The sequence below is a fragment of the Oryctolagus cuniculus genome, chromosome 5 (assembly GCF_964237555.1).
Source record: "Oryctolagus cuniculus chromosome 5, mOryCun1.1, whole genome shotgun sequence".
Taxonomy (NCBI): Eukaryota; Metazoa; Chordata; class Mammalia; order Lagomorpha; family Leporidae; genus Oryctolagus; species Oryctolagus cuniculus.
This window is the reverse complement of record NC_091436.1, coordinates 44716891-45005248: the sequence shown is the minus strand read 5'-3', so window position 1 is coordinate 45005248 and position 288358 is coordinate 44716891. Positions and strand designations below refer to the sequence as shown.

The 288358-nt window shown below is 40.0% G+C and overlaps 1 protein-coding gene across 3 annotated transcripts; it reads left to right on the top strand.

Moving 5' to 3' along the window:
- The first annotated feature begins 112671 nt into the window (after window positions 1-112671).
- Window positions 112672-253993, top strand: RNF217 (ring finger protein 217). 3 transcript variants are annotated; one of them, XM_017345347.3, is made up of 6 exons: window positions 112672-113828; window positions 207200-207433; window positions 220034-220198; window positions 234611-234812; window positions 241389-241460; window positions 244316-253993. In XM_017345347.3, exons 1-6 carry the CDS (start codon window positions 112938-112940, stop codon window positions 244387-244389), a joined length of 1638 nt encoding a protein of 545 aa, XP_017200836.3. In that variant the 5' UTR covers window positions 112672-112937; the 3' UTR covers window positions 244390-253993. The 3 variants fall into 3 exon arrangements, with proteins under 3 accessions (XP_017200836.3, XP_051711317.2, XP_051711315.2); XM_051855357.2 differs by lacking the exon at window positions 207200-207433 and having other exon boundaries at window positions 112789-113828; XM_051855355.2 differs by lacking the exon at window positions 241389-241460 and having other exon boundaries at window positions 112789-113828.
- Window positions 253994-288358: the final 34365 nt, after the last annotated feature.

The window sequence follows — 288358 nt, the reverse complement described above, 5'->3', positions numbered from 1 at the left end:
AGCCAGTTTTAACATGGCTTATAAAGTCTTCTTCTGTAAGATAATTGATCCTCCCTCTTCCCCTGCCCCAGGTCTTCACTACAAATCCTGTAAGGCAAAGCAGTTTAGGTAAACATTCATTTTTGTTGTAAATGCATATCACATTGAAATCCTTTTATGATTCTGAAAAAGCTAGAAGCAGTTTCCAGATTTAAAAGACAATTTTCAAAATGCAGGACAAGTAAAATGCTTAAATGTTAAATAAAACAAAGTCATCTGAAGAGGAGCACATGCCTTCAGATATGAGACAGCTAATATTTTATTACACAATCTAGGATAAGCCGGCTTTATTTTTAAAGTCTAAGATTCCCACAATGGTGAAAATCATTAATCCATGTACCACAACTTACTGCTAACCAGACCACATAGATTCTCAATGTTCTCTAGCCCTCATTAGCTCTGCAGACTCTCAGGATACAGATTCTCACTGAATAGCGCCTCCCTGGAGAGGATTCAACCAGGTCTTTCTTCTTATCAGACCAAGGAGCATTATGGGAAATGATCATTCTGGAAAAACAGTCAAACAACTCAGCCCTGCTGGGACCAAGCATCCTGGTATCACTGCCAGAAAAGTGGGGAGTGTGCTCTTACCATTTTGCAGAAACCACATGTCATTTTAAGGATCAGACAATCAACAGGAGATAGACACACCCGCTGGGAAGCAAATCAGACAGCCTGCTTCAGGTGACAGACCTAACTGAGGAGTGATGGGAACAACCATGCCACACCACAGCCTTGAGGAGAGAGTCAACCTTGTACTACTTCACTGGTCCCCCAGATTTGACCATTCTCAGTGTCTGCCTCTGTCAACCTGAGCCAAAGCTCTACTTTCCCTTTCCTGGACCACTGCTAATAACTCATAACTAGGTTTCCTGTTCCCTTGCTAGTCACCTTCTAGATAGTTCTACAGACAGTAACCAGAAGGACTCATTTAAAATATAATTTGGGTCATGACCTTTCTTTTTACAAACTCTCTGATAGCTTGTTATTACACTTAAAATAAATCTTCCTTAGCATGTCTTAAATAGTGTCCTCTGGTGCCCCCGGGATACACATCCAGTCTCATTTCCTACCATGCTCTCACCAGGCACAGTTGCCCCCTTGCTCTTTTTCAGATAAATCAAGAACACTCCCACTTCTCACTCTTACAGCTGCTGTTCTCTTTGAGTCATAAATTCTTCCCCCAGATATTTGGATGCTGGCCTGCTCACCACAAATGAGTCTCCTTATCAAACTTCAGCTCCTCAAAGAAGTCTTCCACAACTCCCTTATCTAAAAGGGCCACCACCTGTTACTGGGTAGTATCAAGTCTGCCTTTCTTTGTCTTTTTATAGCATTTACAAGTAGTTTCTCTCTGTGGATTGACTGTTTCACCTGTGAAAACAAGTTCCATGTGGCTAGGAACTTTGATTTCTTCTCAGCCATATCCTCAGGATTACAATAGTGACTGGTACACCTATTGGGTAAAGGAATGACTTACTGGTGAATTGGTGACATGACCAAGAGAACTTGAGGAAATCTGGAATTCCCATTTAATTTTGAACTGACCACAGGAGATGTCCTGAAGAAACACTGTTGAGCTCCTAGCACTGCAAATTCAAATGTTTAAATGTTTGAAAGACAACTAAACCCAAGTGCATACAGCCCATAGATGCCTGCAGTAAAATCCTTTAAATTACACTGTATTTAACATTTTAATGCTTCTTAATTTTAACTTCATATACTGAGTAGATTTGGAAAGATAAGACTCTGCCAGTTCCTTGAGTTATTATTTAGACATGGAGGGTATGTTATATACGGATTAGTTTCCAGTTACTGAGGGTGATTATCCTTTGAGAATACCAGTTCAACCAGTTTGAGTTGGAAAATATGCCAAACCAAATTCATATGTAGTCTTTTACCTAAAGATATTCTTCAAACCATGCCCACATTCCATTATTTTCCTCATCTTTACTTAAAAAAAAAAAAGATAAATATTAGGTATCTTAAGAAATTTCTCATGGAAAGCCTATCTTTACAGTTCTATCAAAATGTGCTTTAAGACATGCATTGACTATGTAGATGCAGATATAATATGAAAAATAGACCTTTATAGATTCACTTATACGAAAACAATGTATTATGCTCCCTCAAGGAATGTATGGTAGGTTAAGAACTTGATAGTGGAATAAAAGAAAGAAAGCTAGAATTTAGAGCTTTGAATACTTCTATTTGATCCTAAGAACACATGGAATTGTGATGAAATGTAACAGAATACAGTTGGATTAGTTATGTAATATTTCTTATGACTTGTCTAGCCCTTGTGTGTTGTTTCAAAAACTAAACTTTAAATCTGTATGATATTACCTGCTATGTCTCTGCTGTTTAGTTTAAAAAGAAGAAAAAGAAAATCCCACATTCTGTACTCAAGAAGTGCCTAAAACTGATTTGTGTTGATTTTTTAAGTCCATCTAATAAATTATATCTGTTTTCTATGGCATTGTAAAAAAAAAAAAAAAGACATCCATCTCTCTCTACCTCCAGCCCACACTTACTGTAACCAAAGTGATTATCTTAAAAATGAAAATCAGATGAACTGCATTATCCCCAACTTCACGTCAACACTGCACACTTGTACACATTCACTTCCTCTTAAAATATTGCCAAGACTTCCATTTATTTTGTGGTGAAGGAAAAATCCTCCACATGGTCTACAGGGCCCTACATCTGGCCTTGCCCTTCGCACAATCACAATCTGGTCTCCCATGCTGGTTCCTGACCTTTGAAGTACACAGCCTCTCAAACTCCTCATAGAGACACTGCACTCCACTTTTATTCTATTAAAATGTCCTCCTCTTCCACCTCTCACATCCCCTTTTTCTTAGCTCTGTAAATTACCTACCTCAGAATGGCCAGAACACTTTCTTGCCCACATGAACTTCTCCAAAACCTTGACTTTCTATTATGAAGGAGGTAGAATCTATTTCTCCTTCCCTTGAACCAGAGGAGGACTGGATGACTACTATGAGAACAGAACGTAGTAGAAGCATCACTAAGATTCAGCTTTCATCTGGATCTCTCAGAATTCTTGTACCTGGAGCATAGCCCTATGCTGTGTGGAAGTCTACATTTTGTGGAGAGGACACATATGAGTTCCCTGGTCAAGCGTCCAGGTAAGGTCTTGCCAACAGCCACCTGGGTGACTGAGCACTCAGGTTCCACCCCACAACCCTTGACTTTCTGCACCCTCCACCTATACCCAACTAGGCTCTGAATCTTTTATTTGAGGACCCAGATTTCATGGAGCAGGTAAAACAATTCTAAGTCCTGTACAAATTCCTGATCCAAAAAATTTACAGCAAAATTGTTGTTTTATGCCACCAATTAAATCAATTTGTTACTCAATAGTAGCTAACAAAAAGATCTCACTCAAAATTCCCATTCTAAAGGAAGCTTCCTCTAACTGGGACAGAATCTGCTTTCTCATACTTTTTTCTCACAGGGAAATCTTACACTTGCGTAATAATTTGACTTTAAATTCATAAGTGTTATTAAATCTATTTTTTGGTCACTGTTTTCCTACTCTTCTTTAAATCAGATAAAATCAGAACTAAAAGGTTGAGTTAATTATTCATGGAGATGACATCCCAAGAAGACTTATTATCTGGGCCCTATGAATCTTTTTTATGTGAAGAGCTATGATTTATTTGCTATATCTCTATTTTTTCTTTTATTTTATAATTTTTTAACATTTTACCACATTCATTTCAACTTTTCTCTATTTTAATTATCACATTTGTATTATACTTTTATCTCACTGAATGGCATGAGGAAAATTGTAAAATACTACTTATATTAATGTATTATTCACTTTTATTACCTAATATCTGATTATTAATTTTTTTAAAACCTCAACTATCTAGAAAGTTAAAATGTTTAATTATCTCTTATTTCTTAACCATCTCCAAATTTTTGTTTCTATAATTTCTCAGATTATGTTAAAACTATTAAGTCTGCTTTTATATCTAGTCCAGGCATCGTAATCATTTTCAGGTAACATTGTAATAAGCATATGGACACTAGAATCAGGAATTACTGGACCTTGGCCAGCGCCACAGCTCAATAGGCTAATCCTCTGCCTGCAGTGCCGGCACACCGGGTTCTAGTCCAGGTCGGGGTGCCAGATTCTGTCCCGTTGCTCCTCTTCCAGTCCAGCTCTCTGCTGTGGCCCGGGAGTGTAGTGGAGGATGGCCCAAGTGCTTGGGCCCTGCACCCGCATGGGAGACCAGGAGGAAGCAGCTGGCTCCTGGCTTCGGATCAGCATGGTGCGCCGGTCACAGCGGCCATTGGAGGGTGAACCAACGGCAAAGGAAGACCTTTCTCTCTGTCTCTCTCTCTCACTGTCCACTCTGCCTGTCAAAAAAAAGAAAAAAGAAATTAATGGACTTAAATACTGTCTCAACCACTCAATAGTCATGCAGAAACTTGCTTTTTCTAAGGTACTTTAAAATCTTCATAAGGAACAACTCTAGAATTTAATTATATACATATCTATCTAGTTTATAAGAATTATGAACAAATATCCAGTAAAAGTAAGTGCTTAACAACTGATAAGTAGCCTCCTTACCAGGAGTCACATACATGGTATGATTTTAAATTCACATTTTGTCCCCTGCACATATTTACAGTCCTTTTTTGTTCCAACTAGAAACAGTACAAATTGCGATGTGGATTTGGCCTAGCAATTTAGATACCAGATAGGATGCCTGTATCCCATATCAGAGTCCCTGATTGCACCTGCCTACTAATGTGCACTCTGGGACACAGCAGGTGATGTCTTGAAAATCTGGGTCCTTACTGTCCATGTGGGAGACCAGTACTGAGTCTCAGCGCCCAGCTTTGGCCTGGCCCAGCTTTAGCCATTGCAGCCTTTGGGAAGTGAATCAACAGATGAGAATGCTGTCTCTCTCCTTTCCTCTCAAATAAACTCAAACATTTCCTAAATTATTTTTCAAGTTCTAATTTGTAGTAAGACAACTAAAACTAATTTTTGTGCAGATCTTTCTCAAAGATATATTAGGTATTCATACATTGCCAAAGATATATACACAAAGATAAATATACAATTAAAAACTATCCAACCAACATGTCATTACTGAAAACACTTTTCTGCTTCATTTGCTTTCTGAAAGGGTTCATAGACTTGGGGGCAAGTAGTTTTTGAGATTTTTGTCCCTGGAATCAAGAAAAGAAATAAAAGATTACACTATCGGGACATGATACTCATTTATCTTCTGAGAGAGGTGGAGGATCCTTCCCGAATTACCTCTTTAAGAACTGTAATCTGCAACATTCACTCACCTTGGGTAAGCATTGCCTCTGGGGGAACTAAAGCCTCCTGCATGTTGGAGCTGTAGGGTCCCCTGGCTTTGGAGAACACCCTGGAAGAGCAAATGTTCACAAGAGGAGACTGCCAGTTCAAGCTGAGCTGGAGCTCACACAAAACTGCCCACTTTGGCAACAGCTGAAACTGCAAGGCAGACCAAAGATAGGTGCTAAGGGGCAACAAAGAATACTCAAATCTGCTCACTCCCCACATGGAGTCTGCTGTGTCACAGTGGCTTGTTGAGAGGTGCTGGCTGCAATCAGGCTGTTCCTTAATCATCATCATCTTTTTCCTTTCAAGGCCATTCTACATTACCCTCACTTTTGCATCATCTTCACCGGGTCTAGGTCACGTACATGGTGAAATGACCTAGACTCTCACCTCTGAGGAATCTATGCCCTTGGTTTTTGCTGTTTGCCAGGCCTTGGTGGTTGCAATTGCCCATAATAACTATCATCACAACTGGAAGTATGAAGAGACACTCCAGAGACTCTCTCAAACGACAACCATAATCCTCCTTGCCCCGGTAATGTAACCATGATTCTATTTCTTCATGAAATGGAAGAGAGCAATTCCATTGCCAGGATTGTACTCCTTTCTTCCTTAGCATGAGAATCTCTATGTGACCAGGTGGAAGTGTAGCTTCAGATTCAATGGACCATTTAGTGTATCCTTTGTGGGAAATATTCCTTGCCCTCCATCTCCCAAGAACTGGGACTTCCAACTAGCAGAGCCTGCAGGGATAAGAAGCATGAAGTCTACCAGTGAGTAGTGGGAGTGATGCAAGGAACACCACTTGGTAAGTCAGGCATGTTTTGGCTAATCTTTTCTAAAAGGTGTATTTATTTGAATTTTATTTATTTACTCATCAGAGTTACAGAGAGAGCAAGCGAGGCATCTTCCATTCACTGCTTCATTCCCCAGTGGCCACAACAGCCAGGGTTGGACCAGGCTAAAGCCAGAAGCCTCTTCCATGTGGGTGGCAGAGGCCCAAACACTTGAGCCATCGTTCACTGCTTTTCCCAGGCCATTACCAGGGAGCGGCATCAGAAGTGGAGCAGTTGGGACACGAACTATGATGCTGGCATCGCTGGCAGCGGCTTTATCTATTACACCACAACTAATCTTGACCTGGAAGATTCCTAGAACACTTATTCTGAATTCAAAAAATTATAAAGCCACAAACAGACAATGTTTCATGATAATATCTGTATGAGGTACCCCAAATTCATAGACACAGAAAATAGAGTGGTGACTATCAGAGAACTGAGAAGTGGTTTTGGTATGAAAATTTCAAGGGTTGGATAGTGGTGATGGTTGTACAACAACATAAATGCATTTGACACCACTGAGCTGTGTAATTCTAAGTGAGTAATATGGTAAACTTTGTTCTAAATATATTTTATCACAAGAAAAAAATGTAGGGGCAGGAAGAGGGGAACGGTATTCTAGTACTTTGTAAGGATCTTAATGAGCAAGCATAATGAGAGCTTGAAAGAGCAGCCACTTTGGAGCGAGACAACAAATGTGAACGTAATATTCATCACTTGATTTTTTTTAATTTTTTTAAGATTTTAATTTATTTATTTGACAGAGTTACAGACAGTGAACGGGAGAAACAGAGAGAAAGGTCTTCCATCCACTGGTTCACTCCCCAAATGGCTGCAATAGACAGAGCTAGGCTGATCCGAAGCCAGGAGCCAGGAGCTTCCTCTGGGTCTCCCATGTGGGTGCAGGAGCCCAAGCGCTTGAGCCATCTTCCACCATTTCCCAGGCCACAGCAGAGAACTAGACTGGAAGAGGAGCAGCCAGGACTAGGACCGGCGTCCATAGGGCATGCCGGTGCTGCAGGCAGAAGATTAACCTACTGTGCCACAGTGCCAGCCCCCTTAATCGCTTAAGGAGAGACCATTAGCAGGTGATTCAACTGTTTGAGACTCGGCTTCTTGTGATTTGTTACATGGAAATAATATCTACCTTACAGTATTCTAGTAAGAAATAAGTTTTTGAAAGAGGAACTGTTAAAAAGCATTTAAACGGTACATTTAGGAAGCATTCTTAGTATAAATAATGACAATAAGGAATCCAGCAACAGGAAATTCTTGACTTTCTTCTAAGCTGCATCTTCTCACACCATACATTGCAGTGCTTTAATTACCTTTTGGTGATTAATCACCCCAAAATTATTATTTCCAGCATGGGAGTCCACTTTCCTCTATGATCAACTTAGGCTTCTTGGTGCACAATTCTGTGTACTGTCTGGAGATATTCTCTACTCCCAGATTGCTCTTTCTCCTACCCATCTGGAGATATTTTCACCCAACTCCAAGCAGCTGAATGTGTTGAAGACACAACGAAACCACATAAATCTCTAGAGAGGCCCTAACGTGGAAATAGCTATGGTGCTACAAGATGTAAGCCTGACTCTCCAGACTCATTCCATACTCCACTCTCTCGAGCTCACTTTTTCAGAACAAAAATCTATGTTATATCATTTAGCATTAAACATGTCCCACTCTTCTGCTCTCAGTTGTCTAACTAAGGGATGCATTTGGCTTGGGGGAATGTCATATATCATACAGTACTGAGTAATCGGTATGTTGGACATGATCTGACAAGGAGGATACCCTAAAGGTAAATATATACAAACAGCACAAATGACTCTGACCTTGATGAGGACATGGGTAGATTTCCATCCTTCTCCCAAACATGACTGCTACCTTCTCAAATACGTCCATGATGTTTTGCAAAAACAAGGAAGCATTGCATTGAAAAAACAGCCATTTGTAAGACACTTTTTTTATGTTTTTCTTTTTCAGGTTTGCTTTAACCTGTGAACTGGTTATAGAGGTTTCCTGGTGAAGAAACCAGCAGAATATTTTTCCTCTATCTGGTAAATAATCCTAGTCATACCCCCAACCACCACATTCTGTTTATTACTTTCTGATTCCTGTGGGAAGAAGGGAAGATGATGGGAGGGGAGAGGGAAAAGGGGGACTTCAGAGAAGTGAGCACTCTGAGAAAAGTAGGAGACGAATCTGACTAGAGGAGGGCTTCTCCCTCTGATTTCAAATGTATGAGTAATACATAGGCATGCAAGAAAAACAGAACTCTCAGCACTGATAAGGAGGCAAATGGCACTGATGAAACTGTGGATGGGACTGGGGAAAGAAGTAGATAGCGATAAATATATCTTAGTCATTGTTTTGTGCCTATATTAGTTTGCTTTGCTGTCATAACAAATTAGTACAATCGAATTGCCTAAAACAACTCAAGTTTATCATTTCACTGTTATGTAAACCAGAAATCCTGTAGGTTTGGATAACTCTCTGGATCCCAGGAGGTTTAAATCAAGGTGTCGATAGATCACTTTCTGGAGATTCTGGGCAGAAATCTGCTTCCACATTCACTTGGGTTGTGGGAAGAATTCAATTCCATGCCATGTAAGACTGGAGTGCATGTTTTTTGTTGAGCTGAACTGATCCGAACCCAGGAGCTTCTTCCGGGTCTCTCATGCAAGTGCAGGGGCCCAAGGACTTGAGCTTGCTTTCCCAGGTCATAGCAGAGAGCTGGATCGAAAGAGGAGCAGCTGGGACTCGAACCAGCACCAGTATGGTATGCCAGCACCGCAGGTGGTAGCTTTACCTGCTACGCCACAGCACTGACCCCCATATATAGTTTTAAGAATATGTCTGCTATGTCTGCTGCATAGGTAAGGAACAAGTGTAATTCAGGCTATTTTGGATCCTTCTAAAGAGAATCTTAACTTATTCGTCACTCTGCTCATTTCAATTGTGTGGCCAAAAATCCTAATGCGGAATCAGTGATCATGGCATTTCTATGGCAACACACCAGGGTGCCTCCAGCATAAGGTCGTCTTCACTTAACTGCAGCATAAACAATTCACCTTATTATAGGCTATTAAGAGGCTAAGACAAAGAAAAGGAAGGTTTGTGTAACATGTATTGAATATATTTTGGCAATCTCTAATAAGCCAAGACAAGAAAGAAGATGCTGAGAAAATGGTAAAAAAAAAAAAAAAAATTATTCCTATTGGATTTTGCAAAAACTGGGCAGGCTCTCAATTAGCTGACTTTGTGGAAGTGTTTCTGCAAGAAGTTAGGCTGATTTTTCACTGTAGAGACTACAGATTGTAAGATATCCCTCTCTCCTCCCTAATTATCCAAACACAAAAAAATTATCTTCTCTCCACAGAAAACACAAAAGTGATAAAGTTTATGGCACAGTTAGGTTATATACGTGAAATTTTAAGCCCAGAGAGACAATGAGACTATGCAATTTGGGTTTTTATATCAGAAACAGAGGAATTGCTGTTTTAAAAAAAAAAATCACTCATAAGGGTAAGCCTCCCTAAATTCATAGCACCGTCCCAAGAGGCGCCCTGACAGTTGCCGGAGCAGAAAGGCTGAGAGCCTTTCCTGTGCATTGAGGCTTGCAGGCAGTGCCTCGCTGAAGCTCATCTTCTTGTCTAGACTGTCAGCTAATGCAGAATGTTTCTGTCTACCGTATCCCCTTTTAAAATTCAAATATTCCTGTAGGGGAAATGTATTAAGCTACATTAAAATTAATGAGTTTTGTCAAGTAGAATATTTACCCTTCTTGCTGTTCAAAGCCTACCACTACCCTTTAAGGGAGGGGGACACTTCCCTTTAAGTCCACACCTCTCAGAGCCCCTCCTTACCCCCAGCTGTTTTTTTTGTAAATTCTTTCCCCAACAGTGTGCCTTGCTATGCACTTCACATTTTGGCTTCAGTTCACCTCCACTCTCCACCCACACCTCTGTGTTCCTGCAGGGCATTTCCTCTACGAGCAGCTGTCCAAAGAATAAATTTCAAGGATCAATACATTTGATGATTGCACCATTGAAGGTTTTGATACTTTGACAATGACACCATTTTACCAGGAGCTCATTAACAAAATTATTATTCCACAAGGTCACCATTTGATCTGATGGAGTCCCATAGAACGGGCAGAATATTACATAATGATAATACAGATTTTTAGTATCATCAGAGCCTTTGGAAATGACCTAATAAAGCACTCTACAGCGATCAATCTACAAAGAAACCAAATGCAGCCATTTAAAAAGCTGTTAGCATTCATGAGCACTTGTATCAGCAAGACCTGCGTTTCATTATGAAAGTGGGATTGTATTTTATATGAAAAGTTTAATCACAGTTTTGACCTAGCCTATAAAGTCTACAAGATAAGCAACAAATCATATCCCTCAATGGGCAAGGGAGAGTTAAAAAGGCCGTAAGGAAATTCTCAAGATGGTGCAGACAGACACAACCCTGGCACAGTGAGAGGAACATAGACAGGAACCCAGGCCCAGTATATGGCTATTTACATACAGGTCATCTAGGGTAACTTGTTTAACTTCTCCGGGTCTTGGTTTCCACAAGGGTAAAACAAGGATAACTAAAGGATTTATAATATGTTGTCCAACATGGGGTGTTTATAGAGTGAAACAGGGGATGCTATTAGTAAATTTAACTGGACAACAGGAGTGAACCAAAACTATAAGGGCAAGCCAGGATGTATATAGTCCTCCTAATAGAATAAGGAAAAATCAGTCTGCACTGACCACACTAAATGCTGATAAGGATGAGGAACAATTGGCACTCTCATTTATTACTGATGGGAATGCAAATTGGTATAACTATTCAGGAAGACTGCTTGTAAAATTCTTAGAAGAATCAAAAATGAAATATATTGAGCATATAAGCCAGCGATTGTGTCCTTTGGTATTTACCCATGGTTGGAAACTAATATCCACATAGAAATCTGTACATGAGTGTTTATAGCAACTTCGTTCACAACTGCAACACTTGGAAGCAAGTAAGATTTCTTTCAGTAGGTGAGTGGGTGAATAAATTGTGGTACATCTAAACAATAGAATGTTATTCTGCACCAAAAATAAATGAGCTGCCAGTCCAGAGAAAGACATGGCGATCACTTAAATGTATATTGCTAAGCGAAAGAATTCTGAAAACTCTATATGAAAGAGTACTTCAACAAGTTCATAGAAAATGGAATTTAAAAATAAGTTTATTTTGCTGCAAAAACTTTTGTAGATTTTCATAATACACATTTTCAATTAACTTTTTTGAAAAATCTTTGTATATATGAATCCAAAATATGTGACACTATGGAAAAGACAAAACTACAAAGACAGCAAAAATATCAGTGATTGCCAGGGACTGGGGGAGACAGGCATGAGCAGGTAAAGCTCATACATTTTTAGGGCACTAAAGCTAGTCTGTATGATAATATAATGGTGGTATGATACATTTATCTAAACCAGTAGAATTTACAACACCCAGAGTAAATCCTAATATGAACTATAGGCTTATGATGATATTGCATCTATGTAAGTTCATTGGTTGTATCAAATGTATCTCTCTATTGATAGTGCAGTAGGCTATGGAAGTGTAGTGGCCAGGAGTGAATTGAAAATCTCTACTCTTGTTTATGTGTCTGCAAATACTAGCTGATAGAATAAAAAAGGGAGGGAATGAGCCAACATGGGAAGTGAGATACACAGCAGACCCATAGAATGGCAGATGTCCTAAACAGCACTCTGGCCTCAGAATCAGCCCTTAAGGCATGCGGATCCGGCTGAAAAGCCCATGAGAATATTTCAGGCATGGAAAGCCAAGACACTCTGGAAAAAAAAAAAAAAAAACAACAACAACAAAAAAAAAAACACCACCTAAATGAAAGATCTCCGTGAGTGAGATCCCAGTGGAAAGAACGGGTCATCAAAGATGGAGGTACCTTTCTCTGAAGGGAGGAAAGAACTTCCACTTTGACCATGGCCTTGTCTAAATATGATCAGAGTCGGAGAACTCAGGGGGCTTCCATAGCCTTGGCAGCTCATGACAAGAGCCTAGGGTGATTACTGAGGCCATAAACAAGAGTGTCAATTTGTTAAGTCCACAACAGGAGTCACTGTGCACTTACTCCTCATGTAGGATCTTTGTCCTTAGTGTGCTGTACATTGAGATTTAATGCTATAACTAGTACTCAAACAGTATTTTTCACTTTATGTTTCTGTGTGGGAGCAAACTGTTGAAATCTTTACTTAATGTATGCTCAACTGATCTTCTGTATATAAAGAGAAACGAAAATGAATCTTGATGTGAATGGAAGGGGAGAGGGAGTGGGAAAGGGGAGGGTTGCAGGTGGGAGGGACGTTATGGGGGGGAAGCCATTGTAATCCATAAGCTGTACTTTGGAAATTTGTATTCATTAAATAAAAGTTAAAAAAAAGAAAATCTCTACTTTCTGCCCGAATTTTCTGTGAAATCAAAACTAAAATGTAAAAGGCCAGCAGTGTGGCATAGTGTGCAAAGCCGCCACCTGCAGAGTTGGCACCCATATGGATAGCAGAAGAAGCTCCTGGCTCCTGGCTTTGGCACAGCCCAGCTCTGGCCATTGTGGCCATTTGGGGAGTGAACCAGCAGATGGAAGATCTCTGTCTCTCTGCCTCTGCCTCTCTGTACCTCTACCTTTCAAATAAATAAATAAATATTTTTAAACAATAATAATCAATAAAGTCTAGTTTTAAAAAAAATACCAATGTCTGACACACTTGAGGTGCTGTGACAACAACAAAATATATTGAATACTTAGCACGTGATCAGCACTAAGAAAAATTGTTGTCTGTTTCTTTCCCGCTTCTCTGACCTGAGGATAAAAGGATACAGGCACAATTGTTTGTATTGTTCTAATGATAAGATTTTCTAACATCTAGCAGTGTTTACAACTCAGTCTACCCACTGAAATTTTTTATAAAGATTTATTTATTTGAAAGACAGAGAGAGGGGAGAGATTTTCCATCTGCTGGTTCACTCCCCAAATGGCTGAAACTACCAGGGCTGGGTCAGACCAAAGCCAGGAGCTACATCCGGGTGTCTCACTTGGGTGCAGGGGCCCAAGCACTTGGTCGATCTTCTGCTGTTTTTTCAGGCCATTAACAGAGACCTGGAGCAGAAATGGAGCAACTGGGTCTTGAACCCATGCCCATATGGGTGCCAGCATTGCAGAAGGTGGCTTGACCCTCTTCACCAGAGCGCTGGCCCCCTCATTGAAATATTTTAACTAGATCATATTTGGATTATTTTCGCAAATGACTATACAATCCACAAATATAGTCATGATTAAGGACTAACAGAAAAAAATGAGTCACAAATTCTTTGTCGTATGCATATTTTTAAAAGATCTATTCATTTATTTGAGATGTAGAATTACAGGAAAATGGAGAGACAGAGAGAAAGGTCTTCCACCTGCTGGTTCACTCCCCAAATGGTTGCAACTGCTGGAGCTGGACAGATCCAATGCCAGGAGCCAGGAGCTTCTTCCTGGTCTCCTATGCAGGTACACAGGCCCAAACACTTGAGGCATTTTCCACTGATTTTCCAGGCCATAGCAGATAGCTGGATGAGAAGAGCAGCCGGGACTTGAACCAGCATGGGTATGGGATGCCAGCACCGCAGGTAGCGTCTTATCCTACTGTGCCACAGCACCGGTTCCCGCATGTGCATTGTTTTTCTTCTGCTTGCCTCTCTGCCACTTTTTGTGTGTTAGTGGAGAGAGGACAGGATTTGGCATCAAGAAGACCTTGATACCTGGCTCTACCAGTTAGATGGTGTGGGAAAGGCTCCAAGTCTCTTTACAACTCAATTTTATTACTTGTCAAACTAAGAACCGTTGAAATCTTTGAAATAATGGCTGGGGAATACCTGGTATTTCAACTGACATGTGCTAGCGGGTTTTCTTCTTTCTCTCCTGTTGCAGTATTCCCATTTGACCCTCAAGATGCAGAGAAGCATCATGGCTCTTAGATATGAGCATTTTTGATGCTGCTGCACACATAAATTATTCCAAGTCAGAGCATCCCAAATCTCAAGATGGTTAATTATTATCAAAACTAGTGATGTACAGTCACATTTCAGAAACTTAATTATAAAAAATATGGAGACACAATCTGGGAATCTTTTGATTAAAAATTAGGATTCTTCATAACTACTAGTAAACAGAAGAGGGCGCTCTAAGATTGGAGTTCAAACTCTGGCCTTCTTAAGGCTAAAACATCATCAAATTTTCATATGAGCAAACTCTACACCAAAAAAAAAAAAAACACCTAAATTATATATATATAAAAATCAAGTAATGCAACAAAAATATCCAAACCATCATCCAAGGATTAAATATGGAATAATCTATCTTTTCTTTCAAACATAATGTAAAGTAGTTTTAATGTTATTAACATAAAACACTTCCTTTTAATGCATGTTTAGAGAGACTAGTCCTGTACCTAAATAAAAGGTATTTATAAGATTTCCTAATGTATTATAATGGTTAAAAGTATTTAATAATTTTTAGATGATGAGGCCATTTTCCCCTTTGTTACATCTTCTAGTCTAATTTCTCCTAGTTGCTAACATTTAGGGGCACATTTCTAATCCATTCCAAATACCCTACCTGCATGAATCTCAGCAGAATTAGTTTTTTATCCATTTACATTCAGGGATAAATGGCTCTTATTTTTTCCTAATAGCTATCTGTATCTCTCCTAGACTATCAATCATCTATTTAAATATAATCAGATCAGTTCAGACATCATATTGATCATTTGTTAATGATCTATCAGAAACTATGAAAATCATAATTTTTACTGCTTATTTCCAGCACAACTATATATGCAACAGAAGAGGAAGAAGCAGAAGATTAGGTTTTGAACTGCTTCAGTCAGTTAAACTAGCTGCAGCATCAAATGGAGAAAATTCACCTTATTCAGTCGATTTTGCCCTAATCACATTTTGTATAAGAAAGTGAAAATGGAGGGTTGGGAAGTTTGAAAATGGCTCTGCTTCTGTGTTTTGGAAACAAAATTTTGCTTATCTCAACACTTAAATGAGAAGAATAATTACTATTCTGCAGTGGGCAGATTAAATGGAATAATATGTATGCAAGTCCCTCACATGGTGCCTATAACACAGATGCTCGATATAAATGGCTTTCTTCTTTTCTAATTAAAGTTTGTTTCTTAATACCAACCACTTACAGAAAATAACTAGGCAGAAGAGCTTTCTCATTAATAGAATTGATAGTTGATTATATAACAGTAACCCTGAGAACCTGTCATGTCTAAAAAAACAGCACTTTTCTGAGCACTATCAGGCATTGTATGTCACAGTTTGGAGTTAATACAACCTCAATAATCCTTTGAGATAGGCCCTTTATTGTCGCTCTGTTACCTATGAAGACATGGGGCTAGTGATCAACAGAGAAGAATTATTTGACAACAAAAGCAGCAACAGAATTCCTAATTATTGCTCTTTGCTGCTCAAGTAACTCCTAAAACAGAGGCTTGCTTAAATATTATTTGCAGTAGGCTTTCAACACTCAGTAAACACAGTGTAGATATGTTTGACTAATCTAAACATCAAAATCTCCAACCTGTCATCTGGGACTGAGGTTCCTAATATTATTATATTCTGCATCTAGAAAACAGGACATCTGACAAATAGAAGCAAATAAATAGTAAGTTACAAAGCTACTGACATTGATGTAATATATTAATATAAAAACAAATGAGTACAACTCTCTCTCTCTCTCTCTCTTTTTTTTTTTTTTTTTTTTTTTTTTTTTTTTTTTTTTTTGGTAAGGTTTATTTATTTGAAAGTCAGAGATACAGTGAGAGAGAAGGGAGAGAAACAGAGAGAGATCTTCCATTCCCAAATGAATTCAATGGCTGGAGCTGGGCCAAATCAAAGCCAGGAGCCTGAAGACAGGGTTCTCTCACGTGGATGGAGGGGGCCCAAGCTCATGGGCCATCCTCCGCTGCTTTCCCAGGTGTATTAGCAGGGAGCTGACTGGAAGTGGAGCAGCCAGGACTTGAACTGCTGCCCATATGGGATGTGAGCACTGCAGACAATGCCTTAACCTGATGCACCACAGCATCGCCACCCCCGCCACCTCCCATGCTTTCCTGCTTAAAAATAAACAGATATTGTTTGGGGAAACACCCATTCTGTCTGAACTATATAGAAATAGAATATCTGTTGAGTATTGATGTCCTCCCTAAAATCAAGCCTCATTAAATCTAGCAGTGTGCTATTTACTGTATCAAGAATAACTTAATAATTACCCAAAAACATTTATTTCATTTAGTCTCAAAAAATAATTTATTTTAATGAGCTACTTATAGTAAAATTCTCAACTGGGGCAGTGTACGAAGAGTTTTCATGGGATTGAGCCATTGGGCTATACTTTAACTGTACTTACTAAGACCCTTGTAGCTATGAACTCAAGTTATAGGACTATTAAGAGTATCCTTTTTTCATAGATGAGTTGTAGCACTTTGAGTTTTTCAAAGCATTGGATAATTTCTTCCAAACTGTCAAATGTGTGAATGAAGTATTATCTTTAAAATTCCCTTATTATTCTTTTAATGACTACAGTAAAAGTAGTAACATCTCCTGTTTCATTACTGATAGCAATAGTTTCTGGTTTTCACTTTTTATCAGTCTTGTTAGATATTTATCAATTTTATTGTTTTCTGAAAAAACAGCTTTTTAACTTTCGCCATTGATTTTTTTTAAAAAGATTTATTTACTTATTTATTTATGTAAAAGGCAGAGCAACAGAGAGGGACAGAAAGAAAGAGAAAGAGGGGGAGATCTTCCATTTGTTATTTCACTCCTAAAATGCCTATAACAGCCGGGACTGGGCTGGGCTGAAGCTAGGAGCCAGGACCCATCCAGGTGTCCTTTGTGGGTAGCAGGGGCCCAAGCACTTGGGCCATCTTCTGTTGCCTTCGCAGATGTATTAACAGGAAGCTGGATTGGAAGTAGAGCAGAAAGGAATCGAATCAGCACTCAGATGTGGGAGGCCAGTGTCACGGACTGTAGCTTAACCCACTGCACCACAACACTCCTGATTTCCTATTTTTAATTTCATTAATTTCTTCTCTTTATTCCCCTTCTTCTGCTTGCTTTGGGTTTATTTTTCTCTTTATTTTCTAATTCTATGAGATAAAAACTTAAATTACTGACCTGAAAGTTTCCTCATTTCTCAGGCAAGCATTTAGTGCCACATCCCACATAATTTCATAATATGCTGTGCTTTTGTCTGCATCTTCACTCTGTTCTCTTCTGTTGCTGTATCTTTAGCCCATGCATATTTAGAAGTGTGGTTTTTTTGTTTGTTTTGTTTTTTTGTTTTTTTTGTTTGTTTGTTTGTTTTTGACAGGCAGAGTGGACAGTTAGAGAGAGAGACAGAAAGAAAGGTCTTCCTTTTTGCCATTGGTTCACCCTCCAATGGCCGCCGCAGCCGGCGCGCTGCGCTGATCCGATGGCAGGAGTCAGGTGCTTTTCCTGGTCTCCCATGGGGTGCAGGGCCCAAGCACTTGGGCCATCCTCCACTGCACTCCCTGGCCACAGCAGAGAGCTGGACTGGAAGAGGGGCAACCGGGACAGAATCCGGTGCCCCAACCGGAACTAGAACCCGGGGTGCCGGCGCCGCAGGTGGAGGATTAGCTTATTGAGCCGCGGCGCCGGCCCAGAAGTGTGCTGTTTTAAGATTTTGAAACCGTCCTGTTATCATTCTGTTATTAGTTTCTAAATTTATTTCATTATGATCGGAGGGTATATCTATGTGATTTAGATTTCTTTTATGTCCCAGGTTATAGTTTATCTTTTTACTCTTCTATGATTTTTTTAATGTATCCTAGTAGACTGAAGTGCTCTGTATATGTCAATTAGACCCATTGGTTAATTATATTGTTATATTCTTCTAAATCCTGAATAACTAAGTTTGGATTTTTCTTCTTGCCTTTTCAACCTCTATTTTTTGCCTCATGCTTTTTCTTTTCCTCATGTAGATTGGTGTATACACCATTAGGTTTGTTATGTCTTCCCAATAGGTCCTTTTAGTGTTATCTAATGTCCCTCCTCCCCCCCCATTTTTTTAAGACTTATTTATTTATTTGAAAATCAGAGTTACAGAGAGAGAGAGATCTTTCATCTGTTGTTTTCCTTCACAAATGACTACAATGGACAGGGCTGGGCCAAGGTGAAACCAGAAACCAAGAACTTCATATGGGTCTCCCCCATGGATGCAAGGACCCAAGCACTTGGGCCATCCTCTGCTGCTTTCCCAAACACATTATCAGGGAGCTGGCTTGGAAGTGGTGCAGCCAGAACTTGTACCGGCACCATATCGGATGCCAGCTCTGCAGACAGCAGCTTAACCCACTGTACCACAGCACGGGCCCTGAAATTCTCTCCTTTTCTCTAGTAAATTGCAATTGCTTTGAAACCTACTTAATCAGATATTAATGAGGCCACTCCTTCCTTTTTAATTAATATTGGCATAGTGTATCTTTTTTTTATATTTTTACTTTCAGCCTACCAATGCCATGGAATTTGAAACGTATTTCTTGGAAAACCTGAGGACTAGAAACTAGCCATTAGAATCAGTTGCTGTTATTAAAATGGCCTGAGCACCAACATATCTTAAGCCATCTAATGCATGCAGCATACACATAAGTTTTTTAAAAAGGGGAAAAAAGAAATGGCTAGTTCACCCATGTTTCTTCCTTTTTCTTCCCAGAATTACACTGTTCTCTTTCATCAAAAGCTCTTCCTAAAAGTGTCCAATTTATTTATTTGTTTATCCATTAATTCCTGCTTTCCTTCCAAAGGTATTCTACAAGTACAGTTCCTACCAGGCAATTCAGTGTGCCAGAGATTCAGGAAGAGAAGGGGGCACAGCATCCTTGCTTATCTAAAGTCCCTGTGTCCTCTTCTTTAGAGGTGTAATCTGTAATGGAAGTTCAGCACATAGAGACTTTAGTTTCTCCTTTTGTCCTTCCTTTATGAAAACCTCTGTTCTCCAGTTAAAGAATTCAAGTTCCAAATGCATCAAGCGCCAATTAGCTTGAGTGTCCAGATTCTCAGTAAGAAAGAATTGTGGCCTTTAAACTCTGTAACAGAATCTTAAATCTTTAAACTCTGTAACAGAATCTTAAATTGTCCTGCTCACGCTTTCAAAGTGAGAAACACAGCAAACTTGGAGAACCTGATCTAGAAAGAGAAATTCAGATGAGAGAAATGCAAGGTCTTCTTTACAAAGGAAGGGAGTTTGAGTCACTTGAATTTTGAATAACCACCATCAACAAATGCATGCGACATAGAGAGGCATGATTATCTGTCCCTGAACTGAAGTAATAGTAATTCTGTGCAATTAAATTGGATCTAGAGCAACTGACTTAACTTGTTAACTCTTCGTTCCCAGTTGGCAAGATACGGCCCCCTTCTACTCAAGGATAGACTTTGTTACAGGGAGAAGATAAACGGCTGAAAGTTATTGGAGAATGGATGGACTGCCAGATTACCATTCATAGAACTGACTGTGTATCCTTAGACTTGCTGGGAATTTCCCTATTTATAACATGGGGTGCGCAGAGCTTGTCAGCAAGAATCTGTGAACCCTCAAGTAAAATTTAGTACATGGCGCCTCGCGCTCAAAGAGTTATCATATTATGACCTAAATTGGAATTGGCTTTGTGACAGGTTTTAAATACCAGAGTCCTGCAAAGCAACTGCAACAAGTCTGTACATTCCTAGCAAACCTGAAAGCACATTGGAAATATTGGCGCATCTGGTTTTCCCTAAGGCAGCAGCTGCAGCTGCTCAAGTTGTGGTGGAATCTGAAGTGACAGCCCCCCTCCTGGCTGGCAGCGTCACTGTCATTCAGCAGGGAGATCAGAGAGCCTGTATCACTCCTGTCTTTGACATGCAGCTCACAGACGTCAGCGGGAGACCAGATGGCCTGTCAGGCGTGAGATTAGCAAACTGCAAAGTAGGAATGCCTTCTGAGTGTGGGGATTAAGGATCCCTGTTCCTACTGGAGGGACCCAGGAATGAGAGGCAAATGCATCCAAAATCACCACCTTTGTAGGTTTTCATCAACAAGAGACAGGGGACCCACACACATCAGCCCTCGTGCTGAACTGGATGGTTGAAAAAAAAAATGAGATTGTATCTTCAATGGCTCTCTGGGTGGGGCAGGAGAAGTTTAAGAAAACAGAAGCAGGCAGCATTTTTTTTTCTCTCCTTTTTCAGCAACTTCTTTTCTCCACAGGATGTCCTGGTCACATCATGAAGAACTGTGTAAATATGCCCCCTTTGACTTGGTGGCAAGAATCATTTCCTGTCAGGTTCTTTCAAAACAGAAAAAAAAAAAAAAGACCCTCAAACAGCCCAAAATAGAAAAGTACAAATCACCCTCTGAAATTTGATCAACAAAGTTTTTTAGGAGAGACAAGCATTATTCTGCAATTCATTCTTAATCTGGCTGCTTTGGTTTTGTTTTATATTATTTTGTTGGACAAGTACACTACTTACGTTGGAAAATAGTCTGGGATTTTGCAATCATTACTCAAAATGAATTTCACTTCTTGACAGGATCGGGCCTTACATGAAACCGTAGTGATTTACTGTTAAAAACACTTCCTCTTCCCCTTCTCATTCCCACTGACAGTGGTGCTAGGAAATCTCCAGTTGACACAGTTGTGAGTGTCTTGCTTAGAAAGGGAAGTAGTCCCGATTTCTTTTCCACACTAGAAGAGAAAAAAATAAACTCATGGAGCAAGGTGATTCATTTGCCTTTTCATTTTAGAGGATTTTCTTCCTCATTCTTTCTCTCTCATTCTCTTACTCTTAGTGTCCATCTAACTCACAACATTTAATATTTCCACATCACTGCTATTCAGATCCTTGAACAGTAGCCTAAGGGTCTCAACCATTTTTGCCCACCCCTAGTGCTCTTCGTATTTCTCTTGTTCAAGAGTTCCTTACATTCACTGTTTTAGCAACCAAATGGGATCTTTCTCTCTCTCTCTCTCTCTCTCTCTCTCTCTCTCCATCTTTCCCCCTGAAAAATCTCTCTTTAGCTGCTACTCCCTTGCATATAAATTGCAGAAGCATTCTTTTTTTTTTTCCTTGCCTCCAACTTCTTAAAAAAAAGGGGGGGGGGACAAAAAATGTAGGCAAACTCACATTGGGTGACTTTGAGAGATTTTTTTTTCAAACATATGCTTTGAACCATATTCATTCTCAGCCTGCAAGCAAAAGTGGGAACCTTTGGCTACTTGCTGACTTTATACATATGTTCTCTTAAAACAAAATGTTTCAACTAGCATAATATGTGTTGTGGGGAAGTAAATTGTTATATGCTCTTACTTTAGGACAGTATTTCTCAAAGAATGTTTCATTAAATTGTAGTACATTTAGGTATATTGTTACAAACAGAAAGAGGGGAAAAGGCTGTTGTCAAGAAAATGTAAACTATGCTATACCACCACCACTTCTAAAAGAATTGAGATGTACCATCAAATAGCAAGATAGTAGTACAGAGAACACTTTGATTCTTTGAAACTCAATTTTTCCCAAAGTCGACAATGAAAATATTTTCAAATATTTTAAAGTTTTAGTTATTTATTTATTTTAAAGGCACAGTTACACACAGAGAGAGTAAAGGAGAGACAGAGGGAGATCTTCCATTCACTGCTGCACTTCCCAAAGGGTTGCAACAACTCGGGCTATGACAAGCCGAAACCAGGAGCCAGGAGCTTTCTCCTGATCTCCCACATGCAGGCAGGGGCGCAAGTATTTGTGGGCCATCCTCTGCTGCTTTCCCAGACACATTATCAGAGAGCTGCATCAGAAGTAGAGCAGCTGGGACTCGAACCAGAGGCTATACAGGATGCTGGAGCTGCAAGCTATGGCCTAACCTGCCACACCACAGCACCAAGTATTTTTTGTAAATTGTTGTTATTTTGAAAGGCAAAGAGATAGAGATCAACAGAGAGAAAGACGGAGAGATATCACATACACTAATTCACTCCTCATGCCTGCAGTAGCTAAGGCTGGGTCAGGCAGCAGCCAGGAGCCAGACGCTCAATCCAGTTCTCACAGAGATCGCAGAAGCCAATTACTGGAGCCATCATGTGTTCATGTGTTCCCAAGGTACTCATAACCAGAAAGCTAAAATCAGGAGTGGAGCCAGGACTCGGATCTAGGCACTCTGAACAGAATGTGGGCTACTCATGTGGTATCTTTTTTTAAAATATTTATTTATGTATTTGAAAGGCAGAGTTACAGAGAAGTGGAGAGATAAAGAAAGAGAGAAAAAGAGACTGAGGGATGTTCCATCTGTTGGTTCACTCCCTATATGGCTGCAACAGCCGGAGCTGTGCAGATCTGAATCTGGCAGCCTGGATCTTCTTCTGGGTCTCCCAAATGGGTACAGGAATGCAAGGATGGGCCATCTTCCACTGCTTTCCCAGACCATAGCAGAGAGCTGGATCAGAAGTGGAGCAGCCAGGACTCAAACTGGCACCCTTATGGGATGCTGGCACTGCAGGCAGTGACTTTACCTGCTACGCCACAGTGTTGGCCCCTCGTGTGGTATCTTAACCACTGCTTCAATTGCTGCCACAAAAATTTTTTAAAAGTCATAATACTTATTAATTATTTAGATCAGCGCGGTGCGCCGGCCGCAGTGCACCGGCCGCGGAGGCCATTGGAGGGTGAACCAACGGCAAAAGGAAGACCTTTCTCTCTGTCTCTCTCTCTCTCTCTCTCACTGTCCACTCTGTCTGTTAAAAAAAATTTATCAGAAATTTAGACTATACCTAAACTGCACCATGTGGAAATTATAATTGGATTCAAATCATTTGGCTTTACTTTCAAGATTATAAATTATGTACATTTTTCCAAGTTAATCCTCTCCATTGGCAAGCTGTGATACTTGCCACCATTTTCAATTACATATTTTCAAGTCCAACACAAGAGGCTATATGGTGCTCCATACATATTCTATCACTGAAGTAATTGAATGTTTCTACTACAACTGTGATCCAAAACCTCTAACAAGGTCTATGTCTTGTTAGAGAATTAGACACCAAAAAATTCTGACTCAAGTTGAGCTATGTATTAAGTCAGCTATTCTTGAACTGCTTAACAATGGGAACCCTAGAGCAAATGTTTTCAGGGTCATCTACACTGCTGATTCACTTACCCCCCTTCAACCTGTCTTCACACCTTAGCTATCTTCTAATCCATTCTACGACCACCGTCATACAGTCACAGATCTCTGGTAGACACTCAGTTTATAAATTAAATGAGATTCACTATTAAAATATTTGGGGTCTGTCATCCAACCTAAGAGATTATTAAGACAGGAACCTTTACCTGAATGAGCTCAAAAACTAGAGATGGAAAAAAAAAGCACAAACAAACCACAACAAAGTAATAGACATATGGGGGAGGAGGGGTTTCTAGGAGGCTGTTTGTGAGCACAGTGAAGAGTGGCTCAGTGAACATTTATATTTTGTACATTGAAATACTAGCCCCCAATGTGATGATATAAGGAAGTGAGGCCTTTAGGAAATCCTGCAGCTGATGAGGGTGAACCCTCATGGAGGGGAATACTGCCCTGGTAGAAGGCATCCGGGAGAGGTCTCTTGTCCTCGTTCTACCTTGTGAGGGTTCAAGAAGGAGCTGGTCAGCAGCCTGCACCTGGGAAGAAGGCCCTCGGCTGAACCCACCGGTGCTGGCACCCTGATGGTGAACTGCCAACCTCTACAATGGTGAGAAGCAGGTTTCTGTCTGCAAGACTCCCGGTCTGTATATTGTTACAGCCTGAATCGACAGGCAGTCAGCCTCAGAGGGCTCCAAAGGGCTCATAGAAGAACAGAAATTGGAAATGGATCTTGAAGAATGAGTGGAAGTTTACCAAACAGGATACAGGGGGTAAACTCCAAGCAATGAAAATTATGTGTTGCACACAGATGCAGAAAACACAACTGTGTATTTGGGCTTTCTTATGTTTGAGACAGGGGTGTTGGCAGGAGATGAGACTGGAAGGCTGAAGGCGAGGGCAGCTCTCCTGCCAAGCTAGGAGAGCCAGGCTGTCTGCGTGACAGAGGCCAGAGCCTCAGGAAACCGTGAACCAGAGGACTGCCGTCATCAGCTGCTCTTCATCTCTTCCAACTGTGTGTTAGAGATAATTTAAGATTTTCGTATGGTTTGTCCTTTTAGAATCTTTTTTTTTTTTTTTTTGACAGGCAGAGTGGACAGTGAGAGAGAGACAGAGAGAGAAAGGTCTTCCTTTGCCGTTGGTTCACCCTCCAATGGTCACTGCGACCGGCGTGCTGCGGGCGGCGCACCGCACTGATCCGAAGGCAGGAGACAGGTGCTTCTCCTGGTCTCCCATGGGGTGCAGGGCCCAAGGACTTGGGCCATCCTCCACTGCACTCCCAGGCCACAGCAGAGAGCTGGCCTGGAAGAGGGGCAACCGGGACAGAATCCGGTGCCCCGACAGGGACTAGAACCCGGTGTGCCGGCGCCGCAAGGCGGAGGATTAGCCTAGTGAGCCACAGCGCCGTCTGTCCTTTTAGAATCTTGAATCAGACTTATTGCCTCTGATTCTCTTTTACATGCTCGTAGATGCAAAGCAGAAACAAAAATAAAACAAGTCGTTAATCCACAACTTCTGGAAGAGGAAACTGTTCTTGATTATAGCTCTCAAAGAGACTTGCTGTCCTATTTTATTCTTAGATATGTATACTCTGTCAACACGTGTGTGTGTGTGTGAGAGAGAGAGAGAGAGAGAGAGAGACAGTGCATTACAAGTAAAGTTACAACTCCATGTACAATTTTACTTTATCATTCCAAACTCTTGCTGACAGTAGTAACTTAGCTCCTTCTTTGAAAAAACAGCACCATTAACATCAAAATGATGCAAAGTATACCCTAAATGTAAGATAATTCTGATACTTTGAACCAAAATGTTAACTAATTTTGTGACCCAGGAACATAACTAGTCCAGTACCTTTGAAAGTACATTTTGTATTCCTTTCTGGCCAAGGCTAAGCTCTTACAGCATTACATAGGACTAGCACAATTAGATTATACTCAGCAAAATTTGATAATTCAAAAACAGGCAGTTGGAACCTTGTTGTTATTGTAATGAAAGCATGTTACAAAACCTTCCATGCAGCCTAAGAAATGTGGAAAGAAGAATGGAAGTCCTGCCAAAGATAGAGCTGATGGTCCCAGATTGTTGTCTGCCACTTGCTGGTAGGTCCAAATAAATAACCATCATCTCCTATCCCAGCCAGTTCATAAGCCATGTGTGAAACAGGAGCGAGGCTGGGACCTTCTTCCATGCTCCATTTAATGAGAAAATATCCTCAAGAAAAGCACCGTGGAAACAAGGAGGTGCTTGACAAGTTCTAGTGGGTCTTGGGGAATAACTATCAGATTCCTCAAGTTTTAGTGGTTCTTAGGGAATAACTAAATGGATCCCTCAGCTCTTGTGTGCTTGTGGACCACCTCCCTTTTGCAGTCACCTCCTGCCTGAACCAGTGTGTATGTTCTTGTAACCAGAAGTCCAAATTCCAGAATTTTCTATGTGGTTCATTCTGTCCTAGAGCCTGGATTACAGGTCCATTTATTTTCTGTTCAGATTTGTTCAGATTTTGAAGTTTTTTTTTTTTTTGTTTTTGTTTTTGTTTTTTGTTTTGTTTTGTTTTGTTTTGTTTTGTTTTTCTGCCTCTTTGTGTTGCACCTCTTCCCTAAGAGCTTCCTAGCAACTTTCAGCACGACCCCTCTTCAGGACTCTTCACACCTTCCTGACACTCTTTTGTGCACCTTTTTTGGCTTGCCTCTTCCTCTCACTAAGCAGAAGAGACCTCAAAGATTCTGGCCATTTTCTCCCCTCCCTGAGAAAGCCCATCTGTTTCAGGTATTTAGCCTTCGTTTTTGTGAATGATTTCCCCACCAACCCTTGACCCCATCAAATCTCACATTTCTTCCTGTTTTCCGAGGACGACGCCCCTGCCCCTCCTCTCAATGGAAAAGGACGAACACTGAAGTCCGCGCTTCCTCCCAAGGCTCTCCAGACAACAGGACCCTGTCCGGAGGCACCAACTCTGTGGAATCATCTCTGCTTTCTCTTCTGTCTGCTAGCAGCTGCTTCTTCCTTATCACGCATGATCAGGTGCCAGATTTGGCTGCTATCTCCTCTTATTATCTGGGGGCTCCACCAGTTCCTCTCAGCGCAGCAGATACCTGAATCAGATTGTCTCATCTTTGCCTAAATCGTCTCTCATTTTCCTGTGTGCCACAAGTCCTCCTTTTCAAAGCTTTCACTTTGAAAAATTTTATCAGGCAGTATCAGCTTTTTCATCCACCTTTACTTGTTCACGGTTTCCTCCAGGCTTTCTTTTCCCTTGCCACTCAGTTCTTTGGGTTTTTTTGTTTGTTTGTTTGTTTGTTTGACAGGCAGAGTGGACAGTGAGAGAGAGAGACAGAGAGAAAGGTCTTCCTTTGCCATTGGTTCACCCTCCAAAGGCCGCCGCGGCCGGCGCACTGCGCTGATCCGAAGGCAGGAGACAGGTGCTTCTCCTGGTCTCCCTTGGGGTGCAGGGCCCAAGCACTTGGGCCATCCTCCACTGCACTCCCTGGCCACAGCAGAGAGCTGGCCTGGAAGAGGGGCAACCGGGACAGAATCCGGTGCCCCGACAGGGACTAGAACCCGGTGTGCCGGCGCCGCAAGGCGGAGGATTAGCCTAGTGAGCCACAGCGCCGGCCAGTTCTTTGTGATTGTAGCTGGACAGCTGCCTCCAAAGAATCCTAAACATTTTCTGTCTTCTTCACACCCTTTTGCTTTACAATCCTGTTGAGAGAATTCTCTCCCAACTACATAACTCAGTATGTGGTCTACAGGTAGCATCAATGTAATTACAGACCTAACATGGGCTTCAATCAGTGCTGTCCAATAAATCTTTCTACAGTGATGGAAACGTGTTATATCTGTACTCTTCCATATGGTAGCCACTAAACACCAGTGACTATTGAGCAATTAAAATGAGGCTAGTGCCTGTGAGAAACTGAATTTTATTTAAGTAGCCTTAAGTGACTAAAGGCTACTGTGTTGGACAACACATTCTAAGTCTACTTGCTAGGATATCAAGTGACCCTCAAGGGAGTTGACACCACTAAACATAATATAAGCTTCTCAATGATACAGAAAAATACATGAGACCTGAAAAACAAACTATTAAAAATTTAAAAACAGACTGGTGCCGCGGCTCAATAGGCTAATCCTCTGCCCTGCGGCGCCCGCACAGGGTTCTAGTCCCGGTTGGGGCGCCGGATCCTGTCCTGGTTGCCCCTTTTCCAGGCCAGCTCTCTGCTGTGGCCAGGGAGTGCAGCAGAGGATGGCCCAAGTGCTTGGGCCCTGCACCCCATGGGAGACCAGGAGAGCACCTGGCTCCTGGCTTCAGATCAGTGTGGTGTGGCGGCCGCAGTGTGCCAGCCATAGTGGCCATTGGAGGGTGAACCAACGGCAAAGGAAGACCTTTCTCTCTGTCTCTCTCTCTCTCACTGTCCACTCTGCCTGTCAGAAAAAAAAACTTTCAAAAAAAATTAAAAAACAAGTCTCAGAATCAAAATTAATATTTTTATTTATATTTCCAGATAAATTGTTTGTTTTTTCCTCTTCACAATAACTTCCTATATATATATATATAGGATTATATATTTATATTATATATAAATAATATAATAAAATATATTAAATATGTGTTTATATTGGAATATATAAAATATACATTTCATATATATATGTAAAACAACTGCCAAGAAATCAAACCATAGCCAATTGTAAATTAAATGAGTTTTTCATGGCCAGATTCTAACAAAAAACAAAGCTACAACTACCTTTCAAAAATATTATAGTAAAATGAGTATTTAATTTGCTACTTAAAAAAAAGACTTATTCACTTATTTGAAAGGCAGAGTTAGAGAGAGGGAGAGGCAAGGAGAGAAAAATCTTCCATCTTCTGGTGCACTCCAAAACGGCCACAACGCATGGAAAGCCAAGACACTCTGGCAAAAAAAAAAAAAAAAAAAAAAAAACTAAATGAAAGATCTCTGCAAGTAAGATCCCAGTAGAAAGAACGGGCCATCAGAGAAGGAGGTACCTTTCTCTGAAGCGAGGAGTGAACTTCCACTTTGACTATGACCTTGTCTAAATAAGATCGATGTCCGCGAACTCAAAAGGCTTCCATAGCCTTGGCAACTCATGACAAGAGCCTGGGGAGATTACTGATGCCATAAACGAGAGTGTCAATTTGTTGAGTCAACAACAGGAGTCACTGTGCACTTAATTCCCCATGTAGGATCTCTGTCCTCAATGTGTTGTTCAATGTGAATTAATGCTATAACTAGTACTGAAACAGTATTTTACACTTTATGTTCTGTGTGGGTGCAAACTGTTGAAATCTTTACTCAGTATATACTAAATTGATCTTCTGTATATAATAGATAATTGAAAATGAATCTTGATGTGAATGGAGTGGGAAAAGTGAGCGGGAGTTGGGAGGGTTGCGGGTGGGGGGGAAATTATGGAGGGGAAAAAGCCATTGTAATCCGTAAGCTGTACTTTGGAAATTTATATTTACTAAATAAAAGTTGTTTTTTTTTCTTAAATGGCCACAATGGCCAGGATTGGGACAGGCAGGAACCAGGAGCTTTATCCATGTCTCCCACATGGGTGGAGGGACCGTGTACTAGGGCCACTTTCTGCTGCTTTCCCAGGTGCATTAGCAGGGAGCTGGATCAGAAGTGGAGAAGCCCGGACTTGACCCAGCACCCATATGGGATGCTGGTGCTGCAAGTGGCCACTTTACCTGCTGTGCCACAGCGCAGCCCTTGGTATGTTTTGGTAACATGTTTGACATAATGTGAAGTGAAACCTCTATGAGAGTGTCGGGTCTATGCTCTAGTGTAAACTACTGCTCTGTTAATAAAAGTGAGCCCAAACTATGTACCCCATCTTTCTTATCTCTTTACTCAGGCTAATTTTTTTAACTTTTATTTAATGAATATAAATTTCCAAAGTACGACTTATGGATTACAATGGCTTCCCCCCCATAACGTCCCTCCCACCCGCAACCCTCCCCTTTCCCACTCCCTCTCCCCTTCCATTCACATCCAGATTCATTTTCGATTCTCTTTATATACAGAAGATCAGCTTAGCATACATTAAGTAAAGATTTTAACAGTTTGCCCCCACACAGAAACATAAAGTGAAAAATAATAGATAATTTTTTAAATGATGATGAAATCAGATCAGACCTATTGTCATGTTTAATCCCAGTGAGAGTCAAGTTGGGAATTGATAATTTCTTTTTTTTTTTTTTTTTTTTTTTTTACAGAAGATCAGTTTAGTATGCATTAAGTAAAGATTTCAACAGTTTGCACCCCCATAGAAACACAAAGTGAAATATACTGTTTGAGTACTCGTTATAGCATTAAATCTCAATGTACAGCACATTAAGGACAGAGATCCTACATGAGGAGTAAGTGCACAGTGACTCCTGTTGTTGACTTTACAAATTGACACTCCTGTCTATGGCATCAGTAATCTCCCTATGCTCCAGTCATGAGTTTCCAAGGCTATGGAAGCCCTCTGAGTTCTCCAACTCTTATCTTGTTTAGACAAGGTCATAGTCAAAGTGGAGGTTCTCTCCTCCCTTCAGAGAAAGGTACCTCCTTCTTTGAAGACCTGTTCTTTCCACTGGGATCTCACTCACAGAGATCTTTTTGCCAGAGTGTCTTGGCTTTCCATGACTCAGGCTAATTTTTAACATTTGCAGGGAAAGGCAAGAGGGTAAATGGAGCCTCTTGCCCATACCCAGCCCTCCTTTCCACCTTACTTCATACTGGACCAAGAAAGACCTCACACTCAGATCTATGTACAGCTCAGTCCAGCCTCCCTGCTTTGTCCAACAGTCCTGGGAGTGTGTATTCCAGGGATTCATTCTTCCCTTTAGAGATAAAACCCCAGGACCGGGAGTAGGAAATCCTGGGATTGCTGATTTGCAACATATATGACTCTTGGCTTCAGAGACTCCTTGCTTTGTGAGCAGAACTGTGGCAGGAGAGCCACATTGACATCCATTAAAGTACATGGCTTGGGTAGCGCTACTCTTAACTTTCTATGTTCCTGTCACAGAATTTAGCACTATCTTAAATATTAATATCTTGTTTTTTATGTTTTTTAAAATTGCTATGAGTGCCCCAAAAGCAGCCTCTGCCTATTATAATATCTGCAATCCTAATGTTAAAATAACATATTAATTATAAGTAAATATTTGTTGAAATAAATGATTTTTTTTCTTTTTAGTTTCACATGATATGATGACAATTATTAGAAAGAATATAGGCTTTGAAATTGGATAAGCTTGAATGGAATTCCCTCTCCTCCCATTACTAGCCATGATCTTGGTTGGTAGGGATGAAACAAAAGTCTAGCTCAAAGATAATTCTTTCATTTCCCCAACATTTTCTTCATTACTATTTTCCTGCCATAGTATTTTTTTTCTGTCAAACTATGGTTTTCCACTTGTTAATGGGTTATCAAACTGATTTAAGATTGCATTTCCCAAAATGTGTACTGTAGATCCCTGGGGCCCCCAAGATTTTTTTTCAGTAAATCTATGGAGTCAATACTACTCTATCAATAATACTCAGATGCCATCTGCCTTTTCCACTGTGTTGCCATTTCCACTAATGGTGCAGAATGAATGATGGGTAAAACTGAGGGCAGGTCCTTTTCAAAAATGAAAGCAGTGGCTCCAATATGCTCTAGTAGCCTTTTTTTTTTTTTAGATTTTTTAATTTATTTGAAAGGCAGAGTTACAGAGTGAGAGAGGGAGAGGCAGAAACAGATCTTCCATCAGCTGGTTCACTCCCTAAATGGCCACAACAGCTGGACTGTGCCTGGCCAAAGCCAGGAGCCAGAGCTTTTCCAAGACTCCCAGGTGGTGCCAGGAACCAAGCACCCAGGACATCCTCTGCTGCTTCCCCAGGCACACTAGCAGGAAGCTGGATCAGAAGTGGAACAGTTGGGTTTCACATCAGCACCTGTATGGGATGCTGCCATGGCAGGGGGTGGCTTAACCCACTACACAACAGCACCAGCCCTCTCTAGTAGCCATTCTACACTACCATCATTCACAGAGAAAAGAATTATCACCAACACTTATGAAGTTCTTAATGAGACAGTGAAAATATTCTATTTATTACATCTCAACCTTAAGTATCCACCTTTTTTAATACTCTTTGTGACAAAATGGGAAATATGACATAAAATAATTTCTTGAGGAAACTGTGCAATTCAGTTGCAAGCTGAATGAAATACTGTTTAATGGAAGAATAACTGGCAAACTAATGTTATACAAAGTACAGAATTTGACCTTTTTGGGAAACATACATAGTTATCCCATATCATTATTGCCAATGATGAGATCTCAGTAAAAAATAAGAGTGGGAATAAGAGAAGGAGAAGGAAGAGGGATGGGAGTATATGAGAAGGTGGGCATGGTGGGAAGAATCACCATGTTCCTAACGTATGAAGTTCATGAAGTTTGTAACTGTAAAGCAGTATAGTTTTGCATACATCCCTATAGACTTACTTCTAAGGGTACAGTTTAAAAACTTGCCATGGGACCCCATATCCCCTTAAGCTGGGTGGTAAAAACACCATCTTAAGTGTTAAAGGGGTCACATGGATAAGATTAAGTGTCTGGTAATAATAATAGATAGAATTAAAAAAGGAGAGAATGTCCCAACATGGGAAGCAGTTCACATAGACTCATAGAATAACAATAACGATTGCTTTAAATAGCACTCTAACCTCAGAATCAGCCCTTAAGGATTCTTGGTCTGGGTGAAAGCCCACAAGAGCATTTCAGGCATAGAAAGCCAAGAAACTGTGGCAAAAGAATGTCCTACATGAAGGACCTTGGTGAGTGAGACCCCAGTAGAAAGAAGGGGCCATCAAAGAAGATACTTTCCTCTGAAGGGAGGAGAGAATTTCCATTGTGCTTATGGCCTTGTCTAAATACTAATGGATATTGTGGATTCAAAAGGCTTCCATAGCCTTGGCAGCTCATGTCAAGAGCCTTGGATGATCGCTGACTTCATACATAAGAATGTTAAAAAATAATAGGAGTTGCTGTGCACTAACTTCCCACACAGGACCTCTATCCTCAAAGTGTTGTATTATAATTATGTGTAAGTGTTTGCAAAAGATGTTTCATTCTTGGGTACTTCTTTAAAGTTAATTAAGTTTCTAAAAAAAAAAAAAAAGAAAAAGAAGTGAAATAAGCTTCAAGATGCAATGACTTTGAACAGCCCTTTCCTCAACTGTTGAGGAACAGTTTTGTTTTTTTTGTGTGTGTGGGTGTGCAAATTGTTGAACTCTTTACTTAGTATAAAGTTGGTCTTCTGTGTATAAAGTTAATTGAAAATGGATCTTAGTGGAGAATGAGACTGGGAATGAGAGAAGGCAGAGGAAGATGGGTGGGAGTGTGGGTGGGTAGGCGGATATAGCGGGAAGAATCACTGTATTCCTAAGGTTGTACTTAAGAAATGCATGAAGTTTGTATTCCTTAAATAAAAGGTTTCTTTGGGAAAAAAATATTTCAAGCAAAAACTGAGCATAACAGCTTCCCAATATTGATTTTTCTGATGACACTGATGATGATATTAGCAAATGTGATTTTTAAATATTATACAATGAAGTTTGGAAACTTTTGGAAAATCTTCTTAACTCAATGAACCAATATTTTCCAAATAACCAATGTATGACAATCCTAAATTATGTGTGGATAAAAGATCCATTAAAAGTGCAAGATAGGCCAATGAATTTTAATGAAAATGAAGCACAAGTTCATTGACACAATTTCAGAAAGTGTAAGTAATCTTGCATTGAGTTAAAGCCCCAGCCTGCGGTGCCAGAATCCCATACTGGTGCTGTTGTGAAACCCGGCTGCTCCACTTCCAATCCCGCTCCCTGGTAATGCACCTAGGAAAGCAGTAGAGGATGGCCTATGTCCTTGGGCTCCTGCACCTGGAAGAAGCTCCTGGCTCCTGGCTTCATATTGGCTCAGCTTTGGCTGTTACAGCCATTTGGAGAGCAGACCAGCAGATGGAGGATCTCTCTCTCTCTCTATCTCTCTCTCTGTAACTCTTTCAAATAAAAAAAAAAAAAAAGAAAAGAAAAGAAATTACAACTTGAGGCAGATGTTTGTTAAAGCCATTAAGATAGTGGTAAAAACACTGTGTCCCACATCGGAGTACCTGGGTTCAATTCCCAGCTCCCAGTTCCAGGTTCCTGGTAATGTGCACCCTAGGAGGCAGATGCTCAATTGTTGAGTCCCTGCCACACCCAAGGGAGTCCTGTACTATGTTCCTGACTCCAAGCTTTGACGTGGCTCAGACACAGCTGTTATAAGTATTTGGGGACTGAACTATGAATGGAAAGTTCTCTTTTTTTCTTTCCATACCCTGCTACCCTCTGTCTCTTTATCATCTCTCTGTTTCTCTGTCTCTCAAATAATTTCTTTAAACAGTATGGTAACATGTAATGAATTACTATTATTTTAAATGAACTATAAATATATATTAGTTATCCATTTTAATTTATAACATGGTAAATATTGACAGGTAAAACAACATGAACAGCAGCAAAATTTGAACAAAAACAAATATTAAAAATGAGCTTCAATAATTTAAAGAGTTAAGAATTCTGGGACTAAAATGTTTGAGAAACACTGATTCAATAGATTATAACAAGTATTTCAAAAATGAAATGGAATTTAAAAGGAAACTGTACTTTAATATTACTAAAATAATATTTTATGTTAATTATGTTTTATATTATTATACATTACATGAATGAATATAGTTTTCTAAAAATGTTTTTCAGTTATGCAGATTCAGATATGCTTATGTAGGTACTGGGTCACAAGATAAAATGTGTTTTTTGCTGTTACAGGCAAAAAGTTCAGAAAAAAAAGTCCTAGATCATCTGCTTCTTTGGAGTAAGGACTGTGCTTTTTTATCTTTCTAGACCAAAATACTTAACACAATGTCTGACACATATACTGACTCAATAAATATAGAATGAACCCTCTCTTTCTCTCAATTTCCACATCTATGCATCAGCAAATCTTGTCCTCTCTGCCTTTAAAACTTATCCAGAATCTGAACAATTACCACAAAATTCAGGCTACTCTCATTGCTACCTCCTACTGATTCACTTTTGATTTAGTTTTGTCCTCTCCAGTGCAGTCCTTTTTTTTTTTTTTTTTTTTTTTGAAAGTCAGAGCGACAGAGAGAGAAGGGAGAAAGAGATCTTACATCTACTGGTTCAGTCCCCAAATAACCAGGAGCTGGGAACTCCATCCAGCTCTCCCACATGGGAGGCAGGGGTCTAATGACTTAGGCTATCTTCTGCTGCTTTCCCATGCACTGTAGGGGGAGCCGGTTCAGAAGCAGAGCAGAAAGGATATGATATGAGATGCTAGATCACAGGGAGCAGCTTAACCCAATCCATCACAATACTAGCCCCTCCAGTCCATTCTTTTATTATTATTTTTTTAGATTTATTTATTTATTTGGAAGGCAGAGTTACAGAGAGGCAGAGGCAGAGAGAGGTCTTCCATCCACTGGTTCACTCCCCAGATGGCCACAATGGCTGGAGCTGCACAGATCCGAAGCCAGGAGCCAGGAGCTTCTTCCGGGTCTACCACACAGGTGCAGGGGCCATAGGAGTTGAGCCATCTTCTACTGCCTTCCCTGGCCATAGCAGAGAGATGGATCGGAAGTTGAGCAGCCAGGATTTGAATCAGCACCTATATGGGATGCCAGCACTGCAGAGGGAGGCTTTACCTACTACGCCACAGCTCCAGCCCCAATCCAGTCCATTTTTTTTTTTTCCTTCTTCTTCTTTCATTTCAAGTTGCAGAGACTTTATTACTTCCACAAATCTCCTTTGACTACAACAAACCTGAAATGTGAATCAGATAAATGTTTTCTTATGGTTTGCACAGTCCATGGTGCAAAATTATTTCTTAAAATAAAATCAAAGTCAGCACAAATGTGATTACACAGATGTTCTATCATAGTGAATTCTCTTTTTTTTGAAGGTTTTTATTTAATGAATACAAATTCCATATATATAGCTCTTAGCTTTTAGGGATATAGTGTTTCTTCCCCCTATTCCCATCCTCCCAACCCCACTCCCATCCCACCTTCTACTCCCTCTCCCATTCCATTTTCCATTAAGATTTGTTTTTAATTGATTTTACATACAGAAGACCAACTCTATACTAAGTAGAGATTTCAATAGCTTGCACCCACACAGGCACATAAAGTACAGTTTGAAGACAACTTTTACAGTTAATTCTCATAGTACACCTCATTAAGGACAGAGGTCCAAATGGGGAGCAAGTGCACAGTGACTCCTGTTGTTGATTTAACAACTGACACTCTTATTTATGACATCAGAGATCACCCAAGGTGCTCAACATGAGCTGCCAAGGCTATGGAAGCCTTTTGAGTACACAAACTCCATCAGTTTTTAGACAGGGCCATATGCAAAGTGGAAGTTCTCTCCTCCCTTCAGAGGAAAGTACATCCTTCTTTGATGGCCCATTCTTTCCACCAGGGTCTCATTAACAGAGAGCTTTCATGCAGACCAGTCAATTCTTAATACAAACACTTGAATAATTCTGTTGCCTACCTATTTTTACAAATTTACCTGTCTATGATCGCAACTATTTTCTTTACTCATCCCCACCTGCTACCCTTGCCTCCCCCTTGTTCGTAGAACATACGAGCCTTTCACTAGACTTTTACTTCATCATCATACATTCTACGTTTGTATTAAGAACAACTAAATGCAGGCGCCGTGGCTCACTAGGCTAATCCTCTGCCTAGCGGCGCCGGCACACCGGGTTCTAGTCCCAGTCGGGGCGCCGGATTCTGTCCCAGTTGCCCCTCTTCTAGGCCAGCTCTCTGCTGTGGCCAGGGAGTGCAGTGGAGGATGGCCCAGGTGCTTGGGCCCTGCACCCCATGGGAGACCAGGAAAAGCACCTGGCTCCTGGCTCCTGCCATCGGATCAGCGCGGTGCGCCGCCCACAGCGCGCCAGCCGCGGCGGCCATTGGAGGGTGAACCAACGGCAAAAGGAAGACCTTTCTCTCTGTCTCTCTCTCTCACTGTCCACTCTGCCTGTCAAAAATAAAATAAAATAAAAAAATAAAAAAACTAAATATCATTCAGCATTTGGCCACCTGCTTATCTACAATACTCTTTCGATCAGTGACTCTAAGCCCTTTGATGAGTTCTTCCACTATTCCTCAAACCCTACATTGCCAGCTGTACCCATCTTCTTAATGTTGAAGGCAAGGCCTATGCTTGTATGTGAATCACCTGGACTAAATGCCAATGAGGGCTTGGCAGGAAGCTGTTGGGAAATTAGCAGCTCTTACATCTAGATATTGTCCATAAATCATCTGTTAATATATACTAAAAGAAACCTTAGCCTAGGTAAGGTGAAATACAGTGGTAATTTAAATATTTTTCTGCAATAAAAATGAGATTCTTCAGTTGTACTAATTCAAAATAGACAGTAGAAAAATTAGAAAATAGAAATGTGAACTGATATTTAAGTAAATAATTTCAGTACATTAATACATGTCTGAATTAAAAGGGGATTGTGAGTTTTTTGATAAAGTAGTACTGAGAAAAGAAAAAAAAACCATGTGATTAGGGAACGAAGGTTTTGCCCCCCCTATACTTTCTATCTCCTCAACCAGATCCTCAAGATTTTTATTAATATTTATAGCTTAGATGTTGGATTGCTTAACCATGGAAAATTTTGGAAATTTTTTATTTAATTATGCTTCTGTGTTCTCTAAATTTCTATGCATCTTTCCACCAAATGGAGATAATCATTATCTTTCTTGGGATTAATATATAACTATCCATTTACTTTCTCTGATAGTTGAAATTTAGTGAACAAATAAAACCTAGGATTTCTGAATGTACAACAGTAGATTTAGTCATTTCCCACACAGCAGCAAACAAATTATTTTTCATTTTCTTTTCTTTTAAAGTTTTAATTAACTATCTTAAAAAATAGAGAGAGATAGAGAGGGAGGGAGGTGTCTTCTGCCCCTGGGTCACTCCCCAAAACCTGGCAACAGTGGGGCTGGGCCAGGCTGAAGCCAGAAGCCCAGAATTCAATCCAGGTGTCCCACATTGGTGGCAGGGACCCAAGCACTTGAAGCATCCCCCTGCTGCTAAAGCATCCCAGGGAGCACATTAGCAGGGAACAGGAATTGGAAGCAAAGCCAGAACATGGACCTGGGATCCGGGATTAGACCACTTCAAATGGCATCTAAATCACTGAGTGAAATGGCCACCAACAATGCTGGCTTTTTTTCTATGCATGTCTATGTAGTGTTCCTATTCCACCCTCAAAATGACTGTAAATCACTTCCATTTTCTGCAAAATTTCTTTTACATGATAATTGTACTTTGTCGGGATTCTTTTAGGCTTTGAGGAACAAAAATAATTCTAGAAGTAAGTCTTCTATTATTTATGATAAAAAAAAAGGAGAAAGTGAAGGCAAAAGGGGTAAAATGAGCAATCAGACAAGATATGTTAACATATAAAAATTATCAATCAAAATGGCTGACGATAAAAAGAAGACAAAATCACAACAATAACAACAACCAAAACCCATCAGCCATTTTCCAGAGCAGACCTCAAAGGAGTATGATACTCTCAGATGGCACCTTAAACCAGGACCTCATCCTGCATCCTTGGTAAATTCATTGTTCCAGCTCACTCCAGAATGTCCCAAAGCTGCTCTTTTTGTAAAACCTTGGATCCTGCAATGTCCTTAATCAACCTGGAACACAGAATTGTGCCTATGATCAATCTATTTCAATTGCAACAAAGATATTTGGCCTGGGTTTAGGGGATATCTGACACTGGGCCAATATTGCATAAACATCCCTCAGTGACACTTTTCAAGGCCCGTGTCTAACAAATCAAGTAAAACTAACTCAACATCCTAAATATATCTCTCCGCAAAGAACAGAGCAACAAAACTTCTGCTTCGGGGGAGATGGAATAGTCATGCTTTCCTCCACCCCTCCCATGAAGTGCAATTAAAAACTTAGGACATTATATACAAAACCAGGATAAGACTTGGAAAGGTAGAGAGAAGGCAGACCGTAAGGACATTAGAAGCCAAGGAACGATAGGGTGAGGAGTTTCTTGTGTTTTGTTTTTGCTTTTTTGCCTCATGTATCCCAATTTAGAGCTGAAGAACCTGGTAACACAGAAATGCCAATGGGTACAAATGAAAAGCCCCAATAAATCTGCTCTCTCGCTAGCCAAAGGTTCAAGAAATAGGCAGCCTAAGAAAGCAGAAAACTTTTAGGCAATAACCTCTCATTGCAAGGTAGACTCCACAGGTGGAGGAGGAAAAAAAAACATGGCCCCATCCCCACACAAGCCAGGAAAGCTCAGTTGGAGCCCAGACATCCTTGTGATGCACTAACCAGGTGGTCAAACCACCACCTCCCATCACTCCACTAGTACGAGTTAGGAAGCAGATGATAGGAACTGAGGCTTTCATCCCCACTGGGAGGCCACAAACCCCTTCCCTCCCATTGCTTGTTGGTGGGGAACCTATAGGGAACAAAGATCCCCCTACACACATTCCTGGCCTTCCCACAAGGGTGATATCAGGAGAGGTCTACTGGACAGTCAGGTCTCTTAATGCCACCAAGCCATTGAAAGCTTATCTTATTACACTCTACCAATTGAGGCCATATGAGGAACAGTAATGAGACACTCCTACCCCTGTCAGTCAGAGAACTATCAGAGCAGTTCTTGACAAGCCAGAACGCTCACACCTGCACAGCAGGAATGGGGACTATCCTCCACTGGGTGCCAACAGAGGCTGAGTGGAGAACTTTGTGCTATGCCAGTGTTGATACAGTGTACCCACCCCTTATTGGAACAGTGTTAGAAGCCAACTCAAGCAGAAGTTTAAATAAAATCCAGACTCACAAAATGCAAGAAAGTCTTCTGTACAAGATACCCATATTTCACACAAAAATCACTCATTATACCAAGAACAAGGAGACATTGACCTGAATCAAACAAGACAATCAACAGATGTCAACCCTGAGACAGAAAAACTGTTAGAATTATAGAAATAGTATAAAGCAGTCACCATGAAAATGCTTCAGTAGTAATAATAAACACACTCAAAGCAACTGAAAGAAAAATAATCTCAGCAAATAAACAGAAGATACAAATAAAAGCCAAATATAAATTTTAGAGCTGAAAGAATATAGGAATCAAATTTTTACAAAACTTAATGGATTCAACAGAATGGATGGGGACAGAGGAAACAATCAATTAACATAAAAATACAAAAATAGAAATTACACAATATAAACAACAGAGAGAAAATAGGCTTTCAAAAAGTAACTAGACCTGTGGAATATAAAGATCTGACATTGCTTTTATTGGATTTTTGTAAACAAGGGAGAAAATAGGTGTAAATATTCCAAATTTAGTAAAAGAGTTACAGATTCAGGAAGCTTAATAAACTCTAAGTATAACAAGCGCAAAGAAATCCACACCAAGACAAACATGACAAGAGTCAAACTTTTAAAAACTAAAGACAAAGAAAAAAAAAGTCTTGAAAGCACACAGGGAGAAAGAACATCTTACCTGTAGGGGAAAAAGCGGTTAATATAGAAGATTTTTCATCAGAAACTATGGACACCAAAAAGTACAGGGAAATATTTTTCAAGTGCTGAAAGAAAAAAATTATCAGCTCAAAATCCTAGACACAGCAAAAATCTTGGTCATGAATAAAGGAGAAAAGAGACAATCTCAGATTAAAAAAAAGAAAAAGACATTCTGAGATAAGAGAATATGTCTCCAATATACTCATCCTTTAAAAATGACTAAAAGAAGACCTCAAAACAGAAAGGAAATGATAAAAGAAAATCTGATAATATCACAAGGAAGTACATGGTAGAAGATATGGACAAATATAATAGACTTTTGTCTCTTAAATTTTTTTTAAAGAATGCTAGCCGCTAAAATAGAAATTAAAAGTCTGATATATTCTAATGCACTTATTATAGCAGAAATATTAAACACAGAGAGATATAAAGGGGGATGAGATTTCTACACTTTACTCAAACTAGTAAAATGATGCCACCAGTGGACTATGCTAAGTTATATGTATCTTGCCACCAGGGTAGCCACTGAAAAGGAGTATACAAAGATAAATACTCAAAAAATGGTATGTATAAGTCAAAATAGAATGCTAGAGAATGCTCATGTATCCCACAGGTTGACAGAAAAACAAAACAATGAAACAACCACAGCAGAACAAACAGAAAACAAAACAACAAAATGAAAATATTAACATATAAATATTTATATTAAATGTGCCTGGCCTTTATATATACATTATAAAGCAGGCAGAGTGAATTAAGAAATGAACAAAATATATGCTTTCTTGGAGAAACTCACTTCAAATATAACAAGCATACTTGCAAAAATTCATGAAAAAATGAAAGATAAATTTATTTGGGTGCAAAAAATTTGAAATCCATGTGTAGTTATTTCATAAGGCACATTTTCCATGTACTTTCTGAAGCCTCCTTATATGGGCAGATTGAAAATAACAGGGTAGAAAAGATACATCTTGCACATGTTAATCAAAGGAAAGTAAAAGAACTATATTAATATCAGATAAAGTAGACTTCAGGGCAAAGAAAACAGAACAAAATAAACAATATCTTAAGAGATCTGCCTGTGTCTGGTATTGTTACTCTTACCCATTTTTCTCACTGAAAAAGAGCACTTTTCTTAAAAAGGAAATCTAAGCAAGACATCCCCTTGCTAGAATCTTCCCATCCCTGTAGGATGAAGGCTCAACTGCCAGTCAAGCCTTAGCCATGCTTCCTATTTTGGCATCTGATTGCCCTCTTGCCTGATTTCTAACTTCTCCTCTGTGTGTTCAGTGTATGCTTCAATTGATTAAAGAAATAAATTTAGATGATGTGTTCTCTCTCAAGATCAGGGCTTTGCAAATGACTCCTCACTGCTGGGGTATGCATTACCTGCCTCTTTTCCACTACGACCCACTTGGACAACTCTTATGAGGTTTTGCCCAAACTATGTTAGGACCTTCCAGTATGTGCTCCCATAACACTCAATAGTCATAATAGAATACTAATCATACCTTACTGTAATTGCTTGTTTAACTGCCTATCTTCCCTAGTTGCAATAAAGACACTAAGTTTGTATCAGTATTCCTTTCTTTTAGTTCAGTAGAAACTTTGGTATGTGTCTCCTAAGGACATAACCACAACGTTATTAGCATACCCAAGAGGTTATTTTCACATCAATAATATCCTCAGAAACATAGCCAATAGCCAATGTTCAAAGGTTCCCATTTTTTTTAAGATTTATTGATTTATTTGAAAGAGTTACACAGAGAGGGGAGAGAGAGAGTGAGAGGTCCTCCATCTGATGGTTCACTCCCCAATTGGTCACAGTGGCTGGAGCTGCGCTGATCTGAAGCCAGGAGCCAGGAGCTTCTTCCAGGTCTCCCACGTGGGTCCAGGGGCCCAAGGACCTGTGCCATCTTCCACTGCTTTCCGAGGCCACAGCAGAGAGCTGGATCAGAAGTGGAGCAGCCGGGACACAAACGGGCACCCAAATGGGATGCTGATGCTTCAGGCCAGGGTGGTAACCTGCTGTGCCACAGTGCTGGCCCCCAAAGTTTCCCATTTTTTAAAACAACATGCTTTGTTCAATTTTTTAAAGACAGGATAAAATCAAAGTTTATGCACTGCAATTAGTTGTGATGTATTTTTTAGCTGTAAAGTAATTTTAAAATAAATGGTAATGTGATTAATACTTACAACTTCATGACCGGGTTTCTTAGGGTAGTTTGTCTTATTGTATATTCATTACACAAAAGTTACTGTATTCAAGAGTTTGTTTTACTTATTTTCAAATCCAGAAACATCAGTCATCAAAATGATCATGCCCTGGAAGATAAATATAATATGAATACCTACTTGTTAACACTGTCTTCCACAGGGCACTCTATTTTTCTTGAGAAAACAGCTCTGTGCTAAGCTCCCTCTCCTTGATCTCCCTACTCCTACCCGCTAATTGTTCTGTGATGCAACATTAGGAACTCAAAATATTCAATCACTGCTGAACACAGCCATACCCACCAGACATTCATCCCCCATGAATCTGATAAATGGAGGATGACTGCCTACACGAGATGACATTGTCATTTAGTCTTCAAAGAAGATGCATCTTGGTAACAGGAGTGGCATGAGACTGTCACCACACTAGCAAGTTCTTCTGAGTCTCAAAGTGGCTGATTTAATATCCCCACTATGGTATCACCAACTCGAGTCTCCCCCTGTCATCTTCAGAAGACATGGGGGCGTTATGTTAAAAATGGGGGTCCTGGCCGGCGCCTCGGCTCAGTAGGCTAATCCTCCGCCTGCGGCACCAGCACACCAGGTACTAGTCCCAGTCGGGGCACCAGATTCTGTCCTGGTTGCTCCTCTTCCTGTCCTGGTTGCTCCTCTTCCTGTCCAGCTCTCTGCTGTGGCCCAGAAAGGCAGTGGAGGATGGCCCAGGTGCTTGGGCCCTGCACCCGCATGGGAGATCAGCGCAGTGTGCCAGTCGCAGCGCGCCGGCCGCGACGGCCATTGGAGGGTGAACCAACAGTAAAAGGAAGACCTTTCTCTCTGTCTCTCTCTCTCACTGTCCACATTGCCTGTCCAAAAAAAAAAAAAAAAAAAAAAAAGGGGGGATCCTTCTTGCCTGACCCAAAGAATCTTCAGAAAGAAAACTGTACTTTCTTTGTCCTAGAAGGGAAAACTGGTTCCCTCATTCGGAATTAGAGTCACTTTGACATCATTATTAGCTTCGTTTTGATAAATTCCCTATAAAATACAATGAGAGAGAAGAATTGGATATAAAGCTAGGCTCAGCACCTAGATCCAACTATTGATATTTTTGTTAACCGATTTATTGACAAATGTTTCAAATACTATAAAATTCAACCATTTAAAGTGCACAATTAATGGGTTGTGAGTATATTAAATCACACAGTCATCACCACATTCAATTGTAAACACTTTTATTTCCCTGAAAAGAAATGTACTCATCAGCAGTCACTCGTCATTTCCTTATACCTTTCCCCGTCCAGCCCTAGACAACCACAGATCTACTTTCCATCTCTATAGATTAACCTATTCTGGATGTGTAACTTAAAAGCCTATGCACATTATATGGTTTTTCTTAAACTTAACAAAGTGTTTTAAAATTTATCTATGTTACAGCATCCATGTTGCTGAAATATCAGTACTTCATGCATGTTCAGACCAAATAATATTCTATTGTATGGCTATATAATATTTTATTTTGTTTGTACATTCATAAATTATTTTACATTTGGGTTATTTCTATAGTTCTGTTATGAATAATGCTACTATGAACATTTATGTACACATCTTTATATTGTCATATATTTTCATTTCTCATGGGTATACATTTAGAAATGGGTTGCTGGATCACATGGTTATGCTGTTTAAAATTTGAAGGAAACACTAGCTGTTTTTCAAAATGACTGCCCCAATTTACCTTCCCACCAGTAATATATGAGTATTCTATTTTTTCCACATCCTTGTCAACACTTTTTATTATCTGTCTTGTTGATTATAGCCATCATAATAAATGTAAATCGGTATGTCATTTTGGTTTTGATTTTCATTTCCCAAATGACTACTGATGTTGATCATCTCTTCATGGGCTTTTGGTTATTTGTATTTCTTCTTTGGAAAAATGTCTATTATTAATTGAGTTGCTTGTCTTTTTATTGTTGATTTATTTATATTTGTAAATAGAAGTCCCTGAACGGATTTGTAAGTATTTTCTTCTACTCTGTGTGTTCTTATGTTCTTGACAAATCCTTTGAAACACAAAAATTTTTCATTTAAAGGATAACAAACATGCATTTTTTCATTTTATTCCTTGTACTTCTGGTATCACATCTGATATATCATTGCCAATGTCACAAAGATTTATACCTGTATTTACTTCTAAGAGTCATAGATTTAGCTATTACATTTGGCCCTTTGATCCATTTCCACTTGAATTTTTTATGTGGTGTGAGCTGGGAATCTGACTTCATTTTCTTGCAGGTTAATAAACAGTTGCCCTACATCATTTGTTGAAATTGGAGCTGCGGGGCTGGTGCTATGGCGCAGCAGGTTAAAGCCCTGGCCTGAAGCGCCGGCATCCCATATGGGGGCAGGTTCTAGTCCCAGATGCTCCTCTTCTGATCCAGCTCTCTGGTATGGTCTGGCAAGGAAGTGGAAGATGGCCAAGTCCTTGGGCCCCTGCACCCACATGAGAGACCCAGAAGAAGCTCCCAGCTCCTACATTTGGATCAGCGCAGCTCCAGCCGTTGTGGCCAACTGGGGAGTGAACCAGTGGATGGAAGACCTCTCTCTCTGTCTCTACCTCTCTCTGTAACTCTGTCTTTCAAATACTTAAAACAAAACAAATCTTAAAAAATAAAATTGATCAGCTCTCGTCCTGACGGTTGATGTACAATGTAATACTTTATCCATTTTAGTATTTTTTTTGTTCTAGTACCATTGGTTGAACTCTGAAATTAACACACAATTATTCTTAGGTATTTAAATTTTAACTGAAAAGTGATCCCTGTTAGGAATTTGGAAAACATTATGCTGAGTGAAATAAGCCAATCCCAAAGGGACAAATACCACTTGTTCTCCCTGATAGGTGACAACTAACTGAGCACCAAAAAGGAAACCTGTTAAAGTGAAATGAACACTATGAGAAACGGTGACTTGATCAGACCTCGCCCTCACTGTTGATGAGCAACTTAATATGTTATCCCTCTTAGTATTTTTTTGTTTGTTCTACTTAATACTTTTGGTTGAATACTGTAATCAATACACAGTTATTCTTAAGTGCTGAAACTTAACTGAAAAGTGATTGCTGTTAAATATAAGAGTGGGAATAAGAGAGGGAAGAGATGTGCAATTTGGGACATGCTCAAGCTGACTTACCTCAAACGGTAGAGTTAGAAACATACCAGGGAATTCCAATTCAATCCCATCAGGGTGGCATGCACCAATGCCATCTCACTAGTCCCAGTGATCAATTTCTGTCCACAATTGATCATAATGATAGGACTAAGAGTCAAAGGGATCACATAAACAAGAATAGTGTCTGCAAATACTAGCTGATAGAATCAAAAAGGGAGAGAATGGTCCAACATGGGAAGTGAGATACACAGCAGACCCATAGAATGCCAGATGTCCTAAACAGCACTCTGGCCTCAGAATCAGCCCTTAAGGCATGTGGATCTGGCTGAAAAGCCCATGAGAGTATTTCAGGCATGGAAAGCCAAGACACTCTGGGGAAAAAAAAAAAAAAACCTAAATGAAAGATCTCCGTGAGTGAGATCCCAGTGGAAAGAACGGGTCATCAAAGAAGGAGGTACCTTTCTCTGAAGGGAGGAGAGAACTTCCACTTTGACCATGGCCTTGTCTAAATATGATCAGAGTCGGTGAACTCAGGGGGCTTCCATAGCCTTGGCAGCTCATGACAAGAGCCTAGGGTGATTACTGATGCCATAAACAAGAGTGTCAATTTGTTAAGTCCACAAGAGGAGTCACTGTGCACTTACTCCTCATGTAGGATCTTTGTCCTTAGTGTGCTGTACATTGAGATTTAATGCTATAACTGGTACTCAAACAGTATTTTTCACTTTATGTTTCTGTGTGGGAGCAAACTGTTGAAATCTTTACTTAATGTATGCTAAACTGATCTTCTGTATATAAAGAGAATTGAAAATGAATCTTGATGTGAATGGAAGGGGAGAGGGAGTGGGAAATGGGAGGGTTGCGGGTGGGAGGGAAGTCATGGGGGGCGGGGAGCCAATGTAGTCCATTAAATAAAAGTTAAAAAGTCAAAAAAAATAAAAAAATAAACTTGAGCTGCATATGTTCAGATTTGAAAATTTGCATCCAGGGGGCCGGTGCTGTGGCTCACTTGGTTAATCCTCCGCCTGCAGCACCAGCATGCCATATGGGCACCCGTTCTGTCCCTGCTGCTCCTCTTCCAGACCAGCTTTCTGCTGTGGCCCGGGAAGGCAGTGGAGGATGGCCCAAGTGCTTGGGCCCCTGCACCTGCATGGGAGACCAGGACGAAGCACCTGGCTTCTGGCTTCTGATCAGCACAGCGCGCCGGCTGTAGCGGCCATTTGGGGGGTGAACCAGAGGAAGGAAGACCTTTCTCTCTGTCTCTCTCTCACTCACTGCCTAGCTCTGTCAAATTAAAAAAAATTTTTTTTGCATCCATTATTTCAAAAGCTGTTGAAGATATAGGTTACAAATTGGGCATAAATGTGTACTTTGATTATTTCGAATTACAAACAAACATTTTCTATATAACAAAATAATTTTAAATAAAGGACTACATTTGGGGGAAGATTCTTAACTAAAAAATAAAAAATACAAATTTTTTGAAAAATTAAGTATTCATTTCCAATGCGCAATGAAGAACTAGTTCATTGGTATTTGTTTATTCTTTTATTTACTAGACCATTCAACATTCTTCTATCATGTTTTTACAACAATGGTTAGGGAAGCAGAATTGAAACAAAGTTGCCTGCTTTAACAATCTTGCAGGCTAGTGTCTGGTTGTACCTGCAAACCTCAAATACAATAGCTATTAAGTTTCTAGTAGGCACAAATAATTATTAATAAGTTTAATATTTAATACTTTTTGTCTTTCAAATATTGAATAGAATATCTAAGAATAGTATCTCTTAGCATAATATCCTGGACATTGAGAACAATTGATAAATAAAATCAAAAGAGTTATAGCAAAATTTTATAGTTTGGGGTTGTGATATCATGGCCATTCTGTACATTTGAGTTGCTCCACGTTTTAGAGTAAAGAATCAGAAATAGCGAGAGGATCTTTCCATAGGGCCATCTAAAAGTAGAAATTCACTTCTAGAAGGTAAACATAATCCAATTTGTTGTTTAGCACAACCCAGAAACAGACTACTGAGGAATCACTTTGAGATTTCCTGAACTTTTGCTCTTCTTCAACATACAATGTTTGTTTGTTTGTTTGTTTTTTTACTGTGAGAAGCAATAAAACCCTTAAAATCAAAGGAATACCAAGGACTGGGGATTTGAGCAATGATGTGCTTTTGCATGGCTGCCCTGAGAAGAGAAGAGCTGCAGAGGAGATGGCACACTTCACAGTGGGTATGTGCATGAGCTGCCCTTGCCATGAGGTGGACCTGAAAACAGGAAAGTCAGCCTGAGGAGCCCCTTCGGGCGTTACTCACTTCTGTGCTCCTGCCTATTTCCCTTCACTGTACTTCTATCTCCCGGGGGAAATGCGTTTATTCTTCAAGAATGTATCTCAGTTAAAACTGTTTCTTATGTCCTGATGAATGTATGAAAAGGAAGCAAAAAACAAGTTCAGTCTTCCCGAAGAGACAATTTTGGATTTTGCAGAGAAGGTTAACGTGGGTGGAGTGCATAGTCCATGTCTGACATTCCTCACGCACTGCCTCATTTAATCTCAGAGAAGCTCTGTGATGTATGCTCTGCAATTAAACCCAATCTGAAGAAGACAGAAGTGAACAATTTAGTACTCTTGGCCAGGCAGCTACTAGGTCCTGTGGCTAGGGATCAAAAGCTCTCAAGTCCTAAAACATAACTGCCTTGGTTTTTTTTTCAGCCCCTTCCTAATCCTATTTTTCTAATGGTTATTTTGTTTCTGAGGTCGTCAGTACTGCACTTTTGTTTCCCCGGCTAATGTGATTTGCACCACGAGTAGTACACAGCCTGTAAACCTCTTGGCTTCTGTTAAAGCAGTAATGGCCATGGATCCATTGCATCAGAGAGCAGCTGCCTTATCTCCTCAAGTCACGAAATCCCCGCAGGTCCCTGCATCTTTGTCTGTGAAACTCAAGAATTAGATTTGATTATCTTTGAGCTCAAGGACTCTGTTGTTAATTTTCCATTCTGGGAAAAATTATAGACGTCACAGATGCTTCCAGAGGATAATTGATTAAATCTCACTAGATCACTTCTGTTCAGGAACAAGATCCGGAAGGATATTAATGAATATAAAAAGAAAAAGAAGAAAGTTCTTTTCATCAAATATACATTTAGGAAGCAAGGAAATAAAAGTTATAAAGCTGACAATCAAATATCTTTTTGTAGTAAAATATACAAGCACACGGTGTACATCTTGGCCATTTAAGTGCACAGTTCTGTGGCATCAAGTACATTCAGATTATTCTGCAACTATCACAACCACACATCTTCTCCCATCATCTTCCCCACTGAAACTCTGTACCCATCAAACACAAACTCCTCATTCCTCCCTCATGCGACATCTGGCAATCATATTCTACTATCTACATAAATTTGATTATTTTAGTAACCTTACATTTAAAAAATTGTACAATATTTGTCCTTTTGTGATTGGCTTACTTTACTCAGCAAAATATTTTAAAGATTCATCCATCTGGGGCCGTCACCGTGGCACAGTGGGTTAATCTTCCGCCTGTGGCACCAGCATCCCATATGGGCACCGGTTCTAGTCCCAGCTGCTCCTCTTCCAATCCAGCTCTCTGCTATGGCCTGGGAAAGCAGTAGAAGATGGCCCAAATCTTGGACCCCCGCACCCACATGGGAGACCGGGAAGAAGCACCTGGCTCCTGGCTTTGGATCAGTGCAGCTCTGGCAGTTGCAGCCATTTGGGGAGTGAACCAACGGACAGAAGACCTTTCTGTCTCTCCCTCTCACTGTCTGTAAATCTAACTCTCAAATAAATAAATAAAATCTTTTTAAAAAATCATCCATGTTGTACATGCTTCAAAATTTCCTTCCTTTTTAAGGAGAAATAATATTCATATCACAATTTGTATATTTATTCACCTGTGTTCAGGGGTACTCGAGTTGCTTAAACTTTTTTAGCTTCTGTGAATAATACTACTACAAACACGGGGTGTACAAGTATCTGCTTCAGCCCCTGCTTTACTGCTGTGGGGTATGTGTACTGAATCATATGCTGTATCATGTGGCAATTCCATGTTTGTTTGTTTGTTTTTGACAGGCAGAGTGGACAGTGAGAAAGAGAGAGAGGGGCAGAGAGAAAGGTCTTCCTTTGCCATTGGTTCACCCTCCAATGGCTGTCTTGGCTGGCGCGCTGCGGCCGGTGCATCAAGCTGATCCGAAGCCAGGAGCCAGGTGCTTCTCCTGGTCTCCCATGCAGGTGCAGGGCCCAAGGACTTGGGCCATCCTCCACTGCCTTCCCGGGCCATAGCAGAGAGCTGGCCTGGAAGAGGGGCAACCAGGACAGAATCCAGCGCCCCTACCAGGACTAGAACCCTGGGTGCCGGCGCCACAGGCAGAGGATTAGCCTATTGAGCCACGGTGCCGGCTGACAATTCTATGTTTGTTTTGAGAAGCTGCTGTACCATTTTCTGCAGCACTACATCATTTTATCTTTCCAACAACAATGCACAAGGCCCCAGTCTCTCCACAGTCTCACCAAGGCTGCTCATTTTCTCAGCTTTGTTTTAATAATAGCCGTCCTAACAGGTATAAAGGAGCCTCCTCCCTGTAGTTTTGATTTGTGTTTCCCTGATGATTGGTAACGTTAAGCATCTTTGCATGAGCTTTTTGGCTATTTGTAGATCTTCTTTGGAGAAATGCCTCTTCCAATGCTTTGCTTGTTTTTTCTTATTGAGTTCTAGAAGTTTTTAAATGAGAGGACTTCAAAAGTTTATGGAAAGGGGCCACCACTGTGGTTTAATAGGTTAAGCCTCCACCTGTGGTGCCGGCATCCCATATGGGCACCGGTTCCTGTCCTGGCTGCTCTCTGCTTATGGTCTGGGAAAGCTCTGCACCAACATGGGAGACTCTGAAGAAGCTCCTGGCTCCTGGCTCTGGCGAGGCCTAGCCTTGACCATCGTGGCCGTTTAGGGAGTAAATCAGTGCATGGAAGCCCTTTCTGTCCATCTCTCCCTCTCTGTCTCTAACTCTGCCTCTCAAATAAATAAATAAATCTTTTAAAAATTTTTCATGAAAAATATGTACTATAAAAAACTACACATATGTATTATGAGAAAATTACTCATGGATTTCAAAAATTTTTTCACTAAATTTATGTTTTAATTTCATTTTAACAAAATTTTAGATTACCCACATATATTCTAACAGACATGTAATTTACAAACACATTTTCCTATCAGATAGGTTGCATTTTATCTCTGTTGCTTTTTTTTTTTAAAGATTTCACTTATTTATTTGAGAGGTGGAGTTACAGATAGAGAGAAGAAGAGACAGAAAGGAAAGTCTTTCATCCTCTGGTTCACTCCCCAGATGGCTGCAAGGGTCAGAGCTGGGCCAATCTGAAGCCAGGAGCCAGGAGCTTCCTCCAGATCTCCCATGTGGGTGTAGGGACTCAAGGACTTGGGCATCTTCTACTGCTTTCCCCCAGGTCATGGCAGAGAGCTGGATCAGAAGTGGAGTAGCTGGGACACAATTTAGTGCCCATATGGGATGCCAGTGCCACAGACAGAGATTTAACCCACTGCGCCACAGCACCGGCCTGCTAGGGTATTTTGATGCAGAAAGGCTTTAAATTTAACAAGGTCCAACTTATTTGTTACTCTTATTTCCTGTGCCTTTCATTTCATAATTAAGAAATCATTGCCAAAAGCACTATCATGAAGGTTTTTCTTCTTCTAGGTGTTTTATAATTCCTAGCTCTTCTAGTTAGACCTTTAATCCATTTTGAGGTAATTTTTGTATATTTCATAAAATAAGGGTCCGACTTCATTTTTTATATGGATATTTAGTTTTTTTAAAATATTTTTATTTATTTAATTGACAGAGTTACAGGCCATGAGAGAAAAGAAAGGTCTTCCTTCCATTGGTTCACTCCCCAAATGGCCGCAACAGCCAGAACTGGGCCAGTCTGAAGCCAGGAGCCAGGAGCCTCCTCCAGGTCTCCCTTGTGGGTACAAGGGCCCAAGAACCTAGGCCATCCTCTACTGCTTTCCCAGGCCACAGCAGAGAGCTGGACTGGAAGAGGAGCAGCTGGGACTAGAACTGGCACCCATATGGGATGCTGAGGCTGCAGGCAGAGGATTAACCTACTGCGCCACGGCGCCGGCCCCTATTTAGTTTTTCTAACGTGATTTATTGACAAGACTGTCTTTTTCCTGTTGATTGCTTAGACAAAAAGTGCTTAGACAATATGCTATAATTTTGTTTTATCATGTTTTTCCCCCAAATGAGGAAAAACAAAATTTTTTTATGATTTATTTCATTTTTTAACGTTTATTTAATAAATATAAATTTCCAAAGTACAACTTTTGGATTATAGCAGCTTTTTCCCCCCATAAACTCCTTCCCACCCACAACCATCCCATCTCCCGCTCCCTCTCCCGTCCCATTCACATCGATTTATTTTCAATTATCTTTATATACAGAAGATCAGTTTAGTATATACTAAGTAAAGATTTCAACAGTTTGCACCCACACAGAAACACAAAGTATAAAGTACTGTTTGAGTACTAGTTATGCCGTGAATTCACATAGCACAACACATTAAGGACAGAGATCCTACATGGGGAGTAAGCGCACAGTGACTCCTGTTGTTGATTTAACAATTGACACTCTTATTTATGACGTCAGTAATCACCCGAGGCTTTTGTCATGAGCTGCCAAGGCTATGGAAGCCTCTTGAGTTCGCCAACTCCGATCTTATTTAGACAAGGTCATAGTCAAAGTGGAAGTTCTCTCCTCGCTTCAGAGAAAGGTACCTCCTTCTTTGATGGCTCATATGGAAAAACAAAAATTTTTAAGCATACTTTCAGAATCAATGATTTTTAGAGACTTACTTCAAAAACATTTACCTTTAAAAAAAGCCTTTTTTGAATTTCTATTTGGGGTGATGGGAAAGTTCTAGAAATAGATAATGGTGATGGTTATACACAAAGTGACTGAGTATAATGCCACTGAATTACACACTTAAAAATAGTTAAAATGGGCTAAACATTTGGTGTAGGGCTTAAGATAACACTTGAGATTTGCACAGTCCATATGGGAATGCCTAGGCGAGTACCAGCTGTTTTTGGTCCAGTTTCTTGCTAGTGTACATCCTGAGAGGTAGTAGGTGATGCTTCAAGGGTTTGTCTCTCTCCCACCCACATGAGAGACTCAAATTAAGTTCCCATTTCCTGGCTTTGCCCTAGAGTAGCCCAGGCAGTTCCAAATATTTGGGAAGTGAACCAGCAAACAGAAGATCTCTATCTGTTATCTCTCTCTGCTTTTCAAATAATGAAAAATAAATATTTTTGAAAAGCATTTTGAATATAAAATTTTGTCTTATGTATATTTTATCACTTTTTTCTCTATTTTTTGACACATATTATACATATTTTTGGGATACAATTTGACATTGCAATACATTTTTACATTTCTAATCAAATCAAGTTTGTTGGCACATCTGTCACTTCAGATATTTATCATTTTTTTGCCTTGGGAACATTCAAAATTATTTCTACTGGTTATTTTGAAATATCAGTTGTTGTCAACTGTAGTTACCCTACTGTGATACAGAATGTTGAAGGTCATTCCTCCTGTACAACTGTACCCCTGAGTGCATTAACCACCCTCTCTCCAGCCCTCTCTCCCCTATATCCTTCCTAGGCTCTGGTTATCACTGTATTTTGTCACATTTTTTAAAGATCCTGTTTACTGTCTCAGATATTAAAAAAAAAAGTTGTATTAAATGGAAAGTCTAAGAAATGTTGTCTAGAATACAAAAATAAAACAAAAACACCCACAAAGTTACATGGAGTTAGTGGCTGTGGAAAGTGCAGAGCCTATTATAGGAGCCATAGAAACACTGGTAATTGGGACCTGTGCTGTGGCGAAGCAAGTTCAGTCCAGGTTAGGTACACTGATGAGCACTCCAAAGAAACAAAACAGTATCCAGGAAATTCTGGAAAGTAAGTTTTTATTTAAACAATATATTTAAAAACAACTTCCAAGGAAGACAATTATCCAACTCCTGAGGATGAATCCCCAGGGACACCGGGCTGGAAAGTCAAAGGCAGAGAGCAGTTTTCAAAAGGAAAATAAAGTAATAGCACTTCATGCCCAGCCCAGGGTTCTTCTAACTCCAGAATCCAGGTGCGTAGAGAAGAGAATTTAATCCAAGCCTGGCCACCGAACAAAAAGGAGCCCAGAGACCTTTGATTTTTGATAAACTCCTTCTTGTGACTTTTCCCATAAAGAAGGCTTGGGCCTCAGAGCCCTCCCTGTCTTGGAGATCCCCAAATCAACATTCTAGGTCAAAATTTTCACAAGAAGCTAGAAAGGATTATTTGCTTAAAACAACCACACACTACCTGAGAAAAATGGGACTGCAAGGTTGTCGTTTTGCCACATAGTGGGCCTTTAGAACCTGCTGCTACTGCTTCTTTCTTTCTTCCTTCTCCTTCTCCATCTGATTTATTACTGGGGCCAGTGCTGTGGCATAGTGGGTAAAATCACCACATGCAAAGCTAGCATCCCATATGGGTGCTAGTTCAAGACCCAGGTGCTCCACTACTGATCCATGAGCCTGGGACAACAGCAGAACGTGGCTCAAGTGCTTGGGCCCCTGCACCCATGTGGAAGACCTGGAGGAAGCTCCTGGCTCCTGGCTTCAGCCTGGTCCAGCCTGAGCCACTGTGACCATCTGGGGAGTGAACCAGCAGATGGAAAATTTCTCTCTCACTCTCTCTCTCTCTGTTATTCTGCCTTTCAAATTAATACATAAATCTTTTAAAAAAGTATATATTTATTTGAAATAACCCATTTTCCATATGGGTGGCAGGGGCCCAAGCAGTTGTGCCATCTTCCACAGCAGTTGTGCCAGCTTCCAGGCGCATTAGCCAGGAGCTGGGTCAGAAGTGTAGCTGCTGGAACTCGAACCAGCGACCATAGAGGAAGTCGGCATTGCCGGCAATGGCTTAACCCACTACACCACAGCCAATCCCTGGGACATACTTCATTAAAATTTTATTTAATTTCTTGTTTTTATTTGAAGGGCAGACAGACAGAAAAATAGACAGTAATCTTCCATCACTAGCTCATTGCCCAAGTGCCTGCAACAGCTGGTGCTGGGCCAGAAGCCCAGAACTCCACTCATGTCTCCTTCAGATTCCATCTTCTTGGTGGCCTAAAGAGGAGCTCTGGACTTACCTGATTAGGCACATACGTTTGTTTCCCAAACATTGGTTAAGACCTATTTTGTGTAATATGTGGAGAAAAAATGGATAAGATCAAGAGGCCACTGTTCTTATGGGAAAAATGGACCCATTCCCCCTCTGCAAAAACAGCTCAGTATTAGGCTCAGGATACGTTCACTGGATGAGCACCTGCTGTGACCATGGCTGGGTCTAGGACAGGAATGATATGGGTGGAAAACTTGCACTGTGCAGCTGTGGAGCCCTGCAAGTGAGCTGCAGCCGGCAAAGAGAAAGGGGATGTGGACTGTGTATAACATGGTCTTTAATGAGGCTTTTCCATCTTGCGACCACTCTCCCAAGCACTTTGCTTTTAACCTCTTAATCTTGTCATCCTTCTTTGAAATATGAATTAACATCCTCATTCTGCACATGACAACACTAAAGAGGTCAAGCCATTTACTCTAATAATACTATAATTCTCAGTAATATTTCTTTCCAATAAATGTAGTTATCGTGGTGTTGTTTGAGATATAGCATCCAGATGGCTCAAAACAAGTCCCCATAGATATACTGTAAATATAGTTTCTTCTGCATGACTCAGTATCATGGAAGGAGAAAGGAGGAAAAGAATGAATTTTTACTTTATACTTATATTCTTAGATTTTGTTTCAATTTTTTGAATTTTGATTATAGTGATCATGCATTATTTCGTAGAAAACATGCTTTGCTTAAAAAAGAGAAAATGGAGTTCTCAAAGATGACACAGCAAAAGAAATTCAGTCCCTGAGTTCTCTATCTGCAAATGGTGTGCTCTTAGGGAGTATGTTGTTTTGCATGGCAATTCCAGTATAAAATACGTAAAAGTCCCTACCCCTTGTATCCCTTCAGGACAGAGTTCTCTGCACTTTCTCACTTACAGTTCTCTAGAATAACCATAGAATGTGCTGTGTGGGAAGCATCCCGAGATAAGGGGGAGCTGAACAGGCCCCCTAGAACAGGAATTCCCTTAGCACTTAAGCCCAGCATGTCATGTGACCCCCAGGGTTTGAACCCAGGAGCGACTGCTTTCCAGGATCCCTCACGGCCGAACGAGGGAGGCAGTATGGGCAAGTCTCTGAGCTTCCTGGGCAGTTTTCACAGCCTAGGGGGACCAGCTCACAAAATCGCTTGTTTCCTATTTGTAAGCAACAAACCCATTTCCTGTGACTTGTTGGTGTAACTGGGGCTCTGTCTTACCAAATTCAGATGAGCTGATAACCAGGACTCGCTGAATCTGCTTCGTATCCCCTTTTGAATAATTCATTGGACAAAGTTCTCCAGCCCCTGTTTGATCATAATGAAGCCCTGTTTGTTGAAGGGATAATAAATAGTTCTTGGCCATGTAAAAACATGTTCAAATACTCCTGCTGAGCCGTTAGAGACTGATGGTGGCTGTCCTGCAGGAACCCTGCATTGCGTGAGAAGACCCTGCCTCACACTCCCAGAGGCCACAGCAGGTCTGCATCACTCTCTCGGTTTTTGTTTTGAGTTTTGTTTTCTTGACAGTTGAAAGCGATTCCTCCATATAATTCTCTGGGAACTCTTTGCTATAGCATCAGTCCTAAAGGAGACTTAGGAAAGAAGATAGTAAATGTAGCGCACATCTTTCCATTTGCAGAATTGTGTTCTCTGTACCAAAACAGAAAGTTACTTCTTTTGTTTCCTCTGTCTAAGCGAAGTGAGAATTACCTTCCCTTGGAAATCCAAACAGTGGGGAAAATGAAACGATTGTCATACAATGGAAGGGAAAACATGTGAATATTAAATTTGAGAAATCAATTCATTTGTTCTAATAGTAATTTACTTCCTATATTTAGTAGTATTCCATATTCTATATTTAGAAGAGGGATTTTCACTGGACACAAATAGAGAAAAAAATGATGAATGGAAAAGCCAAACTGGATGTTTCAGGACTTGGGATGTGACTCAGGAAAAGTAGAAAGAATAATTCCTAAATGGTAAACTTTTTAATGCATTAATAAGCTTAGAATTGTGCTATTGTAGTCTAACTTCCCCTGAGTGTCCTTCTTCTGCTTAAGGAAAAATGAGCATCACTGCATCCATCTCCCTTTTCCTTTGAGCTTGCCTTCCCTAATTAAGGGAACAGTAATGGCACTTAGATTTCATCTAATCTGGCTTTAGGTAATTATGGCTCATTGTAGCAATTACAAGTTACATTTATAATGAACAGTAAAGGGAAAAACCTTTCAAATTCAGTTTATTAGGCTTTGAAAACCTACTACAGAATGGACAGTCAAGATGTATTTACTGGGCAATCAAATACTTGAGTGAAAATGTCAAATTAAGTCTAAGAGATTCATATTCATGGCTGTCTTTCAACTGTAACTCCAAATTCATTTCCTCCACAATCCTTACTTAATTAATCCCAGAATAGCAAACTATTCTAATACCTTCTCAGCATTCTAATCAGACAATCCACAATTTAAATTACGTAGTTTGTGAAGTATGGTTCTGTTGAATATTTCAGAAGAGTTATTGTTTGTTTGTAGTCTTCCCATTTATTTGTAAGTTCTTTGAGGGCAGAAATCATCATCTCTGTTTCTTTGGTTTCTTCTTGTAACTCTTCAGCAGAACCTGCCTTGTACCTGCTCTTCTTACTTCTCATTTAAATTCTTTTCACTGGGTGGTCCCTTGGTCACTGCCAGATCCAACTTTCTATGTGAATTTCTTCATCACCATTCTAAAACTAGATGCTTCCTTCTACTGATCCCCTACAACATTTCTTAAATCTACTTACATTTACTTGACCCCTTTAATAAGTCATCTTAGATTACTAAGCAGTATATATTCCTTAAAAGGAGACAAAAAGAAAGAAAAAAGATTGGTTCATCTGCCCTATCGTCTGTTACTCAACTTTGCTTGTTCAAAGAGTATTAACGTTTTGCTTCAATTTTGGACCTTTATTCATTTATGGTTTATTTATTTGAGAGGCAAAGTCAGAAAGAGAGAGGAGAGAGAGAGAGAAAGAGAGAGAGAGAGAATCTTCTATTCACTGATTCACTCACCAAATGGCCACATTGGTCCAGCCTGAGCCAGACTGGAACCAGAAAGCTGGAACACCATCCAGGTCTCCCACAACACTGGCAGGGGTCCAGGAACTCAAGCCATCTTCCTCTGCTTTCTCAGGATAATTAAAAGGGAGCAGGATTGGAAATCGAGCATCCAGGACTTGATCAGGCGCCCATATGGCATATCGGCCCTGCAGGCAGTGGCTTAACCCACTGCACCATAATGCCAGCCCATGGACCCTTATTTTTCATTCTAAACTTTCTGCCTAGCATAATGTTATACAATCAGAAATCTTTAACTACCATCTACAGGCTATCAATTTCCAATAACTCCAACTCAGATAAGGTGCATACATTGAATTTTCTTTCAGTATCTCCACTTGAATTCAAACAATTCAAAACTGAAGTCATCATTGCTCCCCAATCTAAATATCCATCTAGTTGGATAACCCATAATTTTAAGAATTTACATTCATACCTTCTGTCCTATTACTCACCAGTCACATCCAAATCTAACTGACTTGTTTCTCCATCTCTTTTGTTTTTTGCCTTTGCCACACTATGGCTCAGTTTATCAATATTGCTCAGCTAAGCTAGTATCATAGTTTCCTAACTGTTTTGCTGTAAGAACCTGTAAATAAGAACCAGCATCCTTAAGATGCCCTACAAAATTTCTGCTGATCACACTCTTATCCATCTTTCTTTTTATTTTCAATTTATATTCATCTTTATTTGAAAGGCAGAGCAACACAGAGAGATAGACAAAAAGAGAGATCTTCCATCTGCTAGTTCACTGTCCTAATGCCCACAACATCCAGGATTGGGTCACGCTTCAGTCAGGAGCCTGTAACTCAATTGAGAGCACCCACATGGATGGCAGATACCCAAGTTCTTGAGCCCTGATCTGCTGCCTGCTACATTGTACATTAGCAGGAAGGTACAATCAGAAGGGGAACTCAGCTTGAACTCAGAACTCTAGCATAGGATGGAAGTGTCCGAAGTGGAGTCTTTACCACCACACCAAATATCCACCCTATCTATGTTTCTAATATACCTTCTGTCACTCTTTACCTTTCTACCTATGGCCTAGCCACTTGTTACTCCTTTCATTTCCTGTAATATGAAATGTCCTTCTCAACTCAGCATCATCCCCTCATTCACCATGCTGATTAACCCATTAATTCTCAGCCTAACTTTCTCAGAAACTAGGGCATTCACTAACTAAACTCCTACTTCATCATATAGACCACCTTCAATACTGTGTTTTTCTATTCCCCTCCTCCCTACTAAGGACAAAAACATGGCCATGTTGCTCACTACTGTGTTCCCAGGGCCTTGAAAACTCTCTGGGAAAGCAATGAGTTCATTAAATACGTATTGAGTAAATAGTTAAAATATAACTATTTCATAATTCACATTGTGTCAGCTATGATTGGAATATATACCCCCAACAGCATGCTTAAAGTTAATTGTCAAAATTCTAGAATGAAGAGCAGTGCTTTTACAGAGCCATTAGGCAAGAAAAAGAAATTAAAAAGATACAAGTTGAAAAGGAAGAAGTCAAACTAACCCTATTTGTAGATGACAAGATTCTATATATAGGGAATCTAAAAGACTCCATTAAAGACTATTGGCTTGTGCCACAGTTCAATAGGCTAATCCTCCGCCTGCAGGGTCGACACACCAGGTTCTAGTCCCGGTCAGGGTGTCGGATTCTGTCCTGGTTGCTCCTCTTCCAGTCCAGCTCTCTGCTGTGGCCCAGGAGTGCAGTGTAGGATGGCCCAAGTCCTTGGGCCCTGCACCTGCATGGGAGACCAGGAGAAGCACCTGGCTCCTGCCTTAGGATCAGTGCAGTGTGCCAGCTGCAGTGCACCGGCCGCAGCGGCCATTGGGGGATGAACCAATGGAAAAGGAAAACCTTTCTGTCTGTCTCTCTCTCTCACTGTCCACTCTGCCTGTCAAAAATAAATAAATAAATAACTATTGTCGCTCATAAAAGAGTTTGGTAAAGTGGCAAGATATAAACTCAACATAAAAAATCAATAGCCTTTGTATACACAGACAATGGCTGGCTGAGAAAGAACTTCTAAGATCAATCACATTCACAATAGCTCCCCCAAAATATCAAATACCTTGGAATAAACTTAACCAAGGATGTCAAAGATCTCCACATGAGAATTACAAAACATTAAAGGAAGAAATAGAAAAAGACACAAATAAATAGAAAAATCTTCCATGTTCTGCATTGAAAGAAGCAATGTCATAAAAATGTCTATACTTCCAAAAGCAACTTACAGATTCAATGCAATACCAATCAAAATACCAAGGATATTTTTATCCGATATAGAAAAAATGATGCTGAAATTCATATGGAAACACAGGAGCCCCCGAGTAGTTAAAGCCATTTTATACAACAAAAACAAAGCCAGAGGCATCACAATATGAGATTTCAAGACATACCACAGGGCAATTATAATAAAAACAGCCTGTAAGCGATACAAAAACAAATGGATAGACCAATGGAACAGAATAGAAATGCCAGAAGTCCACCCATCTACAACCAATTTACCTTTGACAAAGGAGCTAAAATGAATCCCTGGAGCAAGGACAGTCTCTTCAGAAAATGGTGCTGGGAAAACTGGATCTCCACATGTAGAAGTATGAAGCAAGACCTCTACTTTAAATCTCACGTAAAAATCTACTCAAAATGGATTAAAGACCTAAGTCTATGACATGATACCATCAAATTGTTAGAGAATATTGGGAAAACCCTGCAAGATATTGGCATAGGCAAAGAGTTCTTGGAAAAGACTCAGAGGGACAGGCAATCATAGTTAAAATTAACAAATGGGATTACTTCAAATTGTGAAGCTTCTACACTGCAAAACAAGCACTCAGCAAAGTGAAGAGGTGCTGACAGAATGGGAGAAATTATTTGAAAACTATGCAAATAATAAAAAATCAATAACAAGAATATATAAAGAGATCAAGAAACTCAACAACAACAAAACAAACAAGAAATGGGCAAAGGACTTAAACAGACATTTTTCAAAAGAGGAAATATGAATGGCCAACAGACACATGAAAAATGCTCTGGATCAGTAGCCATCAGGGAAATACAAATCAAAACCACAATGAGATTTCACTTCAACCCAGTTTGATATGAATGGCTTTGGTATGAATGGCTTTCATACCAAAATCAACAAACAACAGATGTTGGCAAGGATGAGGGGGAAAAGATACCCTAATCCACTGTTGGTGGGAATGTAAACCGGTACAGCCACTGTGGAAGGCAATATGGAGATACCTCCGAAATCTGAATATAGACCTACCATACAACCCAGCCATCCTACTCCTGGGAGTTTACCAAAGGGAAATGAAATAATCAGCATATTAAAGATTTATCTATACCCCCAGTGTTATTGCAGCTCAATTCACAATAGCTAAGACATGGGATTAATCCAAATGCCCGTCAACTGAAGACTAGATAAAGAAATTATGGGATATGTACACCAAGGAATACTACACAATGGTAAAAAAAAAAAAAAGAAATCCTGTCTTTTGTAACATAATGGATGAAACTGGAAGACATCAAGCTTAGTGAAATAAGCCTGTCTCAAAAATGACAAATACTATATGTTCCCCTGATCTGTGATAACTAATAGGGAACCTAAAAGGTAATCTATAGAAGTCAAATTGATGCTTTGAGATGCAACGACTTTGAACAGCCCTGTCCCGACTGTTGAGGAACAGTTTTTTTTTTCTTTTATACTAATTGTTGAACTCTTTATTTAGTATAGAATTAACCATATGTGTATAAAGTTAATTAAAAATAGATCTTAGTAAAAAGTAAGAATGGGAATAGGAGAGGGAGGAGGAAGAGGGTTGGGAATGTGGGTGGGAGGGTGGGTACGATGGGAAGAATCACTGTTCCTAAAGTTGTACTTATAAAATGCATGAAGTTTGTATTCCTTAAATCAGAAACTGAGCACCCAGGACTTAAACTGGCACCCAGATATGGGATGGGGTATTCTAAGCAGTGGCTCAAACCACTGTGCAATAATACCTGCCTACCTGGACTTCTGTTAGCATGGAATATCTTTTTCCAACCTTTCACTTTTTTATTTATATTCTATTTTATTTAATGAACATAAATTTCCAAAGTACAGCTTATGTATTACAATAGCTTCCCCCCCCCATAACTTCCCTCCCACTCACAACACTCCCCTCTCCCACTCCCTCTCCCCTTCCATTCACATCAAGATTAATTTTCAATTATCTTTATATACATAAGATCAATTTAGCATATATTAGGTAAAGATTTCAACAGTTTGCACCCACACAGAAACACAAAGTGTAAAATACTATTTGAATACTAGTTATAGCATTAATTAAACACCTAAGAGTAATTGTGTATTAATTACAGAGTTCAACCAATAAGTAAGAACATAAAAAATACTAAAAGGGTAAAGTATTAAGCTCTTTTTTTCTGTTTCTTTTTTGTTTGTTTGTTATATAGTTTTTTTATTTAATAAATGTGAATTTACAAAGTGCAGCTTTTGTATTGTTGTGGCTCCCCCCCCCAACCTCCCTCCCTACTGTGGCCCTCCCCTCTCCCACTCCCTCTCTCATCCTGCCCTTCATCGAGTTTCATTTTCAATTACCTTCATATACTGAAGATCAACTTAGTATACACTAAGCAAGGATTTCAACAGGCTGCACTCACACAACCGCACAAGGTCTAGGGTATTGTTCAACTAGTAGTGTTGTTTTTAAGTTTCATAGTAGAACACATTAAGGACAGAGATCCTACATGGGGAGCATGTACCCAGTGACTCCCATTGTTGATTTAACAATTGGCACTCTTATTTATGACGTCAGCAATCACCCGAGACTCTTGCTATGAGCTGTCTAGGCTATGGAAGCCCCTTGAGTTCACCGACTCTGAACTTGTTTAGTCAAGGCCATATCACAGTGGAGCTTCCTTCCTCCCTTCAGAGAAAGGCGCCTCTCTCCTTGATGGCCTGTTCCTTCTGCTGGGGTCTTGTTCACCAGGATCTTTCATTTAGATTGTTTTTTGCCACCATGTCATGGCTTTCCATGCCTGTGAGACTCTCATGGACCTTTTAGCCAGATCCAAATGTCCCAAGGGTTGATTCTGAGGCAGGAGTGCTGCCATTCTATGAGTCTGCTGTGTGTCCTGTTTTCCCCGCAGGATCATTCTCTCCCTTTTAATTCTATCCTTCATTATTTGCTTACACTGGTCTTATTTGTGAAATCTCATCGACACATACCCTATCTTTTTGATCGGTTGTGTATTTATACTTATCACTTTACCAAGTGTGCTGGCATTGCCAACCTTTCACTTTTAGTCTTCATGCATCTTTGTTGGTGAGATGTGTTTCTTGTAGTCAGCAAAAAGATGGATGGGTTGTGTTTTTTAATCCATTCAGCGAGTCTGTGTCTTTTAGCTGGAGAGTTGAAGCCATTTACATTCAAGGTGACTATTGAGAAGTAACAATTTGGCCCTGCCATTTTTCCATAAATATTCCCATTGTTTCTTTTGGATTTCCTTTGTACTTTTACTGGGAGATTTTCTTTACCTTCTTTCATAGTGATGACCATGGTGTGCAGCACTTCCTTAAGCATCTTTTGCAAGGCTGGATGAGTTGTGACAAATTCCTTCAAATTCTGTTTGTTATAGAAGGTCTTTATTTCATCTTCATTCATAAGTGAGAGCTTTGCAGGGTATAGTATTCTGGCTTGACAGTTTTTTTTTCTCTTAAGATTTGGAATATATCTCACCATTCTCTCCCAACCTGTAGGGTTTCCGATGAGAAGTATGTATGTAAGCCATTCTAACCAGGGTGAGGTGAAACCTCACTGAGGTTTTGATTTACATTTCCCTGATAGCTAGTGATCATGAACATTTTTTCATGTGTCTGTCGACCATTTGGATTTCCTCTTTTGAAAAATGTCTATTTAGGTCATTGGTCCATCTCGTAAGTAGGTTGTTTGTTTTGTTGTTGTGTGGTTTTTTGATCTCTTTGTAGATTCTGGTTATTAAACCTTTTTAAGTTGTGTAATTTGCAAATATTTTTCCCATTCTGCTGGTTGTCCGGTCATGTCTATTAAGAGTTCTATGTGCTTCCTGTACTTGGATGTCCCTTTCTTTTAAAACCACTGAACAGAACATGTATATTTTTCTAAACTTTTTAAGCAACTAATGTATGCACATCTTCAAATTTTCTATCTACAGATGTTAGCTTGATTGCATATAGACAATTCTTTACAAATTATCTCTAAATTCAGCCAATTTAAAGAATTTTTACTGTGATAGTAATGCTATAACTAGTACTGAAACAGTATTTTACACTTTGTGTTTCTTTGTGGGTGCAAACTGATGAAATCTTTACTTAATATATACTGAATTGATCTTCTGTATATAAAGATAATTGAAAATGAATCTTGATGTGAATGGAATGGGAGAGGGAGCAGGAGATGGGAGGGATGTGAGTGGGAGGGAAATTATGGGGATGGGACGCCATTGTAATCCATTAACTGTACTTTGAAAATTTATATTTACTAAATAAAAAATAAATAAATAAACCTCTTTTAATAAGAATCATAATATAAGAGACAAAAAAAGAATTTTTACTGTGACAAAACAGTTAACATGAGCTATACCCTTTTAACAAATGTTTAAGTCTATAAAATAGGGGTATTCAGAATGTTCACAGGGGTATGAGTGCTGTGGCGTACTGGGTAAAGCCACTGCCTGCAGCACCAGCATCCCATATGGGCACAGGTTTGAGTCCCAAGTCCCAGCTGCTCCACTTCTGATCCAGTTCCCTGCTAATACACCTGGAAAAGCAATGGAAGATGGCCCAAGTCCTTGGGCACCTGCACTGGCATGGAAGACCTGGATAAATCTCCTGACTTCTGGCTTTGGCCTGATCTAGTCTTGACCACTGTGGCTATTTGGGAAAAGAACCAGTGGATAGATGATCTCTCTGTCTCTGCCTCTGCCACTCTTTCTTGGTAATTTTATCTTTCAAATAAATAATTAATTTTTTTAAAAGTTCATGGAAATGGAATTAAAAGACATGTTTATTTTGGTGCAAAAAATTGAAATCCCTCAATTTTTTTTCATAATACACATTTTTCATGAAATTTTAAAGACTTCTATTGCAGTATTGCTTCCCATAAGCACAATGGTGAGAGTACAATTCTAAGCTTTATGTTGTATATCTGAAGCTTTATATTCATTGTTAAAGATTAACTTTGGCATATTAAATTTTAAAGGTTAATTTGAACAGACATGATTCACAAATTGGGCAGCTCCAACCTGAGAGTGGCTTGGGGACTCTGCTGAAAGAATGTGAATGGAAGACTTTAAAATGGTGAACACAGAGCAAGGCAAAGAAATAATTTGATTGGTTAATGCAGAGCTGTAGCCTTGTTTGGATCCTTCCAATGGAAAGTCCTTAGACAGAGGTCAGTTAGTAGCTTCTGATTGCTTTAGTAGAGGCAAGTCCATAGTTACAAGCTAGCTGACACTTCCAGATTGGCTAAGGTTGCTTAAGCTGAATTGAGTTTCAGTTTGCTTACATAGGAAGCCAGAGCACTGGTGCTGCCTTTGTCTAATGGCTTCCTAGTTAGTAGAATAACATTGTTGAACAGTAGCTCCTCCTTCCTCCCTGCTCCCGTCCCCTGGTAGCAACCACTCTACTCTCTGCTGTCTGAGTTTGCCTTTTTTAAAGAACTCACAGAAAAGGTGGCAAACAGTCTTGTCTTTCTGTGGCTGGCTTATTTCCTGCAGCACAATGTCCTCCAAAGTCCTCTATGTTATTACCTGGGGCAGGATTTCCTTCTTTATTAAGGCTGAATTATATTCCAGTGTACATATATATATATATATATATGCCATATATATATATATATATGCCACATTCACTTTATTCAAATTTTTAAAATATTTTTATTTATTTATTTGAGAAGTATCTAGAGAGAGGGAGAGCCAGAGAGAATAGTTTTCTGTCTGCTGGTTCACTCCACAATGGAGCTGAGCTGATCTGAAACCAGGAGCCAGGAGCTTCCTCTGGGTCCCCCACATGGGTGCAGGGGCCCAAGCACTTAGGCCATCTTCCATTGCCTTCCCAGACTATAAGCAGAGAGCTGGATCAGAAGAGGAGCAGCCAGAACAAAAACCAGTGCCCATGTGGGATGCTGATATCGCAGAGGGAAGCTTAACCTACTAAGTCACAGCACTGGCCCCTTTATTCACATTTTTAAACAAATTTTTCAAGTTATGAATGTAAACATTGAAATGCATATGTTAATAGTTCTGGTATATTTCAAATACTTCTTATAACTGATATAATAAGAAGTTGTTCTACTCAATTTATTCTTCAATATATGTGTCATTGTTGTGCTATCACAAAAAAGTATACTTTAGGGGGTTGGTGCTGTGGCATGGTGGGTAAAGCCGCTGCCTGCAGTGCCGGCATCACATATGGATGCTAGTTCAAGTATCCCCATGGAACAGCTGGAAGAAACACCAGGAGACTGGCTTTGGATTGGCGCAGCTCTGGGCCATTGCAGCCATTTGGGGAGTGAACCAGCGGGTGGCAGACCTCTCTCTCTCTCTCTCTCTCTCTCTCTCTCTGCATCTGCCTCTGTAAATCTGCCTTTCAAATAAATAAATATTTGAAAAAAAGAAAGTATAATTTAGTAAATTCTCCCTTCTACATCTTGCCAAAATATGGTTTGTCATTTTTAACATTATGTGAACTATAAGGAAAACAAATCTGGATATTATGTTGGAATTTGAAAATAATTATCATCCCTTGCATGTCAAGAACTCACTAGAATTTTCTTTGTATAAAGCTTGTAAAGGTTATTCAAAGATGTTAAATTAATTTTTTCAATGGTCTTCTTATGGAAACTGGATGGAGGGAATCAAAATATGCTACCCCTGAGGCCAGCATTGTGATGCATCAGGTTAAGCTGCTGCCTGGGAAACTGATATCCCAAATGAATGCTGGTTCAAGTTGCTCCACTTCCCATCCAGCTCCCTGCTAATGCCCCTGAGAAAGCAGCAGAGGATGGTCCAAGTACTCGGGTCCCTGCCACCCATGCAGGAGACCCAGATGAAGCTCCTGGCTCTTGGCTCTGGCCTGGCCATTTGGGGATGAACCAACAGATGGAAGATCCCTCTCTTTCTCCTTCTCCTTCTCCCTCTCCACCTCCTAGTCCCCACCTCCCCTCAACCTCCCCCACTCCTTCTCCTTTCCTCTCTCTCTGACACTCTATCTTTCAAGTAAGTAAAATAAATCTTTTTCTAAAGAAAGAATATGCCAATTTGGCATAGGATTTCTTGTCAACTGGGGGCAATTGCAAGTCAGCAGGTACAGAAACAGGCCTTCCTGAAGCCTGATTCTATGACTAATAGCAGCCACTGTTAGGAAACAAGGCTGCTATTAGTCCTCTCTCCAGAGTGGATCTAATCTCAGAGGGGAGCAGAATGAGATCTCCCCCAAGCCTCTTCTCCAGGGAAGTTTTATGACCCTGAAGGAAAGGGAAAACTACCCATGCCTGAATAGATAAATATTATCATAAATTATTTCTCTCTCATTTTTTCCTCCTAAATTTCCAGTAGTCTTTCCCAAAGAGACTTTTTAAAAAGATTTATTATTTATTTATTTGAAAGGGAGAGTTAGAGGAGGGGGGATGGAGAGAGAGAGAGAAAGAGAGAGAGAGAGAGAGTAGGAGGTGGGGGAGAAAGAAAGAGATTCCACCTGCTGGTTCACTCCCCAAATGGCTCCAAGACTAGGACGGGGCCAAGCAGAAGTCAACAGTCTAGAACTCCATCTGTGTCTCCCACAAGGGTACTTGGGTATTTGAGTACTTTGGCCCCATTCTGCCACTTTCCCAGGTGCGATAGCAGGGACTTGGATTGTAAGTAAAGTAGCTTAAACGTGAACTGGTACCCACATGGGATAGCCACCCTTAAAGAAATGTTGTTATTCTTACTATAGGTGTCTTTTCTCCAAGCCATCCCCCTCCTTGTTTCTCCTACTAAATTAAGCAGATAAGTCCCCGGACTTTCACCATTTAGTGTGTCAGGTACTTCTGTCATTGTTATTGGCTTCATATGCATTCAAATATGCCTTATTCTCCTGTTAATCTTTCTTTTGTCATTTTCATTTACAAGACCTAGGAACTAAATATAATCAGATAGAGAAAATTTATTTCTCTTAGAAGAGTTAAATTGTTACACTCTCAGACATAACCTCTAAATCCTTTAAACCCTCGCTATAGGACTGCCTTTTGGGAGAACTTACTTAAAAACAAAATCTGTCCATTTAATACATCAACTCATCAGTATATTTCTTTGTTGAACAAGGCCCAGCATTCATCTGAGTGAGATCAAAGTTCATTCTGCATGAGTGGTATTAACATGCCATCCTCATTGCTGTGCTAGAGATGCAAGGCTAAAGGAGGATATGGCCCTGCCTGGCTCTCAGCCTGGACTGTTAGAGCAGTCTACAATAAGCCACGCTTTTGCTCTGTTTCACCACCCTCCTCTCACACTTCCAACGTTCTCTATCCATTCTCATCTATATCTTTGCCCCTATATGTTTAGGGTCCTGTAGACACAATCCCAGAAACCTGTCAAATCCAACCTCTTTAGATTGAGGGATCTCTAAAAGAAGATGCATTGAGCCATTACAGATGCTAATCAGAAAAAGAACCAGATCCTGGAACAAGCCACACAAGCTACTAGTGGGAAGGTGAAATAATAGTTGGACATACTCCACTATACCTAATACTGAATGTATCATTATAAAACTGGGGGAAAAAAGGATTCTTTACATTGCCTCTGCATGGGCTATAGACAAGAGAAGCAGAATAACAAGCAGAGAAAGTTTGGGAAGAGGAGGGCAGTCTACAGAGTACTTGTTGCTTCTGGATTAGTTGGGGTTAATAGTCTGGAAAGTTTACCCATAGACGGAGTTCCTTGACAGGGTCAACCACAGTAGTTGACCAACTTTCTGTACCCATTCAGGAATATGAACCAGCGTTTTCATTGGTTTTCACCCACGGCTGATTAACTTTGCTTCTCTCTCCACCACTTCACCCTCTAGCCCTTAGAGTTAAATTTTTATATCTCAGAATCTTTCTTTATCAGATACAGAAAGTGAAATTTACCTTTTGTATATATTTGGTTTTCGACTCAAGTGAACACTAATACTAACAGTGTGAAGGATTTTACAAATGGGTTAGGGAGACTGTTTTTCCTTCCACTTTAGGTAGTGTCCCACTTTCTTTCTGATAGGGAGGGAAAATTTGTAGCATATAAATAGTATCAGCTTGATCTTTTTACTTAGGTATCTTACTTTATGAAATGCATTCTTCAAACACTAAGCATTTTGGTTTCAAAATAATTTGTTTCATAACATTAAAGGGGCGGAGCCAAGATGGTGGAATAGTGAGGGCGCTCACCGATAGTCCGGGAAAATTTAGTTTAATAAAAGTGGAGTTACAGTAGCCTCAGAAAAAGGATCAGGAAAAAATTGTAGAGAAAACTCTTTCGGATCTAGTGGCTGTGACTCAGAGGACCTACTGGGAGAGCAAGGTCGCCCACTGTGTGGAAGCCGAGCCGTGGGAGCCGCAGGGTCTGCGCGCCAGTGCAGGAAGGGAAGTGGATGTCACACAGACACCAGCGGGGAGAGCAGGGATGCCCAAGGCTCTGAGTCCACACATCAGTGCTAGAAGGGGAGGTGAGCTCAGTAACCAGAGACATTGGCAGGAAAACGGCGGACAGAATCTAGAGGGAAGTGGGCTTTGAGGCGGGAAAGTTCACCAAACTGACTACAGGAGAGAAGGAAAAAAAAGAAAAGAAAAAGGTTGGGGGGGTACTGGTACAAACAAGTTTCTCTCTCTCTGCCAACCTTGCAAAGGCGAGCAAGAGACAAAGAGCAGGCCCCACTCAGGATATACATAACAAAAGGGGAGAGCTAAGGCTACAATTCAGTAGCCTAGGCAACCCAGTGGGAGTCCGCAGCAGAAACTGAACCGGCACAGACTCTTTGGGTAGAAGCCAGAGATCGGAAGCTAAATATCATCAATTCTGCTCAGCCATGTGGTATTACTTACCTCCTGAATAAAAAATAAATAAATAAATAAATAAATAGAGATTTACCACCCATAACCTGAGGGTGTCACCTTTGCACACCCATAACCCGGAAGAACCAAGCAGAACTCTCAGGCCACACCCATCTCAAACCTCCAAGGCTCCTCCAACAGAAGGCAGTCCACTTAACACAGACACAGTATAAAAAAAAAATCACAGTGAGGGAAGAAGAATTAACAATGCCAACCAACAAACACAAAAATTGAGGGAACAAGATCAACGATGACACTATGATGCTTCCAGATGAACAAAACACTCCAAGCCAAGATTATGAAGATGATGAGGTAGAAGAAATGCAAGATACGGATTTCAAAAAATTTATGATAAGAACATTTAGAAGTTTTCAAAAGCAAATCCTTGAACTACAGAAATCCTTATTGGACAGGATTGAAAATCTCTCTCGTGAAAATGAAATTTTAAGGAAGAATCAAAATGAAACGCAGAAACTAGTAGAACAGGAAAGTGTGATGGTGAAGAGAAATCAAAATGAAATGAAGAGCTCTATAGATCAAATGACAAACACATTAGAAAGTCTAAAAAACAGAGTCAGTGAAACAGAAGAGAGAATATCGGAATTAGAAGACACAGCACAGGAAAACATACAGTCAAACCAAAGAAAAGAAGAGGAAATCAGAAATCTAAAAAATATTGTTGGGAATCTACAGGATACTATTTAAAAAACCAACATTCGAGTTCTAGGAGTTCCTGAAGGCATGGAAAAAGAGAAAGGATTAGAAGGCCTTTTTAGTGAGATACTAGCAGAGAATGTTCCGGGTTTGGAGAAGGACAGAGACATCCTAGTACAGGAAGCTCATAGAACCCCCAGTAAACATGACCAAAAGAGATCCTCACCACGACACGTTGTAATTAAACTCACCACAGTGAAACATTAAAAAAAAGATCCTAAAATGTGCAAGAGAGAAACATCAGATTACTCTCAGAGGATCTCCAATTAGACTCACAGCAGACTTCTCATCAGAATCACTACAGGCTAGGAGGGAATGGCGAGACACAGCACAGGTGCTAAGAGAGAATAATTGCCAGCCCAGAATATTATATCCTGCTAAGCTCTCATTTGTGAATGAAGGTGAAATAAAGACCTTTCCTAGCAAACAGAAATTGAAAGAGTTTGCTGCCACTCGTCCGGCCCTGCAAAAGATACTTAAAGATGTGCTACACTCAGAAACACAGAAACATGGCCATCAATATGAAAGAAGGTAAAGGAAGAACACCTACCAGTAAAAGAGCATGGGAAGCTCAAAGCATATACTAGAAACTATCTCTGGGAAAATGGCAGGGCAAAATCATTATGTATCGATAGTCACATTAAATGTTAATGGACTTAACTCTTCAATTAAAAGACACCGATTGGCTGATTGGCTTAAGGAAGAAAACCCAACTATTTGTTGCCTACAAGAAACACATCTCTCTAACAAAGATGCATGCAGACTGAAAGTGAAAGGTTGGAAAAAGATATTCCATGCCAACAAAAACCAAAAAAAAGCAGGTGTAGCCATATTAATATCAGACAAAATAAACTTTAATACAAAAACTGTTAAGAGGGACAAAGAGGGGCACTATATAATGATTAAGGGTTCAATTCAACAGGAAGATGTAACTATTATCAATGTATTGCACCTAATTACAGGGCACCAGTCTACTTAAAAGATATGTTAAGGGACTTATAGGGAGACTTAGATTCCAATACAATAGTACTGGGGGACTTCAATACTCCACTCTCAGAAATAGACAGATCAACCGGACAGAAGATCAACAAGGAAACAGCAGATTCAATTGACACTATTGCCCAAATGGATCTAACAGATATCTACAGAACTTTCAATCCTATATCTAAAGACTTTACATTCTTCTCAGCAGTGCATGGAACCTTCTCTAGGATTGATCACATACTAGGCCATAAAGCAAGTCTCAGCAAATTCAAAAGAATTAGAATCATACCATGCAGCTTCTCAGACCACAGAGGAATGAAGCTGGAAATTAGCAACTCAGGAAACCCTAGAAAGTATGCAAACACATGGAGACTGAACAACATGTTCTGAATGAACACTGGGTCATTCAAGAAATCAAAAGAGAAATCAAAAACTTTCTGGAAGTAAATGAGGATAACAACACAACATTTCAAAACTTATGGGATATGGCAAAAGCAGTATTGAGAGGCAAGTTTATAGCAATAGGTGCCTATATCAACAAATTGGAAAGGTACCAAATAGACGAGCTCTCAGCACATCACAAGGACCTAGAAAAACTGCAGCAAACCAGACCCAAATCTAGTAGGAGAAGAGAAATAATTAAAATCAGAGAAGATTTTAACAGGATTGATCCAAAAAAAAAATTACAAAAAATCAGCAAAGCAAAGAGCTGGTTTTTTGAAAAAATAAACAAAATTGACACCCCATTGGCCAAACTAACTAAAAAAAGAAGAGAAAAGACCCAAATCAATAAAATCAGAGATGAAAAAGGAAACGTAACAACAGAAACCACAGAAATAAAAAGAATCATCAGAAATTACTACAAGGACTTGTATGCCAGCAAAAGGAAAATCTATCAGAAATGGATAGATTCCTGGACACATGCAATCTACCTAAATTGAACCAGGAAGACATAGAAAACCTAAACAGACCCATAACTGAGACAGAAATTGAAACAGTAATAAAGGCCCTCCCAACAAAGAAAAGCCCAGGACCAGATGGATTCACTGCTGAATTCTACCAGACATTTAAAGAAGAACTAATTCCATTTCTTCTCAAACTATTCAGAACAATCGAAAAAGAGGGAGTCCTCCCAAATTCTTTCTATGAAGCCAGCATCACCTTAATTCCTAAGCCAAAAAATATGCAGCATTGAAAGAGAATTACAGACCAATATCCCTGATGAACATAGATGCAAAAATCCTCAATAAAATTCTCGCCAATAGAATGCAACAAAACATCAGAAAGATCATCCACCCAGACCAAGTGGGATTTATCCCTGGTATGCAGGGATGGTTTAACATTCACAAATCAATCAATGTGATTCACCACATTAACAGACTGCTGAAGAAAAACCATATGATTATCTCAATAGACACCGAGAAAGCATTCGATAAAATTCAACACCCTTTCATGATGAAAACTCTAAGCAAATTGGGTATAGAAGGAACATCCCTCAATATAATACAGCAATTTATGAAAAACCCATGGCCAGCATCCTATTGAATGGGGAAAAGTTGGAAGCATTTCCACTGAGATCTGGCACCAGACAGGGATGCCCACTCTCACCACTGCTATTTAATATAGTTCTGGAAGTTTTAGCCAGAGCCATCAGAGAAGAAAAAGAAATTAAAGGAACACAAATTGAGAAGGAAGAAGTCAAACTATCCCTCTTTGCAGACGATATGATTCTTTATTTAGGGGACCCAAAGAACTCTACTAAGAGACTATTAGAACTCATAGAGGAGTGGCAGGATATAAAATCAATGCACAAAAATCAACAGCCTTTGTATACACAGACAATGCCACGGCTGTGGAAGAACTTCTAAGATCAATTCCATTCACAATAGCTACAAAAACAATCAAATACCTTGCAATAAACTTAACCAAGGATATTGAAGACCTCTACGATGAGAACTACAAAACCTTAAAGAAAGAAATAGAAGAGGATACCAAAAAATGGAAAAATCTTCCATGCTCATGGATTGGAAGAATCAACATCATCAAAATGTCCATTCTCTCAAAAGCAATTTATAGATTCAATGCAATCCCAATCAAGATACCAAAGACATTCTTCTCTGATCTGGAAAAAATGATGCTGAAATTCATATGGAGGCACAAGAGACCTCGAATAGCTAAAGCAATCTTGTACAACAAAAACAAAGCTGGAGGCATCACAATACCAGATTTCAGGACATACTACAGGGCAGTTGTAATCAAAACAGCATGGTACTGGTACAGAAACAGATTGATATACCAATGGAACAGAATTGAAACACCAGAAATCAACCCAAACATCTACAGCCAACTTATATTTGATCAAGGATCTAAAACTGATTCCTGGAGCAAGGACAGTCTATTCAATAAATGGTGCTGGGAAAACTGGATTTCCACATGCAGAAGCATGAAGCAAGACCGCTACCTTACACCTTACACAAAAATCCACTCAACATGGATTAAAGACCTAAATCTATGACCTGACACCATCAAGTTATTAGAGAACATTGGAGAAACCCTTCAAGATATTGGCACAGGCAAAGAGTTTATGGAAAAGACCCGGGAGGCACAGGCAGTCAAAGCCAAAATCAACTATTGGGATTGCATCAAATTGAGAAGTTTCTGTACTGCAAAAGAAACAGTCAGCAGAGTGAAGAGACAACCAACAGAATGGGAAAAAATATTTGCAAACTATGCAACAGATAAAGGGTTAATAACCAGAATCTACAAAGAGATCAAGAAACTCCACAAAAACAAAACAAACAACCCACTTAAGAGATGGGCCAAGGACCTCAGTGGACATTTTTCAAAAGAGGAAATCCAAAGGGCCAACAGGCACATGAAAAAAATGTTCAAGATCACTAGCAATCAGGGAAATGCAAATCAAAACCACAATGAGGTTTCACCACACCCCGGTTAGAATGGCTCACATACAGAAATTTACCAACAACAGATGCTGGTGAGGATGTGGGGAAAAAGAGACACTAACCCACTGTTGGTGGGAATGCAAACTGGTCAAGCCACTATGGAAGTCAGTCTGGAGATTCCTCAGAAACCTGAAGATAACCCTACCGTTTGACCCAGCCATCCCACTCCTTGGAATTTACCCTAAGGAAATTAAATTGGCAAACAAAAAAGCGGTCTGCACCGTAGTGTTTATTGCAGCTCAATTCACAATAGCCAAGACCTGGAACCAACCTAAATGCCCATCAACGGTAGACTGGATAAAGAAATTGTGGGATATGTACTCTTTAGAATACTACACCGCAGGGAAAAAAAAAAAAAAAAAAAAAAAAACAACAATGAAATCCAGTCATTTGCAACAAAATGGAGGAATCTGGAACACATCATGCTGAGTGAAATAAGCCAGTCCCAAAGGGACAAATATCATATGTTCTCCCTGATCGGTGACAACTGACTGAACACCAAAAAGGAAACCTGTTGAAGTGAAATGGACACTATGAGAAACGGTGACTTGATCAGCATAGCCCTGACTCTTAATGAACAACTTAATACATTATGCCTCTTAGTATTTTTTTTTGGTCTGTTCTATTTAATACTACTGGTTTAATTCTGTAATTAATACACAGTTATTCTTAAGTGTTGAAATTTAACTGAAATGTGATCCCTGTTAAACATAAGAGTGGGAATAAGAGAGGGAAGAGATGTACAATTTGGGACATGCTCGATCGGACTTGCCCCAAATAGTAGAGTTAGAAACATACCAGGGGATTCCAATTCAATCCCATCAAGGTGGCATGTACCAATGCCATCTCACTAGTCCAAGTGATCAATTTCAGTTCACAATTGATCATAATGAAAGGACTAAGAGTCAAAGGGAGCACATAAACAAGTCTAGTACCTGCTAACACTAACCGATAGACTAAATAAAGGGGAGAGTGATCCAACATGGGAAGCGAGATACACAGCAGACTCACAGAATGGCAGATGTCCTAAACAGCACTCTGGCCTCAGAATCAGCCCAGAGGCATTCGGATCCGGCTGAAAAGCCCATGAGAGTATTTCAGGCATGGAAAGCAAAGACACTCTGTCAAAAAAAAAAAAAAAAAAAAAAAAAAAAAAAAAAAAAAAAAAACACGAAATGAAAGATCTCTGTGAGTGAGATCCCAGTGGAAGGAACAGGTCTTCAAAGAAGGAGGTATCTTTCTCTGAAGGGAGGAGAGACCTTCCACTTTGACTATGACCTTGTCTAAATAAGATAAGAGTCGGTGAATTTAAAAGGCTTTCATAGCCTTGGAAACTCATGACTGGAGCACAGGGAGATTACTGATGCCATAAACAGGAGTGTCATTTTGTAAAGTCAACAACAGGAGTCACTGTGCACTTACTCCTCATGTAGGATCTCTGTCCTTAATGTGCTGTACATTGAGATTTAATGCTATAACGAGTACTCAAACAGTATTTTTCACTTTGTGTTTCTATGGGGGTGCAAACTGTTGAAACCTTTACTTAATGTATACTAAACTGATCTTCTGTATATATAGAAAATTGGAAATGAATCTTGATTTGAATGGAAGGCGAGAGAGAGCGGGAAAGGGGAGGGTTGCGGGTGGGAGGGAAGTCATGGGGGGGAGCCAATGTAGTCCATAAGCTGTACTTTGGAAATCTATATTCATTAAATACAAGTTAAAAAAAAAAAAAACGTTAAAGGAGCAGCAGTAAAGAAGTTTCCAAAGGCAGAGCTCCAGAAGACCAACTCAGATATGTGTTATCCCATCAGTTCCGAAAGTGCAGTAGTTTTGACAACAGAATGATATGACTGTATTAGGACTCACTTGGTAAGCAATTTATGTCAGAGGACACAGTTTGCTTCAGTAAGTGGACCATCCTTAAATATTTTCTTTTTTTAAATTTATTTATTTACTTGAAAGTCAAAGTTACACAGAGAGAGAAAGAGAGAGAGAGAGAGAGAGAGAGAGAGAGAGAGAGAGGCTGGCACTGTGACTCAGCTGGTTAAAGCCCTGGCCTGAAGCACTGGCATCCCATATGGGTGCCAGTTCTAGTCCTGACTGCTCCACTTCTTATCCAGCTCTCTCTGTTATGGCCTGGGAGAGCAGTAGAAGAAGGCCCTCAGCTCTCTGCTCTGGCCAGGGAGTGCAGTGGAGGATGGCCCAAGTCCTTGGGCCCTGCACCCCATGGGAGACCAGGATAAGTACCTGGCTCCTGCCATCGGATCAGCACGGTGCGCCGGCCGCAATGCGCTGGCCGTGGCGGCCATTGGAGGGTGAACCAACGGCAAAGGAAGACCTTTCTCTCTCTGTCTCTCTCTCACTGTCCACTCTGCCTGTCAAAAAAATAAATAAATAAATAAAATTAAATTAAAAAAAAAAAGAGTAGAGGAAGGCCCAAATCCGTGGGCCCCTGCACTCACGTGGGAGATCCGGAAGAAGCTCCTGGCTCCTGGCTTCAGATCAGCGTAGTTCCAGCCATTGTGGCCATCTGGGGAGTGAACCCACAGATGAAGACCTCTCTCTCTCTGTCTTCTACTGCTTTCCCAGGCCATAGCAGAGAGCTGGATCGGAAGAGGAGCAGCTGGGAGACAAACCAGTGCCCATATGAGATGTTGGCACAGCAGGTGGCAGCTTTACCTGCTGTACGGCAGCACCAGCCCCATCCTTAAAACTTGTAATTGCTCCTGAAATTTAAGTAGTTTTTAAAAGAATAATAGAATTTTTATCAATTAATAGACATAAATATTGTGCATTTTATGGGGTACTATTGTATGTTTCATGTATGTATACATTACATAATATCCAATCAGAATAGAAACGATTATCCTTTCAAGAATTTAACATGTCCAAACTCCTATTTTCTAGATTTTCTTAAGGTAGAGAAATATACAGTACATTAACATCATCTGTAGCCACCCTCCCGCGCAATAGAATCCTAGACCTTCTTACTGCATTCTAGCTATGATCTAGTACCTGTCAGTCTTGACGCAGTAAAATTATAACACAAAATACATGGAAATTTTCACCTTCAGCTTGCAAATAAATAAAATAGTTGTGTCATCCCTGTCTTACATAACAAAGCTTTCTGTTTATCATCTTTCAGTCTAAACTCCTTCCATTTTAGTTAATAAGAAGGTATTTCTCAGTCACTATCATTTAGTTAAAACAGAGCTAGCGATGTTGAAGGTGGTTCTTTAAGGGTCCAACTACCAGTCCTTCCTAGAAAGACTCTAAATCAGAGGTTCTGACTCATCCTAAACCATTTCATCCTGTTCTTCGTGCTCTTTGTTCACCATAAATTAAAGTTCCCAGAGGTAATCATTGGCCATCCTATGACCCTACATTCAAGCCTGCTGAATATTGGTGCCTACACCACTCTGAAGACATCAATCTTTATAAAATCTCATGTAACTTAGAACACACATGTATGATATACCTACATGTGCATTTAAATCCATTACCTCCTATTGTTTTAAGATTCATTTTGTACACTTTTGGAAGACAGAGCAACAGGGGGAGAGAGAGAGAATCTTTTATCTGCTGATTCACTCCTAAATGGCCACAGAGCCACAACAACCAGTTCTGAGTCAGGCCAAAACCAGGAGCCGGGATTTCCATTTGAGCCATCTTCCACTGATTTCCCAGGCACAGAAGCTGTACCAGAAACACAGCAGCCAGGACTCAAACTGGCACTCTCGTATGGGATGTCAGCATTGCAGGCTGAGGCTTGACCCACTGCCCAAACAATGCTGCCCTCTAAATCCATCGGATTTATAACTCAGTTTAGGGGCAACAAAACTGTGACCATTTAAGCAATGTGTGCCTGCAATAAATGTAGTAGAAGTGAAATGAATGGACCATATTCTCAATTGCCTGTATCCTGCAGTGTAGGGGGCAGTGAAGGGGTGCTAACCTGGTCGTGCTGAGGTATCACAAAACTCAGAGTGGCATTTCCTACAAAAACGCTTGGGCTACTTCTGCTCTGCAGCCTAGGTACCCTGCTGAAGGCGGGGGTTCCCTTTGACAGCCTTCCGTTTTGGGGTAATTCGAAGCATGCTCCTTGTGACTCTCCCTTCCTCTGATGGAATGTAAGAGCAGATTTCCTCGAGAAAGAGCCATCTGTCCGTTACATAGGCGTCACCTCAGCATTCCTTTCTACTTACCAAAAACTTTTTGAAAAAGAGATTCATTTCATCTCCTTTTTAATGTGACCCAGTATGTTTTCAGAAATGGGAGATTTTCTCAAATGCGGCATTCATAGCGGCCTGCATGGGTTTGTGCGGCTTGAGTAAATCAAACAGGCAGCCTCTCCATTTCGACAATCCGATTCAACTGGACCATTTTAAAGCATCCTGAGCCCCGCGAGCAAACACAGACTAGTCAGCCAAGGAATTTCTAGACTGGCCCACTTAAACCACATGTTTATTCACACAGACAACCTCAATCACCTGAAATCTTGGAATTCAATTATATTCTATGTTTTTAGGGATTTCATGAGAGATCGTAAAGACAAGAATCACTCTGTGCCCTACCAAAAGAAATATTTGTGGTTAGCAGAGGTGTTCCTGCACGGTCCAGATCCATGGCTCCCACTCTTAACTCACTATACTGTCTCTCCAAAACCCCAGGAGCATGTTTGGGCCAGTGGCAGACATAACTACTTGATTCATTCCATAGGAAGCTTGATTCACGGAAGTTAATTTGAGCCAGTCTACACTTCTGGTTTTAGATTTAAGTATCAGAGGCAAATGAGCCAATTGTGTTTTGTGTGTAATAATTAGCTGAAAATGCTCATTCAAATAGGCTGATGGAGAGAACTAGCTTTGACCAGGTTCATTCAAATAAAATGGATTCAACTTGCATTCCAGTCCTACAATCTGGTGACATTGTTTTTGATACTGGAATCTTGGTGTTGCCAAGGCTTCACCCTCTGAAGATGAGCTCTGGTCTGCTGGAGGATCTCAAAAAGATCACTAACAAAACATGCTCACTTAAGAAACCAGTTAAGAGTTGCCCAGCTACTTAAGAGATAAGAGAAATTCTCTCACACTTTGCAGTCAGCTCTCAAGCTTCATGGTTCACATAAAGGGAGGAACTGGTTACTGAGAAATCAAAGGGTCTCTTTATTGCCAGTACAACTGTATAGAATAAGAAAATCCATAACCAAATGAGTTATGGTGAGAAAAGACAGGTCTATTGTTCTCCTAACTCCATGAAAACATTGAACAAAAGAAACTTGGGCCAGAGGAAACAAGGTACAGGTTAAAAGAGAGAATTTATTTGACCAAAGGGAAGAAACATCAATTCCATGAATACTTCATATATTCAAACTTTAAAAAAAGAAAACCCATAACTTTGTATTCCAACATAACTGACTTGATAGTAGTATGATAAATTTTTTTATCAATTAAGTAAATCCTTTTGATTTGCTATGTATCTACTCAACTCTGTTTATCTTAGACAATGTAAATTTTTTAATGCTCTGTAAAAATTATTTTTGTGAGTTTATTCCTTGAGAGTCCTGATACCTAATTCTGCTTCAGTTTTATCCCTTTATGTTCTATGAACAGTTATGTCATTTGCATGCCTTGAAATCCCATTTCTCTTATTGTTTTCAGCTCAGGATCTAGAGTCAAAAAAGTTCTAAATTAGAATCCTGTCCCAGATATTTAATACCTGTGTAACTTAAGGCACATTTTTAAATGTCCAAAGGCTTCAATTAAGATAATAATAATAATTTTTCTAATAGGGTTATTGTGAAGACTAAATGAAACATGCATGTAAAGCACTTAAAAGGTAGAGATCACAGTAAAAACAAAAACAAAAAAACCCTTAATGTATGTTTTTCATTTTTCATTATTTATTTATCCTCATTTTCTTTGAAAGGCAGAGAGAGATTTTCCATCTGCTAGTTCACTCCCCAAATGCCTACAGTAACCAGAGCTGGGCCAGGCCAAAGCCAGGAACTTTGAATTGAGTTTGGGTCTCCCACTTGGGTGGCAGGAATCCAAGTATTTGAAGGATCTTCTGCTGCCTCCCAGGATTTGCATTAGCAGGAAGATGATAAGAAGTGGAAGACTAGAAGCAGACATTCCAGTATAGGGTGCAGGTGTCTCAAGCAGTGACTTAATTGTTGTGCCCAATTTTTGCCTCTTAATATTCTTCTATAATTCAAAGTATATATGTTTTCATAAAATTTAGTGTCTACCTTCATGGCAGATACAGGAAGTAAATAAAGTAATTTTAGGGAGTAGCATGCGCTGGGCAGAAACCTAAAAGAGGTAAAGATATCAGAGTGACAGAGTTGTGTGGGAGAAAATTCTAGACAGGGAAGCCCATTCTGCAGGGCACAGAGACCTGACTGGTATGCAGCTGTCAGCCATGCTTGCATCGAAGGAACAAGCTCAAAAAGGCAACAAGAGAACCTAGACCTTGAGGAAATGACCTGAGGGGGAAAAGAGAAGGTTTCCCTGGTGGAGTAGGAGGAGATGAGAGTCAACTTCACAGGCTTTCTATGGACTTTTTGTGTTACTTGACTTTGGAAAGTCATTGAGCAGGAGCAAGACTTGATTTTTTTTTTTTTTTTTTTTTTTTGACAGGCAAAGTGGACAGTGAGAGAGAGAGACAGAGAGAAAGGTCTTCCTTTTGCTATTGGTTCACCCTCCAATGGCTGCCACAGCCGGCACGCTGTGGCCGGTGCACCGCGCTAATCCGAAGGCAAAACCCCTCTGGGCTGGCACCGTGGCTCACTGCGCTAATCCTCTGCCTGCGGCGCTGGCACCCCGGATTCTAGTCCTGGTTGGGGCGCCGGATTCTGTCCTGGTTGCTCCTCTTCCAGTCCAGCTCTCTGCTGTGGCCCTGGAGGGCAGTGGAGGATGGCCCAGGTCCTTGGGCCCTGCACCCATATGGGAGACCAGCAGGAAGCACCTGGCTCCTGGCTTCGGATTGGTGCAGCACGCCGGCCATAGCGGCCATTGGGGAGGGCGGGGGGTGAACCAACGGAAAAAAGGAAGACCTCTCTCTCTCTCTCTCTCTCTCTCTCTCTCTCACTGGCTAACTCTGCCTGTCAAAACAAAACAAAACAAAACAACAAAAACAAAAACAAACAAACAAAAAAAACTCTGGTGACTTCCTTACATTCCTCTGTTACGAAGGATCCTTGCATGTTTTCAATATTCTTTTTTTCTATCTTTCCTGCACCTACGTGTGTCTTTCAATAGCATCTATTTTATTGCCAAAAGGATTCCTGGTTCTGTCTCAAAACACCTTCAGGAGAAAAATAAACTCATATGGGAAATAGTCTTGGCTTCATTATATCTTAGGATGAAATGGTATTTGGGGGGATTAAATATGCTACACTGACATTTTGAAATGAAACTTACCATTGTATTTATGCTAATAAAGCTTTTTTATAATATTCCCTATATTTATCAGGATTCACAGCATTTATCAAATATTCATATGAATGTACTGATTAGGATGCTATTTGGAGTTAGTTATTATAATTCTATACACATGCAAAAATTGTGTGTTCTATAATCAAAATGCTGCAAATTTGTAACTATTATTAACAGTGTTTAAACATTTGTACTTATTTATTTGGGAGGCAGACAGACAGATAAAAGGAGGGAGAAATCCTACCAGCTGGCACACTCCCCCAGAGGCCACAACAGCCAAGGCTGAAGCTGGGAGTTGGGAATTAAATCCAAGTCTCCCGTGTAAGTGTTAGGGCCCCAACTACTTGAGTCATCAACTATTGCCTCCCAGGGGGCACATTTGCATAAGCTAGAATCAAGAGTAGAGCTAGGACCAACACCCAGGAACTCTGATATAGGGTGTGAACATCTTAACCACTAGGCCACATGCTCACTTCTTTAATTTTTTAATGTATTTTTTTAAAATCTGGTTTAGTTAGCAATCAATCAGATGGCAAGAAGTCAGTTCAACCATACCGGCTATGAAACAGCAGATGAATTGTTGATCTTGATTTTCTCAACACAAAATGAAGACACTAGGTAGAAAATGAAATTTTGTCCTTATGAATGTTACATCTAGAAGGATTGTAAACATTAGCCTTTATGTACTATATAATTTACTTATTTACTCCCTGTCTTGGTTTATTTTCAGCTGCTATGACAACATGCCTGAGGCTGGGTAATTTATAAACAATAGAGATTTATTTCTTATAGTTCTGGAGGCTGAGAAGTTCAATGTCAAGAGACCTACATCTGGCAAGGACTTTCTTGTAATGTCTTCCCAGGGCAGAAAGCAAGGGGGCATGCAAGCGCAGGGAAGAGGGAACAGCGATAACTAACCCACTTTTGTGATCAGGGCTTCATCCATTCATGAAGACTGTCCTGTCCTAACCACCTCTGAGGTCCTACTGCTCAACACTACTGCACTAGGGATTCAGTTTCCAATACATGACCTTTGGAGGACACATTCAAACCACAGTACTCACTTAATTTTTTTATTTTGTCCGATTTTCCAATATGTCTCTTGATTCCCTAGTTTTTAAACATTTTATATATAGGATCTTCTTTCCTAAGTAGCACCTAATTAGTTTCTTGTGGAATAAACATGCATTTTAAAAGTCAGCATTATTTATTGGTTTTTCTCATATCCCTCTAAAATTAGCTTTATGCATTTTCCTGTCTGACAACATACTGCTCATAATTTCTCAATGGAAACTTAGATCTTAAACAAGTCCTCGGGAGATGATGTAATCATATTGTAATATCACTGAATAAACAAATTCTGCCTGAATTTAAAAAATGCAAAACTTATTTTAAAGTAAAACTTATTTTAAGAAGTTATATTATAAGCACATATTGAACAACTAACTAACATGTCTCCAAATCTTGTGCCTGGAAAATTCTTCTTGATGAATTTTTTCTCCTGGAAAGCTGTTCTTAATTTGCATTGAATTTCAATGACTTCCTTAAGCAAACACCTGGAGGTCCTCCAGTCTAGTGGAAATGTAGGTCCACAGACACAATTCTGTAAAAACAGTGAGCTCTTGGCAGGCTTAGAAAAGTTGAAGGTTGGCCATCATCCAGACCTCAAACTGTTGACATGGTTATTCCCAGACAGGCAGTGCTCAGAGGTACAATATGCCCTTGCATGAGCAAAAGGATTAGAGCCCAGATACTGCTGAAAACTGGTATTTGTACAGTGCAGCAGTTCCATTGTCATGATGAGTCATGCTCATGGCTCGGGAGGCTCCTAAACACTGTGGTTTTGGACCTCTACCAAGTTTCCCAGCCTTGAAGTGGCACTCCCTCCAGACTCCTGTAGATGGTCTAGGTGAGACTATGTCAAGATTGGAAGAGAAAAGCACACCTCCACTGGGGCTGTGTTTCTCTGCCCTTATTTTAGAAACCAAAATCTAATCATACCTTCATTTCCCTGATAAACGAACCATCAAAGTTGGAATTACTCTAAAGAGTAGCAATCATGGATAGCAGATTTAGAAATAGGAGAATTAAAAAGGCTAGCTAGAAAGAAGAAATGAAGCAATGCTCTCTACATGTCTGGAAAATATTAAATGATGCAGAACAACAGGAAGTTTAGATAGGCTACAAAAGTATACATTATGAGAAAAGGAAATGTACTTATTAGCAAACTAGATTCTAGATGCATTTCTCAACTATGACATGCTGTGCCCCATGATATTACTGGGAATGTTCTGGAAAGTTCAGAGTGCTCTGTGGAGTCTTGTGAAATTTTTCACGGTGTAGAAAAATCATCTAGGTTACAAATGAAGCCACAGAACATTGCGTAGCTGTTTAGGATTGACAAAATGGATAGAACTGGCTATAAGGAAAAGAAAAGAAGGCATACTATAATATCTAATACTGAAAAAAATATATATTTACAAAGTTAAGCAGCACATTTGCTTTGTGCATGTAAGACAGAACTTAGAGTTTTTCTCAAAGGTACTGTTCAGGAAAACAATCAAATAAACCATGTGGTATCTATGGATGTTTTTATAAACTCTGCAAGATCTTGTTGCATGCAGGAGTATTTTCCTTATTTGTCTTAAGCCTTTTGATTGTTCCAAAAGTTCAAGAACATTTTCACATTCAAAAAGACGTGCCAAGTATGCAGAGGTTGTGAACCAATGAACTAGGAGATGTATTTTAATCTAACATTGGCAGATGAGCATCATCCTAGCCTCTTTCTGATATAATCCTCAAGGGACCAGACCATCAAGATATTTTCCAAAATTTTTTACATATGCTGAAGCAAAAAGAAATTTTAAAATGTTTTTAAGTTTGAGAAACATCTGCTCTAAAAATCATTTCAGAACTTTGATCAATCTGACTGTGATCTCCTGGCCATTTTTAAAAACATGTAACAGAATTATTAAAATGAGATGTAGGGGATCAGATTTGCAGACTATATGTTTTTGGGATTAAACTATTCACAAGAAATATGAATGAGTCCATACTTAAAGCTTATTTTCTTAGTTATTCAAAAACAATATATTTTTGGGATTTATAATGTAACTTTATTTTTTTATTTTTTTAACTTTTATTTAATGAATATAAATTTCCAAAGTACAGCTTATGGATTACAATGGATTCCACCCCCATAACGTCCCTCCCACCCGCAACCCTCCCCTTTCCCACTCCCTCTCCCCTTCCATTCACATCAAGATTCATTTTCAATTCTCTTTATATACAGAAGATCAGTTTAGCATACATTAAGTAAAGATTTTTACAGTTTGCTCCCACACAGAAACATAAAATGAAAAATACTGTTTGAGTACTAGTTATAGCATTAAATCTCAATGGGAGTCAAAGGGAGCACATAGACAAGTCTAGTACCTGCTAATGCTAACTGATGGAGTAAATAAAGGGGAGAGTGATCCAACATGGGAAGTGAGATACTCAGCAGACTCATAGAATGGCAGATGTCCTAAATAGCACTCTGGCCTCAGAATCAACCCTAAAGGCATTCGGAGCTGGCTGAAGAGCTCATAAGAGTATTTCAGGCATGGAAAGCCAAGACACTCTGGCAAAAGATCTCCACGAGTGAGATCCTAGTGGAAAGAACAGGTCATCAAAGAAGGAGGTACCTTTCTCTGAAGGGAGGAGAGAACCTCCACTTTGACTATGACCTTGTCTAAACAAGATAAGAGTCGGAGAACTCAGAGGGCTTCCATAGCCGTGGAAACTCATGACTGGAGCATAGGGAGATTACTGATGCCATAGACAGGAGTGTCAATTGGTAAAGTCAACAACAGGAGTCACTGTGCACTTACTCCTCATGTAGGATCTCTATCCTTAATGTGCTGTGCATTGAGATTTAATGCTATAACGAGTACTCAAACAATATATTTCACTTTGTGTTTCTATGGGGGTGCAAACTGTTGAAATCCTTACTTAATGCATACTAAACTGATCCTCTGTAAAAAAAAAAAAAAAAAGAAATTATCAATTCCCAACTTGACTCTCACTGGGATTAAACATGACAATAGGTCTGCTCTGATTTCATCATCATTTAAAAAAAATCATCTATTATTTTTCACTTTATGTTTCTGTGTGGGAGCAAACTGTTGAAATCCATACTTAATGTATACTAAGCTGATCTTCTGTATATTAAGATAATCGAAAATGAATCTTGATGTGAATGGAAGGGGAGAGGGAGTGGGAAAGGGGAGGGTTGTGGGTGGGAGGGATGGTATGAGGGGGAAGCCATTGTAATCCATAAGTCGTACTTTGGAAAATTATATGCATTAAATAAAAGTTTAAAAAAAAATCTCAATGTACAGCACACTAAGGACAAAGATCCTACATGAGGAGTAAGTGCACAGTGACTCCTGTTGTGGACTTAACAAATTGACACTCTTGTTTATGGCCTCAGTAATCACCCTAGGCTCTTGTCATGAGCTGCCAAGGCTATGGAAGCCCCCTGAGTTCACCGACTCTGATCATATTTAGACAAGGCCATGGTCAAAGTGGAAGTTCTCTCCTCCCTTCAGAGAAAGGTACCTCCTTCTTTGATGACCTGTTCTTTCCACTGGGATCTTACTCGTGGAGATCTTTCATTTAGGTTTTTTTTTTCTCCAGAGTGTCTTGGCTTTCCATGCCTGAAATACTCTCATGGGCTTTTCAGCCGGATCCGCATGCCTTAAGGGCTGATTCTGAGGCCAGAGTGCTGTTTAGGACATCTGGCATTCTATGGGTCTGCTGTGTATCTCACTTCCCATGTTGGATCATTCTCTCCCTTTTTTGTTCTATCAGCTAGTATTTGCAGACACTATTCTTGTTTATGTGATCCCTTTGGTTCTTAGTCCTATCATTATGATCAATTGTGGACAGAAATTTATCACTGGGACTAATGAGATGGCATTGGTACATGCCACCTTGATGGGATTGAATTGGAATTCCCTGGTATGTTTCTAACTCTACTGTTTGAGGTAAGTCAGCTTGACTTGTCCCAAATTGCACATCTCTTCCCTCTCTTATTCCCACTCTTATATTTAACAGCAATCACTTTTCAGTTAAGTTTCAGCACTTAAGAATAATTGTGTATTGATTACAGTATTCAACCAAAAGTATTAAGTAGAACAAACAAACAAAAATACTAAGAGGGATAACATATTAAGTTGTTCATCAACAGTAAGGGCGAGGTCTGATCAAGTCACCGTTTCTCATAGTGTTCATTTCACTTTAACAGGTTTCCTTTTTGGTGCTCAGTTAGTTGTCACCTATCAGGGAGAACAAGTGGTATTTGTCCCTTTGGGATTGGCTTATTTCACTCAGCATAATGTTTTCCAAATTCCTAACAGGAATCATTTTTCAGTTAAAATTTAAACACATAAAAAAAATTGTGTGTTAATTACAGAGTTCAACCAATGGTACTAGAGGAAAAAAAAAAAACTAAAATGGATAAAGTATTACATTGTACATCAACCATCAGGACAAGAGCTGATCAAGTCACTGTTTCTCATAGTGTCCACTCCACTTCAACAAGTTTCCCCTTTGGTGTTCGGTTAGTTGTCGCCAATCAGGGAGAACATATGATATTTGTCCCTTTGGGACTGGCTTAATTAACTCAGCATGATGTTTTCCAAATTCCTCCATCTTGTTGCAAATGACTGGGTTTCATTGTTTTTGACTGCTGTATAGTATTCGATAGAGTACATATCCCATAATTTCTTTAACCAGTCTACTGTTGATGGGCATTTGGGTTGGTGCCAGGTCTTAGCTATTGTGAATTGAGCTACAATAAACATTAATGTGCAGACAGCTTGTTTGTTTGCCAATTACATTTCCTCTGGGTAAATTCCAAGGAGTGGGATGGCTGGGTTGAATGGTAGGGTTATAGTCAGGTTTCTGAGGAATCTCCAGACTGACTTCCATAGTGGCTTAACCAATTTGCATTCCCACCAACAGTGGGTTAGTGTCCCTTTTTCCCCACATCCTCTCCAGCATCTATTGTTGGTAGATTTCTGAATGTGAGCCATTCTAACTGGGGTGAGGTGAGACCTTATTGTGGTTTTGATTTGCATTTCCCTGATGGCTAGTGATCCTGACATTTTTTCATGTGTCTGTTGGCCATTTGGATTTCCTCTTTTGAAAAATGTCTATTGAGGTCCTTGGCCCATCTCTTAAGTGGGTTGTTTGTTTTGATGTTGTGGAGTTTCTTGATTTCTTTGTAGATTCTGTTTATCAACCCTTTATCTGTTGCATAGTTTGCAAATATATTTTCCCATTCTGTCAGTTGCCTCTTCACTTTCCTGACTGTTTCCTTTGCAGTACAGAAACTTCTCAATTTGATTCAATCCCAAATGTTAATTTTGGCTTTGATTGCCTGTGCTTCTGGGGTGTTTTTCAAGAAGTCATTGCCAGTACCTGTATCTTGCAATATCTTCCAATGCTCTCTAATAACTTGATGGTGTCAGGTCGTAGATTTAGGTCTTTAATCCATGTTGAGTGAATTTTTGTATCAGGTGAAAGGTAGGGATCTTGCTTCATGATTCTGCACGTGGAAATCCAATTTTCCCAGCACCATTTATTGAATAGACTGTCCTTACTCCAGGAATTGGTTTTGGATCCTTGATCAAATATGAGTTGGCTGTAGATGTTTGGATTGATTTCTGGTGTTTCAATTCTGTTCCACTGGTCTATCCATCTGTTTCTGTACCAGTACCATGCTGTTTTGATTACAACTGCCCTGTAGTATGTCCTGAAATCTGGTATTGTGATGCCTCCAGCTTTGTTTTTGTTGTACAAGATTGCTTTAGCTATTCGAGGTCTCTTGTGTCTCCATATGAATTTCAGCATCATTTTTTCCAGATCTGAGAAGAAGGTCTTTGACAGTTTGATTGGTATTGCATTGAATCTATAAATTGCTTTTGGGAGAATGGACATTTGGTAGTTTGATTGGTATTGCATTGAATCTATAAATTGCTTTTGGGAGAATGGACATTTTGATGATATTGATTCTTCCAATCCATGAGCATGGAAGATTTTTCCATTTCTTGGTATCCTCTTCTATTTCTTTCTTTAAGGTTTGTAATTTTCATCATAGAGATCCTTGACGTCCTTAGTTAAGTTTATTCCAAGGTATTTGACTGTTTTTGTAGCTATTCTGAATGGGATTGATCTTAGAAGTTCTTCCTCAGCCGTGGCATTGCCTGTGTATACAAAGGCTGTTGATTTTTGTGCATTGATTTTATACCTTGCTACTTTGCCAAAATCTTCTATGAGCTCCAATAGTCTCTTAGTAGAGTTCATTGGGTCCCCTAAATAAAGAATCATATCATCTGCAAAGAGGGATAGTTTGACTTCTTCCTTCCAAATTAGTATCTCTTTAATTTCTTTTTCTTGCCTAATAGCTCTGACTAGAACTTCCAGAACTATATTAAATAGCAGTGGTGAGAGTGGGCATCCCTGTCTGGTGCCAGATCTCAGTGGAAATGCTTCCAACTTTTCCCCATTCAATAGGATGTTGGCCGTGGGTTTTTCATAGATTGGTTTGATTGTATTGAGGAATGTTCCTTCCATACCCAGTTTGCTTAGAGTTTTCATCATGAAAGGGTGTTGCATTTTATCAAATTCTTTCTCGGTGTCTATTGAGATAATCATATGGTTTTTCTTCTGCAGTCTGTTAATGTGGTGAATCACATTGATTGATTTGCGAATGTTGAACCATCCCTGCATACCAGGGATAAATCCCACTTGGTCTGGGTGGATGATCTTTCTGATGTGTTGTTGCATTCTATTGGCGAGAATTTTATTGAGGATTTTTGCATCTATGTTCATCAGGGATATTGGTCTGTAATTCTCTTTCAATGCTGCATCTTTTTCCGGCTTAGGAATTAAAGTGATGCTGGCTTCATAGAAAGAATTTGGGAGGACTCCCTCTTTTTTGATTGTTCTGAATAGTGTGAGAAGAAATGGAATTAGTTCTTCTTTAAATGTCTAGTAGAATTCAGCAGTGAATCCATCTGGTCCTGGGCTTTTCTTTGTTGGGAGGGCCTTTATTACTGTTTCAATTTCTGTCTCAGTTATGGGTCTGTTTAGGTTTTCTATGTCTTCCTGGTTCAATTTAGGTAGGTTGAATGTGTCCAGGAATCTATCCATTTCTGATAGGTTTCCCTGTTTGCTGGCATACTAGTCCTTGTAGTAATTTCTGATGATTCTTTTTATTTCTGTGGTGTCTATTGTTACGTTTCCTTTTTCATCTCTGATTTTATTGATTTGGGTCTTTTCTCTTCTTTTTTTGGTTAGTTGGGCCAATGGGGTGTCAATTTTATTTTGTCAAAAAACTAGCTCCTCGTTTGGCTGATTTTTTGTAATTTTTTTTGGATTCAATCCTGTTGATTTCTTCTCTGATTTTAATTATTTCTCTTCTACTAGATTTGGGTCTGGTTTGCTGTAGATTTTCTAGATCCTTGAGGTGAATTGAAAGCTCATCTATTTGGTGTCTTTCCAATTTCTTGATGTAGGCACCTATTAATATAAACTTTCCTCTTCACACCGCTTTTGCTGTGTCTCATAAGTTTTGATATGTTGTGCTGTTATCCTCATTTACTTCCAGAAAATTTTTGATTTCTCTTTTAATTTCTTCTATGACCCATTGTTCATTCAGGAGCATGTTGTTCAATCTCCATGTGTTTGCGTATGCTCTAGGGATTCCTGAGTTGCTAATTTCCAACTTCATTCCTTTATGGTCTGAGAAGCTGCATGGTATGATTCTAATTCTTTTGAATTTGCTGAGACTTGCTTTATGGCCTAGTATGTGGTCAATCCTAGAGAAGGTTCCATGTACTGCTGAGAAGAATGTAAAATATTTAGCTGTAGGATTGAAAGTTCTGTAGATATCTGTTAGATCCATTTGCTGGTAAGATTATTTGAAGATTCGTAACAAAATTTAGAGATGTTTTGCACAATAAAGTGAATTTCCTTTAAAAAAATAGATTACATGAAGTCAGGTGATAAAAGAAGTTTTATTTTGCCTACCTGTATAAGTATAGGTTTTTGGTTTCTTTTAATTAAATGACAAATTTGAAACAATGTATCCATACAGATTGCTCATATATAATTGTTTAATTCAATTATAGTCTAAATAAGAAAGTATTATTATTAATAAATAATACTGTGAAGCTCTCAGATTCTGAATGATGAGATGGGGTTTATAATATTGCTACTCTGCATGGATTTTTTACAAATGTTCAAGGCTTAATATGGTTTCAAGTGAGGAAAAAAAAGAAATACATGAGGGAAACAATAATGAGAATAGCTGTTCTGCTGAGAATTATGCATGATCTAATTTGGATAATACAGTGACTTAGTCTTAATTTGTTCCACCATTCACTCCTGTATTTGAATGAACAGCTGGTTAATTTAATAATTTCTGCTATAATTCATTTGTTTCTTGGTTAAAATTTTTCACTTGCTTGCTGTTTGTTTTTTAATACTATGGAAATATTTAATTCCTCATTAAAGTATAACATAAAAATGGTTGTCCAAATATTTGCCTCTTCATGAAACAAAAATTTATTTCTAATATGTGGATTCTTCTCACATGAATACAGCCCCCAAGAAATTAAATTAGTATTCCAAGTTTCACTAAAAGCTTTTCCAAAACATAAAATTAGTTTCATTTGGATTCTATACCTCTAGTTCTAAAATTATATTCTCATTTCATTTGATCATTTTAGTTATGATTTAGTCCAGACAACCCATATATGAATATCTCTCTTCCATTTCTTTGCTTAAGCAAACCCCAATGGATAACAATAGTTCCTTTCTTTCCTTTATTTTGTTCAGCTTTCTGTTGAAATTCTGATATTCTTAATACTAAATTCTTGATGAATGACATAATTATTTGGGAAGAGACTCTGAGGCATATGAGTATAGATGTAGAGGCCAACTTAACTGGATTTGCAGTGCAAGTGCTGTGCTAAAATCTACCTGGTTCAAGTTAGTAACAGAATACTTTGAAAACAACAGTTTATTAGAAAATGCATATGAAATCTTCAGAGATATTATCTGGGGCTATTGACCTTTAGGCAGTAAAATCATGGGTAAGGAACATGTAAAATGTGATTGACTAACATAACATTGCTTATCTATAGGGCAAATTAATATACCTATTATAAATAAATTGAAAGATATATAATGTTATATATGTATAAGCCAAGAGGAGTAAAAATGGCCACACATTATGATAAAATTATAGAACTGAAAACAGTGAATAAACAGATGCTAAAATATTCAATGCCATTAGTAATCAAAGAATCGCTAGATATTTGGGACAGGAAGGACTGGGTTGGTAAAAGGAAGGGATCAGATTCACTTCTGATCTATAGGCCTAAACAGAAGAAACATGTGTCTCACTATGCCGTGTCACATTGTTCATGGAAATTCTTCCCTCCCCAGTCTTTGCAGGAATCAAACTCATTGCCTCAACTCTTCCAATTGTCAATATTTTTTCTTTAACTATAAATATAATTTAGAAATAAAGTGAGTTGGGAATTTTTTATTTGTTGTTTTTGTTTTGTTTTTTGAATATTCAACTTAGTCTTCAAAGGATGTGTTTTATTTATTTGGCAATAAAGAGAAAATGACAAGATTTTGTGGTGAAAAACATCAAGAAATTAGCAAATGATGGAGGAATCTGAAACTGTGGAAATTTTAAGACAGAAAGATTATTTGGTGGATTATATATTTAAAAAGGAAAGCTAACAGCCTGATTTCCCCATTGATTCAGTATTTATTTTTCCATTTCCAAACTTTCTTTTCCAAAATCACATAATGTTAGATCTCAATGAGATTTTGAAATCGACTCATTGAATCCCTCATTACTCAAACATAAGAACTGAAATCATGAAAGCTAAATAGTTTGTTTAAACTACATGACCAATTCATGACTGATTTTCTGCTAGAACACTATGTTCTTTCTACCAAAACCCAATTTGACTACATTGACTAATTAATTATTTTGGGGAAAAAGGTATAATTCTTTGTTTTTCACACTCATTCTAGGAGTCAAATATTTCAGAAAAGCCTACTGTCCTCCAAGTTACCTTTGCAAGGGTACCCCAAGATATCTCAGGTAGTTTTCAATAGACATCCCTCATTCCTTCTTAATGTAAGGGGAAGACTACAGTCATAGCCTAACATTTTGACTTTATAAAGGTATGAAAGTGATATAAATTCAGTAGAAACTACCCTACTCTCATACAACCATTCTAGTTTTCATTTTCAGTACAATATTCAATAATTTACATAAAATATTCAACATTTTTCATACAATAGTCTTGGTGCTACATCACTTTGCCCAACTGAAGGCTAATAAAAATGTTCTGAGTATGTTTAAGGCAGGCTAGGATAAACTAGGATGTTCAGTAGCTTAGGTATACTATATGCATTTTGACTTATGATATTTTCCTTTTTAAACTATTATTTATTTTTATTTACTTGGGAAGCAGAGAGAGAAAGAGAAAAATGTTTTCCAAATGCCCACAACAAACAAGGCTGTACCAAGTCAAAGTCAGGATCCTAGAACTCAACCCAGGTCTCCCATGGGGGTGGCAGGGACACAAGTACTTGAGCCATCACATGTTGCCTCCCAGGGTGTGCATTAGCAGAAAGCTGGAATCCAGAATGGAGATGGGATTTGAACCCAAGTACTTTGAAATGGAATGTGAATATCTCAAGTGGTATCTTCAACCACTTCTCCAAATGTCTGTTCAACTTCTGATATTTTCAACCTACAATGGATTCATCAGAATAAAACCTCATCTTAAGTCATTGGCTATTTATACATCCCACCTCCTTTTCTGTGGACACTAACTATCTACTGTGGCGTCTCTTCAGTATTTCCCAAATAATTACCATCATCTCCAGGCATTTTAAAATGACTTTAGAAGTGGTGCAGACACTTGAAAATTAATATTTCAAAACACATCCTTTCCAACTATATTTAATCAATTTTCCTCTGCATTTCCTAGAATGTACCTGGCAGAAGGCAAGCCCTAGGTGTTAGAGTTAATTATTACAGAACAGAAAGTTCTCCTTCCAAAATGTGGATAAATTACATATGAATGAAATAAGTGTTGAAGACACATGGAAAAGGAAGGGACAACATGGTGGAAGGGAGCTGTGAGTCAGAAAATCACCTTATACATTCATTCTCAGTACTGCATGAACCAGCCTGAAATGAAATCTGAGAAGGAATGGTTAGGAACAAGGACTTGACCTAACCCTGTTTCATCCAAGCCCTGCTACTTACTACCAATGTGACCTTGAGCAAGTTATCTAAACTCTCTACCCTTCTGCTTTTTCATACACCAAGCAGGAAGAAAAATCATGTTGCTTTTACTGTTTGAGCACTAAATGACTAATGTTAAGTATTCAAATTTATAAAAATCCTGATGGCCTAGTAAAATTCGGTCAGAGACAGATTTAAATTGCTTAAGATAATAAAGAAATGTGAGAATTTTTTGCCAAAAAAAATAATAAAAGTGGTGCATGGGCAGGACTATGATGAAACAAATAGTAGTGAAACCTGAACCCCTATAATGTAAAAGCAGGACCCAACCTCTTGCCTGTCTCCCTTAGTTCAAGATGTCCTTGCCTGTCCTTTATCAAAAGGAATTCACTGACTTGAGGGAGTGATCCTGCTGGCCTTAAAAAGTTATCATCACTGGCCGGCGCTGCAGCTCAATAGGCTAATCCTCCGCCTGCGGCGCCGGCACACCAGGTTCTAGTCCCAGTTGGGGTGCCAGATTTTGTCCCAGTTGCCCCTCTTCCAGGCCAGCCATCTGCTGTGGCCCAGGTGTGCAGTGGAGGATGGCCCAAGTGCTTGGGCCCTGCACCCCATGGGAGACCAGGAGAAGCACCTGGCTCCTGCCTTCGGATCAGCGCAGTGCACCGGCCTCAGCGGCCATTGGAGGGTGAACCAACGGCAAAGGAAGACCTTTCTCTCTGTCTCACTCTCTTACTGTCCGCTCTGCCTGTCTAAAAAATTTAAAAAAAGTTTTAATCACTGAACTCAAAGCGTCATTTGCTTCTCCAATACGTAAGATCCTTAATGGCCAGTATTGTCATGGGTGGTTTGTGTAGGGAAATTTCAGGTCTGGGCAGAATGTAACCGCCACCTTCATGTAACCCCCAGACTAACTGGAGCTCAACTGACCATCATAAATTCCCTAAAGTGCACGGCATCACTGACCAATCGAAAAAGGGTCATGAGTACTACTGACCAACCAGGACCTTGGACACAAGCTGATTACATACCCCTCAGCCCCAATTTCAATCTGTAAGAATTTTCTTCCCTACCTCCTTGGGGAGCCCTGGAATTAAGCAATAGCTGTCCATATCCTTGCTTTTTGCTTTGCCATAAATAATTGCTTTCTTCCACCACACCTATGTTAGTGATTGGCTTTCTGCACATTGGGTAAGAATATCCAGTTTGGGAGTTCTGCAGCAACACCTCCAACCAGTTTGGGGTGTTGTTCAGAAACAGTAGTGAAAAGTTTGAGGTTATCTAGAAAGGAAACGAAGTGCAGATAAGTGGAGAACATCCAGATATGATCACACTTGAAATCTAAGGCAGTGGAAATACATTAATGTGGATGTTTCTTCTCCAAAATCAGGTCAGACAATTTGGTCCATTAAAAATCACAATCATTTATTCAATATTTTGCTTGCAAAGGAAGTAAAGAAGGAATGTTTAATTCCAAATGCCAATATGTTACTAAACACGTACTCTCTGCCAGAACACTGTGATTAGAAGAAGAAGAAGAAAAAAAAAAAACAAAACAAAACTATGGTTCTAGTGAAAATGTTTCTTTTATCCAAATCCACTCCTCAGAACTCTATCCTCTTTTCTATCCCACTCCCCCATTCCCTTCCCTCTTCTACCACATGAATACTCCATGATTTTTCTCCTGCTTTCCCTCAAGTCCTTGCCAGAATTGTCTGCTCTTCCCACTCCACACTCAACTGTTGGCAAGAGTGGTTGCTATAGCTTCATTCCTTTGCTAATGAAGCCCAATTTGAGCATCCTATTCCTTACTGTAGAGTAGTTCTATGCTTCCAGTTGCCCAGAAGGTATCTCCTCTTGAAACCATTAATCAACAAATACTTGTTTCTGAGGAGACAACAGTGCAGTTATGAAGAAGCATAAGAAAAGAGCCTTACCCTAAAAGTATTTACAATTAGCCTGAGAACAGAAATGAATGGACTAGCAGGGGTGCTGAAAATTCATTCAGGGAATTAGTGTGTGATGAAGGTGAGCAAGGTTGTCTTCTCCCAATGTCTCCAGGATTCCAAAACTCAATGTAGGCACCAATGAGTGATGGAAGAAAAAGACTGCCTTCTATCTTGTCACTAAACAAGTATCATTGAGACCTACTATGTCAGCCATTTTTCTAAGCACTGTGGCTAATTTTATACATAAAGACCTACTTTTTATGAAGTGCTCATTGGAAAAGCCAACAAATAAATAACTACAAGCGATCATTTCATCTGGCAGTCAGTGCCATGAACAATGTGACAGAGAATGACTGAGGAGGATGCATTTGAACTGAGACCTAAAGGAAGAAAAGCAAACAGTTGGGCACAGATGGGGCAGGGGGTTAAGGGCCTGGGGAGGTAGGTATAACCTTGATATATTGGAGGAATAACAGGCCCATAAGTGTGGAGGATAGTATGAGAAGGAGAGAAAATTATGTGATAAAGTTGAGACAGATGAGCAAGAGCCAAACCATGTAGGTCTTTGCCCAAATAAGAGGTTTGAATATTTATCCTGTTTATGATAACAGATTGAGAGCACTTTATTCCATAGCATGAACACATCTACTGAACATGTCATTAGAAATGGAATTATCAGCAAAAAGAAAAAAAGCACACATTCAGAAACATAGTATCTGTTTTGATTTAGCCAGTTTTGTTTTAAGGCTCAGAGACCTGAAGATGATCACTAAAGAAATGTGTTCATTGCAAAGTAGGAAAGCTTCAACGAAGACATGGCTGAATGTCTATACTCAAGCCATCTTCAATTGGTTTTCCAGATACCTTGACACCAGGAAGAGAAGTGCCCTGGAGAGGGACTTCAGCAATTCCATGCTTGAGATAATGAGTCCTGGAATTTGGTCTTTGAAACATATAGTTAATTGATACTTACTTTGTTCCATTTTTGTAACAATTTTCTTAGCAACATTTTATCATGTAGAAGAATAGTTAAATCTGAATGGATTAACAAAGTTCATTGATTCTACAATATTTATTGTGTTTATTTCATATGACTGATGCTGTGCTATGAAGTTCAATTCTAAGATATCTACCTAATAAGGCTCTCTACCTTCAAGGAGTTTATGTATGATAGGGAAGAGAGCTAAGCACACAAATACGAATACATCACAATGAAATAACTTTTGTTAGTAGAAAGCAGTGGAAAGTAGTGCTGTGTCTGAATATTAATATAGTTAAAAATATCTTCTAATGAAGCCAGAAAGAACAGGAAAAACAGGGAGACTTTGTGTGTAGTTAAAGACACAAATACTGAAAATCAGTAAATTTTTCTTCTCCTAAAACTAAGATTATGGTGTTATTGATAAGCAGTGAAATACAATGTAACGCAGTTAAAATTTTTATTACAAATTCATACTTGTAGAAAGTAACTATACCTAGATTCAGTAACATCAGATTGACTGTTAAAGTTATTTACAGTGTTTAGCTGAAAATACTCCCTGACAAAGGCTGAACATCCTGTGACTGCACACACATATGATGTGTATCACAGGCCTATGTCATCTGTTCAGTAGATCATTTATTGTCTTCTGGTTCAAAGCTGGTTGTGAGGTGGTTTAGTGATAGCTGGAAAATTCCATCTCAAAGTAGTCTCAGAGAGCTCTACAGATGCAATAATTACAGCACTGATACTCTTAAACACAGAATGTGTCCCTTACCTGCATGTCTAAACTCCTCGAAGGAGTCAGACAAAGCAAGAAGACATTTGTTACTGGATAATACCTTTCAGGGGCTCCGAGCTTATTCTTCATCTGAGAACCTGTTTGGCCACATTTCTCCCAGAGCCCATCTTCTCAGGTTTGTAATGCTGAACTTCTGTGTAAAACAATTAGGTCTACTTTGTAGTGTATTCCCCTTTCCATAACGAATTTATTTTATTTTTATTTGTAAATTCCTAAGGAGGCTATTAATAGTTTTAGAAATATATTAGAATTACCTTTCAGAGTCTATAGATACATGGAGTTGGATTTTTCTTCAAGTGCTTATGTAGATATGTAGGGTGTAAAGGGGCTTTCTAAAAATACCTTCAGATAAATTCAACAATAATTTTAAATAAGATGAATTTGGTTAGCCCCATAACATAATTCATGATTTTTATTTTGTTCTCAAAACTTTTAATGAAACATTATAAACAAAGAGAAAACCTGTAAGAATACTATACTAAACACCCATGTGCCTCCCATCTGGATTCTACCATCAGCATTTTACTGTTTTTATTTTATCATGTATCTCTTCAATTACCCATCTTTCTATCTATCCATCCATCATATGCTTTTGATTTGATTCAAAGTAAATTGCTGAGATCTGCACACTTCCATCAAATATTTCATCACGCATACTTAACACTCAATATTTGTTTAGTTTGCTTTCTTTAAATTTCTGAGCTTTGACAAATGTATATTGACATAACTCAACTCTTACCAAGACATCATCATCCCTTCAGAAAGTTTCCTCATGCTCCTTCCCAAGGAATCTATTTTCCCACACAAAGGCATCTCATTTCTTTTCTACTACATTTTAATTCAGCCTGTTATAGAATCCATATGTGGAATGACTTATATAGTCTTGTATGAGACATCTTTCACTTAGCATGTTTCAAAAATTTATTTATGTTCATGCACATATAAGTAGTTCATTCCTTTTTATTGTTGGGTATTATTTCATTATATAAATAGATCACAGAAATACAGTCACATGTGCTTGCCATATTTGGTTGTTCTGAATAAAACTTTAAGTATCACTCATGTACTAGGTCTTTTTGTAAACATATGGTTTTGTTTCTCTTGGGTAAACAGCTAGGATTGGAATTATTGGGTTGTAGGATAGATATATGTTCAGTGTTATAGTCAACTGTTAGACTTCTTTTATAACCATACTCTTTTATACTAGCAGGAAATATGTCTGAGAATTTCACCAGCTCCACTTCCTTATTGATATTGGGATGTATTTGGTCAAGGACATAATATAAATCTTTCCCAACTCTTGGCAGAACTTTTGTGGACCTATACCTTGATTTTCTCAGATGTAATTTGGTTTCACTTGCTGTCTTAATTCGAGATCTGCCTAATATCTAATAATGAATTTGATCTTAGTCTGGTCTAAAAGCCTTCCCTAATTCCAAGCTATGTAAGCGTCATCTTTTCAGAGATTCAAAATACCCTTTACATTTCACAATCACTGATGTTTCCTCATTGTTTGACAACCATAATCATCTTTATCTGACTCTACTATTGAATTATGAGCTTCTTGAGGACAGCAATATTGTTTTATCTCTGCTTGGTGTATGGTAGATGATTAGCAAATGCTTTTTAAATGTCATTAAATACATGCATATAAAAATTTAAAAAATAAAATGACTATAAGCACTGGTTTATTTCTGAGATATTTATTCTGCTCCATTATCTATTGGTTAGAATCACACTGTCTTCATTGCTGTAGATTCATTGTGAGTCATGACGTCATATAGTATGAGTCCTCAAACGTCATTCTTTTAAGACTGCTTTGGTAATTTGGTGCCTTTGAATTTCCTTACACATGGCTTAATGAATTCGTCAATTCTTAAAAAAAAAGTGTTTTGGGTTATAATTAGGCTTGTATTAAATCTATATACTTATTGAGGAGAATTGATTTGTTAACAATAGTGAGTGTTTCAATCCACAAACTTGGTATGACTTGATATATCTCTTAATTTACTTATCAATAGGTATGTATTTAGAAAAGCTGCATTTTCTATTGATATGGATCCCATTTTACTACCTCCAAGAATGTCAAAGTCATGACACAAACCCTTTAACTCTTTGTACCCCTTTGTTGTAACAGTTGAAATATTTTAAATCTGAAAGGCTATAAAATATATGTGTGTGTGTGTGTGTGTGTGTGTCTTTCACAGACATAAAGCCCTTAGAGATGGAACAGATTCAAGTGAATGGGTAAACCTTCTAATTTTACAGATGACAAATTGAAAATGAAATGATTGCATGATTAAAACATTAGCACAAATCAGGCCGGCGCCGCGGCTCACTAGGCTAATCCTCCTCCTAGCAGCGCCGGCACACCGGGTTCTAGTCCTGGTTGCGGCACCGGATTCTGTCCCGGTTGCCCCTCTTCCAGGCCAGCTCTCTGCTGTGGCCAGGGAGTGCAGTGGAGGATGGCCCAGGTGCTTGGGCCCTGCACCCCCTGAGAGACCAGGAAAAGCACCTGGCTCCTGGCTCCTGCCATCGGATCAGCGCAGTGCGCCGGCCACAGCACGCCGGGCGCGGCGGCCATTGGAGGGTGAACCAACGGCAAAGGAAGACCTTTCTCTCTGTCTCTCTCTCTCACTGTCCACTCTGCCTGTCAAAAAAAAAAAAAAAAAAAAACCATTAGCACAAATCAAAATTAGTCGAATTTCTTGGTATTACATGTCCAAAACGAACTTTTTGAAACATATCTTAGGAATTTTAACACTACAACCTATCACTATGCATTACTAAGGTTATCTTTTGATCAGGTATATTTAGGACCATATTATTTCATTAGCTGCTAAGAATCCCAAGGTGTTCTTGAGTAGTTGATATACATAGAACAACACCAGTATATACAGAGAATCGCAATAAGTAACATACACAAGTGCACATCCTAAAATTCTTGTTACACAGAAAGTAGCTAGTAAATATTCATTCTTTATCTTCTTACTTTTCATTCTTTCTCTTAAGTGCCATATTCTCAGAATTTAGGGACACCAAGGAAAGTAGCACATATATCTTTTTTGTAATATTTTATATGTATTTTATGAATCTTCTTATAAAATAGTTTTAAGTCAAAATGCTTCTAGCTCTTCAACTACGTATAGTTTTGCCTCTTTTTATTCATCCTTTAATGAGGGTTAGAATACTAATCCAGGGGTAGAAAAACTTTATGTGTAAAATAGCAAATAGCAAATATTTTACACTTTGCAGGCAACATTCTGTTACATAGTCTGTATTTTTAATAGGCTCTTAAAAATGTACAAAACATTCTTAGCTTGAAGGCTATAAAAATACAGGTGGTGGGCTATAGTTTTCCTGCTTCCATGTATTAGACATTCCTTTTGTACAATGTTGGTAAAGAAACAGATGAATAGCCCATGGGAAAACACATTTGTATATCATACTATATGATGCTAATATTAATGATAATAATTACCTATTGTCATTTGGATAGCAGAAACAAAGCCTGAGGGAATTAGACGTAGGTCAGTTGATAGAGGGAATTATGTAGGAAAAATCTGAACCTTCCAGATTCATATGGTGGGAGAATATTTTCCAAGTAGCAATGGAGATCCCAGCACTTATACCATGAGCAGCAAGGTAAAGCACAGAAAACATCATTAGTGTTGGTTTATTTCACAATATTTTTATTTTTTGAAAAACTTTAATTTATTTTCATTTTATTTGAGGAGAGAGAGAAAGAGAGAGAGGAAAAAAGGAACACAGAAACATAAAGAGAGATTTTCATTGTCTAGTTTGCTTCTCAAATGCCTACCACAACCAGCACTGAGACCAAAGCCAGGAGCTGAGAACTCAATCTTTGATTCTCACGTGGTGACCGAGACCCAATTGAGCAATCATCTGCTGCTTCCAGGATATGCTTTGACAGAAAGCTGAAATAGGAAGCAGAGCTGGGATTTGACCCAGGAACTCCAATATGGGATGCAGGTATCCCAAGAAGTGTCTTAACCACTGTGCCAAATGCCCATCCCAATAGTTTCCCATAGTCAGTCTTAACAGAAAGAATATGATTGTTTCGAAACTAGAGAAAAATGGCTAATACCAATTGTTTCAACCATATCTAGTCAAGAATATGCCATAGTTTGACTTTCTTATATTTTGACTTTAACATATAATTTTTAAAGATTTATTTATTTGAAAGTCAGAGTTACACAGAAAGAGGAGAGTCAGAGAGAGAGAGAGAGAGAGAGAGAGAGAGAGAGGTCTTCCATCCAATGGTTCACTCCCCAAATAGCCACAATGGCTGGAGCTGCGCTGATCCGAAGCCAGGAGCCAGGAGCTTCTTCCAGATCTCCCTTGTGGGTGCAGGGACCGAAGAACTTGGGCCATCTTCTACTGCTTTCCCAGGCCATAGCAGAGAGCTGGATTGGAAGTGGAGCAGCTGGGTTTCAAATCGGCGCCCATATGGGATGCTGGTGCTTCAGGCCAGAGTGTTAACCCACTGCACCACAGCGCCAGTCCCAATATATAATTTTTTTAAAGAGAGGCATCTGGTTTTTTAAATTATTTATTTATTTGAAAGGTAGAATTATGGAGAGGCAGAGGCAGGGAGACAGAGAGAGAGAGTGAGCTTTTCCACCTGCTGGTTCACTCCCCAAATGGCCACAGTGGCCACAGCCAGGTCAGAAAGAAGCCAGGAGCCAGGAGATTCATCTGGGTCTCCCACATGGATGCAGGGGCCCAAGCACTTGGGTCATCTACCACTGCTTTCTCAAGTGCATTAGCAGGAAGCAGGATCATAAGTGGAGCAACCATGAGGTGAACCAGTGCCCATATGGGATGCTGGCACTGCAAGTGGCAGCTTAACCTGTTATGGCAAAGTGCCAGCCCCTTAGCATATAATTTCAGCAATCTTTTAAATATCTCTTGCAGTTCTTATTTTTAACTTTATTTCATAGTCTTTCAAATGAGTATTATTAATTAAAAAGTAAATGATCATATACTATAAATGTTCACTGTTATCTTTTAATAAACATTAGAAACAGGAGAATTTTGACTAGACTATAAAATTCCTCATTAAACATGATATTTTCTAGGATATACATAGAAAAATCAAAGCTTATTTGATTCAAGTTCACTGACAATTATTTAACACTGATAACATGAAGAATAATCTTAGTTTAATCCATTTTTCCTATGAAGTTTAAGGGATTACTCCTAAAACAGTGATGTAACATATTCTCTAGAGCAGAATCTGAAGGTTTTGCAGGTCCATGACTCACTATGACAGAGACCAGCAGACTGTGTTTCCATTTGCGTGCAAAATTTCATGCAGCGACACCATTTTGAGGAGCTTGAACGCCATTTTGAGAGACACTGGCACCATGCTGAACAGCTTTTAAGGTGTGAGAAAGTCTGTCCTTTCGAGCATTGTGAAGTTGTAATTTCACAACATCTCTTAGTCATGCCTAAAATTGGAAGCAAATAATTTGATAACAAATATTATGCATCATAGAACAAGCCAGATAATATTAAACACATTGACTAATTCTCTTGCTGAACCATTTAATGAAAAAAAGGGAAGCATTGAGTCAACTCATGAGGCATAGGCATAATAAGACTCACATGAAGTTCAAGGAATGAGAAAAAGAGCCTGGGACTCCCAGCTACACTCCACAGATAGAATGGTCTCAATAGAATCTGTTAATAGAATGACAAAATACAAATCAGAGGTACAATCATAAAAAACGTGCTTATGACTCACAACCTACTAACATTTCTCATAGGAACTGCTGATGTCTGTGACTAACATTAGGACTTCTAGAATGACAGGGCAAATGAGATAAACTACTTCTCAAAGCATGAAATGCAAAAATAACTAAACTGGGTTAGCAAATCTTGCTTGTTTCATAAGAAACACATAAAATTACTTATGTGGAGTCATTCTTACCTAAGAGAATAAAAAAAAAAAAAAACCTGTGGACTTCTATTTAATTCCTTCCCCGTCACTCTTGCAACACATGACATCTATTACCATATCCTACAGTGTCTATCTTTAAGGTGACTAAGATCCCTACCCATGTTTCTCGAACAGTTCTAACAACTGGGGACAGAGCAGCCAAGGAAGAAAAGTCCTTGTTCTCATGGAGCTGAAATTCTAAGGGGCTAGACAATAAACAAGGGAATAAACACAGTCTATGCCAGTTGAGTGAGTGGCATGAGGAAGAGTGAATGAGAGTAAAAGGATAGAGGTGACTGGAGACAAAGTGTAGGAGGTGGTGATGTTATCTGGGCTTGTAGGAAGGAAGCTCTCCTGGGCAAAGGGTTTGAGCAGAGGTCTGAAGACACGTGGGTGGGGGTTGTCAGCACAGGTGTTGAGAAGCAGGAGGATGCCATGCAGAGTGCTGGGACAGTGGGACAGCTATTGCAGGTCTGTGGAATGACTGAGAATGACAGGATGTGAAGGGTTGGTTCTTTGGGGAAAGGAATAGCACATGAAAGGTCCTGATTACTAGACTTGGGATTTCACTCTGGGACACAGGAGGTCTCTGGTGCCCCTTCCCACTTTATACCTCTTCCTTTTCCATACTACAGCAGGCTTCTGCCTCATGGCTTGCCTCTGGGCTCTTCTTTCTCTGACGCGCATTTTACTTTCCCACAATACCTGTTTTCCTTCAACTCAGACTGACCATGATTTTCCTGTTTTAAAAAAAATTACATCACCTAAAATAAACAAAATAAAACAACAACAACAACAACAGCAAAACACCTGACCAAATCATTTTCGTGGCAACCGAACCTAGATGAAAGGAGAATCTCTGAAGAAAACAGATGGTGCAAACGAACTGAGTATTTTATGAGTTATTAACTGGGGCCTATTGCAAAGTTGGGCAGAGCTTAGGACCTGAAGAAGAGCTACAGCAGAGTTCTTGGATCACTCAACTTGTGGTGAGTCATTATATCTTGACATAGGTTAAATTATGTGCCCCAACAAAGATTTGTGAAATTCAAACCCAAAGTACTATAGCATATGATTTTATTTGAAAATAGAGTTGTTGTATAATTAGTTCAAATGAGGTCAGCCTGAGAAAACAGTCTCTCTTAACTCAATATGACTGGTGTCCTTATAAAAAAGAGAAGAGGCACAAAGGTAGACACACAGGGAGAAGGTATTCATGGGACAACAAAGGCCAGGATTAGAGTGACACATCTCCAAGCCAAGGAATTCCAAGAATTGTTAACAAACACTAAAGGCTAGGAAAAACAAGGAGTCCTCCCTGCAGAAAGGGAATCTGGTCCAGCCAACACTCTGCTTTCATACTTCTAGCCTCCAGAATCATGAGACATCAAATTTCTGTTGTTTTAAGACAGCTAGTTTATTACAGCACTTATTGTTTATTATTATGTTACAGCTGCCCTAGGAAACTAACTCACCTGCCTTTTGTCCAGAGGCAGAAATTCCTACAACCTGGAGATGGTAGCAACTGGTAGTACCTGTGGCTTCCACAGAGGGTGCAGTTAGCATACAGGGACCTGGCAGATTGAGAGCTGGGAAAGTAAATATCCCCAAATCTCTGATCACCTGCTAGTGCCTTTCACTGGTGGAACTGGATTGGAAGGCTAAAAAAGTTGTACCTACTGATGTGCGCCATGCTTCGGGTCAGCCTCAGGGATCACAAAGGACATATAAGAGAAGAATTAGCATGCAGAAGGAAAATGGAACTCTGCTGCACAAAGTCCCTAACCACTCTTGTGTCAGCCTTTCTTCCTGACCTCATCTCTTGCCCATTCATCACAAGCCATACCTGAGCAGACATCCAGGATGAGTGCTCCATGTATCCTATGTTCTGCCTCATGGTGGCTTATATAGTCACCTTTCAGATTCTGACTGTCTTTACCACTTTCTCCATCTGTAAAAATCTCACCTATCTTCTAGGTCCTTCCTGAAACTTTCTGTGAGTCACCTGGGCAGAAATCTACTGTGTATTGCAAGTTGCATAGTGCTGAGTTTGTAGGTCCATGATCATCGTGTCTGCAAAAATCTGTCTGATATTGCAAATACGTCTTCTCTATTGAATTGTAAGATTCCTCAGGGCTTGTATTGAGCTATGTCCTCCTTATATAAGCCCTAAATGTATCACACCATTGTGGAAAAATTAGGGATTAGTACATATTGGTTAAATTGAAAATGGTAATCTTAGTGTAAAATGAACTCAAGAATCATCGAGTTCAAATTGCCTATTTTACAGATGTAAAAGCTGAGGCCCAGAAAATGTCAGGCAAATGGGCAATTGGGGATACGGCTGTCTTGGGGTACAGACATTCATTTGCCCAACCTGTTCCCTTCACCATACAATAATAGAACAAACTGCATTCAGAAGCTTGCAGTTGCAGCACCAAAGTTTTATAAAGATAAGAAAAAATTAAAATGTAAATGAGTTAAGCTTTTTAAGATAGTTGCATGTTGAGAAATTTTTAAAAAGTATTTGAGGAAATATTTTAAGCTTTATTGATCCCACAGAGTTTCAGAAACAGCTTGTGCTATGTAACAACCCCCAAAGGCAGCTGGGTTCTCCCATTCCAACTCGATAACAGCATGTTAAAAGATAAATAGATAAAATTATTTGCCACAATTTTAAAATAAATACAACCACATGGTTTAAGTTATCATCTTAACAACTTTCAAAGTAATTTAATCTTTTAAAAGATTTATTTATTTGAAAGGCAGAGTTACAAAGAGAGAAGGAAAGGGAGGGAGAAAGAGTGAGACCTTCCATCCAGTGGTTCACTCCCCAGATTGTTGCAATGGCCAGGCTGTGCCAGACTGAAGCCTGGAGCTTCTTCCAGGTCACCCATGTGGGTGGCAGGGGCCCAAGCACTAAGGGCCAGCTTCCACTGCTTTATCACGCACATTAGCAGGGAGATGGATGAGAAGTGGGGCAGCCAGGCTTGAACCAGCACCCATAAGGGATGCTGGCATCACAGGTGGCATCTTAATCCATCACACCACAGCACCAGGAGCCCATTTAATTTTCTTGATAGATTTTGTCAAAGAAAATATCAAAACCAATTTTCAGAGATCCATAAATTCAAATGGCCATTTTTATTTATTCAAGTATTGTCTGAGAAGATAAACATTTTTATTTTACAAGAACAAGATAATTTTTCTCTTATTCTCTTTGCATATTAAACTTGTCTTATTCTTGAATTAGTGGATTTCATACCTTCCCAATGACATCTTCCTGCTTGGGAAAACAAGGCCAATGAAATCCTATAAAAACTAATGGGCTTCCATTTTGTAGTGTTGTAGGTTAGGTTGGGTTCCATATTTCTCTTAAAAGGACACACAGAACCCAGCAGCTGTATACTCACAGTCATGGTTTAGTACTGTGAAAGGTCATAGATCAAAGTCAGCAGCAGAAAGAGGCACCCACAGCAGGATCCAGAAGAGACAAGGGATAAATCACAGTGGTGCTGTGCCAGTGCAGTTGGGTGGGCAAGGCTTATTTTCCTAGCAGTGACAAAATGCACAGACTATTACCAACCAGGAAGCTCACCCAAGCCTTGGGGACTGAGGATTTCACTGGGGGTCAGTAGGGTGATGTTCAGAGTGACACGGCTGGCCTTAGGTTCCAAGCCCTCAGTGCGCAAACTGCGAGCTCATGACTCAAGGACCCCGCCATAACTCCCACTGGCCCCAGGTAAACAAAGACATGCATCCAGCCAGCTATGCCAAGGGTTTAGACAAAGAGCTGGGGGCAAGGGACAAGCCTTTCTTTAATCAAGGCTAATTCTTTACTGTATAAGTGTGTCTTTTAAATTTAAAATAGAGGTTTCTAGTGATGAGGGACTCTATCCTATTGTTTGTACCCTGTACCTGAGATTTCCAACTCGAGGTTCTTTAAAACATTTTTTTTATATTTTTCTTTTAGATTTATTTCAAAGGGGGGGGGGGAGAGAGAGAGAGGTGTTCGTAACAAATTTAACACCAAGCTTATTTCTCTGTTCACTGGGATGAAACTGTTTCACTCTTAAAAAGAAATATTTTTCCTTCTTGTCCATGATCAAAGCAGAAATGGGAAATTGGCACCACAGATTCAGAAGCATTAACTGGGACTGACTTAAATTTATTAGCGCACAAGTGTCACTGGAAGAGGTAAGAGGAAATTCAGAAAAGAGAAGGAAGGGAAGCTGTCAGAATCATGACTCAGGAACACAGGAAATGTCTGGAGGGCATTGACGGTTAATATTGGATTTCCCCCTTTCATTTAAGAGTGTGCCTGCGAATTAAAAAGTGTGATGTTCTGTACCCATCTTTTTAATTTGAAAAATAACTTCTTAGAGTGATTCTGCAGCTGGATTATCTCATACCCACAATGCTGGTGGGGTTATAGACTTGGTCTGGGTTTTCTTGAGGATGTGGGCCAGAGAGTATGTTTACCAGTTTCTGCAGCAACTTAGGGTTTAGGATTTTATCCTGTGGTACACAAGGAATATATTTCAAGGTTACATTTTAAAATAATACCCATTAAAACCATAAATAATCTATTTTCAGCACAATAGAATTGATGATATATGATGTGACCTGTCTGTGTAGTAAAATAGCATTTGCTCAAGAATCACGATGATGCACAGATGTAGGAGTATTAACAGCATGAAGTGTTCAGTATACTAAGTAACAGAACAGAAAAAAGACTATTTCTCTTGTGTGTATTTTTTATTCACAGAGATGCAAACATTAGAATAAAATATACTAATGTGGCAAAGTGATTTAAGTGGCTATTTGGGGAGGTGACTGGCAGGTGAACCAATGTGTCTCCTTCCTTTCTTGGTATTTCCCCTCTTTCCTTCCCTTCTTTTTCCCCTCCTCCTTGATTTCTCCTGTTTTCCAAGCACTTGCACTTTCATTACTTTTTTTAAAAAAGATTTATTTACTTATTTGAAAGGCAGAGTTACAGAGAGGCAGAAGCAAAGAGAGAAAGTCTTCCACCTGCTGGTTCACTCCTCAAATAGCCACAATGGCTGGAGCTGGGCCTATCTGAAGCCAAGAGTCAGGAGCTTCTTCAGGGTTTCCCATATTGCTGCAGGGGACCTGGCAAAGAGCTGGATTGGAAGTGGAGCAGCCAGGACTCCAGCCAGCGCCCATATGGGCTGCCGGCACTGCAGGCGGCGGCTTTGTCTGCTATGCCACAGTGCAGGCCCCAGTGCTTTCATTTCTTTTAAAATTTGAAGAAATCACATTGTTGTTTTATTTTAAACTTTAACTCATGAACTGTATTGTTTGGGTTGTATCCTTAGAGAATTTATGAATTTATGTCGGAAAAGAAAGTAAAACAGTTGTGTTCCTTTTTCCCATTTGATGTCTCCTTTTCTTCATGATTTCAAATTCTTTTCCTGCCCATGCAAAGAGGAGAAAAATGGGAAAAGGAAGCCCAACATCCTACTACAGTGGCTTTCAGAAGTAGACCTAGAAGGACATTCCACCCCATTTATTCTTCTTCAGGAAATGCATTTTTCAATCAAATAATTTGTTTCTTTTTTACCAGGTTTGATAAGTGAGGGACTGTTGCTATATAACTGCTTCATGAAATTTAAATCTTATGTATTTCTTCTCTGTAACAGTTGAGAAGAAATTAATTTTAGCTGTAACATGTGAAACTAAAATGATCCACGGCTTTTCTGAATAACATTTTGTAATAAATTAGTAAGTTTGTCTAATGTCTCGATAAACAATTTCAAAGACATCATGTGTAAGGACCAGGTTAATAGAAAAAAAGACTAGGTAATAGAAAACAAAGGAAGACTCAGTAAGACCAAGGACAGTAGTCTTCTGATACTGAAGTGTGGATTTTAGGAAGGTGCACAGTTTATAGCAGATTAGGACATGCTGAGGGTAGAAAGTGATAGGGGCAGAACATTAGTGGGGGTTGTTACATTGTACATAGCTGAATACAGTTTGACAAAGATATAATGGTCTGAGTTTTTTGAGAATATTAAACTTGCAGTAGATGAGTGGGGTTTTTGCTACAGTAATTGTATTTTGAAGAAATCCTTGAAAAAAAGTTAATCCTATCTGAACAATCATTACTGATGCTCACGCACTTCAGCAGGAATTGATGGTAAAACCAGTACCTCAACTTTCCATTTTTACACTTGGTCTTAACCAAAAGGCCGAGAAGCAATACAACTTGACACTTTTAACTAATTCTATACTGCTGGTGACCTGCATGATTCACAGACAGAACGCAAGGGGTGCTAGGTCTATGATTCGGGCAAGTTTGGGTCTACCTGTTGGGTGCAGATAGGGAACCAAATATGGTTCAGTTGTCACAGTGGCCAGGAGAATCCCACAGGGAAGAAAATCTGGCAAGGAAAAGGGCTGGGGGTCAAGCAGCAGAGCATGGGTAGTCTCCAGGAATCCCAGCAGTGACTTTTGCTTGGTTAGGTGTCAGCGAAAGCCACTGCCAGGAAGCTTGAACCTAACCCATTGGGAACAAAATGACGGATAACGTAAGAACAGGTTATCAGAGCAGCAGTTATGTGTGAGGGGAGGGACTTCCAGGAGGACCTTGAGGGTTTGATTCCCATAGATGCTGTCAAGATGTGCTGTTGTACCCCTTGCAGTGACTCTGGTCTTATTCTTAGTCTACTGTCTCCCAGACAACAGGTTACTTCTGCATGGCTTTGGAAAGAGCAGCAGAGTCTGCAGCATATGGCACACACAAAACGTGTCCATCTACCTCCCTGCACTAGAGGACTCTGGAGAAAGCAAGAGTTTGGGGGGTAGAGCTGTGGCGCAGTGGGCTAGGCCTCCACCTGTGGCGCCAGCATCCCATATACATTGAGCCCCCGCTGCCCCTCTTCCAATTCAGCTTTCTGCCTGTGGCCCAAGTGCTTGGGCCCCTGCACCAACGTGGGAGACCTAGAAGAAGCTCCTGGCTCCTGGCTTCAGATCAGCCCAGCTGCAGCCACTGTGACCATTTGGGGAGTGAACCAGCTGTCTCTCTCCCTCTCTCTCTCGCTCTCTCTCTCCTAACTCCCTCAAATAAATAAGTAAAATCTGTTAAAAAAAAAAAAGAAAGAAAGAAAGAAAGAAAGCTACCAGGACTGCATCTAGCCCAGAGTGAGGAAAAAAAAAATCCCTGAATACTATTTAATCTTCAAAAGAAGATTCTCCATTCTCGAGTCAGAGGCACACTTGACAGGGCATTTAGACTGACCAAGCATTGGCCTCTGAGGTTCAATGGAGCACCAGACACACATGATGGCCCTCCTCTTTGGTATGACATTGCCTTCTTAGCGCTGCATAGCTAGTCACCTTTGCCGCATTTGCACCTGATTTGGAAAACATTTTAGAACAACCCAATAACAACAAAACCAACTGCAAGATACAAAACATTCGAAGACACTTCTTCCTTCAATAACGAATGTGTAAATTGAATTCCCTCTCAAAAAAAAAAGGGGGGGGTGACTTCCCAAAAATGTTTTCATTGGCTTTAGGGAACTAAAACACACCAGTCTCTGGGTGACTAACACTTCCTGTAAAATAAAGATAGACCAACACATAATTAAGTTCTGGCTCAAATATAATTGTTGTCTTGGAAACAGTTTGATGGCTGAATCTGTCCATGCTAATGAAACTCTCCATGATTTCCACCAGTGATTCAGTTTATTAATTAGACGAGAGCACCTTAATACCATATGCCACTCCTTTAAAAGAGTTAAAAGAAAAAAACTTCGTGAGAGAGGAAAAAGGGCTAAATCTTAACAGTTATTGACCCGCTCTTGTAAAGACAGCAGCTGGAGGAGTAGATTGAAAAAGCCTTTCGAGTGGTTTCTGGGTTTTGAAGAGCCTTGCTGCCTCCCTAGGTACAAAACAGAGTGGAATACTCAGCTACTGCCCGGCGGTATTCAGCGCCACGGTCTGAGTCGCCGGCGATTTGTAGCTGCGGCTCTGAGTATTTCGCGGTTTTGTAGGAAGTTCTCTTTAACACGTAGCCCAAAGAGGAGCCTGCCTGCTCGGAAGGGTTCTGTAGAGGCCGAGTGTGAACTCCGGGCGCCAGAGCGCATCTGGACTCTTAGATCACACCCACCCGGGAGTGCGCGCGAGTGTGTGCGCGCTGCTTGCGCGTGTGTGTACGTGTGGGGAGGTGTGCGCCAAAGGGGTGGGGTGAGGGGCAGCGGCCAGGGCTCTAGGTGAAGCGCCAGCCGAGGGAGGTCGCCCGCTCCGGCCTCTCCCCGAGGGGCCCAGGCGGCTCACTCCGAGCTCGGGCACCTCCTGGCGCGCGACGCAGCGGCGCCGCAGGCCCCTCGACCCTTTGACCACCGCCCTGCAGCCGCCCGTCCGGCCGCCCGGCCCGGCCCGGCGATGGCGCGGGACTGACGGCGGCCGCCGCCCCCAGGACCCTTCCGCCCCGCCCGGGGCTCGCGGGGGCCGCGTCACCGCCCCGACCTGCATGTGGGGCGGGCGCCGGCGCGCCCGGAGCAAGCGGCCCTCGGCGCCCCCGAGGCGGTGCCCGGCCGCGCCAGAGACCCAGCAGGAGGCGCGGCGGGCCGGGCCGGGCTCCCCACGCACCGCGGCCCGGGAGCACGAGCTCCCCGGAGGGAGCCTGGGGCGTCCCAGCCCCGGAGGAGGGACCCGGAAGCAGAAGCGGAGCCGCGAGTGGAGCCCAGCCGCTGCCCCCGCTGCCCGCCGGTGCCGGGTGGGGGTCCCGGCGGCTGGATGGGCAGCGGCGGCGCGGGCCGCGGGCGGCGATGGGCGAGGAGCAGAGCACCGTGAGCGGCGGCGGCGGCGGCGGGCCCCAGGAGGCGCGGGCCCAGGCTGGCGGCGCCGCTGGCCACCGCGAGCCCCCAAGGCCGAGGGGGGACAGCTCGGGGGCTCCCGGGCCGCGCGCCGCCTCCGCCGAGCCGAGCGGTGGCGGCGGCTGCGGAAGGAACTCTGGCTGCGCGGACTCGAACGCCCCGGAGCCCGCGAGGAGCCGGGGAGACCCGCACTGGAGGAACAGCCAAGCAGTGGGGCGGCCCACGGGACTGGCGTTCCCCGGGCTCCTCAACCCGCAGACTTTGCAACTGCAGTTGGAGCAGGAGCAGCAGCAGGAGGAAGCTGGGGACCGAAACGAGGGAGGGGATGAACAGCAGGAGGCGCCCCCCGGCGAGGAGCCGGAGCCCAGGGGCCGCGCCGGGGCCCCCGACGGACTGCTGCTGGACGTGCTGGGTCAGCGGCGCCCGCCCTCCGCCAGGAAGCAAGTCTTCTGCTCCGTGTACTGCGTGGAGAGCGACCTGCCCGAGGCCCCTGCCACTGAGCAGCTCTCGCCGCCTGAGTCCCCACCTCGGGCTTCACCAGTGCCGAAGCCCCCCAGCCCCGTCCCCTCCTTCCCCAGCCCCCGGCTGTCCCTGCCGGCAGAGCCCCTGTCTCCCGACGGCGGCAGCATCGAGCTGGAGTTCTACCTGGCGCCCGAGCCGCTCTCGGTGCCCAGCCTATTGGGAGCTCCACCCTACCCGGGCCTGGGCGGAGTAGGGGACACCTTTGCGCCCCTCATGGTGCTGATGTGCCGGGTGTGCCTGGAAGACAAGCCCATCAAGCCCCTGCCCTGCTGCAAGAAGGCCGTGTGCGAGGAGTGCCTCAAAGTCTACCTGAGCTCGCAGGTAACTTCACCCTCTCCTGTAACCGCTCTTGCTCCCCCCTGGCCGCTGCACATCCCTGGAGGAGGCCACCAGAGGCACTTGTTGAGGACCTCTGTCAGTGTCTTCGCTGTCACGGGTGGCTGCCATTTACGTGTACCTCTCCTCATTGGAACTTGAGTCTGCCCTGAGCTTCAGGCTTTGGTTGGCAGCTGGAGAGGGAATACGGTAAAAGCAATGAGTTGCCCTCTGCTTGATTCTTTGACCAGATTGCCAGCCCTAGAGGCGGGCATGGACTGCCTCACCTACCTGGTATCCCAGAAACTAACAGTAGGCATAAAATAAATATTTACAGAGCTGGCAAAGAGAAAGAGTTGGAATGAATATTTCAGGTCTGTGGTACTAGAATTTTAAATTTTGCTCCATATAGATAGTCTAAAAGTGTGCATTGAAAAAATGTGTTCCTTGGCCCTTCTCCACTTTTCCGTTTTCCTTCTCCACAGCAGAGCTGAAATACTTTCCTTCACTGAAGTTTTAAGCCAGCACCGTACTTTATGTCTGTAAGAGGAAAACAGGACAGAAAGAGCAAGACAAAGCAGAGGGAGGCTGAGAGGCTTAACAAAACAGGCAGTGGTGGAACTTGGTTCCTTAGCCTCTTGTTTGAGAGCTGATTTTTTTTTTCTTGGAAAGCTAGAGAAACAGACCTGCTTTCCTTCACTGAGGGTGAACGCGTTCTCCCAGCAGTTTTCTGTCTGTGATGTTTCTGCTAGTGTGTTTTTGCACAATCCAGAATGCCCTTTGATCCCGTGTTTGATTGTCCTAGCCTATTCATCTTTCAAAACCCTGTCTGTTCAGGTGCCAGCTCTTCTGTGTAGCTGTACCTCATCCTCCAGGCCTCTGCTTTATTTACTTCCAAAATACTTCTACAAATCTTACGTGCACTGGTGTTGTTTCTTCCGTGTCTGATTGTCTTGCTAGACTATCTGGACAATGTCTTATAGTCCCATATCTGGTAGTTTCATGCAGAGAGCTTTTTCACATAATCGTGTTTAATTGGCTCAAGCGAATTGCGAAGGGTTCCATGCAGAGTGATGCCTCTGTGTTTTGTGGCTAATCCTTGCTTGGGGCTAGATTGGAAGTGTGTACTGTGCAATTGGAAAAGCAAAGGGAAACTTAGAATGGAATGTTATACAAACAGTAACTTGGCCCAGATAGTTGAGATTACCCAAATGCTTGTGAGAGATGATGATGTCTCTTTCATGCTACATCCACAAACAGATACACAAAACAGGGGGCATGTCTGTTGTTCTTTGTGGCAGTTTCTATGACATAACCATCAAACAGACATTGCTGCCATCCTCATACAAAGCCCTGTGGTGGGATTCAAACATCCCCCAAATATGGGCCTTGCTCCAAGGCAGTCTCTGGGACTGGGAGAGCAGAGGTATACACAGGAATAATACAAGGTAGCATGTAATGAGATGTAAACACAGTAGCAGTAGGAGGCAACAGTTAACTGTTAAATGCTGGATACAAATACCAGAGAGTTTAGAAGTCCAAGGGAAGTAGTCATTGTGGGTCAGCATACTGTGCCCAGCAGTTTGGTTTCCTTAAGGTGGGCCCTTGCCCCAAAGCAGTTTCCTCTTTCTTTTTAATCTGTGGGAGTGGGAGGATAGCAAGGTGAGCCAATTGGTCACTGCAATATATAACCTTGAAACACTCCTTTGAAGTGATGTCATGTCTGAAACTTGTCTGCAGTATGTATGATTGCATGGACATCCCTGACGTTCTTCCAGAGCATCTGACAAAACTTTCAGTAAAGAGAAAATGCACGTTAGTTGATAACAAAAGAGTGAATCTTATATGCCAGGCATGTTTCCACCTCAGGGCCTTTGCACTCACTGTTCCTTATGCCTGGAATATTCCCCTATATATCCATCCCCTTTGTTTCTGACAGCCCCTCTGACCAACTTTTCAGCTTCTGTTTGAATGTGGCACCCTTTTTAAAGTGGAGCATCATACCACTGTTTATTTTCCTGCTTTTTATTTTAGCTGTACCACTGACATACTCTGTCTTGTACTTAAGCAATTCTGTCCCATAAATATAGGAATTTTCACCTGGTGTGTTTACTTCTGTAGCTTGAGCATCTATCACACTATCTGGATATAACAGATGTGCAGTCACTAATTACTGAATTTATGAAGAGCTTCGGATTGCCCCAGAAACCAATGCTAAGAAGTAGTGTTCTCAGTTCTACTCTGAGCTGCTTGGCATTTAAGACAAAAAACTAATACTTAAAGTCAACAAAAATAATGCATTCACTGTTTGTTATTAATGTTAGAATTATAGAACTTATATAAACTTTTAGCTTATACAAAAATATTAATTTTTTTCAGTTGCATAATTGCTCTGGTTGTAATATTTCTGAGCCTACTATGCTGATTCTGAAGTCTTTTCTACTCAAAGAGTCTGTGTTTCCCTGCCTTAATTTTCCTATCAGTGAAATGTAATTTCAGGCAATGATCAGTAATAACACTAAATCCAAAACAAAATAACATCATATTGCATGGTTGATTTGGTATTTTATCAAAGCAAATCAAAAGGGCACAGTGATTGCTTTCTTTCTTTTTCTAAAGTTTCTTAGATATGACAGAAGAAAATGTTTCAAGCCTGAACTTTTGGGGCACTTAAGACCTTTAGAAACAGAATAATATATTTGAAATAAAGAGCTATTAGTGACTTTAGCCATTTTTTTTGAATTTTTTGCCACATACTTAGTGCATTATTCAACATTGTTAGGGCAAATAAAACAGAATTCCTGTTAAGCATTTTATGCAGACATTAAGATGCATATTAAATGTGAGTTGAAATATTGCCTGGTTAAATGAAATTCTTCTAAAAGGAGATGCTGAGTTCCCCAAAAGAAGATGTGAACTCAGAAGATGGGATTATGATTTTTAGATGAGTTTATTTCCGTTAGTGCCAACGGGCTGAATAGGTGGCAAAGGACAGTGAGAGGGTGTCATTGATGTTTTAAAACAGACCTAGCAGATTAAGTGGTGAGTTACATACCTCCTTGCTGTGGTATACAAAGAATAGCTTGTTTTTCCAAAACATACTTCTCCTGTTATCACTGTGCCAGTGGCTGGGGGAACCCTTCTTTATTGGAGTGACTTTACAAGTACCATCTCATATCTGGTTGCCATGGTGAAAGGGTGAACTGATGGATTGTGACTCTTTGTGACCACAGTACATGTTGATTTAGGGGCTAGATGGCAGCAGCAGGCCAGAGGGAGTTACACTGTTCCCACTGCCTTGGTACATATATTTCAGAGGTGCATTTCCTAGTGATCTATGTGTGCATGTCTGACTGTGGCTGAAGCACACCATTCCGGGGAAGTGTGCAGTCCCTGCAGTTCCCGGAGCCTTTGTAAGTGTTGACCATCTCAGCTGCTTTGGCCCTGACCACATATTGCTATGAAGAAAGACGATCTGTTGCCGCCTTTGGTTTGTAGAATCGTGTAGTGCTCATTTCAGAAATCCTCCACATATCTTTCCTTTATGATTTTGGTTTAGGCAGAAAAAGTGCTATAAATATGCAGTATTACTGTGTAGTACTTTAGATAAAGAGAGAACTGAGCATGCTAAAGGACTTGCTAGAGGTAACAGCTGTTGTGGCTTTCACCACTCTGCTTAAAAGTGCTAGGGATTGGCAGATGCATATGACTTGGAATGCATACACCTGTCCAATGAGTATTAATAGAGACAGGCAACACATTTCTTCTACAGATTGTGAACAAAACAGCTGCTACATGGTAATGTCCTAGAATGACTGTCTACTGTAGTCATCAGTGACCCTGGTTGAAAGCTTATATATCCTATTATTAAGCTCAGAGTCATCCGATCTTCATGGGTAAAAGTGTAACATATTTTTTTTTCCTTTAAGCTTTAAAGCAACCTGATTATTTTTAGAAATCATTGTGTTCAATATGGAGTTTGAACAAAGTTGTCTTCACAAAAGTGAACTTACAGATCCTGTGATGTCAGGTGTGATTTTGGTAGCCCTGAAAATGTGAAGAATGAGACTAAAATCTATTTTGAAGTCACACTACAAATTTGCAAAGTGAGAATTAAGACTTATGTAAGCTTAATACTTCTGTGCACAAAATTTATATGCATGTTTGCACATGTCCATGTATTTATCTGTGGTGTGCAGTGTTATATGCTTTTACATTTGACTGACATAAGCCTTTATTTTCCTCTTCTCTCTACTTCATTTCTCTTTCATAATTTTTCTTTGTTATTTCACTTTTCAAAATGGGATTTTAGCTGGCATTTGATTTCTGCAGCGGAATCCCCTGTCAAATGCTGAGCCCTGGGGCCAGCATGACCTGGCTCCCCTGCTGCGGGAGTGTTTCTCTTTACTACCAGCTGTCTGGAGAAGGTGCTTCAGTGCTTGAAAGATCTCAAGTTACATTACAAGTTCTACTGACCTAAGGCGTCAACTGATACCTTTGGAGTGTGATTTTTTTTCCTTCCTAGAGTAGAGCTTAGCTCTTATCCTTGAAGGCTTTATCTTTTTTCTTTTTTTTTTTTTTAAAGATTATTTATGTATTTGAAAGGCATAGTTAAAGATAGAGAGAAAGGGGGACAGAAACATAGCTCTTCCATCTACTGGTTCACTCCCCAAATAGCTGCAATGGCCTGAGCTGGGCTGATCCAAGAGACAGGAGGTTCTTCTGGGTCTCCCACTTGAGTACAGGGTACTTGGGCCATCTTCTGCTGCTTTCCCGGGCACATTAGCAGGGAGCTGGATCAGTCAGAAGTGGAGCAGCCAGGACTCAAACCAGTGCCCAGGTAGGGTGCCAGCGCCACAGGCAGAAGCTTAACTTACTACACCACAGTGCCAGCCTGTAGAGGGTTTTATACGATAAATTAGTTGAACCTTCCTTAGTCAAGTTCTGTCTTAAAAAAATCCCATGTCAATGGGAACATAATTTGTAGTACATATCATTATGAAATTTATCAGTTCTATTTGCCCCATCAGTTTTGGGAAAATTACACACGAAATTTTAAGGGTCTACATAATAAGAACAGCTATTCATGAAACATCTATATTCTAAACATTCTTATACATTTTATTATTGAATTTTAATTCCCTTACATATTAAATATGTGTTACATATCAGGCATTGGTGTAAGTGTTTAAGATACAAATAACTAAAAAGATAAAACCTCTGACTTCATGAAATTTCCATGCAAGATTGAAAAGGAGACAGGAAATAAAATAAGTGAGTTATTTAGCATACTAGCAGACAGTGAGGGCTACAGAGAGAGAAACAAGGGGGAGGGTCAAGGTAATGGGGTGAGAGTTGTTCTGGATACATTTGTAATTTAGGGCTGATTCTCAGAGTTTTACAAGATGACTTCTGGGCGAAAACCTTTATAATGGCAGTGGGAGAAAAATCATATGGATACAAAGTTCCAGAGACAAGAGCATGGTTGGGAGTGTTCCAGGAATGGCAACAAGATCCATGTGACTGAAGCATTGAGAATGACGGGGGGAGCAGTAAGAATGACAGGAGAGGCGGAGAGAGGTGGACGGTCGGGGATTTAAGGCTGCAGAGAATTTGCCTTTCCCCTGAGTGCAATGGGAAACTATAAGAAGGTATTGAGCAGCAGAGGAATTTCTCCATTTCTTTATGGAGAATACAGTGTAGGGGTGCAGAGTACAAGTAAAGAGATGAGCTAGAAGACTACGGCAGTAATCCAGAGGAGACATGGTATCCTTCAGGCTAGAAAGGTAGGGGAGGCTTAAACTGTTGGGATTTTGAAGATATTATGAAGATAGAGCTGAAAGTATTTGCTGATGATTCCCTGTGGGTTGAAATGAAGAGTCAAGGATGACTCGGGTTTTGAGCACAGGCAGTTAGGAAAGATGGGGTTGCCACATAATAAAACGAGAAGTATTCTAGGAGGCCAAAGTCTAAGAAGAGTGAAGAGGTTGAAATGTGGTTTAGACATCCATGAATCGATGTTCTAGGCGACTTGTGTCTGGCATTCTGAAGAGAGGTCTGAGCAGAAGATAGAAATTTGAACATTGATGATGTAAAGGTGGTGTTTAAAACCATGAGACGAGTTGATCACCTGGGGAATGAGGGTAGAGAGAGAAGGAGGAAGGCTGGCTGAGTGTGAGCGCATCAGTTCTACGAATATGGAGTCTGGGACATCTGAAAGCACCAGCAAGCAGTCTGAATGGGAGAGGGCCAATTAGGCAGAGAAATGGAGATAGAGGGTTTATCTGGAAGCCAAACCAAGGAAATGTCTTAAAGGAGACAGAATCGTCTTCTATGTCTAATGTTTCTACTTCCAGCAGGATGAGGACTGAAACTGACCATCAGTTTCCCAAAAAGGAGGTTGTTTGGTGACCAAAAGCAGTACTGTTTTCATTGAAGGTTGTGTGGTTGGCTTTCTGATTTCAAGAGAACAGGGTAATTTTCGTTTGTACTGTCAATACTAGAGTGTTGGTTGGCACCACGGCTCACTTGGCTAATCCTCCACCTGCGGTGCCAGCACCCTTGGTTCTAGTCCCAGTTGGGGTGCCGGATTCTGTCTGGGTTGCTCCTCTTCCAGTTCAGCTCTCTGCTGTGGCCCGGGAGGGCAGTGGAGGATGGCCCAAGTGCTTGGGCCCTGCACCTGCATGGGAGACCAGGAGGAGGCACCTGGCTCCTGGCTTTGGATTGGCGCAGTGTGCTGGAGCTGTGGCAGCCATTTGGGGAGTGAACCAATGGAGGGAAGACCTTTCTCTGTCTCTCTCTCTCATTGTCTAACTCTGCCTGTCAAAAAAAAAAAAAAATACTAGAGGAAGTATATGAAGAAGCTCAAGGTTAGAGAGATTCAGTGACTTGCCCAAAGTCACATAGCTGAGAAATGGCAAAGGTGGGATTTGTAATCCAAGATCTATGTATTTGAAAGGCAGCATGTCAGAGAGAGGGACACATTAAAAAGAGTTCTTCCATCTGCTGATTCACTCCTCAAATAGCTACAAGAGTCAGGTCTGGGCGAGACCGAAGCTGGGAGTCAGGAACTCCATCAATCTCCCTCATGGATGGCAGGGGTGTGTGGCGGGGCCACCTTCAGGTGCCTTCCAGGCACATCAGCAGGAATGTTTGATGGCAGGCAGAGCAGCTGGGGCTTGAGCAGTGCTCTGGTATGGGACTCCAGTATCACAAGTGGTGGCTTAATCTGCTGTACCACAATGCTGGCCCCAGCAAAAATGAGATTTAAATTCAAATCCTTTTGCCCCTAAAACATGTGGCCTTTCTACATTTTTTTAAAGATTTATTTATTTATTTGAAAGTTACACACAGAGAGAAGGAGAGGCAGAGAGAGCGGTGTTCCATCCTCTGGTTCACTCCCCAGTTGGCCACAACGGCCAGAGATACACAGATCCGAAGCCAGGAAGTACAGGGGTTAAGGACTTGGGCCATCTTCCATGGCTTTCCCAGGCCATAGCAGAGAGCGGGATTGGAAGTGGAGCAGCTGGGTCTCAAACTGGCGCTCATATGGTATGCGGGCATTGCAGGTGGTGACTTTACCTGCTATCCCACAGTACCAGCCTCCCCGCCCTTTTACATTCTTTTAAGTTGATTATCTTATTTAAAAGTGAAATATTTTCTCTTCTATTTCTTTTGATTTAATATCTCTGTTGTACAAAGTAGCAAGTCTTCAATCTAAGAGGGAGAAGAAACTTAACTACATTTTTTGAGGCAGTGGGAGGCTCTTACGCAAACTTAAATTCAGAGAAAGATTTCTGCCAAACTCAGCATTATCTCCATGTAAGAAAATCAAGAGGACCTTGATTTGAGAAGCTATGATTTGACTTATTGTTAAGTTTTAATGACAGGATACTGTCCTGTTCTCTTTCTAACTTTATACCAGTTCTGTTTCCAATGGAGTTTCCTTTTATTTTACCAACTGTTGTTAGTAGTGTCTGCTTAGTCCCCTTTTTCATCCCCACTCTTCTCACTTTGTATACTTTAGTGGGGCCATCTTGTTTATTCCCATGATTTCAAGTAACACCTATATGCGTAGATTCCCACTTTTTATCTGCAACCTCTACTCTCCTCACCTTTAGTACCACATGCTCTTCTTTCTCCTGCACATTTCTAGTTCAAAGTACCATCCACAGCCACCTTAAACTCAGCTTCTCAGAAGTAAACCCTTCTCCTCCTCTTCCTTCCCACACCTCTGAAGTCTTGCTTCTCCTTTGGGATTCCCTGTTTCCATCAGCTGTTTCCAGGTCAGAAACATGAGGGTCATCATTGAGTTGTTTTCCTCCCTTACTTCCTCCCAGCAAGTCCTTTCAATTCTGCATCCTAAAAGTATTTCTGCTTTTCTTCATTTCTCCACCGTCCACTCCTGGATTCCAACAATCAGCCTACCGCTTCATCTCAGTGCTCCAGTCTAGACTATCTGCAATCTATTCTCCACACTACAGCTGGAAAATTTTCACAAAATGCTTGACTCGCATGTTCAACCTAGCAGTTAAGACAGAGTTTAGGATGCCTGTGTCCTATATCAGAGTGTCTGGGTTTGAGTCATGGCTCTGGCTACTGATTCCGGCTTCTCCCAGTATATTCCCTGGGAGGCAGCAGGTAATAGCTCAAGGACTTGGGTCCTCACGTGGGAGACTTGGATTGAGTTCCTGGCTCTTGGCTTTGGTATCACCCTGTCCTGGCTGGTAAGGGCATTTGGAGAGTGAAACATTGGAAGGAAACTCAAAATGCAAGACTGAGCTTTAGCAAACTCCTTCTTTTCAACCTATTGCTTTCAGAATAAATCTAAGTTTTCTAACAATGTTTACATGTTCCTATTTGATATGATTCTTATGTGACTCTCCAGGCTTTGTTTCTTTTCTTTTTTTTTTATTTTAAGTTTAAAAAAATGTATTTAAAATGCAGAGTTAGAGTGGAGGAGAGACAGATTTTCGATCTGCTGGTTCACTACCCAAATAGCTGCAAAGGTCAGTGTTGGGCCAGCCTGAAGCTAGGAGTCCAGAGCTTCTTCCAGGTCTCCCACATGAGTGCAGAGGCCCAAGCACTTGGACCGTCAACCTCTTTCTTCCCAGGCACATTAGCAGGGAGCTGCATTGGACGTGAAGCTGGGTCTCAAACTGGCACCCATTGGGATGCCAGTGTCAGAGGTAGAGGCTGAATCTGCTGTGCCACAATGCCAGTCCTGGGCTTTGTTTCTTAACAGTATCCCACTAAGCTTATGACCATGGACAACTTCTTTTTGTTCTTTGCCTACTCCGTAAGTCTGGTTAAGTATGCCTGTTTGGTTTTGATGACATGAAGTTCTGTCTCAGGAGGATCCTCTTTGTTGATGCTTGAACTCTTTTTGGCTCATTCTCATCTATTCATTCTTCCAGTCTCAGGTTGGACATTGTCCTGTGAGAATTCTTCTTGACCCCCTCCATCTGGATTAATATCCTTCCTATATTCCTTGGTGACCCTTTTTGCTTAAGTTATTGAGCAATATAGGGATCTTTCTGTAAGATTCTCCTGTACTTAAGGTACCTGATTCCTGCTGTTTTCTACTGTAGAGCTTGAGGCATGAAAAGACCTCATCAGTCTTTTTTGTGGATTAATTTCCTTCCTAGCTCTTTGTTGTCAGCTTGAAATGAGTTTGTGTGGAGTGGACTTTTTATTTATTCCACAAATAATATGCTAGAGACTCATGTTATCAATATGTAAATCTTTGGAGTAAATTGCTAAAGTGATGCTTTAAAATTAAAATTGCAGCATTTCATCTTCTTGCTAAGAAACCTGTTAGTCTTTCCCATTGCTGTATGTGAAGATCCCATTTCATAACACTGGTGATAAGGTTTGGCCTTCAGCACTCGTTCCTCCCTTCTTCTGTCAGTGCAGCTCTCTCCTTTCCAGCCACACTGTCCTTCCTGGGGTTAATCTGAGCCTTCAGAATTCAGCCGTAAGTGTCCAGCTTGAATCAGTCCTGCTCTTAAAGCCCATTTTCCTCTGCTGCCTCTGCATTTATCCCTTTGTTGTTCAATATTGGTGTGATGATTGGATGTTTGATTGCCCTAGTATTCTTTGAGCTGCTTTCCTGTCACCTACGACAGAGTCCATATCCGAACAGGTGCTCCAAAAATATTTGGTAAGGACTGAATGAATGATTGAAGATAAATTGTAGTACGGTTAGGTAGGTAGAATAAAGGTAAATATTGGAATTTGAACTTTTGACATCATATTCCAAAATATATTTAACTTGAATGCAGTGAAATACTGTAGCCTGAGTTTTTATTCTATAGTATCTCACCCTCACCTATCATGGAAGGGTTTATTTATTCATTCATTTATTTATTTTTATTAATTGTAAGTTCTGTTTTGATTCTCTGCCGCCTGCTTAATAAATTATTCTAGAACCTAGGGACCTAAGATAACTATTTTATTTTGGTTATGACACTGTGGGTCAGGAATTTGGGAATGGCTCAGCTGGTCAGTTCACACGTGGGATTTCTCATGGGTTGTAGGCTGCTCACTCGCTTTGCTGGCAGCAGGTGCCGGCGGCTGTTGGGGTGCTCCGCTGAGGCTTCTACTGCACAGCCCACATGGCCGACAAGCAGGGCGATCTCAGGGCTTCCTACTTGGAGGATGGTCTCTTCCAGAGACAGAGTGTGGAGGGAACAGGTGAGAGCTACATGACCTTTTCTGCTCTAACTTGGAGACCCCTGAGTATCACTCGAGAAAAGCTGTCCCATGCCTGCTCAGATTAAAGGGAAAAGGATGCAGACACCCTCCTTTTTTTGGTGAGGGGAAGGAGGGTACATGTCACAGAATATAGGGCCATATTTTTTCAAGCCACCACACTGCCTCAGACAAAATTCAGGAATGTTGTGATTTTAGGTGGTAAAGCTTTTGAATCAGAATTTGAATCTTTTTTTTTTTTTAAATAATATTGTAACTGAAATATATTAAAGTCAAAGTGAGCTCCTACTATTTCTGATCCATAACACTTAATTTTATTATATATCGTATCATTTCCTTTCCATTATATCAAATTTTCACTTTCAGTGGTGGTAAAAATATTATTTGAAAAGCTTAAGAATATCTTTCTGAATAAAAAGAATTATAACAAATGTTTGGTATTCCCTGCATATTCTACATGGAAATTATGTTATATCTAATGACAACTTAGAATTAACTAACCTGGTTAGTCTTTGTTGACATGGCCTAATGGCCGTTTTTATAATTTTATTTTTTATGATATTTTAGTTTCTTTGGATGATTTTATTGCTCAATTGATTAGTGCCTCCTTAAAGTGGTGACTGAATTTCCAGAAGCATGTGTGCTGCACTCAGATGTGTCTTCCAGGTGGAGGATCCTGGTAGCCAACGTAGAGGGGCACATTGCTTTTATGTTGCGGTTTTTTTTTTTTTTTTCTTTCCAGGCTCAGGTAACTAAATTCTGGGCTTACTCATTGATGTGAATGACTAATCCCTTTTTAAATCTTTCTAAGCTCTTTGCCTCAATATTATCTATATTGTGAGATCCAGAAGGTAATTATAGGCTGTGTAGCCAATTATTTTCCTTTTTGTGGTGTTGCTTCTTGTGTTATTTCCTCACATGATGGTTGGCCATAATCAGTGTTCATGAAGCTCATTAGCTCTGATTTGCATGTGGCAAGCTGCATCACCACATCGCTTCACCCCCCCCCCCCAATTGCTTAACAATTTAAAACAGCAGGAAATAGTGAAACAATTGCTTATAGGGCATTTTTCCTAATGTCCAAAGATCAGTTAATTATTAGTTATTTTAAATATCAGTTTCTCTCTGTGAGCTGTTGGATAAAAGCAGACTTTGATATGGCCAGATCATGATAAAAAAATATTTATTTGAGAGACAGAGATAGTGACGGGTTGAGAGAAAGGGAGAGTTGCTGTCCCATCTGCTGGTTTGTTTTCCCAGTATCCAGAATGGACTGGGCCAAATTGAAGCTAAGAGCTGGAAACTGAATTGTAACAGGAGGGTGGTGAGACCCAGTTACCAGAACCATGACCAGCGCCTCCCAGGGTCTGCATCGGTGGGGAGCTAGACTCAGGAGCTGGCGCTGGAGCTGGGAATCCAACCCATGCACTGTGGTAGATGCTTTGTAACTGGCATATAAATCGCCAGTTTTAACAGTTCCCAATGCAGAATGGGAGAGGGAAGAGAAAGAAGGGTGGGAAAAATAACTACATTCCTAAAGTTGTATTTGTGAAATGCATGAAATTTGTATACCTTAAATTAAATGTTTCTTGAGAAAGAAAAAAAAAAAAAAACATGCAACTTTTTGATGTAAATATATGACCTTAGTAGAAAAGGTGATTTTCATTCTTCTGCCAGATTGCCCGTGGTGGAAACTGAAGTGATCAAACCCAGAAGTTCTCATTTAACCCTATTTGTAACTGTTTTTTTTTCTTTTATTTTCTCCAGTGTTATCATTTTTTCTTGTCAAGACTGTTTCTGAAAGAAACACTTTGAAAGTAATAGGTTTCTGGGGGGCTGGCACTGTGGGTCACTTGGTTAATCCTCCGCCTGCAGCGCCGGCATCCCATATGGGTGCCGGGTTCTAGTCCCGGTTGCTCCTCTTCCTGTCCAGCTCTCTGCTGTGGCCCAGGAAGGCAGTGGAGGATGGCCCAAGTGCTTGGGTCCCTGCACCCGCATAGGAGACCAGGAAGAAGCACCAGGCTCCTGGCTTCGGATTGGCGCAGCGCCAGCCGTAGCGGCCGTTTGGGGAGTGAACCCACGGAAGGAAGACCTTTCCTCTCTTTGTCTCTCTCACTGTCTAACTCTACCTGTCAAATAAGAAAAAAAGAGAAAGTAATAGGCTCCTAAAATTATAATATTTTCACTTCTGAATGTGTTGGTGGTTTATATGTATGTATATGTATATTTGTATATAAACACATATACATATTTATTGTCTAGCAAGTTATGAAGATTATTTGTATCACAAGCTAAATATTTATTAATCTTGATTTTTAAAAATCTTAAGTATAGTCATTTCCAGTTGAATAGATACATTTCAGGTGTAGTTTGAATCAACCAAAATAGCTTTTGGTTTTACAGGTTTTTTTTGTTGTGTTTTGCTTAGTTCTTAATACCTCACTATGTGAGTCATTGAGGTTGCACCCTGAAGATGAAGTGAGAGTGTAGAAGGAATGCTTGGAAAGGAAACACTGAATACCTGGCTTGCTTGTTTTTTTTTTTTTTTTTTAAGTTTTTAAGATTTTTGAAAAGAAACCATTCAGTCATGCTTTTCTCATTAAAAATCACTAGAATATCTGTTAACTTAAGAACTTGAAAACAGAATTTTCTGTCCCGTTTAAAAATCGTCCAAATGAAGCACTTTAGAGAATTTCTGACCCATTTGTTTAAAAATTTAGCACTTTCTGGTCAGTTGCAAGAAATGAGATTGCCATTAAAGAAGATATAACTCTACTTACTGAATTTCAGCCACAATATTTATATAATTTGTAATGAGCCAGAAAAACAAGTATAACAATTTAGTTAATACAGGAAACTGCACTCTTTTTTTTGCACCTCTGTGTGTATGTGAGGTGTCTTTTCAGTTATAACAGTTGTTAAAACAAAGTATCAAAATAAACTGAACACAGCCACCAGGATAACTAAGAGCTGAACAAAAATCTTCAAAAATGATGAAGCTGGTTCTGACATTGCTTTCACAGTTATTACTGATGGACAACTGTTCTTATAGCATTAGATAATAAAATCAAATTTACTGTAAAATGTTCTGTTTTAACACTCCTTTTGGCTTGCCGTAATCCAGCAGTCTCACTGTTGGTTTGCTCAGTGTACTAAGGAGGCCAAGGCCAGGCAGTTTCCTCACAGGCTGGTTAACAACATGGTGATCTGTGGCCACAGACTTCTGTTAACTCCACACAGTCAACGCCATCAAGTGTCTGCCTGGGATCATTAGACTGTGGTTGGAACAAGATGGAGGAACTAATAATCCCGGCACTTCTGGAAACACAAATTAAAACGTGTGTTGAATAGGTAGTGAGTTGTGAAGCTTGTTACATAGGGAAATCTTTCTTCGACTGTTTTCTTTTACTATAATCAAATCTTAGAAGATCCGTTCTCTCATATGCATTTGGTTTAAAGGGGTTTAAAAGCAAGGGGAAGCTGGAGTGTTCTTACTTTATTAAAGCTATTTACTGAGCACAAAATATTTGCTTAACCCCTGCTGATCACTGTGAGAAAAAGAAGACAGCACACTCCTATAAAAAATCATCCTTGACTTAATTTTTTAAGGAAGTTTAGGCATTCAATAGGTAAAAAGTAAGCTCTCCAGGCAAAGATTAGAGAATGTACATGACTAAAAGGTGTGATGCTGATTGGTATGTTAAGTATTGTAGGTAGAGAAAGCTGTGTTTGTGAACGCAGGAAATGCTGTTATCTCATAAATGGCTTTTGCTGTCTGGGGGAGAGTAGAAGGTAGTTCAGTGTCAGGCAACTCTCTACGTGAGCTGGGGTGAGCAAGCACACTATGTGCAGGCCCTAAAACACACACACATACAGAGGGTATGCCGGTGTCTGAGACTGGAGTGAGGGCTCAGCTAGGCAGTGTGGCAGGTTCAGGAAGAGAGGTGACAGCCACTGAATGGTGGGAACAAGAGTCGGCGCTACAGAGATCCAGGAACAGCTGAACGCCACCTGGGCGTGGAAAGCCCTGGAGGGCACAGGCTGGGCACCTTTCCTGAGCTGCAGGAGGTGGTGTGGAGGCAGAAGTGCAGGCAGCAAAGGAAGCTGGGTCAGGAATGGCTCACAGAGGTGGATGTGGCTCAGACTATCTAGTTCGTCTAGGAATGGAACCTTTATGTCAGCTGTTGATGTCAAGTCATTGGACAGTTTGGTAGAGCTGTAAAAAGGTAATTCATGCTGTGAAAGGATTCTGGCTGCTGTTTGGAGAATGCATTGTGTTTGCACAGTGGAGCAGCAGGAATAGAAGCAGGGAGATGGACTAGAGGCACTTGCAGTAACCAGAACAGGACTAAGAGCGGTTTGTGGTAGCAGACAAGCCGCCGAGAACATTCTGTCTCAAGCCCTTATTGGAGTTTTGCCTTTAAAAGGTATTGGGAATACATCACCTTTGCTACAGCAAAATGTCATGGCAGGTTTTACAGCCTTTTCTGTGGAGAGACACCAAATCCTACAACTCCATGTGCCAGCCGCAGTCCATCTTTCTTGCAGTATGGGGTTAACCTCTGCTCAGCTTCGTTCCCTATCACATTTTACCTGTATGGGATAGATTTTTGTTTGTTTTGATGGTTTGGTTTCAGATATCATGTAAAACGTCACTGATCAAAAAATATGAAATGTCATCGAAAAGATACTCATAGTTGTTAATTCACTGATAAAGTGTCAGAAACAATGTATCCAAAAAGTGTCAGAAACAATGTATCCAAAAAAATGGAGCTACCCTCTACTCCCCCCCATCCTGCTTTCCCCCCACCCCTGCAGTTTTTGTGAGCACTTTGCCTTCATTATTAAAAACAAATAGAAACTCTCCCCCACCCTTTCCCACAGATAACAAAAGTCTTAAGGCCATCCTTGGTTTGAGAGGATGTTTTTAGAGGTTTTTGGTAATTATATTTAGTTCTTGCCCTTACTTTTTAAAATTGTTTTGGATAATTGTCATTTGCTTCCCCTGTTAATTCCTACCTAATTACGCATATTCCTGTCTTCTGTTGTTTTTGTAACTATGTTCTCTTCTGCTCTAAGTTCCACTTCCTCTACCTCTCATGGCAAAGGCTCTGGGGTCATGGCTTCACCCTACAATGGTTTTATTTTGATTGTGGCTGTGGCTGTTCTTTTTTTTTTTTTTTTTTTGTAAGTACAGTGATAAGTAAAGTATCGCAACAAAGATTTGCTTTGTTGATTTTCTCCTGAGTAAATGAGTTACTTATCCCTCCATATTTGATTTATTTCATGGAGTCCTGAAGTATTGCCTCTAATTATACTTTTATGTTGATCATAAAACCAGTAGTATTTCTTTTTAAAAAAAAAGATTTATTTATTTATTTATTTGAAAGGCAGAGTTACAGAGAGACAGAGGCAGAGAGAGAGAGAGAGGTCTTCTATCCATTGGCTCACTCCCTAAATGGCCGCAATGGCTGGAGCTGTGCTGATCCAAAGCCAGGAGCCAGGAGCTTCCTCTGGGTTTCCCATGTGGGTGCAGGGGCCCAAACACTTGGGTCGTCCTCTACTGCTCTCCCAGGCCATAGCTGAGAGCCACATCGGAAACAGAGCAGCAGGGACTCAAACCTGCACCTATATAGGATGCCAGTGCTGCAGACAGGGACTTTAACCCACTCTGCCACAGTGCTGACCCCATAAAACCAGTAGTATTTCAATTGCAGGTAATAAACTGTTGATTGTTTTTTAATATGTGAAAAAATACCTCAGGTATTTTATCTTTACAACACATTTGTCCTGTGTGTGTTGCCTGTATTTTAGAAGCCCATAAATTCCATACATTTGTTTCATGATTGTTTCTCAGTTGTTTCTCCATATAACAAACACCTTTGGAAAAAATTTAGTGAAGAAGCAGATGCTGTTGGCTACATTTAAAACATTTTGCAATTGGAAAGTTGGAAAATTAAAGAAAATTAAAATGAAAGCAATCTTGAAAGAACTCTGCAAAGTGGAGTTGGGAGCCCATTGAGGGGACAGGACTTGTGCACACTTTCAGCTGATGTCCAGGGATATGAACTTTGGCCACCTCCACCCTTTGACTACAATACCTGCACAATTACAGTGTGCCCAGAGGTGCAAAATGCATATTAGTAGGTTTTGTGGATATTTGTGTTCTGCTTATACTATCTTCTGGCAGTCAGTAGCCCCTGTTGCTTCTCAATAATCTAAGCTCCGGCTTCTCCTGCCTTCTTTCAGTCACCAAACCAGAGCTCTCTGAACGTGGGTCTCCTGAATTGCAATTCCTGAGATCCCAAATAAAGTTCTTTTTACTTTGGCAGGTTCTGAACTTGGACTCATGGACAGTAGTGTGAGCAGTCATAAGTACTGGATAGGGTTTAGGAGTACTTTAATGTTTTAAATGTTTATATCACAATTTGGTAAAAATTAAACTAGGTTTAAAATTTGACTTTGTATTTTATGTCTAGAAATTCTTTAAATCACTTTATTTATTTGCAAAGAATTTAATTTTCTCCCTATATTAATCTTCTTGTCAAGAATCACCCCATTTCCAAGTGAATTCAATGTTTGTGAAAACTTATGTAAGTATGAATGAGACTTAGTACTTGGATCTCAGTAATTTAACATTTTTCCTCAAAAGCACTACTTTATTTGGTAAGATATTTAAAATGTAATGCAAAATGAGTAAGATACCTTTTTCACCTTCGGTGTGTCCACCCAGGAGAGAAGGGACAAAAAGTGCTCTCCAGCCTCTCTTATAAAAAGGGTGCTACTCCCATTCTTGAGGGCAAAACCCTCGTGACATAATCACCCCCCAAATCTCCACCTAAAACCATTACCTTGGGAGACCATATGTTCAGACCATAGTAATATGTTAATTAAAAGAGAGTAGTGTTGGCCGGCGCCGCGGCTCATTAGGCTAATCCTCCGCCTTGCGGCACCGGCACACCGGGTTCTAGTCCCAGTCGGAGTGCCTGATTCTGTCCCAGTTGCCCCTCTTCCAGGCCAGCTCTCTGCTGTGGCCAGGGAGTGCAGTGGAGGATGGCCCAAGTCCTTGGGCCCTGCACCCCTTGGGAGACCAGAAGTACCTGGCTCCGGCTATCAGATCAGCGCGGTGTGCCAGCCGCAGTGCGCCGGCCACGGTGGCCATTGGAGGGTGAACCAATGGCAAAAGGAAGAGCTTTCTCTCTGTCTCTCTCTCTCACTGTCCACTCTGCCTGTCCAAAAAAAAAAAAAAAATAGAGTAGTGTATTTACAGGTGTAAAGATTGGAACAGAGAAAAGAGAAAAGAATGAGATTCAATGGTATATGGGAGTTGAAAAGCCTAATAGATATTGTCCCCAAAATAAATGAGGATGGAGTAGATGGTTCAATCAATGTGCAAGGATGGTTAGCTTTCCACATAAAAGTTATTTTCTTTATCTTAATATCATATGTAGAAACAAATTCCAGATATATTGAAGACCTAAAGGTGTAAATCAAACTTTAAATCTGTTAGTACAGTAGATTTCAGGTGCTTATACAACCTTGAAATAGGAAAAGGTTTCCTCTGTGGAACTTGAGAAATGCAACACTAATAACAAGTGACTGTTAAGTTTGCTTTGGTCTAGCTGGAAACTGTGTGAGTCTAAGATAAACGACAATTCACATCTGAGAAAATAGTTTTACAATATTTATAAGATGTTAAAGATAATTATCCACAGTATATACAAACTCCTACAAATCAGTAAGATAAAGGGTTCAATTGAAAAATGAAAAGTTTAATATATCTATTAAAATAGATATCATAAAATAATAATAAATATCTGTCAAAAGCTTATACTCATTATTAGATCACATTATGTTCTTAGTAATGAGGGAAATCTGAATTAACAACAACAAAATGAGACAGTATTTTACACATAAAAGTGGCAAGTTCAAGAGTCTGGTACAAATCAAGTGCCGGTTAGGCTATGGGGAAAAGGTTTATTCACACTGTTCCCAGAAAAAGTACATATATGTGAGATAGTTTCAAGAATGTGTGTTGCAACATTAGTTGTAATAGTAAAAATCAGGAAACAAATTTTCATTAAGAAATTGATGGCCGGCGCTGTGGCTCACTAGGCTAATCCTCCGCCTAGTGGCGCCGGCACACCGGGTTCTAGTCCCGGTTGGGGCGCCGGATTCTGTCCCGGTTGCCCCTCTTCCAGGCCAGCTCTCTGCTGTGGCCAGGGAGTGCAGTGGAGGATGGCCCAGGTGCTTGGGCCCTGCACCCCATGGGAGACCAGGAAAAGCACCTGGCTCCTGGCTCCTGCCATCGGATCAGCGCGGTGCGCTGGCCGCAGCGCGCTGGCCGCAGCGGCCATTGGAGGGTGAACCAATGGCAAAGGAAGACCTTTCTCTCTGTCTCTCTCTCTCACTGTCCACTCTGCCTGTCAAAAAAAAAAAAAAAAAAGAAATTGATGGATAAATTCTGGTATGTTTATAAAGTAGGATATTCAAGTGTACATAAACTTACCAAATCTCTATATTGACATGAATTTATATTTATATATATATATATTTACATATGCAATATTAAGTAAAACAACCCACAAAATGTGAGTTATGCAGTTTCAAAACAATTAAATTTTAAAGAACACAAGAAGTTACAGATGTCCTACAGAGCTGTGTGAATCTTGATAGAGATTTATTTTGTATGTGTAGAATAATAGTGAAGATTTTACCTATCAGTCTGGTCCTTTCTTCTTTTCATTCCCTCTGAAGGAGTATAATTCAAATTGCATTCCTCAGTTACCTTTACAAGCACAGATGTACATTTGTCTTTATTTCCAGATTGACATTATTCTTTTTTTATTAAAAAGAAATTATTTATTTGAAAGACAATTACAGGGAGAAGGATAGAGAGAGAGAGAGAGAGAGAGAGAGTCTTCCATTTGCTGGGTCCTTCCCCAAATGGCCACAACTGTGGGAGCTTAGCTTATCTGGGGCCAGGAACCAGGAGCCAGGAGCAGGGTGCAAGGGGCCCAAGGACTTGAGCCATCCTCCGTTGCTTTCCCAGGTGCATTAGCAGGGCGCTGAATTGGAAATGGAGCAGCCGGGACTCAAACTGGCACCCATATGGGATGCTGACACTGCAGATGGCAGCTCTACCTGCTACGCCTCAGCACCGGCCCTGCCAAGTTGACTTTTTACCCCACCTTGAGACAGAGGCAGTTTGCTGGCTGCAAGAAAGGGAAGACAACAATCAGTTTGCAAACTTCATTTGATGTTGTGATCAAGGACAGATCTCAGCTGGCGCCGCAGCTCACTAGGCTAATCCTCCGCCTGCGGCACGGGTACTCTGGGTTCTAGTCCTGGTTGTGGCACCAGATCTGTCCTGGTTGCTCCTCTTCCAGTCCAGCTCTCTGCTGTGGCCCGGGAAGGCAGTGGAGGATAGCCCAAGTGCTTGGGGTAGCAGCCATTTGGGGGGTGAACCAATGGAAAAGGGAAGACCTTTCTCTCTGACTCTCTCTCATTAACAGCCTGTCAAAAAAAAAAAAAAAAAATCTCAAGTGTCCCTGGGTTTTTACAGAGTTACACTCCATGAAGCTTCTGTGGTTGACCTCTTTTTAAAATTGCCCTCAGTCTTTGTTTTTATGTATCATGAATATGATATATCATCTCTATGCTAGAAATTGTGCCTAATCATTTCAAATAGTTATTGTAAGGTCTGAAGTAAGCAAATCATTGTTGGAATAGTTTCTTGCTCTTGCCCATTTGAAATGATTTTTTAACATCTATTCCTTCTTTGTCTTACATCTGGAGTTGGCAGACCTTTTCAGTATAGGGCCAGATAGTTAATGTTTCAGGTTTTGCAAGCCAAGAGACAAAATCAATGTTGTGTAGGTACTTAATAAGAGTACTTTAAAGAGCTTATGGAAAAATGGAATTAAAAGATGTTTGTTGTGGTGTAAAAAAATTCTGAAATATTCGCACAGCTTTTTTTTTTTTTTTTTTTTTTTGACAGACAGTGAGAGAGAGAGAGACAGAGAGAAAGGGTTTCCTTCCATTGGTTCATCCCCCAGATGGCTGCTATGGCCAGTGCACTGCTCCCATCCGAAGCCAGGAGCCAGGTGCTTCCTCCTGGTCTCCCATGAGGGTGCAGGGCCCAAGCACTTGGGCCATCCTCCACTGCCTTCCTGGGCCACAGCAGAGAGCTGGACTGGAAGAGAAGCAACCAGGACAGAACCAGCGCCCCAACCAGGACTAGAACCCGGAGTACCAGTGCCGCAGGTAGAGGATTAGCCAAGTGAGCCGCGTCGCCGGCCCAGGCCTGCACAGCTTTTTTAATATGCATTTTCTGTGAACTTTTTGAAGACCCTTTGAATTCCAAATATATAAAAATAATTTTCACATATTTTAATTGACAAAACTAAAAATGACTGTAGAGATATAATGAGAATATTTTCAAAAATGTGCTAAATAGATCCACTACTATAGAGAACTAAATTCTTTCTTTTGAGATAATATTTTGCTTTATTGGAGTTCAAAATTAGTATTCTGGATCATTAATATTGACAGACTGTTTTACTGATCTGTATTGAGATTTCATATTTCATCTTTAAAATATGATTTCACACAAACTGGTAGTGCCAAATACTATAATTATCAATCCACTAGCTAGTATGCATATTCATAATTTGGAATTTTCTTTTTTTAATTTTTTTATTTTTATTTTTATTTTTTGACAGGCAGAGTAGACAGTGAGAGAGAGAGACAGAGAGAAAGGTCTTCCTTTGGCATTGGTTCACCCTCCAATGGCCGCCGCGGCCAGCGCGCTGCGGCCGGCGCACCGCGCTGATCCGATGGCAGGAGCCAGGTGCTTTTTCCTGGTCTCCCATGGGGTGCAGGGCCCAAGCACTTGGGCCATCCTCCACTGCACTCCCGGGCCACAGCAGAGAGCTGGCCTGGAAGAGGTGCAACTGGGACAGAATCCGGAGCCCCGACCGGGACTAGAACCCGGTGTGCCTGCGCCACTAGGCGGAGGATTAGCCTAGTGAGCCGCGGCGCCGGCCTTGGAATTTTCTTAAAAGTGCTCTATAGACTTTCTTTTTAAAGACTTCTCTTACTTATTTACTTATTTGTAAGGGAAAGTGACAGAGAGAGAGACCAGTGGGGAGCGGGTAGATCTTCTACCTGCGTTTCACTCCTCACATGGCAGCAATAGCCAGGGCTGGTCTAGGGTGAAGCCAGGAGCCCGGAATTCTATCCTGGTCTCCCAGGATGGAGACCAGGTGGAGGGGCCCAGGCACTTGGGCCATCTTCTGGTGCTTTTCCAGGCACATTAGCAGGGAGATGGATTGGAAGCGAAGCATCTGGGGGACTAGGACTGGCTCTCAGATAGATGCTGGCATTACAAGCTATGACTTAACCTTCAACGCTGCAGCCCAGGACCTGATAATGATAACATTTAAACACCTTAAATTTTTACTAGCTTTGTAAGTTTATGAAAATAAGTTTTTTCCATTCTATATATTTTCACTTCCAGCTGTTGCGTACCACATTTTTGGCAGATTCTATTCCAGATTATACTGAATACATGCTTTCTCAACTTCAATCTTTAAACTTTTAAAATAAACTAATAAACTTTTATCTTTAACATAACTAAATTCACTTAGATTTCTTTAATCTTTGCCTATAGCTTTAATCTTTACCATGAAGACTATTCATAGAGACTAATTTTTGTCACTTCAAGCTTGTCATTGACACCATATAAACAGTCATAATTAAGCAGTATCTGTTTGTTGACATGTAAAAAGCCAAGGAAAACAACTTGAAATCATGAGTCCTATTGTAAATTGATTATTACTGTTAATTTTGCTTCCAAATTTCCTCAACTCTTTGAGCTGTGTTTTTACCAAAAGACTAATTTAAACATACCCCTTGTCTGCTGCGATACTTAACTTACCATTGACAGATAACTTTATTTGCTTGTCTAACAGGTATGCTGTTTCAAAAAACTTACTTTGGTAACCTTGACAATTTTGCCTCATTTTCATTTTGACGTTTTGAGAATAAATTTTGCTGTTAGGGGATATTGCTGTTTGAATTTTCTTTCTTTCTTTCTTTTTTTTTTTTTTTTCTATTGCTTTCCTTTAAGTTGGTAATGTTTTGATGACTAATGCTGACATATATTGTGTTCTTTTAGCATAATCGTAGTATCAATGCAAAATAAACAAAATGCTTTGTCATCTAATTCAAGAGCAAAATACCTCCACCAGGCCTTCAGAGCATGACACTGGGCATTCATTTATCTTCTTTCTTCTTTGGACATGTGCACTGGTAATTCAAAAAAGCAGTATTATAGTAAGGCAGTATGCATGGCACCTGTAACACCATCACGTCACAGCTGTGTCAGTGTGATTCATAGTGAAGTGAGCAGGGGTGGGAATCAGAATGTCACATCACATATGTTCTCTGTCACAACTCAGCTCTGTTCCTGTCATGCAGAAGCAACTACAGACCATGTATTGGTGTTGAGCGTGACTGTGTTTAACAGAGCTTTGTTTATGAACATTGAAATTTGAATTTGACACAATTCTTTTTTAAATTTTATTTAAGGTATGCAGATTTCATATATTTCCTATATATAGATTCAGGAACGCAGCAATAGTTCCCAATCTGTCCTCCCTCCACCCATGCTCTCACCCTTCCCCCTCTTCCCTCTTCTATCCCCACTCTTAATTTTTACAAAGATCTATTTTCAGTTTACTTTATACTCATAAGATTAACCCTACACTAAGTAAGGAGTTCAACAAATGATATGAAGAAAAAACACTGTTCCTCAGCAGTTGAGACAAGGGCTGTAAATATCAATTTCACTCCTATACATTGCACTTTAGGTGCTCTATTAGTTACCACAGATCAGAGAAAACATGTGGTATTTGTCTTTTGTGGACTGCCTTATTTCACTAGGTATAATGATTTCTAGTTGCATCCATTATGTTGCAGAAGATAGGGTTTCATTTTTTTTGTAACCACTGAGTAGTATTCCGTAGTGTATATACATTGAAATTTGAATTTGACGTAATTCTTATATGTCATAGAATACTATTCTGTTCTTTTTCTTTTAAGCCATTTAGAAATGTAGAAATCATTCTTTTCTTGAAAGTTGTACAAAACAGGGAACAGGCCAGACTTGGCCTATGAGAGAAATAATTTCTTGAACTCTGTCCTAGTCATTGATTTTTTTCCCTTTTATTGGATATTTCCCATCCATAAACAAACCTCTCACCTTTACAAAGAAAATACATGGGCTGGTGCTGTGCTGTAGTGGATTAAACCTCCTTCTGCAGCATTGGCATCCCATGTAGGTGCTGGTTCAAGCCCTGGTGCTCCACTTCCAATCCAGTTCCCTGCTAATGCACCTGGGAAAGCAGTGGAGAATGGCTCAAGTGCTTGAGCCCCTGAAACCATGTGGGAGACACAGAAGAAGCTCCTCCTAGCTCCTGGCTTTGGCCTGGCCCAGCTGCAGTCATTGCAGCCATTTGGGGAATGAACCAGCAAGTGGAAGATCTCTCTCTTTCTCTGTCTCTCCCTCTAACTTTAAATAAATAAATAAATAATCTTAAAAAAAAAAAAAAGAGTGGAGCAGGAGGGACCATTTTAAGTACTGATATTTGATTCCTGAGTAAAGGCACACAGCGGCCTTCAAAGCCGTCTCTGGCATCCATTCCCCACCTGTTTCCTTTGTGACCCCTGTGGCTCCATCTCCTACAACTCCCCTGTTGCTCACTCAGAACCATCTTGCTCAGATGTCTTGGTATTCCACACACACACACACACACACACACACATGCCACATACCAGATCCTTGCCAACATTAGGACCTCTACAGTAGTTGTTTCCTCTGCCTCCTTTTAAACAGTGAGTGCTTATTTATTTGAGAGAAAGAGACCAAATGAATTTTTATGGGCTGGTTCACCCCTTAGCTGCTTGCAGTGACCAAAAGGTCTATGCCGGGAGCCAGAACTCCATCCAGGTCTTCCACCTTGGCTGCCCCAGTTACTTGAGCTATCACTATTTCCTCCCATGGTCTATGCCAGCAGGAAGCTGGAATCAGGAGCTGGAGCTGTAACTTGAATCCAGGCTCTCCGGTGTGGGTTCTGGGCCTCCTAACCGCTCTGCACCTTCCCTCCACCATTTACATGGCTGACTCTTACCTCCTTCCAATCCTTGCTCAGATGTCATTTTCTCGGATGGCCTTCTCTTAGCACCCTATATGAAAATGCCAGCAACCCTCCTCCCTGTACCTCCATTATGCATGTCTTCTTTTTCTAAAAAAAAAATTATTTTATTTCTTTGACAGGCAGAATGACAGGGAGAAAGAGAGACAGAGATCTTCCTGTCCGCTGGTTTACTCCCCAAGTTCCCACAACAGTTAGGGCTGGGCCAGGCCAAACCCAGGAGCTAGGAACTCAATCTGGATTTCCCACATGTATGGTAGGGATCCAATTACTTGAGCCATCACTTACTGCCTTCCAAGATGCACATAACCTAGCTGGGAGTTTGAATTGAAAGCAGAACTGGGACTTGAACCCATATACAGGGATGTGGGCATCCCGAGGGACACTTTTACAACTGTACCAACTGATTTTCTTAATTCTACCTTTAATACCATTATTATCCTCTAATACTGTTGTGTTTTACTACCTTATTATATTTATTTGTATTACTTTTCTCTCCCTGTAAGTCTGTATGCCATCAGGACACTGATTTTGGTCTGTTTTGTTAGTTGAAGAAGTCTAAATGCTTACAGTTAGTGCTCAGAAGGCATTTGTCTTAAATATGATCTTGAATACAGTTTTGTAAATCATTTTTCTATTTTTCTTAATTTCTAACATTTACCAGGAAGGGATTTTTCTAATATAGTTTATCAATCAGTAACATGAACCACATGGTACAATTTAAATTTAAATTCAAATTCAAATGAATTATAATTAAATAAAGCTAAAGATGTAGTTATTCAGTCCCAGTAGTAGCATTTCAAGTGCTTATGTGACCAATGGCTTCTAGATTTGACAGTAGAGATACAGAGATTTTGCATCATCACAGAATGTTACAATGGACAAACCTGCCCTTGGCCCTCAGACTCCCCATGGTCATTTATCTCATGGGCCTGTAACTGGGATTGAACCCAGGTGACCCTAAAATGATGTATGAAAACTACAAAGCAGTGCTCCCCATGTGAATGCTCTAGGGATTTGTTATCAATGCAGATTCTGATTTAGTAAGGCTGGATCTGGGCCCAAGCTTTTGCATTTCTTTCTTTTTTTAAAAGATTATTTATGTATTTATTTTTTGAGAGAGTTACAGACAGTGAGAGAGAGAGAGAGAGACAGAGAGAAAGATTGTCCTTCCATTGGTTCACTCCCCAAATTGCTGCACTGATCCGAAGCCAGGAGTCAGGTGCTTCTTCCTGGTCTCCCATGCGGGTGCATGGGCCCAAGAACTTGGGCCATCTTCTACTGCTTTCCCAGACCACAGCAGAGAGCTGAATTGGAAGAGGAGCAGCCGGGGCTAGAACCAGTGCCCATATGGGATGCCAGCGCCACAGGCAGAGGATTAACCTACTGCGCCATGGCACCGGCCAGCCTGTAGCTTTTGCGTTTCTAACAATGCTCTGAGGCATTGCCAGTGCTGCTGCAGTGGGGATAGCATGGAGTAGCAAGGATGTGGAACACTACAATGTTAAGGAATACTCCTTTTGATGCTATTTAATAGGACATTTTCGTCACAAAGGTGTACTTTTGTAATTAGAATAATGTTTCTAAAATATAAAACTAGCTGGCATCTTAAATACTGATCTCACACAAAGCTGCTTAAATTAAAACATGTTCCTGATTCTCAAATGAAAGCTTCATGAATAATAGATAGTCGAACAAGAGAAGACAAGAAGCTGAGAGGCTGTAGGACATTCACAAGAATGTGGTGGACCTAGGATTCTTTTTGTGCTTTAGATTTCTAATGGTGTACAGATGTAATGTGATGACCACCTGCAGCACAATATTGCATCTGCCTAGCTCATTCACGTTTATATAATGAAAGGTTAAAATAGTGGGAAGAGGAAATGCTTTTCTTGTTGAAATTGTTTTGTTTAGCTTTGTTCAGAATTTGGCTTTGGCTTTGGATGGTATGATATTAAGTTTAAAAAAAAAGATTTATTTAATTATTTGAAAGAGTTAGAGAGAGAAGGAGAGACAGAGAGCCGGGACCAGAAACAGCACCCATATGGGATGCCAGTGCCACAGGCCATAGCTTTAACTTGCTGTGCCACAGCGCTGGCCCCCTGATATTAACTTTTTAATTATAAATTTATATTGGATTCTTCTGTTCCATATCTTTGCAAGGTATAATTAGTAGGGCATTATTCTTTGTTGTAATATAGTTTGTCAAATTCTGATTTTAAAATAATTGTATTACTTCCATAATTTGCTAATTATTAAATTTATTTAAATTTGTTTATTTTTGATTATGTCAGTTAGATATAAAATGGCATTACCATGAAGCCTTCTGATATACTTAATTTGATAGAATATTTTTCCATTTCATAGGCTGAGAAACGCATATCATTAGCTTTGCCTATAGTAGGATTATTGGTAATTTTGTGGAGCAAGATGGAATGATGTATCTGTTGTAACAATGGACTTGAAATTGAAAAATGATATCAGTGAACTTTCCTTTACTTCATATTGCAAGGCCAGTTATTCCTCAGGTTGACTCTAAGTCAGAAGTATGTGAGGCACCTATTAAAAATAGATCCCTAGGCTCTGCCTCCTAAATTGTGATGCAGTAATTCTGGGATGGAGCCCAGGAATCTGTACTTGTAACAGGTGTCTGGGGTTTTCTGAGTGGATGAATTGATATAATTAGAGTTTCTAGGGTAGTAACTGGAAGACAGTAAGTACTAATACATGTTAGGTATTCCCTCCCCCTACACCCTTTCCTGTTACTGTCATGGAAGTTTTTATCATTAGCCCATCTGTTATCCAGAATTTGATTAGCTCTTCCTTTCTTTGATGAAGAGAAGGAAATATGAGAGAATAATATTATTCCTTACTTGTGCTATTCACTAAGGGCTGTCCAGATGTTTTATGCACTAGTCCCAATCCTGGCAATGTAAAGGTGAACCTGTCAGGCTTTTAAGTCAATCAGAGATACAAGGCAAAGCACTTGTCTTACATTGTAGTAGATGCTACCTTAGGGTGAGTGCAGGGTTACCTACCAGTGAGGGCTTGGTAAGGGACAGTGAGACCTCAGGTAAGATTCAAGGTTATATGGAGTTAGCCAGATAAAGAAAGAGCTAAGTAAAGAGTGGGTCAGGCCTAAGAGAGTTGTGTTCTTATGGTGGTCTGAAGTGGCTCAGTAGAAGCAGAAGATACTCTGGAGATCAAACAGGAATCTGTGTCATTAATCCTTGACTAAGTATTTAGGCCTTTATTCTGCAGGCAGTGGGAGTCATTGAGAGTCAGTGGAAGAGTTTAGCATTTTAAAAAACAACTACTCTGGACTGTGGATAAGAGATTGAGATGGGGGAGGGGGTCCTGATGGGAGGAAGAGGACAAACCAAGTCTAGAAGAAGAAATGTTAGTATAGAGAAGAAAAAATATAAGGTGTGTGTGTGTGTGTGTGTGCATTTTATTATGGAAAATTTCAAATTTATTTTAAAACTGGGCAGAACAGTAGAATCCCCAAGTGACTACCATACAATATCAAACATGAGTAACTTACGATTGCTTGTTTAATGCATTCCTACTCATTTTACCCTCTTTATTTTTTTGAAGCAAAATCTTGACATAATCTCATCTGCAAAAGTTTTAGTGTATATCTCTGTAAGGTAAGGATTTACTGTTTTTTTCAATATAGCCATAATATGTTGTTACACTTACATAAATAATAATTTATTAATATTACCATATATCTAGACAGTGTTCAAATTTCTGATCATCTCGTGAGTGCTGTAGTCATAAATTTTTGAGTGAAATCAGCAGAACTCCCCAGGCTTCTAATTCTAGATTCTGAGTTTTCTTTCTTCCCCACACAGCTGCATTTGCTGCTTCCAAATTGGAGATAAAAAATTTACTTAGTTGCATGACTCTAGGTTAGTACAAAGGTTTCTCCAATCTGTTTTTCTGTGTACACCAGGCTGCCCAGTGTTTTCTTTGGTGAAGTTAATGCTACATTAGTCAGTTGAATGGCATTATGTTTCCAATTATGCTTTCATCATTTTAGGAGTAAGTTATACTTGGAAAACTGTACACCTGTTACTTGGCCCTGCATTTTATAGTTCTATGGCTGACTGTTGGCAGCCTCAAGGATTTGGAGTTCACTGTCTAAGAGAGCACTGAGATAGTCAAGGATATAGTACAAGAATGTTTGATGATCCAGAAATATAAAACTTAATTTGTAAATTTGGGCTATTAATCTTGTCCAAAAATGGAATACACATTCAAATATTATCTAAGAATAACTTAAGAGCTCCATTAAGAAAATATTAGGGACCAGTGTTGTGGCATAGCAGCCGCTGCCTGTGGCACCAGCATCCCAAATGAGTGCTGGTTTGTGCCCTGGCTGCTGCTCTTCCAATCCAGCCCTCTGCTATGGCCTGGGAAAGCAATGGAAGATGGCCCAAGTCCTTGAGCCGCTGCATCTATGTGGGAGACCCGGAGGAAATTCCTGGCTCCTGGCTTCTGATCAGCGTAACTGGGGAGTGAACCAGTGGATGGAAGATCTCTCTCGCTCTCTCTCTCTCTCTCCCTCTCCTCTCTCTGTGTAACTCTGACTTTCAAATAAATAAAAACATCTTTTTAAAAAAAGAAAATATTAAAGCAAGATTATTGCTAGTTTTTAATTCAAAAAATGCATATTATTAAAAAGTTAGGGTTGTTTCTGTTGTTATTTGCTGTTTCCATTACAGATGACACATAGGTACAGAACTTTTCCTAGAATTTTTTGTGTGCTTTGCAAGGCAGTGCATTGTTCACTTAGCTTGGTATTGCCAAATTATTTTCCAGAGTGCTTGTGCCAGTTCATGCTTGCTCGCACAGCTGACGAAAGTTCCTCTTGCTCCATAACCTCAACGGTACTTGGTCATATCAGACTTTAAATGTTTTGCCAAAATGTGGGATAGGTCAAAACATCTCATGGTTTTTTATATACATTATTCTGATTTTTACTGTGTTGAACTTTTTTGGCAATTTTTTTAATTATTCATAACTGCTTTTGGTGATGTCTTTTTCATGTCCTAAGCCCATTTTTTTCTTTGTCTCATGTGATATTTGTCTCTTTCTTATTGATTCATAGGAGTTCTTTATTTTAAATATCCAGAATTTGAATCCTTTGTTAGTTTAATGCATTGTAGACATCTTCTCCCAGTTCATGGTTTCCTTTCTCTGTTCTTTTCATGAAGAGGTTTAATTCCATTTAATTACAGTTCTGTCCTCACGTCTGCTGACATTGTTTTCTTGAGCTTAATCTGGAGTAAATCTGGGTTTTGTGTATGCTGAAGCTTATAAGGTGTACATACTCTTTAAGACAAAGAATACTAAGTTATGAATGTAAAATCAGATGCAAAAACAAATGAGCAGAAACAATAAATTACAACCGTTACAAGTTTGAAAAGCTGTCAAATACTGCATTGAAAATTTGAAAATATATTTCTATTAACTGCTTTGTACATTATTATATTTCTTTTCATTTCTTACTATATACAGTTTGATTGCTTTTTTAAAAAGGTTTATCTATTTATTTGAGATTCAGAGTTCAGACAGAGAGGGAGGAACAGAGAGAGGTCTTCCATCCTCTGGTTCATTCCCCAGGTGGCCACAATGGCCAGAGCTGAGCCGATCCAAAGCCAGGAGCCAGAAGCTTCCTCCTGGTCTTCCACACAGGTGTAAGGTCCCAGCCCTTGGGCCATCTTCCATTGCTTTCCCAGACTGTAAACAGAGAGCTGGATTGAAAGAGGGGCAGCCGGGACACAAACAGATGCCCATATGGGATGCTGGCACCACAGGCAGAGGCTTAGCTTACTATACCATAGTGCCTTCCCTGTGAATGCATTTTTGTTTCAAAAATTTTGTAACATAATTTTGAAATGTAGAAAACAAAATTCCACATTTCCCTCTTGTAGTTAATTTGTATTTTAGTATTAAGGGTTGAAATGCATAGATGATGTACCTTTTCACACACACTTGGGTGTAATGCTCATATAAGTTTGTATCCTGCAAATACAGAGAGTATGATAAATTCTGTTTTCTATTATTTCTATCAAAAATTTTCTTTTGTTTTAGAATGCTGTGGTTTTGATTGTTAAACTGACAGAATAGAGCTGAAACTTGAGAACAAAATCCTCTGTTTAAAATGTTTGTGTTTCAAGATTGAGAAGACTTTTCACAGATGTGTATATGAATCCATGTATTTTAAACTAGTTTCTCCTTCACTACTCACATATAGTTCTGTGGGACATAGTGTGATGTAATCCTTGTGCCTTAAGCCATGACTCCAGGTGAGTCAGTGCAGAAGGATGTAAAATATTCCTACATGTCATTTCCACCCTGAGGGGCTACCAGTTACTTAGCTCTTCTCAAGGAAGACTGAATCACATAGACATTTCTGTGAAACTCGGATTTAGTTTATTCCCAACTCAGATTCTCCACAGACGAATCTCAGAAAGTGCTCACTGCTAGCTGCTACCAGTGATAGGGGAGAAATCAGAGTGGAAATAGCAGGGGTTTTAATAAATTATAATCAAAATGTCTTATTTCTGCAGAATCTGAGGACTGAAGTTATACATTGCTAGATCCCTGCAGGCAACCTGTTTGGTGAGAGACCACGATGTTAGTTTTATGGACAGTTCTCTTTCATCTGCCCACTTTCTGTACCACCCTGAACACGCTTGTTCTTTCACCTTTAACTCCATTACTCTCTTCTCATATTCTTCAGATCCCTCTGATTAAGTAGATCTGGAAGGAAAAGTTTTGTGTTTCCTGCAAACATCCATCACTTCATCCTTTTGTGTTGCTTTCTCAGTTTCTTGTATTTGCAGCCTCCCAGTCACATGGCTCCAAAGCTTAGTCAGCTCTGTTACTTCATTTTGCCACGTCTCTCCCTGGCTCTTGCCCCTCGGTGCTCCCTCCCTGGGGATTCTACCTGTTGTGTTACTTATATATGTTTTTTTCTTAGTCCCTTTCTCTCATTTCAGATTCTTTGACAAGGGTACAGATTCCTGTGGGATATGGGCAAGGGAGAGTGAAGGCTAGTTTGGTTTTTTTCTTAAGTGTTCATGTCAATCCATAGGCTTACAAAACTTCACTTTTCCTAACAACCTCAAATTCAGAAATTTCTCTAATGTTTTTAATTTACATTGTTTTTATGTTATTTGTAATCTTTATCAAATTTGTAGTGATCAGTTTTCAACATAATGTTAAAATTGTAAGATGACAATTATAGTGAGCGAGGAACCTATTTTCTCATTTTAGTCAAGCAGTGCCTTCCATTTAATAGGCACTCCAGGCCAGTGCCGCAGCTCACTAGGCTAATCCTCCGCCTTGCAGTGCCAGCACACCGGGTTCTAGTCCCAGTCGGGGCGCTGGATTCTGTCCCGGTTGCCCCTCTTCCAGGCCAGCTCTCTGCTGTGGCCAGGGAGTGCAGTGGAGGATGGCCCAGGTGCTTGGGCCCTGCACCCCATGGGAGACCAGGATAAGTACCTGGCTCCTGCCATCGCATCAGCGTGGTGTGCCGGCCGCAGCGTGCCAGCCACGGCGGCCATTGGAGGGTGAACCAGCGGCAAAAGGAAGACCTTTCTCTCTGTCTCTCTCTCTCTCACTGTCCACTCTGCCTGTCAAAAAAAAAAAAAAAAAAATAGGCACTCCATAAATACACGTTGAATCCACTGCTTCAGACGTGCCCTTGCTGCCACTTGTGCTTCCAGATGTACTTGTTTTTACTGTCACAGATATCTAGAACCTGCAGTTGATTTACAGCCATATATGACGTCAAACACGTTCTCTCTCAAGGTGACTTGGGCCCTCTAACAAATGTACCAAGAAAAACATACTGTGTATTGTGGCAAGGACAGGCAAGGCCTGCTGGCTCTTGTTAGCTCTGGTTCTGTGTCTCCTGGTCGAGTTCTGAGGGTGATTGGTCTTGATATTTTATTTTAAATTTCCTTTTGTGGGAACGTCATTCCATTTTTAGCTCGCTCGTGACATCAGTGGTTAACCGCAGGTGCACAAGGAAGTTGGCACTTAGAGCTGGCAGGGATTCATTTCTTCCTCAGCTGATGCCCTAGCAGATCTCTTCTCCAGTTTCACTGGCTGCTTTCTGTCTTAGAAAGACCCATAAATGTATCTCTTCTTTCATCTCTCCGCTTCTTTTAGAAAAAGAGCAAGTACAAATGGTCTTTTTAAATGTATTTTTTCATGCTCTAAAATTAGAGTTTAGACTCACTGATATGCTTAGTGTGATGTTATTTTTTCCTTAAAAAATTACTTTAGCCTCATAGACCACAATTTTATTCTATAAAGCAGGCCAGGTTGGACTACCTCTGCCACATTGGCCCACTCATGAAAATGGGGTGAGCCTTGAAGAGCTGCTCTGAGGATCAAACAGAATGGTGAAAACTGCTTTGAAAAGTTCATAGCAGTATTTCTTAACCTTGGAAAATGTTCGATCATCCTTAAAAGAGAAAAAAGTGGATTCCCTGGTATTAACTTAATGCCATAAAATATGTGAAATATCTAATTAAACATTTCATATACTTTGTGCTTGTTTCTTTCATAAAGTTAAACCGCTATAAAACTGAAACAAATTTATAAAATAAGTCCCAATACAATTACCCACTGGGAACTTATCTCCAAATTAACAAGATCAGTGTACTAAACAGTTTGTTGTAGTGCTTGTTGATAAATCAGAATAAGTGGCTATTGTAGTGATTACTGCCATTGATGGTGTAATGATTCAGTTCTCAAACATCTCCACGTAGCTAAGGAGAAACAATGGTCTGTATGATAGGGTTCCATCATTCAGTGTTTATATACTGCACTTAAATCTTTGTTTCTTTTTCTTTGTAACTCTATTTGATTTTTTATTTAAAAAAGAAGACAAAACTTGTACATATTTGTGGGATATGATGTGATATTTTATAACGTGTATACATTATATAATGTCCAGAGTAAATTATATTTATCTTTCCAAATATTTAACATTTGTTTATAGTGAAAAAATCCAGGAATACTATCTTCTCATTTTTGTTATAGAAAAATACACAGTAAACTAATAGCCATCTTCACCCTACTATCAGTAGAACCCAAGAACCTTTTAGTCCTATGTAGTTGTAAACCTAGTACCCATCAATCAACCTTTTTCTTTAGCAATTGACAATTACCAGTACAAAACCTTGCCACATTGTGTTGTTATCTTGATCTTAAATAAGTTTTAATTTACTTTAGAAACTATAGCTTTTTCATATTTAAATGGTGTTAATGTGTAAATAATTACTTCAAAAGTAGTTTTCTCTTAAAAACTAGTTTTTAAAAAACTCTGAATACAATGGAGGTCACCGTATGTTGGATTCCATTTGACAAACACTAACATCTAGTGTTGTAATAGATGATATATAATGTATAATGTTAGTGCAAGAGGGGGTATTTTGTGAGTAGATATCAGACAACATTTGTGATTAGTTCACTATCATTTTTATATATATATCAAATGCTATACAAGAAGCTATTTTTTGAAAAACACAACTTAAACATTTATTCTTTCATTATTTGCTCTGGAAATTTTGTTTTTTATATCAATCTTGTATTCTAGGAAAACATGGTAGATTTAAGATTTGTATGCATAGTAAAGAAATAGGTATTCCAGGACTTTTTTATCCACATTTATTGACTGAGATTTATAAGTATCTGCACATTGAGGATATGTTTTCTCCACATAAATTGACAGATATATGAGTGTCTGCGTGCCTACATTTTAAGGAAACTTTCCACATTCAAACTTGAATTATGGAAGGGATAGTCCTGAATAAATTACTGTAGTAAAATAATTATTAACAAATAGAATCCACTTAAATTCTTAGTTGCCAAAATAACATATATATCTCCAGCATTTTGTTCATTCTTTTGTGTTAATGCTATTAGGTGTTTTAAAGCATGGAATTTTTAATATTTCAAAAATATCTCTCAATTGCATGTAATTGAAACTTTCTAAAATGGCCTTGGGATGTTGACTCTCAGATTTGCAGCTACTAATGAAGAGATTACCTTTTACTTATTCAGTTGGAACTTTGTAGAATGTTAATTTTTAATTGTCCTTTGATTTCTTTATTGATTAATAGCCACCTACTTCTGATTTACGAGTGAAATAAAGGACAAGTATTCCAAGGATTAGACTTATATTAGGGACTGATGAATCCAGTATTTATATGTTTATTCTTTGTCCATACTCCCTCCCTGCTACTGTTTGTGGTTAGAGACTTTGCCTTTGAGGTTAGTGGTAAATGAAATTGTGTTTTTAGGCATGTTGGAGTTAATTTGAGAACTGTTAGAATAAAGGATTTAGTTAAGGCTGGTATGTAGAGAATTTTGTATTAATGCTATTAGTATCATATAACATGGCAGATAAAGATATAATAATATTGTCAACTAGTAATTAAAATGTGACAATAGAAGTAATTTGAAGTAATTCAGTTTCTTCATGTTAAGACTCAGAAATGGGTTATTTTAGTGGTAAAATACAAATTAAATTTTGAAGTATGGGTTGTTAAGATAAAGGGTCATTGGCTTATTGCTCAACAATTTGCACACTTTTCTTGGTTTCCCCCTTTTAAAGTTGCAATTCTGAGCAAGTCTAGGATTTTTCCCTTGTGTGATAGAAATACATTGTAATGGAAACCTCTGTGCATCACTGCATGGATTTTGTTTTATTTGTGCTGAGAGAGGGAAGCAAAATGATTGTTTTGTAATGCTGAGTGGTGTGATTTGAAGCAAAGATAAGTGAAAAAATGCACAGCAGCTGAAGACCAAGTGACACTCCCATCAGTTATCTCTGACAGCTGAGGGAGTCTCTAAGGCAGCCCTCTAGAATTACTGCTTCCATCTGAGCAGGGCATACTGAAATCATGATTTTAGGTACTGATGTATTCTCAGTGTGAAATAAGATCTTAAGTGACAGAAGTTTTCATTAACTCCAGCATCCTAACGGAGCTAGACCTTGAATTATTTGATATTGTTGGAGAGTAAAATACTGCAGAGAATCATCATCCCCAAATAGCCCCTTTTGGTTATCCCAGCTGGGAAAGTGTTGTGCAGTTGCTGGCTTCTAAATGAAGGGTTTTTCTGTCTGGGCTGTTGCTACTGAGCGTGAGGAAGCTCGTTTGGCTGCTGAAGAATTTAGCTGCCACTTTCGAGGCACTGGAACAGTGTGCTCATTTGTGGATTAAGTAAACCATGAATCCTGCTCATCACAAGCTTCATGGTCTCTAGCTGGCCCACGTCGCTTTGCCTTACTGTCTTGCCTTTGTTTCCATCTCTCTATCTAAATGCTCCACCCCCTCCTCTCACCGCGAGACTGACTAGAGCTGCTTGCTTCTCTGTGCTTTGCTTTGGTTTCTTTTCTCTTTTATTTCCAATCTGGATCCCTTCCTTGACTTCCATCCCCAAAGCTGTTATGACTTGACCATATTATCTCCTACCATTGCCACATCTTTCCTCTCTTTGCATTGCCTGCTTCTCTGACCATACCTTTTCCTGTCAGAAGTCTTGCAGAGCCGCCTTCCTCCTCTACTTTCTATTGAGTTGCACGTGACTCTTGTGTTAGCTTATGAAACTTCATGTTCCTTATTGTAATGGAACTCTCCCCGTGACATTAGTTTTGTAACTAAGGACTTAGTGTACATTGTGGAATCTGGTCCTGTCATATCTAGAGGAAGGAGAGGGTCTTGAAGATAGAGGAGGCAATGTAGTATATGAGGTTACTTCAAAAAGTTTGTGAACAACACAATTAAAATATAAATTCATTTTGGTACTAAATATTTTGAAATCCATGCATAGGTTATTCATACTTTGCATTTTCATGAACTTTTTTCAAAACCCCCTTGTATGCATGGATTTTAAACATTTTTTGCACCAGAATAAGCTTATTTTTACAAGTATTTATAGAGGTAGAGAGATACACACACACAGAGGCATGGAAAAGGAGAGAGAGAGAGAGCTGATTTACTTCCCCAAATGCCTGCGAAAGCCAGGACTGAGCCAGGCCAAAGTTGGGAGCTAGCAATTCAATCAAGGTCTCCCACAAGGGTGGCAAAGACACAAATACTTGAACCAGCTGCCTTCCAGGTTCTTCACTGACAGGAATCATGGGCTGTGCCAGTCATTAAACCCAGGCACTCTCTGATACATGACATGGGCATTTTAACTGGTAGCTTAACCCCTAGCCCAAACACCCACCCCTAAACTTACCTTTTAATTCCATTTTCCACAAATCATTTGAGATGTCCATTTAATTGTTGTTTGTTGACTTAGAAAATATAATTAAGTGCAGCAGAAGAAAAGCCAGTTTTGAGTCGGTTCTTACACTCTGCAGTTTCGCTAAGGCTATGTCCTTTTGTACTCAAGCTCGTCTTGTGAGGCACATGGTTTTGGTGGAGACACTGAGATTCAGAGAAGTGAGGGTAAACCTTTGGTGGGAACTAAATCTAACTGATCCCGGCATTCATGTTTAATCTCATTGTGCAGCATCCAAATTATGCTGAATTCTGCAAAAATCTGTGCTTGCAACACATGTTTTTAAATTCGGTTTTGCATTCATATCTCTTTTTAAATGATGAGCTAAAGTCTTTTTCTTTAAATGTAAGCAATCCAGTAATGTTACTTTTCTAAAAGCTGGATTTGACAGAAAAGAGATGCAGGAAAATGTTAAATGTATATAAATATTTCCCAAACCAATTTTTAAAAGAAATGGAACATGGCAGTTAATTTCTTTGTCTTTGGACTTAAGACATGCATCTAATCCTAACGCTGTTACTGAGGTGCACTCTGGTCATGGCCTGGGAGTGGGCAGACAGCTGGCACAGGAAGGGCTGTCATTAGGCAGTGGCTTCCTCTCTCCTGCCTCCTAGCCTTTTGACTCTGAGTAAGTGGCTTTACCTCTGCCCTTACCCTCAAACCTAACCTGCCAGCTTCCAATCTGGATAGTTTTCCGGTGGCTGATGAGTCACATGATCAGAGGGATGGGGTGGAAGTAGGAGGAAGATAAGCAGAGAAGTCCTAGCCCTGGGGAAAATAAATGTCTGGCAAATTTAAGATAACACGAATTATTTTTCTTGCCTGGCTAGGAAACTGTCCCCAAAGGCAGGTACAGAAGTGTTCTGAGTCACGATAAGATCATTGTGCTCTCAGTGAGGTTGGGTGAAGATCTAGATTATTTTTAATGACTCTGTTTTCTTAACTACAAGCCTTTTATGGAAGGGGAGAGGTAAAATCATAAATGTATAAATATATACAAGGACCACAGCTCATGTGTAAATATTTTTTAAAGATTTTATTTATTTATTTATTTGAGTGGTAGAGTTACAGACAGTGAGAGGGAGAGACAGAGAGAAAGGTCTTCCCTCCATTGGTTCACTCCCCAATTGGCCTCAACAGCTGGAGTCACGCCGAGCTGAAGTCAGGAGCCAGGTGCCTCCTCCCGGTCTCCCATGCAGGTGCAGGGCCCAAGCACCTGGGCCATCCTCTACCGCTTTCCCAGGCCATAGCAGAGAGCTGGATTGGAAGAGGGGCAGCCGGGACTAGAACTGGCGCCCATATGGGATGTCGGCACCACAGGTGGAGGATTAACCCACTGCGCTACACCAGCCCCCATGTGTAAATATTAATTCTAATTTGTTTCTTAGAAAGTTACTCTCACCGGGGCCAGCGCTGTTGCGCAGCAGGTCAAGGCCCTGGCCTTATAGCTGTAAAAGAAATGAGTGGTTTTGTGAACTCTGCCTCAAACTTCGTCCTGCAGGTTCTCAGGGAAGTATCTGAAGCTTTTTGATACTGAAATATAAGCTTACTAAGACAGCAAAGCATAAAACAATCCTGTGCAAAAATGTTGACTCTGCAACTTACAGACAGGTATGTCTTGCATAGCATAAGGGTACAAGGATGATGAGAAAGCAGAAGCATGTTGTGTTTTGCAGGTGACAGACTAAACTTGATCTGTGCTGGAAAGTCATAATAAAGCAGATTTATCTGGATCGGGTTTCAGTCATCAGTGGTCATTTCCTACGCTTCCCACCACAGCTTTCCAAAGCTTCCTTTGAGGATCTCTTGAAGGAATTTTTGCCTTAAATCTAAACATTTGAGATCTGGAAGGAGCAGTTAACCTTTAAGAATGTCCAGGATATAGTTCTATAAATTCATATCCTGTATTTCATTCTAATTATGTGTATATGATTATGTATTATACTCTGATTATTATGTGCAGTGGAAAGCTTCACTGTTAGTTGAGTATGGTTTTTAGAGAACACAAAGTAGTAGAGTATAGTTAGGAGTGGTAGGAAATTACTATTTTTATATGGAAATTCAGATTTGGTTTATATCACACTTTCTAGGAATAGCATTTAAAATTCAGTTCAAGATTGTCTATGCTGTGTCTTAGACCCTTGAGGAATGGGTAAGAAAAGGTGTCTGTTTAGAGGAATCTAGTAATGGACTATTGATCCAGAAGTCTTTTTGAGGCCCTCTGCCAGACCCAGGAAAGTGGTGTCAAATCTGTATGATCTCCAGCAGCTCCTGCAAATGACAACAGGCTGGAGATTACTTCCACAAACTCCTGAAACTCCTGCATTGTCTGTGATGCCTTTGTAGTGGTGTCAATTAAAGTGTGAGGAAGAGCAGAGCCTAAAAATAGTGTCCCTTTATGCTAGAGATGTTTATGTGGTCACTAATGAAAAGAAGTGAATCTGAGCATCTTATTCAGGATTCTAAAATTCACATGATAATTGTGACTTGAATGTTGAGAAATTTCAATCAAAGAAGTTATCTATAGGATGATTAATCATTCTCAACTCCTAACTACAGGGTTATAGAAAAGATAAAACTGTCTACCTCACTTCCCTAGCACAGTCCCTAGTGGGTTTTACTTTGTAGGTATTTTTTCTAAATATGCTACATCGTTAACACTGCATAGAAATTTACAACATACTTTTTTCACATAGATTTATTTCACATATATTTTCTACTTTGTTTTGCAGACTTTGCACTTAATTTTAGTGAAAGCATACTATTCTACTAAATGAATCTGTAGCAACTTTGTAATCCACTCAATCAGTTGACATTAAAATTATTTCTGAGTTTTAAATGTCATCATTAAAGTTAAAATCATGGTGAACATATTTGTATAAATGGCACTGTCAGGATTTTTGGATTTGTTCTACAATGGTAAATGTAATTATTGGTGTATCTTCAACATTCTTATCTTTAAGAAGATTCCAGACAATTTTCTGAATTATGGCTTCCAATCATGAATTGGAATAATCAAATTGCCAATTGAATTATTTTAATGTCTATGCTTTTCAGCTGGAATTTGCTTTGTTTTCACCTCTGTTTTTTCATGCACCTTTATTCTTGCCTGATAGTTTCTGTTCTTTCCTTTATTGATTTAAAAATTTAAGTCTCTTTCCATTTGTTCTCTTGCCTCTAGTACTTGAGGTGAAAACATCCTTTGATTGTGGTAACTAATGCTTCTTCCATGTGTTTCCTGGTTCTGAGTCTTGCATTTTCTTACAGTTGTAGTCATTGTACTCAGTGAAAAACTTAGTGTTTTTTGCAGATGATTCTTAGACTGCAGGTTAGAGAGCCACATTGGCAACCAAACTGGGCAGTAATCAACCTTGTACCAGTCACATCCAGGTTTTACTTAGTGTCCAAGCAATTGCAAGCATCCTGTTGAGTATGGACATTCAGCCAGTGTCACAGTCCCGGCCTTGGTTTCCAACTTCTCCCTTTCTCCTCTCTGCCAGGGCTAATGCCTTGTCTTTTTCTCTTGGTGGGTGTCATTTAATCCTACAAATGGAGCAGCCCTCTATGGCTTGGTGCATTTAACTCAGATCAAGTCCTCCTTGTGACCAGATACTTTCTCTTTTGTTAATTGCCCTCAGCTCCTGCTTGTATTTGGTTGCTGTCTTGGGGCCACCTCTGTTTTCTGAAACCTGGAGAATTTCCTCTTTTGGTTCTAATCTTAATTATGTTTTTGTGGCTAGTAGACTCTTTTCAGATAAGTTCAATACACCACATTGAATATAAGCCACTAAATTATTTTCCCAAAAGATTTATAATACTGTGCCATCAGCAATTTATGAAAATATAAAGGTTCTGCCAAAAGGTCATGGAAAATGTGTATTATGAAAAAAAAACTATGCATGGATTTCCAAGGTTTTTGCACCAAAATAAACTTATTTTTTTAATTCTGTTTCTCATGAATCTTTTAAAGTATGTCTGTATTAGTGTCTTAATACTGGCATTGTAGTGATTTTCCCCCTAATTAGATAGTTGAATACAACACTTTGTTACCTTGTATTTCAGTAGCTCAGTACACTTAATTTTCTGTTACTAGTTGACAGAGAACAAGAGAATAGACAGAATGTGCTTCCCTGAGCAGAGGTGTCTGAAATGTGGGTGCATATAATGGGGGTTGTTCTTTGGTCTTGCGTCATGCTTTAATTCTTTTCTTTTTAAAGATTTATTTATTTGTTTATTTGAAAGGCAAAGTGAGGTGGGGAGTGGGCAAGGGGAGATCTTCAGTCTGCTGGTTCATTCCCCAAATGGCCACAAGAGCCAGCAATGGACCGGGCCAAAAACAGGAGCTGGAAATTCCTTCCAGGACTCCCACATGGGCAGGAAAGACCTAAGCACTTGGGCCATCTGCTGCTGCCTTCCCTGGGCTCACTGGCAGTAAGCTGGATCAGCAGTAGTCAGGGCTTGAACTGGCACTCCAATACGGGATTCAGGGGTTGCAAGTAGAGGCTTAACCTGCTGTGCAATAATGCTGGCCCTGAACCATGTTTTCTCTACTCATATTCATGGGTCTGTTGCAGGTACTTGGCTAAAGGAATAGAACAGGAGAGTCAAGGCTGTTCTTGTCCTACCCATACCCACATGCCAGTTTCTGAAAGAGATGAAGGAATCAGAAGATACATTTGTTGGTGCTGCAGGATCCCTTGTACATTTTTCAAAACACCTCCTTTAAAGCCCTCTCATGTGGAACTGGCATTGTGACACAATAGGTTAAGCTGCCATCTGTGGACACTGGCATCTCATATGGGCACCATTTGGAGTCTCAGCTTCTTTGCTTCCTATCCAGCTTCCTGCTAATGGCCTGGAAAAGCAGCAGAAGATGGCCCAAGTGCTTAGGCCCCTGCCACTCACAGGGGAGACTGGTGGAAGAAGCTCCTGCTGGTTCTTAGCTTCAGCCTGGCCCAGCCTTGGCTGTTGATGCTATTTGGGGAGTGAGCCAGTGGATGGAAGATCTTCCTCTCCCTCTCTCTCTAACTTTGCCTTTCAAACAAACAAATAAATAAGTAACTCTTTTTTAAAAAAGCCCTTTCCTAGACATGTAATCCTAAACAGTAGCTTTGTTTTTAGTTTCCTAGAAGCAGAAGTGATTCTATTTCAGAGGATGCCGTTTTTTTCTAGGAAAAATAAGAATAGAGCTAGAGAGAGAAGATGAGAAAAAGACCAGAGAGGAGAAGAGAGAGAAAGAAAGAGAGGCAGAGACAGAGAGGGAATATGAAAAAGAATGAATACTAGCGTCATGGAGCTAAATCTTGTAATGTTGCCTGAATCCATGTGTCTGGTGCAGAACCCCTAACTACTCTGCTTGCATTGTAATTAGATACAGACTTTGTTTCACTCTCTCCTTCCCTTCCTCTCTACCTTCCTCTTTCTCTTATATTTTTTAAAATTTCTATTGTGTGATTCCTCTGAAAGGCCCAGAAAATATCAAAGCCAGTATCAAAGATAAACTTCTGACACATTGCATTCCAGCTCCAGGCACATTCACTGAGAAAAATTTCTAGGGAAATGTTAGAGTCTTGAGATTATATTTCCTGCTGACCTTATGTTATAGTATAGAATCTTCCAAAATTTTCAGATTCCTCTGTTGGTTCCATGATTTCAGACTAGTTTCTGTAAATGGGTTTTCTGGTTTCTGCTTGTCTTCCTCCACCTCCTTTTGATGAGGTAAAAACAGCTCAGCAATGCTTTTTGCTAATTCTTAGGATCAGAGGGGTTTTTAGATCAGCAGAATTGGTTTTGAGAGAGAAGAGAGACTGCGGTTGGTCGCCACCCTCAGGGCATACTACATGTTCTCTGCATCTCATCCATTTCACGTAATTGAAGTGAGCAACATTTTCCTAAGTTATTCTCTGAATGCGCTAAAGGAATGAAGATGAAGTTATTAAGTAGCGTATATATGCTATTTATTGTAACCAGAAATCATTTCCTCTTACAATAACAACTGCCAGTGTCTAAAGATTTACTGTATTTTTATTTTATTCTTGGCTTATTAGTAATAAAATATGAGGTATATTCAACTTAATTTCAGATACACCTTCTTATTACATGGCGCTAATTAGGTATACTACATGAACAGTTATGATTAAGAAATTGTAATAAGACATTTGATATCTGTATTAATATAATTATCTTCTAATTAAGCAGTTCATGAAGTAGCTCAAGGGAACATTGTGTTTTATAGATTTGATTGCCTCAACCCATTTCTTCTCCTCTGATGTAAACTGTTTTCCATTGAATCTGGGAATTTTGTTCAAAAATGCTTCAATCAAGTTTATTTTCTTCAGTAAATGTATTTTATATAAAAATCACTGGACCTTTTAGAATTTAAGAAAAAATAATTTCTTTTGTTTAAATATAGACTAGATCATAGACCTAGGATATTTAATGTCTTAAGAAAATTTACAGAAAGGGTACTTGTTGCTTTTTTGCCCCTAACCATCCTATTAATTCCCAAGTTAAACAAGGGTTTCTGTGGTCCTGGTGCCAGTAGTAGTAGTCTCCTTCATGCTGCTGTGCTGGGTGCAGCACACAAGGGACTGAAGAATGGTCTGAGACCTTCCAGCTCCAAAGTCCAGCCCTCCCTGCCCTGTCCTGGTACCTGCAGTTCTGCTGTTAGACTCCAGATTTCAATTAAGATGTGCCTCCAAAAAGACAGGGGTTGAAATCCAGTTATAACCTGGGAAGGTTAACACACTAGACCACTGGCAAGCCAGACATGTCAGCACAAACTCCTTAGATTTGTGAAACCATTTTTGGAAAACTGTAATTTTTAAGGTAGTGCAAAGGTGGTATTGAGAACAAAGAATTAAAGAAATGAGATGGGGACATTAGAAGGGACTATTGAAGAACACCAAAGATTTTTTTTCTTGTTTTAAAGTTTTGTCTACGTCTGAGCAGAGTTGGGCTCTCACCTTTAATGTGATACACTTAATAACAATGAACCCCCACTTATTATCTGCTATGTGTCAGGTGCCGTCATCTCCTGTTACCCTCACAATAGCCTGATGATTCAAACACTGTTAAATTCACCTGGAAAATGAGATACAGAGCCTCTGAGAAGTGAAACGATCACTTTCTGGACCAGAGTAAGTGTGGAGTTGGGTTTTAGACCTAGCATGAAATGATTTCAGAGCCCCAGCCTTTTTTTTTTTTAATTTATTTATTTATTTGAAATCAGGGCAAAAGAGGGGAGAGAGGAGAGAGAAAAGAGAGAGAGAAAGAGAGAAAGAGAGAGAGAAAGATCTTCCATCTGCTGGTTCATTCCCCAGACAGACACAACAGCCAGCACCAGGCCAGGCCAAAGCCGGGAGCCAAGAGCCTCCTCTAGGTCTCATATATGGGTGGCAGGGTCCCAACTACGTGGGCCATCTTCCGCTGCTTTTCCCAGGCCATGAGCAGAGAGCTGGATCAGAAGTGGAGTAGCCAAGACACTAACTGGCACACATATGGGATACTGATATTGTAGATGTTGGGTTGACCACATCACTGGTCCTGGCCTTAGGCTTTTTTTTTTTATCCCACCTTATGACTTTCAGTTTTTAAATTTTTGGTTTTAGCCTTATTAATAGTTTTTATTAGTTACTCAAACCAAAATCTAAAATATCACATCTTTCATTGAATTATATCCAGAAGTTTTACATGAGAGGGCAAAAAAATGTTAGGTTCACCTTTAATTTTAAAAAAGGACTCACTTGAGGGCTGGTGCTGTGGCACAGAGGGTTAAGGCACCACCTACAGGGCCAGCAACCATTTGGGCATCAGTTGAAATCCCAGTTTCACCACTTCTGATCCAGCTCCCTGCTAATGAACCTGAGAAAGCAGCAGAAGATGGCCCAAGTGCTTTGGCCCCTGCACCACATAGGAGACCTGGATGAAGCTCTTGGCTTTGACCTGGCCTGATCTTGGCTGTTGAGGTCTTTTAGGGACTGAATCAGTGAATGGAAGCTCTCTCTGTCTCTCTCTCATAATTTTACCTTTCAAATAAATATATAACTTTTTTTAAGTACTCACATAATAAGAACCAAGTATTATTTCTTTCACGGTATTTTCCTTTTAGTTCTTTATTTCCCATTGCATTTTGTTTTACTTTTCCTCATCCTTCCTTCCTTCCTTCTCTGTACTCACTTCCATCAGCCATTGTTAAAGAAACTTTTTGGTATGACATTAACTGCCAGCCCTAGATTTTGATGCTGAGTTCTAGACTTTTTCTCCTGCTTTTATCAGCATTTTAGTGAAACTAGGATCACATGGGGAGGTGCTGGCAAGTGCCATTTTTAAATAAAAAATTCTGTACTCCTTTGAAAAGGGCATTATATTCAAATATATATTGAATTTAACTAAAGGCCTAGATTAAATAAAAGAGGTAGTCAGAGGTAGTTTAGTTTCTAGTCCTTCTAAAGGGAAACATTTAAAAGGAAGTAAGAGGCCAGTGTTGCGGCTCACTAGGCTATTCTTCCACCTGCGGCACCGGCACCCTGGTTCTAGTCCCAGTTGGGGCGCCGGTTCTGTCCCGGTTGCTCCTCTTCCAGTCCAGCTCTCTGCTGTGGCCCGGGAAGGCAGTGGAGGATGGCCCAAGTGCTTGGGCCCTGCACCCGCATGGGAGACCAGGAGGAAGCACCTGGCTCCTGGCTTTTGATTGGCTCAGTGCATTGGCCGTAGTGGCCACTGGGGGGTGAACCAACGGAAGGAAGATCTTTCTCTCTGTTTCTCTCTCTCACTGTCTAACTCTCCTGTCCAAAAAAAAAAAAAAAAAGAAAAGAAAAGAAAAAAAAAGTAAGAAACTACAGAGGAATAAAAAAAATGAGGCATGTTAGATATTTCCATCTATTTAAAATATACTGTCTGTGCATGTAATACTAAAATACAAGACACACTGGGAGCTGTCATTGTGATTCTAACATAATCAGTGTTTTTCAGTTTGAGTTGCTTATAGGACTTTGAGAGTTCTTGCAAATTATAATTCACTGATAAATATGAACTGAATACAATGAATATGATATCTTTAATGTTCTCTGTTACTCCACATGGTATGTTTGTATGTCAGTTGTATTCATGATGTATATACCCATTATGGACAGTGACTCATAATTTTATACTGATTATGGACTCCTGCTTAAAATATGTTTTCATTATGTCTATAAAAGCATGAACTTCATTGATAAAGGTGGATTTATGTCAAATGTATTTCACATATTCCTAGACAGCATTAGTTTTGTGTTTTTCAGAAATTAATCCTCTTCAAGATCTTAATGCATTTGTTCCTGTGGTACTCCTTGGCACAATAGGGAGCTATTTAGTTCCCAGCCTGTGGGAATTAAAGTTATGTTTTACTTTCTACTGTACTTGTCTCCTTTATACTTGAATAAATTAAGTTTGATGGTTTGATTTAATTGAATTTTGGGCTCTGATCCATGACATATGAGTGTCTTTGAATTTCCTAGTCATGTGTATTATGTTGTGATGGCTATATTCTACTTCCTTTTCAAACCCAAATTTCCTATTTCCTTTCACTGAAGGGCTCTTTTCAGAATTTATAGTAAAATATCTTTGAATAGCATAGTCTTTGACATGGGTAGTTTTTCATATATAGAATATTAAATGTTATTTCCTGAAAATTAACATTTCTCTCTTGATTTTTCTTAAAAGCCTATCAGGGAAAAAAGGTTTAAAAACCATTTAAAATAATTCAGATGTATTTTGAGTTTTTTTTACTGATTTAGTGTATAGTTTTCAAACACTTATTCTAATATATCAAAAAGTTTTCATGGTTCTGGAGATGTAGCAGTTAAACTAAATGAGTCCACACTATTTGAAGCATGTTTTCTAGTGATAAGAAACAGGCCATTATGAAATATACTTGAGTATGTTAATAATAAGAGTTGTGATTACCAGAAAAACAAGACCAAATTAAGAACAAGTACAGAGAAACATAAGGCAGGTGTATGTGTCCATGTGTTGCTTTTGAGTATGGTCATGGAAGAGTTCAGGGATGAGGGAATGCCTGTGTTAAATAAATCTGCAAGCTTCAGCTTTTTTTGTTTAAATACATACTAATTCCTTGTATATTTCTTTTTTTTTTTATTTGACAGAGTTATAGATAATAAGAGAGAGAGAGAAAGGTCTTCCCTCCATTGGTTCACTCCCCAAATGGCCGCTACAGCCAGCGCTGTGCTGATCTGAAGCCAGGAGCCAGGTGCTTCTTCCTTGTCTCCCATGCGGGTGCAGGAGCCCAAGCACTTGGGCCATCCTCCACTGCCCTCCTGGGCCACATCAGCGAGCTGGACTGAAAGAGGAGCAATCAGGACTAGAACCCGGCACCCATATGGGATGCCGGTGCTGCAAGGCGGAGGATTAACCAAGTGAGCCACAGCGCCAGCCCATTCCTTGTATACTTCTAATTCATCTACCATATCTAATTCAAATTAAGTAATGCAGTGAAAGAAAAGTATGTGAATTCTGAGAGAAGGCATGTAGAAAGAATGCTTCATATTTGTTATATTCCAGTCGTTCATTGTGTCATTCCACTGAGTGGCAGCCAGAAAGCACACAAGATTTTTAGCCTAGCAGATCTAGTTCCAAATTCCCACTTGGTCAGTACTTACCCATTGGGTAAATTTACTTTATAAATTTTTCATTATTTTATTTCAAAATAGTTTTAAATTTACAAAAGAGAAATTGTGAAGTAGAATGCAAAGAGTTTCTATATACCCCACAACTTGCTTCCGCTATTATTAACATCTCATATTAGTATGATATATTTGTCACAATTAATGAAAGACACCCAGCTTTCTCTATATTTTAATCCAAACTCCTTCTATCCCTCTGTGAAGTCTCTATAGGTGATGAAACTGATAGTGAAAAAATTTCAAAATGCAATTGGTAAAGCTCTATTTTCCCCTTCTTATTATGTCTATGTGATTTGGTACAGCTATTAAGTAAATAGTTTGTATGCCTTTCTGATGCAAGAGATAGGATAGAAATCCATCTCTATGTTGTTATATTATGTAACTATGAATAGATGAATAATCAGCATTGAATGATAGTTGAATCTTACAGCCAGTTGTGGTCAGAAGCACTTCAAAGTCAGACACAACCATATCAAACTTTTCATGTCGGTTATATTCTTTTCTTTTCTTTCTAAATATTTTATTTATAAACAATATGACCACATTAATGTTAATTTAGACATTTTTAGTAATCATTTTCTCTTTCCTCTACACCCCAGAAACCTTTTATTTGAGAAATACAAACTTCATGAATTTCATAAATACAACTTTAGGAATGTAGTGATTCTGCCCACCGTACCTGCCTTCCTACCCACACTCCCACCCATCTTTCTCCTCCCTCCTATTTTCATTCTTATTTTTACTAAGATCTATTTTCAATTATCTTTATACACATATGATTAACTCTATACTAAATACAGAGTTCAACAAATTGTATGAAAAAAAAACCTTCCTTAACAGTTGAGACAAGGGCTGTTCAAAGTCATTGCATCTCGAAGTCTTAATTTTACTTCTGTGGATTACCTCTTAGATGCTTTATTATCACAGATTAGGGAGAGCATGTGGTATTTATCCTTTTGGGACTGGCTTATTTCACTAAGTGTGATGCTTTCCAGTTTTATTCATTTTGATGCAAATGACAGGATTTCTTCTTTTTTTAACCACTATGTAGTGTTCCATGGGGTACATATCCCATAATTTCTTTTTTTAAAATATTTATTTGAAAGGCAGAGTTTCAGAGAGGCAGAGAAGGAGAGAGAGAGAGAGAGAGATCTTCCATCCACTGGTTACTCCCCAAATGGCTGCAATTGCCAGAGCTAGGCCGATCCAAAGCCAGGAGCCAGGAGCTTCTTCCAGGTCTCCCACATGGGTGCAGGGGCCCAGGGACTTGGGCCATCTTCTACTGATATCCCAGGCCATAGCAGAGAGCTGTATCAGAAGTGGAGCAGCCAGGACGCAAACCAGCACCCATATGGAATGCTGGCACTGCAGGCGGCAGCTTTACCTGCTATGCCACCGTTCTAGCCTCTCCCATAATTTCTTTATCTGGTCTTCAGTTGATGAGCATTTGGGTTGATTCTGTATCTTCACAATTATAAATTGAACTGCGGTGAACATGGGGGTATTGATCACTCTTTTAAATGCTGATTTCATTTTCCTTGGGTAAATTCCAAGGAGTAAGATGGCTGGGTCATATGGTAGATCTATATTCAGATTTCTAAGTTGTCTGCATACTGTCTTCTACAGTGACTACTCGAGTTTACATTCCTCCAACAGTGGATTAGGGTACCTTTTTCCTCACATTCTCACCAGCATTTGTTGTTTGTTGATTTCTGCATGATAGCCATTCTGACTGTGGTATGGTGAAATCTCATTGTGGTTTTAGTTTGCATTTCCCTAACAGCTAGTGATCCTGAGTAGTTATTCATGTGTCTGTTGGCCATTGGGATGTCCTCTTTTGAAAAATGCCTTTTAATGTCTTTTGCCCATTTCCTAATTAGGTTGTTTTGTTGTTGAGTTTCTTGAACTTTTTATATACTCTAGTTATTATTCCTTTATCAGTTCCATATTTTGTAAATAATTTCTCCATTCTGTTGGTTGCCTTTTCATTTTGCTGAGTGTTTCTTTTGCAGTGCAGAAACTGCTCAACTTGATATAATTCTATTTGTCAATTTTGACTTTGATTGCCTGTGCCTCTGGGATTTTTTCCAAGAACTCTTTGCCTGTGCCAATGTCTTGCAGGGTTTCCTCAATGTCTGATAATTTGATGGTATCAGGTCATAGGTTTAGGTCTTTCATCCATTTTAAGTGGATTTTTGTGTAAGATGTAAGGGAGGTATCTTACTTCATACTTCATCATGTGGAGATCCTGTTTTCCCAGCACCATTTGTTGAAGAGACTGTCCTTCCTCCAGGTATTGATTTTTGCTACTTTGTCAAAGATAAGTTGGTTGTAGATGCATGGATTGATTTCTGGAAATTCTATTCCGCTCCATTGGTCTACATGTTTATTTTTGTGCCAGTACTAGGCTGATTTGATTATAACTGCCCTGTAGTATGTCTTGAAATCTGGTATTGTGATGTCTCCAGCTTTACTTTTGTTGTATAAGATTGCTGTAGCTATTCGGAGTTTCGTATGTTTCTATATGAATTTCAGCATCATTTTTTCTGGATCTGAAGAGAATGTCCTTGGTATTATGTTTGGTATCACATGAATCTGTAAATTGCTTTTGGAAGTATGGGCATTTTGTGTCTTCTTCCATCTTTTTCTTTAATTTTTTTGCAATGCTCATCGTAGAGAACTTTGACATCTTTGGTTAAATTTATTCCAAGGTGTTTGATTTATTTTTTTAGCTATTGTGATTGCAGTTGATCTTAGAAGTTCTTTCTCAGCCATAGCATTGTCTGTATATACAAAGGCTGTTGATTTTTGTATGTTGAGTTTATATTCTGCCTCTTTACCAAACTCTTTTATGAGGGCCAATAGTATCCTAGGAGTCTTTTAGATCCCCTATATATAGAATCATGTCATCTGCTAATAGAGTTAGTTTGACTTCCTGCTTCCCAATTTGTTTCTGTTTGATTTTTTTTCTTGCCTAATGGCTATGGCTAAAACTTCCAGTACTATATTGAGTAGCAGTGGTGAGACCGTGCATCTTTGTCCACAGTTCTCAGTGGGAATGCTTCCAACTTTTCCCCATTCAATAGGATGCTGGCCATGGGTTTGTCATAAATTGCCTTGATTGTATTGAGCTGTGTCCCTTCTATAGCCAACTTGCTTAAAGTTATCATCATGAAAGCATGTTGTATTTTATCAAATGCTTTCTCTGCATCTATTGAGATAATCATATGGTTTTTATTCTTCAGTTTGTTAATGTGATGTATCACATTGATTGATTTTCAAATGTTGAACCATCTCTGCATACCTGACATAGATGCCATTTGGTCTGGGTGAATGATCTTTCTGATGTGTTGTTGGATTTGATCTGCAGTATTTTGTTGAGGGTTTTTGCATCTATGTTCATCAGAGAAATTGTTCTATAGTTCTCTTTCTCTGTTGTATCTTTTTTGGGTTTAAGAATTAAAGTAAAAAGGCTTCACAGGAGGAGTTTGGGAGAGTTCCCTCTGTTTCAGTTGTTTTGAATAGCTTGAGAATTGGAGTTAGTTCTTTTTTAAATGTCTGGTGGAATTTAGTAGTGAAACCATCCAGTCCTCGGCTTTTCTTTGCCGGAAGTGTCTTTATTACTGACTCAATTTCTGTCTTAGATTGGTCTGTTTAGGTTTTCTATGTCTTTATGGCTCAGGTTAGGTAGGTTTTATGTTTATAGGAATCTATTCATTTCTTCTCTGTTTCCTGGTTTGTTGGTAGGTAGCTCCTCTTAGTAATTCCTGATGATTCTTTTTATTTCTGTGGAATCTGTTGTTTCATCTCCTTTTTCATTTCTAATTTTATTGATTTGGGTCTTCTCCTTTTTTTTGGTTAATTGGGCTAATGTGTCAATTTTGTTTATTTTTTACAAAAAAAAAAAAACAGCCCTTTGTTTTGTTGATCTTTTGTACTGTTTTTTGGTTTCAATTTTGTTTATTTATTTTCTAATTTTAATTATAATTATTTATTTTCTAATTTTAATTATAATGATGTGTTTTCTCCTACTAGTTTTGGGTTTGGTTTGCTATTGTTTTTCTAGGTCCTTGAGATGTATTGATAGTTCATTTACTTGGTCCCTTTCCAATTTCTTGATGTAGGCACCAATTGCTATAAACTTTCTAGTTAACACTGTTTTTGCTGTATCTCATGATTCTGATATGTTGTATAGTCAGCTTCATTCGTTTCCAGAAATGTTTTGATTTCTCTTTTGATTTCTTAAATGACCCAATGTTCATTCAGGAGCATGTTGTGTAGTCCCTATGTGTTTAAATATGTTTTAAAAATTCTTGATTTGTTGATTTCCAGCTTCTTTGCATTGTGGTTAGAGAAGATGCATGGTATGATTTCAGTTTTTTTGAATTTGTTGATACTTGCTGTATGGCTTAGCATGTGGTCTATCCTAGAGCAAATTCCATGCACTATTGAAAAGAATGTATGTTGTGCAACTGTAGGATGAAAGTTCTGTAGATATCTTTTAGGTCCATTTGGTCTATAGTGTTGATTAACTTTGTTGTTTCTTTGCTGATTTCCTGTCTGGTTGATCTGTCCATTGCTGAAAGTGGAGTATTTAAGTCCCTCATTACTATTGTATTGGAGTTTATGTCTCCCTTTAGATCCATTAACATTTCTTTTAAATAGCTAGGTGACCTGTAATTAGGTGCATATATGTTTACAACAGTCACATCGTCCTGTTGAACTGATCCCTTATCATTACATAGTGCCCTTCTTTTTCTCTTTTAACAATTTTTGTGTTAAAGTCCATTTTGTCTGTTATTAGGACGGCTACACCAGCTCTTTCTTTGGTTACTGTTAGCATGGAATATCTTTTTCCATCCTTTCACTTTCAGTCTGAGTGTATCTTTGTTGGTGAGATGTGTTTCTTGTAGGCAGCAAATAGATGCATTTTGTTTTTTAATCCATTCTGTCAATTTTTTATCTTTTAACTGTGAGTTGAGGCCTTTTACATCCAAGGTGATTATGATAAGGAATGATTTGGCCCTGACATTTTTCCATAAATATTCCTATTGTTTACTGTGGATTTCCTTTGTACTTTTACTGGGCGATTTTTTTGCCTTCACTTTCTTTCATAGTAATGACTGTGTTTCTGTGTATAGCATATCCTTAAGCATCTTTTGTAAGGCTGGACAAGTGGTGACAAATTCTTTCAATTTCTCTTTGTTTTGGAACCTCTTTATTTCGCATCCATTCATAAATGAGAGCTTTTCAGGGTACAATATTCTGGGTTGACAGTTTTTCTCTCTCTCTCTCTCTCTCTTTTTTTTTTTTTTTTTTTTTGAAAGGCAGAGTTAGACAGTGAGAGAGAGAGACAGAGAGAAAGGTCTTCCTTCTGTTGGTTCACTCCCCAGATGGCTGCTATGGCTGGCACACTGCGCTGATCCAAAGCCAGGAGCCAGGTGCTTCCTCCTGGTCTCCCATGTGGGTGCAGGGCCCAAGCACTTGGGCCATCCTCCACTGCTTTCCTGGGCCACAGCAGAGAGCTGGACTGGAAGAGGAGCAACCAGGACAAAACTGGCCTCCCCAACCGGCACTAGAACCCAGAGTACCATCGCCGCAGGCAGAGGATTAGCCTAGTGAGCCGCAGTGCCAGCCAGTTTTTTTCTCGTAAGGCTTGGACTGGTAAGGTTTCTCATGAGAAGTCAGATGTGAGTCCTATTGTAGATTCTCTGAAAGTAATCTGGCGTTTCTCTCATGCACATATTAGAATCTTTTCTTTATGTTTTACTATGGAGAGTTTGTCTACAGTGTGTCATGGTGAAGATCTTCTGGTCATGTATAGTAGGAATTCTATATGGTTCCTGTATTTGGACTTTCCTTTCTTTCTCCAAATTATGGAAGTTTTATGTAATTATTTTCTAAAAAGGCCTTCTAATCCATTCTCTCTTTCCATACCTTAGGGAACTACTAAGACCGGTATGTTGGGTCATTTGATAGTATCTCATAAATCTCTGACACTTTTTTTTAGTTTTCTAATTTCCTCTTTTTTTCTTTTGGTCTGACTGTATAATTTCCAGAGATCTGTGTTCTAACTCAGATACTCTATATTCTTTTTCTGCCTCATCGAGTCTGTTCTTAAGGCTCTCCATAGTATTTTTTGTTATTTCAAATTCTCATTTCTAATATTTCCTTTTGATTTCTCTTTAAAAATCTCAATTTCATGGGAAAATTTTTATTCATGTCATGTATGGATTTCTTCATTTTATGAATTTGCTTCTGATTACCTCTAAGTAATCCTGTGATCAGTTTTTTGAGTTCCTTTTTTTGACATTTCATCAGTCTCTTCATCGTAACATTCTAGTATTGAAGTGTTGTGTTCTTTTGGGGGCATCATGTTATTTTCCTTTTTCTTATTTCTTGAATTGATGTGTTTATTATTAGGCATTTGTGGTGATATTTGTTGGATTTTTTTCCTCCTGTGTTGACTTTTATATTTGGACTATGTGACTGTGGCTTAGTGGAGTATCCACTCTTTCAGTGACTACCCAGAGGCATGGCTGGATGTGGTCAGGGAGCTCTGTTCAGTGCTCCAGGGTGTGGGGAGTGTCCAGAGTGACACCCAAGTTGGGTGTGGTAAATCTCTTTTTTTTTTTTTTTATTGGAGGGGAAGTTTGTTCTACTCTGTTGGCATATTCTAATGCTCAGCTCCTCTCCTCAAAGGAGACCAGTGCCTGTGCACTAGCTGCAGTGGGTACAGTTTTCATCCTTGCTACCACAAGAAGTGCAGAAAGGATCTCTGCAGTCCTCAGTGTGAACATGATCCTGCAGCAATGACCCTCACCAGGGAACCAGGGAGCCACAAGCATGTGGAGCTGCCGACAAGTGACTGCCCAAAGTCTAAGCCATGCCCTGCATTCTCCCATGCAACCACAGTGTTCTGGTACACAAGGTACACAGTTCTGGTACACAAGACTCCCATAGTCACAAGCACCCAGCCCCCTGTCAGTTCTCCCAGCCAGACTCAGGCATCTCCTCTCAGCTGGTTGTTGGGCACGTGGACATGAGCTGGCACATCTGTTACCAAAATGGCACCTGACCCCTCTCAGCTAGTTACAGGATGCTGGTGCTGGGTGAATGGGCAGAGGGAAATATGCCATCCTTTTTTTCCTCTCTAGGCTGAAAGGTACGCTGTCTCCCACAGGGCTCTAAGGTGGGCCCATGCAAGGCTCTTCTCACCACTTTATTGCCAGTGGCTTAAGCTGCTGTAGTCTGGTCTCACCTCACTCCAAAGCTGGTGTTGAGGCTCTTGGCTGCTGGGATCCTGAGCTGTGCACGCTCAACACCCTCCACATAGGTCCACGGTGTCCTCCCAATTTAGGTGTAGTTTCCTCTGCTGTTTCTCTTTAACTCTTCCCTGAGATTGCACTTTCTCTACTTCTTTTTAAACTATCCTCCCCTAGGCTAAAGCAGTAAGCTCCCTCCCTGTTCTGCCATCTTCAACCAGAACCCTGGTTATATTCCTGGCATTCTGATGCACAGTGATCAAGACTTTAATTCAACAGTGACTAACTCATTAAGTTAGGGTACAATTTTTGAAGAACCTATTTTTTAATAAAAGGAAATCACTTTTTATGTTAAAATCAAATACTATTTCATGTCAAACTCATCTCTTACATACTTTGCAGGGTAGTACTTTTGGGGTCTTAATCATGTGCTTGACAGAACTTCTGAGCAAATCCAAAATCACTTCCTGGTAAACCATGTTGACACTGCTCACAGTGTGCTTTAGGCCACCTGTGCACTGAGATGAACTGTCCTGTGACTATAGAAATACACTAGCCATGGTTTTTATTGTCACAAAAAACCACCAACATTACTATTTAAAAACTCAGTGTCTAAAACATATAGAATTTCACCTAACACTTAGATACATAGCAGTTTTCTTTTCTTTTCTTTTCCTTAAGATTTATTTATTTATTTGAAAGGCAGAGCTTCAGAGAGGCAAAAGCAGAGAGAGAGAGAGAGAGAGAGAGGTCTTCCATCTGCTGGTTCACAACGGCCGGAGCTGAGCCGATCCAAAGCCATCTTTTACTGCTTTCCCAGGCCACAGCAGAGAGCTAGACCAGAAGTAGAGCAGCCGGGTCTTAAACCAGCACCCATATGGGATGCCAGTACTGCAGGCAGCGTCTTTACCTGCTATGCCACAGAGTTGGCCCCCACAATTTTTTTGCTATCATTATGTGTTCTATTTTTTATTAGAAAAACACTCAAAATTCGTGACATTTCTAGAAGGAATCAAAGGAAAACATTAACTTCACAGTCTGAAGTCACATCTTCAGAAAGCTATAAACTTTGCATCAATTACTTCACTGTTTAAAAAAAACTTCATAAAATTAGTGTTGATTCTTTTTTAAAAAGTATATATGTATTTGAAGTACAAAGAGAAACAGAGAGATTCTCCTATCTACTGCTTCACTCTTCAAATGCCCATAGCACTCCAGGGCTGGGACAGGCCAAAGCCAGGAGAAGGAGTTCAATTTAGGTCTCTGACTTGTGGGCAGAGACCCAGCTACTTGAGCCATCTACCTGCTGACTCCAGGGTGTGCACTAGCAGGAAGCCAGAATGCATAGCAGACTTGGGACTTGAATCAGGGATGTAGATGGCTTAACCACTGTGCCCAAACAACTGTTCCTAGTGTTCATTTTTAAAATAGCTATATATTAGATTTATCAGACATCTTTAAAGATTTTGCTTTTAAGGTTATCAACTTATGTTTTCCTAGGAAAATAACAGAAACACACACACAAATATAGTGGGATATTTGCATGGAAAAATCTAAATGCTGAATGGAAGAGGTTGGTAGAATAAGTAATGGGACATTTTTATATGAGGCACTTTAAAATACTTTAGAAAAGAAATGCGGTTGTAATAGAATAAATACCAAGCTGTGATAGTATATATCGTATGATCCTTATTTTGCTTAAATTTCATATATACAAATTATAATTATAGTTATAAATATGAATACTACATTATAGAATTATAAATATAGATACTACTATGTTATGTTTTCAGCACTTCCCAGATTTTTATATGCTCTGAAAGAAAACAACAATATAAAAAGAGATTCAAGTATTTCACTTCTGGAGATACTTACACATATATGTAGCAAGTATGAGAATGTTTATTGCTGTACTATTTCTAGGAACTATCATTTGGAAACAACAAAGTCCATCACTAAGATTAGATTAAAATATATGGTTTGATTATATGATGTAATGAAGCATTTCAGACACACACACACACACACATTTTGTGTTTACCAACCAAGGTAAGTTTAAAAAAATATTGAGTCTAAAAAGCACAATATAGAGCAATCTCAACTTTATGTGTGAATAAATATATTTGTAGATGAAAGTATTAAAAAGCCCAGCAATTAATGACAGTGGATGCTACTGAAAGAAGAAATGAGAAACTGAGGGAAGAGACTGCTTCAAGGAGATTTCAGAAGAAGGGTAGATGACTAGATAGGTGGAGAGGTAAATAGATGGACAGATATCTGGATGTAGGTGGATATGTAGATGAATAGGCAGGTGAATAGATAGATGGAAGTCTGTAAGCAGTATAACAATATAGGATGGAGGAAGGTGGTACTTACACTATTCTTTGAACTTCTTTAGATCTCAAGAATTTTTGTTTCAGAAAATCTTAAACACTGTATTGGAGGCAAGAAAATAAAAACAAAATATATAGCATGCTGAGAAATTTTAAAGTGACAGAAAGCAGAGGAGTAAAAACCTTGAATGTAAGTGTCAGTAGAGCGATTTTCTCTTTAAGAAGCAATAAACTAAATCTGTGCTTTCAGACTGAACCATGACTGATTAATGGCTTGAGAAATTAATTTGGTTTGTCATTAGTGCATTTGCTTCTCATTTGAGAAGCAGAGAGGCAGAGAGAGAAAGAGCTCTCACCTACCAGTTCACTCTCTGTGGGCTTATCCAGTGAGGCCCACACTGTCAGGATGGTGGGGTGATAGTGTTCTTCGACAAGAAGCACTGGAGACAGTTTCAGTGAACAAATCTGTTTATTAACAATCAAGCACACCTTTTAAAGGGCAGGCAGAGCAGGCATAGCTAGTTCAGGGCAACCCTAATTCTATAGGATAAAGCTGATATTGGTGCCGCTGTTTCTCCAATTAGCTTGAAGGTCACGTAGCCTGTGTAGCCATCCAGGTGATCCTTATGGGTCTGGGCAATACCCAGAAGCCATTTACCTGATCGGCAATTACAAGGCCTTTCAGCTGGGAGCGGGGGTATGGGAAATGTGCCTGGGGCTTCTGCCACCTGCCAGCAGTCAGGTTGTAGGGTCTTTCATGGAGGTTATGGTGTGCCATGCCTCTGAAACTCCTGCATGGGCTAGATAGGCAGTCTCCCAGCCAGGCACAGGGTCACCCACAACTCTCCAAGTGCCCACAACGGTCCAACCCAAGTTAGGAGCCAAGAACATAGTCCAAGTTTCCCATATGAGTGGCAGGGACCCAACTACTTGAGCCGTCATCTGCTGCCTCCCAGGATCTGTATTAACAGTAAACTGGAATCAGGAACTGGAGCTGGGAAGCAAGCTCAGGTGCTCCAGTGTGGTATGCCAACATCTTAGCCACTAGAGAGATCTATCCGTTTGTTCACTCCCTGAATGTCTGCCACAGCTGGACAACAGCTGAACCCGGGGCCAGGTCAAAGGCAGGAGCTGAGAACTCGGTCTGTTGTCCTATATGGCAGGGACTGAAGTCCTTGAGCCATCACCTGTTTCCTCCCAGGGTGCACATAATAAGCAGGAAGCTGCAATTGGGAGGAGAGTCAGGACTGAAACTCAGGTCTAATATGGGCTGTGGGTGCCTCAAACAGCATCGTAGCCACTAGGCCAAATGCCCAGCTCTACATTATTTTTCAATGGAATCTGTAGAAAAGCACCAACATCTATAGATGGCTATCTTTAGAAAGTCGTCCTTGCAGGTTTGATCATGGGCTGTCATGGGAACCTGTCTGGTAAGCATTTTCCTACACTGATATAAAACTTTCCCTGTTTGGTGAGAGTGACTCACTGTGCCTCCAGTGTTTGTGCTCTTGTGTAATTTGGCTGCAAACATGCCCATCTGGGAACCTGCAACAGCGGTGCCTGCTGGGTAGAGGGAGTCTGTATGGGCAACCCCTCAGCCCCTAGTAAAAACTCCAGCCACTGAGTCTCCTAAGAACTTGCCTGGAGGACAGCACTTCATATATGTCCATCGCGGGAGGAATTATGCCCATTCTTGTTTAATTCCGTGGAGAAGGACTCCTGGAAATTTGAGCCTGGTTTCCACTGGACTTTGCCCCATGCACCTTTCCCTTTTGTTGTAATAAATCATAACTGAGTATGGCCAAAAGGAAAAAAAAAAGAGAAGCCCATATTAAAATGTCTTTTGAAAACTACTTTTAATGACACTGCTTATGTAGTATTCATTGTTTTCTGTGAAGAGTCATATGAATTTCTTTTACACTTTCATATAGGAAAAAATGTTTTTCCAGGGAGTTGCTATATTTTATGTATTGAACAAAAAGATATATATGAGGGCACTTCAAAAGTTTGTAGAAAATAGAATTAAATTTACTGTGTAAAAATTGTAAAATCAATGTATACATGTAGTCTTTAAAAGTTCATGGAAAATATGACAACAAAACTATCCAACAAAAATCACAAAATTTTTGCAACAAAATGTATTTTAATTCCATTTTCCATGAACTTTTTGAAGCCCCTTCATATATCACATGGTATTTTCCATTTTCCTCTGCACTGGGAAACTGTTAAATGTGGGGATTACTCAGAGTTGCTGTCCAAGTTTTTTTTTTTTTTTTTAATCAATAGTACTAGCTCTTGAGAAACTAACAGGTGTTCTTTATGTCTATTTTGCATCTCTGTTGTATTTGCCTCTCATCATAAGTTGCTTTATGGTTGTTCCATGGGATTATAAATTAGTTATAGAATATAAGTACCATATGAATAGAAAAATAATTTGATAGCCTATCTCCAGGCAAACTAAATATAGGTATCTGGATAGATACTAATGTTATAAATGTGTATACACATTTCTCTCCACTTAGTACTGGGTTCTTGTGTTGTGTAAGCCTTTAGGCTCAGGTATATATAATCCTGTGATTAGACTAGGGGTCAGATTCCCTCCTTAATTATGTATATTTATGTGATTTTGACTTTTGGTGAAGTTATTGAATGTTAAATGAGTGCGTATTTTTATAGTGTGGGCAGAGATCACTTTAATCCTTCTATTCAAATTATTTTCTGTAGCTATGTTGGCACAAGTGTAGCGTTGCAAATGAATGAACACATTCAGTGGTGAAAGGTTAAAATGAAGCGTGTGGAATCACAAAGCCAGTAATAGAGGAGAGTATTTATTCATTTTACAAAGGAAGTTAAGACGTATTTCATTTACTTTATTATTTTTTTTTTTGACAGGCAGAGTGGACAGTGAGAGAGAGAGAGACAGAGAGAAAGGTCATTTACTTTAGAAACAAGTTACTGCATATCTTGATTAATCAGATTTTCAGATGCATTTAAAATATTTTGGTTGCACAATTGATTAAGCTGTAGTTGTTGTAAGTGTAATCACTAGTCATTCCTAACACTGGCTATACTAGAGTTTGTGAAACAGTACATGTGAAACAAAAAATCTTATGTTCTTTATGGAGATATCATATGAGGGCTCCTGACTTTGGGATTAGCATAGATAAAAGCAGTATAGAACCATACAGTGCTGTTGCTTTATATCTGTATTTTATATAGTATTTCTAATACTTTTTATCAGGCTTCCTTTACATTAGAGGAAAGTTCTAATTATCTTTGTTTTTATCAGACCTAGTGACTTGATGGAAATTCAGGGGGCATCGAATCATTTACACTTTTTTTTCAAGATTTGGCTTAATTATTTCTTCATTTTGATACAACAAAATGAGTTTATTGTTATTTTGAGATAAACCTCATTGAACACAAGAACTTTGGTTGAAAAAAATAACATTTGTTCCAAATACATTAGCATTCACAAGACATGGGTTTTAACTCACAAGGACAGTGAGAACAAGGAAAAAGACTACAGGGGACCAGAAATCCCCATTCTGTTTTAGAAGAAAAAAAAAATAGACAAAGTGATAACTGACTTAGCAGAGCTGTTTGAACCTTGGGATACCAACAAGAGGCTAGTGTGAACCACCAAAACTCAGAAAGTCCTTAAGAGAGAGGGTACCAGAATATTCAGAAGATGGTGGTGAATTGTGGGGCTGAAAGTAGCAGGATTCATTGAAATCCTGAGGGAGGAAGGAGAATGTCATACCTCTCACCTCTCCCCACCTTGTACAGCTGGTGATTACAGCTCTCCGAAGTAGTGATGTTGGGAGGTTTCCCTGGAATGCTCCAGATGCAGTGGACGAGGCAGAGGCACTTAGTGAATAGAGATCTGTGGGACGGTCTAAGAAAAGGGTGGTAAACCTCCCCAGACCTCTTCTGGCTGCACATCCAAGAACTGGCAGCTAGACATGCACCATTTGGCATAAAATTGTGCAGAAAGTGTATAAGTGGATAGTCCCAGGGAGGAGACCTAAGGTTAGGAATTGGTGGTTTCCCAACACAAAGGCCAACTTGACACCTGAATACAGTGATCTGGTTAGGCAGGGGGGTGACCCCCCTCCCCCAGATCTTTTAATTTGATTCTTACTGGCTCTCTTTGAATATGGATTTCATGATACCTCTGGAAGGATCTTCCCCACCAAGAAAGAGGAAATAACGCAAGAGAGGAGGCAGCGTGGAATTCAGGAAGCCCATGGTTCCTGTCATAGGAGAAAAGTACCAGACCAAGCACTAGGCCGTGTTGCAGCAAAACACAGAGTTGCAGAAATTGCTCTTGGAAAGCAAAAATGAAGTCAGTAAACTGATCACTCAAATTTTGTGGAAAATAATCTTCACATGAGGTTGCAATTCAGTTGGAGAATCTTAAGAAACATAAGGTTATAGAAAACTATAAAAATGGGGGCCAGCACTGTGGTGTAGTGGATAAAGCCGCCACCTGCAGTCCGGCATCCCATGTGGGCACTGTTTCAAGTGCCAGCTGCTCCACTTCAGATGCAGCTCTCTGCTATGGCCTGGGAGAGCAGTAGAAGATGGCCCAAGTCCTTGGACCCCTGCACCCATGTGGGGTACCCAGAAGAAGCTCCTGGCTTTGGATCAGCATAGCTCCAGCTGCTGCAGCCATTTGGGAAGTGAAACAGCATATGGAAGATCTCTCTCTCCCTCTGCCTCTGCCTCTCTGTAACTCTGCCTTTAAAATAAATAAATAAATCTTTAGAAAAAAAAAAGAAAACTATAAAATTGAAAGAAAAGGATAATGAAATTTTTAAGTCCTAGGAATTAAGTAGTACTATAGTAATATAAGGAATGAAATGTCATCATAATCTATATAGTATTAGGCTCATCACTAAATAGTCATTCATGGTCATGTGGTCACAACATTGTAAATGTGGATTATTAATTTTAAAAAATTATTCTGAACTATTGGCAAGATGGATGGCAATAAGTTGGTTGGAAAGATATGGTAGTTTTAAATTTTGATTTCCTAGAATAAGAAGCTAATGGATTCTGTGATATACAGGAACATAAACATATTTAGATGCATTAAAGACCAGGGGTTAGGTTGGATCCCTGGGTTTTTTTGTTTTTGTTTTTGTTTTATTTTTAAAGATTTATCACATTTATTTGAGAGGCAGAGTTACAGAGAGAGGGAAAGGCAGAAAGGGAGATCTTCTATCTGCTGGTTTACTCCCCAAATGGCCACAAAGACCAGGCCTAAGCCAGAATACAGGAGTTTCTTCCAGATCTCCCACTTGGGAGTCAGGGACCATCTTCCACTGCTTTACCAGGTGCATTAGCAGAGAGCTGGATTGCAAATGGAGCAGCCAGCACTCTAACTGGCACCCATATGGGATGCCAGACTTGCCAGCAGTGTCTTAATGCCTTTGCCACAATGCTGGCTCAAGATCTCTGATTTTCTTACATGTCTTATAAGAATCATTTTGACTTTTTAAAAGTAACATGCATGTACGTGTATAATATTGATTAAAATCAAAAAGGCAATCATACATAGATGACTCACCTAACTCTAAATTTTAACTTTCCTATACCGAAAATTCAATTGCTCTGTGACTTTGGGAAAGTTACTTACCTTCTGAGAAATCTTAGTTATTACATCATTTGCAAAATGGCAATAGTAACAATAATTATAACAATAAAACAATCTCAAATGAAAGTTACAGAAAAAGACAAAATCATGTATTCATTGGTGTGGTGGTTGGTAATATTAACAGTGTTGAGTATTAGTAATATTAACTAAATTTTGCTATGACTGTGGTTCACTGCTCCGTTAAAATTTTCATAGGAAAATTAAATCACATGTGAATAGCACATTGACTTACTACCTTTAAAGTAGAAATTACTGTTTCTGATTATTTCATAAATTTACAATTAAAGTTTCTATGACTAGTAGTAAAATTTGTGTTTCTTTTTGTTTGTTTGTTTTTGACAGGCAGAGTTAGACATACAGAGAGAGACAGAGAAAGGTCTTCCTTTTTCCGTTGGTTCACCCCCAAAACGGCCGCTGCGGCTGGTGCGCTGCGCCTATCTGAAACCAGGAGCCAGGTGCTTCTCCTGGTCTCCCCTCAGGTCCATCCTCCACTGCCTTCCCAGGCCACAGCAGAGAGCTGGACTGGAAGAGGAGCAACTGGGACAGAATCCAGCACCCCGACTGGGACTAGAACCCCGGGTGCTGGCACCGCAGGCGGAGGATTAGCCTAGTGAGCCGAAGCACCGGCCATAAAATTTGTGTTTCTAAGGCTAGTTGGAGTTGTTCACTGGAACTTTTTGTTTTAAATTTTCTATTTTAAAGTGGAGTATTAGCTTTTATAAAGGGAGCTTTTAGCTTTATATTGTTAAACATGTTGATAAACATTGCTAAAACTTAATTTTTATGTATATTTTTGTGGTTTACCATGTCTCATGTATAATCATAACCATTTTTGTCAAGTGCATTGCACATTGTTGATGTTCATTTGATGCTTCAGTGTGCATGATGAGTACACCTTGATTTACAATGAAGAATATTGCTCAGTTGGGGGAAATCTTACCATGTTGTGTTTGGTAATGCAAAACTTTCGGTGTTTTTTTGTTTGGTTTTTTGGTTTTTGGGGTTTTTTTTTTTTTGCTTTTTAAATCTTGTGCTTGTTTAACCTGATTGTCGAAATCTGTCTCAGAATACCTTTTACAAATGTACTGAAGAAGACTACCTGAGCATTTAGTTGTAGGGTATGCATTCTCTGTACTACTTTTGCTGTAGTTAACTGCTGCTAGATTAAAAATGCTTTAGACAACATATTAAGGAAAAATAAGAGTATATGATTATATTTGCTTATTTTTCCGAAAAGAAACATAGGAAAATAACAGAAATAAAGAAATGATTACCTACAGAGGTGGATGGGAAAGGGGTAGAAAGGATAGCATACAGTGAAATTACTCTGTTTACTTTTCTCAGTACCAGTGCACTCTGAAATACATTCTGTATGAAAATACTCCGAGTGTACTTTTCATATAGTTGGATTTTTTAACCATTATTGTTTTACTTGTCAAGTATAAAATTAAAACAAAAAGGGTTTTTCAAAGCAAACCTGAATATAGAATAAGAAACAGAACTAAACTGTCAAATTGCTTGCCTAATCACAAAAAAGAATTAATCCAGGCAGCTTTGAAACACAGTGCTCTGACTTTATACTTAGTAAGATATAGGCTGAATAGAAAGAGAATTTCAAATAAATCGTGGCCTTTGTGTAGTGATTTCTTGCTAGTTTGTTGGCTTAATAATTAGGAAACTCTTTTGTATATATTTGTAGATACATATCATTTTTCTCATTGTGGGACACCAAAGTTGCAAATATGAGATGAGGGAAAGTGAGAAAGAACCAGCTTAATATTGGGTTGAAATTGGAAGCATTAGTCTAAATCATGACTTAAAGTAAGATTTTAAAAAGTTTATTTGTTAGCTCTGATCACTGAAGGGACCTAGAGTCATTGGTACCCCTGCAGAAATAAGTCCATTGCTAAAGCTCAGGTCTTGGTTTCAAAATATGATTTTCCACTAAAAGAAAAGCAGAATTCTTTGAAGAAACAGCTGATTCCAACAGTAGGACAAGGAATTATTCAAGACTAAAACAAACCTGTCAAAGGATGCCAATTTAGGGAGGTCTTCCCTGGCCAAATTTGGTAGTATTTGAAAGGTGGTAGTGGATTCTAACACAATAAATTAAAATTGCTATATCTGAGTCATAGACATAGTAAAGACAAAGGGAAGTGAGTGAAAAATGCTTATACGAAAGAATGCCACCTCATAAATACAGAAGGGGTAGTAGAACTAGAAACACCACCATTGTGCCGTCCCCAGTGGACTCTCTGAGTCAAGGATAGATCATCAATGGATGGCTCAGACCACTAGATAAAGTTATGTTGGGCAACAAAATGTATCAACCCATGTTGTATATCAATTACACAGGGAAAAAGCACTTTTACTGTAGTGAGTCTGGCAGACATCACCATAACCAAGTGATCAAACTTGTCATCAGCAGTAGTGGGATGAAAGCACAGGCTTGTTGTCTGACACACAGGATGGACACGTCACCAAAAATATTTAACTAAATTTTATTATAGTGAAATAAGTGACAGATCCAGGTTAAGGAAGATTCTCAGAGCAAATGTTCTGAATTTCTCATTTTTAATGACAGTTTTTTTTTAATTGAAGGACTGAAACTGATATAACCATATGGACTGTGTAATGATTGGATTGTAGATGTTTTTAAGAGTCAGCTATAAGGGTCATTGGGGGGACAGTTGGGCAAAGTGAATATGGAATTTATATTGGGTAATATTTTATTTGTGCTAAATTTCCTGATGAGATGGTTATACTGTGATTAATAAAATACATTTATTCTCTTAAATGGTTAAGCAAAAAAAGTTTTTTAAAAAGTGTGTGTGTGTGTGTGTGTGTGTGAAACAGAGACTTGGCATGTTTCAAAATAGAAAGCTGGAAATAATTTGATGGACAAATTATGGCCATACATGTTTCCTATTTTTTTAAATATTTATTTATTTATTTATTTGAGAAGCAGAGTTACAGACATAGAGAGGGAGACACAGAAAGAAAGGGTTTCCATTCACTGGTTCACTCCTCAAATGGCTATAATGGCCAGAGCTGGGTGAATCCAAAGCCAGGAGCCAGGAGATTCTTCCAGGTCTCACACGAGGGGTGCAGGGGCCCAAGGACTTGGGCCATCCTCCGCTGCTTTCCCAAGTGCATTAGCAGGGAGCTGGATTGGAAGTGGAGCAGCCAGGACTCTAAACGGCTCCCATATGGGATGCTGGTGCTACACACCAGGGCTTTTTAACCTGCTGTGCCATGGTGTTGGCCCCTTGGTAAGGATTTTTTTTGCTTTTGTTAAAAAAGACAATGTGGAATTGAATGCAGTCAACATGTTTTCTAAAATGTGGGTTAACCTTCTTGAAAATATGTGTTCAAATACTTTTAAGATATTAAAATGAAAATCTAGGTGATCACTTCAGGTGTATAGCCTTTAAAAATTGCTTGTCCCTTTGAAAATCACCTATCACTTTCTGTTTTTACCTTTTTTGAAAATGAAAAATGCTCTACTAAAATGATGTACCTTAAAATAAAATACAGCCATTTTTGCATATCCAATTAGAGTCTCATTTTGCCTCGTGGCTCTGTTGGCTTTATGGAGAACAACCTAGGGCTTCCCACCTGCCTGATGCGAAGTGCTTCTCCATGGTGCTGTTCATGGACAGCGCTGCTGGTGCAAGTTGCCTGTGCCAGACGGCGCACTGTCAGCAGGTCTTCAGACAGCTCCCAGTACAATTACAAGACACCCTCTGTTTGGGGACAGATGTCTGCCGAGATTTTGATTATTCAGTTTCAGTTTATTTCAGCACACAAATACTAAGTGCTGACTGTATGCAGGGCAGGATCCTGGTACTTTCTGGGATATTAACATAAGTAAAATGTGGTATGCATGAAGAAAAAGAAAAGAAATTCAAGGAAAGAGGACTTGAAACCATTATATCCATATCTACCATTAAAAGGTAGAGAATGAAAAGTGGTCTAAGAGGCAGACACAGACGATATCCTGTATGCATTTGGGATTCAGGGATCACTTGTCTTTTAGAGCTCTCATACCAGTCTTCTCAAAATGGAGGAATGAGCCCAGTACCCAGATGGTTTGGGACATTTACAGAACTATGATTCATGGATGTGAGATATGGTTGGATTTTTTTTCTTTTAATTGCACTGCTTTCTGATGTTAATTATTGCAACCAGACTGCCAAGTTAACATCTGTTCAGGGTTGGATTCTGGATAAAGGCTTGCTGCTTTGGCTTGTCTTGCTGGAAGCTGTTCTTACTTCACACAGAATGTTATATAATGCCCATGAGTACTGCATGGTGTGTAGAGCATTTGTACTATTGCAGGTTAGTACATGGCTAGTAAATTCACAGAAAATGGAAAAACAACTGATAAATATATTGATGTATATTAAAGCCTACAATTTGTCAGACACATTGAAATATTAAAACAATGTCATTTTGTTTATCAAATTAAAGACAATGGTTTTGGAGGCAGTGTGTGTTGCTATTTTTACATATATATATTTGAGAATAGTATGATGAAGCAGCTATTATACAGTATAAATAAATAAGGCTTTTGGAAAGCCATTTGGCAATGTGTATTAAAAGTCGTATAACAATCACACACTTTGACCTAATACTTGAAATTCTAGGAATCTATGCTAAAGAAATAATATGAAGTATAGAAAAAGATTTATGTAGCAAGCTATTATCCCACATCTGTATAATAATGTTCAATTGGAAATAGCCTCATGTGGAGGTAAGCTGATTGCTTTAATCTCTGAGGTATTATACAATGTTCAGAAACAGTGATTACAAGGCACACTAGGCAAAACAGACAAACAAAATTACATTTCTTTCCCTCTTAATTGGTGTTGGATTTCAATGACTGGCATGATGCTCTCATTGTCTCCTACATCTGCTTTTGTGACATAAAACCTTCTTTGGCTGGAGACCCATTACCTGATCACTGCCTAGAAAACATCATGCTACCTATATTATTAACCTCTTTTGAATTTAAGTAAATATTTGTTAAGCACCTACTCTGTGCCAGATGGTGAGCAAAGTATTAGAGATGCAGCAATAAACAAGGCATGGTGCATATCTTCAAAGAATTTATAAGATAATGGGAAAACAAGCACTTATTCTCTATTTGGATAAATGAAATGACAATAATAAGCATAGGTATTTACAGGATCACATACTGTTAAAGATTATTGAATACAGTTGTGAGGGATAAGAAAGTCTTCGAACAAGATTTATGTCTAAGCCAAGATTGAAAGGATTTGGGGGGAAAAGAAAGTGTGTGAAGTTTATCCGCAGTAGAAGGAACCAGCATTTGTAAAAACTCAGAGACAAAATACGAGTAGAGTATAGAGGCAAAGAATTGGAGTGCAGAAAAAGGGGTCAAGTCATGAATCATGTCTCTATTGCACATGCTAGGGAGTCTACTTTACCCTGAGCACAAAGATATTATCAGAATATTTCAAATAGTGTAGCAGTGTCATGATCCAGTGTGTCTTAAAATATTATAAAGAACCTTTATTTACTGTTGGTGACAATGGAAATTGGTACAGCCATTATTGAAATAATATGGATAGCACTACCATGTGATTTAGTAATCACACTATTGCAGTAGTGGGAATAGTAAGCTGAAGAGATATATGCATTCCCATGTTTATTGCCATATTCACAATAACCAAGATAAGGAAACGACTTAAGTATCCTGGATGAGTGTGCAAAGAAAATGTAGTATGTATACACAATTGAAAATTATTCAACCATACAACAGAAGGAAAACCTTTCATCTGCAACATAGATGAACCTGGAAAACTTATGTTGAGTGGAATAGGCTAGGTGTACAAAGACAAATACCACATGATCTCACTTATATTAGAGATCTTAAAAAGTCAGTCTCATTGGAGAAGAGAGTGGAATAGTGGCTGTGGCATGGAGGAGGTGATCAGAGATGTTGGTCAGAGAATACAAAGTTTCATTTAGATAGAGGAAGTAAGGTTAATAGATCTTTTTTTTTTTTTTTTTTTTTTTTGACAGGCAGAGTGGACAGTGAGAGAGAGAGACAGAGAGAGAAAGGTCTTCCTTTGCCGCTGGTTCACCCTCCAATGGCCGCCGCTGCAGCCGGCGCACCGCGCTGATCCTGGCAGGAGCCAGGAGCCAGGTGCTTTTCCTGGTCTCCCATGGGGTGCAGGGCCCAAGCACCTGGGCCATCCTCCACTGCACTCCCTGGCCATAGCAGAGAGCTGGCCTGGAAGAGGGGCAACCGGGACAGAATCCGGCGCCCCAACCGGGACTAGAACCCGGTGTGCCGGCGCCGCAAGGTGGAGGATTAGCCTATTGAGCCACGGCGCCGGCTAGGTTAATAGATCTTTGTACAACATAGTGACTGTAATTTATTCCAATGAATTAAATATTTGAAAATTTCTGAGATGGTAGATTAAGTGTTTTTATCATAAATATGTGAAAATAAGTATGAGGAAAATAAAGAGTATTCCAAAGTTTACACTGACCAAATGGCAGTGGAGATTAAAAGATATAAATGATTCTTTGAAGTGTTAATAAAGTAGGATTTTGTTGATTAGTTGAGCAAGAGATGAGACAGAAGCAAAGTCTGGAGAGGATAATACTTTGTGTTTTGGTTTCTATGCTAAAGCACATGAAGGAAAGAGATCAGGGAGGTGTTGAGTTCTGTTTTAAGGTGATGTGCTGGAAATATTTGGAAACAAAAAAAACAGGGACTAAAGGTAGGTAGCAGAAGCTCACTATAGAGATGGAGATGTGCAGAAAATGACTTACATTGGAAGACATGACACAGAGAGCAGCGGGTTTTTAAATGTGAACAAAGAGACAACATTAAATAAACTTTCAATCACCTTGGATGAAAATGCGAAGACTTAAGACACCTAGAGTCCTAATGAGCTTTTCTTTGGCTTTGCCTCTATGACAGGAGAAACTTGAGTGTGTTCACATGCTGCAGTGTCTGAAGTTAGCAGAGGGAGTTGAGATTCCTGACCGGGCAGGTATAAATCATCATCTTGGGAGGCTTGAGAAGTCCTCCTTCCTAACAAGAGGCCAAGGGAGGATCAAAGAGATTTCTCCAAATGCCCTCCTTTTTGGGGGTGGGGGAGGGAGTGTCAAAAAGTCAAAGGTGTTCTCAGCTGACCACACTGGATTTTGCCCTGTGGAGTAGGAGGTGAGTTTGTTGATTGTGCGTGCATTGGTTAATTGAAAAGGTAAGCTGAGGATGAGGCCTTGAGGAAGAAAAGAACCTGGGAATGGTTCATGGGTAAGGAAGGGGCGATGCAGAGGATCTCAGAGGAGTGCTGCTTGTGCTGACAGCCCAGATGACCTTGGAGACTCTCCTTATCGACAGGATCAAGGGAGGTGAAAGCTAGCCCGCATATGGGTAAAAGAGTATCATGTTCAGAAGGGCATTTGCTGCTTTTGATGAAGCATTTAGGAATTCTTTGATGAAGCATTTGGCATAGCGGTTCAGACGTCACTTGGGATGCCCGCATCCCATATCAGAGTGCCTCAGTTCAGGTCCTGGCTCTGCTCCCAATTTCGGCTTTCTGTTAATATGCACCCTGGGAGGCAGCAGGTGATGGTTCAAGTTCTTGGGTTCCTGCCACTTACGTAGGAGATCTGGATTGAATTCCTGGCTCCTGGCTCTAGTCCAGTTAAGTCCTAGGTATTTCAGGCTGTTGGGAAATGAATCAGCAAATGAGCAATCTCCTCCCTTTCCCTCTTCTTCTCAAATAAATAATAAATCAAGAATTGAAATTTAAAAGTAAAATAATTTTCAGTAGCTACTAGCAACATGGCATTATTATTCCAACTAATTTTGCAGGCAGTGTGTCTAGGCATGGCAGTAACTAGGTTTGAATTGTAGCTTTCCACCAGTTTCTATGGTGCTGGACAATTTATTTCTTCTTCTGTGCTTGAGATCCTGCTAGGGTCTTTATAAATTATGATGACTGATGGAAAATACTTAGAATAGTGCCTGGCATAGATTAAACATTCAGTAAATGCTGCTATCATCATCATTCTGTTTATTGTGGCAATATCAGAAGTTTCTGGTAGGTTTACAACCTTTATGACAGAACGTTGAGCGTGTAAACAAATCCTCAGTATTCTCATTCTGTGATAGGAAGAATGACAGACGACCCTGTGTGTCCCTGTTGGAGAGGATCAAACCAAAACAAATACTAAAAACCTTTCTTTGAAAAAAAAAAAAAGTGGAGATTCAAAGTTAGTTCTTACTCAGATCAGACTTTGTAGTTAGGAAGGTTCCATATTTACTTCCTGAACACTATAGAAACTGCACAGCTTTTTTGAATGATCCCTAACTTCTGAATGATATATCTGCTCAATTCTGTCCTGACTATAGGGCTGGGGGACCTTTTTTCTGCCAAGGGCCATTTGGATGTGTATAACATTATTTATGAGCCATAGAAAATTATCAACTTAAAAATTAGCCTGCTATAGATGCATTGAATTTCAAGCCCCACCTGCACTTGCCTTGGCAGGGCCAGACCAAATGATTTTGTGGGCCTCATTCTGCCCATAGGCCAGACATTCCCCACCTCTGCCCTAGTGGATGAGAAAATGAAAAATAAAAAGAAGAACCATGATGGACTAATAGTACAGCAGTGTTACTTTTGCATCTAAAGGATAATAATGTCTGGGATCTACTTGGTAAATACTCATTAAATGAATTTTTTGAATGAACAGGGTGTGATTTATTGTATTCTTACATCTTATGTAGTTTGTCTTATTGCCTGTTTTTTCCTAGTACCCCTATAAATATATAAAGAAATGTAGGGGTATCTTCTCCCAACAGTACACAGGTGAACCACATCCAAAAAATAATTTGAAGACCTATGCACACACATAAAAACATATATAGTTTCAGTAGGTTTAACTTCTAGACTATGTATTATGGCAAAATACACTTCAGTATAAAAAGTGATAAGTACATAAAATAAAACTGAATGTAACTAATATAAAATTACACTGTACAAAAAGAAGTTATGTAATTATTCTTCCTTTATGCCTTTCCTATGTTTGACTTACAAGATAGAGTTTTTTTTTTTTTTTAACAGATAATAGTTCATGAAAACATTTTACTGATATAATGTTAATGTGCAGGTCACTTTTGTCTTAGATTCATTCAGCCTGAAATTCTTCTTCTTTTTCTTATAGAAAGCTTTTACTTCATAAATAAAAATTTCATAGTTACAACTTTTGGATTATAGTGGTTCTTTCCCCCATATCCGTCCTCCCACCCCCAAACTGTCCTACCTCCTTCTCCCTCTCCCATCTTATTCTTAAGATTCATTTTTAATTATCTTTATATACAGAAGATCAACTCTATACTAAATAAAGATTTTAACAGTTTGCATCCACAAAGATACACAAAGTATAAAGTACTATTTGAGGATAGCTTTACTGTTAATTCTCATAGTACAACTCATTAAAGACAGAGGTCCTATATGGAGAGCAAGTGCCCAGTGATTCCTATTGTTGATTTAACAGCTTAAACTCTTATTTATGACGTCAGTGGTCCACAGAAGCTCTTGTCATGAGCTGCCAAGGCTATGGAAGCCTCTTGAGTTCACAAACTCCGACCTTATTTTAGACAAGGCCATAATCAAAGTGGAAGTTCTCTCCTCCCTTCAGAGAAAAGTGCCTCCTTCTTTGGTGGCCCCTTCTTTCCACTGGGATCTCACTCACAGAGATCTTTCATTTAGGTCATTTTTTGCCACAGTGTCTTGACTTGCCATGCCTGAAATGCTCTCATGGGCTTTTTAGCCAGATCTGAATGCCTTAAGGGCTGATTCTGATGCTAGGGTGCTGTTTAGGGTATTTGAGAAGTTTTTTTCTTTTTTAATGAACTGAATTGTCAGTTTTACTAGTTATTTATTCTACTAAAATATGTGATGTGTTCCACTATTCCACTGCTCAGTTAGGTCACCTGTTGTGGTCTCTATCATTTACTATATTATATATCATATACTATATTATATACTATAGACTTTATGTATTCCATGTAGGTATATAGACTTCTATATACTTTTCCTAGTTTTCTTAAATGGATGCTTATTTCAGTCAAAAACCACATTTGAACCTTCTCAGTTCTAATATGTGGGCAAATATTTACCTAGTTGACTAATAGCAAATTCAAAAGGTACATTAGTCATCCAAAGAAATTAAAGGTTTAATTGAAGTATAGCAGGAATTTTCTAAAATGTATTTGCAGTAAATTCAGACATTTAACACTGAATTTTCCAATTCTTTTTTAATATGATCATCAACTTTCAGTGCAAGTTTATAATACATAGTCATCCCTCAGTATCCATGAGAGATTAGTTCCATGGTACCTGAGGATACCGAAGTGCATGGATGCCCAAGTCCGTTATATATGATGACATGGCATTTGCACATAACACAGTCACATACTTCCATGTATGTTAAATCATCTCTATATTATTTATAATACTTGATACAATGCAAATAGCTGGTATACTGTCTGGTTTGGGTGTAATGACAAGAAAAGGCCTGCATATATTCACAACTTTTTTCCCAATGTTTTCAGTTTGCATTTGGTAGAATTGTAGATGTGGAGCCTACACATTTGGATGCTGAATATATTCATTCCCCAAGAAGTCTTTTTTGGAAATCTCTCTATCCCAGTCATGTTTTATTTTTTATAAAAGATGTATTTACATATATTTATTTGGAAGTTAGAGAGATAGAGACAGAGATAATAAGAAAGAGAGATCTTCCATCTACTGATCCACTCTCCAAATGCCCACAACAGCCAAGGATGGGCCAGGCCATAGGCTCAATTGATTGAGTCCCCCACACGGTTGTCAGAGACCCAAGTACTTGAACCATTAACTGCTGCATCCCAGAGAACACATTAGCAGGAAATGGGCATGGAGTATAGAGCTGGGACTTGAACCCAGGCACTCTGATACAGGATACAGGAGTCCCAAGTGGTATCTCAAATGGTGTGCCAAGTGTCCACCCCCAGTCATATTTTAAAGAGATTTCTACTAATAGAATAAATTTTCTCCCCACTTTTACAATATTGAAATTCAAATTTCAGAAAGGAGATAGTTGTAGGGGAAAAAAAGATAAATTCTTTTCTCTTTAACATTCAAATGCACTTTAATTTTGTTCCTGTAAAGTAGAAAGGAAAATTAGGTCTTTCTAAAATAAACAGTTTTATATATCTGGAAATAATGAGTAGAAGCCAGAAAGGATGAAATTTTTTATTTCTTTATTATTGAATCTAAAAACTCCAAGTAATGAAGAGATGATTCCTAGAACTGGTGAACTGTGCACAAAGATACTTTGTTTTGGCACAAAGAGGCTCTGTTGAAATTGCTGTTTTTAAGTTAAAGAACTATGTAAACTTGGTAATGTCTAGGGAAGCATTGATTCCTGCCAGTTTTTGAAAGACCAAAACATCTAGGAGAAAAAAAGTTTAAATAGTTGTGAATAAAAATATAGAACTTGTATTTTTTTTGACGTGTCAAGCGTGAATTATCTCCAGTTTACAAATATTATCATATGGGGTGATTTTGTTGTTCTGTTTGTTCAACAGTTTTAAAGAAGGAAATTAAAAAATTTTTTTTACAAAATGTTTTGAAATCTGCTACATAAAAGGAACATGACTTTCTGTGAATTTATCTCAATGGAAACAGTATTGTATGAAATGGGATTCGCATATGGTTTTGTTTACTTAGGACCTTGCTTCTGTCTCCATTGCCCACCAAAGAAGATCATAACAAAGCCCAGATTCCATTGATTCAAAGGTGTAAGATAGAAACCAAGACTATCAAGTATATTTAGAAACAAACTTAAAATCCTATACCCATAATTCTCAACTATCCTCTCTTGTTTTCAAGACCAATCCAAAGATTTGGTTGTTGATTTTGCTCCAATTCTGGATCTGTCATCTACTACAGTCCAGCTACACTTATGCAAGAAAAATTACAAAATAAAAATATTAACAAAATATAGAACTGCTAATTTAATTTTGCAACATGAAAATCAGTTTTTACTGGTTCCTTCTTCCTTCTCAGCTCATGTTTTTTCATGTATACTTTTTTATTTTTAAAGCTTTATTTGTTTGAAAGGCAGATTTACAGAGAGAAGGAGAGAGAGAGAGAGAGAGAGAGAGAGAGAGAGAGAGAGATTCCATTCGCTGGTTCACTTCCCAAATGGCCACAACAACTGGAGCTGGGCAGGCTGAAGCCAAGAGCCAGGAGCCTCATCTGTGTCTCTCACATGGGTGCAGGGGCCCTAACACTTAGGCCATCATCTGCTTTTCCAGGTGCATTAGCAGAGAGTTGGATCAGAAGTGGAGTAAATGGGACTTGAACTGATGCCTATATGGGACACCAGTGTTGCAGGTGGTGGCTTAACCTGTTACTTCCCAACATTGGCCCCCAAGTATACTTTCATGCACTTAACAATACTATAAATGCAATTTTACTGTGTTTGCTCATCTAACATTATATTTTTGTATGTTTTTCTATTTAAGACATAAGAAGTAGCCAGTTCTCCTCATTGAAGTCCTTTCAGTCTTTATAAAATGTCTCTTCTTCCATGAACAGTCTATTCTCTATATTCATCTCCCTGAACTGTGGTTATTAATATCTATGTCGCTCTCTCCTGATAAAATAGAAGTTATTTGAGAGTGGCAGTTTGTCTTTAAATTCTCCATAGTAGCTATTCAAGTACCTTACTCATGGTGGATACTCATTAGATATTGGGTATTGAACTGAAAAGTAATCCATGGAATCACTTACAGCAAAGGGATTTACTAAGAAATTGAATTGAGGAGAATGAGCAGGGACAGGCATTTGCTGTAGCAGTTAAAGTGCTGCTTGGAACTCCTGCATCCCATATCTGAGTTTAAGTCTTTGCTCCACTCCTGATTCCGGCTTTCTTCCTGCTAATGTGCACACTAGGAGAGAGCTAGTGATAGCTGATGTGCCTGCGTCCCTGCCACCCAGGTAGGAGACCCAGATGCAGCTCCCAGATTCAGCCTAGCTCAGCACTGCCTGTTAACTTAGAAATCTTCATTTTGTGAAATACTGTTTTCTAAATATCAAAGAATACAAATATTAGCAAACTTTTATTGGGTATTCCCTATAGTCCAGGTTCTCTGTTCCAAAAGTTCTACATAAATTAAGTGATCTTCCTCTAATCATCCAAATTCAGTTGTTATTTTCCCATCCTGTTTTTACAGATGCAGGTGCTAAACAGGGAGAGATTAGGAAGGTTATTATTGAGGGCAATACCAATTTAACTCTACTATCTACTCTTCTTTTAAAAAAGAAAGATTATTTGAAAGTCAGAGTTAAGGCAAGAGACAAGGAGAGAGAGAGAGAGACAGACAGGCAGACAGATTTCATCTGCTGATTCACTCGCCAATGGCCACAATAGTCAGGACTGGGCCAGGCCAAAACCAGGTCTCCTCTGGAAGTGGCAGGGGCTCAAGCAGTTGGAGGAGCCTCACTGCCTTCCCAGGCCATTAGCTGGGAGCTGGATCAGAGGTGAAACAGCCAGGACATGAACAGCGCCCATACAGGATGCTGGCATCACTGGCAGCGGCTTTACCCACTGTGCTATAACACTGACCCCAAAATCTACTCTTAACTAATATACCCTGTAACTTTTCAAGCTAGAACTACAGTTTTAATAGGTTTAAATGCAATTTTGGTTCATTTATAAGGAAATTATAGCACATCTTAAATATGTAATTTCAGTGCTATAAGAGATACAAAAAGTGAATTTGTCCACTTCAGAGAGTTAGTTTTGTGGGTCCCTGGAAGTCATGGGTACATAGCGCATAAACAGCACCAGGACCCTGCATCTGACCTGTTTCAGGGTTATTTTAATAAATTAACAATTTTATGGTTGTAAGAAATTAGAATATCTGACTTAAATTAATGATTTTGAAAGTGTAGGTACCATTTAAACAAAATAAATGCAAATATTTGTAAAACTTTCCCCATCTGAAGTATAACCAAACATCTCATCTGTGTGAAAATTCTACCTTTCAATATGTAAATTTTATTGTGGTGAAATGAACTTGTACTCATTCATTTATATGAATACATATTACACATTTATCTTTCAGTCTAAATAGTTATTTAGTTTTTTGCATCAAAAATTTCTTACCACTAACTTCTGGATTGATCAGAATTTGGGACTTACCTTCTTAAAAATTTGAGACAAGTTACTGACTCCTAAAAATTAATTAGCTTATCATAATATACCTCAGTGTGTTTTTCAATGAAAAAAAGTTGGATTGCATTTATGATTTTTGCAATAATTAAGAAGAAAATATTTTTTTGCTTTTTAAAAACATTTTATTTCAGAATAGCTTTGAATTTACAAAACAAAAATACAGAGTTCCCATATACCCCTCACAACAGGTCCCCTGTTATACCTCATCTTAGTATCTTTGTCACAGTTAATGAACCACAACTGGCTTCCCCTAATTTTTCCCCAAAAAACCTTTTATGCTGTCCATCCCACCCTTCTACAGCAGTCTGTCACTGTTATGAGTTGAGTAGAATATGTCTCCCCAAAACTCATGCAGATGTTTAAACTCTGATGTCTTAATGTGAATGGTGATGGATTAAGGATGGAGACTTGATGTCATTGTAGTGGCTTGGAGGTGGGGCCAGCGGGAGGTGTTTAGGTCATTGGGAGTGTGCTATTTGGAGGGAGTTCCCTTAAGAGTGTTGATGGAGTTCAAGTTCTGCCTAGTTGCTCTCTGTCTGTCTGCTGGCTCAGCATGTTATTCCTCTGCACCCACCATGACGAGCTGCCATCAGACACCAGATTATGGGGCCATCTGGTCCTGATCTGTCATCTCCAAGCTGTAAGCTGAAGTAAACCCTTTCTTTCAGCTGTTCTCGGGTATTTTAGTTAAAGTCACGAAAAGCCTAATAACACAGCCACTAAAGATGTGGGGTCTATCTGTTTTAGCAGCTAATATCACCCTAATGAATACAATTCTCTCTCAACATTCTTAAGAAAATATTTGTTACCATTTTAAATTCCCAAGTCTGAATGTGCCGTTCAGCTATCAGAGACTTCGAAAAGTTCATAGAAAATGTGTTTTATAAAAACTAGGCATGGATTTCTTTTTTTTTTTTTTTTATTTGACAGGTAGAGTTATAGACACTGAGAGAGACAGAGAGAAAGGTCTTCCTTCTGTTGGTTCACTCCCCAAATGGCCGCCATGGCCAGCGCTATGCTGATCCGAAGCCAGGAAGCCAGGTGCTTCTTCCTGGTCTCCCATGCGGGTGCAAGGGCCCAAACACTTGGGCCATCCTTCACTGCCCTCCTGGGCCACAGCAAAGAGCTGCAGTGGAAGAGGAGCAACCGGGACTAGAACCTGGTGCCCATGTGGGATGCCGGCTCCGCAGGCGGAGGATTAACCAAGTGAGCCACAGTGCCAGCCCAAAACTAGGCATGGATTTCAAAGTAAGCATATCATTTAATTCCATTTCCCACATACTTTTCTTAAGAGACTTAATTATTTGGAAGGCAGACTGATAGAAAAAGAGGGAGAGACACAGGGGAAGAGAGAGAGAGGAAGAGGGAGAGAGAGATCATCCATCCACTGCTTTACTTCTCAAATGGCTGCAAGGGCCAAGGCTGGTCCAGGCCAAAGCCAGGAGACAGGAATGTAGATGACAGAGGCCTGAGTGCTAGGGCCATCTGGATTAGAAGTGATGTAGCCAGAGCTGAAACCAGTGCTCTGAAGTCGGGATGCTGGCATCCCAAGCAGTGGCTTAACTTGCTGCCTCACAATGCTGCCTGTCCACAAACTTTCTGAAGTACTTACATATTAGATACATGTTATTTTATAATTTATCACAAATTATCTCTCTAGTGCCTCAGTGTTGCCATCTTCACCATGAGGTTTCAAGTCTACATGCTGTTCAATGGATAGCACAGGACTGTCCATTATAATACAAGCTTGTTCCTTTTGGTACAGCAGTTCAGGAATCTACAAAACTTATCTTACTGATATACTTGTACACACGTGAATAATGTATGTATAAGGTTATTCATTGCAGCATTATTTGACATAGAAAATACTGGAAACAATCTAAATGTCCATCACTATATGATGTAAGCCTGCCTACAGGAAAGACTGCTCTGCTAGGAAGTTATTGAAAACAAAAAACAAGGAAAACATATCTTATGTTGATACAAAACTATTCCCAAAATACCTTGCCAAGTAAAGAAATCTATGTACATATTGTTTGCTTCCATTTATGTTTCAAAGGCACAAATATATGTATTTGCATTTCTTACAAATGCTTAAAAATGTTTCAAGATGCAAACAGCAACAGTTTTGGGGGTGAATGGAGAAAGGAGGACAAGTATAAAAGTTGCTAATTGTGTATTTACTTTTACTTTTTGGTTTTTGAATTTATGACCTTAATAAAAAACTGAATTAAAAATTTTAAGTTTACTTAAGTGCAGAAGGGAGCATGAAAATTTCAAATAGGAAGGAAAAAAGAAGTTTAACAACAAAGAGATTGTTGTATGAAAAAAATACATTTAGACTGGTTGATTAAAACAGTAATACCACATTAATTATGTAGTTATTTCTTTTAACTGTTAAAATATTATTTTGATAAATCTTTAAATGTTATGAGAACTCAGTTAAATTGTTGATAACTATATATTACTGTGGGTTATTTTTTTAACATTTTTCTTTAATTAATTTGAAGGAGTTACAGAGAGAGATAGAGAGACAGCAATAGATCTTCCACCCACTGGTTTACTCCCCCAAATGGCCTCAGTGGCCAGGGCTGTCCCAGGCCAAAGTCAGGCACCTGAATCTTTTTCTGGGTCTCCCACATGGGTGAAGGGGCCCAAGCACTTGGGCCATCTTTTGCTGCTTTTTGCAGGCCATTAGCAGGGAGCTGGGTGGGAAGTTGTGCAGCCGGATCTTGAACCGGTGCCCATATGGGATGCCAGCTTCGCAGGCAGAGGCTTAACCTGCTGTGCCACAGTACTGGCCCCAATCACACTTTTTTTTTTTTACAGGCAGAGTGGACAGTGAGAGAGAGAGACAGAGAGAAAGGTCTTCCCTTTGCTGTTGGTTCACCCTCCAATGGCCGCCGCGGCCAGCGCACTGCGGCCGGCGCACCGCGCTGATCTGAAGGCAGGAGCCAGGTGCTTCTCCTGGTCTCCCATGGGGTGCAGGGCCCAAGCACTTGGACCATCCTCCACTGCCCTCCTGGGCCATAGCAGAGAGCTGGCCTGCAAGAGGGGCAACCGGGACAGAATCCGGTGCCCCAACCGGGACTAGAACCCGGTGTGCCGGCGCCGCAAGGTAGAGGATTAGCCTATTGAGCCGCAGCGCCGGCCATACACTTTCATATAGTTACTGGCCACTTGGACATCATCTTTTGTTAAATATCTTGACCACTTTTCTGTTGAGTTGGTTGTCTGCTTATTTTCCAATAGGATTTCTTTATATATTCTGAATATCCAAACATCATTTATCTATTGCCAATATCTTCTCAAACCTTTGTTTGCATTTTGATTCTCATGGTGGTACCTTTTGGTAAATACATGTTTAGATTACATTTATTCCAGTCCATTAGTATTTTATGGTGAGTGTTTTTAGTGTTAGGTGTCACATATCTTTCACTTCCCCAAGGTCATCTTCATGATCATCTTCAGAAGCTTTGTTATTTCACCTGTCATCCCTGTAGCTACAGTCTGCCTGATTTGAGGTGGGAGTCAAGACTGAGCGTCTTAGGGATGTGTAAGTGACTTAGTACAATTTACTGACCAGCTGTCCTCCCAGCTACCCCTTCACATGGATACGGTGGCATCTGTATGTAAATGCTTTCGCTGTGCACTCTTTCCGGTCCATTTTTCTGTTTTCTGTCCTTGCACCAGTGCCACACTATTCCATTAGATTTATTTCTGGTAAAACCAGTTTTACTATTTTATTTTTCAACATCTAGAGTCTTATCTTTGTTCGGGCTGCTGTAACAAACTACTGTAAAGTATTCACCCTCAAGACCTAATCACTGCCCCACGACCCATCTCCTAATGCCATCACATTGGTAATTGGGCTTTACTCTATGAAATTTGGGGGAACAAGTTGGTTATCCATAGGTATATTAGAATTATAATTTTGAACCCACCTTCCTCCAAAACAAGAAAAAAGATAAACTGCTGGAAATGTCAGTGAAATTGCCTTGAATCTATTGCTTAATATAAGCTAAATATAATCTTCTTATGTTGAATATTCCAATTCAAGGACATGGTATATGACTCCATTCATTTGGCTTCTTCACATTTTCTCAAAAATATTTCAGATATTTCTATGTGGGGGTATCACATCTCTTGTTTGACTTATTAACATTTGATTTTTTATATTGTGGGACATGATACTGATTTTTTTAAGATTTATGTATTTCAAAGTCACTGTTACAGAGAGAGAGGTGATGACGGTGTGGGGGAGGGAGAGAGAGAGAGAGAGAGATCGATCTTTAATCCATTAATTCACTCCCCAGAGAGCCACAATGAGCCAGGAGCTTCATACAAGTCTCCCATTTGATGGCAGGGGCTCAAACACTTGAGCTGTCTTCCACTGGTTTCCCAGGCCATTAGCAGAGAGCTGGGTGGGAAGGGGTGCAGCCAGCGCACAAACTGGTGCCTATATGGGATATCAGCTTTACAGGTGCTGGCTTTACTCACTGTGCCACAACACCAACCCCATGATATTGGTTCTTAATGTTTTCTGATTTCTTGTAACTAATACACAGAAGTCACTTTGATTTTTGTGTATTGACCTGTTCAGCACACTTACTAAATTTACTTTTAATTCTAATAGTTTGTCATATATTATTGGTGCTTTTTCTGAATATGCAATTTGCAGCTAGTGAGGAATTTTATTTCTTCATTTCCAATTGCTTTATTTTCATTTCCTTTTTTGTCTTTTTTGCATTGGGTATGAGTTCTAGTCAATGTTGAAGAATGATGGCAGTGAACATCCTTGCCCCATTTCCAGTCTCAAAAACAGAGTGTTTAGTGTTTCACAATTGAATATGATGTGTACTGTACATTCTTTTATAGATATTTTTATCAGATTAAGGAAGTTTTTGCTTATTCCTGGTTTGTTAAGATTTTATCATGAATGAATATTGATTTCATCAGATTATTTTCCTATCTGAGATGATCATATGATATTTTTCCTTTATTTTATTTATGGGTGAATTACATAAATGTATTTTTGAATGTTAGCATAATGTTATATTTTTGAATATACCCAGTTTTATTATAATAATTGTCTTTTTCATGTATTGCTCAGTTTGGTTTGCTAATTATTTGGTTAAGATTTTTACATCTATGTTTATGAGGAGATTGGTCTCTAATTTTCCTTGTTTGCAATGCCCTTTGCAGGTTTGGGAATCAGGATTATCTCACTACATGTAACAAGTAGTGCAGTGATTTCCCTTCTTCCCCCCTTTTTTCTTCTTCTCCAGGAGTGGCTATGTAATAATGATGTTATTTCATCCTTAAATGCTTGGTAGAATTTAGCAAGAGGGCAATTGAGAATAAAGTTTACTTGAAATCTGGTATTGTGAGGCCTCCAGCTTTGTTTCTATTGTATGAGATTGCTTTAGATATTTGGGGTCTCTTTTGTTTCCATATGAATTTTAGCATCAGTTTTTCTAGATCTGAGAAGAATGTTGTTGGTATTTTGATTGGAATCACATTAAACCAGTAAATTTCAAAATGTATGGACATTTTGATAATGTTAATTCTTCCAATCCACAAACATTAAAGATTTTTTCATTTTTCTGTGTCTTCTTCTATTTCTTTCCTTAATGTTTTGTAATTTTCATCATAGAGATATTTGACTTTTTTGGTTAGATTTATTACAAGGTGTTTAACTTTTTTAGCTACCTTGAATGGGATTGATTTTAGAAGTTCTTTCTCAGCCATGATATTGTATACAAAGGGTATTGCTTTTTGTGTGTTAATTTTATATCCTGCCACTTTACCAAACTCTTCTGTGAGTTCCAATAGTCTCTTTGTGGAGTCTTTTGGTTTCTCAATGTTTAGAATCATGTCATTTGTAAATAGGGATGGTGTGACTTCCTCCTTCCCAATTTATATCCCTTGGATTTCTTTTTCTTGCCTAATGACTCTGGCTGAAACTTTCAGAACTATATTGACTAGCAGTGGTGACAATGGGCATCCTTGTCTGGTTCTGGATCTTAAGGGGAATGCTTCCAACTTTTCCCCATTCAATAAGATGCTGGCTTTGGGTTTGTCATAAATTGATTTGATTATCTTGGTGAATGTTCCTCCTATGCCCAATTTTTTCTTAAGGTTTTCATCATGAAAGGATATTGTATTTTATCAAATGCTTTCAGTGAATATCCAGAGGTTTGTGCTGGATATGGCCAGGGAATCCTGGTCTGTGCTTCAGGGTGGGGTGATTATCCCAGGTGACAGCCATGCGGGCATGCTAGATCCTCTGTTACTAACATTAAAGTGGAGTATTATCACCTCTGTTGGTGAAATCACACCCTCACCTTCTCTTTTCCAAGGTGATCAATGCCCAGGTGATCAATGCCCTCATTGGGTGTAATACTCATCCACACTTCTGCATGAACTGTACAAAGGATCTGTGTAGCCCTCACTGTGTGAGCATGGATCCTGCTGCAGTGACCATCCATAGTGATTGTCCAGAGACCCGGCTACACCCTGCGCCCTCTCATGCAGTCACAGAGTTCCCACAGTCTCAGCTCACTTGGCCCCCGTAGTCACAGGGTGCAGAGGGTCCACCCGCCCCACTAGCTTGTCCCATCCACAGTGAGGCAGAGATGTTCCCAGAGTAAGCTGCCTGTGGGTGCTCTGCCTAGGTGGTTTGAGCCCTGGAACCTGTGATATGTTGAGAGGATTGGAGCACCTCACAGTTGAATGTGGATGCCTAGGCCCCTGTCAATCCTCCTGACCAGACTTCAAAGTTAGTGGGAAACATGGATTTCTCCCTCTGGTAAAAGCCATGGATCACATGCGTGCACAGTCGCCATTTCACAATCATGCCTTCTCCCTGTCGGTTGCTGGGCCCATCCAAGAGCCTCTTCAGCCGGTTCTGATGTCAGAATGGCTCCTTCTCCCCGCCTGTTGCAGGATGTTTGCACCCAAGCTGCCGCGGATGCCTCCACAAAGAAGATGGCATCTTATCCCCGCCAGTTGCTGGGCACACACAAGAGCTGCCACAGCTGCTGCCTACTTATGTCCAAAATGGCACCTGCCCTCTCTCAGCCAGTTGCTGGGGACTGTTGTGGAGGGATGGGGAGAGCAAAACATGCCCCTTGTTTTCCTCTGTTAACGTGCACCCTATTTCCCTCAGGGCTCCAGGCCAAACTCAAAGACAGTGTAGTCCACGAGGCTTTCCCTCGGCTAATCGCCAGTGCCAGGGACGGCTGCAGGCTGGTCTCACCTGGCTCTCCAGAGCCGGTGCTTTCTCCAGCTTTGGGCTGCTGGGGCCACAGGTTGTGTCTGTGCTCATCGCTGCGTGTCTGCGCCTTCCACACAGATCCATGGCCTCTCCCCTCCTTCTGCAGAATCTCCACTGCAGTTTTCCCTCCAACTCTCCCCTGAGAGTGCACGTTCTCCACTTTCTTTAAACTCTTTTCCCTGATCCTAGAGCAGCCCACACTTTCCCTATTCTGCCATCTTGGAAACACCTGTGTAATAGCTTTTGCATAGACAAAGAAGGACGTGAATGAAAGACTCCTTCTGTAATCACTCATGAAAAAAATTATAGGGAAATCAGTCAAAGTGAAAATACAACTGCTCCTATGGTGCTCCACGGAGTAATCAGTCCACACAAAATACTGGGAGCTGTGCTTTGCATGTTGTGGCTGTTGTGTGTGTTGCATTATTGTTACTGTTTTAGTTATGGTCTTTATTCTGCCTGGCCATATTATTGTTCCACTTTTTAGAACAGTAGAAATCTGAACTCCACTGGTAGCCAGTGAACAAAACACTAGTGTATCCTCTCATGATCAACACTTAAACCTGAGGTCAGAGTCATAAACCGTACATTTTATAAATTGAGCTTTGAGGCCCAAGGTTTATATTTTTCTTTGCCCTTTTCTCTGGAGGATTTAATTAATATGCTACTTTTCCAGATGTCCTCCTCACCTGAGTCACTTAATTACTTTTGAGCTCTCCCAGGTGGCAACTTAGCCATCTAGCTTGAGTGTTAAGTGGATAATGATGTGTCCTACTGACATCCTTGGAGACTGTTTTAGAGTTAAATAATTTTTCTTACAAGAATGGACATGTTATTGTTCAGAAGAATTAGCATGTTTTTCGGTGATATAAATAGTGGTTTTATCATTGAACACAGCAACGCAAAATGCTTTGTATGATGTATATTGAGTATATAAAATCCTACAAGCAGAAGTTAGATGATATGTTATTTAAAATGTTAACTTAATATTAAAAAAATTGACATTTTTGGGAGATACATGGTATCGTTAGTTTTTAAAAGACTTCTTAGGTTTTTTAGACCATACTGAAATATTCATGAACAAAATGACATGATGTCTGGTATTTGCTTTGAAATAACGTGGGAGAGCCATATGGTTCAGGACAGAGAAGAAACAAAATCGGCTATATGCTGACAATTGCTTAAACTAGAGAATGGGTACTAAATGATTCATGACACTAATTTGTCGATTTTTGCATATGTTTATAATTATCTCTAATAAAAAGTTTTAAAAACAATGAGTAAATATTAAATGAATTAGTACCATAAATTCTCATGTTTCTAGAAGAGGCTATCAACACTAATTTTGATTGCTGTGTTCTTAAGTTCCATTAAGACAGTATTCACCTGCCTAAGGAACTTAGCATTTTCTTAATGATGTGTGTCCTTAACACTATAAAAAAAATTGTAGTGAGTCATTTCCAGAAAATATCATATATCCATATAAACTAATTTCTTAAAAATTTCTTGGGGCTGGCGCTGTGGCATAGTGGGTGAAGCTGCCACCTGCAGTGCTGGCATCCCATATGGGCACGAGTTCTAGTCCCGGCTGCTGCACTTTCTATCCAGCTCTCTTCTATGGCCTGGGAAAGTAGAGGAGGATGGCCCAAGCCCTTGGGCCCCTGCACCCGCATGGGAGACCCGAAAGAAGCTCCTGGCTCCTAGCTTCGGATCGGCCCAGCTCTGGACGTTGCTGCCAGTTGTGGAGTGAACCAGTGGATGGAAGACCTCTTTCTCTCTGCCTTTCCTTCTCTCTCTGTATAACTCTGACTTTCAAGTAAAATAAATAAATCTTTTAAAAAAATTCTCAGAAAATAGCACTCACCAGTCACCATACTAATAATATATGAATAGCTTTGCCAGATACTAAAATAAATTCTAAAACCACTATAATCAAAATAGTATGATGCTTACATGTGTTTTTAATGTAGAGGCTGTAAGTCAATTTTGGTATAAGTGGGAATTCCGTAAGATAAAGGGGAAATTTTAAGTTGGTGGGAAAATGACTATCAGGCTGCTGGAACTATCTACTCATCTGAAGGAAAATGGAATCTTTTTGTCTCATAATGCTTAAATAAACTGTAATTTTACTAAAGACTTAAAACAAATGAAAAAATAAATATTCTATTTTATATTGTATGAAGTCATCTTTTAAACTTCCCTTTACGTCATCCTAAGTATTTATATCTTAGACCATCATCAAATGCTGTTGGTGGTGCAACAGCTGCTTGGGATGCTTGCATCGCATATCAGAGTGCCAGTTTGAGTCCTGGCACCTCTCCTTCCAATCCAGTATTCTGCTAACGCATCCTAGGAGGCAGTAGCTGAAGACACAACTGCTCAGGCACCTGCCTCCCACGTAGGAGACCTGGAAGGAGTTCTTGGCTCCTGGCTTCAGCAAACAGCTGTTCAGACCAAGCTGTTGAGGGCATTTGGGGAGTGAAACAGTAGATGGAAGATTCTCTTTCTCTCTCCCTCTCTGTGTCTCTAGCACCTTGCCTTTCAAGTCGATGAAAATCAATAAATAAACATCAAAAAATAAGACATGCAGGTAGCCAACATATATATGAAAATGTGCATATCATCATCATCAGGGAGATGCAAATCAAAACCACAGTGTGCTATTACCTTAAGCCTGTTAAAATGGCTGTTATACAAAAGACAAAAGGTAAGGTTTGATGAGCATATGGAGAAAAGGCAGCATGTACAATGCTGGTGAGAATATAAATCAGTATAGGTATTATGATAAACAGTGTGGAGGTTCCTTGAAAATGAGGGTGGAACTACCATATGATCCAGCGATGCTGCTGTGGATTTAGGTCCAAAGGAAATCACACCAGTATGTTGAAGAGATATCCACACCCATGTTCCTTGCAGCATTGTCCCAGTAGCTAAGGTATGGAATTATCCTAGGTGTTCACCAGTGGATGAATGGATAAAGAAAATGTGGTATATATGCAATGGAATGATATACAGCCTTTAAAGAAGGGAATTCTGTGATTTGCAACAAGAATGAATCTTCAGGAAGCTATGTTGAGAGGAATAGGCCAGTCACAGGAAGAGCAGATACGGTATGATCTCAGTTACATAGGAAATCTTAAGAAGCTGAATCTGTAGAGGAGAGTGGAATGATAGTTACCAGGTTAAGATGGGAGTAGGGTACAGAGAATTGAAGAGACATTGGTTAAAGAATAGAAAATTTCAAATAGGAGTAACAAGTTCGAAAGATTTAATGTGCAACATGGCAACAGATTAATAAAAAGATGTTATAAGTTTGAAAATTGCTAAGAGAACAGATTCTAAGTGTACTCACCACAGAAAATAAGAATGCAAAGTAATGCATCACTAATTATATTGATTTACTCATTCTGCAATGTGTGTATATATATTTTAAAACATCATGTTTTGTAACATAAGTATACAAACAGCCCTTGACTTAAATGCTTAAACTGAATATCTTTCAACATTGCAATGGTTCAAAATGCTGCACATTCCATAGAAACTATACTTCAAATTTTGAATTTTGATCTTTCTCCAGGATAGCAGTATGTAGTGCAATACTGTCAGGAGATGCTGGGCAGCAGGAGCAAGCTGCAGCTCCTAGTGAGCCACAGCCTCGTGAGGGCAAACAACCAATACTCTACAAGATACTGATGCGCTAAGGTATTGGTAAACAATAGGTTAGGTGTATTAAAAACATTCTTTTTTTTTTTTTTGACAGGCAGAGTGGACAGTGAGAGAGAGAGAGAGACAGAGAGAAAGGTCTTCCTTTGCCATTGGTTCACCCTCCAATGGCCACCGCGGCCAGTGCGCTGCGGCCGGCGCACCGCGCTGATCCAATGGCAGGAGCCAGGAGCCAGGTGCTTCTCCTGATCTCCCATGGGGTGCAGGGCCCAAGCACTTGGGCCATCCTCCACTGCACTCCCTGGCCACAGCAGAGAGCTGGCCTGGAAGAGGGGCAACCGGGACAGAATCCAGCGCCCCGACCGGGACTAGAACCCGGTGTGCCAGCGCCGCTAGGCGGAGGATTAGCCTAGTGAGCCGCGGCGCCGGCCAAAAGCATTCTTGACTTATGGTGTTTTCATCTTACACAGGGTTTATCAAGAAAGAACCCAGCATCAGTCAAGGATCGCCTGCATCCAATTTTAAATTTTCAGCTCATAAAAAGACCTATTGATTCCACTCACAAAACATCCCCCATATCTTCTACTGAGTTGAGGCATATGTCATCTATTGCCTAGACAACTGGAACAGCCAGATGCCACTGGGGGGAAGAGCAGTCACGATCCAGAGTGACACTACTCTTCCAGGCTTCACTTTTGTTTTTCTGCCATCAGTACTCTGACAAGAACCTGAATGACTTTTGTTGATATAAATCAAATAATGTCACTCGTCCTTTTAAAACTCATCAGTGTTCATACTGAGTTTAGAATGTGATCCCAGGGCTGTTGTTGTGGCGTAGCGGGTTAAGCTGCCATCTGCAATGCTGGCATCCCATATGAGCAGTGGTTCGAGTCCAGGATGCTCCACTTCCAATCCAGCTCTCTGCTAATGCACCTGGAAAAGCAGCTGAAGATAGCCTAAGTGTTTGGGCCCCTGCACCCATGTGGGAGACTTGAATGCACCTCCTGATTCCTCGCTTTGGCCTGGCCCAGTCGTGGCTTTTGTGGCCATTTGAGGAGTGAACCAGTGGATGGGAGACTTCCCTTCCTAACTCCCTCCCTCCCTCTCTCTTTCTCTCTCTCTCTCTCCTCCTCTCCCTCTCCCTTTTCCCCCTCCCTCTCTCTGTAATTCTATAATTCTATTCTTCAAATAAATAAAATAAATCTTTAAAAAAAAAAAAGGATACAATTCCAACTTATTACTATGTCCCACCAGGCCTCTGTGATCTGTCTCCTGCCTGACATCTTAACTTCATCATGTACTGTGATCTGCCCCCATGTGTCTATTGTGCTCAGAACACAGGCACATCAGGCACCTCTGCCCTGGGGTCATTGTCCTTGCTTCCTTTGCCTGCAATCTCTTCCCCTCTGTCTCAGCTCAAGTTCTCACTTCCTTCCCTGATGTGTAGTTCCTTCATAAGGAACATCCCATATGGGCTCATCCCATATGGGCTCCTGTTCAAGTCCTGGCTGCTCCAGTTCCAATCCAGCTTCCTGCTGATGCACCTGGGAAAGCAGCAGAGGATGGCCCAAATCCTTGGGCCCCTGCACCCACGTGGGAGACTCAGAAGATGGTCCTGGCTTCAGATGTCTCAGCTCTGGTTGTTGTGGCCATTTGGGGAGTGAACCAGTGGATGGAAACTTCTCCCTCTATTTATCTCTACCTCTCTCTCTGTAACTCTTTCACATAAATAAAAAATAAATCTTAAAAAAATACATTTCACTGACATCTAAAAAGGATCAGCTATAGGAAGAAGTATTATGTTATGTGCCACCAAGAAAGTAAAGCACTTCAACTTAAAGTATTGTACAATGTTAACATCTACAGGTTATAAAATAACCTTGACTTTTGAGGTATTAAAATATTTAAAAAGCACATCCTTGAATGAATCAAATATCTATCTTCTTGAGTAAATGAATGCATTTTGCTTAATTGTTATTATTTTTTCCTAGTGATCTTTTGGGGAAATTATTCTGAAAAGAATATACATCTAGAGACCCAGAGAATGCATAAGGCATGAGTAACACTGTATGTGAGAAAGGGAATATTTTTATTGTGAACAAGTATGAGTAATGGAAGGAATTGTGTGAGTATTTCCAACTGCCAGTTATTGGATCACCAGCAATGATTCAAATTCTGTAGGTCTTAAGGGGGTCAGAAAACATAAATTCCCAACAGCCGTATCAAGAGACTCAAACACACTTGTTCTGGATTCAACCTTATGGACTATAAAGAGGGAAGACAGAAAAGATGGGGACCAATGTTGATGGCTTGGTAGGGTTGGTAGTAGGAAGATATGGGAATGTGCATCTGACGGCTTCTGTGTGCTCAGTAAATTTGAGGTCATTAACTTGATTTAGGGGGGTACAGATTTTGGGACTTAGAGAAAGAAGGGAAGGTATGCAAGAATTGATTAAAAGACTGTGAAAGCAAGAGGAATTGATCTGTTAGATGGAAGTAGAATTGGTTGGCAGACAGATTTGAGAAACGCTGACTGGATGTTGGATGATCCCCCAGTGTGGTATGCAATGCACACCTACTCCTGAAGAAATAACACGATGGCTTGTTCCCTTGAGCCGCCTTAGATTGTTCTGGTCCCTAAACTACTTTCCATTTCCACAAGATCTTGTTCTCAGATGGCTGTAAAATTGTGCTTCCATCGTTGTCATTTATGTAGTTGAATAAATAAATTCATAGGTTGAAGAAGGCTGATTCAGACACTGACCAGAGAAGAAAAAATTTAGACTTGTCTCCACCAAAGTGTACCTCTTCCCAATAAAAGCCCCTCAAGGTGGCCCAAGTGAGCCCCTTTTTTGTGTAATGAAAAGAAACCCGTCTACATGGTGCAGGATGATCCAGTTAGGGTGTGGGAAAAGTATGAACATACCTGTTCTAGTGCACTCTTCTCCTACTCTAGGCCTTTGCCCAGGTTGTTTTTTTCTGGCTGGTTGGAACATCTTCATCTTACTAAGTCCCACTAATCTTAGGACCTCACTGCAAACAGCACTATTCCCAAGAATATTCTGCATTTCCCAAGTCTTAGGTCACTGTGCTTCCCTACTCTCCTTCCCTGACACACTGGACTCCTCACTTTTTCAGCCTTCACATTTCTTACTATCCTTACTGGCTGCTCACCGACAGGCACCTGCAAAACTTCCACATATAACTCTGCTCCTTGGCTCAGAATTGGGCTTGATAAATGTCAATAGAATATTAAAAGAGGAAACATTACATCATTTTTAAATGTTTTAACTTACATGCTTAATAAACCAGACTGTTATATGTGACACAGGCAGTTTTGTCTTTATAAAAAAATCTCCTGAGAACTTCTGTCTTGAGGTGTAAATTAAAATAATTCATTGTAAAGCATAATTTGAATTATGCCATTATCATATAATAGCTCATGATCATTATATACTATAAAATACACAATATTAAAATTTGATTGCAACTGTGAACAGACTTATTTTAAAAAGTACATAAACTATTGAGCATGTATTTACAGAAACCTTTTGGGACCACATTTTATATAACCAGCAGAAAATATGTATCAACTTATAATTTCAGCAGGTTGATACTACTAAGTCGGTTTATCCAAAGCCCAACTTTTCCATTTCATTATCACTTGAACTCATGTGCTTTGCTGGTTTCAAACATGTTATTCCCATGAATCCTTCAACCTGTAACATAACCATGTTTTCTCTATATGGGCCAGATAAACACCAAAGTTAAAAGTTACTGTGACTTTAGGTGTTTCTTTTTGCTTTAATTGCTGTTTGCGGTGGTGTTTTCTTTACTTCTCTTTGAAGAAAATGGCTCTCATTCCTGCCTTCATCTCTGTAGTGTGCCTTTCTGGATTAGGTGGATGTGTTTTGATTTCCCGGAATGTCAGACTCAGGTGAAAGAAGTGAAAGGTTAGCATCATTTGTCATTTGGTATTTTCAGTGCCTCCCTTTGCTACCTTCGGATGCACCAAAGAGATTATGATGCTGTGAAAACAGTTACAGTTCATTGCTTACATAAAACATTCTAGTTACTTCTTATTTCAAAGTACTTTGCCCTCCTCATCTCTTAAAAATCAACTGTTTCCACACTCTGTGCTTTTGCTCTGATTTCTAATGCTAGTGTCCCATGCCAGATGCTAAAGAAATATCCCTCTCTTCTCTCCTATTCTAGTTCTGTGGCCCTTTGAAGAAGCTAATTCTGTAAGTGACCTCAGTAGAAATAGCAGATTTCATAAGGATTGGGGTATTTTTGTTGTTGTTTTACATTATTGTAGTGGTTTAATTTTTTTTCTTGTTCCTGCGCTTCTGATGATGTGGAAACTAGTTTTATGTTCTTGATATGGAAAGGTCAGGGGAAATGGTTACTTTTTGGCCTTGAGTTTTAAACTATTAGCTATTGTACCTATTTACTTAACAAAATCTCTCTCTTGTCCTTTTGAAAGTTAGTAAAATGTGCCCGAAGTTTAGTGCTGAAGTATGCTGTAGTAAGGTTGAGAAATCTGACGCATCTTTTATTTGACACAAATGCTGTCTCAGCCTGTGGTTCTCATAGTTGGCACTTAGTCCAGATGCTGTCTAATCCTGTGGTTTCCAGGAGGATGGTGTGATAATTTGCTTCTTTGGTGAACCTGTGGCTTACATCCATTTAAGGTCTCAAATGATAATGATGAGAGAAGGCTTGAACATAAATCTGTAAGTCATTTTGGGAACATTATAATGCAGTTATTTTAACACTGCCTAATTCAGGTATCGAATTACCATTTCTTGTGTTATTTCTAAACATTACAGATAGTCCTTTGCTGCATCATGAAATAAGCAATACTGTATGTAAAACGGAAAGAAAAGGAGAAGAAAAGATTCCTGAATAACCAGTGACCTTTTTGTTTTTGTCTTCCATCTGCTTTTTCACACAGGTACAACTTGGCCAAGTAGAAATCAAATGCCCCATCACAGAGTGTTTTGAATTCCTGGAAGAAACAACAGTTGTCTATAACTTAACACATGAAGACTCCATCAAGTATAAATACTTCTTGGAACTTGGCCGCATTGATTCCAGTACCAAGCCCTGTCCTCAGTGCAAGCACTTTACAACCTTCAAGAAAAAAGGACATATTCCCACCCCTTCCAGATCAGAAAACAAATACAAAGTAAGCATGCTCACCAGAATGGCGGGGTAGAGTTCCCATGATAGGAGCAGCCAAATAGGCCAACTTGTGGGCATTAAGTAGGCTTCCCTCCCTTACTGGAGCCTGAGGTGAGCATACATTGGTTATGATTCTGAAAACGTGTGGTTTGGGGAAACTGATGCCCAGGGAACACTTGAGAATTTAGTTAAGGCTTTCTTTGACTTTAACCATGTTGGAAATTCATCTTGTAATCTGATTGAAAAGCTAATCTTTAGAATTATGATTATTACTATTACTAGATATTAAACCCTCCCCCCCTCTTCCTCTCTCCCCCCTCCCTCCCCCCTTCCTCCCTTCCTTCCTCCCTCCCTTCCTTCCTTTATAAGCCTGACTTTTTCAGTTCTCCCAATGTAATTCTCCTCTGGTTCTGTCTACATTAAGTAAAAATAATGTGAAAATAATGCATTTAGCATATGTAGAATACCAGCATACGCTAAGTTTGGGTGATACAGAGATGAATGGGACATAGTCCCTTCTTCACAAAAGTATAATGTCGATGAGAGAGACAAATGTCCTGAAATGATGGTTCATTGTTATTAGAAAAACAGTAACAAAATAAAAATGCTTTCTATATGGGGCGCTTCGAGGACACTTCAAGGAGGGCTGAGTACTAGGTTGTCAGGAATGGTTTCATAGAGGAGGTACAATTCTCCGAGCAGACCAATAAACAGCATTTCAGAGCAAGGGAGGAATAAGTACTCAAGCCTGAAGGCTGAGGCCCAAAGGCTGAGGCCTGGCTTGTTGGAAACTAGTGCTTGGCAGGGCTGGCGGGCAGAGGGGCATGGGGATGCAGCTGGTCTGGTGGGTGAGGACCAGTCTTGTACACTGCGCACAGAAGTTGGAACTTAATTCGGTAGACAGTAGTGAAAGATCATCTTGGCATTCACATGGCTGAAGAAGGCTGAGAAAGCAAACAGTAACTGTGGAAATGAGTCATTGATTTCAGTTCTGCCTATCCATGAGAGCCACACAGACAGCTTGTAAGACAAACTCCCGCACCAGGCCCATCCGAGAAACGTTGTCTTGCAGTTGTGAGCCTCCTCAGCTGACCCGTTGCAGTACATGAAGCAGAGAACCATGAGGCCGTGGCGGCAGTTTCCATCCTTGTGACTACAGCAAAATGGCAGCGTGAAATGGCTTCAAAGGCGATTTCAAGTCCTCTCCATGGAAGGGCGGTTTCTGCCTGTGTTCTGTCTTTGAAGCCGTGATTGCCACATTGTTCATGCTGTAGCATGGAGGGCGCTGTGCCTTAGCAAGTGGAAGTAGTTTTCCTCAGCCGATGCCAGGAAAGCTTTGGTATTTGTAGGTTAGTCAAAACCTCCTCATGAGTAATTGACTTTCACGGTTGATTTTTTCCTTTTGGTGTTTTTGTGCAGGCTAGTCTCTTTAAGTTATAAACCTCATTTATTCTGTATAAAGGTTCATTGTTGAGCTTAGAAAATTGTTTGGTTAAAATAATACCTTATAACGACATTGAATGATGACTTATAATACTCTTATTTGTCGCTTTATATTCTGGTTATTTTAAGTTGTTTTTGTTCTAATTCTAGGATGTTGACATTATTAGGAAATTACTAATTGTGGATGAACTTATTATTCCATAACTTGTAATATTTTGTTTTTTAAAAACTATGTTTAGAATTAGATCGATAAACTGCTGACTATATTATTTTATACTTCATGGCAGTTAAAACAGGTATGCATAATTGAATCAACGTGGAAATAATTGAGTAGCTTAAAGCAGTTTTGTTCTTATAAAATATGTAGAAGTAGGATAGATGCAATTTTAGCAACAGTAAAATTAGGCCAATATGTCTCATTTTATCCAAAATCATAGTGTGATGAGCATAATTTATTATAATGTAAATGTATTAGAAGTAAAATATGGGAAAGTTAATGAGTATAAAGTTCTGTATTTGTATAATTTTGAGTGAAGCAAGGATATTCTTTTTTTTTTTTTTTTTTTTACAGGCAGAGTTAGTGAGAGAGAGAGAGACAGAGAGAAAGGTCTTCCTTTTTCCATTGTTTCACCCCTCAAATGGCGGCTACGGCCGGCACTGCACCAATCCGAAGCCAGGAGCCAGGTGCTTCCTCCTGGTTTCCCATGGTGCAGGGCCCAAGCACTTGGGCCATCCTCCACTGCCCTCCTGGTCCACAGCAGAGAGCTGGACTGGAAGAGGAGCAACCGGGACCAAATCTGGTGCCCCAACCGGGACTAGAACCTGGGGTGCCTGCGCCGCAGGCGGAGGATTAGCCTAGTGAGCTGCAGCGCCGGCCTAAGCAAGGATATTCTGATAACATTCCCCGATGGCCCAGCCATTTCCAGTGGCTCTCAGTTGGTTTGTTGGGAAGAAGAGTGGCAGAGGGCACATGGATCGAGATCCTAAATATTGTAAAGTCAGTTGTTTTCTTTTGATGAGCAAAGTAAAAGAGAATTTCTGTTGGAGAGATGAGAAATTCAACACAAAATAAATGTAATTAATAATAAACCAATTAAATATAATCTTCAGGGGCTAGGAGCCTGCACAGTGGTGTAGTAGACTACGCCTCTGCCTGTGGAGCCAGCAACTCATATGGACACCAGTTCCTGTCTGGGCTGCTCCTCTTCCAATCTAGCTCTCTGCTATGGCCTGGGAAAGCAGCTGAGGATGGCCCAAGTGCTTTGACCCCTGCACCTGACCTGGGAGACCCAGAAGAAGCCCCTGGCTCCTGGTTTCAGATCAGCTCAGCTCCAGCCATTGTGGCCATTTAGGGAGTGAACCAGCAGATGGAAGACTCTCTCTCTCTCTCTCTCTCTCTCTCTCTCAACACTATCTCTCAAGTAAATAAATAAAATCTTTTAAAAAAAATCTTCAGGCGTAGCTGAGGGATGGCAGTTTCAGTGGAAGTAAAGCTGCCTCCGAGTTTGAAGATGGGTGTTGTTGTTACTCCTTGTTAGCTGGTAGAAGAGAAGACCCAGAGCACGTGAGGTCAGTAATCTCCCTGTTTACGATGCACAGAGTCCCAGAGATGACCCAGACAGTTCCTGAAGCAGTGGTTTTGGTATGACGTTTGTGTAGGAGTTCTCATCACTAAACTGCACGCTCTGCATTAACATGAGCTGCCTCGTTTACAAGCCATGCCCAACTGAATGTTACGGGTAACGATGGCACTGACACAGATTCTCTACCAAACCCACTGTGACATTCATTGCTCGCAGTACAGCGCTCTAAACTGAGACTTAGATCTTCATTCTTTGCAAACAGATGGACATTTTTCATTTTGCTGTAGTTTTTAAAATTCAGTTTCCCCAGTAACCGACTTCCAAGTTGGTATAGTTTATAATCATTTTAAGTGTAGTGAATTCAAGTATCATATGCAATAAGTTGCATCTTGAAGCAACAGAAACAAAAGAAAAATAAAGGTTGCTAATATCCAACATTTCTCAGCAATTTAATATCTCTTTGTAATATAGTTTACAGCCTAAAACTTACTGATGAAACTTTTATGCTTATTTCAATATTATTCTCTTTGACTCATTGCAATACAGTGTCCTGATAAGATGTCACTCTGAGTGAGCATTCATTATAGTTTGTGCTATCCATTTAGAAGCATTTGGGAGCTGGCACTGTGGCACGGCAGGTTAAAGCCCTGGCCTACAGAGCCAGCATCCCATTTGGGCGCTGGTTCAAGTCCTGGTTGCTCCTCTTCCAATCCAGCTCTCTGCTATGCCCTGGGAAAGCAGTAAAAAATGGCCCAAGTCCTTGGGCCCCTGCCCCCACATGAGAGACCCAGAAAGAAGCTCCTGGCTCTTGTATTTGGATCAGCTCAGCTCTTGGTGTTGCAGTCATTTGGGGAGTGAACCAGCGGAATGGAAGCCCTCTTTCTCTCTGTGGCTCCACCTCTCTCTGTAACTATGTCTTTCAAATAAATAAAAATAATTCTTAAAAAATATATATTTTTATAAATGTATATTTAATAGAGTAGGTTAAAATTATTTGAAAATATCACAAATATTTTACAGCTGAGTGGATGCTCCTCACATGAAGCTTGAGATCTAAAATCATATTTGGGATTTCATTTGTAATAATTTTTGTAAAGACCACCGATTAAGTTTTTTGTGTTAGTGAGTGGAAAACGAATCCACAAAACATAATAAGCAGAAACCAGAACTGTTAGGTGTCAGTTTAACTTTCCAGGCCCTCAGACAAAAACTTTATTTGGGAAAAAAATTTGAGCATACAGAGTTTTCTATTATGTTCTGAACATCATGAAACTCAGACTATGAATGAAAAAGTACACTCCTGAATTAAGAGATTGATGTTGAGATAACCTTGCCTTTGGTCAAATGTGTCCTACTTTTTCATTCATATTTGCATCTTTTTCCTGCAGCTCTTGTCATTATGCCAAACATTTTATCATCCCATTTCTACAAGGTGAACTTCATTTTCCCAGTAGAAATCTAATTCGTGGCCTACACAGTTCTTTTAATTTATTAATACCACACCAACTGCATTTCAATACAGGCAATCAGTTAATGGTGGGAAAATAAAAATGTTTAAGTTGTGACTGTAAGGTGCTCATATGATGCCTGGAGTGAGAGATAACACCCACACCCCAAGTTTTTCTCCATAGCAATTATCATCTGGAATTTGATGGTGTATTTGTATGGTTTTTTACTGAAAGTCTCTTCCTAACCCAGCTGTAGGATGCCAGGTCCAGGCCAGCTTTGTTCACTGCTGGTAATCAGTGTCAAGCACTATGTCCTGTTGAATGTGAATTCAAAGTGTGTTTGCTGAAGGAACTAATAAGTGGGCCTAATGCACAATTAATAATACGTAGTGTCATAAAGGTGGGTGGGAAATGCTGAGTGCACAGAAGAAAGGACAGGAGAGACTGAGAAGGCTTCGCTGAAGAGCAAACACATTAAGCTAAGCCTTGAAATGTGTTTACCAAGGTAGAGAATGAGCACTGGCTTCAAACTAGATTTAAGTTGTCAGCCTGTCACACAGTAGCTGTAACCTTGAGTGCAATTTCCACATCTGTAACTGGAGACAGTAATAGTACCACTGTCATAAGAGTGTTGTAAGGGTTAAATGATAACACATGTGTGAAGTGCTTAGCACCATGTCTCACACATAGAATGTGCTCAACATATAATAACAGTTACTATGATTATGATTGTTATTATCAGGCAAAGGGTGCAAAATGGTGTGATGAGAAGCATTGAGAAGGGAGCAGAGGAGTCGATGGAGGGAAAAGGACATTTGCTATGACAGATAAGACACCCTCCTATATCTGAGTCTCTGGATTCAAATCCCAAGATCAGCTCCTTGATAGCTGCTATTGCAGACCCTGGGAAGCAGCAGTGATAACAAGTAGTTGGCTTCCTGCCCTGAATGAGAGAGACCTGGATTGTGTTCCCAGCTACTGGCTCCCATCCCAGAGCAGCCCCAACCAAATAATAAATATTTTAAAATATATATATATATATATATACACATATATATGCAGCAGAGTGGTAATTGTCCTTCATAGAAGAGGGGAGAGGATTCCCAAGGATTAAAAGTATATTATTTCACTAGGTAGGAGCAATTCTATGTTTATTTCTTATTCCAAGAGTAAGGAATGCTCCCCTTTTCATATAGATTTGTGGCAGGTGTTGAAGCTTATACATACCAACACAGGGAACATGTCAGAAATCATTCTCTTGATATTTTTCTTTTCTTCCCAAATGTTAAGCAGAACCTTGCCAATTTACACAATGATGTAAAGGGGAAGAAAAAATCAAAGTATTCTAGGGAAAATCTCTATGTTCTTCTCTTATATCTTTTTGTGATTGTTGTTAATGTTTATTTGAGAGACAGAGGAGAAATCCTGTTGGTTCACTCCCCAAATGCCTAGGTACTAATAACCCAGTCTAGTTCTCCACGTGAATGGCAGGGACCCAGCTTGAGGTATCCCCTACAGCCTCCCAGGATCTGCATTAGCTGGAAGCTGGAGTCAAACCCAGGCACTCCTCCATGGGGTGCACATGTTCCCAAGCTATATCTCAACTGCTAGGCCAAACACCCACCACCCACTTCCCCGATATCTTTAGCATTTTTTCTCTCTCATCATTAAAATCCTTCTGGGTAGGAATCACATTTTATAAAACTGCATGAATATATTATTTCCCTGTGCAGTGAAAGAAGTTCTAAGGGCTTGAAGAATACATTCAAATCAATGGGTTGTTTCCTAATTGCTTTAGATACATTACAGTGTGCTTCAGCTTCCTTCTGGTGAAGAGATTTGAATTTTTTTTCCTCATGTAAAAATGTGTAAAACTTTTCCATGAAAGCCTGATTAGGTATGCCCCTTTGGTCTATGTTTCTCTGACACTGTCACTTTCTGTTGACAGAGTTTACAAACTGAGACTTGGTTTGTGCATCAGCCCTGCAAGGTCAGTCTGGCTTATGACACACACTGATTTCTCTTGAGATTTATTAATGCATCATCCATGCCAGGAACTGATAGAAAAAAAGCATAGTTTCTTAAACGATTGTTGCTGGCCTAGATTCATGAAGGTGATGAAGTTGTCTAGCTGAGTTTAAAGAAGCCAGATTGAACAAAGAGTGTGTTATATATGTTACCCTTGGAAAAATTTATAACACAGCCACAATGCAAGCCTACCAAATTTCATTAGAATGCATTTCTGCCTTTAATTACTAATGAGGTGCTTTACCAAAGTTGTTCTGTTTACTTTTTTGGTGTGTAAAATAGCCAAAATATTTTCAGAGTTTTTACTTGTACTTGAACTTCTAACATCCTTCTATTGAAATTCATCTGATATTTTACCTTATGCTTGATCTTAAAAAACTCAACTATAATCATTATAATAATAAGGCATACAGCTACCATAAACTGACCTGAAATGTTGTTGAGAACTGTTTGCTTACTTATTTTTTCATTTCATCATATTGTCCCTTGGGTGTTCAGCAAAAGACACAAGCAAAAAACATTTTTCATTTCTCTCTGGTGACCAGTCAGATAAACAGCCCAGTCTGGGGCTCATTTTTATTCAGTATGGAAGGTATTCTGGAAGAAGAAGAGGTAAAACTATGCATTTCTTACCCAACACCCTCTGTAGCCCTAGCTTTCCATATTGACCCTCCTGGATTTGTAGAGGAACCTACTGGAGCTGTCTGCACAGCGCATGCGTCTCCTCTACAGCACCTGCTCTTGGGTCATCCAGAGTCTCTACACTGTGCTCTTAATGAACTTGCTACCTATGGGATCATTCCCTCCTATTTTCAGAAAGGTCCAGTTAGGAAGAATTCATTGTTGCCTTCAGGCTGAAATCTCCTTCTTGCCGGCTGCCACTTCCTAATCACAGAGAATATTCTCTTGTTCTCTTGTACATTGTGTAATTACATGGTTCTGCTACTTTATGGGGGTGACTCTTGTGAGATGTTAGCCTTGTGGGGTGGTGTTCAGAACATAGTGTCCTGTTGAAAACAGGTTTGTGCCATAGTTTTCTGGCTAGGATTTTAATTTACATAAATCAGAACAGAATTTTTGAATTTCCTTTTTCTTCATTGGTGAAGGAATGGGTTCTCATATAAGAAATAGACTCAGACAAATACTTTCCTGATCCTTGCTGCCTGGATTTCCAGGAAGAGGATACAAATGCTTGTGGTAATTCCAGGTGGTAGTGGCAAGATGAACTGTTAGCAGAGAGGGGAAGTTTGGCACACAACTCCTTTCCCGAGGTCTGACATGCTGCCCTAAGAAAGCACGCCTCTCACTTGAAAATAAAAGCTAGTATTAAATGAATGTATGATGCAATAAATAATATGTTACACGTATAAAAGAAGGCTGGCAATCAATATGGAGGACGGCCAATAAGGTTATTTATATGAATGAGCACTGTATCCCAATATAGCTTACCTTATCATGTGTTACACTCTGCATTTTTTTGTGTGCTTTGGGTCCTCAACCTTTAAGAAAGTTTCTCTTTCCTATTCCAGCTTAGTTTCAGCTGGGCTGTGAGAAATCAAGACAAAGGTCATTTGACCGCATTTGGACTGTGTTCACACGACAAGTGATTTGTGAAGCTCCTATGTTCCTAGCACTACCATTCAGGTAGAGACCGCAAGGAGGCAATTAATTCTCAGGCAATAATACTCATGCCAAGAAGTCAAACTGTGTATTTCCATATGGAGAATCTCTTCCCCACCCCCACCCCCGCCACCACTTGGGCTGTAGGATCTGATGCTGTAAATGACCAGCCAGGGCTTCCTTGAAATTATTTGAAGCCATGCATCAAAGATTCCCTTTCTCCTCACTGTAACACCTTGCACTTTTTTCACAACTTCTCTTAAAGAAAAGCTTCTTTAGTTCTTAAAAACTTAGTTCTGAAAAACTGCAAAACTAAAAGATTTCTCATTTATCTGTCATACTCGTTAGCTTCTGTAGGCCACACTGTAGTCTGGTGGCCGTAATCTTTTCATGTATACTAGTGGGAGCTTCTGGGTCACTGCGTGTTTTAGGAGGTATGCTAGCATTATCGGAACATACTAGATTCTGTATATCGGACACTTTTGCAAGGCTCAGGCTGAGCTGGCTGAAGTCCTGGCTCTGTTCAGATTCCATTGGAATTGATCTTTCCCCAGGGCACCATGGACTCCCAGGCCTCTCTGGTGGGTCAGGCTGGACCTGAGTCTGAGCTATTACTCATCACGTGCTGCGGTGACGCTCCACCCACTGCTCACAGCCTCTCTGAACACTTGTGTTCCAGCCTTCCTTGCAGCACCTGTCCCCAGCACCCTCTTGTCCAGTCTTCTACTCTAGCAGTTGTGTTGCATGGTGTTACAGCTCTTCAGGTTTGTTCCTGGCTGCTCCTAATATATTCCTTAAGGGCAAGTATTTGCATTGTTTCTTCTGAGCCTAAATTCAGTACAGTCAGCACCTTCTACTTGAAGCTGCTCAATAAATATTTGTTGAATGGACAAATGAGTGTGTTTTATTATTCAGTGTCTGTTCAACCTGAAGTTCTAGTGAACCAACTCTGTTAGTTCCTATTCTGCAGTTGCTGCATTTATGCAAGGGTGTGTCTGATATTTTGGCTTGGCTAAGTAATGATAGTGTAGCTTATTTTAAATTATGATATATAGAGGATTTAGGCAAGATAGTAATTTTCTAGGGTGCTCCTTAATTTTGGACTGTTTATGTTGTGTGTTGTTTCTTTGTTTGGCATGATTGTCAGGAGAAAATATTCACTTAGAGCACATGGGTTGTTATACTTGTGATCTGTGTGTCAGTATAGCATAGGTTTCGGGAAAGCCCAAGGGAATTCAGATGTCAAAGATAGAATGTAAAGTTCTTTTTCCAGCAGATGGGAGATCTCTTTCAATAAATAAAAAAATAAATATTCAGTAATTTTAATATAAAACAAAATAAAAACATTAGTCATGATGTTCATTAAAAAGAGGACAAAGTACTTAGTAAACATTATCTACCAATCTAGGAAGCAATAATACCATGTCAGCTACTAGTTAGATATGTTAGTTTCTCTTTCAATTTGTTTAATGTTAACTGACATGGGGTACCTAAACTTTATGCAAAATGATTTATTTTACTAATAAATTACTGAGTACCTACTTTATACCAGAGTTCTGTGACACTTAATTCAGGAAATATAAGATAAATGAGACACAGCCTTTGTCCTAAATGAATTTGTAGGCTGTTAGGGAGATTATGTCTTGTATAAATGCACTAAAGCTGGTTGGGAGGAATAGGGAAGACATCTTGGAGCAATGAACAGGGCAGGCATTTGACCTCATAGTTACGGCTCCATTTAGGATGGCTGCATCCCATATCAGTGTGTCTGGTTTGGATATCCGGCACTGATCCTAACTCCAGCTTCCTGCTAATGTAGACCCTGGGAGGCAGCAGTGATAACTCAAGACATAAGTATCCTACCATCCCCATGGTACACCTAGATTGAGTTCTAGACTCCTGGTTTGACTTCTGTCCTGGGACCAATGTAGGTATTGAGGGTGAACCAGTGATAGGATCTTGCATTTGCTTGCATGTCTCTCTTTCTCTCTCTCAAAATCTCTCTTCCTCCTCTTCTAATTCCCCTCCCCCTCTCTCCCTCTTAAATAAATGTTTAAATAAAAGGAAGAGGCAAGGAGCATGTGCTCAGGAAACAATGTCAGTAGACAGATAATGTTAACTGGACGTGGGTTTTCCAATTACAAGAACTAGAGATGTGCTTTCTCGAGCTGCCTCTGTTAGTGAGGTTTACCGTAAGCACTGCATCATGTAGCAAGGGCAGGACAATCATCTCCGTAGCCACCTAGGCAGGCCGACAGAGAATGGACACTACTCTGGTAGGGAGAGCCCGTCACTCATCTCATCAGAAGTGAATGTCTGTTACCTTCTCCAGTGATCTCCTTGCCTCATGGCCAAGGTGGGGTGTATATGTACCCCCAGTTTACTTCTCAAGAGAATATGCGTCTTGACATATCTAACAATGAACACCCCTGCTACCCATAGTTCACGACAACCTCCTTTTGGGCATCTTGCGAACTGTGCTAGCCAGTGAATACATGCTTTGGCTTAGATTCATCCCTGGAATAAACTGTGCCCAGGGACATGGGGTTCCAAGGCATAAAGCAGAATTTCTCAAACTTGGGCATACATACAGATCAATGGGGGACCTTGTGAAAATACAAACTCATGATTCAGAAGGGCTAAGGATTCATGAATTTTGTTTCCATCAAGCTCCCAGGTGATGCTGATGCCACAGGTCCTCCAGCCACACTTTGAGTAGCAAGGGCAGAGCCTGGGGACTTCTGCCTGCATCTGTTATTCAGAAGGGAAGTGCTCTCTGCACGATAGCCAGTGGCTGGGAGATGGCATTTCATGTGGAGAAGGTGCGATGCTGATGTCTCAATATGTTTTTATAAGACCAATGGTAAACATGGTTAAGGTCAAAATGAATAAGGCACCTTCAGACCAAGAAAAAAAAAATCAGCATGAGACTTTATAGGCAAAGCCTCTGCATCCCCAAGTTTTTAGTCCTTTTATTGTATTTTCACCCTAAACAAAGGAACCACTATTTTGATGTTTTCTCTGAGGGATAGTAAACAATTGGATGTGAATTTTAATTTATTCGTATTCACTTGAGAGCTTGCTGTGTAACTCCTGTCACAGTTTGTCACTAAATCTGTGTTATTGCTAGGAGTTGGCAGTAGGATCTGCAGTAGGACCTAGTTGGTTATTATAAGAAATTGGGAGCTAGAGTGACTGGTTTAGTATCAAGTGTCAGATTCCTTATCATCTGGTACCTTAGGAGAATCATATGTTTCTTTAAAAAAAAAGAAAAGGTTTATTTTATGTATTTGAAAAGCAGAACAGTAGAAAGAGAGATACCTTCCATATGCTGATTCACTTCCCAGATGGCCACAGGAACCTGGAACTCCTTCTGGGTCTCTAGCATGAGTGACAAGGGCCCAAGTACTTGGGACATTTTCCTCTGCTTTCCAGGAGCATTAGCAGGGAGCTGGGTCAGAAGTGGATCAGCTGGGACTCCAACTGCTCTCCAGTGTGGTATGCAGACATTGCGAGTGGAGGCTCAACCTGCTGTATCACATTGTCAGCTCCAAATCATAAATTTCTAATTGCCTTCATCAGACCTCATATACATGATAGCTCCCTACGTGGCCCCCAAGATCCCTGAACCACTTCAATGTCTGACATTCATGGAGAGCCTCCAGTCTTAAAGGCCCTTTGCATTCTTCTGTTCATTTCATAAATGTAATTTAAGCCTGATTAAAAACTGAAGAGGTCTTCTTTTAAGTTTAGCAATGCTGGAGTCTGGTGATGTAGGCTTATGAATAATGTCTACAGAAGAGAACTGAATGGCATATTCAGGCCCTTCGGACACAGTGGCAGACGTGTGAGGGAATCAGCATCCTTCTAACTTCTCCCCATTCCACCACTACATTCGAAAGCAAGGCCCCATGAGATATGTACATCCCCTTTTTATTGTTCCACGACAGGGAAATAAATATCTTATAATGTTCTGTTGTCTGACACTCACCCACTTCAACTCATTCTTATTTTTAAAAAATACCCATATTTCTAATAATAGGATGCTTTGCATTGTTTTTGTAAATAACTGGCCAAAATTGTTAGAAACTAGGGGCTTCCGTGATTTTAGATAGAGCTTCGTGGGAAATGCTGCTATAGCAGGGATATTGGTTCAGGGGAAGCCAGAGGGTGTGGATTTGGGGCATGGAGAGCCCTCGGGTTTTATGCTGTGCTTTAATCTAGATTTTCTTAAAGCCAAATTGATTTCCACAATGTCCCAAATATTTGATTCCAGTATTTACAGATAGCCAGATTGGCCTTACTGAAGAAATTCTTTCCTCCTTTAAAAACACTATCTATCTTACTGTAGTTTTGTTCTTGTACAAGGATAGCTATTTTAAAGGACAAGCTTCTACCAATCCCCCCAAGTGTCACCACTCTCATGCTGTGAGATGTTGCAGTGTATCCACTAGTACTTACAGTTCTTGTTTTCTTACACAGATCCAGTGCCCCACTTGCCAATTTGTCTGGTGTTTTAAGTGCCACTCTCCTTGGCATGAAGGTGTTAACTGCAAGGAGTACAAAAAAGGAGACAAATTGTTGCGTCATTGGGCCAGCGAAATTGAACATGGACAGAGAAATGCCCAGAAGTGTCCAAAGTGCAAGGTGAGATACACTTTAAGAGAAAAAGAAAGAACATCTAATATAATTGAACAGCATTGACAGTATTAAATAAGGGTTCTTCAAAATGTTCATAAACAAATGCAAATAAAAGTAAATTTTCATGGCAAAATAATTTTGAAACCAGTCACAATTTTTTATACTATAAATTTCCTGTGACTTTTTTGAAAATCCCTCATATGCATGAATTTTGAAAAATTTTGCAATAAAATGAACTTTTCTTTTAATTCTGTTTTCCATGAACTTTTTGAAGTTATTTGATGTTTATAACTGCCTTAAATCAAGTATGAAGAAAAAGAATGTTTGCTGTTTTATTTTAGAGGAATAATTACATTATACAGCTAAAGTAAAAATGTTATATATAGGCTATGCATATTCTTATAATTTTTATTACATCTCAGAATTTAAGGAGGCCACCTATAAATGTTGTTGAAACATTTAATCCTTATTGTCTGTTTGAAACATTGGATCCTTATTGTCTATTTGTACAGAGGAAAGCTAGTGTGAAAATGACATGAAAATATTTCTATTTGGTCACATGGACTATAATCACTTCTCAAGTCTGCAGGCTGTGAATCCTTGCACTCTCTGGTTTACTTGTACTTCTCCCATTGCTTTTCACTTTAGGAATACACTACATTGATCATTTTGGATTTTTTTTTTTTTTTTGTAAATCTGGTGGAGTGATACAACAACTGTTGAAATCTGAAGTGTTTGCAAGCTTACTTTAGAAAACCATATGAGAGTGGGGTTGTCTTCAAAAAACGGAAAAAGTGTATTATGAAAAATTATGCATGGAATTTCAAATGTTTTCGGACTAAAACACACTAATATTTTAATTCCACTTCCATCCAAACTTCTTGACTTTGTGTGTGTGTGTGTGTGTGTGTATACCCTGCCATGTGTAGTTTTTACCTTTTGCCAAATTTTCATTTGGAAATCATGTCAAAATTGAGCCTAATTTTCTTTTAAGAACAAATCTACAATTCTTTCCCAGAACCTTAGCACCAAATAAATGAAATTTGAATTGTCAGAAAACTTTAAAAATTTAATAATTGTCAATGTAATTTGAAGGGATTAGAGAAGATTCTCCTTTTTTATAAGATTTATTTTATTTATTTGGAAGGTAGAGTGCTGTGGTCAGTGGGACTGGAGGACAGGACAGAGGCAGGGAAGAGGGGTGTCCATCTGCTGGTCACTCGCCAAACGGCAGCCACAGCTGGGGCTGGGCCAGGCCAAAGCCAGGAGCAAGGAGCTTCATCCGGGTCTGGCACATGGGTGGCAGGTGCCCAGGTACTTGGGCCATCTTGTGCTGCTTTCCCCAGTGCTTTAGCAGGGAGCTGGATCACAAGTAGAGAAGCGGGGACATGAACAAGTGCCCAAATGATGCCGGCATTGCAGGCAGTGGTTTAACCCATTGTACCACAACACCAGCCCCAGAGTCAATTTTTGAGGTTAATATTTTTTGTTTATTTTAAAGATTTACTTATTTATTTGTAAGGTCATATGGTGTTGCAAGCAGCACTTTAACCCACTGCACCACAATGATGAAGCCAGGAGCCTGGACCTAAGTAGGGTTCTCCCATGTGGATGCAAGGGCCCAGCCACTTTTACTGTCTTCTGCTGCTTTCTCAGCCACGTTAGCAGGGAGCTAGATTGGAAGTGGAGCAGCTGGGTACTTGAAATGGGATGCTGATATCTCAGACAGTTGCTTAACCTGATGTACCACAATGCCAGACCCAATTAGAATATATTGAGGGGGCTGGTGCTGTGGCTTAGCAGGTAAAGCCACCGCCTGCAGTGCCAGTATCCCCTATGGGCCCCAGTTTGAGTCCTGACTTCTCCACTTCTGATCCAGCTTTCTGCTATGGCCCAGGAAAGCAGTAGAAGATGGCCCTAGTCCTTAGGCCCCTGCACCCGGATGGAATGACCTGGACGAAGCCCCTGGCTCCTGGCATCAGATCAGCACAGCTCCGGCCATTGTAGCCAATTGGGGGGTGAACCAGCGGATGGAAGACCTCTCTCTCTGCCTCTCCTTCTCTCTCTGTAAAACTCTGACTTTCAATTAAATAAATGAATCTTAAAAAGAAGAATATATTCTGAAAATCCTATAAATTAGCGTAATAATATACAAAGTCATTGTACTGTATGCACCAACTTGTTGCACAGTCTTAGTATTAAAAAGAAATTTTTGAAATAGTTTAGATGACTCAGCTGTCTTAAAAGTGATGTACAAAGATGTTTGAGCTTGTGCTTTGTTTTCCCTAAAGAAGGCAAATTTATTCAGTTACCCTTAATTGAGGGCTATTTCAGGTCACAGTATCAATTGCTCAATGCACTTTTGTTTTTCATTCCATTAATGAACAATTAGAGAATGAGAGTCCCCCCCCCCTTTTTTTTAAAGATTTCTTTTATTTATTTGAAAGAGTTACAGAGAAAGAGAGACAGAGTGAGAGGTCTTCTATCTGTTGGTTCACTCCCCAGATGGCTGAAATGGCCGGAGCTGTGCGGATCCGAAGCCAGGAGCCAGGAGCTTCTTCCGGGTCTCCCATGCAGGTGCAGGGGCCCAGGGACTTGGGCCATCTTCTCCTGCTTTCCCAGGCCACAGCAGAGAGCTGGATCGGAAGAGGAGCAGCCGGGACTAGAATCAGCGCCCATATGGGATGGGATGCCGGTGCTTCAGGCCAGGGCTTTAACTCGCTGCACCACAGCGCTGACCCCAGAGAGAGCTTTCCCCCTTAACCTGACTTTCAGTTTATTGGAAGCTGTTGCTCAGATGACCTACATGAAGGATCTCCATGAGTGAGAGCCCAATGGAAAGAAAGAGTCATCAAAGAAAGATGTACTGTGCTCTGTAGGGAGGAGAGAACTTCCACTTTGCTTGTGGCCCTGTCTAAATACTAACGGAGTTTGTGGACTCAGAATGCTTCCATACCCTTGGCAGCTCATGACAAGAGCCTCAGGTGATCACTGACGTGATCAATTGTTAAATCAACAAAAGGAGTCACTGTGCACTTGCTCCCCATGTAGGACCTCTGTCCTTAATGGGTTGTACTGTGAGAATTAACGGTAAAACTTGTCTTCAAACAGTACTTTATACTTTGTGTGTCTGTGTGGGTGAAAACTGTTGAAATCTTTACTTACTATAGAGTTGGTCTTCTGTATATAAAGTTAACTAAAAATGAATCTTAATGAATTGTGTGGGAGAAGGAGTAGGAGGTCGGACAGGAGTAGGGGTGGGAGGGCAGATATTGGGGCAAGAACCACTATATTCTAAAGCTGTACCTATGATTGTATTCATTAAATAAAAGCAAACCAAATAATGACAAGTAGGGATTTAGGAGTGCTGTTAAGGTGCTCTACTTAACACTGTGTTCATAAGTACACTTTATGTCTCTCTGGGAAGTTGTGAAAACAATGATGAGGGGCTGGTGCTGTGGCACAGAGAATGAAGCCGCTGCCTGCAGTGCCAGCATTCCATTTGGGTGCTGGTTCATGTCCTGGCTGCTCCATTTGCAATTCGGCTTTCTGCTGTGGCTTGGGAGGGCAGTGGAGGACGGCCGAGGTCCTTGGGCCCTGCACCCGCGTGGGAGACTTGGATGAGGCTCCTGGCTCCTGGCTTTGGATTGGCCCAGCTCCGACCATTTCAGCCATTGGGAAGTGAACTGGCAGATAGAAGACTCTGCTTTCTCTCACTGCCTCTGCCTCTCTCACTCTGCCTTTCAAATAAATAAATAAAATCTTAAAAAAAAAAAAATTGGGCCGGCGCCGCTGCTCACTAGGCTAATCCTCCGTCTGCGGCACCGGCACCCCAAGTTCTAGTCCCAGTTGGGGCACCTGGATTCTGTCCCGGTTGCTCCTCTTCCAGTCCAGCTCTCTGCTGTGGCCCAGGTCCTTGGGCCCTGCACCCGCATGGGAGACCAGGAGGAAGCACCTGGCTCCTGGCTTCAGGTCAGCGCAGCGCGCTGGCCGCAACGCACCAGCCGTAGCGGCCACTTGGGGGGTGAACCAACCAAAAAAGGAAGACCTTTCTCTCTCTCTCTCTCTCTCTCAAGGTCTAACTCCGCCTGTCAAAAAAAAAAAAAAAAAAAAAAAAAGAAAGAAAGAAAAAAAATGATCAGGTAGCCTGATTCTAAGATTCTACCCTGAGTGAACAATAGTGTGGGATTATACATAGGAGATTCTGAATGAACTGAAGGAATACAAAAAAAGCATGTGTTTGTTACTATAATCTTTCTTTGTAATGTTAAACAGATTCTGATATAGAGGAAGAAAAAGCACCCAAGTGTAAGGAATTGGCTGAACACAGTACTGACTTCCCACGATTTTAACAAACAGTTAAGTGAAAGCACACCTGCTGGTTCCCTTTTGAAGTAGTAACTAAAAAGTCAGTGCTTTAACAGGAATTACCTTTTACATAGCTGAAAGAACAAGGGCCATGGAATGAGTTTTCCTAAGTTGTGCCAGAGAACCTACTTTCTGGCATGATTCAGGTTCCATAAAATCTGCCAGTTTAATTTATATTTCATTATTTGAAGTAAAAATGATTCATTTTTCTTTTACTTCCAAGCTGACTTTTAAGCTTTTCATTTTCTTAATTGTAATCTTTTTTGGTGGACCTTAAATTTATGTTTTGTCCCATAAAACATTTCAATTATTCTAACAGAAATCCATGAGGCTGTATTATTCAGTAACTTATTTGTTTCATAAATATATCTTTTACAATTTATAAATGTGAAAATGGAAGATGGTAAAAGTCTTTGAAAAAGAAAAGGTTCCTATATGTCTCTGAGTGAACAAAACTAGGATACGTTTTCATATAAATGCTTTTAATAATAATAATCAAGTGTATTTATAAATTTATTGTATACAAAGTATATATGCATTTTTGTCTTTTAATTTTTACTTATGTTCATTTTATTTGAGATCCAGAGAATCTTGTATTTTTGTAACCTCCTATAGGTATATTGAATGATTTTGAGAAATTATAATAGTTTTTTAATTTTTAAATTATTGCTTTGTTTATAAAGTTCATATAACAAATGATAGAAGTTTGCAAAAGAGAGGGAAACTATTTACCTATAATCCTACTCTTCTAGTATTCTCATTACTATCATATTTCTTTGTCTCCTTGGTCTTTTCTCTATTTAAGCATTATTTTATAAAGTTTGAATTGCAGCTTGCAGATAATTTGATATCATTAGTTTTTCCATTTAACATCAGAAACATTTCTCATGTTACTAATTTGTTTTCAATTAACTGTATAATATTTGCTTACATATCCTTTATTTTCATTTTATAGGTAATTATTTTTATTAACTCATGACTCATAAGCCTCTTGGAGCAAGTAACATTTAGTTTACCTTAATTTTGCAAAAGCAGATTTATGACATAAAGCAGTTGTGTGTGTACATTGCCTTAAGCAGACTGAGAAATAGCCACTGTTGGGTGACTTGGGCAAAAGGAAAATCTGGCTTAATAAGGTTTGATTGACTATTTCCAATGGGCAAACAGAAGCCAAACTTTGATCCCTGACTTGTCCATCCATCCATTCTTCCTTCCTTCCTTTGCCACTGGACATCAAGGATAGCTTGGATTGGTTTTAAGATTTTTTTTTTTAATGTCTATGGAGACAGGTGTTTGGAGCAGAGGTTAACAATCTGCCTGGGACATTCACATTCCAGACTTGAGTGCTGGCTCCAATCCCAATCCCAGCTTCCTGCTAAGGCATAGCCTGGGAGGCAGCAGGTGCATGCTCAAGTAGTTGGGTCCATGCCATCCTTGTAGGAGACCTGGGTTCAATCCCAGGCTCTTGGATTCAGCCTGGCCCAGCTCTAGCTATTGCAGACATTTGGGGAATAAACCAGTAGATGGGAGATCTCTCTCTCTCTCTCTCTCTGCCTTTCAAATAAATACTTTTAAAATTTTTCTTTAATAAAATCTATGTATGTTGATGATATTTATATTGAATATATCTGTTTTCCATATTTTGGACCTTTGAAAGCATACATTTTTCTAAAGGTACAGTTAAGATATATCAATGCTTTTAGTATTTCTAAAAATAAATAATACAATTTATAATTCCATTTAAAAAAAAGTTAGAAAACGGGCCGGCGCCACGGCTCACTAGGCTAATCCTCCGCCTTGCGGCGCCGGCACACCGGGTTCTAGTCCCGGTTGGGGCGCCAGATTCTGTCCCGGTTGCCCCTCTTCCAGGCCAGCTCTCTGCTGTGGCCAGGGAGTGCAGTGGAGGATGGCCCAGGTGCTTGGGCCCTGCACCCCATGGGAGACCAGGAAAAGCACCTGGCTCCTGGCTCCTGCCATCGGATCAGCGCGGTGCGCCGGCCGCAGTGCGCCGGCCGCGGCGGCCATTGGAGGGTGAACCAACGGCAAAGGAAGACCTTTCTCTCTGTCTCTCTCTCTCACTGTCCACTCTGCCTGTCAAAAAAAAAAAAAAAAAGTTAGAAAACTTGTTTCTGTATTAACCTTTTAAGTATTTTTAAATGCTTATTTAATAACTTAAAATGTTTAGTTGTTATATTTTGTTTCCTTGTAAAGACTAAAAATAAATATACATATTTGGGGATTTTTAATGCTGGCTATTTAAAAGTATTTATTTTAGAGCTAGAGATGGAGAGAGAAATCCATTGGTTCACTCCCAGATGCCTGCAACAGCCAGGCTGCACAAAGACAAAGTCAGGTTTCATGAAGTCAACCCAAGTCTCCCACATAGGTGACAGAGACCCAACTATTTGAGCGATCACCTGCTGCCTCTGGAACGCATAATAGCAGGAAGCTAGAATTGGGAGCAAAGTGGGACTCAAATCCAGGCATGGTCCTGTGCGGGTGTTTCAAGCAGCACCTTAACTGCTGTGTTAAATGCTCACCCCAATACCTGCTTTTTAAGTTTCTTTTCATATCTTTTGTTTATTTGTGTGGGTTAGTTTAAGGTATATTTTTCATTACCAAATTTTCTGAGCTCTTTATTTGAAAATATCAACTCTTTTTCTGTAATATTTTCCCTACATGCTTTCCCTGTGTTCTTTTTTTTTTTTTTTAATTTTATCTGAACTGTAGGTTTGTTGGTTTGTTTTTTTTTTTACTTAATTGATTTGCTTCTGTATTTTTTGTTTTTGGGTTTTGGTTGATCAAATATATCACCTCTTCCTTTTTGTACACTCACTGAAACACACCCACACACCATGTACGCACACAAACATGGACACTATTTTATATATATCTTTGGTAAATATTTTGCCTTTATATATGCTTAACAAGTCATTTATTATCCAGAAGTTTGATCAAAAGCTCTATTGTACTCCTATCTTTTAACTATTTGATTTCAAAATATTTTACTCTCTAATCCACCTATGATTTACTTTTCTCTTAAAAGATTTATTTATTTGAAAGGCAGAGTTACAGAGAGCAGAGGGAGTGGAGGCGATTTCTTCCATCTGCTGGTTTACTATCCAAATGGCTCAAATGACCCAAATGGCTAGGGCTGGGCCAAGCCAGAGCCATAAGCCTGGAACTCCATCCAGGCCTCCCAAGTGGGTGACAGGGGCCCAAGGACTTAGGCCATCCTCTTTTGTTTTCCCAGGTGCATTAGCAGAGAGCTGGACCAGCACCCAGATGAGATACCAGCATGTTATAGGCATGCTACGAACTATCATCTTTAAATAGTACAATAATATATCACTAAATAATAAAGATAAGAAACTTTTTATTTTTCTCATGAGAGTGTTGTCAGAATGCTTTATCATGCAGTCTTCCTCACAAAGTTAATATCACCCAATTAACATTACTCATTTGAGAATTAACCTAGCTTTGACTTTTATCCCTATCAGATTTTCCCTTTGTGGAGCTCTGAATTATTGAAACCCTATTTTTTCAAAGGCCAGATTTTTGACCTCTGAGTATATACTTTACCTATGTTCTTTTGAAAACCAGGTAGGCATACTTCAGGCCCTTGTACCTGACATTTTGAGGCAAGCAGATATAAAGCACTCAAAGAAGTTCAAGTAAAGAAGCACTAATATGTAGCACAAGCGTTGTACAAAAGAAGTGTAATTGCTTTAAATACATTTCTGAAGCAAATATTGAAATGCATTAGCATTGTTAGATGTGGGTGGAGAGTGCATGTATGGTTCTTACATTATTATCTGAAATTTTTGAATGTTTGAAATGTTTCATGTTTAAAGAATAAATACAGTCTAACAAGGAAGCAGGAGGAATATAACATCAGAGCTTTCAAGAGTGGCTTGGTTCACAGGAAACCAACTCTGTTTGCCATTCAGCCTTTAGGGATTTGGCTGTTAACATTTTTTGCCCTTCCTTGGGTAAAGGTTAAATGTTGTGAGTACTTGGCTTACTAAAGCAATGTTGGGGTTAATATTTCTCAAAATGGTGAACCTATTTTGTAAACTCCCAGACACTAAAGGAGAATTCCTCAAACATCCCTCCTCCAAATCACTTTCTTCCTTAATGTCAGATTAAAGAAATATTTGTATAAGCACATATGTAATAATATGATAGAAATATAATCACACCAGATTATCTGAAGTTGGCCACACTGGCTTTAAAAAAATCGATAATTTCACATCTCAGTTTTACTAGACATTGAATAGAGAAAAGGAAATTATACATTTTCTTATAAATTTTTCAAGTCCTGATTGATTAGTCAATAGGTAATTAAATCTTTTTTTTCTTAGGGTCAACATCCTGTCTTTGGGACAGGATGGGCATTTTTCTGTTTTTAAAAGAAATAGGCATTGTTGAATTTTGATATGTCTCTTTATTTTATTTATATAAACCTACAAAGTGTTTTTGTCCAGTGCTCCTTTTCCGTGGTGCTAACACGGTAATCATAATTAACCTGTCTAGCATTTACTGACATTTGCTACCTCTCAGTCTGCAGTGCAGTTATGATACGTGTATTGCCTCTTCAGATCCTTAGATGTGACACTAAGATGATGATTTCCAGGGTGCCATCTAGGTCTTAATTATTATGTATCTCTTGATAAAATGTTAAAGTGTTCTATATTAACAAGAAGATGGCAGGCTCCACAGTACATAAGCCACATTTGATGTCTTATTTAATTCTGAAAAGTTGTGAGAAACGGTTAATTACCACCCTTTCCTGATGTAGAACCAGTTTTAGAGGTTTAAGCCATGACCAGAAAGCAGGCATAAGAAAATTAATTATGCTCATCTGTCTTTGTGTGTGTGTGTGTGTGTGAATCTGGAATTAAAGGAACGAACTTATCATTGCATTTCCCTTCAGTCATTTTATTCTTTCAACTCCTATAATAGGAAGCTTTGGGTAAGAATGTATTGACTTGGAAAGAGTGATTAATCTCCATCTGTTCTCATAAGATTAACACAAAAGCCACAACAGTGACCTCTTATTCTTGAGCTGTGTGTAGCCTGTGGTTTCTGGAGAAAGAATTGGGAACATCCATGTTGAGTCCTACAGATACCTGCTTGCTGACCATTTTATTGTGTGGATACTGACGGGGCCAGTTTTGCTAAAGGATCTGAAATTTTCTTAGGTAATTCATTTTCATTTTAAGTTTTAGGAGTTGTCTTTTCCTTCTGCAACAAACTCTGTTTTGAGTTCCAAGCACAGCATAGATTTTCCTGGAGGCAGCAATCTATGGTGGATCATAAAAGTCTAGGGAACTCTGAGAAAAGAGTATATTCCTTACTACCTACTGGACTTCTTCACTTGTCTCTAACATCTGTCACAATGCACTCTCATCTCCCCAAAATGTTTCTTCCCACAACTTTCCAATCTAAGTAAATGGCAACTCTTGTCTTTAGCTGCACGGACCAATAATTTTGTATCACCCACGTATTCCTTCAGTCCCCACATCCAGTCAGTTGTTAGGTTTTGTGGATTGTACCATCAAAGTATATTTAGAATCTGACCACATCTCAACACTCCCACTATCATTAATCTGGTCTAAGGCACTTCTGGAATTTTAACAATAGCCTTCTGACTGATTTCTTACTCCTCATAGAGTTCTGAACCTGATGGGCAGCATGAAACTGTTGAGCACAGGCAGATTATATCACTATGTACAAAGTTCTCTGTTCCTTCCATCTCACCTAGAGCAAAAGCTAGTCCATATGGTGACCCCATGACCCTTCTCACTCTGTGCCTGTCTCCACCCGGTTACTCCTCAAGTGACACATCCTACTTCCTTTACTCCGTGACAGCTACGTTGTACTCAGTGAGATACTTGAAAAGCATTAGGCATCTTCAGGTCCCTGCATTTATTCTTCCCCCTGTCTAGAATGTTCTTTCCCTAGATATCTACATGACAAGCTCTTTCACTTCATGTTTTGAGTAATATTCAGCTTCCCAGTAAGACTCCCTCTGGCCATCTTATCTATAACTTTGATATATAATTTGATCTGTAACTTTGAACTTCCCACAGTAGGTAACATGGAAGAAAAATAAAGCATATAACTCCATAGGCACCATATTACTTAACACTTCTTAAAATAATGGATGTATTTTACAGTTTCTAAAGAAAATGTCCCTGAGTCCTTACTCATTATCAGTTTTACAGTCATGCCATATTTTGTTATGCCTCATATTTGGAACCTGGATGCTGTTTATCTTGTTTTCTGTGAAAGTTCTTGTTGCTGTTCATTTTTTCTTACTGAGAGTGGACATACCTACTTCATCATTTTAGTTAACATCTAGCAACTCAGGAATTTTATTAGTGTATATACCATTGTTGTTATTTGAAGATGTTCTTGAGACCGACTGACTTTCTTTTCTAAGTTGGCCTGATTGTGTTCCAGCTTTTCCTCTGGGATTTCTGACACTTTTTTTAAAAATATATGTCAACACTGTCCTTTTTTGAATTTCATTCATATGTGAAGTGTTGCATTGAGCTCTGATCTCAGAAAATGTGTAGAGGAGTCTCAGCTTTTCTGCAGGTAATTGATTTTTGCCCTCAACCATTATTTCTTTTATAGTAGATAGAATTATCTAGATGCATCATATTTGTCATCAGATCTTTGAAGGCTGTATCTATGGATTTGCTTGTTAAAGAACCCCTGTGTGTTAGGGAGTCTCAGGTCAGTGAGCTCAGTGAGGAATTCAGCATTACTTGTAGGATTTTGTTTTTAAGCTTTCCTCATAATGGTTGCTTCTTATTAATGCTTCCAGATACAAAAAGTCATTGAAGGAAATAAATGAATAAATAATTTAAATATAAATTATTTGTACTCTGTGTAGAGTAAAATATCTGTTGATGACAGTAATTCATAACAGTTAATTTAGTTATCATTTCCTGCTTAATTATGCCTCTCCCTCTGTCTCTCTGCTACTCTGTTTTTCAAACAAAGAATCTGTTTTTTATTTTTTAAAAAAGAAATACTAGAAATTACAGTCTATTATGTAAATGAAAGAATAAATAAGCAATAAAAAGATTTTAGAACCCAATGAAGTAATATTAAAAGCGCATATAAACGAATAATGAATAATTTATGTGAATTTTTGAGTCAAATGAACTGTCAGTTGCAAGTTTAAAAGTGGAACAAGTTTCTGGACGCAAAAAGTTGTGATGCCATTTTGAAGGAAAAATGTGAATTGGCCCAGAGAATAGCCGAAGTAAGCAGAAAGGGTCAGATAAGTCTTGTGTAGGGAGAGTAGACATATTTGTCTGACTAATATAAATATTTTGCTGTTGGTTAGCAAAAAATTCTGGTTTTAACTTGAAGTTATAAAAAAAAGGCTGCTTACCATAATACAGGCACAAACATGAATTCAAAAGTCTCCATGCACTAGGTTGTACCTCAAGCAGGTTACGTTTTTGAGCTCTGGCTGTGAATAAGAACGCTGGTGTCCCCATGTCACAGTGCTGTTGGGAGGCTCAGACATGCGGATATATGTACAATGCTTGGCACAGGATAGACAGCCATCAAGAGGCTTCCCTTCACAGGCCGCCCGTGACATCGCACAGGCCTTGGGTCTAATTTGTGTTGCACATTCTGCCTCTGAAAGAAGTCTCCTCAAAACCTGTTGAGTCCGCTGCTACTGGACCGTCCTGTAATAGCAAAACAACTCAAGATGACTAGAAGGAGCACAAGATTCCTCACAGCAAGAAACACATTTTGCTTTTATCATCCAAGTCATGATAATCTTAGTATCCCTTGACACAGCTATCCCTTGCGCTTCTCGGAAGGTGCTGTCTAGCCCAGCATCAGTCTAAAAAGGGGGAAGGGGACCACCAGGCAATGAAGGAGTTTTCACTTGTATTTACACAGTATTTGATCTCTCAGGTGGGGAAGGGGGAAAGGATGGCTGGGAACCAACTTTATAATGAACTAAGTATGCGCCAAGTAGTGGGTTAGGACTGTATATATAGTATCACATTTTACTCTATGTGGTAAGGAGTATCATCTAGATTGAGACTTGGGAGAGGGAAGGTAACATTTTTTTTTAAATAGCTAGTAGACCCAGAGCATGCTAAAGTCTAAGTTCTTGTTCTTTCAACCCCCTGACAGGGTGAGGCTTATCTGCCAAGAATCAGTCAGCCCCTGGGAGAGAAGGGGCTACAGCTCACTTGATTTTGAATACCCAATATCCTGCCAGCCGCTTAGCAAACTTTACTTTCTTGGTTGATTGGCTTATCCATGTATTAAAAGCTTGCCTATAATATGCTACCCTCTACTTAATTATTCCTTTTCAAAATTGTCACAATCACCTAGAAACTCTCTTGAAAGTTAAGTAGATAGGTAGATGAATGATAGATGAGTAGGTTTGTTGGAAAAAAACTTGATTGGTTGATTGCTTCACATAAACCTGTATTAATGTTTGTTGTTTTTTTACAAGCAATTTTGTAAATCTTTTTTAAATTCATGTTGTTGCATTAAATTGCAGTTTAACATTATTCTTGTTCATCACTAAAACTAAAATACCCCACATGAGTTAGAATTAGTGACTTCAGATGTTTCTAGTCTGAAAACCTATAAGGGTATATTTGGCATGGATTTATTTTTTCATCTCTCTTTTTACAGAGGTTTTCTTTTTCTCCTAGGCAATTTTATTCCATTTCCACATCATTGACAGCTTTTTAAAAATGCATTTATAACTGAATTACACCACTACTAAACTTCAGAGAAGTATGCTGTATATTACGAGAAGGAGAGCACCGTTTCACATGAAATAGATAAAGTTGTGGACTGTGGCCATGACTTAACTAACAAGATTGAAATGGCCCCTGTAGGGTTTGATTAACACATTAACTGTCAAGTTTCCCTTTGCGTTAAAACAGCCACTGACACAGTCATCCCAAAGCAGTGTCATGGATAGAACCTTACAACAACCAAAATGATATTAGAAACACTTCAAATAAAAATTCAAATTAAAAACTCATATATATTCAGTATCTGAATCAATGAAGTTGCAACCTCCATGCAGTATGTACCTACTCTATAGTGAAATAGGAAAATTGTTTTTTAGGTGATCTTGTTTTCACTCACCTAGGAGCTGAGCTACATAACCAAACTATTTTTCTTTTCATGAAATAATGTTAAGTTAAATAATCTTAAGTTCTCTCTCATGATTGTCCACCTAACAGACAAAACATGTACATTTTTGGTTGAAAGATGGCTCCCTTTATACATGATACCCATTGGGATTCTGAGTCAAGCATCTGGTTACATCCCAGATAGATCTGGCTCTATCTTCAGTACACCAGAGCCTCAGTGCTGAGTCCATGACTACACTTGGACATCTGGTGGGCAGTCCAAGAATAAAAGCCTTGCTGTATTACAGATGAATCTGTATTTACCATCATTGTAGCCACAACAACATAGGAAGGTGTTTATGTGCACGTATGGTGTGGTACAAACAGTCCTGTGAACAGTGTATTTATAAATGACACTAGAGTTAGAAATGAAGATGGTATACAATACACAAATCTGTCAACGTCCTTCAGCAGTGAGGGACTTCTCTTTAGAGACTTATTCACATCCTCTCTTCATTTCTCCCTACTTCCCCAGGTCACTTCATTCTTGCTGTTAGTTGTGTAAATAAAGTAGAATTATATAGCATTTTTAATTGCCTCTTAACTATTGAGTTAGATGTGTTGCAATGTATTCATTTATTGGTGAAAATAAGTCAACAGCTTGAATAACCTGAAATGTTGTCCAGCTTTACACATATAAAAGTATTCAGGAAAAATATAACCTTGTAATTATATAATGTAGTTATATAATTATATAATGTAATTAACAAATTGACATCATTGAGAATGCTCTATGATATTTTTATTTCAGTGAAACCTGTATGTTTTGTTCCATAAAATTTGCTGGATCTTACTTCTAAAGACTTTAATAACCTTTTCTTCTGTTTTCTCTCTTTTGCTGGTTTAGATCCACATCCAGAGAACTGAAGGATGTGACCACATGACCTGTTCACAGTGTAACACTAATTTTTGTTATCGATGTGGGGAGAGATACCGCCAGCTCCGTTTCTTTGGAGACCACACATCAAACCTCAGTATATTTGGATGCAAATATCGCTACCTCCCAGAGAGACCTCATTTAAGGAGATTAGTGCGAGGGTCCGTCTGTGGTGAGTATCTGACATGCCTGCAGGAATCTTCCCTAGGAACTGAATACTGATAATAAAATTATAGCAGCTGGGAAAATTCTGAGCGCCTGCTGTGCACCAGGTATTGTAGTAGGGCCTTCAACCCCCAAGCAGGAAAATATTCTTTCTCTCTTTGAAATCAAAATTGAAAACTTAATTGTGCATACAGGACAGTTCTTCTATGAGCAGGCAGATTGTGTTTGAAAAGCAATTAATTACAGTGAAGAAATCTGTAGTCATTAGCTTTTTAAATTTCTGCAACCCTAGTGTAAGTTCCTTGACATAAGAGACAAGGCCACATTTATTTTCATAAGGACAATAACTGACTGCTCTTCTTACACATGACCTCCATTCACAGAAGGCATACAGTACAGAATCACATGCAACATGGTCTAGAAAGGCCAGAAAAAAAAAAAAAAAAAAACACAATCATAAGTATACCTATTTTAGAGCCCTTCAGTGGAGTTTGTGTTGTCTGTATAATTGATGCCATTGTATATATTTTTATATTACATGAATAATTAACAGCTAATAATTAGTGGAATAAGTGTCAGGTGCCTTCACTGCCTAAGAACCCAAGTTTAATTACCTAAATATAAATGCTTTCATGAATTGACACTTTGCTCCTCTCTTCCTCCTCAAATACAACCCCTTTCTCCCCAAACACATACAGACACACGAATATACAACCATGAACACAGATAGGCACTCCTAGTCAACTTGTCCTGGCCCATTGCCTTGGGGTGATAATATTCTTCTGACCTCATATGTCTTACTGCAATAGTTCCCTACTCTTCTAGAATGTACCCACTGTGAGATTTCTTCCTCTCTTTTTTACCATGCAGAACTCCAGGTTTTTTTTCCTGGCCATCTTTCTCTCATGTATATGATACTTTTTCACATCTTCATTGTTTCACCCCTTTTACCTACTTTTGTGTGAAATTGTCTTTATGTTGCTCCTTTGCTCTTTGTCATTTTTTTACTGTGGTGAAATACTCCCATCTCTAGATTCTTGTGGCCGCTGATCAGACCAACGTGGGTGCTGCTGGCAGATTTCTATCTGGTACAGAAATGAACATAGATTTTCAAATGCACTTTAGCGTATGGAAACCAGTACCATCATTTGCTGAAATCTTAAGTGATCTCTATAAAAATATCCTCTCAGAGCTTAATGTCCTATAATATAATTTCCCACAGCTAACAGCATACAATAGTTGTGATCAGTTTGAATGATTTTCAGTGTTTTCTGTTTATTTCCTTATGTTGTAGATGTTATAATTATTCTACCAATATTTACTGCTAATTAGTAGACTTTAGTGAGATAGCTAGACATGTAACTCACATTTATAACAATTATGCTTTGAGAAAACTCATGGCAAATTAGGTTTAGAGGTGTAACCTACTGGGAAATCTAATATACAGAGAGAACCCCAAAACCAAGACCCTTGTATTTTCTGCACTTCTGGGTCTTTTCTTTCCTGCTTCACTGCCATCTTGGATTTTGTTGTGACAAGATGTTTCCTTTCATTTTTTATTTTAAATAATCTTTCCTTGGGCCAGTGTTTTCTTTCCTTTCTGTTTTTCTGTGTAGGCGTTCCTACATGAGGGAATTTACTTCCTGCCCTACTTACCCAGTAGCACTTTGCATGCATTCTCTTTGGGCCCTCTAGCTATTTGCCAGCTTGTCCTTAGCATCCTCATCTCTGGTCAAACATCAGAGGTATTTTGCAGCCTGTAAAATGGACAGTGATCTGAGCACCCCTCAAAATTCTTAGCAGTAAGATGTTTTCTCTGTCCACTCTTTTCTGTTTTCTTCTTATTTAAAAACTTTGTGGTCAGCTTTCTATAAATGGCCTTCTTTTTGCCTAACTTCCGTTTAGTGTGTGTGCATGCATGGTTGCGTGTGCATGTGCATACCTACAGCTGCGTCCAGATAAACCTGACATAGATAGATCTCTCCTCCCACCCCGGGCACAGCTGGGATGTGCTTTAAGTGCAGTTACACTGTAACTCCTTGTAGAGTTGTCTCCACCTCTCCCATTCCCACAAAAGGCAATAACACAACATTACTTACTTCTGCTGTGGAAGAGAGAGATGATAGAAAGCCATCCCACCCAGTATCCTTTTGTGATATGACCCAGCATCCTCCTTCAGTCTTGGACCAGCCTCCAGATGTCCCTGACCAAAGGTAGAGAAAGGACCTGCATTGCTCTCATGGCTGGAGGATAGGGAATGTGGTCTTCCTTCCACATGACCAGATGTGCAGCTTTTAATCAGAAGGTCCACTCACAGAAAATGAGGAAGAACAGATCCGGGGCTGATGAGCAGCCTCTGACTCCGGGGCATCTCCCAAGTAGGGAGAATGCAGACTATCTGATGAATGGTCCTGGGAATAAAAGTGCCTGAGGAAAATTTAAAATTCTCATATTATCCCATGCAAAAAAATGTGAAGCTTTGGGACTGGCATTTTTGGTGCCATTGCCTATGATTCCTGTGTCCCATATGAGCACCAGTTTGAATCCCAGCTTCTGCACTTCCAGGCTAATGTGCCAGGGAAAGCAGCAAATGATAGTCCAGGTGACTGGGACCCTGCCACCCATGTGGGAGACCTGGATGGAGTTCCTGGCTCCCGGCTTTGGCCCAGCCCCAGCCATTTGGGGAGTGAGCCAGGGAGTAGAAGATTTTCTTCCCTTTCTGTCTAACTACTCCTGTCAAATACATAAATACTTAAAGTCAAGCTATTTAATTCTTCAAAATAGATTATTTCTAGATGGTAAATAATTCATATGAACAAATCAATGGAACTAATTCTAAAAATAAATACCCATTTTTTTAGATGTATTTATTTATTTGAAAGTCAGAGTTACACACAGAGAGGAGAGGCAGAGAGAGAGAGAGAGAGAGGTCTTCCATCACTGTTTTACTCCCCAATTGGCCGCAATGGCCAGAGCTGCACCGATCCGAAGCCAGGAGCCAGGATTGTCTTCCTGGTCTCGCACATAGGTGCAGGGGCCCAAGGACTTGGGCCATCTTCTACTGCTTTCCCAGGCCATAGTAGAGAGCTAAATCGGAAGTGGAGCAGCCAGGACTCAAACCAGTACCCATATGGAAAGCTGGCACTGCAGGTGGCAGCTCTACCCACTACACTACAGTGCAGGCCCCAGTACCCATCTTTTTAAAAAAAGATGAATTTGAAACTACAGAAGAAACACAAATAGCCCATAAATATGTTCAGAAATATTCAGTGTTATTAGTAATCAAATAAATATAAATCTATGTAAGATTTTAGACTACTAAGTAGCAGATTTTTTAATTTAATTCTCAATGCTAGAAATTTTCTGAATAAATTGGAAAATTTGTATAATTATTTTTAAAGAAATTTTATATTAATATGAAAGACTTTTGATAAATGATAAATCTACAAGATGACAATGTAGTATGTGCAAGTATAATTTAAAATAGCAAAAACTGGAACAAAATTTTAAATATAGTAATGTTTTTAAAAGATAGGATATTGGGTATGATAGATTATTATCTTAGCTATTGAAAATGTTTTAAAAGAATTGTTACTGACCCAGGAATAAGAAAGTATGTTAAATCCTCAGACAGTTTGAAAGTTAGACTTTACCATGTTTTGAACAAAGTTTACATAATTAAAAGAGTTTCTTACTTCCTAATGAAGAGGGAGCACTTAAGAGGGTAATTCCAAAGATTCATGGAAAATGCCCATTATGAAAAACAATGCATTAGCCAGCGCCGCGGCTCACTAGGCTAATCCTCCGCCTTGCGGCGCTGGCACACCGGGTTCTAGTCCCGGTCGGGGCGCCAGATTCTGTCCCGGTTGCCCCTCTTCCAGGCCAGCTCTCTGCTGTGGCCAGGGAGTGCAGTGGAGGATGGCCCAAGTGCTTGGGCCCTGCACCCCATGGGAGACCAGGAGAAGCACCTGGCCCCTGCCATCGGATCAGCGCGGTGCGCCGGCCGCAGCACACTGGCCGCGGCGGCCTTTGGAGGGTGAACCAACGGCAAAGGAAGACCTTTCTCTCTGTCTCTCTCTCTCACTGTCCACTCTGCCTGTCAAAAAAAAAAAAAAAAAAAGAAAAGAAAAGAAAAGAAAAACAATGCATGAATTTTAGTTTTTTGCACCAATATAAACTTATCTTTAATTGCATTTTCTATTAACTATTTGAAGTATCCCCTTATCAGGAATCTTGAGTTCTGTGATATTTGAGAGAGAAAACGTCTCAGTGCTGTCACTTTACAGTCATGTTTCATTACAGTAATAAAAATATAGTGATAATTACTTTAAAAGGAAATATGAATGAACATACTGAGCTATGTGTATGGGCGAGAAACAGACTCTTCTAAAAGGTACAACGTTTTAAAGTTTTAAGCATAGCTTTAAGAGTATACTAAAGGCTTCTGTATATAAAGATAATTAAAAATGAATCTTAATGAGGAATGGGATGGGAAAGGGAGTAGGAGGTGGGACAGGAGTGGGGGTGGGAGGGTGGGTATGGGGGGAAGAACTGCTATATTCCTAAAGCTGTACCTAGGAAATTTATATTTATTAAATAAAAACTTTCTTTAAAAAAGTATATTAAAGGGGCAGGCATTGTGGTGCAGAGGGTTAAGCTCCTGTTTGGGACTCCTGCATCCCATATTGGAACACCCATGGTAATCCCAGCTATGCTGTTTCTGATCCAACTTCTTCTTGATGCATCCTGGGAAGTAGTGGATGTTGTACCAAGTGCTTGGACCCCTGACACTCACTTGGAAGACCCTGATGGAGTTCCAAGCTCCTGGCTCCTGTGCTAGTTCTCACCACTGTGCATATTTGCGGGTGAACAACCAGCAGATGGAAGACTAATCTCTTTTTCTGTCTCTGTCACTCTGCCTTACAAGTAGATGAAATTAAATGTTTTCTGGAAAATTCATATCCTCTTTTTCAAGACTATACTAAAATATTTGTTAAATAGGATTTAGTATTAATTGGATTGTTATTAGTGAAAAAATGTAAGTCAAACTCAAGGTTAGACATTGTGTCTTCTGAATGGCAATCATTTTAAATCAGATATTAAAAACAGTATTTCATACACATCTGGTTCCAAAGACCATTTCTTAAGAATAAAAAAAAGTGAATATTTTTTCTAACAAATTTCCAACTGATGTCTGTTATATTTCTGCCTTATGTGTATGTATATGTATATAGCAAAAACTATATACCTATATAATTGATTATTCCAAGGTACCATCTTTAATTTATAGAGTTGTATTGCTGATTCATCCTTAAACAACTGCAAAGTCTCTGCCCCTTTCTTATCTCCTGTTGTATTTGGGTTGTGCAATTGTACAGCTGTATTACATGCCTTAAGATTACTCTGCCGTGGACAGAACATTAATTATTAGTGTTTATTTTGGGATAGTGCCTTTCCAACTCAGTGGGATTCTGATTATTGTCTCTGTGCTTTGTTTTCATGTGACTAGCATTTGTTAGTATCACTGCTTAGTCATTCATTTAGAAAAGAAAATGCTGACTAATGCTCTGGGCATGGTTACCAGCATTTAGCCTTCCTATTTAATTTTTCATTTTTAAATTGTTAAAACAGGGGTGAGTATCTGGCACAGAGGTCAGAATGCTGCTTGGGATACATACATCTCCTATCAGAATGTCTGGGTTCAAGTCCTGGCTCCACTTCCGATCCAGCCACCTACTAATGTGCACCCTGGGAAGTAGCACATAATGGCTCAAGTAACTGGGTGCCTGCCACCCAAATGGGAGACTCAGACTGTGTTCTAGGCTCCTAGCTTATGTCTGGCTCATCCCTGGCTGCTGTGTGTATTTGGGGAATGAATCAGTGGATGAAAGATCTCTGTCTCTGCTTCTCGCTCTGTCTCTCTGCCTTTCAGATAAAAATAAAAAATACATTTGTTAAAATGATTGAGTTGAATGACCTTCAACATTTTGTATATTTTCTGGTAGTTTTTCTCTTACAGAGCATCAGTGTTGAAAGGTCCTATTGGGAGTGTTGTTCACTAGGTGTTCATTAGTTTGTTTTTTTTTTTTTTTCAACACAAGAAGTAAATAAATTGTTTGTTCAGTTATGACCTTGAGCAGAAGGCCCTCTATAGAAAGCCTACCAACGCTCCATTTTGTAAGCTAACTTTTCTCCTGCCAACTCTGCCAACTCAGATATGTCCCTCCTTTCTTTATTGCTCAACATCTTGAAATTGAAAATCGAAGAGATCTAAAGGAAAAGCAAAAGCAAACATTTTCCTAATAGAATAAGGGGAACCCGTCCTCCTGTGATTTGTTTGCTTATAAAGGACAAATGATTTGTGAGATGTTGTAGGCAAGTGCCTAGGATTTCAATGATATTATTCAACTTCCCCATGTCCATCTGTTCTATACCTGATAGATTTCTTAGAGAAATACTGCCTTACTTATAATCAGACTTTGTGAAAAATAACATACATCTAGATATTTTAAAAGCAATGGAATAATTGTCTAGCAAATTCATTTTGAGACTTTTCTAAGTGACTTTTACCTTTGTTTTGCAGCTGGAAAATTATTTGTTGCACCTCTAATCCTGGTGTTGGGATTAGCACTAGGGGCCATAGCGGTTGTAATCGGTAAGAAGCATTTCATGTATTTGAGAACAGAAATTTCTGAGGACCATAGGGACAACATGAGAGCTAAAGGAATAATATGAGATGGTTACCAAGTGGCTGTGATTTCTTTTCCATGCCTGCTCTAGGTAGCTAATCGTGTATCATACATCCAGAGGAGCATGTTTCCTATCGGATATATTCGTGTGACTATTTCAGTTTGTACCCACTTTGGTTCATATCTTCTGAAGCATTCTTAACTCCCTTTAATACCAACATTGATAGACCTTGTATTCTAGATTCAAATTTTCCAATTCTGGCTTCAGCTTGGAGTAGCAATGAAAAGAGGCTGTGGTACATTGTTGGTTAAAGCAGAAAATGCGTCAGTGTGAATAAGAACATCCATCCATCATATACTTGAGCACTGACAAACAGAAAAACCTACTCGGGCCGGCGCCGTGGCACAGTAGGTTAATCCTCCAACTCGGCATCAGCATCCCATATGGGCGCCAGTTCTAGTCCCAATTGCTCCACTTCCAATCCAGCTCTCTGCTGTGTCCTGGGAAAGCAGTAGAGGATAGCCCAAGTGCTTGGGCCCCTGCACCCATGTGGGAGTCCAGGAAGAGGCACCTGCCTCCTGGCTTCGGATCAGCACAGTCCCGGCCGTTGCGGGAGAGTGAACCAATGGAAGGAAGATCTTTCTCTGTGTCTGTCCCTCTCACTATCTATAACTCTACCTCTCAAATAAAATAAATAAGAAATCTTTAAAAAAAAAAAAAGAAAGAAAGAAAAACCTACTTGGTTCTACTTCATTGAAAGAAATTATGAATGACTAATTGACAAAAAAAATCCTGTATATTAGTGAAATGGTTATTTTTCCATTCAATTGTTGTTTAGCTGTTATGTGTATTCCCACTAAACTAGGGTATTTTAGCTTTTTATTTGTTAAACTTCTTATTCAGTGAAATATTAAGCCTTTTTCCTGTAATATAAATATAAAATGTTACCTCAAAACTAAAAAAAAAAAAAGCTAGGAAAAAGGAGGGAGAAGGAGGGAATATCATTATGTTCTTAGACTTGTGTGTTTAAATCATATTGAATCTGTTAAAAATTAATTAAAATTTAAAAATGAAATTTTAAAAATTTAAAATCCTATGTGTGTACTTGTATTCATATAACTGTACTAACATACATGTTTTATAGTAGTTCTTAGACTCACCATGTTTAGAATATCTTGTCAAGCTGGTTAAAACACAGATTGGCTGGTTCCTGGTTGAGTTTCTGACTCAGTGTAGGGGCAAAGCCATGAATTTGTATGACAGTGCTTCAAAAAGTTTGTGGAGGATGACATTATGAATTTATTTTAGAACAAAATACATTTTGAAAGCCATGCATTTTTTTTCATAAATGAGTATTTTTCACTAACTTTCATGTTTAATTTGTTTTGATTTTTTCAATTCAAAAGGCTGAGACAGATTTCCCTGAGGTGGTTCACTCTCCAGATGCCTGCAACAGCTGGAGCAGTGCGAAGCTGAAGCTGGGAGCCAGGAACTCAGTCCTGGTCTCCTACAAGGGTGGCAGGGATCCAAGTACTTGAGCCATGGCCTGCTACCTCCCAGCATGACATTAGCAGAATGCTGGAATCGGAGGTGCATCTGTACCTGGAACTGAGGCACTCCACGGCGGGACATGGGCATCCCAGGCAGGGTTGTTTTTGTTTTTGTTTTTTTGTTTGTTTGTTTGTTTGTTTTGACAGGCAGAGTGGACAGTGAGAGAGAGAGACAGAGAGAAAGGTCTTCCTTTGCCGTTGGTTCACCTTCCAATGGCCGCTGCAGCTGGCACAATGCGGCCGGCACACCGCGCTGATCCGATGGCAGGAGCCTGATACTTATCCTGGTCTCCCATGGGGTGCAGGGCCCAAGCACTTGGGCCATCCTCCACTGCACTCCCTGGCCACAGCAGAGAGCTGGCCTGGAAGAGGGGCAACCGGGACAGAATCCGGCGCCCCAACCGGGACTAGAACCCGGTGTGCCGGCACCGCAAGGCGGAGGATTAGCCTAGTCCGCGGTGCCGGCCTCAGGCAGGGTTTTAACTGCAGCACCAAAGGCCTCTCCTCCATGAACGTTTTGAAGGCCCCTCCTATCCCTAAAACACTTCTCAGATGGTACAGATGCTGCTGGGCCCGTGACCGCACTTTGAGAAGCATTCTGTTAGAGCATTTTAAATTAAATGCCATAGATAAGCACTGCTTTGATGACTGCTCCATATAGTAGATAGAATGTGGCATTTTTTTTTGCTAGAAGAGTGATTTTTATATGCACGTTTCTGTTTAGCTAGTAATGCATGTGTAAAACAGAATGGATTATAAAATGTTTGACATTTTAAGTTCTGTCAGGGAGTGAGAACTTTGCGAAGTAGATTTTATTATCTTTGCTTTATGGTAGAGGAATTAAGGCTCAGAAAGATGTCTTAAGTGGGAGAACTGCAAGTGAAACCCGACATTGGGCTCTACGGCCTGTGCCTGACACTAAGTGCAGCCATCCGTGTCCAAATGGCATGAGTATGGAGAATAAAGAGCATTTAAACCTAATGCCTGAGATTTTGATAGAAAGCATTATTCCATATGTAATCTGTTAGGACTGAGGGGGTGATAAAATGGGGAGAAACCTAAAGGAAATGATGAAGAATGAAATCTTTTAGAAATAAATATATTTCATAGCATAATTACCTCTCTTCTCCGTGTTTACATATTCCTAAATAATAATGATTTATAAATAGTTTGCAATTCAGTAAAAATGAAAAATTTTAAATAGAAATCCCTAACTGTCCATGCTCCTAATTCAGCATAACATTTTCTTTTTTTTTTTTTTAATTCCTAGGTTTATTTGTATTTCCTATCTATTGCCTTTGTAAAAAACAGAGAAAACGGTCACGGACAGGTATGCACTGGTGAAGGGCAGATGCTTCCCTGGCTCAGGAGGTCCAAGTAGGAGCTTGACAGAGTGGTACGGCCATCTGTGCATCACAGCCTGAAAAACACTGACAGCAGCCTCCTGCCATCTTGGTCTCCCATGGTTCCCTGCAGGCCACAATGCCTCTAGCTATGGTGCGCTCCCAACATGGTATCCTGTTGTTTCCCTAAACAAATTGCTGCTTTTCACAGTCACTTTCATAAACTATAAACATCTGTGTCATAACTCTGACTTTTGTAGTCCTTGGAAGAAAGTATTTTACTTGAGAACCAGTTATCCTCAGAATTGTTCTGAGCACGCCTCTCCTGAGCATTGCCGCAGACTGTCTTTGACCCCTGCACCTCCCTCCAGGCCACCCTCCAGACTTGGTGTGAACAGCTCAAGTCCTATCTGTACCAAGAAGCATTCTGCCACTTTCGGAAGATAAAAGCTCACCGAATGCACCTGTTGTCATCTGTGGCCCAAGCAGTATAATTCTTTTATCCTTCAGATGCCGTCATTGCTGAAAATCTCAATGCCCTAAAGGGAACTAATGAAACTAAATTAATGAGAAGAATCCTGAGTTACTGAAGTGTATATGTGTAGGGGTGTGAATATGTGTATATATTAATATAGATTAAAACTAGACCCAGTAACCCTGTATTTATCTATTTCCCTGCCTCTACACTATTTTTCCACATTTTCGTAGACCTATTTAAAGATGACGGTTCCTTTGTGGGCATACTTTGGTAATGTATTGAATTAAAGTCAATGTAGACAACAGGCTATCCTGATGTTGACCCTTTCTATGTCTTGCTGTCTCTGTCACACACACACACACACACACACACACACACACAAACTTGTCGATGTTCCCCTCAAGGAATATGAAGCTTTGTAAACTGACAAAATAGGATGCTTTTAGGAAATTCTCCAGACCCAAATGCTGACTCTTTTCCTATATTTTGACATATGTGATTCACTTTATGGATAAATTATTCCACACAGGTTTCTTTAATACAAAGAACAAGTTTGTTGTATAGAGAGAACTGCTTAAGCCTTTAAACAAATCCCTTCTCTGCTAATATGTTAACCAACTTGTAATTACAGAGAATTGTGCTGGAAGTTAAGGTTTTACATTATTTAATACTCCACCTTTTCCCTTAGTCTCTCTTTCTTTTTATTTGTCCCAAAGTTTTTCATAAAAACAAACATTTTTGAAGGATTTGTCTTAGGTTGACTGCTCAAATGCATAAACTCTATCTTCTTATGGAGGGGTAATTTGAAAACAAAACTTCATAGATGTATCTACAATAGAAACAGCTTTTGGAAAAGAAAAAAGTGCAGAAAATATTTCAGGAATTTTCTTCTAACCTGAGAATTCTTTAAAAATAAGAAAGGACAAGTATCTACTAAACCATGATATTCTATTGTTTTCATCACAAATGTTCACCAGCAGAGTGAAGAAGCCTCAGTGTCCAGTCATTTCCAAATTCTTAAAATTAGCTGTGAGCCATAAATATAGCACTCATTTGTCATCAACCTTGTCTGACTCCAAATAGATAAGGTAACAAAACATGCATTAACATGGATAGTTTGTCTTTGTTGACTCCAGAGCATAAGGACATTTTATCACTTTTGTTTGACCTAAAGAGTACATGATAGTGATGGCTGAAGCCACTCAGTTCGTATTTCTGAATAACACAAAATAGCTCCACTACAGCTTCTGGGCTGCTTGCATGTTTCAGATAGAAGAGAGTGTGGCATCCCTGGCAGTCCTGGGGTAGCAGGAAGCAGAATGCAAGATGAGAAGATGTGATGTTCTTGTTTCACAGCTCCATCTTTTCGTTTTCCCTTCCATGTATTCCTGAGTGTCTGTCTGAGGTACTCCAGTATTAAAGCTTAACGAATGAGAATTTCTAGCTTAAATTCATGTATTTCTGCCATAAAAGTGCTTCATTTTTGCAAATTCACCTTTCCTGAACTTAGGCATTAGTTTGGCAATGTGTGAATAGGATGACTTATAAATCTAGCAGATATCTGCGTGTATGATATATATCTACACATATGTATCATACATATGCGTACATTTGCCATATACATATATGCCAGCTGGCAGAGTAATATACTCTCTGGTCTTAGATCATCTAGTTTCTTAGGTTTTTATATCTGTTGTCTTTGGCTTACTCAGGGATTTTTATTCCTTTCTTTGAATAACTTATCTTTTAGAAGTATTTTTATATAATTTGGAAAACTTTCCACTATCCCAGTTACAGCAATGTCTGTTATCAGTGAAGACTATTCACCAGTGCTTGAGAAGTGTGCACTGTGTTACACAAGATTTTCATTTTTCTATGCATAGATTTTTTTAAATTAATGTATGCATTTTTCTCCTATAAGATTGCTATATTTGGCCTTTCTCTGCTGGTAACTTAATTATTAGTGAATTTTTTTTACTTAGCTTTATCAGGATCTTAAAAACAGAATAAAATGAAAAGAAGTATTTATATGTCAGTGCCAACTTTGAAGATATAACAACAGTAGTAACTTTTGGGATAAATTCTAAGAACTATTTTAGGAAAAGAAGTGTGCACATAACATAAATATCTTTCTATCCAAGGCTTCTCATTTTTATATGTTTTTATTGTAAATTTAATATATATTCCTTTAAAAATAAAACAATATACAATTATTAAATACAAATTTATCTGTTTACCCCTAATTTTTTGGGGGGTAGCCACTATTAAGGTTTTGGTATATGTTCTTCCACTTTCTGCAAATATACAATTAAGTGTGTGTGCATATGTATCAATGTGTGTGTTAGTTTTATACAAATAGAATAATAATATTCTTACTGTGCTGTGACTTCTTCATTTGGTAGATACTTTTCATAAAAGTTTAAATAAATTTACCTCATTCTTTTGTAAATTACTACATAATCCATTGTGGGGCTATACTTACACCGTCCCCTGTTGAATGGACATCAAGGTCATTTTAACTGCTCTATCAGTAACCAGGCATTAGTGAAGTCCCTTTTGCATAAGTTTTTATCACCTTGCATAAACACTTCCGTAAGTTTTTAAATTTGGTTTTTAGAAGATATGTGTAATAAAATTTGTAATGCATTTCCAGGAAATTAGATCATAGAAATAAGGTGTTTGAGAACCTCTTTTTGGAGAAAATGAAAGATTGTATAGGAGTGCATAATTTTTGAAGGAAAGTATATTTGGAAGGATAATTTCCTGCATGCTTTATTAGCCAAATGAGTACCTTGCCAAAACTTTTATAAGAGGAAATTAATCCTTTTTCCAATAAAAATAAAATGTGATAGGATATTTCAGATAATGTGAGAAAGATGAATTGATTTGGATTTGGAGATGGCCTATTTTTAAAACTTGAAGTTTTTAAATGACAAACTCTAGCCAAGTTGATGATGCTTGTCACATTTTTGAAAACACTATCCATGTTCATGCATGTTACTCCACATGTTATGCCATTGTGAAAAGTAAGAGCAATGGTTGGCAAATATAAACCCCAAAAATAAGCCATAAAAAGATAAATTAGATCCTGTAAGTTTTGGTGGAATGGCACGAAACGTTCATTTTATTCTGAATCCCAGCAGTTCCCTGGGGATTTCAGTGTGTGCAGTAAGAGGAGAGGTCTCAAACCTTTTCATGCAAGCAACGTCTTGTAAGCCACCACACTGATTTTCTGATAGGTGCTATTGTATCTTAAGAGTAGAACAGACAGGAAACAATCAAATATAATTAAACACCAGTCAGGTTGCAACATGATATCTTTAATTGTGCATTCTCTACTATGGCATCAAGATTCAATGGAACCTGTCAGGAAATGCCTTGTTGTGTAGCACTCACCATCTCTTGGGTCCCATGGCCCCAGGACGCCTGTACTTTTCAATCCTTCCACCCAAATGGATGGCCCGTATTCTACACACTGTGGTTGTTTCTTCCAGACCCTGGTTCCCCTCCCCATTTCATTTTTCTTTAAACCTCTGCTGTTCTAACTAATCCTCTCACAAAAAGAGACAGGAGGTCTGGCAGGTGCAGAGCATCAGCACGATTCCCTGACCTTTGTTAATTCAGAGTGTATCTGCCGAAACATGCTGCCTATTAAAATTTTTAATTATAAACAAGTTAGTAACCTAAATAACATCAGTTGGGATAATTTTTTAAAGTACAAAAAAAGAAAATTAATACCAAAAGCCATCTTAAATTTTAATTTTGTAAGCAAGATGCATATATGCCTTAATGTGAGTCTTCACATTGAAGTGTATGCTCATTCTTCCACATTTGTGACTAAAACCAGTTTTTGAAAGTAGTTTTTCCTGTGGTTAGCTTTATTGTTTGATATTAATATGTTAACATACAGCCTTAAAGTTCCATAATGCACTTTAAAATACTTGTGCCATCCAAGTGATTTAACAAGAGTTAAAGCAATGGACATCTATATGGACTTCAGTGGAGAGAGAACAGTGTTAGCAAATACAGAATACAGTGATGCACCACTTAATGACTTCCATCGATGCCTGACCGCATATGTGATAATAGCTGTACCATATGGCCCAGGTGCATGGGATTGGTAGGCGGTACAATGTAGGTTTCTGTAGGTATACTCTGAAGTCACACAACGACTGAATTGCCCAATGCCACTTTACTTAGAACATACCCTTTTGTTAAGCAGCATATGACCGCATGTCATCTCTAAATTTAGGGGTAATCAGTAGCTAAAAATTTTAAAAACATAAAACATACCTGAAAAAAATGTTTCTGAGATTATGATAATCCTGGAAATTGGTGAAAAGAAGCTCAAAAATAGCAACTAATACTTTAAAAATGTTACATAATAACCTGGTTGGAATGTTTGTTTAAAATATTCAGTTAATTTCTATTGCATAGTTCATTAATTCTTTAAAACAGGTCCCCTCAGTAGAGACATGAAAGTCAAAACTACCACCAGTGACCAGTTTGAGAAAGCTTTGTTTTTCAAATGATTACGATTTAATTCTGACATTTTCCTCCTAAAATGGTATACAATTATATTTTATATATGTATCCACATGCTTACTTTGATAAAACTGAAATAATTTTATAGAGGTATTGAAATATGGTCTGGAAACTCAGAGTTCCAAAATTTGGGGAGTATTTAAGATTAGGAAATGTTACCTTTGAGATATAAACCGATGATAGAAACTTTTAAGAAAGAAATGTAGTAGGCACTCCTTGGTAACTGTGGTTTTTCAGAGTAAAACTAATTTATTTCAAAGCCAAGTATTGTGTGGAACTTCTATTTTATACCACTGTTGTAAGATTAGAACTTTGACTATTACAAATCCAAGAAACAGAGAGCCACAGTAGTGTGAGACTATCATACTTGTCTATCTAGAGAATGAACTGGAGCCTTAATATATCACATACCTTACAGAACCCTAGACACATTGTCCACTTTGGAAGCATGTAATTATGCATACTATAAACCATATTTTTGCTGAATAAATGACTGTTTTGATGGACAATATGGACTTAAAAAGCAATAAATTATTTTTTTAAATACATGCAACATTGCCACTCCTTCCTTTTCTTTTCTTTTTTTTTTTTTTTTGGGGGGGGGCACTTCATTTTTTTTTTTGGACACTTCATTTTTTTTTTGGACACTTCATTAAGTTTATTTAACACTGCATCACTTAGATTACACACAGTAACTCAGAAAATGCTGCCTGTTTTTCAGTTCCATGCCACATTTTTCTCACTTTGTTCCATTAATATTAAATTACTGTCTTCCTTGCTTAAAAAGGGATACCTTCATACTTCAACATCAAGTTCATATTTTCTCTTAGATTTCCCAATTGTCATGCCTTTTTTGCCTCTACAGTCCCCTTCCCATCTTGGCCAACTGTGGATAAATTGCCCCACCGTGTGCTCCTTTGACTCCAGTGAAATGAAATTCAGCACTGAAAGGACTCCACAGTTTAGCCCTGGTAATGAGTATAAAATTGACTTATTTACCTTGGTTTATTTTATCTGTAAATTGAAATGCATCAGGAGTTCCTGGAATAATTTGATCTCTTCTTGATACCTGTTGGAGAATACTGCCTTGTTCTCTGTCAAAAAGCATGTCAAATGAATGAGAACATGTTTTTTGGATTAGAAGGACTAATAATACTCTAAAATCAAGCATCAGAAGTTGTGTTATGAATATCATAAGATCAGTATTGTGTTTGCACATGAGTTGAACACAAAGTGTGTGTAGACATTCACACAGCCTGACGCCAGGTTATTCATTTTTCACCCATAATGGGTTATGGCTATGATTTAGGGCCTTTGAGCAAAAAGTTCTATAGCTTGGACTTGCAAGTGGATTTCCATAGTGTGACATTTGTATATAAGATTCAACCATGGGTTCATAGCTGAGAACATTATTAAACTTTTTCATAATCTAAGATAGATCATATTGAATGTAACTATTAGCACTATCCTAGAGAAACCATTTGTTCTTTGCAAATGTTCAACTCTCATTGATATTATTTAGATATAAGCCACACTCAAGATATATTTAGTAAAGGTGTAGTCCAAGGAAGTCAAACTAGGCTATTGTAGGGCCTCAGAAATTACTGAAATAATATCATTTCAGATCCTCCCTTGTAGCTGGCAAGCTGTGTTGTCTGTTGTTGGTTCTTTGTAAACTTATTATGTGTTCACCTCATGCCCCATCAAAAGAAATATTCTCAACAATTCAAATTCTTAAAGATGACATTTTCAATCATAATACTGCCTCTTTTATCAAAATGTTTTTCTTGTTTCTTTCAAGCAAATAGTACCTGAATATTTGATACAAATATCTAAATTTTTTCAGTCTATAGAACATTACCATGCTTTATATTTCTTTATAAAAAAATTCTAGATAAAGTACCATGACATTTTTTTATCAGATCACTACAAACCCTTTTACCAAAGGCCTACTTTTTTAAAAAGTTTCATATGGGCACCCCTTAATAGTTTTTATTATATTATCATTTTCATCACAATTAAAATTCTGTGGATGATATTAAAAAAAAGGGTAGACCAACTTTATATTTCATATGAAACCTAGGAACAGTAATTGATTTGCATATATGTGGAAAATACATATGCATGTATATAATAATACCATCACCTTAACAAGGACAATGCTGCACATTTTAATATGAAAGTTAATGGATAACCTTGTTGCTTATGAAAGTAATTGTCGACATAATAATAAATAGTAAATTCTAAAAGATGACAAATAATTTTTGGTAGAAGGAACACAAACTCAGTGGCATTAAAATGTTATTAAGTTATATTAACACATTATTAAGTCACCATGAGAATTTGTACTTTTGTTTCTACTTCAAACACAATTGATTATAAGACATTTTAGTGAAACAAATATATTTGTATTGCAAAACTGTGGGACAATTAAATTATTAATATTCTCTTTTTCTGGAGTATAAGATGGTGAAAAGCAGATGTTTAATCTGTTATTGTATGTTCAGAAATTGCAGTTCTAAAGAACAATTTTTGTCTATTTAAGGAAAATATGGCCCATATACAATATATTCTCAATAATAGCAAATGGGAAGAAATTTCTTAATTTTAGAGTTAATAACTTTCACTAACAGTTTATATCAAATCCTGTCCATTCCACTATATTGTATATTTTTAGTTTTCTATAAAATTTGTAACCTTTTTCCAAGTAATGTGCATCATAATACTTTTCATGTTTAAAATGAGCTCAATTGAAATATTTCTTTGATTTTTCACTGATATCAGAAGATACTTATGTAATTTTGTTTTTCAACTTTTTCTGAATTTCTGTGGTAATACAGTTAACTTTGATATTGAGAAAACTATTTGGAAGAAACCATTTTTAATATATTGTAAGAAAGAGGCAGGTAGAAATAAAAAACAATGTTAATATTCTTATGCAGAAATCTGTGAAAAGAAAAAGAGGAAAACAAAATATGCTGAAATGAAAATGAAAATGTTGGAAAATAGAGTATTTAAAAGACCATTTAATTTCTTACATTGTTAGAGCAATCAGCTTCTTATTTCCAAATTATTTCTTGCTGTTGGTGCCACGAATTGTGCTTTGAACATAGTATATAATTTCCTCACCACTTGAGTGTTTGTTACTAATTTACTGAAAAGAATGGAAGAAACTGGTGAATAAAAGCCAGGGAAAGTGGGTTGGTTGCCATTTCCCGATAGCACTAATTTGTATTCCCTTTAACTTTCCATATGGTGCTTTGTGTGATGAGTATATAACAGTTATATGTTATTAGTGCCTTATTTTTTTCACTTGACTTTATTTCTTATCTAAAGAGCCATATATATTTTTTGTGAGTGTTTTTTGGTCCCTCTATTTAAACTGCTAGTGAGACAGTATATCTTTAGGTATGTATATAGGCTGTATTTGCTACCTTAATCGACTGTACAATCTTTAGAACAGCAGACTAGCCGATGTATTTTCCTCAAATTCATTTTTAAGCCAAAGTACAAAAATGGATATTAAACAACAGAAATTAAAGCCATTGAAGTTGGAATGTGTTTTAAAACGATGCACATACAAGAATGCTGATTGTCAAACAGGAGTTGGAATGACTGACTGTGGCTCCAATTAGGACAAATTTACTGAAAGCATTAACAATAAGAGTGAGTATATGGTACTAGAGAAATCTGACTGATTCTCTGCAACTTATCTTTGGCAACATTTCATCAGTAGTGTACTCCTATCCAAATGCTGGAGACCATGGTGTTCACTATTGACATGTTGTTCTTCATTCACAGTGGACTTCATGGACATCAAGCCATTTTGTGTAATATATTATTTTGCTCTTCTGGGTCTGTGCCTTTGTTTTACTTTATACAAAATGCTGGTTTTCTTGTGTTCTTTATGTACCATAGTATATACTTTTCCTGATGAATGTATGATGAATCATTAAAATAAACCATGTGCATAGAAAAGATAAAAGACACAGGTTGTATATGCAAATATGTGTAAATATTTGACAAAGAAAAAAAAAAAGGAAAAGAATCTTCCTGCCAACAGATAGGTCCTGCTGGACAGGACCTGGAAATTTAAAGATTTTTTTAAGTGGTGAAATTTAAAAATCTATTACCTCAGTAATTTTCAGTGGATATGTGTTAGTGTACTGCTCTCTCTTAGTAAGTACAGTCTCGCTTGCTGCTGGTGGTTAAAGCAACCCAAGTTTCATATCACACAAATTTTAGGGACAAGTTTTTTTAAAAATGAATATCTTGTGATATTTTGGAGTCTAATTACGGACTTTCAGTAATGTCCCTATGACCTTTTGGTTGTAGTTGGGCCTTTTTTTTTGGTTGGTTACTTTATAATGGGAGGGTAATTTTATTATGAGATCAGATCTCATGGAAGAATATAAAGACATTCACTCTACTTGGATGAAAACTATAATGGGAATCAAACTACTTTGATTATCACTGTATGAGCTGTTGTATGGATTACTGTGGAGTACTGTTTACCACATGATGTGTGCAATACATCATGCAACATCATCTAGCAATGCCTAATAAAATTTTCAAAAGAGAAGACTCTTGTCTTTTGTTCCAATAGATTTTAAAGTTAAAGAAAGTAAAGGATAAAATTTGACAGTACGAAAACTACAGTGCATAAGTAAACATGGCATTATTAGAGTATTTCTGCACGGGAGTTAGAAGTGGAGAAGCAAGAATGAACAGAAATTCATGGGTGTGCTTTAAGGAAGAGAGACTGCTGTGTTGCTGTGGCATGCTTGTGCAGAAGCGCACAGCTTGATGAAGATCGGCCCAAACGTTCTTCATAGACTGTGATGAAGATCAAATAGTGTGGAAGTGAGAAATTGGCTTAGGGTAGTGGTTACTCTCTGGACAAAGGGTGCTGGGCTAGTGTAGGAAACATAGAAACCACTGAAGTCAAGTATATGCCTGCTCTGCAACCTAGCAATTATTTTCCTAGTCTACCTCCAGGATGGGGAAAAAGGACCTTTGTTGACCAAAGGATGTGTGCAAGAATTTCTGTAGCAGTAAAATGGTTAAATATATAGTGATGTATTCATACAATAGAATAGTGCAGAGCAATAAGAATGGAAAAATAATTGGATATAAAAAATTACAGAGCTTGGGCCCAGCATTGTGGCATGGTGGGTAAAGCTGCTGCCTTGACACTGGCATCCCATGTGGGCATGGGTTCAAGACCCAGCTGCTCCACTTCTGATTCAGCTCCCTGCTAACGCACCTGGGAAAGCAGCAGAAAATGGCCCAAGTGCTTAGGCTCCTGCTCCCATATGGGAGACCCAGAAGAAGCTCCTGGCTTCTGGCTTTAGCCTCTCCCAACCCATTATTGCAGCCTTTTGGGGAGTGAACTAGTGGATGGAAGATTCATATTTCTCTCTCTCTCTCTCTTTCTCTCTCTCTCTCTCTCCTTTGTAACTCTTGCAAATAAATAAATCTAAAAAGAAAAATTGAAGAGCAGCCCATGCAGAAATATGGTTGACTATCCTAGACATCATGTTGATATAATGAAGCCAGACACACAGAGTATGTATTGTAGTATACTATTTATAATGATAATAAAAAACAGAACTAATCAGAGTGAAAGACGTAAAAGCAGTAGCTACTTTATGCAGTGAAGATTATTGACTGGGAAAATAATGAGGAAATTTTCTGAGATAATAAAAATATTCCCCAGGGTGTAACACATATAAATTTTTGTGCTGCACTTGTAAACTTACCATGAATGTACTTCATACCTCTATTTGAAATGTTAGTGGAGCAAAAAATGTTAAGTTGGAAAATTCAGAAAATAAAACCACTAGTGATCCCAGATGAAGAGAAACATATGACTTTAATATGATATCTACCTTACTGTAAAATCATTCTTGAGTCATTAAAATACTTTGGAAACATAATACATAAGTTTTCGAATGGTTTGTATTTTAGCTATTGGTAGTTTCTTGCTGTTAGCTGACTGCAGTAAACATTCTTGGGACATAGCTCTTGGGATAAACTGTCAGTAATGGATTTACAGGATCAGAGGCTAGAATAATTAGGAGGTACATACTGCCTCATATTAAAGAACACAAACTTGATGCCAGTGTATACTCACATAAGCATTTAACAAGAATATTTGTTACATTTAATCCTCACCAAAACTACTTAATATTTTTTAAAAAATTACCAATTTGACAGGTTAAAAATGCCATCCAATCTTTTAATCCTGGCCAAAATTGGCCAAAGATATAGCCAGATTTCTGTTCTCCAAATTTCCTTTAAATCCATTTACATTTATGTCCTTCCATTGTAATAAGCAGTCATAGATTTCCAAGTCCCAAGCTCTTATATCTAAATAAAAAATGGTGACACTCTTTATTATAGCTGCCAACACACACACACACACACACACTACATGAGAGATGTATTTAACTTACACATTTCACCACTAATATTTGGCATGATGTGCTCCAACATAAACATGAGCCTGGAACCATGAGTCTTGGTTCTTCAGGCATTCAGGTTCCAGTGCCTTTCCCACTGTTGAGTAGACTGAATGTCTTCCTGGCATCTAACAGTGTTATGCAAATTATATAGCCTTCATTTTGAGCCAGTTGTGTGCACTGGCATTCAACTTTTTTAAAATGTCTTTCATGTGGCTAAAATAATCTATTGACAGTTGGACAGTTGGCAATGGCTACCTTCATATGGCGATTCTTCCTCACCCTCACCTAATATTCTGCATATTTTTCCATTAAATTTTCATTTCAACAATACACTATTAGGAGTGTGCTATTAAAAGTTAAATGAGGTGCTAGTCCCAGTCGGGGCGCCAGATTCTGTCCCGGTTGCTCCTCCTTCAGTCCAGCTCTCTGCTGTGGCACGGGAGTGCAGTGGAGGATGGCCCAAGCCCTTGGGCCCTGCACCCACATGGGGGACCAGGAGAAGCACCTGGCTTCTGGCTTCGGATCAGCACAGTGTGCCAGCCACAGTGGCCATTGGAGGGTGAACCAATGGAAAAAGGAAGACCTTTCTCTCTGTCTCTCTCTCTCTCACTGTCCACTCTGCCTGTCAAAAAAAATAATAAATAAATAAAGTTAAATGATTAGATTACTAGGAATGCAGCTTCAGCTAAGCCAGGTTTTGACTCTAAGATCCAACTGAGGTGGATTTGTGAGGAAGGTAAGAACACAGCTCTGTCATCAGGCTGCCATACTCAGACTCCAAGTCTGCCTCTTCCAGGGTGTGTAAACTTGGCTAAGTTACTTAAATGTCCCGTGATTCAGTTTTCTCTCTTTTTTTAAGATTTATTTATTTGAAAGTCAGAGTTACACAGAGAGAGGAGAGTCAGAGGGAGAGAGAGAGAGAAGTCTTCCATCAGCTGGTTCACCCCCCAGATGGCCACAACAGCCAGAGCTGCGCTGATCTGAAGCCAGGAGCCAGTAGCTTCTTCCAGGTCTCCCACACAGGTGCAGGGGCCCAAGGACTTGGGCCATCTTCTACTGCTTTCCCAGGCCACAGCAGAGAGCTGGATCGGAAGAGGAGCAGCCGGGACTAGAACCGGCGCCCACATGGGATGCCAACGCTTCAGGCCAGGGCGTTAACCCACTGCACTGGCCCCTCAGTTTTCACTTTTATAGTGAACAGGATATGCCTCCAAGGATAGTTGTGAGGAGTAACTAAGCTTTAATACATATTTAAGCACTTAAAATAGTACCTAGCTCTCAAAAAGCTTTCAATAAATGTTACCCCTTATTATTGTCAGTGATTGTGCTTCATTCTGAACTGGTTGACCAACGCAGAAGGCTCATGAGGTCAGTCACAGGTACTGGAGAGTGCTAGCCTGGCATCACCTTGTGTATTTGACCTTCTGTCAGAGATGTGATAGGAAGCATTCCGGAAGGCAAATTACTTTAATGGGTAATGTTGACATGTCCATTTCTGGCTTAGCACATTGGCTAATTGTAAAAGTTTCCTGCAAGACTCCATTATCTTGTTACTTAACATCTATTGTTTTATTCTCTTAGGAATTCTGTTTCACCCACCCAACCATTTGTGGATTTAGGAGCTGCCATCTTCTCTTAAACCTCACCCCGTTAGGGAAGCCAATTAGTTGAGAGAAGTTCATTGAACCAAGTTAAGCCAATGCAACCCTTCTCGAGGGTTTTTGAATGTGAGATTATAAAACGTCTCTCCCTGTCTCCCTTTAATGATGTAACTGTGAAATGGGAGCTTCTAGAAGAGATGGCCACGTGACAGGACTGATGCACCTGCAAGCCAAGAGATGCCACAAACTACCAGCAAACACCAGAAGCTAGAAGAGGCAAGAAAACCTTCCCCGACTCCTGTCAGAGTATGACTGCCAGCACCTTGATGTTGGCATTCTTGCCTCCACAACTGTGAGACAGTAGTTTGTATTTGAATGAAGTTCCTGGCAGATGCTGAGATGGATCTGCAACAACCTTGGCAGCATCCTCCAGGATCTCCGTCATCCTGGGACCCCACTGTGCCTCTTTCTCACAAGCATTTGGTTATGTGAGCCAAGAGCTGATTTCCTCTTCTCATCGGCCTCACAAGTTTGTACTTCCCAGAGCGGGCATAGTATCACTGATGCAGCCACAAACAGTCACGAGGCTTCCCCAATCTCCTAGCTGTAGCAATTGACTGGCTGAGGCATGCTTGCTGTCTTTTTTAGCACATCTATTGTTACTACCTACCACGTACCAAACACTGTTTTAAGTCCTGGTGATACATAAGTGACTAAGGGGCAGAAAATGCCTCCCTTCATGGAGCTTGTGTTTTACTGGAGGAAAACAGACAAATGAGCCAAGTATGTAAATTATAGAAAAGAAAGGAGAAAACCACAGCAGGAAAGAGATGGGTCGTGAGGGTAAAATGGTGTGGGCTGCTGAGATGGTGAAGTGTGAGTGAAACCCGGGAGAAGTGAGGTGACTGTTGATGAGCTGAGAGAGAGCATTCTAGCAGAGAACACAGCAGATGCAAGGGCCCAGAGGCAAGACTTCAAAGAGGTTGGACTAGAAAGAGGGGAACGTAGCACAGACAGAGGTGCGGACACCAAGTGGCAAAAGCTGGGTGACAGTTGTAATGACATTTGCACTCAGTTTGAGTGAGATGAGAAGTCCAGTGGAGGTTGTAGGCAGAGGAGCCCATCCCTAGCTCCAAACAGGATCAGTTTGGCGGCTGTAGTGAGACTGAGGCAAGGCCTGAGCAGAAGCAGGAGACTAGGGAGGGCCACCCCTGCTGTTCATCACGGGGCAGCAGGTCTGATAGAGGTGCTCAGGGCCAGCCTGGGGAGCTCAGAGGCCGAGCGGGATGATGAGTGTCGGTGGCAAAGGAACCACACCAGAGCTGAGAGATCAGTCAACGCCCAGGGCGCAGCCGGGTTCTCGACTTTATTGGGAGGGGAAGAGCTTTTATAGACACAGAAAGGGGGCTGTCCAAGGCACAAGGGAACTGAGCCAACCAGCTGAAAGGTAAGGCAGGACACGAGCTGGGCACGCCCTCAAGGGCCAATCACAGCCAAGAACTCATACTGTTCACGAATACGGAAGTCTCCTCTCAGGCTAGGTACCTCCCCCGGGGGCCATCTTGGATTGTTGGAAACGCTGAGTCACTGGGATGCGGAAGTGCGGCAAACTCAAGCAAAAGCTTAGCGGCCTTGTCAAGCGAAGGCTTCGCAACTTTGTTTCCTTTTCGATTGGAGCCCCCCCACCCCCGCACACCCCAATAGTCAAGGCTAGATCTCATGAGGACTTAGAGCAGGATATTGGCAGTAGGAACAGGAAGAAGTTGTTGGATTTAAGGATAGAAACAACAGGGCTTACTCATGCATTGGAATATCTTCACCACCCAATAAAGTAGTTCTACATTTATCTAGAGCATTATTATATAAGGAAGATGACATCGATGTAATTAAGAATCCCAGGTCTCAATGGCCTGCCCATCCCAGACCATGGCCAGATTAGGCAATCTGGGGCCCTCAGCAGCTGGCTCTCCGACAGGTGCACGTAAAGCCCATTGTATATGTATTGCTCCTGTGAAACTAGGAACAGCTAGTCCAGTGGCTACAGTCCTTCAACTCTGCTGGCTTGGAAGATCCATTGTGTCAGATGGCACATACCCAGGTGGGTACTCCCTACTGGTTGTACTTCAGGCCAGTTTATTGACAGAATCATTGTAGTGGTAGAAGCAAGAAAGATGATTTGCTTTAAAAAAAATCAGAAAGGTGAAATAAAAACAACTTGGAGTTCACCAGTGGTGAAATAACAAATGAGCAAGAGACAGAAGAAAGGCCAGAGGACAGTTACAAACTGAACAATGGTTCTAGCCTCATGTCATACAACTGACACCCACCCCATGTTCCAGAGCAAAAGCAAATAATTTCTTTGGTCACAGCCATTCTGTTCCTCTGTATTCATTCAACAAATAACCATCAAGCACCTGGAGAAGGGCACACATTTCACTGTGGGTTCTTGGAAGGGAAAGGGCAAATCTCAATCATGGTAGATGCAGAAAGTCAAAGTGGAGGCACTGAAGTAAGCTCCTCTGGCCACTGCAGGATCCTACTCACATTTTGGGGTGGGGGAGCCTTAATTATTGGTCTAGGAAAAATAGTTATGGTTATTTGCTCATGATAAAAATATTTGTAGATATTTATTTACAAATAAATATTTATTTTCTTCTACTTGGAAGAAAGAGTAAAGTGAGAGGCGTGGGGTTCACTCATGGGTTTATTTCCCCAAACACTCACCACAGCCTGGGCTGGACCAGGCAGAAGCCAAGTGCCCAGATTTCCATCTGGGTCTCCCATGTGGGTATCAGGGGCCCAAGTACCTGAGCCACCGTCTGATTGTCACCAGGATGCATTAGCATTGAGATGGCTCAGAAGCAGAGTAGCTGGGCTGGAAGCAGCATTCCAATATGTGATGTGAGCATGCCACGCAGTGGCAAAACCTGCTGGGCTGCAACGCCTGCCCTTTAGGATCACAATATTTTTATGGACTTCTGGGATTCAGTTCTTGGCCCCCAGCAAACCTGGCTCTGAGCCACCAGCTGCCTGGAGCATGGGGCAGTTGGTGGCCAGGTCACAATTGCCTTGAGTCCTAATGCAGAAAGGGGACACCACGCGGGGCAGGGCGTGCCCTGTAGGCAGGCTTCACTCACCACCTCCCTCACCTTGCCTCTGCCATTGACCCTGGACCCGCAGCAGAGCCCATGAGGCCAGGTCTGTTCTGCAAGCCTCCCGGAGTGGGTCTTCACTGCCTGCATGCTTAAACAGAGTTTTCTGTTTTTAATTGAGGAAGTGAATTTTTAATTGAATTAATTTTATGGAGAGGTTAGAAAGCAGTTACCTGAAATATCCTAATTATGTCTTCCACAGGTTAGTTCTCTTCAGGACTCTGGCTGATAAATTTTCTATATCTCACAAAAAAAAAAAAAAAAAAAAAAAAAAAAACCATAGCTGGAAAGGAAAGGTGAGAGGAGGTCGAAGAGAAGTGAGAAAGGAAAAAGAAAAGAAAGAGAAAAGGAGGCGGGCAAGACCGGAGAGGGTGAGAGGGTGAGAGAGGGTTGGGGTTGGGAGGAAAGGAGGGAACTTGAGTTAGTAAGGTTAGTAAGGTTAATAAGTCAAAGCCCAGAGGACTGTCAGTTTCTCAAGGAATCCTCCTCATTGCTATTGTATGCCTGAAGAAAGTGAATTTAGCACAGAGTTGCAAACCCACAGTGATTTAAACCTAAAGGCAAGTTTCTTTCCACTACCTCAAGGTTTCCTGATCTGTTGTGGCCCATCAGAATGATACTGTTGCATTATTCAGCAGCTTCGCCAGAGACTAAAGAATTTGCCCCGGCTCCGTAATCTGTAAGGAGCTAAACCCAGGTTCGAGAGCCCAGTGCTTTAGAAGGCTTCCCAGAGTTCTTCCTCTTATTCACCAGGGAGTTGCCGTCAAGTTGCCAAAATCTGTATTTTATCATCTGCAATTTATAAAGGATGTTGGGAATTAAGGAATAATAGCGCATACAGAGTTGTTGTTACCATAAACGAATCAGGCAGCATATCCGAATGCACATGTACGATGCCAGCTGTTACTTTCTCTCTACATTCATTCGTTCATTGAAATTCACTCAGTATTACTTATTTAGTTAATTATGCTTTGCGCGCTTCCTGTGTGATAAGAAATATCCAACATGTGCATTTTGGAAGTCAGGTTCCAACCTCAGTCTAGTGGAGAGAATACTATGTAAAGTTTAGAACAAATGGATTCCTACCTTGAATTCTTTCACTCATATGCTCTGTGATATTGGGTAGTCCATATAACTTCTTAGATCTTAATCTGAAATGAAGTAGTGAAACTACAATGCTTAAATTCTTGCCCAGTTCTTAAATTCAGATCTGAGCAATGTTTTTTAAAGTTAATGTAAACTATTCAGTTCTAACATTTCTCCAACCGAAAAAGGCCCTGTTAAGCCACTCTACTTCTGCATAAGGTGATCCTCTGCCTCCGGCTCCTCCTAACTCCCACTTCTCTGCCACCCTCAGTGCCAGCACAGTCTCCTGCAGGATGCCTTCCTGTGGTGCCACCCAGTGCACATCACCACCACCTTGCCGGTCAACCACTCAGCAAATCATTCCGGAACAATGCACCTATATTGGCTTTTTAGGGCTGCCATGACTAAGTACCACAACCTGGATGGTTGAGAACAAAGGAATGTTTTTTCCTCTCAGTTCTCGAGGGCTGAAGTCTGCAAACAAAGGGCTCACAGGATCGGTTCCTTCTGGAGGCTCTGAAGGAAAACTGGCTCCATGCCCATCTCCCGGCTTCATGCCAGCCTCGGCATCCCTCAGCGTGAAATCTTCACTTCGTTCAGTCACCAGATTTAGGATTCAACTTCCTCCAACATGATCCCTTTGTGGGCGCCCCAATTTCATGTTTTGAAATCGCAATTCCCTTAGACTGCAACTATATTTGAAGGTAAGATTTTTAAAGTGGTGACTAAGGTAATATAAGATAATATGAGTAGGCCCTGATGCAGTACAACCAGTATCATCGTAAGAAGAGACACAGAAACACATAGAGGAGAGACTATGGTAAAGATAGAGAGAGGGCCGGCGCCGCGGCTCACTAGGCTAATCCTCCGCCTAGCGGCGCCGGCACACCGGGTTCTAGTCCCGGTCGGGGCGCCGGATTCTGTCCCGGTTGCCCCTCTTCCAGGCCAGCCCTCTGCTGTGGCCAGGGAGTGCAGTGGAGGATGGCCCAGGTGCTTGGGCCCTGCACCCCATGGGAGACCAGGAAAAGCACCTGGCTCCTGGCTCCTGCCATCGGATCAGCGCGGTGCGCTGGCCGCATCGCGCTGGCCGCGGCAGCCATTGGAGGGTGAACCAACGGCAAAGGAAGACCTTTCTCTCTGTCTCTCTCTCTCTCACTGTCCACTCTGCCTGTCAAAAAAAAAATAAATAAATAAAAAATAAAAAATAAAAAAAATAAAGATAGAGAGAGAAGATGGCTAAGTTTATTCAAGCCAAAGAGCGAGGCTTCAGAAGAAATCAAACCTGCCAACACCTTTATTTTGAACTTCTACCTCCAGAACTGAGAAGAAAAACTTGCTACTGCTTAAGCCTTCCAATCAGAGGTTCTTGCTTTGTTATGGCAATCCAGTAAAGGAGTACAGATTTTAACTCATTTCCAAATAAAGCCACATTCTGGGGTTCCAAGTGGATATGCAACTCATCATTCACCCTCAGCAGCACTTTTCACAGTTTCCTTTTGAAATCTGCCTGTTCCTCCAAGGCAGGGACGATTAGTCCTAACTGCCCCCAAACATGTGCTCTACAAAGGGAAAAGAAATAAAAACTGAACGAAAAAAGGAAGTGATAGCAGAGCGGGGAGAGGGAGGAAGGAAAGGATGGGAAAGAAGGAAGGCTCCCTGCTTCCTTAGTTTCTTTGTTGCAGTAACATCTTTCAACACAAGATACTATTGTTTTCAGACACAAGATTTCTTCAGGCAGTCTTTGATTTCCTGTCTGTGTGCATGCACTTCGGAACACACAAGGAAAGAACAACATTAAAGAGCAACAAGAGGACATCCTGCTGCCTCCTGCTGGGGGTGGAGACCACCCCAGTGGATTACCAGAGTGAGTTCAATATGTGCACTTAAATTCTAACTTCAAATATATGACCAATGTAATTTTTAATGTTAAGTCTCAAATCTCTCTCTTTCTCTCTCTCTTTCTTTCACGCACACACACACACACACACACAATTTTATATATTTTATGTACCAAGTATGATAGAAGGAGCGTAGACCATAGAAACTAAACCCATAAAGTTTAATCTCTACTTTTTAGCTCAGGGATTCAGAATAAGATACTTTTAACTTCCCTGTACCTCGAATTCCTCATCTATAAAATCAATTTAGCATGTGGGGAATGGTTTTGAGTTCAAAATGCCTGCTATGTCATACCACATCAACTAGAACGGTATCTTCATAGTTGGAAATCAGCTGAAAGGATGAAAGAACACTTTCCTGACCTCCCAATGCCCAGGATCATTAGGACATCTTGCAGCCACCCTCACACCCTTACAATTGTGGGGACCATAAGATTGGCCACAGCACACTCCAGAGAGTTGTTGCAAAACCCACTCCACATCCTCTGTCCCCCAAAAATATAGTTCTAGAATATAGGAGATATTCAACCAATTTGATATCAGCCCTGTTTTCCTTCTAGAAAACGTGTGATGACTTCTTTCAATGTTACACCTTTAAAGTGGAAAGCCAACTAAGCTCACAGAGCCCTGTCCACCTGCATTACATTGAGCTCTAAAGCACCTTCCTAGTTGTGATATGATCCTGGCCAAAAAATTTAAATGAGTCCACACTTGTTCAATAGCAATAGAGGCAGTTTCTACGTCATTAGAAAATCATTTGAGAAGCAATTTCCTAGAGCAGGAATCAAATTTTTGTCTCCTTCTACTATACATTTTTATGAAATCAACTGATGATAGGGAAAAATGACTTATAAATGTATTATTTATTGGCTTATTGCTGTTTCTTTTGAAGAATAAAGATCATTGTAAAAGGGAATATTTTTTCTTAATGCTACTACTGTAACTAAGGATTTTGTTCTTGACATGCATTCCTAATCCAGAAACTTACATAAATAAGGTTGTCTGGGGTGGCGAAACAACAGAATCTTGGGTATCTGAAAGCCTAGTTCAACTACCTGCTCATGGTGCTTTGGCCCTGAACCAGGTGCTGCACTCTCTGCAGCCAGGTCTCCTTCCTTTGAATATGAGAGGAACCAACTTTCCAGCACACTATGCCATACCAGTAGCCAGTAGTATGTAATACAATCAAGCCACAGCAGGAAAGCTTGTTCATAATTTTATTAAAAATGTTGCCTTAACAACTACATAATGGGAATAAATATACTGTAGATATTATTCGTGCAAGAGGCCCAAAGGAGTATCTAGTGAAGGGAGACCCCTTGTTCCCTTCCCTCGAATAAATCCTTCTTGAACCATACAATATTATCAACACCTGCGGGGTCATCATTGTGACCCCAGATTAATATGCTTCCTACCCTGGACATTAATGCAATGGTGAATGGGCACATATCGGCTTGCCAAATTAGAAATCTGGTTCGCCAAGGTAGACATCATCTCATATTTTAAAAGTTTTTAGAACACTTTCTCTCTCTCTCTCTCTCTCTCTCTCTCTCTCTCTCTCTCTCTCACCTATTTACTACTTACATTGGGTACAGGAAGTGCCAATGTGAGCAGGACAGCCCAAGAAGTCATCCAGGCCGCCCATGAGGGAGGTTAGATGATTTTCCTCCTCCACCAGAGGCACAGAGGCCCTTTCAACACCCAGAAATAGATCTCCTATTGAGCCTCTGTTTATCTCCTCTGGTCATAAAAGCAGCTGCCTCTGCAGGAGAGCTTGGCAGCTGCAATTAACTCCAGGAGGCCAGAAGCCGGAATCCTGGGCCTGGAGAAGAAAGGCTGCAAAAAAGGCCTGTTGGACTCCTGGTGCCAACTCATTGCTAGAACCTTTCAGTCTTCTGAGGGAGCAATCTGTGAACTAAATACTGCACACGTCACTGTGAAATTCCTGGTAACCACCAGAGGCACTCAGAATCATTCCATTGTTCTCAGAGCTGCTTCATAACGACTGTGTATTAAATATCTACTATGTGGCTACATGCTGATGGTATTTTGCCAAATATAAGCATTTTTAGAAGAATCCAGTAACCCAATTGTTCTCATCCTCCATTATATTGTATTCAAACTTTGCTCTGTTTTAGACTAACATTAATTATTAAAATATAAAGAGTGCAGAATCTGACATTTTAAGGCCACTGGAGGCAATGAGAGATTTCTACTGGAACACTTCACACACCATTGTTACACAGTTAGCAGGTCATTAGGAAACAGCTTCAAACATCTCTCCTATTTTTACTAAAAGCCCTTAAGAATATAATTCTTATTGCTTATATTCTGTACACACAAAGCAATAAAGGGAAATCTCAATAATTTAATTCATTAGGAATGAATCCTGGAACAGAACTGAGAAGCAGGAAGGGCAACCAAATGGTCCTCACATCCAGATGGTCATTTTGACCGAACTTAGTGCCATTACCTTTAAATGAACCTTTCTGAAAGGCCCCAAATCCTCAACCCAAAACATCTCCTTAATAAAACGATTTATTTCTTTGGGAGACAGAGACAGGCAGTCAGACAGAGAGAGATCTTCCAACCTCTGGTTCCAGGAATTGGGGATTCAGTGCCTCTCCCACATGAGTAGCAGGGACGCAAGGACTTGAGCCGTCATTGCTACCTCCCATGTTCTGCATTAGCAGAAAGTTAGAATCAGGAGTTGGAGCTGGGACTCAAATCTAGAGACTCCAATCTGAGAGTGAGACACCTGCAGGTGTCTCAACTGGAGTCTTAACTGCTAGACCAAACATTCACCACCAAAACGAAGAGTATTTAAATGGCCACAGATAGCCATTTTCTTAATGATAAAATTCCGGCTCATTACACAGTGCATTATTTCCTCTATCTAAAGTTGGTTTTATAAAACAAAAGTAAATCTTCTTAAGGATTTCTAGTTCTTCAGGGAAGATGTAACCCCCTACAACAGATCCTCCTACAGAGTACAACAAAAATCAAAGACAATTGCTTGAAGATGCTGAAATACATACAAAACCAGGAAGGCTATGTGGGGAAACCAAATAGGAAGAAGAAAATCCCACGTGGGACGGCGCTCAGCTAACCCCAGTGTCTTTGCCCAAGAGCAGGGTTGCAGAGCATGTAGGTGCTGCAACCCCAGGACCAGAGGCCTTCTCCTCTGCTTTTGGTGCCTCTGAGAGGATGCAGGGCTCTCCTGGAATGTGAGGTGGGATCCTGGAGAGAAGTGAATGAAAATAGGAAATTGCAGCAGAGAAATAGAAACTACTGAAAAAGCAACTGAGGGGCCTGCACGGTGGTGCAGTAGGTCTGTAAGCTGCACCTGCAATGCTGGCATCCCACATGAGCTCCGGTGTAAGTCCCAGCTGCTTCACTTCTGATTCAGCTCCCTGTTAATGTGCTAGGAAAGCACCAGGAGATATCCCAAGTCCTTGGGCCCCCGCACTCACGTGAGAGACACAGATGGAGTTCTGGGCTCCTGGCTTTGGTCTGGCCCAACCCCGGCTGTTCTCTCTCTCCCTCTCTCTGTGTAACTCTGTCTTTCAAATAAATAATAAATAAATCTTTTGTCAAATAAAAACAACCTAATGAAAATTTTAGAACTGGAAAAATAAAATATCTAAAATTACAATTTTATTGAATGGCTCAAGACTGTAATGGAGCTAGCAGAGTAAAACATCAGTAAACGTGAAGATAGATCAATAAAAATTGTTCTTTCAGAAGAACCGAAAGAGAAGGTCAAAGGAAAATAAGTGGGCTCTTAAGCATATCTGGGACTATATCAAAAATTCTGATGTACAAGTGAACCCCAGAGAGAAGGATTAAAAAGGGACATGAGGAAGCTTTCTGGAAAAATGCTCCTTAATGTGATTATAGTAGGGACTTACACATAAGTGGAAACTCATCCAATTGTACACTTTAAATATGAGTTTAATACAACTATACTAATGCATACTATATGAAATTGCTTTTAAAAATTTAGAAACTCACATAATGTACAAAAGAAGAAAAGTAAATGTCCCCACTCTCAAATAAGCTTCTAGTGAGTTTTATTTCCTTCTTTATCCTTTTCTGTAGTTTCTAAATTCTTATACACCATGTCCTTTTGGAGTTCAAACCCTGTTGTATGGATGAGTATATTCGTCTCTGTATTTTCCAAATGCTCACACGCAGGTCTTTCTTTTTGTGTCAAATTCTTTGTTTCAGCTGTGGGGGTTTTTACGCCACAGTTTGAGCTTCCCTGGGGGATACCTGTGTCCCATACTGCAGCGCCTAGGATCAAGTCTTACACCCATTTCCAACCCAGAGTCTAGCTGGTGTTCCTGGAAAGTGGCCGTGATGGCTTACGTACTCGGGTCTTTGCCACTCCTGTGAGAGACCCGGATGGAGTCCCTGGCTCATGAATTCTGCATGGTGCAGCCCCAGCTGTTAAGAGCCTTTGGGGCGTGAACCAGCAGATGGAAGATCTCTCGCTCGCTCGCTCGCTCTCACTCTCGCTCTCCAGTTCCATCACTCTGCATTTCAAATAAAAACATTTTTTTTAAATTCTATGTGTTAAAGTTAGTGAAAATTATAATGATTGTTTTTCTAAGTAAGTATCCTAGATTAAATATATTAATCATCTGGTTATGTGTTTGAATATCTCTTAATCTTGTAAGAAGATCTAAATTTTTATATTCATTGCAACTTTTGGTTTGTGTGTGTGTGTGTGTTAAGTATTTCTTCTTGCATTTCATTGAATTTGCACTTTAAACATGTCTTATATGTGATTCCTAGCTATAAACACAAAAACACATTTGTTGGAAATATCTGTCTTACCAATGTTCAAACCTAAGCCAAAAGTAACATAACCCAATCTACAATCCAGAATAAATATGAATTAAAATTGCCTTCTGAGTTCATTGTTATTTTTATTATTTTATTTTTTATTATTATTATTTTATTTTATTATTTTTCTTTTGCTTACAGATGTGAAGAATGAGCTTCATCACAGTATTTTGCTCCTCTGATATAATGACAGTTGTTTCCATATCCACTTAAAGCAGATGGCAGAGCAGGGGAACTATGATACAACAAAGGGAAAACAACAACATTGCAAAGGGAGCGCATTAATCCAAGGATGTTAAATTAGCGAGGGGGCTGGCCTGTCAGTCGGTCCTCTGAGGAGCTGTGACATGAGCATCCCATATGGGTGCCGGTTCAAGTCCTGTTGTTCACTTCCAATCCAGCTCCCTGCTAATGTGCCTGGGAAAGCAGCAGAGTATGACCCAGGTGCTTAGGCCCCTGCACCCATGTGAGAGATCTGGAAGAAGCTTGTGGCTCCTGGCTTCAGGTCAGCCCAGGCCTGGAAGCTGCAGCCGTTTGGGGAGTGGACCAGCAGATCAAAGATCTCTACCCCCTCTCGCTGTCTCTCCCTCTCTCTCTAACTCTGCCTTTCAAACAAATATAATACTCTTTTTTTAAAATAGGGAAGAAAATAAAGGACAATGGCTGCATCGTATTATGCTTACGTTGTGTCACCACCCCCCACCATAACCAAAGTGTATCTCAGAATGTGGCCATATCATGACGTAGGGTCTTTAAGGCGACTATGGTTAAATAAGACATATAGGACTATGTCTAACCAAATAGGACTGGTGACCTAATGGAAAGAGGAGGTTCAGACCAAGACACACATATGCAGAAGAACTTATGAAAATGCAAGCCAGGAAGAGGCTGGAGGACAGACGGAGTACAGGCAAGGCATTTGCTGCACCGTTACGATGCCTCCTGGGACACCAGACCCTGAAATCCAAGCTTCTGGGTTTGATTCCCAGCTCTGCTCTCATTCCAGCTTCCTCCTACGGTACACCTCGAGAGGCTTCAGTGATGGCTCAGGTCCTGGGGTTCCCACTGTCCACGTGGGAGACTCAGATTGAGTTCCTGGCACCTGCTTGGCATGGCTCTGGCTGTTGTGGGCATTTGGAGAGAGACAGTGCACAGGAGCGCGCTCTCTCTCTTTCTCTCTCCCTCTCTCTCCCTCTCTCTTTCCGCCCTCTATCTTTTGCTCTGCGTGTGTTCTCTTTCTGTCTCCCTCTACTCTTTCAAATAATGAAAGAATGAAAATGAAAGAAAAAAAAACACAACTCTTCCAAGACCTTGATCTTGAACTTTTAGCCTTCAGTACTGTAAGAAAATAACTTTTGATTGTTCAAGCCTCACAGTCTGTGATACTTTGTTATGGCAGCCCTGGGAATCCCTCACAGCACTCCAAACAGGCGGCAGTGTGGGAGTAGGGAGGGCGACCAGGAGATTTCTGAGGAGTTCCAGGATGGCCTTGATGTCAGGCCTGCGAAAGGACAGCAGCTGCAGAGCTGGAGGAGCCCAAAAGTCCTGGAGGGAAGGCCTGCTGGGGCCAACTGGGCACACAAATGAAGCTTACCCACCATTGAGATGGGGCCCCACAGTGCAAGGAGCCCTCCCATCCTTTCAAATCCCCCATTAGGAAACTTTTACAATTCAAACACAGAAAAACGTTGGCCCAAGTTCTCACCATGAACCTCCACATAGTGCTTCTAACATTCTGCACTTTGCACGATGCACCTCGTAATTTGGGATCCACAAGCTTCAGCCGATTGAGAGGACAACCTGGGGAAAGATGGAAGAGGAGTTTATTCCAGGGCTCAGAACATACCAAAGGGAGGACAGGGACCAAAGCTGCTGCTTCTGTTCTGTAATTATCTCTGCTGTGAGGAGCCAGGGCCATTCTTTCTCCCTGGTGATTTATCAATAACACAAACATTTGAATGTAGGATTACTATCGTATTTTACACTTCATGGTATTTCTACTGTAACATACTAAAATAGAAACCTCCTGAGGCAAACACTCTGGGTAGGTGCACTGACAGCTGAAACAAGAAATAAGCTACAGGGGCCGGCATTGTGGCACAGTGGCTTAAGCTGCTGCCTCCAACATCCCATATGGGCACCTGGTTGAGCCCTGGAGGCTCCCCTTCCAACCCAGATCCCTGCAATGGTGTCTGGGAAAGCAGCAGAAGATGGCCCAAATCCTTGGGCCCCTGATACTCAAGAGGGAGACCTGGAAACTTCTACAAGTCCCAGCCCAGGACTTTTTGGTTATTTGGGGATTGAACCAGCAGATGGAAGATCTCTTTCAATCTCTGTCTCTTCTCTCTCTGTCACTCTGCCTTTTAAATAAATGAAATAAATCTCGCAGAAAGGAAATGTTGGGGGACAGGCACTATGGCTTAATAGGATAAACATCCACCTGTGGCACTGGCATCCCATATGGGTGCCAGTTTATGTCCAGGCTGCTCCACTTCCAATCCAGCTCCCTGATGATGGCCCGGGAAAGCAGTAGAAGATGATCCAAGTCCTTGGGCCCCTGCACTGGTGTGGGAGACCTGAAAGAAGCTCCTGGCTTGTGGCCTCTGATTGGCCCAGTCCCAGGCGTTGAGGCTATTTGGGAGGTGAACCAACAGAGGTAAGAACTCTCTCCCTGTCTGTGCCTCTCTCTGTCTGTAACTGCCTCTCAAGTAAATAAATACATTCTTTAAAGAAAAAAGAAATGATACTAAATCCATACTAATTGTAATTACCTTTTAATTGTTATTCAGCCATTCTCTCTCCCTCCCTCACTCCTTACCTCTGCACAACCCCTCACCAGCACCTTGCTTTTATCATTCAAAGAGCACAGCCTGGGCCCTGACACAGAGGAGTTTAATCCTTGCATTTCTAAAAGGACCCAGATCTCTGTAGATCTGGATGGCTCTGTGTTTGAATTTACTCTTCCCTGATTCTGAGTCACTTCAATATATCATGACAGGAACATCCAGCATACAGTGGAGAATTTAAGTCCACTGGTTTATTCTCTCAAGCCTTCTTTATCAGATACAAAGCATACCAACCCTAAGGGAAGAAAAATGTACCAACATTATTATGACTTGCATACTAATAGCCTTGCAAACTTTCACATCACATTGCTGTATGTCTTATGCAATTATTATGTTAGAAGTTGTGCGTTTAATAGATTTGAAGGGAGGCAGGCACAGATAAGGAAAAAGAATCAGAGATCCTTAAGAGGTTACTTTAGTGAACTCAGAGCCTTTAGATTCAGACAGACTTGTCTCCATCAATAATTGTTTTGTCATGTAGTCTGGAGCAAATTAAATAATCTCTCTAAGCCTCAGTTTCTTCATCTTCAAACAAAGGATGCAAAACAATGTAATTCACAGGGTTTATGCAAATTATAACTAAGATAATCTGTACCAAAGCCTTAGCATGGAACTATGCTAAATGCAAAAAATCAAATCAAAACAAAATGCTAAAACAGTTATTATCTGAAATAATCTCATATATAATGTGGAGATAATAGCTAATTTTAATGGATGTTGTGAGGAATACATGAGTTTATGTATGCAAACTGCCTAGCAAAATGCTTAGAACAAAATAGATAATCAAGAAATGACAGCTATTATCATCATTGGATTTACCATTGAAATAAGGTCATCTTTTCACACACTACTGTTTTAAAGTGCTTATGGTTTGGCGCTCTCTGGTGTTCATATTGGGCACTGCAGTTCAGAACTGCCTCCAGTTATCATTTAGGTATTATCATGCCATCTCCAAATGAGCTATTCTTTATTTCTTTTCTTTTAAAAATTTACTTATTTACTTGAAAGGCAGTTACAAATAGAGAGAAGGGGGAGACAGAAAGAGAGGTCTTCCATCTTCTGGTTCACTCCCCCAATTGGCCACAATGGCTGGAGATGGTCTGATCTGAAGCCAGGAGCCAAGAGCTTCTTTCTGGTCTCCCATGTGGGTGCTGGGGCCCAAGCACTTGGGCCATCTTCCACTGCTATCCCAGGAAATCAGCAGAGATCTGGATCAGAAGTGGAGCAGCCTGGATATAAACCCACGCCCATATGGGATGCTGGCATCACATGTGGATGCTTAACCTACTATACCCCATGTTCTTTGTTTCATATCTCCATTTCTTAGGGTAAAAACCATTATATTCCCTAAACCAGTTTTATATCATTGTGATAAATTGAAAGTTAGTGCTTTAAATTATACATTAAAATCCATAACTTTTACTACAGAAAATCTTGAGTATCAGAATCATTTCTCATGTAGCACTTTGGGTGAGCTTATTTTGTATTAACAAACTTCATGATATGAAGGGTCAAAGAAAGCATCACAAAGGAAATATTGGTTTTGTAAATTAACCTGGTGAACAAGGGACCAAGAACTTCCCTCAAAGAAATTAAATGACATGTGAGTGCAGAGAGCGGGGAAAGCCGTCCCCTGCATGGGGAAGCTGCAAGCTGGTGCCAGCTGCTAGGCCCCAGAGCACAGGTGAGTGGCAGAAGAGCAGTGGGCAGTGGCCCTGCCTGGGAAGACCTCGTGAGTCTGCAGAAGAAAATGGCTTCTTCCAGGTAAGTCATCGATTTCCCAGGAGTAGAAGCCCATGGGATTTTAATCCCACAGGATTTTAATACATGTCCCTCTTCACCATTGAAATAGGAATAATTTGGGGCCAGCGCTGTGGCACAGCAGGTTAAAGCCCTGGCCTGAAGTGCCGGCACCATATGGGTGCCGGTAGTAGTCCCGGCTGCTCCTCTTCCAATCCAGCTCTCTGCTATGGCCTGGGATAGCAGTAGAAAATGGCCCAAGTCCTTGGCCCCTGCACCCACGTGGGAGACCCAGAAGAAGCTCCTGGCTCCTGGCTCCTGGCTTTGGATCTGCACAGCTCTGGCCATTGCAGCCATCTGGGGAGTGAACCAGGGGATGGAAGACCTCTCTCTCTCTCTACCTCTCTCTGTAACTCTTTCGAATAAATAAAATAAATCTTTAAAAACAAAGAAATAGGAACAATTTGGGATGTACACACTGGAGAGTATGTGCGTCTATGTGGACGTGTGCATGGTCAGGTTTGGGAAATGCTGACTTAGATTCAGCAGAACTGAATTTCAACAACAGAAACTGTTACCACACTGGAAAACCCTAAGAGGGAGTAGAATTACGTAGATTTCCTCAAATGTGTTTGGGGTTGGAAAAGCTTCCTTTAAAAATGATGTCTGTTTCATTTTTATTTATTTTCTTAGGCCATACAAACAATATCAGGCAGAAAAATTTTGAGAAATGCCCCTGGATTATGGGAAGTTTTATTTTTAATTTATCAAGACAAGAAGTCTGATTGGATTTTATTTATTTATTTGTTTGTCTAATTAATTAATTAATTAATTAATTTAGAGAAATCAGTGATAACGGTGTGGCTGCCGCCTGCAAGGGAAAATAGCACTGGAGACCTCACACCAGTCAGATGATGCTGGATCACCTGGAATACGAAGGCAGAAAACAGCTCAAAGTCACTTCGTGTACCACGGATTTTAAACAATGAGCTAAAAATAGATTTAGGGCATTACAAATTTGAAGGCAATGATTTATACCTGTTTTTAAAAACAAGAGACTCCTTAAATCAAGAAATGGTCCTTGTGGGAAGAAATAACACAGCCTATGCGACATAAAGGACAGACTTCATGGAAAGTTACAGAAGTGAACATGTCCCTAGACAGGCAGTTGGCTCCAGGCTTGAGATGCAACTTGGGAGGCAAAGTGCATGGGTTTGGAAACTGCCCCTGACTCCAGCTTTCTGCTAATGTGCACTTAGTGAAGCAGCAGGTGATGACTCAAGTAATTCAGTCCCAGCCACCCATGTGGGAGACCTGGGTTGAGTTCTGGTCTCCTGGTTTTGGTCTGGCACTGCCCCCTCCGTTACAGGTATTTGGGGAGTGAACCAAAGGATGGGAGCTCTCTCTCTTTCTCTATCTCATCTTTCTGCCTCTCAAATAAGTAAATTAATTACAATAAAGAAATATCACGTGCTAAGCAGAAATTAGTGGAATGTTAAACAAATTTAAGAGCAAACAGCTTCAGAATGATAGAATCAAAAGAATAAAATGCTCCATACCCAAGTATAAATTATAAAATTTTAATACTTAGAATTATGGTAAATACAACAAATTTAAAAATATAGTACTATGTACATCAATACTCTTCTGCAGCTTTTGTTGAAAATAACAGATCTAGATGGAACACTTTAGCTTACAAAAGAGTAGATATCAATTGTGAATCTTCTTATTGTGAGTTATTGAAACCTGAGTGTGTACTCATCTGTGTGTGTAAGCATAGGGTAGGATTTTGGCAGAAATAAGATGATAGTAGGGAGAGGTGGAATGACCAAAACATAACAAGATAGAAAGAAAAAACATTTTGAACACATAAGAGGAGGATAAAAGGGAAGAAACAAAAGTCTTACAGTACACTGAGTTATGCAAGCGGTTTCATGGATCCTGAGTGCTCTCAGGTTGATTTTATGCGCCAGCATTTAGGATGGTTGTTATACTCATTTGACAGCTATGGGGAGTAATTATGCATCCTCCTGATGGAACTGGTTTAAAATGTCACATTGCTTGAGAGTTTCTGCAGGTTGTCAGGTTGTGTTCATTTTCTTCATTTTTCTAGTGAATGCTTTAAACTGTTGACCTAGCTCATAAATACAGCAACCCCCTATTTCCTTCAAATAGAAAAAAACATGGGGTGATTAGTTAACCAGTATCATTAGATTTCCAGAAAGTGAAGCATCCCGAGATGTTAAGTCAATGTATTTGAGAGAAAGTCAATTTTTTCTCTTTTCAAATTTTTTCACCTATAATGTGAAATATTTATTTCAAGCAATTGTAATCCATTAAATTTAACTTAAACTTAGAATTAAAATTCTATTTTCCTCACTACTTAAAAAAAGTTCCTTAATATTTTTATGGAATGAACCGTGATAGTAATTTTTAATTAATTTTTTTATTTTTGAGATAACATTTTAAATTTACATTATGGTCAAAGGCCTAATGCTTAAATAATAAAGAGTTCAATAATAAAGAGTAAAAATACCATTGTTGAAGCAGAAAAATAGGCCAGGGCTCTAAGCAATAATCAAGTGAAGAGATGTTCAACTTCCCTCAGATAAATTTTAAAATAACCACAAAATCATAAAAACTATAGTACTAGAAAATTCTTAACAATTTGTGTGACAAAAATTTAAAGCAAAGTTTGAGAAAACACTGTATTTGCAGCAGAGCTGATCTACACAGACATTTCCTTCTTTTAATTTTGAAAAAATTTTTGCTCCCAGGCTTTGCCTTTCTGTGTTCTGCTTTTTTCACTCAAAATGATGTCCTCCAGTTACTTCCATTTTGATGCAAATGGTAGAATTTCATTCTTGTTTATAGTTGAATAATATTCCCAGTGGGGGTGCATATATATATATATAATATATACATGTATATACACACACACACACACACACACACATATATAATACATCTTCTTTATCCATTCATCTGATTAACACCTTGGTTTGGCTATTGTGAACAGTCCTTCTCTATAAACAAGGTGCTATAGGTATCTCTTTGATACAATGGGTCAGTGTCTCTTAGGTATATACCCAGAAGTGGAACTGCTGATCATTTGGCAAATCTATTTCCAGTTTTTAAAGAAATCGTCATACTATTTTCCACAGTGGCTGCACTAATTTATATTCCCACCAGCATCCTCTTTCTCCACATCCTTGCCAGCATTTGTTACTCTCTGTCTTTTGGATAATAACCATTTTGACAAGAGTGAGGTGACATCTCATTGTGGTTTTAATTTGCATTTTCCTAATGGCTAATGATGTTGAGCATTTTTTCCATATATTTGTTGGCCATTCGTAATTCTTTTTTGAGAACAGTTGAGGACCTTGGCCCACTTCCTATTGATTGGTTTTTGTAGTTGTTGAGTTTTTTGAGTTGCAGATGTATTCTGGGTATTCATCCTTTGCCAGATAAGTAGCTTGCAACTATTTATTCCCATTCAGTTGGGTATCTCTTCCTTCTATTGATTGTTTCCTTTGCTATGCAGAAGCTTGAGTTTGATACAATCTCCTGTGTGTAGATTTTCTTCTGTTGTCTTGGCTTTGGGGATCTTATGCAAGAAGTCAAGTGACAGGAATTTTTAATCTGTTCTCATTGGAGGCAATCTGGCATGATTAATTACAGAGGCCGAGGAGTTTCATCTGTATTCATATCCCAGATCCGGTTATTAACTGTTTGACCTAAGCCAGTTACATAACCTGAGCTACTTTCTTTGTCTGTAAAATAGGGGCATTTAATGCTTACCTCCAAGGAGATTTTATCAGGACATATCCCCATCATAAATCAAGGGGCACCAGTATTTTTCTTGCTTTCCATGACTTCCATCCTCTAGGGACTCCTTCACTTTTTTTGTTAAAGATTTATTTATTTATTTAAAAGGCACAGTTACAGAGAGGGAGAGGCAGAGACAGAGAAAGAGGGAAATCTTCTATCTGCTGGTTACTCAAAATGGCTGTTAAGGCCAGGGCTGGGCCAGGCTGAAGCCAGGAGCTGCTTTCCCAGGCACACTAGCAGGAAGCTGGATGGCAAGTGGAGCAGCTGGGACTCGAATTTGCGCCTGCATGGGATGCAGCACTGCAAACAGCAGCTTAACCTGCTCTGCCACAGCTGGCTGGCCCCAGGGACTCCTCCACCTTGATCCTAAGCTTTGCTTGAGGAAATACTCAAACTTCTGGAACACAAGTCCTTAATTCTCTCTCAAGGCATTAACATATGACCATGAGTTAGCAGTTAGTATGTTTCCTTCCTTCCTTCCTTCCTTCCTTCCTTCCTTCCTTCCTTCCTTCCTTCCTTCCTTCCTTCCTTCTTCTCCCTCTCCCTCTCCCTCTCCCTCTCCCTCTCCCTCTCCCTCTCCCTCTCCCTCTCCCTCTCCCTCTCCCTCTCCCTCTCCCTCTCTCCTTCTCTCCCTCCCTCCCTCCCTCCCTCCCTCTTAGGCACAGTGACAGAGAGGCAGAGACAGAAACAAAAAGATCTTCCACACACTGGTTCCCTCTCCAAATGGCCTCAACATCTGGTCTCCCATGTTGGTTACAGGGACCAAGCACTTGGGCCATCCTTTGCTGCTTTCCCCCATGCATTAGCAGGGAGCTGGGTCAGAAACAGAGTAGCCGGGTCTGGGTGCCAGCATTGCAAGTGGCCGCTTAATCCACTGCACCACAACGCCTGCCCCATATGTTTGCTTTCTAGCAAATGCCTTTAAGTTACGCAGGGCAATGTCTACAGGAGAATGTCAATAATCATCTTAAGAGTTAGTAATTATTGGGGCCAGCGCTGTGGCACAGCAGGTTAAAGCTTCAGCTTGCAGCACCAGGATCCCATTTGGGCACCGGTTTGAGTCCTGGCTGCTCCTCTTCCAGTCCAGCTCTCTGCTATGGCCTGGGAAAGCAGTAGAAGAAGGCCTAAGTGCTTGGGCCCCTGCACCTGCATGGGAGACCCAGAAGAAGCTCCTGGCTCCTGGCTTCGGATCAGCGCAGCTCTGGCAGTTGTGGTCATTTGGGGACTGAACAAATGGAATGGAAGACCTCTCTCTCTCTCTCTCTACCTCTCTCTGTAATTCTGTCATTCAAATAAATAAAATAAATTTTTTTAAAGTCAGTAGCTATTTTCTTTTTAATTTTAAAGACTTATTTATTTGTTTGAAAGTTGGTCTCTCCGTAAATGGCTGCAAGGGCCAGGGCTGGCCAGATCAAAGCCAGGAACCTGGAACTTCATCCAGTTCTCCCACATGGGCGCGGGGGCCCAAGCACTTGAGCCATCTTCTGCTGTTTTCCCAGGCACATTAGCAAGTAGCTGTATGAAAAGTAGAGCAGCCACGACAAACTGGTGCCCTTATGGGATACTGGCACTGCAGATGGCAGTTCAAAGCAGTATGCTGGGGCCGGCGCTGTGGCGTAGCAGGTAAAGCTGCTGCCTATAGTGCTGGCATCCCATATGGGTGCTGGTTCAAGTCCCAACTGCTCCACTTTCAATCCAGCTCTCTGCAATGGCCTGGGAGAGCAGTAGAAGATGGCTCAAGTCCTTGGGCCCCTGCTCCTGCGTGGGAGACCCGTAGGAGGCTCTGGTTCCTGGCTTCAGATCAGCATAGCTCCAGCCATTGCTGCCATCTGGGAAGTGAACCAGCAGATGGAAAATCTCTCTCTCTCTCTCTGCCTCTGACTCTCTGTAACTTTTCCTTCAAATAAATAAATAAAACTTAAAAAAGCTGTCATAGCACCAGCCCCAGGAGTTATTCTTGGCAAATAGCTAAATTGACAACTCATAAACCACTCCAAGTGGATGCTCTGTCCACTTTGCCTATCTATTAAGTCATTCTAGATCAATAGGGAAAGATTTAAATTTTACCATCATTGCTTTTCCAAAGCCTAGGGAATATAGAAGAAAAAATAAGAATGACAAAAATCTTGTATTAGTAAACTTGAGTTTGACAAGTGAAAACTTCTAAATCTCTTTCTTATAATATAATAGACTAGAACTAAATAAAAAGTAAATATTTTTAAATTATTGAAAATCTTAAGAGATGAGACTAAAAACAGTAAGTGCTAACTTGAATAACCCTGTAAGAGCTGTGAGTTAAAGAGTGGTCCCCAAAATATTACGTTAATGATGAATGTTAATGGTTAATTGATTGTAGGTGGAAAATCTAATTATGGTGTCTGAAGGTAGGGCCTTTGAGAACTTATTACACTGGATGAGACTCTCAGGGTGGATTCCCATAATCAAATCTAGATGACAAGTGTGTCTCCTTTGTCTTTCTGCCTCCTGGCTCACCAGGAGGGTGACCTTTCCTTCACCCTTCGTTCTGTCTTTGTCAAGTTCTGACCTCATCAGATGGCTGAACCAATGGAGACCACCTGATCTTGGACTGTGACCTCCAAAATCACGAGCTAAAATAAACCTGCATCTTTCATAAGTAGCGTGTCTGGTGTTCGGTCGTAGTAATGAGATCTAATACATCAAGGGAAACAGGATTACAGACATGAATTCTGAGCAGATATCTGAATAGGTAAGGCATCTTAGAAGCTTATGCCAATTCTTATTTTCATTCCCAGAGAAATAAGAAAGAAGAATTCTTAGAATTTCAAAGGATGGGAAGTCAGATGTGAGAAGAGCCTTCAGCAAATGCGGACTCAGAAAGGACTATACCCTCAGGTAAAGGAATTCTAATGAACTCTGAGTGACAGAAGCATATTGCAAGGGAAACAACTCCGTTCTGTCTCGGGTGAGGTGAAAATTCTTTTCCCAAGGACATGCCCACACCAGCTGGCCACCATGTGAGTTTGGGGACTGAATTAATTCTATTGGTGTGATTAAAACAAAAAGCCTAGAATTAATCTAAAATGGATCTTCAGTTGCCTGGTAGAAGGGAGAGTTAAATTTTTGTGGATAAATATGTTTTCCTCCTACACTACAAACACACTGCAGATAGAGAGCTTCGGAAAATATGAAATCAATACGGAAAAATCACAAAACATGAAACCGGCATTTCTAGTGAGACTAAACAGAATCAGTAACTTCTATTAGAATGACCAGAGAGACTACAAAATATGTTGATTATGTAAATTGTAATTAAAAGCACAAGTAAATTGTGATTTTGGTAGGCTGAATAATGACTCCTCAATAGATATTTGTATCTTTAAAAAAAAAAAAAGGTTTATTTATTTATCTGAAAGAGTTGCACAGAGAGAGAAGGAGAGGCAGAGAGAGAGAGAAAGAGGTCTTCCATCTATCTGATGGTTCACTCCCCAAGGCAGGAGCAGCACCGATCCGAAGCCAGGAGCCAGGAGCTTCTTCTGGGTCTTCCATGTGGGTGCAGGGGCTCAAGGACCTGGGCCATCTTCTACTGCTTTCCCAGGCCATAGCAGAGAGCTGGATTGGAAGTGGAGCAGCTGGGTCTCACACCAGCACCCATTGGGATGACGGCACTGCAGGCGGTGGCTTTACCTGTTACAGCACAGCGCCAGCCCCAGATATCTGTATCTTTAATCTCTATATAAATGTAACTTTGTATGGGGAAACAGAAAGGAGACCACACATGTGACTAAAGATTTTGAAATGAGATTATCCTGGCAGTATCCAGGTGGGATTGAAAATGCCGTAAATCTGCCACCCATGTAAGAGAGGACCAGAGGGAGGTTTGACACAGGTAGGCAGAAAGAAGAGAAGGAAATAGAATCTGGAGGCAAAAATCTTGAACATGACTCCAGAGTCATGGAAAGTCTTCCTTAGGGCCTCTAGGGGGAGCACAGCTCTACCAATAGCTCAATTTCAACTCAGTGATGACTTCCAACTTCCAACCAACAGGACCGTGAGATTATAGATCTCTGCTGTTTGAATCCACCAAGTTTGTGGCAAGATGCTACAGTAGCCGCAGGAAAGTAGCAGAATGATGAAGAAGCAGAAATAAATAAGAAATTCTCGTCCTGGACCTGAACAGACTTTTCTTTCAGAAGCCGGGGCAAAAGGGATTTCACAAAGGTGTACATTAATATGAAGTGACATGTTTAGAAAAGATTTGAGACAATAGAAAATGACTTTAGAAAAAAAATACAATGGGGGCCGGTGCTGTGGCGCAGCAGGTTAAAGCTCCAGCCTGCAGTGCTGGCATCCCATATGGGTGCCGGTTCGAGTCTCAGCTGCTCCTCTTCCAATCTAGCTCTCTGCTATGGCCTGGGAAAGCAGTGGAGAAGATGGCCTAAGTCCTTGGGCCCCTGCACCTACATGAGAGACCTGGAGGAAGTTCCTGGCTCCTGACTCCGGATTGGCACAAGTCCAGCCATTACGGCCATCTGGGGACTGAACCAGGGGATGGAAGACCTCTCTCTCTCTCTACCTCTCTCTCTCTCTGTCTATCTCCACCTCTCTGTAACTCTGCCTTTCAAATAAATAAATAATCTTTAAAAAAGAAATAAATGAACCTCCTGACTACTGTTGCTTTCTGTGAAGACCTTATCAATGATCTTTGTGATGTTCCACTTAATCTTTCTCTAATTTTTCTTTTTTTTTTTTTTTTTTTTTTTTGACAGGCAGAGTGGACAGTGAGAGAGAGAGACAGAGAGAAAGGTCTTCCTTTGCCGTTGGTTCACCCTCCAATGGCCGCCGCGGCCGGCGCGCTGCGGCCGGCGCACCGCGCTGATCCGATGGCAGGAGCCAGGAGCCAGGTGCTTTTCCTGGTCTCCCATGGGGTGCAGGGCCGAAGCACCTGGGCCATCCTCCACTGCACTCCCTGGCCACAGCAGAGGGCTGGCCTGGAAGAGGGGCAACCGGGACAGAATCCGGCGCCCCGACCGGGACTAGAACCCGGTGTGCCGGCGCCGCTAGGCGGAGGATTAGCCCAGTGAGCCGCGGCGCCGGCCCAATCTTTCTCTAATTTTTCAATGTTGGTTACAGTGAGTCCAGAAACGCACACTTGTGTTTGAAAAGGAATCTAACAGCATCTGACTTTCTGTTTTAGCAGAATGGTATAGCAATCTTCATTTATCTAGAAGTCAAACTCCACGAGGGCAACCACCAGAAACACCACTGCTAAGCATAAAGTCCAGTAAACGTAACAGTCCTCTAACCAGCAAAAAGCCACATTAGCACTCCAAAAAAAAATGAATAAGTAAGTACAAAATCTTCTAAGGAACGAGAGAAGTCCCAAGGTAAGAGGCCTTGGTGTTTTTATTCAGACACTTTCCTACCTCCGTTCTCTGTTTCCTTTAGTCCTGCCTTTTCCTGTACTGGCCTAGTCCTAGTTGACAACATATTTGTTTTCCTTCTTTCCTTATTGTTACTGAAAGAGTTGAACATTTTGTAAAGGAAACTTCACAAAGTCTAATCAGAAAAAGGTACCACAAAATAAATCAAAGACATGCAAGCAGCCTGAAAGTAATGGAATTTGCAAAGGAAAGGTTTGTGGTTTAAGGAAACCAGATGTTAATTAGGACTCCTCCCCCTAGTGCTTCATATGCTGTTTCCAGTCATCATATCCCAACCCCAGAGCCTATATAGGTGGCATCTGTCCAATCCTCTTGTCACAAAAGAAATTAGGGAAGACTACTGGTCACTCTGAGGTCAAGTATATCCCTGGGCAGAACTATTGTGGCTCAATTCAATCTGAACAAGAGAAAGTGATGCCTGTCTGCACCCTTTACTGGATTTCCTCCTGATGCGGTGAACTTAGAAACCTCTTGTTATGTTTCTCCACCTTGTATTTTCTTTTTCGTTTTGTAAAATTTTTTATTAATTAATTAATTGATTTATTTCAGAGGCAGAGTTACAGAGAAAGAGCTTCCATCTGCTTGGTCATTCCCCAAATGACTGCAATGGCCAGGGCTCGACTGATCCAAAGCCAGGAGCCAGGAGCTTCTTCCAGGTCTCCCAAGCAGGTGCAGGGGCCCAAGCACTTGAGCCATCTTCTACTACTTTCCCAGGCCATAAGCAGAGAGCTGTATCAGAAGAGGAGTGGCTGGGACATGAACCAGCACACAAATGGGATTGCGGCATAGCAGGTAGAGGCTTAGCCCACCGTGCCACAGCTCCAGCCCCTCCACCTTGTATTTTCACAGTGGGTCTAATCATATCTTTAAAGTTCCTGTTTTCTTGGGAAAGCTGTTGAAGACTAGCTACACAGGTGCAGAGGGAATGCAGAGCTGAAATCAGCAAGTCATGGGGCCTGGGCATGAGCTAAACTCAGTGTAACCTGCAGAACCAAGGAGACCAGAGCATGACCAGAGCCTAAATGCTGGCATCTTTCAGAAATAAGGCCTTGGTTTGATACCAGAAAAACTAACTTGAGCTGAGCTGTTTACTGCTGGAAGGCCAATTGAACAGTGATAAGAACTGACATAAGGAAATCAGGCTTATTCAAGAGGCTAGCCGTCTTGGAGGAAGAGCAGGCCTCTCTGTCTCAAAAGGGCCTTCCCTGATTTGCCAGTTAGCAGGAGAATGTTTTAAAGGAGGAAAGGGGGAATTGGGGGCACTTGGGGAGGACAGGAGGAATAGGCAAATTCCTAAGATCCATCTGAAACCAGCTGGTCCTTGGATCTAAGGCTTGACTGTTAACAGTGAGTGACCGCAGTGCCTGATCAGGCGATGGTTCCTTGTGCAATAGGTTTGGTAGGCTCAAATTCCTTCCTTGTCTAAGGCCTCAACGTTCTAGCCATTTTCCTGCAAAGAGGCACTGAAATCCTTAAGAAAGCATTATTTATCTATTCAGTTAAATGTAGGTCTGATTTAGACACAAAGTCTGAAATTAGCTCTTGTTAAGCAGAATGGAAAAAGAGGAAAGAAGGGGCCAGCACTGTGGCATAGAAGCTTAAGCCTCTGCTTGTAGTGCCAACATCCCATATGGATGCTGGTTCAAGTTCTGGTATGCCATTTCCAATCCAACTCCCTGCTACGTGCCTGGGAAGGCAGTGAAGGGAATGAACCAGTGAATTGAAGAAGATTCTCTCTCTCTCTCTTGCTCTCACTCTCTCTCTCTCTTTCTTCCTCCCTCTTTGTCATTCTGTCTTTCAAATAAATAAATCTTTTAAAAAGGAGAGGGAATTCAGGGACAAATCTGAGGACAGGAAATGATGAGCAGCAAGTATTTCACTGAGAAAGCAAAGGTATATACCTGGAGGGGAGAGAATGCCATCTCTTAATTGTGTTTAGCATTATGTGGGTCCTTTAATGAAAGGGGAGGTACGTTCTAATAAGGGAGAGGAATGCGCATGCTTTTTCTGAGAAGTAGGTGGAGATTTCCTAGAGTATAGTTGTTGATCCTTTTTGTTCCTTATAAGGTCAAATGCTTCCTGTCATGGTGGCTGGTATGTGTGTCACTTAGCATGTTAGCATATTATTTTATTTATTTATTTATTTATTTGAGAGATAGAGTTATAGACAGTGAGAGAGAGAGACGGAGAGAAAGGTCTTCCTCCCATTGGTTTACTCCACAGATGGCCACAATGGCCAGAGCTATGCTGATCTGAAGCCAGGAACCAGGTGCAGGAGCCCAAGCACTTGGGCCATCTTCTACTGCTTTCTCAGGCCATAGCAGAGAGCTGGATTGGAAGGAGCAGCTGGGAATCGAACCGACACTTATATGGGATGGCGGCGCTGCAGGAGGAGGATTAACCTACTGCACCATGGCACCAGCCCCTAGCATGTTAGCATATTACAGCGAGCTGTGGGTCAATATCATACAGCATTGGCCCCTAAGTTTGTGTGAACCTGGGCCAGGCAGGGGGTATATCTGTTAATCTTCGGAACAAGGGGAACCAAACCCATACCTTGCAAGTCTTCAGATAATAGGAGCTATTTTTTTCAGGTGGTTCAATTTCTTCCTCCTCCTCCCTGACTCAATATTCCTGAACATTCTATGGAACACCAAAAATTAGCTAGTAAAAATGTCAATAAGTTGCCATTGAGTTGAAGTTGAGAAACCCTGCCCTAGAACCTTAGAAAGCTAATCCATTTTAAGTGTATTTTAGAAAATGCTACTTTACAATGACTATATATTCACAAGTTTTAACATCTGTAGGAGAGGGATGAGATTTGGTGTAGCAGTTGTCACTTGAGATACGTCACAGTGTGCATTGGAGTACCTGAATTTGAATCCTGGCTGTTTCCAATTCCAGATTCCTGCTAATATTTATCCTGAGGCAGCAAATGATGGCTCAAGCAGTTGGGTTTCTGTTGTCCATGTGGGAGACCCAGACTGAGTTCTGGGCTCCCAGTTTTGACCTTGCCCAGTCTCAGCTGTTATAGGCATTTGGGGAGTGAAGCAGCAGACAGGCAATTGCTCCCCTCTCTTACTCTGCCTCTCAAAAACAGAGAGAGAGAGAGAGAGAGAGAGAGAGAGAGAGAGAGAGAAAGGAAGGAAGGAAGGAAGGAAGGAAGGAAGGAAGGAAGGAAGGAAGGAAGGAAGGAATATTTTTACAGGAGACTTCACATCAAAATACAAAAAATCTGAAGGAGTAAACTTTAATATATATAAGCACATATACCTGGGAGATGCTTTCTCCCAAGGAGGCAACTGCATACATTTGTGTATTTCCACAACGTCAGATTTATTTGTTAAATACACACAAACAGGCCGGCGCTGTGTCTCACTAGGCTAATCTTCTGCCTGTGGCGCTGGCACCCCAGGTTCTAATGCTGGTTGGGGCACCGGATTCTGTCCCGGTTGCTCCTCTTCCAGTCCAGCTCCCTACTATGGGCCGGGATGCAGTGAAGGATGGTCCAAGTGCTTGGGCCCTGCACCTGCATGGGAGACCAGGAGGAAGCACCTGGCTCCTGGCTTCAGATCAGCGCAGCGTGCGGCCGTAGCAGCCATTTGCGGGTGAACCAACGGAAAAAGGAAGACCTTTCTCTGTGTGTGTCTCTCTCTCACTGTCTAACTCTGCCTGTCAAAAAAAAAAAAAAAAAAAAAACCCACACAAACAAATCAATCACGACAAACAAGCAAGTGCAGTCAGTAATGCCTATCACTCACTTGAAGTGAGGAGGAGAGGAAGGAGTTATAAGGGTGCAGTCTGTTGTCCGGGAGGCTCTGGTCACTGAGCAGGTGAATGTCACGTTCATGGAGGTTGTAGTCCCTCCAGCCCTTCTTGCCTGCAGAATCATTCAGGCAGTGGGCTTCTCAGCGGCTGCCAGTTGTTGAAGGTGAGCACCTGCTCACAGTGTTGCCTGGGTGCACTGAGCCAGTTTCTTCTCATCTTCTATAGGATATTTTGGGGTAGAGTTATCTCCTTATCCTTAAGTTCATGAGTCTCCATGTCATTGGATATCTCCTTTAGGTCATTCTTGGCACTGAGCCCAGGTTATGTGTGTGCTCAATTAAAATGTCCTTCACTGATGTCATTTGCTTAGCAAGAGTGACTCCATTTTATGTTTCAAAATGGAGTCACTTTGGTCAGCCTTATTTATGCGCCATACAATCTGTCTCTTCAAAATGAAAAAGAAAGCACCTTTGTCCTATAAATTCTCTGAACATCTGTGCATAATGTATTTATCCTGTGAGTATGTATAGTAATTTTCAGTGGAACTTGCGAAAAGCAAAATTTTGTTCGCTATGCTTTGTGTAAAGCATTTTATGTCGTATAATCAATTTGTCAAGGAGTCAGAATGTTTTGAGGGATAAATATGAAATGTTCGCACTTTCAATAACTGTCTCTTCAACTGGCTTCATTATAGCCCTCTTTCAGGCAGCTGGTCCAGACTCATTAGTTTTCATTAGTTGTTGTAATGAAAATAGTCTTAGGTTGGTATATGATTTATAGGATTTAGTCTTCCCAATATTAAAGTAAGCCTCTTCTCCCCCTCTCAATGCTGCCTGGACAGTCTGTGTGCTGGATGGAGGGTTATGAGGCTGAGCTAGTCTGAATGCCATGTCACTATTGCCCCCTCTCTCAGGTAACAGCTCCATTTAGCCAAGTGTGTAGGGTAGAGATTGGGAAGAAGGGGAAAAGTCCTGAATGACTCCATGTGACATGGATGGGGTTGAACACGTTTTCTCCCTTGCAGCTCCCCAAGGCTCTGGTGGATCCCAGCTGGTAGCTTCATGCTGCACCCTGCTCAGGTTCACTTCACCTTTGACTTTCTATTCACAAGTCCTGGAAAGACTGCAGCCCTCTAATCTCTCTTGGCCTCCACAGCAACACTCTGGCTAGTGGATCGCTTTCCAGTCCTGAGATCTGGAAAGCCCCTGGAAGTGGTGTGAAGAAGTTCTTCCCCACCCCCTCAAGCAAACAAACTGTGTCTCCCCGATCCCTTTTGCCCTACTTGGTAGTTTGATGTGGGCAGAGTGAGGTCAGTGTGTCCTCTGGCTGAGCAGAGGTCCAACCAACACAGACACCAACTAGCTCTCCATTTGTGCACTCCTCCTCTCTCCAAGCACGACTCTGTTGCACTGCTTTCTTCCCATGGACTCAAGAGGTGGAATCCTGCAGCTTTCTAAGGGTGCTGACTCCCTAACTGGCTATCTCTCCTCTAACTCACACACCTCACATGGGACTCAAAGGAACTCTCAGATGCTGTTGTACACCACTGAAAGAGGGGGAACTTCAAAGCGAAGTGAGCAATTACCCTGTCCCTACCATTTCTCAAAACCTACTGGAGTTCCACAGAGAACTGCGGGGGCCGGTCCTCTTTGCTTTGGTGGGGTGGGGAGGGGAAGAGTGAAACACGCAGACAGATCCATGTGTAAACTCTCACATGTCTCTGCCCTCGCCAATGTCTCTTCCCATCCCAACTCCCTTGGAGCTAGGGACCACAGGGCTGTCTTCTCACATTATTTTTCCCCATTTTTTTCTGTTTACTTGGGTGGCAACTCTTAAATCTAAAAGCTGAGATTTTAGTATTCTTCATCTTTGCTGTAGACAGTTCCTAAAACACTCACTCTCGATCTTGGAGGCACATCAATGTTACCCAGACAGCTTTCTACGAACAAATTAAATTCAAAACTCCCTCATGTGGTAATGATGCATGGGATAGCTAAGAACCACTACTCCAAAACCATGGATGCCCAAAAGGATAGGAGGGGAAGAGCACATCAATTAATATCTTGTATAGCTTTCTGCCACAAAATGTTCATATCCAGGAAGAGAGAGGCTAGGAAACTTGTTTTAGGTTACACAGCGAATACTGTTCATAGTGGGAATCTGAAGGAGCAACAAAGCCCACAGGCTCCTTCAGAGTGTTCGTAAGGTCCAATGATCAGAGCAGCACTTTCTCTGTCCTTTCCTACCCTTGCCTCTCCTTTCTGTGTACTGGCCACACAGTAGA

What these genes read in the sequence shown, in the direction of transcription:
- RNF217 (XM_017345347.3), top strand. Translation starts at nt 112,938, where the DNA reads ATGGGCGAGGAGCAGAGCACCGTGAGCGGCGGCGGCGGCGGCGGGCCC. An exon ending in GATCAGAAAACAAATACAAA is followed by an intron (nt 207,434 to 220,033) that starts GTAAGCATGCTC and finishes TTTCTTACACAG; the next exon opens with ATCCAGTGCCCCACTTGCCA. An exon ending in AGAAGTGTCCAAAGTGCAAG is followed by an intron (nt 220,199 to 234,610) that starts GTGAGATACACT and finishes TTGCTGGTTTAG; the next exon opens with ATCCACATCCAGAGAACTGA.